Source organism: Suncus etruscus, chromosome 3, assembly GCF_024139225.1.
Source record: "Suncus etruscus isolate mSunEtr1 chromosome 3, mSunEtr1.pri.cur, whole genome shotgun sequence".
Lineage (NCBI taxonomy): Eukaryota > Metazoa > Chordata > Mammalia > Eulipotyphla > Soricidae > Suncus > Suncus etruscus.
This window is the reverse complement of record NC_064850.1, coordinates 101,529,125-101,817,482: the sequence shown is the minus strand read 5'-3', so window position 1 is coordinate 101,817,482 and position 288,358 is coordinate 101,529,125. Positions and strand designations below refer to the sequence as shown.

The window sequence follows — 288,358 nt, the reverse complement described above, 5'->3', positions numbered from 1 at the left end:
ATATATATATATATATATATATATATATATATATATATATATATATATATATATATATATATATATATATATATATATATATATATATATATATATGTGTGTGTGTGTGAAAATGTAATTTAAAAGGTTGGCCTGGGAAAAGAGTAAATTTTTGTTCTTAACATCTGAGGTTTCTTTTGCATAAAACAATTAATCAATTTATTCAATTATCAAAAATGAAGTTCTAGGTCAAGTGGATGAATACACCACACAAATATGGAATAGCATTTAATTTACTACAATATGTGAGTTTTTGGGAGCTGAGTTTAAATGTTATATGTTATTTCTAATTATTTACATGAATATTAAATGTAAGCACAGTTCATTTATGAGACATATGTAGAACTAATGTTTTTATAAATTTATTTATTTATTTAAAGAAAATGTATTATATAGTTACATAATTGATCAGAATACATTTGTTTTTACAGCCTTTGTTCATAGTTCTGTTGCCAGTATCTCAGGGCTTTTTCCTAATGCAGATAGAAATTTCGAATGTTTCAAAGTACAAGCAATTTTTAAGATGTTCAGCTCTTTTATTAATATATTCTTACTAAACCAAATGCATTTTTAAACCACATGTAATCATTTTTAAGAGATTGTTTATTGCCATTATACTGATAGAGACATGCTAGGATCCTAGAGAATATGTTTGATGAAAGTTTGATGAAGTATTAAAATACAACAAAAATAAGCGACTTTATTGGAGTTAGTGAGTTAGTGAGAGAGCTCAAAGGGCTGACTAGCATGTTTTGCATGCATCCTGATAAAATGTTCCTCGGGACCACCAGAGCATCCCCTATGCATTTAGTTGCTTCTTAGCATGCTGGATGCTCTCCCCGTCAAAGTATTAAATGTGAACATCTGGAACAGGAGAGATAGTACAGGGGTTAATGCACATGACTTGCTTGTTATGGACTCCAGTTTGCCAGAGTCCCAGAACTGCTCAAGTTCCACTGAGCAATATCAGGAGTAATTACTGAGTAGGAAGCCTGAGAACCTACAGGTATATCACTCAGATAAATCCTAAGCCCCTAGACTCAGCATCTCTATAATATTATAATACAACAATCTTACTTGTAAATTAAAAACAATTAAAATAGGTAAGTATAAATGCAAAACAATATTAAGCTTATAGATATGATTATACTCACTTGCTTTAATTATGTTTTATTTTGTTTTTTACAACATCTATTTTCACTTTGTTTTTTTCTACTATATTAAATACAGTTGACAGACATTTTAAACTTAAAGATGACACTTAATAGTATGTGGAAATGTTAAAAAGTTTCAGCTGATGTAAAAAATTTTTTTACTTTCACTTATACTACATCTTTGTCAAAAGTTACATTTTAATATTAAAAAGCTACATAAAACAAATGTGTTTACTTCTCAAAACATAGCTTTATTATAATATATATCTTATAAAGTTTCTTAGATGAGAAAAATTCTAATAGCAAAACTTTTTTTAGGTATGTTTTTGATAATAAATATATTTTTAGTTAATGTGATTTCTGGCGAGTAGTTTATTTCCTGCTAGACTTCATAAAAATAATGAATTTTTTTGCAGACAATCACAAAATATATTACTATGCCTGAACTTATCCTAGCTATATTAAACTTACTCAAGGAAAAATTATATAAAAAGATAGTTATAACTTTCTGAACTTTGCTTGCAGAAAATTCTGATTTCTAAGCAATATTTGAATAAACAACTTAAAAATGTGTATTATGGGGATGCGAATTTTTCAAGAAAGAAACATAAATATTGTTATGAGCATGCACCCCCAAAGGCCATCAAAATATTAAAACTGGAAATATGTGAGCATTATTTTTATTTGATTATGAAAATAATTGCTTAAGCAACTATACAAACACAAATATTAAAAGTTTTATATATTAATAATTCATATTTTGTTTAATGGACAAGTGAATCTACCTAACTACTGTATGAATTATATAGCCTTTTCTCTACTTTCAAAATTAAAATGTCATTGCATAAAATTCATAGCTTTTAGGCTTTGTCTTTATTGAGTTTTGATTCAGCTCTCAAGATTAAATACGGAGATTCCCATAACACTGTCTCTGTGTAAATCTGCACATAATGAAACAAAATTTAATAACTTTTTTCTCCAAAATAGTAAAAATAATAATTGCATATTTTCAAGGCTTTATTCTCTTATAAGTAGTCAAGGGAACCTGATCTTTAAGATTAGTACTTTTCAATTTTGATATTTATATTTCTCACATACTTATTTTGTTCCTGAATGACTTCCTTTCCAATAACTTAAGCTTGCTTGACATCTCTGTATTTTGGATTTAGCTTTGTTTATTCTAATTTTCACTTTATTCTAATTCTTGCAGGCTTTTATTTTGTTGATCAAGTTATGGTCTCTGGAGAAGTTGTTGTCAGTTTCTGATTTTTTTTTTATTACATTATTCTTCCTTTTAATTTATTATCACATTAATATATACTTTGTCAAATATCTCTTTAGCATACTTACAAAATTTATTATAAAGGAGACTGTATTTTGGGTGTGTTTTTGTGTGCATGTGTATAGTGTAGTGTACAGGGTACTGTGCAGTAGCATATTTTCCCTTAGCTATTATTCTCTAAGGAGCATGTTGACAAAAATAAAGAAATGGAAAATGAATTTGTGTACAATAATTTTATACAAACCCCAGAGGTTTTACTAACATATTTACTGATAGTAAACACATATGTTTTGACATTCAATGCCCCCATAGCTATAAAATCCTGCGAAGAACAAAATTTGTATCTTTTGAACATGTATTTCTAATATTGTAACTCTGTCTTTCTTTAAATTGGTGCTTTCATGTGAACACAACGACCCTTTTAAACAAAGTCTTAGCATATTTTAGATGCTATATTATCCACAGAATTATGCAAAACAGAAAAAAATGAAATATTTTTCTATTTCTTCACATATCTTTCTTTTTTTTTTTTTTTTTTTTTTTTTGGTTTTTGGGCCACACCCGTTTGACGCTCAGGGGTTACTCCTGGCTATGTGCTCAGAAATCGCCCCTGGCTTGGGGGGACCATATGGGACGCCGGGGGATCGAACCGCGGTCCTTCCTTGGCTAGCGCTTGCAAGGCAGACACCTTGCCTCCAGCGCCACCTACCCGGCCCCTTCACATATCTTTCTAATGGCGGAAGCAAATGGCTTCCAAATATTATGTTTTATTTGAGATAATAGAGCTCAAATGTTAGATACTATTTTGTGGATACTTAGCAAATTGACACACGCAAAAACAATCAGTATTCACACTTTGGGTCATGAGTTTTGTATAACATAAATCCCAGGATAGGATATTATGTTTAATATGTTAAGATTATTCATAAATATGTGATGATAATCAAAATATTATACTTGTATAAATGTTATGCTATATAGTATAAAGTTTTAAAGAATATTTATGATGTATTCACCTATTATCAGGAAATTTAATTGGTCATATTAAAATATTTTTGAAAGAAAGAATATTATTCTGAAATTTTAATTTTTTTCTTTCACACATAGACATGGATATTCAACCTTTAGATTTTGAGACTCATAATCTCAGAAAAGGTTACAATATGTACTGGCAAAAGACTTGAGTAGAGGCCGCCAGAGACCATCTGGGAAAAGACACAGGAGAAGCCAAGGATTCAGTTCATCCCTGAAGGCCCTCATGCTTCATCTGCAACTTTGGAAGTTCATCTGAATACAAGACATTTTTATGGAAACAATATCATCAAAATGTAAGCTAATAACTAAAAATTATATGCAAACATATCTTACATACCTACAGACTATTTTAGAAATGTGCTCCATCCTATATGAGGAATAGTAAGATATTTTTTTTAAAAATATATATTTATTGCTTTCCTAAATTTCTAAATTGTGACTTAGTTAAACATGGCTGATAACAGGTAAAAATGTCCATACATTTGTGATTTGACACAGATCACTTTTTTTTTTTGCTTTTTTTTATATATATTTTTTTACTTTTATGTTTCACAGCATTATTTATGGTACATAGTGACAACGAATGAGGGACACTTCCACCCCAGTGCTGTCCTCCCTCCACCCCCGTTTCCAGCATGTGTTGGTGTACCTATCTGAGACCCTGGATCTAGGTGTAGCTACCTGAGACCCACCCATTTCTGGGAGGGGTCTTGGGAACTGAATATTAGGTGTTACCTTACCTGCAAGACCCCGCCCATTCCTGGGAGGGGTCTTGGAAAAGTTAGATAAGCCTTGGACCTTGGGGATTCGGCCCTTTTCTGCGCTGCTGGGCGTTCTGGCTTTTGGGTCTCTGTGTTCTGGTCTTGGACCAGCATGGAGCCCAAAGGGAAGATGGCTGAAAGAAGTTTAGATGCAGGGCCAAGAATAACTCGTGCTTGAAAGGTTATGAGTAGGCCACACACATGTGGTAAATAGGGCATGAATAAAGCTGATGGTTCCTGATGCCTGCCTGTGAGTGAGTGATTTCGCCTTTCACCTGGGCCTGGAACCCGCCGGCTGGATGGGGTTGCTGAGCCACGTGGCCTGGGATGGCAGAGAGAGAAATCCATCGCCATCCACCGCCATCCAGCACCATCCTTAATTATTTGATACAACAAGCATGCATCTCATATCTCCCTCTCTTTCCCTCAGAATACTAGTGCAACTGGTCTCCACTTTATAACTTGTTGTAGATTGTCTATTCTGTTGTCATTTGCGATAAAAAGGATAAGAAGAAAAAAGAAAACAAGAAAGAAAGAGGGAAAAAAAGGAAGAGAGAAAAAAATTGGCCTCAACTACCAAAAAAAAGAAAGAGAAAAAGAAGGAAAAAAAATGCACCTGGCTAATGAGAAAAGAAAAAATAATCACCAAATAATAATCACAGGAGTGAAAAGGGAAGAGAAAAGTGGAGGCAAGAAGGAAAATAAATTCAAAAACTAACAAATCAAAACAAAACAAGAAAAAGAAGGAGTGCTGCCGTGGTAGGGTTTGGCATTCCCTCCACTTTTTTTGTTTTTTTTTTTTTTGTATAGGCACAGTAAGTATTGGGGGAGAATGGGAATTCCTGTGGCCTAGGAGATTCAGGGCTTCTCCATCCTTGAAGCATACTCTCATGGGATCAACCCCTGGCCCCATATGTGTTCATTACCTCATCCCAAGGGCTTTGTATGTGGTGCCAGGAAACTTTCCTCTCAGTTGTGGGTGAGACAATGAGGCCACTGTGTCCAGCGTTCTTGGCATTTGTACAGGTCCTAGGACAGGGTCTAGGTTAGAGTCTTTATGGTTCTAAAGGTTCTGTTCCACCATTGTTGTGTTAGAGTCTTCTGTATCAGACGCTCCCTGTTTTCATTCAGTCCCCAAGCCGAAGTATGGGGTATTATGGATCTAAGGGTTCTGCTCATTCTCTGTTGTCCAAATTGGGCCTCTGCAATAAGAAATCCTTTTTTTTTTTTTTTTTTTTAATAAGACTTCTGGTCCACAGTCTAGGGCAGTGTTTTTCTTATAGGTCCCCAGGATAGTTCTGCCCAGTTGAAGCTGTCAAAGTCAGTTTCCTGTACATGGTGCTCTTATTTTCACTGTTCAAAAGACAGTACATCTTCTGGTTTCCATCCAGTGTTAAGTGAGGTGATAAGACGACTTGGTATTGGGTCAAGTTGTCATTTCCTCATTGTCATAACTGGTACAAGTTAGTGCCAGAGATGTGCTATAATTCTCCCAATGGAGTTGGTTCCTGGAGTTGTTGCCCAGAGATGTTTCAGTTCTACATCTGGGATCTGGGGTTTGGAGTTGAACTGCTACTATCCAATCTCCTGAAGACTGGGTTGTATCCACATGACACATGTCCAGGATGGGAGGCACCCTTGTGTTATAAAAATTGTAATATCTTATCCCTAGAAGATAAGATCTATTTCTGTGTCTATGGTTTCCCCTTGTTTACTGTGCCCATACAAAAACATATGGTTTCATGTTGGATTGCTGGTGCTATTCTGGGTAAAGATTACTGGTTATATTCACACTTTCTGTGGTCCGTTTTTGATCTGCCATTTTATCCCAGGCAAGGTTTTAGTACCAAGCAGCACCAAAAATGATAATGATAGCAAAAATATGAATACATTAAAATAGTACAGATAAATAAACCTGTGTTTAAAAAGGAAAAAAAAAGAAAGAGAAAACAAAGGTATTTGAAGACAACAGGTGATAGTTGAGTTTGAGACATGTTTTGCGGCATTACGGAACCCTATATTGTCCTTGAACTAGGGGTTTTGCTGAAGCTGATTCCAGTATCATGCAACAGTCCATAGTTCGATGGTGGCGAGAGGGGCCACCAAGCATAGGTCAGCGGGCGTTTTGGTTGTAGTTCTTTGTCGAGGCATGAGATGGGGACTGAGAGGGTGTTTTTCAATGAGGAGCTGGATGGTGGTCTGTTGAGGCAGAAGGTCAGTCTTGGTGTCTACCCAGTTAGGAACTGAGGATAAAGTGTGTTAAATAAGGGGAAGATAATGATTCAGGGTTGGGGGATGAGGTGGTAGGAGAGACACAGGGGTGAGGGGATAGGCAATAAATGATAAAGACTATATACAATATATAGATGGACTGTTTATGGTTTAATCTTGGAGTCAATATGAAAAATCACGTCCACAAGAAGATGCAGGGGTCCTCAAACTTTTTAAACAGGGGGCAGGTTCACTGTCCCTCAGATCATTGGAGGGTCTGACTATAGTAAAAACAAAACTTATGAACGAATTCTTATGCACACTGCATATATCTTATTTTGCAATGAAGAAGCAAAACAGATACAAATACAATATGTGGCCATAGTTTGAGAACCACTGGCACAAATAGAATAAAAGTCTATTTGAGTGTTTTATCCAAATCTTGGGCATCCTGATTCCATTCCTAGGAACAGTCTAGGATAAGGAACGTTTTTGGATAATGCTTAGAAAGTATATTTGTTGCGCGGGCGCATTAGTGCCTGCGTGGTTTTGAAAAAAAACATTAGTAGCAAACAATACAGGGGGTCCAGTATGCATAGGGAAGGGGTTTTCTTCCTCCGCCCGCTCCCTCCCTAGGGCCCGAATTGCCAGGGTCTGCCATGAAGACCCGCCTGGCATGGGGGGGGGTCTCAGTCTCCTGGACCAATTGTTCAGTCCAGGAGGTCTGTGGCCTGCTGTCTACCCAGAGACCCTGACATACCAGAAAATAGAGGGACAGCTAAGTGATAATTGTAAATGTTGAGAATTTCCTTCCTTTAGAGCATAGAAACTTAATAAAAAATCTTTATTTACAGTCGATGGTGGTGGGTGACTTGTATGAAATGGGGATAGGGAGAAGTGATAGCCTGAAGAAGGAAATCTATCTCTTCTTCCTTATCCACCTCTGTCACCCTGAAAATGATTGTAGGAATCTAGGACTGTGGACCTTGCTCTTTGAAAGGAAAGTCAGTCCTAGATATCACCAGTCACTCAGCCTTCCAGGTCTTTGCAGTTCTCTCAGAATGAATTACAGAAGAAGATACACAGTGAATAAAAACAGGTTGTATTTAGAAATTCTGAGTAAGGGAAAGGAGGAGAGAAGTGAGGGACAAGAGAAAGAGATAGAGGATGAGAGAAAAGGAAGAGAAAAAGAAAAGAGAGAGAATGAGAACTCAATCTCCTCCAAAGGTAGAAGGTGGAAAGCCTTAGTTCATATCCCAGAATTAAAGTCTGAAAGTACAAATCTCAAAAAGGGAAATTTGGGTACATGTGCGTGGGCATCATGTAAGCAGGCCATACATATATGGACATCCTTTATTCCAATTTGGCCTTTACAGAGTTTCTCCCAACCTGCCTCATGGGTTTTCTACCTATAGATGAGTCCATTGCTAGAATGTTTGCTAGAGAGAAGACTAGGAAACTGTTAAGGGTCTTCTTTAAATCTTTATCAGTTTTTCTGGGCTGCTAAAGCTCCAGTTAAAGATCTTATTGAGACCTTAGTTACTGTATTAACAAGTTGGTTGCTGACAGCCTTAGGGCTAATGAATTTTTTTTCCCAAATTCTATACATTTTTTTTTACATCTCAAGTACTCATCACTAAGTGGGGTCTTTATCTGCATGCTGCCTGCTCTACAGACACATCTCAAGTGTGCCTTGCGAGATCAGAGAACCTTAGCGAATGTTTAGATCACCCAGTTCCACAAGTTTGTAACAACTTCCCTTCCCTATAAGTTTCTTTATCAAAATTTATTCTTATGATACAGACAAGATGATTGCTTTGAGGAATGTGTCTGTCATTCTACATCATAAGGATGCTATCAATATAACTTTTTTCTTGACCCATTACTGTGTCTCAAATGAGTGGAATAGAATTTTCTTGGTCACAATGATTTAAATTGGTGTGTAGCTATCTCCAAAGTAAAGTTCCCAGTAGTTGACTTTTTGCAGTATTGATTTTCCACGCTGCTTTGGTTTAACTTTCTGTACAGATCAGACTCTGTTGTTATTGTGCTATCAAGTAGAAAGATCTGTGAACCCTGAATGTCTCCAAAGTCTTATTTTGGCTTTTGTTTCTCTTAGTGGTTCTGAATGAGATCTGTTGATGGGTCCCTGCTTTAAGCTTTTAGTTTGCAAATCAGTCTGGGCAGAGGTTAGGAATTTGCAAACCTTTCTCAGTTTTTTTTTTTTTTTTTTTTTGGTTTTTGGGCCACACCCTGTGACGCTCAGGGGTTACTCCTGGCTATGTGCTCAGAAGTTGCTCCTGGCTTCTTGGGGGACCATATGGGACGCCGGGGGATCGAACCGCGGTCCGTCCTAGGCTAGCGCAGGCAAGGCAGGCACCTTACCTCCAGCGCCACCGCCCGGCCCAAAATTTTTTTTTTTTTTTTTTTTGGTTTTTGGGCCACACCCGGTAACGCTCAGGGGTTACTCCTGGCTATGTGCTCAGAAGTTGCTCCTGGCTTGGGGGACCATATGGGACACCGGGGGATCGAACCGCGGTCCGTCCAAGGTTAGCGCAGGCAAGGCAGGCACTTTACCTTTAGCGCCACCGCCCGGCCCACCTTTCTCAGTTTTTAAAACTTCCTAAAACTCATTGATGAAATGTCTCCTATAAATGTCTCCTATTTGACTCCTTATTTACTAACAAATCATATGTCTGTCAGACATATTCAAATATTTTGAATTTAAAGTAATATTTTGAATTTGTAGTAATTTGTTACCTCTCCAAAAAACAGAGACCTCAAGAACTGGGAAAGTAAGCAACTTTTTTTTGTCAGAATGATGTAGTTACCTACCAGTAATCTTTTTTTTTTCATGTTCCCATTGTTACAAAAGCAGCAGGCAAGGAGCTAGGAAAGCCCTCTGAAAATGAATTTTGGGACATAATAAAACCAAGACTGGGAATTTAAAGAGTTACTGTCACTAGCTTAAACTGGTAAAGGCATTGCCAGGACAAAGGATCTGCTCTGAGAAGAGTCTAGCTTGCACCTTTTCAGGCCCATGGAAGTGTAGATAACCATACTCCCCCCCCCCCCCCCACCATGTTCTAGCTGGAACATAGGTCAAGTAATGAATTTTCAAAAGAGAACATCAACTGCTCCCCGCTCTCCTTGGCAACTACTCTAGCTGCGGAGTCTTTTCTAGGTGAAAAGCCCCATATTGCAGCATTTGGTCTGTTAGAAGTGAATATTTGAAAGTAAGTTTATAATTAAATGCTGTTTCACTTCTGTAACCTTGCTTGGCTTTAGACATGGAACGTAATGGATACATTGCAAGAAATATCAGGATAGTCAGATAGTTTAATTAAATCAGCAGTGAATTAAGAAATATAATTGCACCTGGAACTAATTCTATCTAGAGACCTTAGAAAACAAAAATAGAATGTGGGCAACCTGTAGGCACCCAAATGGAATGTGGGCCTTAAATTTATCTAGCTGGTGAAATCTATAAAATTTATCTAGCTGGCACCTGAGTTCTTCCTTCATTAACCAGTTTACCTCTAAGCAATGAGTCAATCGATTCTAAAAACTGTATAAAAGCTAGAATGTTGCGCTAGAGTGGTGGCACAAGTGGTAGGGCATTTGCCTTGCACACTCTTACCTAGGACAGACCTTGGTTCTATATCCTGGCTTCCCATATGGTCCCCCTAGCCAGGAGTGATTTCTTAAGGTATAGCCAGGAGTAACCCCTGAACATCACTAGGTGTGGCCCAAAAAGCAACAAAACAAAACAAAACAAACAAAAAAAAACTAGAATGTAAGATGGACCCATTATCATACCTGCTACAGGTATGGCCCCAGCATGTTGGTATTTTAAAATAAACTCTTTTGCCTTTTTGCGGTTCTAGTTTGTCTCCTTGTGGCAGTCTTTGTGGGGTGGATCTTGAGATTGAAGTTAGCAGGGCAAACCATATGTAAATGTAAACTTAAAGAAATAAAGAAAGCGTGCCTACAAGTCTGTATTGCCAGGACTGCCTGCACACATAACTGCATATCTCCCCTCATGTAATGTGTATTTTCATACTTGCAATACTTTATTGCAAGAATTTGTACTGGTGCTCTCTAAGTCTTTGGAGAAGCTAATGTTCTCTCCTAAGTTTCTCTCTGCCTCTCTCTGTCTCTATCTGTGTGTCTTTCTTTGTGTCTCTCTCTCTGTCAGTCTCTCTCTGTCTCTGTCTCTATCTCTGTCTCTGTCTCTCTCTCTCTCTCTGTCTCTCTCTCTGTCTCTCTCTCTCTCTCTCACATACACACACACACACTCACACACACACACACACACACACACTTTCCTCAAATCTTCCATATAAATGCTGTTTTCACTTCTCTGCTGGAAGAAGATTCCTGGATATCTTTTTTTATGTGAAAAAAGGTGATGGATCTGGAAGGCCTGGGTAATATCTAAGACTGATTTTTGTTTTCCTGCAAAAAACATTTCATTGCAACAGCCTGCATCCAAGGCCTCTTGAGAAAACAGGTAGTAGGGATCAACTCCCAAACCTCGAAGAACAGCTTGCAGGCTGCTCATGGGCTGACAGGCTTAATGTTTATGCCATGCAGGAGCTCAACACACTCTTTCTTCAGCCCTAAGATCCCCCAGATGTTCCCAGTCTGGAAGAGGTAGATTGAGGGTAAATGCTAGCTCGATTTCCTTCTCAGTGCTGTGTCTCTCTCCTCCCTACTTCACGTAAGTCACCTGAGGACCTGCACGGCCATCACTGCTATGAAAAAACATAAGCAGAAATCAGAAGTCCTGGCTACAGAAAAAGATTGAAGAGCCCATAAAGAGCTCAAAGAGCCATTTGGTCATAAAGATTTCCTGTATGCTCCTCTGAAAACCCAGCAGACTATTAGTTCTAAACCACCCTGTTTGCTGCCACTGTAATAATAAGATATTTAACCAGAACCAGTTCTCAAAGGCATTCCTTTAAAGATGTTTTGATCTCTTTCTACATTTGTCACACATAGATTGTATCTGACTACAGAGCTAATGGTCTCTTAAATGTATACATTGTACTCCCTTCTTACCTTTATCTAAGGTAAGACTGTTAACCCATTATCAGATATGCATTTACAAGACAGTTTGCTATGGAATAATTAATGTTTCTTTATACCTTCTACAGTGGTATGGTATATTCACTCAGGAGACTAATGCAGTGGCTCACACTCCTTCAGCATTCTCCCTGTGCTTGCTCTCTTGCCTCTGAAAATAAAGCTCCCTTTTAAGTCTTTCTTTTCCTAGGAGTGATTGTTTTAGTAACCAATGCTTCAGAGTGAGAGTGGTTGGGCAAACAGGTTAGGCTTTTGCCTTGCTTTAGGCCAGGAGTCTCAAACTAGCGGGCCCTTTGCGGCCCTCCGTACAACATTTTGTGGCCCTGCCCTAGAGGAATCTTTTTGTTTTGTTTTGTTTTGCTTTGCTTTAGTTGTTTGGGTCACCCCCCCCAATGTTCAAGGCTTATTACTGACTTTGCATTCAAGGATCACCCCGACTTTGCCTCCTGCGGGCCCCCAGGGCTGACTTGGACTAGCTCGGGCGCCCCTTATGATTCCCATATGGTGCTCAGGGGGACCTACTCAGGTCCACTGAGTACCATCAGTAGTAAGAACACAGCCAATAAAATACTGCTTGAGAGTAATTCTTGAGGGCTCTCTGTGACTGAGGTTTTACTTAACTTCTCTCTGCTGTTCACTTTAGGTGGGTCTGCAGAGTATCTTACTGAATGATTTTAATGAGAGGGAAAGGAACAGACACAGAATTATCTCTCTCAAAAGTGAGTTTTAAATGGAGTAGATAAAGAAACAAAGCCAAAGCCTATGGAAACTAAGAATATGAAAATTGGTTTGCAAAGAGAAGCTTGTCACTGAGGGAAGGGGAAGAAAACACTAGGACATTAGAGAAAAAGGTCACTCTGGAAGAAAGAGGTGCTGAAAGGTTATAAAATGGGCTTGGTAGATGTAGGATGGGGAGCAATGAGAGAAGAAAGTGGACACTTCTGAGGGGATTGATGTTGGAAACTGTGTAACTGAAACAATCATAAAAATCTTTGTAACTAACTTACAATGATTAAATTATTTTGAGGCATTCACTATATTTTTATTTATATTTGGCAATTCATTTTTTTCAAACGAAATAAATTTTATTGAAATTTTTTTTTTTTTTTGGTTTTTCGGCCACACCCGGTAACGCTCAGGGGTTACTCCTGGCTATGTGCTCAGAAGTTGCTCCTGGCTTGGGGGACTATATGGGACACTGGGGGATCAAACCGCGGTCCGTCCAAGGCTAGCGCAGGCAAGGCAGGCACCTTACCTTTAGCGCCACCGCCCAGCCCCTATTGAAATTTTTTATAATAATAATTTTTATTTTGACCAAAGTGGATTACATATATTTCAGAGTAATATTTTAGGTACATATTGACATTGAATCAGGAGAATTCCCACAACCAAAGTTGTCCTCACTCCACCCTCATTCCCAGCATGCATCCCACATCCCCCTCCCCTAACCCCCAGGCTGCTAGTATAAGTGGTCCCCTTTGTGTCTAGCTTGTTGTATATTGGATATGGATTCTGTTGTCATTGGCTTTGGATTTGGTGTTTAAATCCTATCATTTTTATTACTACTTAGTGATCATACAACTGTTTGGTCTTGGTACCCTCCATTATTTCTCCCTCAATTGAAAGGCGAAACAAGATGGTTCAAGTTATGTGCTTCTGTTTAAAGAAAAGAAAAATAAATAAAATAGGATAAAAAACAAACAAGCAAAATGGATGGAGTCCTTCTAGAGGCTATAAATATCAATTTGAGAGAAGAAAGGAAAAAAGGGAGAGAAACACAACAACAATATAAAAAAATCAAACAAAAATTTCCAAAAAGCACTACAGCAATAAATACAACCACCACACAATAACCATGGTCCTGAAATAAAAACAAAACAAAGCACATAAAATATGGAAACAATAACAATAATAACAAAACCAGAAAAAAAATTTGTGCTGCTTCTTTTTTTTTTCTGCATAGGCACAGTAAATATTGGGGAAATTAGAAAGGCAATTCCCTTGGCCTAAGAGATACAGGGTTTTTCCACCCTTGAAGTATACTGTCATGGGAATAACTACGCTCTCCATACATGTTCATTTGCACTCCCTAGGTTTATTTGGGGTGTATGGGAAACTTCTGCTCTGTCATGGATGGTGAAATCAGACCTCTGTATCTAGAGATCTTGGTATCTGCACAGGTCAAAGAATGGAGCCTCTGATGAAGTCTTTCTTTATGGTTCTAGAAGTTCTGTTCCATCATTGTTGCTTTAATCAGTCTTCTGTAGTTGATGATCTTGGTTTTTGCAATTTTTAAAAGTGAGCCTTCATTGATATTTTTTGTACATAAAGTCTGAGTTTATGAGTCTCTAGGTCACACCTTGCTAATAAATATCTGTCAATGGACAAAACTTGACTATATATTAATACATGCCCAAGGTTTACTTCATATATAGTCACAATCAAATTGGCTTACAGTAGTACATAATGCAGTAAAGTTAGAGGGGAGAAGCAGGTGACTAGATAATCAGATTAACTTACTTGGTCTGATCCACTAAAGATAACCAGTCAGAAAGTTCATGAAAAATGTTGGGATAGAAAACAGTATAAAAGGGGTCTCTGGTCAGATAACTTTGTACCTGAGCTGCGGGGCAGAAAAGCAGTTCTCACCTCTGTGAACTGAAAAAATAAAAAGTTGAGGGAACAGGAAGCCATACGGCTTCAGGCAATAGGATGTAAATCAGAAAGTATCAGCACAGTTTACAAAGTCCCAGAAAGAGAACAAAGTTTATGAATTTTCACTGCAAAACTTAGGCTCTAAAAGCTGTACCCTGGATGGAGTTTGGTATGAAACAGAACAAAGTCTTTGCACACTGGAGGAAAGTATATATATAGTAAGGGGTTAGTGTCTGGACTTTATTCACTGTACTCAAAGAGAGCAAAAGGACAAAAGCAATGACGTGCTTGTGAAAAAAGACATGGACATCAGGAAAGGACCTAGAAGATCTTCCTTAGCTCTCTCATAAGGTCTATCTTCACAAATATTTGTAATTGTGTATACCAGTCACTACTCAGAAAGAAATCCAATTCTGTCCTGACAGTGCGCAGCTTGTAATACACTTGAATTTTATTTGCAAAAATTTCCCTCTGTTTTTCAAGGGATAAATAAATAAGCCCATGGTATCAAGAAAGTTGAAGTCAACAGGTTACTCAGAATTGGAAAAATATCTCACTGTGCTGAGCATATATTTGCATATGGAAAGCCTGGTTTGATTCACTATGAAGCAAAGTAAGTCACCTTAAGTTCTTCAAGTATCCATTGCCAGATGTGGAACCTATAACAAAACAAAGCTATGGCAATTTAATGGGTTTGAGGGACTTTAGAAACATGTTGGTGTGGGAGAGAGCTAAAATAGATTTGGAGAATTTTATTTTGAGAATGCTTTTATGTAATGGTCATTTAAATTTAAATTTGGGTTTATTTCAAATAAAAACGCAATTTTATTTATTTATTTTGGGCAGCACCCAGTTGTGCTCAGGGCTTAATTTTGGCTCTCCATTCAAGGATCACTTCTGGCAGGGCTCTGATATACCATATGGAGCATCAGGATCAAGTCCTGGTTGACTATGCAAAATAAGATCCTTTGGGGCCAGAGTGGTGGTACAGGGTATTAGGCATTCTGCCTTGCCTGTGTTAGCCTAGGACAAACTTTGGTTAGATCCCCCGGCATCCCATATGGTCCCCCAAGCCAGGAGTGATTTCTGAGAGCATAGTCAGGAGTAACCCCTGAGCATTACCGGGTCTATCCCTCCCCTCAAACAAAGATCCCTAACCTCTCTACTGTCAATCTAGCTCCTAAAATGCATTATTTCAAAGAACAACAATGAAAAAACTTATCTTAACTCTTGTATTTTAATTTTGCTCTTCTTTAGGAAAAGGGTTTTTACATTTTTACTTAATAATATTTTATGTTTTGTATCTAATCTTACTGTGACAGTACATATTCCATATGGTATAAATTAATAGAATTTGAAATAGAAAGAGCAATACACTGTTTTTGGTTATCTACTTATATCTATATGTCTTTAAAAGTGGCATAGAAAATATAATGTTAAAATAGCAACATTTATTTTGGCCAGTCTGAATTAAGTCAATGATTCTGCAGCATACAAAACCCTATTAAGTATATATTATTTAGGGCCACCTTGCCTGTACCTGATTGGAATTCTTGAGCAGCTATGTATATTATTCTCTTGCTTTTGAAGCATTGAATTATTTCTTCAAATGTTATTTACTTTTCTGCTTCCCGTTTCTTTTATAATCACTTGTCACTTGGAAAGACTGCCTTAACCCAAAAGAAAAGTCATCAGGTACATGGTCAAAGAAATTGCAAGTGTTTCTTTAGGCAATTTTATTTTGAATTTCATTTACATGTAATATGATATTATACAAGTAGCTGGAAGATATATTCACACATTTCAAAGAAATTTCAGAGGACCAAAGAGACAAAGCTATATTCCTGACTTAAGGACAGATGTTATTTGTGTTGTGATTTATCATTTTCTCTTCACTTGAAATCACTATGTTCAAACAATGTGTTTATAATAACAATGGATGTTAGGAGTAAGGGGCAAAAATCAGACATAAATGGATATATTTTTCTCTTTAAATCGGATCAAATTTACTCATGTCTTGCAATCATTAAAATATTTATTATACTAAAATGTTCTTAAATTCATGTAAATGTTATTTTTCATTTCCAGTTGCCAACATATTCAAGGCTTATTTGTACATCTACCAATGTTTAGTAGTAAATAAGAAGCTTTATCCCCAATACATGTGTGCATGCTATCTGTAGTAGAAAGATTTATTCTTCTGCTTTAGTGAGTATATTATGATTGAGTGTAGTGTTGAGATAAAATTAAATGATTGTGAGATAGTAATGTATCCTTTAGAGAACTAGCCTAATAAAGATTCAAAGGTAATTTTATTTGCATTTCTTCTTTTACAGAGTGTCTGTTCATTTCTTCTCCCCATTTTTTTGATGGGGTTAGATGCTTTTTTTCTTGTATAGTTCTGTCAATATTCTGGAAGATCTCACAGTTTTCCAAGTTTTTGTCCCAAATCAAGGCACGACTCTGCAAATATTTTGTAACTTCTTACATATATCTTTTTGTTTTTGTTTTCTGGAACACATCGGACAACTCTCAGGTTACTCCTGGCTCTGCACTCAGAAATCACTCCTGGCAGGTTCTTGTGACCATAAGGGATGCAGGGGATTGAGCCTGGCCTAGTCCCAGGTCAGCCACATGAAAGGCAAATACCCTACTTCTGTGCTATCTCTCCAGCAATTTCTTACACATATCTATTGTAAAATAAATCATAGGTTTATACTTTATAATTTTAATCTTTTTCATACTTTTATTTTATTTATCTATTTATTTATTTTGATTTTTGGGCCACACTCGATGACACTCAGAGTTTATTCCTGACTATGCTCTCAGAAATCGCTCCTAGCTTGAGGGAACAAAAGGGATGCCAGGGATTAAACCCAGGTCCATCCTGGATCCACTGCATTCAAAGCAAACCTGGATCAACTGCATGCAAAGCAAACCCTACTGCTGCAGTATCCCTCCAGCTCCTCTTTTTCATACTTTAGATTTAATTATTTATTCAGTTTCTTTATCCTCCTTTTATTTCTATGTCCAGTGTTTAATGTTAAGAAACCTTCATCTGATTTAGAGTAATAATAGTTCAGCTGGTTAGACATTTGCCTAGCATGTAGTCACCTGGGTCAGTCCTGAGCACCATATAGGAGTCATACCAGGAGTGATCCCCACCAAGAGTGGTACAAGAGCATAGAGCCAGAACTAAGGCCAAAGTACTTTCTGGTATGACCAAAATCAAACAACAGATTTTCTCTAGTATTTGACTTAGCAAGGCAAGGTTAGGAAAGTTACTAGATCAGATCTATTTATTAGATTTATCTGGAAACCAGTCTAAATAGAAATATTTGGCTAGGAAAACTGTTCTTGCCACAGAGCTTAAGATAAGTACTATTTGTCTCAATTTACCCTTCTGAAAGAATAAATATAAGAGTTATTTTCCTTAATTTATCTTCCTCCAAAGCATAATTCTTTACTTATATTTGCCAATAAATGGAGTGTGTCTCAGGGGACCATCTTATAAGATGTTATTCCTCATTTTAGTTCCCACTAACTAGTATAGAGAGCACCTTTTTTTTCTCATTCATTCCCCATAAAATTATTTTTCTTATGACTATGCAGATAGAATAATTGCCTTGAGGACATTTGTTCATCATCTTCCAAGCTGTCTACTTGTTCCTTGGTCTCTTTATTGACCTTTTATACTCTTTCTCATCTGGCCTTCAGCCAGCAATGAAATTGTACCTCCATGATTACCCTCAATGGCCAATTTATAAAGGACACCTTATAGGCTTTTCTGAATTTTTCTATTTAATTTAGCATGTATTAAACAATTAGCACCTTATTTCCTTTACTTAGGATCATTATTATATGATGGGTTGAGTTTTTTCATGAGCAATTGATTTTTTCTTTGTATGATCTTTCCAGGCTGATAGAGTCTATGGCACCCACATGATTTCTTCTCAATCAAATAAAGAAATCATATAAGACAGATAAATAGGAGTTAAGAGCATAATTACATATGGAGCAAAATTACATATTATTATCCCAGAGACTAATATAATGCTATGCTGTGATGTTACTTACTTTAATAAGTAAATGTGAAGGAATATATGAAGAGATGAGGGTTTCTGTCTTGAGCAAATGAGTGGTTTAAGAGTCCGGAGCTCCACAAAATAAATAGGGAACTCATTTCATTAAAAGGACTAGTCAGAAACTTTACATTCTTTTTTGTTCGTTTTGTTTTTGTTTTGGGGTCACACTTGATAGTGCTCAGGATTTATTCTTAGTTCTGTGTTTAGGGATGACCCAAAGAGAGGCTTGTGGAGCCATAGTAAATGTTAAAAATAAATCCCAAGTCACCCAAAAGCAATAGGAATGCCCTACCCCTCTGTACTATTGTTTCAGCTTCCAGTATTCTACATTTTATATTTGTTTCCTGTGCTATCCAAATAGATTTCTCTGATAAAAAATTTATTTCTTAATATAATTTTATTTTTGTACACTACCCTTAATCTATTTTTTTGTAAATATTACTAAAGTGATCAAAGTTTCTCTCAAGTATTCAGTGTCTGGATTAAATTTAATACAAAATAATTCTTAGGCTTGCAGACATGTCTTGTGAAGAAGAGTGTTGAACATCTGAGGCATCAGATCATTCATCTGTCAGATAGCATTTTGTCCTAACAAAATCCTTACAAGTATAGTCCCATTTAACCATTTTTATTGTATTACTTCAAAACTCTTATATCATCTAAGAAAGTAGAATCAAACCTACAAATAGCCTTAATCTGGCCTATTGGGTCAAGGCCTATGGAAATAGGTTCATGAAGACCTAGCATGTGGCTATCATGTGGCTTTTATAAAATGGCATCTCTCCCTTCTCAGAACTTGAGGACACGTCTGCCATTTGGCTTTAAAAATGGTGTTGTAGGGACAGAGCCGTGGGACAGCTGTAGGGCCTTTGCCTTGCATGTAGCTTACCTAGGGACAAACTACGGTGGCGTCCCTTATGGTCCCCCAAGCCGGAAGCGATTTCTGAGTGCATAGCCAGGAGTAACCCCTGAGCATCATTGGGTGTGGCCAAAAAAACAAACCAAAAAATGGTGTCCTTTCTTGCTCAGAACTCAGGTCCCAACAATGCACTTTTGCATCTTAAACATCCCTTATTAAACTAGATTTTCTCTCCTATATATTCCTAGAAGGATATTTTCTAATTTGCCATGTGTTTGCATCTTTCTTTACTAAATTTGCTTTACCAATTAGTCCATTCATATTTGGAAGCTGCTTTTAGTGGATAATTTCCCACACCAAACAAATACAAAAATTTAAATAAATATTAGGTGAGAACAATATCATAGACAACACTTAAAAAATAAGAATATGAGGAGGAAATTGTAGCCTGATATCTCTGATAACCACAGAGAAAAACAAAATCTTAGTGTACTCCATTCTAAACTATTTTTTAAATAATCTTTATTGTGACCAAAGTGAATTACAAATCTTTCACAGTAACATTTAAGGTATATAGTGACAATAAATCAGGGCATTCCCATCACCAGTGTTGTCCTCCCTCCACCCCTGATCCCAGTAAACATCCCTTACCTCCCTTTTTGCCCCTCGGATTGCTAGTGTAACTGGTCCCTTCTTGTATAGCTTGTTGCAGATTGGGTATCAATTCTGTTGTCATTTACTTTGGGTGGTTTTTAGACTGATCATTTTTTATTTCCACTCAATGTTCATATGAGTTTTTGGTCCTGGTACCATCCATTCTCCCCTCCCCAATGTATGAGGCAGAACAAGATGATTCAAGTTATGTGGTTTTGTTGGGAAAAAAAGAAAAGAAAAAAAAAACTGGGAGGAGTTCATCTAGATGTTATATCAATTTAAAAGAAGAAAGGGAAAAAAGAAGAAAATATAACAAACAAAAAACAACAAACCAACGTAAAAAAATCTAAAAACAAAGAAATTAAATAAAACCAAAACCAGTAACTTTAAAAAGGCACAACAGCAGCAAAAAAACAAAACCAAATAATAACCACGGGAACAACAACAGCAACAAAATATAGAAGGCGGGCTGGTATGGCAAGATTTTGTGCCTTTTTTTTTTTTTTTTGCAAAGGCACAGTAATTATTGGTTATATTACAAAGGGAATTCTCTTGGCCTACAAGATACAGGGTTTTTCTGCCCTTGAAGCAGACTGCCATGGGAACAACTATAGGTTTTGTACACGCTCATTTTCACACCCCAAGGTCTTTTTATGATGCCAGGAAACTTTCTGCTCAGTTTTGGTTGATAAAATCAGTCCTCTGTAACTAGAGATCTTGGTATTTACACAGGTCATAGGATGAAATCTAGAATAGAGTTGTTTTTTTTTTTTTTACAGTTCTAGAAGTTCTATCCTATTACTGTTATTGTAATCAGTTTTCTGTAATTAGTTGTCTTGGTTTTTGCACAGATTCTAGGATGAGGCCTAGGATAGAGTCTTTCATTTTGGTTCCAGAAGTTCTGCTTAATCTCAGTCGTCAAAGTCAGATCTCTAGAATTAGAAATCTTGGTTATTGTGCAAATCCTAGGCTGAAGCCTAAGCTAGGGTATTTCTTATTGGTCCCAGGCTAAGTTCTGTCCAGTCATGGTTGTCAAAGTCAGTCTTCTGTAGTGGTTTTTGCACAAATCAAAAGATGACGTGTCTTCTGATTTCTTCTTGCCATTAGGTGATGAGATTAAGACAACCTGCTAGTAGATCAAGTTGTTGCTATTTCCTCGTTGACAGGATGTCATATCAAAACTGGTGCAAATGGGGCCGGAGAGATAGCATGGAGGTAAGGCGTTTGCCTTTCATGTAGAAGGTCATTGGTTCAAATCCCTGCATCCCATATGGTCCCCCGAGCCTGCCAGGAGTAATTTCTGAGCCTAGAGCCAGGAGTAATCCCTGAGCGCTGCCGGGTGTGACCCCCCCCCCAAAAAAAAAAAACCAAACAAATAAACAAAAAAAAAACAACAACAAAAAACTGGTGCAAGTTGATGCGAGAGCAGTATTAAGAATTTCTCAGGGGGAGTTTGGTTCCTGGTGCTGTCTCAGGGAACTGTTTCTGTTTTATGTCTGGGATCTAGGGTTCAGGATTGGACCGTCGCTATCTGATCACATGGAGTCTAAATTGGGTCTACATGACACATGTTCAGGGTGGTAGGCTTTCCTGTATTATAAAATGTATGGGTTCTTATCCCTAATATATAAGAGCTTGTTTCTATAAATAAAATTTTCCCCTTTTTAGTATGCCTTTGCAAAAGGGAATGGTGCCATATTATATTGCTGTTGCATTTGGGGGTAAGAATGACAGGCTATACAATCTTTGTGCCCTGGTTTGACCTGTGTTTTTATCCCAGACAAGATTTTTTCTTCTAAGTTTTTATACCAAGCAGTAACAAAACAGGTGAAGTTAAAGAAAAAATATATAATAGAATAAATAAATAAATTTTAAAAAGTAATTAAAGAGAAAAATGATGTAAGAGGCTACCTTACATTTGGGATTAAACAAAGAGGTATTTTTATAAAGGTATTAAACATATAAAGGGAATATAGGAAACATATAAGGAAATATCTGGTAAGAAAAAAATTATAGACAATACTTAAATAAAAGAATACAAAGAGGAAATTGCAGTCTGATATCCCTGATGAAAACAGAGTAACAACAAAATCTTAGTTTACTCCATTCTAAACTATTTAAAACTAATCTAATACCAATATCAAGTTAAATTTATTACAGTTATATTGAGGTGTCTTACGTTAAATGGAAAGAAGCAATATAGCAGTCTAGAGAAAAGAGTCTATAATTTTCATTTTTACCACCTTTGTCACCAGAGGAGATGTCTGGATGGATTATGGTTGTAATTACCTGTAAGGCAAAAATATCTGCTATAAAAGAAATCTACTGATAAGAAAGATAGCAAGCCTGGAAATATACTCACTAATTAAGGACCTAAAGATTGCTTTTTTAAAGTAAAATAGTTTATTGAAATAAATTTACTAGAGGAATATGAGAGGAGAGAAAGAGAACATGCAATAAAGAGAGAACTGGGCTTCATCAGAATGGGAAATTTGTGTCCATGTCCCCTACTGGAAAAATACTCTCTAAGGTAAGAAAGTACACATCCAATAGGCAAGTGACAAGGACTAAAAAATGATAGACAAATGTAAAATAAATAAATAAAACAAATGACAAAAATTGAAAATTTAGCTAGGTAGGTTTAGAAAAAATTGTTACTGTTTAGCCAAACCAAATCAGGAAATATTACTAAATTGGATAAGATATATGTGTTTTTTTTTTGTAGAAAATTACTCTTTTCAAATAGTATATGGTTTTCTCTCTGGAGTATAAATTTTTGTGTTTGGACTTTGCATGTTAATGAACTGAGAGCATTTCAAGCTTACCTCAAGTTATAAAAGATCTGATGATTTGGTCTACAAAGTGCATTTGGACTGCTGTTGAAGAAACTTTACTGAGATTTCTGGTTAGATTCAGTCTTTTCTCTAAATTGTTTATTTTTGAACTTTTTATGATATGAAAAAATATTCTGGAATGCATAAGAAATACAAAGTGGTATGCAAAACAGTGGTTTCCCTCTGGGATGAACTCTGCTATCTTTATCATAATTTTATTCTTACTATTCAAAGTGACACAATAGCTCATACTTTTTATTTCTTTCATCACAATATGATCTAGAATTTCTATGCAAAAATAAGAGCTTAACATTTTTGCTAAAAATTCTGACCAATAATATAGGACAACATAGTATACAGAAAGCCTTTTATCTGTCAAGAGTATATACCACAATGCTTCAGGAATAAAAGAAAAAGAAGGAACAGAAAAGAAATTATTATAAATATCTTTTTCTTGTATCTTCTTTTATCAGAGAGATTACCTCTGCAAATTTATGTGAGAAAAATAAACAAAATAAATGTATTGTAATTGTGAAAATTATCATAATTTCCTTTTTAATAGTTGATAAATAGAACTCTAAGATGATATTGCAAAGACAGAAATTTACCAATCATGATTATGCTTATACCAAAAATTGTGAAGAGTCACTGAATTCAATAGTATCCCTGAGCCGCTAATAATATTTAGAAAAAAAAGGAAGAAATAAAGATGAAAAAAGGAAGGAAAAAACAAGCAAGAAAGGAAGAATGAATGCATGAATCAGTGAAGAAAGGAAGGAAGGAAGGAAGGAAGGAAGGAAAGAAGAAAGAAAAGGAAAAGAAGGAAAAAGAAAAATTACTGAAAACTTTAAACTTCTACTAAGAAAGAAATAATTTTTATATAAAAACTATAAATAAATTAATCAGTTCATTAAATGAACTCTATATATGGATAGGGCAACAGAGCAGCAGGTTGTCATCCAATTTTAAATAAATAAATCGATATGCATACACATTGTAAATATATATACACATATATATGCACATCTGTGGATTTCATATGGGATTATTTCTTTCCACAGTGTATCAAATATAAAAAAGTGTGATATCTAAAAAATTACATGCTGATGTCTAGTGCTCCGGAGCTAATGTTATTTTTATTGCTTATATTGGTTGTTGATTGTTGCAGAGATGAACTTGAGGTCTCTAATACACCCCTCCGGGTCTCAGGTAACACTTAGTACTTATGGGGTGTGATGCAGTGTGGGATCTAGCAGCCTCCCACAAGTACCCTGGTGCTCTGTCTCGAGCATTATTTTTCCATTGTCCTGAAAGCAATTATTTTCAGGAGAAAATCAGCAGCATGCTTATATAGTCATGAAACTCCATTGTTGGACTAAATATCTTTCAAACACAAACAACTGGAATATGTGTTAGAAATTAGTCATTATGCTCATAATCCACTTATGCTTCCATCATTATCTATGGTGACTATTTTCCTACAGTCTATTATTAGTCATTATAGTCATAATACAGTGTTTTTATTACTTAGGGTATTTTCTTACAATTTGGCCACATTATTCGTTGAAAGCAATATTCTTATCATTATGGAAACCTGAGTATTCAGTGACAATAATAGTATCAATATCGTTACCAAATCATAACTACTACAACTCTTTCAGGGGCCAGAGCGGTGGTGCACTAGCCTAGGACCCACTGCAGTTCAACAACCAGGCAACCCATATGGTCCCCCAGTCAGGAGCAATTTCTGAGTGCATAGCCAGGAGTAAACCCTGAGCATCACCGGGTGTGGCCCAAAACAAAAAACCAAAACAAAGCAAATAAAACTCTTTCATTATAGCCTCCTTAAATTTTAGTGTTTAAAAAACTTGGAGAAAAGTATTTTTAAAATCACTGATATGTATCAAAATTGGTGCAAAGTAATTTTCAAATATACTACTAATAAAATCAGCTTTATATATTTCAAGTGTGCTTTAGATATATAAGTTGTATATAGGGTTTGTATATTTTATTGCATTTATTGTCTGCAATATTTATAATATATAAAATTGAAGTGCTTTCATGATAGTAATGGATTTTTATAGACTAGTGTTGATTTCTGTTCTTCAAGTTTATCTACTCTATTTGCAGGATTTAAATTTAGAACAATAGTTATTTTCATTTTTTATTGTATAATGTCTTCTCATATGAATGACATAATTTCTAGTTTTTGTATTTTTCATAATCTTTAAATTTTGTTCTTTATATTTCTATACAACTATATTTTAACATTATCAGCAACTCTATTTTCTTCTTAAGCTTACAAATTCATTTAATTTAAAATATATAACTATTGAAGTGAAATGGTTTAGAAGAGTGTAAATGTTTATAAATTTTAGGGTATGATTGTAGTTACACACCAACCACTGTAATGCCAATATTTTCAACTCAGTCTATTGCAAGTCCTTTCTCTTCACTGCCATACTCCTACACACACACACACACACACACACACACACACACGCACACATACACACACACACACACCACACACTTCCACAATGACCCTTAGTTTTTTATTAGTCTACGGTTTGTTTCATTTGTTTCTTTATTACAACATATAAATGTGAGCACTCAGTATTTTGCTTCCTCTGATTTATTCTGATCAGCATTATACTACCAAATTCCACCTGAAAGTAGCATCAGGCATAATTTTATATTTCCTCATAGCCGAGTAGTAATGTATTATGATATACAGCAGAATTTCTTTATATGTTTATTTGCTGTTGAACACTTGGGTTGTTTCCATATATGAATATTGCAAGTAGTACTTTAAGGAGTATATGTTTATATATTTTCAAATATATATATATTTTTAAATTAATGCTTTTGATACAAGAAGTGGGAATGTTGATTTATTTCATGGCTTTGTTTTTATTTTTATTTTTTGATTTTTGGGCCACACCCAGTGACTCTCAGGGGTTATTCCTGGCTATGCGCTCAGAAATTGATCCTGGCATGGGGACCACATGGGATGCTGAATGATCAAACTGCATGTCTATCCTAGGTCAGCCACATGCAAGGCAAATACCTTACTGCTGCGCCACCGTTCCAGCCCCAACAATATCCTTTTTTCTTTTGTTAAACCACAGAACTTGCATTATTTATTTCCTAGAATTTTTATGCTGATGCTATTTGACCTTTAGATCTTCTTAAGATCTTCTCATAGTCTCAGTTTTACTGATCCCACGCACTTGGTATAGTTCAACATTTTCTTTGTCAATATTCTCTGCAGATTAAAACCTGCAACAGAATTTGGAACTTAGTTTCTATCTTTGTTAAAACTATAGGAAATGCTGTTTTTGTTTAACTGGATACACTAAATATCTATTTTGGTTATTTTGATTTCTTCTTAATGTACAGACCTGTGAATCTATACCAATATCAATACTTTGTTAATTTAGTGTCAGTTAATTTTTAAATAGGCAAATTTTTAGGAAAATCTCAAGTAATATTTTTAGGAGCAATTTAATACTAATTTTGATCCTTCTATTTTGATACTATGAAAAATCCTCTGCTTAATTCTTGATGTGTCTCAAATAGTATCCTACTCAATTTTTTCTCATTAAAACATTGCTATGAATAATGTGGCCATAATCATTACATGTCATTGCATTTTTCCAATGCAAAATATTTTTTCTTTAATTCAAAACATTTTCTAAGATATGTTTTTATGTGGTGACTATTTTTTAATATGCAAGATAATTTCTCAGCGTAAAGTTTTAATGTATTTTCACAATTAATTTTTTTGTGTGTGTGGTTTTTGGGTCACACCCAGCAGTGCTCAGGGGTTTTTCCTAGCTCCGTGCTCAGAAATTGCTCCTGGCAGGCACAGGGGGCCATATGGGATGCCGAGATTCGAACCGATGACCTTCTGCATGAAAGGTAAATGCCTTACCTCCATGCTATCTCTCCGGCCCCTTCACAGTTAATTTTTAGAATGATTTCTGAATTGTTTTTATTCCTAGCTCATTTTATTTCTTCAATTAATCTTGTTATCAGAAAGTAAATATTACTTACCTATTTTTAGTATTTGTCACTAAAAACAAACTTATTTTAATTCTCATTATTATTCCAAAATATCATTTTAAAATCTCATTTATTTACTTATTTATTAAGATTTTGGTTCACACTCAGCAGTGCCGAGTTATTACTACTGATTCTGTGCTCAGGGATCACTCTTAGTGGGGCTGAGGAGATCATGTTGGAAGCTTGTGGATCAAATAAAAGAGAAATTACCTACTATAAAATTTCTTCCTCCAGGCCTTTTAGGCCTCATTTATCTCAGGTATTTGTCATGTTTAATTGCTTGCCTCCTCTTTTAATTTAATCCATATGAATTAAACGATTATATTTTTCTTTATAATTTTTTCTTGAGTTCCAACATTTCTTACTTTTTTCCCAATTTTAATGTATGATAATGTACACATACTTTTCTGGGATTTGTTTATTTTCTTGATTTATTTCTTGCTTTAAAATTTTGTTATTGTAGACTTATTGAAAGTTCTTTCAGGCAATGTTCCTTGTAGCAGCATTAATCTTTAAAAACATTAAATTTGTATGATTCCAACATTTTCTCTCATTGTTTTGTGAATTTATTTTCTCAGAATTCTATACCAAGCTTTGGTAAACACCTTTCAAAGTTGTTAAGGTATGCATCTCCTTTAGTGTTTTGTATTAAGTGATATTTAGAATGATTTGCGTTTTTTGAAAAATTTCTGGACATTTTAATTTAACACATTTTATCCAGATTGATTGTTTATTTTGTCTTTTTCTGGTTTTAGCTCTGATTTTTATTCTTCACTCAGCAGACTTTTCCCCATGTGGGATGATCTCCTAGATTGAAAGAAGCCATAATCGGAATATTTTATGACTTTATTCAAGGTATTTTTTGGACAATCACTCGCTACTGAAAAGATTCAAAATTCTACCAGTTTCATGAGCTGTTACCAAATTATGTGCCATGTTTTCTAATGATTATTGAATTAATTGATTTAGACCATCTTCCAAGTATCTTCAAAAAATAAAATAAACTTGCATACTAAGTAACTATTGAAGTATATTAATATGAAGTAAAGTTTTTTGAAAAGAGTCTGATTAGAGTATCTTTGAAATGATCATTGGCATCAAGTTAATAAGACATGGTCAATATTTTCTTGTTTTCTATAGTACTCTTGAAAAATTACCTTCTTTGCTACTTCCTCAACACTATGGTTCTAGGAAACAATACTTATCCTAAAGATAATTTCTAAAAATCATTGTACTACATACATATCATACAATGTACCATTATATTTACTAAGCAAAATTAAGTGGAATTAACTACCACACATTGTTGAATGAGACATTCTACCATATAGCTCCAAATTTTTTTCAACATATCAGTGTAAATTTTGTTTCCACTTATTATTAGCCTCATTTCTATGGAATCCCAGATCTGACTACTAGTCACTCAAAATAAATAGGGTCAAAAGCTGATGTGACAAAATTTATTTAGGTTTTCAAAACCTTGAAAGATGAAGAATAATTTTTAAGATGCAATCGTTAAGCTGGGTTTGGATTTTGAATGGGATCATTGTTTAAGGAAGTAATTTGAAATTCAAACTTAAAATTAACTATGTAATGAAGTCCATCTATTATTGGTGGTGTTTAATGGTGGTTTATTTCTTTATAAGCTTTAAAATAACAACTGCTCCCAGGCACCTGTGTAACATCTTTGAAAAATTTCTCTCTAGAGAATTTGATGGTTGTTCTCTCCCATTTGTCCATGAACGACTCCCAGTTTATCAACTAAACACACAATGCATGAGCCACAATTTGTACTTAAAGGGTGGGCAAAAACCATAGCAGGGAGTAAGACATTCTGAGAACAAGAACAGAGTTTCAGTTTTTGTTTCCTTCGACAGTCCTTTGTTCCCTTCAGTCCTGGAAAGCAATACTCTAATTTGTGACTTAATGAACTGAAACATGCTAAATTCCCAGGAGTTCTGCAGTATTTATATTTTTGTGTCTGATTTATTTAACTTAGTAGAATGTTCCAAAGTTCATCCAGGCTGTAGCCTATATAATCAATTCCACTTCTTTTCAAGATTGAATAATATGTTCCAGTATGTCTAAATCTTAATTTGTTCATTCATTCATCATGAGGTATTTGCTTTTTTCCCAGTTTCTATTATAAATAATGATCTATAAACAGATGTTTAATATCAATTCAAGAATTAAATTTAGTTATGCATCTAACGTTGGAAGTTCTTTATCATATGGAAATATTGGGTATAATATTAGAGAATAGTGTTTTTCTTCCACAGTAGGAACATTTTTCATTCTGCCAGCCAATATTATAGGTTTCTGATTTCTTCACACAATAGCACTTGTCATCTTTTCATTTTGAGGAGGGGAAAAGAACTTTATTTTATTTTGTACTATTTTTAGTAAAAATGGGTGTGAAAGCTACTCATTGGCATTTTATAATAATTAAAATGGTTAGCCATTTTTAATTTCAGGTTTTACTTTTATTTTAGGCTCGACAGTTTACAAAAATGTTTCTGGTAAACTTGTACAGATGAAATATTCCAGAAACACACCCTCCACAGTTGGCACATTTTTGCTGACCTTATTGAATTTGTGTAGATCTTTGCAGCAATATTTAGTAAATTGGATATTTATTGAACTTAAAGCAACAAAGAGGAAGAGCTATGATTTTCTCTTGATATATTATAGAATATCCATTTTCCCATTTTATCCAGTTTACATAAACAACCTATCATACAATCTATGCTTATATGCCTACCAATAGGCTATTTTCATTTATTTTCTTACCCATTTGCCCTGTGTCCAGCAACATTGAATGCCTGATCATGATTTGTCTTCATATATCTTTTCCTTAACCAGAATCAGAAAATTTGTTACACTTTTAAAACTGTGTGTGATTAGATTATGTTTTTCTCTGCCAATATGTAAAAAAAAAATCTCATCTTACAATTTGACAGGTCAAATAACATAGTCACAAGCTTAGGACATTAGCAAATGAAGATATCTGAATGGAAAATATTATTATGCTATCACAGCTTCCAAAATTCCATAATAATTCAAATGAGAGAACATTTTTCACATATATTAACATCCTCAAAACAACAAACATACATTTGTTGCTCAAGTCTAATTTTTCTCTTACTTTACTTTCTTCTGAGGCCAGAGATAAGCAACTATATCAGAAATTCTGACTAAGGAATTTGGGAAATGGGGGACTATCTTTCATTTACTTTTGCTTTGTTTATCTTATTCTAAGCTACTAATGTGTCTTCCATTTTAAAATTATCGAAATTTGTCACCTCATTAAACATAAAATGTACTTGACTGGATGAAGTTTTGCTCACAGAGTTTGACTAAATAGTTTGATATCACTTCTAAAGTTTGGCTAAAATGATAAGGGCAATATTAATCACATCCTATATTTTTAAGGAGACTTAACACTCTGAAATGTAGTTTTTGAGATACTTTAAATATTGCATAACGAAACCATCATTTTTATTTTATTATGTTTGCTAGAAGTGAATATTAAAAGTTCTTCAATTTTGGGATCAAAATTTTTCAATTCTTAAGTTCCATTTTCTTTTTATTGAAAATTCTTTTATTTGGTGCACTTCTTTCAGTTACAGTCGTGGTTATTGGACTTTCAACAAACAAGATTGCTAAAGAATTCAGAGTTCTTTTTTCAGTGTATTGAATGAACACCTGAAAGGATGGGGGAGGAGACTCTTCCTTGAATCTATCCCAAGGGCCCCCAAATACTTTATTTTTCTAATAACTGAAGTACTATTTACAACATTCAATATCTGAAAACAGCCCAAGGGCCAAGAACATATGACTAGACAAAGAAATTGTGCTATATAAACGCTATGGAACTACTCAGCTATGAGAAAGATGAAGCCAAACAATTTGCTGCTACATGTTTGGCACTAGAGGATGTCATGTTGATTAAAGTCAGTCAGATATAGAACTCAAGTTGGAAAAGGAGAGTCCTATTCAGTTTGTAATGTTGGTAAAACAGCCACCCCGTTGCCCCCAGCCCTACATTGTCACCATGGGTGCTACGGGGAGAAAGGTCATGATACAAAAGAACAAGAGCAGTTGAGAAAACTTTCTCGGAGGTTTGATCTACGAAATTACAGATTATAGTTTCAGAGAACATTTTGAGAAATGGGGCATACTTTCAGATCTTTGGCGATGCAAGACCCCAAATGAAACATTCCCAAAGCTTTGGTTCGGGACTTACTCGTGTGTTGAAGAGCTGGACAAAGCACTGAGGTCTATGGGCATGCGGTAAAACCAATGATAGCCTTTTCCAGGCAGGATTCTGGAGTGCTTGATGCCATCTAAGAGTGAAGAAGATTGTTCATAGTGTCATTATAGAAGATACAGAGGGATAAAATATAAAAATTATTGCAAAATCTAAACTATAGAAGTGATGGAAAACAGGCAGAGTGGGAAAAAAGATGAGGATTTGCTTTTGTAAATTTTGATGATCATGATACAGTTGATAAAAAGAGTTGTTCAGAAATACCACATTATTAATGGGCATCATTGTGAAGTGAAAAATTACCCTTTCTAAACAAGAAATGTAGTCTGCTGTATCACAAAGAGTTCATGGAGGTGGGCCTGACAGCTTTATGGGTCGTGGAGGCAATTTTGGTGATGGTGGAGGTAACTTTAGCAATGGTGGAAACTTTGGTGGGAAGGAGGCTATGATGGTGGAGGTGGTAATGACATAGATAGTTATGAAGGATGTGTCTGCGGGTATAATGAATTTGGTGGTGATGGTGGCAACTATAGTAGAGTTCCTAGTTATTATAGTAGATGGGGCTATGGTGATAGAGGAACAAGATAACGGAAACAATGAGGTGGATATGGTTTGAATTGGTGGAGGTTATGATGGTTACAATAAAGGAGGAAATTTTGGCAGTGGTAACTATTTGGTGACGAGAACTATAATGACTTTGGAAATTATCGTGGACAACAGCAGACAAATTATGGACCCATGAAAAGGGAGTTTTTATAACAGAAGATTGAGCTTATGGAGGTGATTATGTATTGGTAAGGTAAGTGGTGGCTACAGTAGCAGCAGTTTCTAAAAGCTCAACAGAAAAGGACTACAGTTCATTTTTATTGTTTGTTTGTTTGTGGGCCATACCCGGTGGCTCTCAAGGGTTACTATTGGCTCCGTGCTCAGGTGCACTCCTGGCAGGCTGGGGAGACCTTACAGGATGCTGGGGACGAATCTGGCTCTGCTGCTTACAAGGCAAATGCCCTACCTGTTGTGCTATTGCTAGGGCAACAGTTCTTAGCAGAAGGAATGCCAGGAATTGCCAAGAAAGCTGCAGGTTACTTTGAAAAGTTATCCAAATTGATGAACTGTAAAAAGTCTGCCACATAGGGAGCCATAATCCATTGAAAAGTTACTGCAGCTCAAACAGGAAAACCTTCTTGTTCAGAACTGTCATAGCCACAGTTTCAAAAGTGCAGTAATTTGGTGGGGGGGGGGGGGTACACCCGGTGACGCTCAGGGGTTAATCCTGGCTATGCATTCAGAAATCGCTCCTGGTTTGGATGACCATAAGGGATGCTGGGGATCACACGAAGGTTCGTCCTGGAGCAGTTGCATACAAGGCAAATGCCCTGCCACTGCTCTATTGCTCCAGCCCCAAAAGTGCAATTATTGATTAGTTTAATGTAATGTTAATTAGATGTACATTTTTGATGTCTTTTATCTGCTGTAGATTTTTCTTTCTTGTTTTTATTTTTCCTATGCAAAACAAAAACACAAATAAAAACACTTGCCACACCAGCCCCCCTCCTATTTTTCTTTCTTTTTTAATCTAGTGGATTTTTTTATATAAAATCTTTACCTAAACATCATGATTACAAGCATGATTGTACTTGGGTTTCAGTCAGAAATAGAACATCAGAGATATTGCCCAGGAAATTTTGGTAGGAATACAAGAAATTGAAAAAAATGAGGGGGGGGGGAGCTTTTATGTTTTCAAATGTAAGTAAATAAATTCAGCCAGCACAAAAAGATAGAAAGCTGCAGAATGATCTCTCTCAATAGTGGATTATAAAAAACATACTAAGGGAATAACAAAAGATCAAAGGAAAAGGAATCTAAGGTTCAGTCTACAGAGCTGATCTCACCATTCTGGCAAAGTAGGAAATGGATAGGAGGAAAAGTTGGGGCATGTATGGAAAGTTAAGCTGATATACTTAAAAGTGCAAAGATCTTAGCATGGAACTCTATTATTAATAATACTGTAAGTCAAGTCACCATGCCTCAGTAAAAAATCAAAAAATAAAAACTTATTAAGCATAATAGCAGTTACATATACGGATATCATGTTGGTACAGTGCAGTACTTCTCAATTATTTTCTGTCATGCCCCCCTAAGAAGAAGAAAACATTTTTCACGCCCCCCCCCGGGCAATTGTAAATAGTATCTTTATTAAAAAACTTTATCCTACAAAACAAAATTATATAAAATAATTTGAGTTGATTTTTTTTAATCAGAGGTGATGTCTGGATTAATGGCTACAATGGGCACATTTTGCAATGCATAGCTTTTCTCAGCGGGGTTTGAAGCATGACACAGCAACTCTCAGCTCCAGAGACATACAGAGACAGGCTTAGCTTGTTATGACAGTGTTTGCCAAGGTCAAATGCACCCCTCTTTAGGGGCCTCGAGCACGCCCCACTATTTGAGAAGCACTGGTATATGTGAAATTACACTTAGAGGAGAAACTTTAAAGCACGGGTGGGGACATGTTTCTGTGAAGAGGAATTTATATATTTATAGCATCACTTGTGATTCATACAATACAGGCAGACTGCCTGCAAGTAATTAATGACAATTATGTGCTTCTGTTCCACCACCATATCAGGGCCATAACATAGAATATGTGGTTCATATGTATACTGTGTGCTGGATGTTTGCTATCCATGTTTTACCCATTTCTGAGAATGAGAAAGAAATCGATTTTATCTAGATTGGAACAATTCTTTCTTTTCTTTTCTTTTTTTCTACTTTTTTCTTGATTACAGCCAGCAGCACTCAGGGGTTACTCCTGGCTCTGTGCTCAGAAATCGCTTCTGACTCAGAGGGCCATATGGGATGGGATACCACGGATCAAAACCTCTTCCTTCCTGGGTCAGTCGCGTGCAAGGCAAACACCCTACCAATGTGTTACCACTCCAGCCCTGATTTTATCTAGATTGGAAAAATTCTTAATCACAGAAAAACAGTAGTGTGAAATTCTGGTGAATTTAGCAGTGATAATTTGGTTTTTAAATATTTGAAAATCAGTGAATAACTGGTTTCTGAAGATGATTTTAAGTGTGAAGACAGCAGTTTTGTAGCAATAATTTCTGGAAACTCCATAAGCTTTTAAATTTCCATGAAGATAAAAGGTGAGTGATAGGATATAGAAAAATCTGACACAAATATTCACATACTTGTTCAGAAAAATGAGTCAGAAAACAGGAATTACTGAGAAGAATCTGAATGAATGATAGGTAGACCGATATGATGGATGATTGGTAAATTCAAGAAGATATCTCTGCCAAGAACACTAAGGGAGTTGTGTAAAGTGTAAAATTTCCTGAGTCAATTTACTGAGTTAAAAAATCTGTGTCAGAGGGTTGTAATTTTTATCACTATATCTCCATTTTTTCAATTATCACACTGATTTCATTAACCAAGAATAAATAAAGAAAATGTAGGTTTTCTCATATTTTTATCATTGTTTATTACTATCATTCTTAATTTGTAATGCAATGAAGTTTTTCTTTTTTTTTTACTTAGACAAGAACAGTGTATAAATGAAAAATATGTTAGTTGATTTCCCTTGGGAAATTAAAGTTGCTAACAGCCATAAGTACACAACTCTTTATTTTTTAACAAAGTTTAATTTTTTTTTACAAAGTTACTGAAAATGTATCAAGCTCCTTCCAAGTAGTAAAATAAAATCACCCTACTAAGTCTAAAAGCAACATTATTATATTTACATGTTCAGATGTTTCACAAAAATCTTTTATATTCTTCAAATTTCAGATTGCAAAATGTGTGACAGATATATACTTCTATTTTTATAGATATCTTGCAAATATTTGGAACAAATATTACTATGTAATTTATTTGGATCTTTCAAAAATAAGTACTAGATTATTACTCCTGACCAAACATTAATATCATGATTGTTGTGTATTAGACAGCAATCTAGGTGCTTTAGAGATTATGATGAATACAATCAATAAAATATCGCTCTCTTAGAATTAATATTTTAATATTTCCTAATGTAATGCCATGCATCATCTAGTATCAGTCACATTTCAAAATTGCTAAAAACTAGATTTTATTTCTCTTATTTATGATTTTGGTTGATCTAGATGAAAAGAAATAACATGTTCAAGAATGTAAAACTACATACTTATTTAAAAATGGTCATGACTGCAAAGGTTCAATATTCCTTTTACTAGTACTTTGCTAGTTTAATAGATTCAGTACCCTTGAAAGTAGACCATAGATATTTACAACAGAAACATTGTAATTTGTTATATAAAGTCCTTATAAACTTATATATCTTGCGGCTGGAGAGAGAGCATGAAGGTAAGGTGTTTGCCTTTCATGCAGAAGGATGGTGGTTCGAATCCCGGCATCCCATATGGGGCAATTTCTGAGCATAGAGCCAGGAGTAACCCCTGAGCGCTGCCCGTGTGACTCCCCCAAAATTGATATAACTAATGTATTGTTTTTAAATATCAAATTTCAATTTCTCTTATATTTTAGAAATTGGTCTGAATAGTATTAATTTAATGAATTTTTATAATTTGTTTGGTTGGTTTTGGGGCCACATCCAGCAGTGCTCAGGGGTTACTCCTGGCTCTGTGCTCATAAATTGCTCCTGGCAGGTTCGGGGGCCCAAATGGATGCCAATGATCAAACCTGGATCAGCTCCCTGCAAGGCAAATCCTCTACCTGCTATGCTATCACTCTGGCCCCAGTGAATAATTTCTTAAAATTGTTTTTGTTTGGGGCGAGAGTGGTTTTGCCTTGCATGTGGCCAATAAAGGACAGGCCCCAGTTCAGATCCTGACATCTCATATGGTCCCCTGAGCCTGCCAGGTCTGACTTCTGAGTGCAGAGCCAGGAGTAACCCTGAGCGCCACCAGGTGTGACCCAAAAACCAAAAATAAAACTATTTTTGTTTGGCAAATTGATAAATTATTAGCAACTGCAAACAATATTAATAACAATATATATATATGCCACAGGATAAAAGCATACAATTATTATTAAAATTTTTCCATATGGCATAACTTGATAACTTATATGGCCACATCATAATTATTAATACTATCTAATATCAAATTACTGAGTACATCTTATTATTAGTACATCTTCTATACACACTGTGACCATGGAATATTATTGCATGTCATGTATCCTTAATTTTTCAAATGTGACCTAAAGTTTTTTTATGTAAAAATAGTTCACTCTCCTTTGTTAAACTTAGCCGAAAGATATAGGTTTTAGAACACTATTTTAAATGAGCTGCCTTTTTAATTTTTTCTCTTTAAATTTATTTTTTAAATTTGTTTTGCATTTAGAAATACAACACATATAAGTATTTTGATTTTGTAGCTTGTTCATTGCAGTTTTTTATTTCATTTTTTAAGAACTTTAAACATTAAGTTTACAAAGTTGCTTATAAGAGTTGTTTCAAGCATTTGCTATTCAATCCTACCATAAGTGTGACTTTCCATCTATCACTGTCCCAGTTTGCCATCTACCCACAATTCTGCCTTACTGGCAGGTACAAAATAATTTATTTTGTATTGTTTGTTGCAACAAAATGGCAGGTGGAATTATTGAAAAATGTGTAAAATTCTTTTTTTTTGCAATATCAAAAAAATCTTTATTTTATTATAACTTCTTAAAAACAATACAATTTGATTTATCCATTGAAGTAGGTAGAGGAGATAGCTCAAAGGACAGTATTGTGTGTTTTGTATCACTACTTCCTCATGGTTCCAAATTCAGTCAGCAGTAGCCCCCAAGCACCGCTGGATGTAACCAAAACTAAAAAAATTAAAAACAGATTTTTTTTTACATTTCTTTTTTTATTTTAATTATGACAACAAAGATGTAAAGAAGAGGACAGGGTAAAGTTACAGTGGAAGCCCAATCACCCATAAACAGAATTCTCGGTAGTCCCATCGATGATATCCCAGCCTTGAACTTTCAGCCAAAGAGCATTAAGAAAAACAAAACTGAACCCATGTACAATACAATTTCTTGTCCCTCAAATCCCCAGTTGTAGTACATACTATTTCTTAGCAGCACACAATATAATCTAAAGACATTATACTTATGTAGCTCCTTAAACATTGAGGGCAAAGTACATTTCTCTAGTTCCATGTACACACTAACTAGTTTAAGTTAACCTCAAAAGTTTTAGTGGCTTGTTTTTCTTAAGAATTGGAGTCAAGGGAACATAGTAAAAAATGGTATTAAAGTGGCATTTGTTTGCATAGGCCCATCAAAACATAAGGGACATGGAAAGACAAATTATGGTCTAAATACAAGGAGACCTTAACCCTGAAGTTTCCTGGCACAGGACTGACTCTAGGCTCCAGGCAAATTAGTTTGTCCAATTCAAGTCATCGTCTGTAGTGGCAATACACCTCCATTCCTCACATAGTCTCTGTTGTTGGTATCATGCTTCTGTATTAAAGATCCTGGAGTCTGCATATCCCATATTGCAGTCAGGATGGTGCATAGCATCCTCTCGTTTCACCTCACACTTAAGGGGCACTAGAGAGAACCATGTCCTGTAGAGCAGGTCATTGATGTTGTCAAGTCTTCTCAGTGTAAACGGAAGTCTCTTTTTAGGGGGTCGATGTCAGACCCTTGGTAGTGTCTTTCCTGGTAGAGGACTGCTTCCAGCTGTTGCTGTAAAAGACTTTGGATGTTTTGTAGATAGCTTGCCTGGTTCCGGCGTGAATGGAGGATGCCCATTCTTCTGAGGCCTGTGCCAGGTCATTATATCAATGTTCAGGGTGTAAGGTACATTGTACTGAGATTTATTAGATAAGAACTTATCTGTATGTATGGTGTTTTCCCATTTTAATGTGTCTATGCAAACAAGGATCAATGCCATGGGGCGTTATTGGTGCATCTGGAGGCAATAGGAACAAGACGTGCAATTTCCATGACATAGTTCAATCATAGGCATCAAACTGAGGGACAGTTCCACCAACAATCCTTACTGAACAGCTTACAAAGAATAGACAAGATGAAAGTGAATAGAAACATCATGGTAGAAGAATATATAGAGAGTTACATCAGTTAAAGAAAATACCCATAAAATATTCAAAAGATATATGTGTTCAATTTGTGTCCTTCTAAATAGTTCTGGGATTTGTTAGATATACTGTATGTCTTAGGTCAGAGATTAGAACTATGTGTTACTGAAGTTAAGAAGGGTAAATCTGGGGTACTGATGATTGGAAGGAGCAAATGTTCTCGCGGGGGCGCTAGCCCCCGCGCGGATTGCAAAATGTAGACTGGTATGAAATTACCAGTGACAGACTGAGTATAGCTGAGCAGCTATCTGCCACCCACCAGATCAAACTCTACCCCCTAAGCCCAACCCTAGGCCAGTGTCCCGGCCAGGCCTGGGAGTGGGGAAAACCCAGGGTGCCCCATCAGCTCCTCCCAGAAACCCACCTGGAGATCCGGAGGAATGGGGGAGAGGAGGGTCGGGTGACCCAGGTTCGGGCCCCCCTGACCCTAGGCCGGACCAAAAGGCCGCTGGCCCATGGGGGGCCTGCCAGCTGCCCGTCCGTGCCGGCTAAAAATCCTGCTCCGGGAAGGGAGAGAGACCCTCCCAAGCCCGAAGCTCAGGGACTGGAGCCCCACCCTAGGCCAGTGTCCCGGCCCGGCCTGGGAGTGGGGAAAACCCAGGGTGCCCCGTCAGCTCCTCCCAGAAACCCACCTGGAGATCCGGAGGAATGGGGGAGAGGGGGGTCGGGTGACCCAGGTCCGGGCCCCCCTGACCCTAGGCCGGACCAAAAGGCCGCTGGCCCATGGGGGGCCTGCCAGCTGCCCGTCCGTGCCGGCTAAAAAAAAAATGTGTAAAATTCTTTTATCTCACAATTGAGATCTATTAAAATAATTGTCTAAGGGTTTACTGGGCTGTTTATTGCTAGCTGAGCCTTCTATGTAAATTTCTTGTTAATTGTGTTGTTGCTGTTTATTGAACTAAGTTGGTTTCTATGCTAATTTCCCATCTAATTTTCCGTGTTCCAACTGGGCAGTCCAGTATTATGGAATTTGGAGTTGTCAAATGGCCAGATACACTGCTTTATGTGCCTAGAGCACCATGATTTATAGAACTGAGATGATTCTCAGCTCTATCCCCTCACAGGAGGGTCTAAATTTTTCAGCCCAAAGACTCATGTATGGGTGATAGCACTAATTTGACTATCATGTATTTGACATTTAGACATGAAGCTAGGCCATTGTGTACATGGCTGAGGTTTTAGGATCTAGAGTGTGGGTGTAGCCGTTAGCAATCCAGAAAATAGGAAGGAACCGGTGAAGCCTGCCTTTCCTTCACCCAAGAAGAACTGTAGTTTTTAGTCTATAAACCAGTGTACCAGGGAATTTAATCAACTTAGTGCCTTTTACAGATTAATCCTACATCTGTGAAGCTAGACCATAGACTGTGGGGTTGCCATCTGCCCTCCTGGAGAGTCCAGATATCAACTTGGTCAGCAAGGGGGAATCAGGAACTCAGGGGTTCTGAAACTTCTCCAGTAACGGTGCTCCTAGGTTAGAAGGATGGAAAAATTCTCAGCCACAGTGTGAGAGCACACACCCAAACACCGGGAGGTGATTCTGTCAGAGCAGACCCATCTTATTGAGAAAAACAGAGGTTTATATAGAGTACAGGTGGTCAAGCTGGCCAAAGGGGAATAACTCCATAAAAGGACAATTTCAGTTCAGCTTGCTAGACTTTAAGGGGAGCAGCAAACTTTATCTTAGGTATGTCCTGTTTTTCTAAGGATTGGTGCAGTTGGCTAATCCAGTTTTTGTAGAAATGTTAGGACCAGATACACAACTTGTGCCTTTCCCTTATGGTTAAGTTTTGTTAGAACACATTCTTTTACTGAGCGATGGTGGGGGCAGGAGATACAAACTGACATCACATCACATCTCTTTGCTTAGCTGGGGTGAGGGCTCGAAAAACAAAGCTGGGGTTACAACATGGGATGTGGCTCGAGCTGTTTTATTTTTTCTAAGACACTTTTAGTGAGGCTTTTAGAATATCTATATATTATTAAATATCTTTGAAAATAATATTTTGACACCTCTTCAAGTTAGAATGCCTAAAATTTTGTATTACAAGGTGTTTGCTGTGGGGAAAGGCATTCACAACTTTATAGAATAATAATGAAAAAATAAAACCTTGCACTGTGACTTGATCTTAGAATAAAGCATTAGATTTTCTCTGTTTAATATGACATTAACTATGGGGTTGTTGCGCACATGACTATTACATGAGATGTTATTTTTTTCTATTGGTTGAGAATTTTTGTTTTTTTTTGTTTGTTTGTTTTGTTTTGTTTGCTTTTGGGGGCCACACGCAGTGATGCTCAGGTGTTACTCCTGGCTCTGCTCTCAGAAATTGCTCCTGGCTTGGGGGACCATATGGGATGCCGGGGATTGAACCAAAGTCTGTCTTGGGTCAGCCACTTGCAAGGCAAACGCCCTACTGCTGTGTTATCGCTTCTGCCCTGGTTGAGAATTTTTACCATTAACGTATATTTGCTAAATCTTTTCAAAGTTTTACCTACATCTACTAAAATACTAAGTACAGTGTGGTAGGGTTTGACCTTTCATGTGATCAAGTTCAGTCCCTGGTATTCTATATGGTCCCCCAATCCTTCCAGGAGTAATTTCTGTGCACGGAGCCAGAAATAACCCCTGAGTACTGCCGAGTGTGACCACCCAAATACTAAAAAAAATGTAATTTTTTATTTTTCTTGCATTGTTTACTAAATTAATTTATTTCAAATTAATCATTCTTATGCCTCTAGAATAAAATCCACTTAATCTTAGTTTATGATCATTTAGATATGTTGTTTTATTTCATTTACTAAGATTTTGTTGAGTACCTTTGAATTATTTTTGTCAATAATATCCTCCTATAGTTGTCCGTTTTTTTGGTTTTTAGTTTTTGGGCCACACCCCATGATGCTCAGGGGTTACTCCAGGCTATGCAGTCAGAAAAATGATCCTGGCTTGGGGGGCCATATGGGAAGCCAGAGGATCAAACCGCGGTTCATCCCAAGTCAGCCGCATGCAAGGCAAATGCTCTACTGCTTTGCCACTGCTCTGGCCCCTGCCATTTTTTAAATGACTTTCTGACTTTTAATTTTTTTCTTTTCTTTCTTAAAGGTCATATCTTGTGATGCTCACGGGTTCTTACTGGCTCCATACTTAGGAATTATACCTGGTGGTTCTTTCAGGACCATATGGAATGCCCAGAATCAAATTTGGGTAGGCTGCATGCCAAACAAGGGTCTTATCCACTATTTACTTTCTGATTTTTCTATTAGGGTATATTGTCTTCAGAGAAGTTGTTAGGGAAGATTCTCATTAACTTAATGTTTTGGATGAATTTTCAGATCAGAGTTAATATTTTTCTTTAAAATTTTCTTAGAAAAAAATTTTTTCTTAGAATTCAGTGTTAACCATTCAGGACCCCATTTTTTGTTGTTGTTTGTTTTTGAGACACTCTATCAGTGCTCAGGGGTTATTCCTGGCTCTATGCTCAGAAATCATTCCTGGCAGGCTCAGGGGACCATATGGGATGCTGGAGATTGAGCTTGGTTCTGGGGACCATATGGGATGCTGGAGATTGAGCTTGGATCTGTCTCAGGTGGGCTGCAGGCCAGGCTAAAGTCCTTCTACTGTGCTATTGCTCCAGCCCCAGGGTTGTTCCCTCCCCCCACCCTTGGGAGATCTTAAATCTTTTTAGTTTCCTTATTCATAATGTCTGTTCAATGATTCCAATGATTTAGTTCCTCGAAGTTGGTTAAATTTTAAAGATGTTTATTTCTTTCAGCTTTATTGAATAAGATTGTTATTAGAAATTTCTCATGATCTATTGCATTATTCAGTAATATTTGCAATTTCTCCCTTTGGATCTTATTTATTTTAATAATATTTCTTTCCTTGTGAGTATAGTTCGTTGTTTGTTAGTGATTTTTATTTGTTTGAAAAAAGAGCTCTTGGAGCAATGTCCAAAGAGAACAAAAATGAATGATAGGAGAACAGGTCTTGCCACAGTGTAGAAAGATTGCTGCAATAGTATTTGGAATTGAGCTTAGACAGGGAAGAGAACACAATGCAAGATTTAGATGAAGTGGTCACTCTTTATGAGTAATGGGTGCTGAAGGAGACAAAGTGATATGTACGATACCCATTCAGTAAAAGTATTGTAAATACAATGCCAAAATGAAAAAAGCAAAAGGAAAAATTTCCTGCCATAAAGGCAGGCTGAAGAACAGGAGCGAAAATATGAAAGTTGATGGAAGGAAGATGCCACTGGTGAAGAGTTTAGCCCTAGAACATTGTATGCCTGAAATTATTAATAACTTTGTAACTGTAGTTTCTGGTGGTTCAATAGAAAATTAAAAAATAAAATAAATACAAGGGGAAGAAAAAGGATGAAATAAAATATAAGAAAAAGATCGAGAAAGAAAAAACAAATAGGAAAAAGAGAGAAGAGAAAGAAAGGAAGAATGGAATAATAAAAGAAAATATAAAAGAAGAAAGAAAACAAAGGAAAGAGAACAAAAGACGGAAGGAAAAAGGAAAAGAGAAATAAAAATATAAACGTGTCCTCAATCAACTTTCGCTTTGTATAATTTTCTTGATTTGAAATCAATCTCTGTAGAAATCCATATCATTGATAAGTATTGTCTTATTATTTTCATCTCTCTTTACTTTGGTACTTATTTGTTTGTAGCTTCTCTAATTTTAGAAAAGTACATAATTTATATAAGTTTTTTTTTTCCTTGTGAAATACTTTTTCTTTGTTTCTAAGAAATCTGGAAAATTTTTGTTATTTCCTTTTGACCCAATGATTGGTTAATAGTATGCTGTTGAATTTGTAAGTATTAAGATATTTCTTGTATTTATTTTTATAGTTCATTTACACTTTCATGCCATTGTGGTATAAAATGATATTTGAAATTATTTCTATTTTCATGACTTTATGGGTGGTCAAGTTGTGCCCAAACTTATAATCTATCCTGTAGAATGTTCCATGTATCTGGAGAAGAATGTGTATTTGGTTTTAGGGGAATGGAGGACAATAACCATATTGATTAGTTCAATTTTTTTGCAGTTGACCACATGGAAATATTTTTTTTAATAAATATTGAGTTTAGATAATCTATCCAATATTACTAGAGGGTAGTCAAGTGTTCACTATATTGTGTGTTTTCATTGTTCTATCTTATATCTATGGGTATTTGATGTATAAACTCTGCTATCATTTTGATGCAACTTACATAGACAGATAAAGTCCTCTTATCTATTAATCCCTTTACCAATATATAATTATCATTCCCTTATCTTATTACATTCTAAGATTTTAATTATTTGGTCTGAGTCAATTGTTACAGTCCCATCTTATTTTAGTCTATCATTATCTTTGTGATCATTTTTTAACTTTTTACTCTTAGCCAATGTCTATTGTGCAAGTTTAAATGTGTCTTCAAAAAAAAGTTGAACTTTGTCTCCTGTTTCAACAAGCCAATCTGTGCCTTTCCAGTAAGGGAATTTAATTCATTAACATATAAAAAATTATTGCTATAAAGGAATATTTTTAATGAAAATTTTGGTTGATTTTTGTCATAAAATATTTAATTTTTATTTTAGATGAAGCCATACAATATAATAGCATACCCCCCTCTCTCTATATATAAATCTAATATAGAGGCAAAAATTTTCCTCAGTTTTTATATAATTCTTTTTATCGGTTGAATTTTTGTATTGCCTTTTTTTCAGTATATTGAAAATGTAGTTATATTTTCTTTGTAGTTTTCATGAGATATGATTTTTTCTATGATTTCTTTCCTCACTTCTTTCTTGACACTTTAAAGGAGTCTCCCTTTCTCTCTTTCTCTCTCTCTTTTTCTGGTTTCTGTCATTTCTATTACTATTTGAGCTGGTTTTGTTCTTTTTGGATTTTTTTATTGATATAATTTACACTCTGTACTACTTACTTCATTCCAATCCAGGATTCCATTTTCAGCCTCATCCATTTAGATTATATACTTGAAAATCAATTCTTTAAATTCTTCATTTTTGCTTGAAGAAGTTCTTTGGATTTTTCCCCATCCAACTCAAATATCTGAGTTTATTGAATCACCATTCAAATATTCTCTGCATATTATTTAGTTACTAAAAGAATTGTTATTCAAAAATCTCTGGGTAATTTATAAAGATGTTCTCTGGGTAATTTATAAAGATTTGATATTGTTGATGATCTTTCTAAATTCTTGATTCCATTCACTGATACAGATAGAATCAATACATATTATTGATGTGATGGGGGATGTAAGGGTGAAGGTTCAGACTGTCTGGGTTAGCAACTGAATTCTCCTCCACTTAAACAGGTGGATACCCCTGAATCTATTGATTTTTAGCAGTCTCGGTTGTTCCTTCACCAGTGTTAAAAAATTTGTATGGTTACAGTTAGTTAATTCTAGTCTTCATAGGTTTGTTTGCTATTTTAGTTAATGATTTAAATATTTAAAATTAATCTATTGTCTAATAGTCCTAACATAATTATTATTTTTGCTTGCTTTTGTACTTTTCTATAGTTTATTCCTTGGCAGGTATTTTGATTAAAACAAAATGTGAGAAGGGAAAAAATTAACAACTTTCTTTCATATGGTTCTTTAGAGAATCTTCAAATCCACTGAGATATCTGGATAATTAAAATATAAACACTTAGTTAGAAAACTATTAAAATTAAATTAAATAGCTATAAATTAAAAATAGCTATATCATCTTTATTTTTAATCAATTTAAAACTTAAAAGGAAAAAAGATATGCCTTCAATAGTTGATATAATTCATTTGTGAAGCTAGAATTAAAAATTAAGAGTATTACTATAAATATTATTTTATGATAATGTATGGAAATAGATTCTCTTGCTTTGTACTTGCAAATCATTAATAGTTATATATGTGGAAAATAATTTCTTATTTTAGAGTAAAAATTGTACTAACATTATTAATAATTACATATGAAATGAACTCTATTCTTTTATTGAGGAAAGCTTTTCAACAATAGCTCAAGGGAAATATAAGTTTTTCCTAGGCAGTGAACAAACAGGTTTTATTCCCTAAGAAATCTATTAGCCATCTAGTGTATAGACCCACTTGCTAATACTAATCATAGACACACTTTAGAAGTTATAGAGTTGTTCTGATTTTCTGGTTTTATAAGGTACTTAAAGATCTCTATATATATTTGTGGAACTTAACATCTTATCATGTAAGTCTCATTTAAGAACTATTATGTTTTGAACAAGAAATAAAATAATCTATTTTATAATAATTGGCCTTCAAGGCATTGTAAAATTTCTATTATTATACATTAAAATGCATAGCAAAATATATTAAGTAAAAACTTACCACTAGTGTGGCCACAGTGATAGTGCTGTGGGCAGGGCATTTGTCTTGCATGTCAGCTGACCAGCTTTGATTCTGATAATATATATGGACCCCAAACACTGCCAGGAGTAATTACTGACTGCAGAGTTGCCTTAAAAATACTGTGTAAAAACTGAAATTAAAATGTCATTAAAATAAAAATAATATAAAATGATGCTTTTCTGTAGCAGAGAAAAGTGTTATTGTTTGCAATGATAAACAAAGACAAAGGACTAAGAAGAAAATTTAAAGAAATAAGAAAATCAGAAAAGTACCTAAAATTAACACCATAACATTGACAGCTGATTTTGCAAATTTTAAGTCAGGATAAAATAATATTTGTAAGGCCCGTAGAGATAGCACAGCGGCATTTGTCTTGCAAGCAGCTGATCCAGGACCAAAGGTGGTTGGTTTGAATCCTGGTGTCCCATATGGTCCCCGTGCCTGCCAGGAGCTATTTCTGAGCAGACAGCCAGGAGTAACCCCTGAGCACCACCGGGTGTGACCCAAAAACAAATATATATATTTGTATAGACTATATTGAGGTGATGATATATCCCCTAATAAGGAAAATAATATAATAAATGAACATAAAAGTTTGGGGAATAAAACAGATGTATTAAATTTTAAAGATAGCATAAGTATGACTAAAATTAGTCACTCAGGTGGAAGTTACAATAATCTCACAAAGATTGTGTTGACTAAGAGAATATAAGAATGGAGCACACATTAAAGTAAATTAAAGGCTATTTATGTAAGCAAACAACAACAAAAGAAATTATGACAGATTTGTTGAATAGAATAGCAGGTAGAGCATTTGCTTTGCATTCTGCACCCTATATAACCCCCCAAATCTGCCAGAGTGATAAACAAGAGTAAGACCTAAGCACCACTGGTCTTGACAATTACAGTCATGTCACAAGAAATCTGATGGGAAATTTACATTATAATCTACAAAGTTCAGTGAGACTAAACAGAAACACAAATGTTTAACTTGCATCAACCACAGGCAGTGAATCCTTAGACATTTATTGACTTTATTAGCACCATAGGGAGATTATAACAATCACTTCAAATTGACCCATGTTGATCTAAATTTTGATAATTTCATTTGCCTTTGTATTGTAACAAGCAATATGAAATAACTTTGTACTCGCATTGAGACAATCTATGGTGGTGAGTGAAACTGGTAAAAAAAATTGTAACACTGGTGTTGGGATTGATGTTTAAACATGACTGTATTAAAAATGACTTGGTTGGGGTTGAAATGATAGAGCAGTGGTAGGGCATTTGCCTTGTTTAAACATGACTGTATTAAAAATGACTTGGTTGGGGTTGAAATGATAGAGCAGTGGTAGGGCATTTGCCTTGTACTCAGCTGACCCAGGACAGATCTGGGTTCGATCCCTGGCATCCCATATGGTACCCAGACCCAGGAGCGATTTCTGAGTGTATAGCTAGGAGTAACTCTTGAGCGTCACCGGGTGTGGCCTAAAAATCAATCAATCAATCAATCAATAAAGAAAAAAATGACTTGGTAAATTATAGTGTTATAATAAAATTAGAAAAATGGATTGTGTCACACATAGTTGTTATAATATATAAATACACATGAAGTCACATATAATTATAAAATGTATGATATAAGAGCAAGAGTTTGGAAGGTACATAGAGTGAAATTGCTAATGTTTTCAATAATTGTTAACAGAAGTAATTTATTTATTTATTTATTTATTTTTCAAGAGAATTATTATTTTTTTATTAAATTTATTTAAACAGCTTAATTACATACATGATTGTGTTTGGGTTTTAGTCATGTAAAGAACACCACCCATCACCAGTGCAACATTCCCATCACCAATGTCCCAAGTCTCCCTTCGCCCCACCCGACCTCCGCCTGTACTCTAGACAGGCACTCCATTTTCCTCATACATTCTCATTATTAGGACAGTTCAAAATGTAGTTATTTCCCTAACTAAACTCATCACTCTTTGTGGTGAGCTTCCTGAGGTGAGCTGGAACTTCCAGCTCTTTTCTTTTTTGTGTCTGAAAACGATTATTACAAGGGTGTCTTTCATTTTTCTTAAACCCCATAGATGAGTGAGACCATTCTGCATTTTTCTCTCTCTCTCTCTGACTTATTTCACTCAGCATAATAGATTCCGTGTACATCCATGTATAGGAAAATTTCATGACTTCATCTCTCCTGACAGCTGCATAATATTCCATTGTGTATATGTACCATAGTTTCTTTAGCCATTCGTCTGCTGAAGGGCATCTTGGTTGTTTCCAGAGTCTTGCTATGGTAAATAGTGCTGCAATGAATATAGGTGTAAGGAAGGGGTTTTTGTATTGTATTTTTGTGTTCCTAGGGTATATTCCTAGGAGTGGTATAGCTGGATCATATGGGAGCTCGATTTCCAGTTTTTGGAGGAATCTCCATATCGCTTTCCATAAAGGTTGAACTAGACGGCATTCCCACCAGCAGTGGATAAGAGTTCCTTTCTCTCCACATCCCCACCAACACTGTTTATTCTCATTCTTTGTGATGTGTAGCATTCTCTGGGGTGTGAGGTGGTATCTCATCGTTGTTTTGATTTGCATCTCCCTGATGATTAGTGATGTGGAACATTTTTTCATGTGTCTTTTGGCCATGTGTATTTCTTTTTTGTCAAAGTGTCTGTTCATTTCTTCTCCCCATTTTTTGATGGGGTTAGATGTTTTTTTCTTGTAAAGTTCTGTCAGTGCCTTGTATATTTTGGAGATTAACCCCTTATCTGATGGGTATTGGGTGAATAGTTTCTCCCACTCAGTGGGTGGCTCTTGTATCCTGGGCACTATTTCCTTCGAGGTGCAGAAGCTTCTCAGCTTAATATATTCCCATCTGTTAATCTCTGCTTTCACATGCTTGGAGAGTGCAGTTTCCACCTTGAAGATGCCTGTAATGTCCTGGAGTGTTTTGCCTATGTGCTGTTCTATATATCTTATGGTTTGGGGGCTGATATCGAGGTCTTTAATCCATTTGGATTTTACCTTCGTACATGATGTTAGCTGGAGGTCTAAGTTCAATTTTTTGCAAGTGGCTATCCAATTGTGCCAACACCACTTGTTGAAGAGGCTTTCCCTGCTCCATTTAGGATTTCCTGCTCCTTTATCAAAAATTAGGTGGTTGTATGTCTGGGGAACATTTTCTGAGTATTCAAGCCTATTCCACTGATCTGAGGACCTGTCCTTATTCCAATACCATGCTGTTTTGATAACTGTTGCTTTATAGTACAGTTTAAAGTTGGGGAAAGTAATTCCTCCCATATTCTTTTTCCCAATGATTGCTTTAGCTATTCAAGGGTGTTTATTGTTCCAAATGAATTTCAAAAGTGTCTGATCCACTTCTTTGAAGAATGTCATGGGTATCTTTCGAGGGATGGCATTAAATCTGTATAATGCCTTGGGGAGTATTGCCATTTTGATAATGTTAATCCGGCCAATCCATGAGCAGGGTATGCGTTTCCATTTCCGTGTGTCCTCTCGTATTTCTTGGAGCAGAGTTTTATAGTTTTCTTTGTATAGGTCCTTCACATATTTAGTCAAGTTGATTCCAAGATATTTGAGTTTGTGTGGCACTATTTTGAATGGGGTTGTTTTCTTAATGTCCATTTCATCCTTATTACTATTGGTGTATAGAAAGGCCATTGATTTTTGTGTGTTAATTTTGTAGCCTGCCACCTTGCTATATGAGTCTATTGTTTCTAGAAGCTTTTTGATAGAGTCTTTAGGGTTTTCTAAATAGAGTATCATGTCATCTCCAAACAGTGAGAGCTTGACTTCTTCCTTTCCTATCTGGATTCCCTTGATATCCTTTTCTTGCCTAATCGCTATAGCAAGTAATTCCATTGCGATGTTGAATAGGAGTGGTGAGAGAGGACAGCCTTGTCTTGTGCCAGAATTTAGAGGGAAGGCTTTCAGTTTTTCTCCACTGAGGATAATATTTGCCACTGTCTTGTGGTAGATGGCCTTCACTATATTGAGAAAGGTTCCCTCCATTCCCATCTTGCTGAGAGTTTTGATCAAGAATGGGTGTTGAACCTTATCAAATGCTTTCTCTGCATCTATTGATATGATCATGTGGTTTTTATTTTTCTTGTTATTGATGTTGTGTATTATGTTGATAGATTTACGGATGTTAAACCAGCCTTGCATTCCTGGGATGAAACCTACTTGATCGTAGTGGATGATATTTTTAACGAGGCATTGAATCCTATTTGCCAGGATTTTGTTGAGGATCTTTGCATCTGCATTCATCAGTGATATTGGTCTATAATTTTTTTTTGGTAGCATCTCTGTCTGGTTTAGGTATCAAGGTGATGTTGGCTTCATAAAAGCTATTTGGAAGTGTTTCTGTTTGTTCAATTTCATGAAAGAGTCTTGCCAAGATTGGCAGTAGTTCCTCTTGGAAAGTTTGATAGAATTCATTAGTGAATCCATCTGGACCTGGGCTTTTGTTTTTCGGCAGACATTTGATTACTGTTTTAATTTCATCAATGGTGATGGGGGTGTTTAGATATGTTACATCCTCTTCCTTCAACCGTGGAAGATTATAAGAGTCGAAGAATTTATCCATTTCTACCCGGTTCTCATTTTTAGTGGCGTAGAGTTTTTCAAAGTAGTTTCTGATTACCCTTTGAATCCCTGTCATATCAGTAGTGATCTCTCCTTTTTCATTCCTGATACGAGTTATCAAGTTTCTCTCTCTCTTTCTTTGTTAGGTTGCCAGTGATCTATCAATCTTGTTTATTTTTCAAAGAACCAACTTCTGCTTTCATTGATCTTTCAGATTGTTTTTTGAGTTTCCACTTTGTTGATTTCTGCTCTCAGCTTTGTTATTTCCTTCTGTCTTCCTATTCTTGGGTACTTTTGTTGAGCATTTTCTAGTTCTATTAGCTGTGTCATTAAGCTACTCAGGTAAGCTCCTTCTTTCTTCCTGATGTGTGCTTGCAAAGCTATAAATTTTCCTCTCAGTACTGCTTTTGCTGTGTCCCATAAGTTTTGATAGTTTGTGTCTTTATTGTCATTTGTTTCCAGGAACCTTTTGATTTCCTCCTTGATTTCATCTTGGACCCACTGGTTATTGAGCATGAGGCTGTTTAACTTCCAGGTGTTAAAGTGTTTCTTCTGAGCCCCTTTGGAGTTCACAAATAATTTCAGAGCCTTGTGGTCAGCGAAGGTAGTCTGCAAAATTTCTATCCTCTTGATCTTATGGAGGTATGTTTGATGTGCCAGCATGTAGTCTAGCCTGGAGAATGTCCCATGTACATTGGAGAAGAATGTGTATCCAGGTTTCTGGGGATGGAGTGTCCTATATATATCCACTAGGCCTCTTTCTTCATTTCTCTCCTCAGGTGTAGTATATTCTTGTTGGGTTTCAGTCTGGTTGACCTATCCAGTGTTGACAAAGCCATGTTAAGGTCCCCCACAATTATTGTGTTGTTGTTGATATTATTTTTCAGATTTGTCAACAGTTGTATTAAATGTTTTGCTTGCCCCTCATTCGGTGCATATATGTTTAGGAGAGTGAATTCTTCCTGCTCTACGTACCCCTTGATTAATATAAAATGTCCATCTTTGTCCCTTACAACCTTCCTGAGTATAAAGTTTGCATTATCTGATATTAGTATTGCCACTCCAGCTTTTTTATGGGTGTTGTTTGCTTGGATAATTTTTCTCCAGCCTTTTATTTTGAGTCTATGTTTGTTCTGACTATTTAGGTGCGTTTCTTGTAGGCAGCAGAAGGTTGGATCGAGTTTTTTGATCCATTTAGCCACTCTGTGTCTCTTAACTGGTGCATTTAGTCCATTGACGTTGAGAGAAAGAATTGTCCTGGGATTTAACGCCATCTTTATTTCAAAATTTGGTGTGTCTTTTGGGTAGTCTTGTCTTAGATTAGGTCTTTCAGTTTTTCTCTTAAGACTGGTTTTGTGTCTGTGAAGTTTCTGAGCTGTTTTTTGTCTGTGAAACCATGTATTCTTCCGTCAAACCGGAAAGTCAGTTTTGCTGGGTATAGTATTCTGGGTGAACCATTCATTTCATTCAGTCTTGTCACAATATCCCACCACTGCTTTCTGGCATTGAGTGTTTCTGGTGACAGGTGCTGTAAATCTCAGGGAAGCTTGCTTGAACGTGATTTCCCCTTTTGATCTTGCTGTTTTCAGAATTCTGTCTCTATCTGTGGGATTTGTCACTGTGACTAGGATGTGTCTTGGGGTGGTTTTTCTGGGGTCTCTTTTGGTTGGTACTCTTCGGGCATGTAGGATTTGATCACATATATTCTTTAGCTCTGGAAGTTTCTCTTTAATGATGTTCTTGACCGTTGATTCTTCCTGGAAATTTTCTTCCTGGGTCTCTGGGACTCCAATGATTCTTAAGTTGTTTCTGTTGATCTTATCATAGACTTCTATTTTCATCTGTTCCCATTCTTTGACTAATTTTTCCATTGTCTGCTCATTTGCTTTAAGTTTTTTGTCCAATCTCTCCTGCTGTATGGAATTGTTATGTATCTCATCTTCCACAGCACCAAGTCTATTCTCAGCTTCTGATACCCTGTCCCAGAGCTTATCCATTTTGTCATTCACTTTGTTTACTGACTTTTTCAGTCCTGTTAGTTGACATGTTATTTCAGTTTGGAGTTTTGTTATTTCTGTCTTCATATTTTCTTTGTTCTTATTAGTGTTCTGTTCAACTCGATCCATGGTTTCTTGGAGTCCGTTGAGCATCTTCCATATTGCTAATCTAAAGTCCTTATCTGAGAGGTTGATTAGTTGGTTGGTCATTATCTGGTCCTCAGAATTGTCATCTTTATTCTCTATGTCTGATGCTGGCCTGCATTGTTTCCCCATTGTCACACTTGTATTGTGGGTTTTTCTACGTGTTGTGGTGGTACTCATTGTCTATATGATGCAGGCAGGACACTCCTCTGGCTCCTCCCTTTCTGGATGGGCTGACTTGCCTATAAGGGAGGGAGTCCTCCGTGGATGAAGCCTCACACTGGGTCAAATCTTAGGCCCGAGCATGCAACAGAGAAGATTGTCCGGAGAGAAATGTTTGCTTCTGTGATATAGCACCATTCTTAGTGTGATTTTTCCTTCTTGTTGCAATGGAGTTCTTTCCTTAGAAAGAGTGCACGGCCGCGTAGCAAAGCGGAGCGGCCGTTCTCTGCTGGAGCCTCTTTTTGCCCCACTCGCAAGAGTTTCATGCAAGAGGACAGTAGACAGACATAGATAGGTCACACTCACAGTTTTTCACAGTTGGGCCCCACTTGGCCGGTGTACTTTCGCGGATTTTCCCCGCCTGGTGTCACACACAGGGAGCCAGCTTTTGCAAAGCTTTGCAGGTTTTTCAACACAAGTAATTTATGTATATAGAAAATAATGCTGCATGTAAAATTATTTAGGGTACTCAAGAGTACAATAGCTAATTAAGCTTTAAAATAAGGCTAATTGGGGCCAGTGAGGTAGCGCTAGAGGTAAGGTGTCTGCCTTGCAAGTGCTAGCCAAGGAAGGACAGCGGTTAGATCCCCCGGTGTTCCATATGTTCCCTCAAGCCAGGGGCAATTTTTTAGAACTTAGCCAGGAGTAACCCCTGAGCATCAAACGGGTGTGACCGAAAAACCAAAAAAAAAAAAAAAAGGCTAATTGAAGAAGTATTAATATTTGAAATGGACAAATCCAAAAGAAGCAGATATAAATTAAAGTAATAGAAAGAAAATTAAAAAATGATGAAAATGTAAAAACAGCAGATAAAGTTATTATTATAATTAATTATAATATTATTACAAAAATCTGACTGTCTAAAACATATATTATTTCCTACAAAACAAAGCAGAGGTCAAACACAAACTTTTCAAGTTTAACTATATTCTTTTAGAAAATGCTAGTTCTAACATAAATATGAAGAATAGTTAAAATTTTATTATGCAATCAGAAAAAGAAAAGTTGTTAAGGATATGCAGAGGAAATTAATGAAGACAATAAATATATTATCTGAACAAGATTAAACAATATCCCTCTGTGTAAAGATATAATTAATTAATTAATATAATTAATTTTAATGACAGAAAATCCTAAATTTATTTGCACCTTATAATATTATAAAATTTTACAAAGTTATACTTTATGTAGTGTGAAGAAGAAATATATCATTTTTATCTTATTTTGGAAATGTTAAAAATAGTTTTTAATTTATTTAAATAAAAATCAATGAGTGAAGAAGATTGGAATTACATTATTATTCAAGTTTCTCTAAATGTATTTGTAATACTTATAATGTGTACCTTTTATATGCAATTGAAAAAAATTATAATTTATATACTGAGGCATTAATCAGTTGACACAGAATTAAAATTTTGGATTTTATGATGGCATCTTCATTAATGCTTGTCTAAATTAATAAAATTAATTTGAAATGATGTCTAATATAGGATTCTAGGGAAATTTTACACCCCCCTGTGTTCTAATATTAAGTAAATAAATTTACATAAGATAGATTAGTGGTATAAATTTTCAAATTTAATATGATTCTATAAACTATTTGCATGGTTAAAATTGTGTTCAAATTTACGTGAGATAAGTAAAGATTAGGCCAAGTTATCAGGAAAGTCATCAGAAAAAAATTTAGTATTTTATTTATTATATTTAATATTTCTTTTTTATTAAATTTATCTGTGTGTTGTGGGCCATATATGGCAGTGATCAGGGCTTACTTTTGACTCTGTACTCGGAGATCACTCCTGAAAGAGTTATGGTGAATGTCTTGAGTGCCTGCCCTAGACCAACCTGGAGTCAATTGTTTGCAAGGTAAGCATCCTTACCAGCTGTTTTATTTCTCTATCTTCTAATGTTTTTAGTTGACTGTGATTCACAGTCCTGTTAATTATGTTTTTTTTTTGTTTGTTTTTTTTGGGGGGCCACAGCCGGTGATGCTAAGGGGTTACTCCTGGCTATTTGCCCAGAAATTGATCTTAGCTTCAGGGAACATATGGGACTCGGGGGGGGGGGGGATCGAAATGTGGCCGTCTTGAGTCAGCTGTGTGCAAGGCAAATGCCCTACTGCTGCGCCACTGCTGAGACACCAATTTGGTTTTTTTATTGTCTAGCTTTGTTAGTGCATTCTAGATCATGGATACTGGCCCTATATATGTTGCACTGTGTTTTACTTATTCAGTAGCATGACGTTTTATTATGGTTTGAGATTCTTCCATTGTACAGAAGTATTTTAATTTGATGTGATTTAAATAAACTATCAAAGTTTAGTTTTCAATAATAGCTATTATTAAGGATATATATTATGCATATTATATATTATTATATATCTTATATATCCTTAGTAGATATGGAATAGATCTCAGAAGCAGTTTTAAATACATATATCATGTATTATTTAAATAAATAACCCACTTCAATTTAGTGGGACTATAATAAATCTTTAAAAGGATAGTGCTAGAAAAATTGTAGAAATGCAGATCATAATGATAATAGCATTATCACCTTTCATTTCCTAAAATGTATTTTACTCATACCATAAGGACATTTCTATGAGAAAACAATCTGTAGTCAAAAGTAGGACATATATCTACAAGACAAGAATACTTAAATAAGTTATAAGCAAATACTAATAACTAAATAATACTTAATTAAAAATAAAGCTTCATCTTATATTCATTGTGTGTGTCTTTCTGTATTCTTTGTTAAATAAACATTTAGATAGATTATTCATACAAGAAATCTATTAGCAAAAATGCCTGTAAAAGAAATTTGGGAGGGAACAAGGAGAAGCTATTAGTTCATAATATTAATTTGACACAGAATAAATTAGAAATGACGAAAAGAAAACATGGAAGTTTCTTGGACTGTAGCATGAGGGTGCTAAGGTTATCCTTTAAGTTATTGTATCAAAGGGTATATCTTTCCCAGAAATTGGCTTGTATTTTTATGCCTGATGTACTGACTGGTTGGTTAGAAACAAGTGTGACTCACTGAAAATATGGTGATATATATTGCAGATCGTTAGAATCTGACACCTTAAGATAATTATTTTCTTGTAGTTATATATCTGAAAAACACATAACATATTTGAAAATATATTTTATGTTAAACATTTATATGGAAAATGATAGAATTTTATTACACAAATAATTAAATTGAGTAATGTAATCAATAAATGTGTGTCCTTTACAAAAATGCAAGTGTATTGTCCAGGTTTTGATTTCAAAGCATCCACTTCATAGGAATAATTTAAATAAAAACACTGCCATCTACTCTACTATGGACAAGCCAAAATATTTCCTTCAGTAAAACTTTCTATGAGAAATTACTGGTTAATTGATCATTTATCACTTGGGATTGATTTATGTTTCTTTAGGTCCATTCATTTTTATTTGGTATTTTCCTGCATTTATGACTTAAAATCAACAATTTCTTCTCCACCCCTGGGCCCTAATGTATAATCCTAAATTGTGTAAGTAATGAGCTACTATTACATAAGTGTTCCTTTAGGTGTTAGATAGATAATATAGGCATTTAGGTACTTGCCTTGTATAAGTTAGCAAGTCCTTGTTTGACCCACAGCACCATATACAATTCCTTGAGCATAGAGCAAGCAAGCACTGAGCACCGCAGGGTGTGGTCCAAAGCCAAAATTTAACAATAAATTTAAAAATATCCCTTGTCCCGGAGCCAGAGAGGTGGCACAGTGGTAGGGCATTTGCGTTGCATGTACTAACCTAGGACATAACCTAGGTCAAACCTCAATTCGATCCTACAGCATCCCATATGGTTCCCCAAGCCAGGAGTGATTTCTTAGTGCATAGCCAAGAGTAAACCCTGAGTGTCACCATGTGTGGCCCCCAAAAAAACAAAATAAAAATAAAAATAAATAAATATCTTGTCCCAATGTTAAATGGCATCTTTGAATTAGCACAAGTAGAACAAGGGCCAATATAATAGAATTGGTTAAAGAAAAAATGTATAATGCAAAAAATGAAAAATAAAATTATACATTTTTTCTTTAACCATAAGTGAATGACACCAAGCATTTCTGTATCCAGGGACTAATAAATATAGAAAATGAATAGCTAGATAGGCAGAGAAACAGATATATAAAAATTATGAAAAAATTTGGGAAAATAAATGAATGCATCATAACTCTTTACCTTAGAAAGATATACTTTTGAGTATAAAATTAAGTCAAATCATTCCAAATAAAAATGAAAAACAATGAATAAATTTAAAGATTTTTAAGAGAGATATTGAGCCATAGGCAGTGATTTTCAGGGATACTTTCTGGCAATATTCCTGGGACTATATCAGGAGCTGGGGATGGAATCAATGCCAGCCACATGTAAAACTGTGTCTCATCTGTTCTACTTTCTCGCTGGCCTCAATATGGAAACATTTTATAAGTAATATAATTACTAAGAATATTTATGAAGTACTAACTTACGTATCTATAATATTTATTGGTGAAAGAAACAAACCGAGGAATTTGAAGATATTTAACTACTTGTTACAAAAGTTAGATAAAGTGACCCAGTTTGAACCTGGAAACCCATGTAGTCACTTAGGTGAGTTTTTTTTAACCATTTTTGTGCAAAGGCACACTTTTTCATGAAAAAAAAAATCACGAAGCACGCCATCATTAGGAAATGTTTAAAACAATTTAACTATGTGCCTATATTGACTATATATAAAGTAATTCTCTCGGATAGGAATCAAATAAATACAAAGAAATTGTTTTATAATTACTTTATTATGAAATAATAAATAAATAAAATAATAAAAATAAATATAAATAAAATGTAAATAAATTAATTAAATAAATAAAAAGTATTTTCTAATTGTTCATATTTCTGTTTGCTTAGTGTGCAACCTGGGCCTGTTTGAACACAAAGCTGATATTCTGACAGGAATTGAAGAAAAACACATGTAGTTCTTCATCAACAGCTCTCAGTCTCTCTCTGTCTTTAGTTTTTATAGAAATCAGGCTTATAAAGCTCATCTCACACAGATATGTAGCAGAAAATGGGAGCAATGTAAAAAATAGTTTTGTTTACCAGAACAGGGAAGTCCTTGGCAGTATCCAACCAAAAACTGTACAAAAGGTAGATCAGCAAATCTTAGCTTGAAACCAATTTTGTCTCACTTCTGTTAGTTCCTGCTACTTCTGTAAAGTCATGCCCTTTCCACCAACTGATGCTGAGCTATAAGGGTCCCTAAACCAGTCAAGGCATTCAGTGGAGACTGAAGAGAAATAAAATGACAACTTCTCCTCCAGAGTTTTTAAATGGTTAACTATTATCTCGCACAGTGCAGCAGTGTGAACACCTTGCCATTGCGTGGTGAGTGTGAACATTTCAAGATTGCCACTTTCCACGTATTGATGCCAGAGTTGCACCTTTGAATGGAATCCATTTATTTTATCTGTACTTGTAAGCAGGTTTTCATTTCTGCCTTGCATTCGTGTGCTCAGTTCATTCAGATGTTAAAAAATATGTGCCAGGTATGACAGCCTTGCACACCACTCATCACTTGCAAGCAGTTTTGCGTAATCTGACCTCTCATTTGTCAGGAACACTTTAAGTTCCTCCCTCAGCTCATACACACAAACCAAGACCTTGCTAGGAAACAACTACTGGAGCTCCGTATGAAACAGCAAGGTTTTATGTTTTGTTACCATCTCCTCATACAAAGCTGCAAACATGCAACTTTTCAAGGGTCATGACTTTACAAAGTTTACCATGCGCACAATGTCATCCAACACAGGAACTATGTCTGCTGGTAAAGTCTTGGCTACGAGGGCCACACGGTATAAAAAACAACGCATAACAATCACATCTGGATTTCTTTCCTTCACTCTGCTTACAAAGCCTTTGGTGTGCCTGACCATGGCTGCAGCTCCATCTGTGCAGACACTTGTGCAGTTTTCCCAATTAGGTCCTCCTTGTTCAGGTATTCTGAGTGACCTGAAAAATTTCTTCTCCTGTTGTTTTTTCTTGCAATGCCTTGCAAAAATAGAAGTTTTCTCTAATTGCATCACCATCCACAAAACGCACACTGGCCAAGAGTTGAGCATGTCCACTGATATCAGTAGACTGGTCAAGTTGCAATGCAAATTTTTCACTAATATGAATCTTTTCCAAAACCACACTTTCAATGTCTGCAGACATGGCAATGATACGCCTGGAAATTGTAATATCTGAGAGAGGGACTTTGGCTATTTCCTTAGCTGCTTCAGGTTCAGGCATCTCCTCTACAATAGCATTGCAGGCGGGATGTATTAATGTCTCTGCCACAGTGTGCTACTTTTTTGACTTGGCTATAAGTTCAGCAAATTGATAGCTACCTTTAAGAGCTCTTTCATTTACCTTTGTGGATTTTCTCTTGAAAGTTGCTTGTTTCTCCGTGTTTTCACTCAGAGGAACAAAAAAAGTCTGCATTCTTGTTTTGAAACGAAGGGTGTTTTCATTTGGATATGGCGTTTAAGTTTACTTGGGAACTTAACATTATTAGATTGCTTTTTACCACACACCATGCACAGTGAAGTTGGTTTTTTGCATCTCCAATGAAAGTAGATCCAAATGAAATAGACCTTTTTCTATATTGCCCTGTGCCAGAGAATTTGCTTGAGCTAACTATCTTTGCTTTCTTTTGATCTCCACTCAGACTTGGACTCTCATCTGGCTCCGAATTTTGTTCAGAATCCGGTTCTTTCCTTTTCAAAAACTTCTTTATCACTGCAATATCTGCCCCTATTTCACCATCACTGAGTACTTACTGCACTTGTCTCCTCCAGATAACCACATTGGCAATCTACTTCGATGTTTCCTCCTGTCAGTGTAATAGTGACACCGGAACCATTTAAAGTTTGTAACATATGGCTTCGGCTCACAAATAGACCAATCATTAGAATCATTATGATTATTAGAATCATTAGAATCTTATGATTGGTCTATTTGTTAGCTGAAGCCATGTTACAGATAAAATTGAAATTTTTCCCATAGCACACCAGACAGTATCTTACGGCACACTAGTGTGCTGCTGCACAGTGGTTGAAAAACACTGCCTTAGCCCATTAGGACTAATCCTAAGCATAAATTTGAGTAAACCCTAAACTCCTTATCTCCTAAGAATGACTAAAAAACAAATAAAAATAATTTATAAAATATGGTTAGGTAGCACAGTTGCAAAATCCATTCAGCAAAAGTGAATGAAAAATGATAATAAATGAAAAAATTGATAATCTAAAACCATCTACATATAGACATTAATATAGGTAATGATTTCAAATCAAAAGCCGAAATTAAAATCAGAAAAGAAACTTACAGTATTTTCATAATTATATCTCCAATATGTAAATTTCCAATTGGCCTATTTTGTTAAGTGGAATAAGTCAATTGGGAATTTACATATTCTAAATGATCATCTTACATAAATATATAATAGAATCATTTTTTGTGTATATTGTACTGCTACAGCTATAATTAGTAGATACCTGGGGTTGGCACTGATCAAGTTTCCTCCAAATAGAACACTGGAGATCAAACACCCTTGGGCATCAAGCTCAGAATCTTGCAAGATATGTGCACTGCCATTAGAGTATATCTTTGTTCCCAGTGGTTAGCTTTTCAGGCACAATCTAAAATTCTTGTATAGATTCATAAAAGACTATCTAGTTCTATGAATAATACAGACTGTATGCAATCCAGTTGGCTATAACTTTAAAGATGGGCACTGCATATTTTTCTTAAAGCCTGATATGGAAATGTCAATCATGAAAAAGTGACAAAGGTTTATTTTAAAAGAAAAAAATTATAGCTGATATTAAGCAGGTATTGTTGCTACTTATTAAGTAACTACTGATGCTTTCATAAGAACGGCAGTGTCTGCAGGAGATAGAGGGGCAAGGTGGAAGGCAGTTATATAGTAAAGCAATTCTTTTATTTTGTTCCAGAAACTAGCTGTGCAAAACAACTACAAAGCAAGTGCCATTTTTATTTCTTGACTTAAAATATAAAATTTAAAATATCTATATTTATTGCTGAGAAAACTCTCTGGAGTGTTTTGATATACAAACTGTTCCTTTACCTATAGGTACATTCTTTTTGACTTTAAAAAATGCAATTTTTCCAAAATAATATATTTCATTATGTTATGAATAAGATCTGAGAATTTTACCTGATCCTTAAAATATGAATATCCAGAAGGAAGTTTCAAGGTAAATGACTTAAAATTACATGAAAGCACAAAAGTAACTCAGCACTCCTCTCACCACTTCATCCTCAGATATGCATTTCAAGAGTTTTCACAATAGATCCCAGGTAGAATTTAGAGGTAGGAAATTTACTACCAATATCTGTAGGGCATTTTGGAGCCACTGTGCCTTTTAATTTATCTGATGGCTCCAAAAGAGGAAAATAAAACCCAGGCATATAATCTATGACAATTACTAAGAATAACAATATTTAGTTCTTTTGAAGGTCACAGGTGAAAATTAGAAAATATTAAATTTGCATGTGGCACTTTGTAAAAGGAAAGCAATATTTTATTTAACATTTGAAGCACATTAGAATGATTATGTATTCAATTATCTTTAGCGATAATGACAAGCAAATACTACTTTGAGCCTCTTCCTGCATGTCAATGATTGTTTCAGGAACTAATGAATAATGAGACTCATTTTTGTATGTACTTTCAACCTTTAAGGAGCTCCTTCAAGATTTTTGATTATGCTTTCTCCTTCAAAGATGAAAATTAAACCTTCTCATACTCTTTTATGAGAAGTGCCACTTTAATAGAAGAGGTAGATTAGGGATGGGGGAGTTGCATGAATTAAACTTAAAGTTAGTGTTCAGTGAAAACACTAATCAACTTCAGTAATTTCTGGATTTTGTTAAAATAGGTATGCATTTTTTGGAGCTCTGATTTATTGTGGATCCATTGGCATAATAAATAATAGCACCATTGTGTGTCAAATCCATTTGCTGAAAGAAAGGCAGTAAAACTTGTATTAATAGGCTATTATTTCCCTATGAACACTTCCACTGGCTGCCTTCTCAAGAAGCAGAAATTGAGGAAGATAGTTTCTTAGGTATTCATCAGGTGGTAAACACTATAGAAGCAGGGGGCAATGGTAAGTAAATTTGAGAGAAAACAGATAGAAATCTACTCACAATTTACGTCTGAAAACAAATCTCAGCCAGTCTTACAGCAAAATTCAGTATATATGTAGATTTTTATACTGTATATAGACTTTTATGACATATAGACTTTTATGACACTTCAAAATTTATTGGATATGGTCATCTCTAAAAATGGCAAGCTGAGTCAATATTTAAGGAAAAAAGCTGCTTTTTTTTTTCTCTGCTAAGAAGAAATGTAACAAGATATCCCTCGAAGTAGGATTTAGGTAACAGATCCCTGTGTCCTTCAAAATCTCTCGGGTGAGCTTCTGATCTCTGTCCACTGTTCGCTCTAAATTTTCACCAATTCAGCAAACAATAGACAATATCCCTGTCATTTCTGATGTTATTTAGATACACAAGAATTTTGAGTGTCTACTCATCATATCCTTATGGGATTAGAGTCAATGAAGGTGCTTATTACCATGCAAAATAGGCTTCATTTGACACCAACTTAATCATCTAAGTGCTACACAAAATTTTTCCTGCCCTGCTCTATCAATGAAACCGAGCTTTCTTCTGAGATGATTCAAATGAATTAGTCTTGCCTGAATGCTGACTTCTGTGCTTGTTTCCTGGTCCCTGACACAGTGACCTGAAGGTCCTGTGCTGCAACACTAATTTGTAGTTTTGTAGTATGTATGCTGTGCCACATAGTGAAAGCAAGTCCCTTTAGAAAACAAGAGCAGAACCTTCCCTTACATGAGAGCAGGAAAGCAAAACTATGAATGTGTGTGTAAATGCAACTTCCACCTTTAATTAAAACTCTGTTACACGTTTCTTGTTGGCCATAATAATGTAATACAGGTTTTTAATTCACTGAATATGTTGTATCTTGAAATATAGTGTCTAAAACTTGCATGCAGTTATTTTTAAATCATGTTTTATTTATTTTTTTTTGTTGGTTTGGATGCTACACCCATTAGCGCTTAGAGGCTACTTCTGGCTTTGTGCTAAGGAATCACTCTTAGCTGGCTTCAGGACCAGAAGGGATGCCAGGGATTGAACCCTGGTCATCTGCTTACAAGGCAAACACCTTACCATATAAGCTATTGCTCTGTCCCCCTAAAACCATGTTTTAATAGTATTTCTAGAAGATTGCTCAAATATTCTAGCGGCAAGATATTTCAGGGTGAAGTAGTGTATTATATGATGGTAGCATGTAAGGTAATAAAATAAAATCTTAACACAGTTGCAGTTTTTTCTTTTTCTTTTAGGGCCATATTGGCAAAGGTCAGGGATCATTGTGACAGATTTCAGGGTATAATGTAGAGTTGTGGAGATGAAAATTGGGTCAGCTACATGCAAGATAAGCCTTATACACTGTATTATATCGTTCTCCCCTAAATGTGCATATTATAGAATAATTCCCAGGATATTTTATGTGATTTATACAATAAAATATTCCACTTATTTTAGTGCTATATACCAAAATATTGTGGCTAGACAAAGCATACTCAAATTACTTGTCCAATAAAGTTATTAACTAATTAAAACAAAGAAAATGCCAGGCAATTATCACAAATCAGAAATACAAAGAAAATATTATAAATAAACCAAATCCTTTGAATAAATTAATCTGAATAGACTTTTAAAAGTTCTTTAAATAAACATTTTTGATGGAGAAATGGTTTAGATATGTGCTCAAAGATTGGCAAATGCTTAATTATAAAAAATCATTTTTTCTCTCTAAATGAACTGATTAAAAAACTGAAGAGTGAGATATTGTCCTTAGAGAGATGATTGTATACCAAGATTCAGACTAAACTGTGAGTTTATGGTTTATGTGGAAAAAAAGAAAATGTGTAGGATTATATTAAATAATAATGCAGTGTTGGCAAAATATCTAAGAGTATTTACAAATATTTCAGTTTATCTGCATTTTGTATTTGGACTCATTTGACATTAATTAAACAGTTGCTTGTGCATTTTTGGTTATATGCTATTTATAATATAAGAGTATCTTTATCTTAACAAAATCATATCTAGCTAATCTTCTCTTCAACAAAAGATAAATATACAAAAAACTAATACTTTGGGAGCTGGAGTGGTGGCGCAAGCCATAGGGCGTTTGCTTTGTTACACGCTTACCTAGGACGGACTGCAGTTGAATCCCCAGGTATCCCATATGGTCCCCAAGCCAGGAGCGATTTCTGAGCACATAGCCAGGGGTAATCCCTGAGCATCACTGGGTGTGCCTCCACCCCCAAAAGTAAAACAAAAATAATACTTGGGAATATTTTGAGGACATCAAATCAAACTACTATGATAAAAAAGGGGATTTTATTAGAATCCAGGTTATACTTAATAATAAATTCTGTTAATTTTCCATTTGTTGGAAATTTTCTAGTAGAAATGAGATAATAACCAATATATTCCTAAAGTATATTTTAATATATAAAGATGAAAAATGAAATGTTCTTGAGATCACCAATAAAATATGAAACAACTATTGTGTTCCAGAATCATGAGAATATATAACATTTCATGTTATTAATTAATTATAATTAAAATTATTTATGTCTAATTTGAATAAGGAAGTAATATCTAGCATTAAACCAAAGAATATTGAAAAGATATATTTTAAGATATAAAATTGAGAATGTTGTATTATAAATATTTATTTATTAGCCTTTGAAAGTTAGTAAAGTACTGATTTGTCATAAGATATATTATTTATTTTAGTTATTGCTTATTTATTGTCATAGAGAATTCTATATTGTATATTCTTAAGTGGTGAAATATTTAAGCCATTAAGTTATAAAATCATTACAGAAATAACATTACAGAAGTGTGTCCAAGAAATAGTAAAGCAGCTAGACCACATACCTTTCAGTCTGACCCAGTTCAATGCCTGGCATCACAAATGGTCATTTGAATGCTGCCAGGAAGGAAGCTCAAGAATCCATCACTTAAGTCAAGCATAATGGCAGACTCTCAGGAATGGAGTCATCTCTTTCTATGAGCTCAGGAAAACAGTATTTTTATTTGAAAAACTGTTCAGTACAAAGAACTGAAGATTAGCAGATCATGTCTCCACAAGTAAAAGTGAAAGAACATAGAAAAAGGTAGAAAAACTTGAGAAAAAGTCCTATCAGTAGCACAAAGAAAGCACTAAAGCCTAAGGTTAAAAGAATCGTTATTGGACACAGAGCCTCTGCTCCATAATATGGTCAGTTACCTTCAAACCAGGGTTTAACATGAGATGGGTAAGAGCATTTTCTGGTGTGGAAATTAGAGGAGATTTACTGTCAAGAAAGTAAACTTTTGGAGTGAAGAGTTTGGTAAAGTGGGAACACAACTAAGTGAAGACCTTTCACTTGTTACAATTAAAGCCTCAGTGAGAAGGAAGCTTCATATCTGTGTAGAGTCATGACACTAAATGAAAAGAGACTCTCCTTTGCCTGTATAGACTGACATGTGCAATCACCATCTTATTCAGATCCAGCAAGGAGCTGGAGTCAGAGGGAAAGTGATCGTGGCAAAGTTCATTAGTCAAGAGAAGTGTACTTTTCTGTTTGTTTTAAACATGGTGCTTAAATAAAGATATTATTTAAAAAATATCAAAGAATTAAAATAAATGTATACCCCTAAACACCTGGAAACTACTGAGATTTCTAGGAGTTCTTATATAAGTCAGACCATACAGGTCATTGGTGGGGCTTGAATTTCTATGTAGAAGACAGAAGTATCTAGGTATAAAGAGAACTCTTAGTTCTTGTATGAGGATTCTTAATTTCTAGAAACACTCTCCATTCTCTCTGACTAAATTCAGATTTTTCTAGTTAATTTTCTTTCCTGGAAAAGATACCAAGAGTAATAACACTGGAGAAAAGACATTGTCTTAGTCTCAAGAGTTTATGGTATACTATTTCTGAAACAATAGCCCAATACCTAGGATCCCTGTCTCTCTCTCTCTTTTTTTTTTTTTTGGTCTGGCATTGGTTCTGTCTAAAAAGCCCTTTGGTTGCTCATTTCTTATATGACTGGGTATAATCACTGTTTTTAAAATCTGATAAGAATAGAGCTATTCTAAAGCTGACTGGAATTACATTCTGAGTCTTTGGGACTTATTCTCTGGAACTAATCTACTGAAATACTTGTGACTGCAGATTCTTCCCATGTACACTCAAGTTCAAGAGTAAATAGAAAGGCCTATGCTCTTGACAATTAATGAACAATATGTCCTTAGTCCCTCAATACTGAAAACTGAGTCAATCAACAGTCACTGTATTCTATTTTCAAAATATATAAATCAATTTTAAAATACCTGGAGAAAGAATATGATCACAATATTCATAGTGTACTTCAACATACTATTCTCATCATGAGATGATCAGACAGTCAAATGGAAGCAATATCTTTAAATGATGGCTTAAGTCAAATAGACATAGTACACTTTTATAGGACACTGTTCACTTATTATTGATCAAATATACCTAGACATATAATATTAAATACTGCATATTCTGGAGTATAAACTGAGTTTTTCTGGCACAATTGTGCCAAAAAAAAAACCTTAACCAGGCTTATACTTAGGTCATACAGGTTATTTTATTCAGTGTGTGGGCACCGAATCAAATATACGTAGTCTCCAGTCATCTTCTGCGATCCTCTGGAGGGGGCAATGCTTCAGCTCAGTCCACAAGTCACTGCTGAGCTGAAGATGTAGGCGGCTGAGCTGAACTGTATGCCACTGAAGTATTTAACTCACGATATTTTAAGCTTTGTATGAGACTGACAGCAGACTCAGTGTTGATGATAATGTCTATACTGATACCATCACATCAGATACAGCTGAAGCTATGTTTGGATATACAGATGATGAGGGTGAAGAATCCAGTTCTGAAGGATTTTAACCTTTGTGATTTAGCTTGATTACCTGTTAAGTTATGATTTTCTGCACTTCATTTAAAGCTTTAAAGTTATTGTTGCTAGTTTACCATTTTTCTTTAGCAATAAATATTGAAAAACATTTATCCTACTGATTCCTCAAATGTTGTAAATAAAGGGGAAATTTTAAATATAGAAACAAGCTCCTCTCTACTAGGGATAAGAACTTATACATTTTATAATACTGGGGCACTTACCACCTTGAACATATGTCATATGGACTCAACTACATCTCCAGGTGATTAGACAGTGACCAATCAACTCCAAACCCTAGATCCCAGACATAAAACAACACGGTTCTCCGCATCAACTCCAGGAACCAAACTCCCTCAAAGACATTCTTAATACTGCTCTGACACCAATATGGGCCAGCTTTGATGGCTTTCCTTTTCATTCTGACAATGAAGAAATGGTAAAAACTTGACCTAAGAGCAGGTTGTCTTACCTCACCACCTAATGATAAGATGAAATCAGAAGACACGTCATCCTTCCATCTGTGCAAAAGCCAAGAGCTATATCTACAGAAGACCAACTGTGACCACCAGGATTGGGCAGAACTTATCCTGGGATGAATAAAAAAATCCCTAGTTTAGGTTTTGGCCTATGATCTGTACAGTAACCAAGATCTCTAATTCCAGAGGTCTGACTGAGACAACTGCAATTGAACAGATATTCTGAAAACATAATGAAAGACTCTAGCCTAGGCTTCATCATGGAACCAGTGTAAACCAAGACCACCAACTACAGGGTGGATCAAACAACAGTTATGGAACAGAACTTCTAGAATTGTAAAGTAGGATGCCATCCTAGGTTCCATGCTCTGACCTGGGCAAAGACCAAGAGTTCTAGCTATAGAGGCCTGATTTTATCATCCATGACTGAGCAGAAAGTTTCTAGCCACCAAAAAGGACCTAGAATAGAGTAAAAGAACATGTTTGGAGCCTGTAGTTATTCCCATGACAGTATACTTCAAGGACAGAGAAACCATGTATCTCTTAGGCCAAGGGAATTCCCTTTCTAATCTCCCTAATTTTTACTGTGCCTATGCACTTAAAAAAAAGCACAAAGTAATTTTTTTGGGGGGGGTTGTTATTGTTGTTGTTTTTCTTATTTTTCTTGTTTTTTTTTTTCTTTTTCTTTGTTGTGCTTTTTCTGATTTTTATTTTAGGATCATGGTTATTGCGTGGTTGTTGTCTTTATTGCTGTGGTGCTTTATGGGTTTTTTGTTTTTGGTTTTTTTCTTCTTTCCTTTTGACAGAACTTCAAAAATTTTTGTTTTTTTTCTTCTTTCCTTTTGACAGAACCTCATAACTTGAACTATCTTGTTCTGCCTCACAAGTTGAGGGGGAAAAAATGGCTGGTACCAATACCAAACAGTCGTATGAATATTAAATAGAAACAAACTTAAACACCAAATCTAAAGCCAATGACAACAGAATCAATACCCAATCTACAACAAGCAAGACACAGAGGGGACCACTTATACTGGCAGCCTGGTGGAGGGTCTAAGAGTGGCAGATATGGAATGCATGCTGGGAACAGGAGTAAAGGGAGGACAATATTGATGGTAGGAATGCCCCTGATTCTATGTCACTATGTACCTAAAATATTACAGTGAAAGGTTTGTAATCCACTTTGGTCAAAATAAAAATTATATAAATTAAAAAAATTCAAATATAACACATACATAGTACAAAGTAAAACAAAACTTAATAATTAAAACTAATAAAAACAAACATAAAAATGTGCTTCAATTAAAAGAAAAAAATAATACTTAAAAGAAAAATAGTACTGTAATTTGCCAATACCATAAAAAGGAAAACAACCTAAAATATAATTTAACATGAATATAAAAATATACATTTTATTTCAGTACTTTAAAAAACTTATTATACTCATCTTGTAATATTTTACAATAAAATTATATTAGATTTGTGATAAGTAAGAACTATTCTAATTAAATTGTTCATATTTGGCTCAGCTAGCTCAGTAGAACCCATTGGGTGTCAGGAATTGAGTTTGAGTCAATTACATGTAAGGAAAGTAAATGTCTTACCCACTGTATTATCTCTGGTCCATTTAAATTTTTAGCAAATAAAATGTCTTATATTGTAGACATATTTTCATTGGGGTCATGATAACAATGTTACTACAATATATTATGACCAAATTTTCTAATTAATCTATTATTTTTAAAATTATCTTCACCAAATATTAATATTCTTAATCTGCTGGTTAAACATTAGCCAGTTTTGCTAATTAATGAACTATATTATATAGCACAGAAGAAAGATAATGAAATTGAATATATTTAAGACAGTAATTTCTCTTCCAGGAGCAAAACAACAGAAAAAATAATATCAAAAGAAAGTAAATCATAAGAGAAAGCCAAACAACATAACAATAACAACCAGAATAGTAATGAAAGTAATACTAGAAAGAAAAGTATACCTTCAACAAATCAAGCAAATCTTGTTATTTTGGAAAACAATTTTGGGAATAGCTATACATTAAATATTTGAATTTATAGCGGATCCATAAAAGGTCATGAAAGGAGAAATTTTTTAATGATCTTATGTTCTAGAAAAGAATATATTTGTAAATATTTCAAAATAAATAAATAAATAAATATTTTGTAAATAAATAAAAATAGGATGGTGTTAAAACCAAGAATAGTTGATAGGTAGATGAGATTAAACTAAGGCATTGGAGACAAATTTAATTTATAAAATAGTGATATTAAAACATATGTAAGCAGATTATATTTGTATATTATTTTTGGACCATTGCTTAATAGATTCTGCCAAAGATAAGCTATAAGAAATAATAGATGTATGGTATGCAATATATGATGAGGTAACATATAAAATTATATTTGGGGGTTGGAGTAATAACAACAGGATGGGTACTTGCCTTGCATAGGGCTTACCTGGCTACAACCCCTGATATCCATAGTCATTTGAACACCACCAAACATGTTCCCTAAGTACAGAGCCAGGAGTATATTCTGAGCACTTCAGCTGTGATATAAAACAAATAGGTCTTATATGGTAATTTACTTAAGATTGTGAAATAGAACATAAATATGCACATTTCAATTTTATTTTTCATAGAACATTAATGTTTTATATCAATTATGAAATTAATTTTATTGTTAATAGAACTAATTTGTTAAATATTCCACATCTATTTTGTCCTAGTATTATTATTTTGCTGCTTCTTCATTAATGAATACATTTAATGGAAGTCATTATACTGACATTTTATATTTATGTTATTACAGACTGAAAGACATATCTGAGTTTTGCAAATAAGTCTGATTAGAGTTTTAGAGATTCTGAGTGGGTTGCCTAAGTAGATGCACTTTCTAGGCTCAGTGAAATGCATTATTACTCAAATCACTTCCATAGTGTATTTATAATAGGAGGATTTTTTTGCTTCAGAATGAGTATTAAGAGGTAGAGAGGACAGAGCAATAGCAGAGCAGTAGGGCATTTGCTTTGCAAGTGGCTGACCCAGGATGGACCTGGTTTGATCCCTGGCATCCCTTATGGGATATCTGAATGCATACCTAGAAATAACCCTGAGCATCACCAGATGTGGCCCAAAAATCAAAGGAAAAAAATAGAGGTACCAGAATCAATTGAGCCAGTAACTTTACAACAATCATAAAAAGTTAACTCAAAGTGTATTAGAGTTAGACATTAGACTAAAATCATACATTATATTAATGAGACATAGGAAAGTGCTCTTTTATAATTTTTAGTGCTGTTTTCCATGATTCAATTTCTTAAGCAGAGAAAATAACAGCAAAATTAAATGAAATTAAAGGTAACTTAAATTTTTTTCTCAGCCAGTGAAAGAATAATTAAATTAATATTTTTCTAAATGGGAAAAATATTCACACACCATCTATCTGACAACTGAATAGTATTCAATACAAGTAAGAAAATCACAAAACTCGATAAGCCCAATAAAAACAGAGACAAAAGCTAAATAAACTGTTCACAAAATAATATGTACATATAGTCAACAAACATGCTAAAAGCTCATTATCACTGATTATAAATAACAAAAAATGCAACTCTAAGTAACACTGAGATTTCACTTAAGTCCCTGGAGAATGTGATATCTGAAAAGGAACTCTCCTCAGATACTTTGGTGAAAATTCTATGTATGAATACATAGAGATTTTAAAATATTTTTAAAAATATATCTACATACAAAAAATATCTACAATATAATTCATAATTTAAAATATTGAAATAGATTTGAAGAACAAAATTTTAAAGTTTGCTTGTAAGTCTATATTTACTGCTGTACATTTTACACTGTATTCTGAAAACTACCTAAGTGCCCATAGATAGGTGGTTGGATAAAGAAAATAGAATAAAACTCATTTATAGGGAAATATAATTTGTCTTCCTGAACCATAAATATAGCAGGAAGATGTCATACTAGAAAATGAAAACCAGAAAACGAATAAAATATACTACAAAATCTCAGTCATATGTGGACTCTAGGAGAAACAAAATAGAGCGAACAAAGTGAAATGATAACAGGTCCATGAAATAAGAGCTAAATTATATTTATATGAAGCCTGGATTAAAAGATTGTGATAGAAAGATATTCAAACATTGTACCATGTTGCAATATGTTTAAAAAAGGTATGATATTATATCTATGACATAAACTCTTATTATTGTTGCCTAAATAATGAAAATACATTCATATGTTTCTTATATTAATGTTTCAAAGTTACTGAACATTTGATTTGATTGTTTTGGGGACAAATCTAGCCACACTCAGGCAAAATCCTGTCTGTGTGATCAGGGATCTCTCCTGGTGGTGATCGGGTTACCATATGAGATACTAGCATGATATCCCAGGCTGCCTTGTGTAGGTCAAGCACTGATGTACTCCATCCTCAGCTCACATTTGGTTCTTGTTAAATAATTGCTTATTTATGCCAGCAAAGTTATGAATGTCACCAAAAAAAGTTTTGAAAGTTGCTGAATTTATGATGTATTTGACAATGAAAAGTTATAGACTTCACAGTGAAATGGAGCTTATTTAATTTTACTGCGATTTAGATTTAATAATTTAGATATGGTCTTAAAAATCAGTAGTAACAAAATATAGCTAAGCATGGAATGTCATGACTGGAACTACAAAAATAAGTGCAGCTTTTCTTGAAAATCTAATTTCTTCGTGTGAAAATCAAGAATTGCATGTAAGTTGTGGATATTATTAATAATATTTCAATTCTTATAAAAATAGCATATGAAGTGTTTTGTTAAATTGACTGCATTAATTGGCATAATGGTAAGAAGAATTTCTAATGTTTTTTGGGGGGGTTTGTTTGTTGTTGTTGTTTATGGGCCACACCCAATAACACTCAGGGGTTACTCTTGGCTTGGGGAATCGAACCACTTGTCTGGCTTAGGTCAGTGAGTGCAAGGCAAATGCCCTACTGCGTGCGCCACAGGTCTGGCCCAGATTTTTAAATTCAATTGTGTAGTACCAGTGTCAACAAAACAGCATCATCTATGATAAAATTTTACTTGAATAATCTAAATTAAATTAATAACAGGTAATAAGATGTTAGATTACTGAGAAAATTACCAAATATTCTATCTATCGATATTAATATTTTAAAGCAAATTATTATAACAAAAGAAAACAAAACTTCATAATAAGTTTGTTTTATCACTATGAAATGTTGAGATATTTGACACTAAATTGCCCCTTGCCTTTTTCTATGTTTACCCCAAATTCTAAATTTCAAGCAGAGAGATAGCACCCCTTTGAAATCCCCTAGCACACCATGATGCTAAAAACAGTTAGATGCTCCCCAGGTACCGCACACTAATTATAACTTCACACTTCAGCTTAAGAGGAAAAAATATTAATCAATCTTTTATGGTTTTCTTTAATCATGCAATCAAATAAAATGAAATTATGCCTTCCTTTTATGATACAATTTGGCGATTTAGCAAAGAAATAATAAACACTTAGATGTTTTGGAATGTCTAATATTTGAAATTAGTGTTCAGATTTGCTAGAGGTGTCTCAAAATTGCAGAGCTTTGTTCATTCTAGCATTATAAGGAGCTTTATTTAAATTATTAAATTTCTTTGATATGTTTCATATTTCTAAATTGAATTTTGCTATTTTAAGTGCTGAATGGCAAAACATTTTAAAACAAAATTTTTTGTAAAAATATGAATGTTTTAAAGATCGAATAACCCTATAAAGAATAAATTATAAACCTCTAGGTTTTTATTGACTATTCTCTCCATACCAAAGTCAAATTGAAATAAATCTAAACTTAGGTAAGTATACATTTTAGTTGAAAAGACTAGTGAGACGGGGATAATCCTCTTATCTAAGGATCTACATGTAATAACAAAATGAAAAAAATCAAAGCTGGTATAGCTGCAACTTACAAAGAAAAAATGTGTATGACATTATAATCCCCAAGATAATAGATAAAAGGCCAACAGGACCAGTCCCTGGTAGGAAATTTGTGAGAAATAGAGGGGAAGTACAGTGAGGGTAGAGAAGAGACCATTATGACACTGATAGTTGGAAATGATAACTAGACAAAAACTGGGTGCTGAAATGGGGATAAAGTGATATACATGGTACTCCTTCAATAACAACATTGTAAAACATAATCCCTAAAATGAGAAAAAGAGAAAAAGACAGAAAGATACACACACAGAAACACACACAGAGAAATGGCTGACATAGAAGAAGGAGATGGCAGGGACCAGGGTGGGAGGGAAATGGGGACATTGTTGTCAGGAAATGTGCACCAATGAAGGAAAGGGTAATGGACATTTTATGACTGAAACTCTATCACTAACAATTTTGTGACTGCATCTCATGGTGATAAAATTAAATAATTTTCTTTAAAATATATTATAATCTAATTGTTAAAAATGTCAATGAACATTTATTTTTGTATTAGGTTTTTTTTTTTTTTTTGTATTAGGTTTAATTCTCTTGCCATCCATTTGGTTCTTTCAGGATCTCCTCAGGAGTAATTCCTGAGTAACAGAGCAGGAGTAACCACTGAGCACTGCCAGGTGTAGGCTCAAAGGTTCAAAACAAAACATTTATGAGAAAAATATATCGAGAACAATTAGAAATGGAATGAGCCAATCTGAAGTTGGTTTCCTAATGTAGTTTTCAAGGGTGGGTTGGGCTTCACATTACATGAGACTGGAATAATTGCAAAGCCTATTAGTATTAGCTAAGTATTAATAAATAAATTTAAAACATTAAATAAATAAATAAATAAAAAACTACTTTGCATTCTGTTAAAATGACATCTGTGGACCTTAGAGGTACTTTATAGAGATACTTGAATAAAATTTAAAAAGACAACTAATAGATAGGGCTGGAGAGGTAGCACAGCAGCAGGGCATTTTCCTTGCATGCAGCTGTCCTAGGATGAACAGCAGTCAGATCACCCAACATCCCATATGGTCTCCCATGCCAGGAGTAATTTCTGAGTTCATAGCCAGGAGTAACCCCTGAGCATCACTGGCTCTGGCCCATAAAACAAAAACAAAACAAACAAACAGACAAAGATGACTAATGGAGAATGAATAAGAGACCAAGTTCAAAATTTGTGTGTGAAAGGAGAGCCAGTTGAAATAATTGACATATATCTTTAGAAGGTGGAATATAAATATTAATAGGAATATGATAAATAGATTTATGTTCTAAACATTTTTCTTGATGCCTTTGAGAGTGTTTGGAGAACATATGTTAAATGGTTGGTTCTAATCATTGTGTACATGATTTCCTGGCAACAGAATTTAGTTCAGTCCCTGAAATTCTTTAGAAAAAAAATTTATGATTCAGAATAATGATGCTGTTTAGACAGAACAATTATAGTCCTTGTTATATTAATATAGAAGAACTTCAGTGTTATTCAGGCAACAGACTAACCATAAAGGTAGCCTGTTCATGATCTCCTCTATGGAAACACATTTTTGTTTTGTCACTCATCATTTAGACTTTTATGTTAAAGCTTTTGAAGAACCTAGTAAGGAAATCAATGATAGTACATTTATAACTACATTTATAACTGGTACATATTTTATATATAAGTTTGACCACCTAGTATTTGAAAACTAGTGTACATAAGTCAAGAAAATAATGGGCAATTTTATAGGTCAGTGGACAGGACACTATTTTTGCAAACAGTGGAAACTTGTTTGATCTCCAGCACAATATATGCACCAAAAAGCATGACAAGAGGGACCTTTGATCACAGAACCAGGAGTAAGCCCTGAGCACAACTTGATGTCCCCCAAACCAAAACAAACAAACAAAAAAACCTCCACAAAAATAGCAGAGTACTACATATGTGATAAAAACAAATATAATTTCTTGCAAAATGGGGTCGATTCTAGGAAAAGAGAGCTACTGTTAAGCATGGTTGGTAATATAAAGCAGATATCTAAGTGTTCCTCATCCTTTGCCTTTTTTATTTGTATGTTTGTTTTGGGTTACACCTGGAGGTGCTCAAAGTCTACTCCTTGCTCTGCACTGAGTAGTCACTCTTGGGGGTTGGGATAATTTATGGCGATCCAAGCATGGAACCAGGTGGGCCGTGTGAAAATAAAGTGCCTTACCTGCTGTAACATTGCTCTGATGGCCTTTCTCCATCTCTCTTGACCAGAATAAGTAGTCTTCAAATTTATCTATATCAAATCAAATTTTAAGACATTTCATTTGGCAAAGTAATACTCCACAGTGTATATGTACTATAGTTTCTTTATCCAGTATAATGTTGACTGAAATCAGTGCAATCTAAAAGAAATATTCAGAATAATACTTTAGAAGTGGGTTATAAACAAACTTTCTAGGGTAATATCAAATGCTCAAAGGTGAAAAATGATGGGCTGAACTGCCATAATGTCAGGCTGGAAGGCAGAAGAGAAACTGGAAATTGGTGGAAAGTAGTGGATACTTGTGTAGGTATTATACTGAGTTGGAATATTGAATGCCTGAAACCCAATCATATATATTTTTGTAATTCATGTTATTCAACAGTCTCTAGGGTAAAAAGACTCTCTTCAAAGGATGTAGTTTGGAAATTCTGAAAACTATTACCTAAGAAGCATTTGTTTTTACACTAATTGAGCCAAAAAGCAATTCTATCTTGATAAAAGCCAGACCTCAGCATCAGCATTTCTTTATTTCTCACTGTAATGAAAACTGACCTTTTTATGATTGTGACATTTCTCCATCATTTTCTATAAATGCACTAGATGATTACATTTGTTTCTTGCATCTCTCAATTGCAAATAACCAAATTTCTTGTTTATTTATTTCTTTTTATCCTGTACACTCTGGGATATGTATAGATACTTAGCTTATTCTAAATCTAATGGGCATCATCTGTCCCCACTTTATCTAATTTGAGCTTGGTCAATAACCTTGCCAGCAGATTATTTTCCCAATTTATAAACTATATAATGTCACAATTTTTTCTTTTTACTTTTTGTTCTGAGCTTGTGTTTCTGTTATTTTGGGACCACACCCAGCAACGCTCAGGGCTTGACACTGCAATCAGATCTAGATGGAGTTTTTTGGACCATATTGGTGCTGTTATTTGAACTAAGGTTGGCCTCCTGCAAGGCAAGAGTCCAGTCTGTTATAGAGTTCTCCAGCTGCTTTCTGTGATTTTTTGATGCTGCCACTAATAAAATATCTCATTAGAAACTAAACAGGTTTATAAAAAAAAGGTTGGTAAAACAGATTTTTTTTCCATTTATATGGCCTATTTGATGTAATTTTGTCATATATTGCTGGGAAAAGGAAAGTCTTGCATTTGTCTATTACAAAAAAAATATTAAGTGTAACAGCCAAACTTTATTTTTAAGAATTTTTTGTGTCTCTAGATGATTATACAAAGATAAATAATGTGTTCTTAGAAGAAAATGTGACGTTACTCTTCTGTTTCATCTGTTTTTGGCGGGTGGTGAGCAGGGGGTTGTATTATATCTAGTTGTGCTCAATGATTATTTCTGGAAGTGCTCAGAATTTGCTATGTACTTCTTGAGAGACTCTACGATGATAAAATGTATGCAAGTACCTTCCCATATCCTCCATACTTATCAGAAGTCTAATTTTTATCAAGAATATTTTTCTACAAGATAAGAGCATTTGAAGGTATCTGCTGGTTCTTTCACATTCATATCCATACTTGGATAATAAATGATTATGATATTTTTCCTGATATGCAATCTTAGAAAACAATCAGTTCATTTAAGGAATCTGACCATGGAAGCTCTATAAGTCTGTAAACTGTCAATAAATAAGACACTCTTATATAATAGCCAACCTATCTCAATTTATGCTTTTCAATCCCAAGAAGTATTTTTTAATCTCTGGGCTCTTCATTTTTTTCTATAGACTAGCTTAGTTACCATAAGAAATGGGAATGCAGGAGAGAGAAGGAAAAATCTGATGATAGAAATCAATGTAAGATTAAAGGAATTAGGCATTGAAAGTACTGAGTTTGAATATTTCAAGTAAATTGTAGAAGAATTTGAAGGAAGGTGGAATGTGGAATGAGGAATAAAATTGTCTATCATGGTGAGGTCTCAATTTCCCCCAAAATTAATTACAGTACAATTTATCCCTTGTTCTATGTTCTTGTGATTTCTGACCAAATTATTGACTTAGAGGCAAAACATACAGTTAGCAGAAAGAAAAAGAAAATGGCTGCATTATCAGGAGAGGTTTACCTATGGGTCAAACTACAATTTGAATAAATCTAATAACACTTACAAAAGAGCTTATCAGATTTCAACTCAACAGAAATAGGCAGGTATTTAATAGATTTCAATACAAGTCAAAAAAATATTCATCCTAGAAAGCTCTTGTTGACACAGAAATGTACAGGAAAGAGTTTCTCCAATGGAAAAAAAGCTGTTTTTCAGTCAGCTCTTCCATATCCAGAGAAAAACCAGGAAACTATGATTCTAATTCTGTCTTTAAACTTGTGATTTTATACTATCTTCTATAATTGCAACTATTTTTATTAGTTTTGATTTAATTATAACATTTTTAGTCCAATTTAAAGGAACATATTTTGAAATAAAATGAACATAATTATAATATATAATAAAGAAATGTGAATAAAAATTTTAACTAATTAAAAAAGTTAAGACCTCTGGAAACTTACTATATTTTCTTTTTATCTATTTTAATTACATTAACAACCCAATATTAAATTAAAGCTTAAAAATGTCTATATATTAGTTATATAAATTGAAAGTATCAAGCATAATAAATCTTAAGTAATAATAGTAGGTCTTATTTACTATAAACATAAAAAGGAGGTGAAAACCAATAAAAACAAAATTTTCTTTTGCTTTTTGGGCCACCTTGGTGACACTCGGGGATTACCCTGGGCTATGCGCTCAGAAATCACTCTTGGCTTGGGGGACCACATGGGACAACAGGGATGGAACCAAGGTATATCCTGGGTCAACAGCGTGCAAGGTAAATGTCCTACCATTGTACTATCGCTCTGGCCCCAATAAAAACTATTTTCATAAATAATTGATCAATTACCAAATTTTCCAGCACATAAGACAACTTTTAACCCATGAAAAACTTGTTAAAAGTTGGGGGTCTTTTTATACATCAGAATGGTATACGGCATGCTGAACCTTACTCTGATTTCAGGGACGAATGATCCATCCCCTTCTTCCTCTGACATCCCTCTGTTCAGCTTTTATGGAACACAGAGGAGGTGATCTGTCTTTCTCAAGTGGTCCTATTAAGCACTGTACCCCAGCCAGCTGCTCTTGAAAGAGCCTCCTCTCCCTGCTCTCAATGTAGATCACTGTTTTATGTTTACATGTTTGATGACAAATAGCCTTATTTTTTATAAGTGACACTTTTACAGCTAAGTACATGCATGACATAAGCATTAAAATTAAAATTTTAAATTAAATTTTCATATAGAAATAAATTAAATTTTCATATAAAAATAAAGTCAAAGGTTTTTAATTTCCATTTTTTTCTGCATTAAAAGAGTAGTAGTCTTATACAGCAAATATAGCCCAAAACCTTTACTTTAACAAGAAAAGTAGAGGGCCATTTTATACGCCCAGTCACCTTATATGCCATACAGTATTTAGAATTTTCTTGAATGAAATAAATTTTATTTTCTAAGCATAAAATATGCTATTTCATCTCATTATATATATATATATATAAACATACCAAAGTTTTATGATAAATTTTGACTTTTTCAGTACCTAGAGTAAAAGTCGATCTATTTCTTTCCCTTATCTTTCTTGGGATGATATCCCTAGTGAATGGTCGGCAACCTGCGGATTGCGAGCCACATGTGGCTCTTTACACTTTTAATTTGGCTCTTCTGTGTGCTGGGCAGCCGCTCCAAGAGTCAGGACTCTGCTGCTAGCCTCTGTCAGTGCGCACCCTGTGTGCAGCCCCGGAGGCTGGCTCCAAGAATGTAAGATGATACCAAGTATCATCTAAACAAAGGTGTTCCCCCAAAGTCATCCTTTCTTAAACCTCTTCCTTTGATATGTAAAAGTTCACTGAATATGTACTTTTGTCTCTCTCTCTTGACCTTAAGTCTCCTGGTATTGGGAATTGGTTTTAATAAAAAAAGATGTGTTCTAGCTTTTTGGGCTCGAGGCAGAGTACAAGGGAAAAGGCCATGGACTCCATGATCATCCTTTCCTGGCTAGCTTGGTTTATTACTTCTTTCCTGCTACCCTGCTTCTTCAGACCAGGTTGGGTGGGGTTTAGAAATACAGTGCCTGGAGTGATTTCAAAACACATATTTTATTTTGCACAAGAGTGGGCATCTTCCATGAAGGGATTCTCAACCCAGAGTTTTCTTTTCCATGGATTCTCATGTTCAGAGTACTCATGATTAAAGTTGTGAGCTAATGCCCTTAAACGCTGTTTTTCATATTGATTATGACTTTCTACATAATATAAGTGCCAATCAGAAATTTTTTGCAAGAGTGGAAACATTTCAATATCTCCTTCTCAGACACAGCTATCCCAGAATCAGATTCTTTTTTGAAGACATCCATCTTATGTCTCACTGTAAAAACTACTTGTGAAACTCCCCTGCAGAGAAATATTAAATTCATAGAGAAAGTGAACAATGTCTACCAAATACACAGCTTAGCTACAAATTCCTTCTCCAACTAGGGCTGTACAAAGTCAGAGTTCTGCTCTCACAGGAACTGCACTACTTCTTCCTTCTTGCCAACTAGGTGAGAAAGCACCCTTCCCCTGAACAGCCACTTCACTTCTCCATGGAGAAGATGCTAGTAATGGGCATCCATACTCTCACCCAGGGTGGTGAATAGCCTGGATTTGATCACAATTGTGAATTTCACACATTATCTTTACTGTGTCATCTGTCACAGAGTTTAGTTCAGCAGGGAGTATTTTTTGAATACAGTCTATCATACAATGAGTGGATACAATGTACGGGTGTGCAACTTCTGTTTCTTGTGACTACAGAAAAACACAGAGCCATGCACAGTGCATCATCTGTACATACATCAACACATCAGATTATTATTCTGAGTGAAATGAGTCAGAAGAAGAGGTGTAGACACAGAATAATCATGTGTGTCATATAAGAATAATAAATGGCAATATGGTAATAATATCAAGAGAAAATAGGGATGAGGGACAGATGGACTAGTCCATGATAGAAAGTTTGCCATAAAAAGTGGTGATTCAGTTAGAATAGAGAAAGGTGCATTATGACATTGATAGTTGGAACATATCACTTTGGACAAGAACTGCATGCTGAAAATGGATAAGGGACATGCATGGTACCCTTTAATTAACAATATTGCAAACCATGGTGTCATAAAGGAAATTTTGCAAACCTCAGTGTCATAAAGGAAAAGAGAGATAGAGAGAAAAAAGCAAAATGCCTGCCCCTGACATAGGCAGAGGAGGGTGCAGGGGAAGGAAACAAGGGACATTGGTAGTGGGGAAAGTGCAATGGTGAAGGGTGGTATACATTCTATGATTGAAAATCAAGTATGAATAATTTTGTAACAAGTATGCTTAAATGAAAAAAATATTTTTAAAATGTTTCAGGCACCCTTCATAATTTATTTATGATATATATATGCCTTTAACAAAATACCGTTTTTGTTTTTGTGTGTATTTTAGTTGGGTTTCTTGCAGCACACACTAAAGTGTCAATAGATTTGTTTTCTTTTCAGTGAAATCACGACTTTTCTCTGGAATACTGTCCTTGCTTTTAAAGATTGTTAAAAGGTTTTTCTCTTTTACCAGTTTCATCTCCATATTGTAGGATTTCAAATTTTCAGCGCATTTTGGTTATGAAGAGGAAACATTTTGAAACGTTTTGCTTACTTATCATCAGAAATCAAAGCATTTTCCTCAAGAAGGGTGTTCACTATCCAGAATTAACAAATGATCAGTGTATTCAAAAACTGGATTTCATGGTAGATGTTACTTCACATCTAAATCAGCTTATTCATAAACTACAGGGGAAAGGAAACACAACTTTTTCAATGTTAGAAGTTATTTTGTTTGAAAACAAATTATCTGTTTTTGCTCAAGATTTTGACAGAGAAACTTTGATTCACCTTTCAAGCTTGTTGAAACATCGCCAAGAAAATAATTCTGATATTGACATTACCTATTTTAAAACAGCACTTTGAAATATGAGGGAAGCTTTTCTTAAGAGGTTTCAGGATTTCAGAAACAGCAAAGCGATGTTGTTAAAAAAAAAACCTCTGGATACCACTGTAACGGAATTACATTTTTTACCCTATAATATCGACATTAGCAACTTTGAGATGCAATTCCTGGATTTAAAAAAACAAAGAACTGTGGAGCTCGAAATTTGAATGTCTTTGTGCTAATTTAGAAAGATTGGAAAAACACAAATGTGAACTTAGTTCATAGCACCAGTGGTCTGCTTTGAAAGACCTGTAGAAGGAAGATATGTTGATTTTTAAACACCTGGAATAGTATTCCTGACTCATATAATCAACTAAAAAAGCTAGCATTTGCTGTTCTTTCCTTGTTTGGGTCTACATATTTATGCAAAAAAATCATTTTCAAGCATGACTCTTATCAAGAGTAAATTGAAAAATCATCTCATCGATGAGAACCTGGAACCGTGCCTAAAATTAAAAACAACAACATACAAACCTGACTTACTCAAATTATGCAAGAAAATGCAAGGCCAATGTTCACATTAGTGTTTGTGACTTTTTCAGTCATTGTCAGGATGTAATTTTCTCTACATTGTAAGGCAAATTTTATGGAATTTAACATTATCAATAAATAATATCGTTCTAAAGTTTTTGTTTTATTAGTCGTGTTATTTGTATCCTTCCGACCCATGTGGATACTTGCATGCAGACTACTCTCAATAAAGCTTATTGAAACTAAAAACAAGTACCATCCTATGTATTTTCGGTTTTAAAAATGTGGCTCTCGGGGCTGGAGCAATAGCCTGGAGGTAAGGCGTTTGCCTCTCATGCAGAAGGTCGATGGTTCAAATTCCGGCATCCCCTATGGTTCCCTGAGCCTACCAGGAGCGATTTCTGAGTATAGAGCCAGGAGTAACCCCTGAGTGCTGCCAAAAAAAAAAAAAAATCGTGGCTCGCAAAATAAATTTCAATCTTGGTTTTGGCGAGATTTGGCTCAGTTGAAAAGAAAAGATTGCCAACCACTGTCCCTAGTGATGTTCAGGGTTCTTGGCATTTACATCCTGATTTGGGGCCAACATGATCTGGTGGCTGATTGCTAAAGCTCAAGGATGCAGTGTTGCTTGGACTCTCCATACTGGAACAACCAGAGGAGTGTGGCAAGTGCTCAGGGAAGTTGCTATGTCATAAATTGGTGATTATGGCACCTTGGAGGCTACACTTGGCAATACTCTGAGGACTATGTAATTCCAGGGATCTAAGTAGAGTCAGCACAACCACTGTATAATCTAGTGTCATAGTCCTGAACCTAGTAGTGCTTTGGACCATAGCTGTTGATGAATGAAATCAAGGTCTCAAATATACTAGATATGTATTTTTCTGCATGAGTTATTTTTTTAAGCCTCTGGATACATACATACACACAAATACAGTTTTGGTAGGAGAGTTATTTTGACATTTAAAAATACTTTTGAAATGCAAATTGTTTTATTATTGTACTAATATTCCAATCGTTACTTTTTCTATAAATAAAGATAAATATATATTATTTAAATTTTAGTTAATGACATTAAAAATCTTTTGATTGACTTGTTATTTTTCTCATTATTTTGGAACATCACATTAATGTTGATAAATAGCAGAATTTATTGTTAAAACAACCAGCAGATTTTTATTCTATTCAATGGCCAATATATATGCTGCTCACCATTGTAAGTGGTGTAGCTTCTAACATGCAGTGACATTAGGAAAATAAATATATTCTCAAAAAATAATTATAGATTTGTTAATTGAAAAACGCTATTGTTACTATTGTAAATGATAGAATTATCTTTTCCTCTATGACTTTTGCTTTTGTAGAAATATTACAAATGCAAGTAGTCAATCTTCATATAACACATTGTAATTTCATCTACTTATAATGGAAATTTGCTTCACTGCACCTCATTACACAGCTGATTTTCAACATTTTTGCTATCACATTAATTCCTCATGAAACCAATGGAATGGAATAAATTATTTCACTTAGATTTCCTTCATCACCACACTCATAATGTATTGAACAGCAAGTAAATGAATTCTTCTCTAGAATTATAGTCTTATAACCATTTCTATAACATATTTTTCAACAAAAATTTATACAACACAATAAGAGCAGTACCACAATATAAAACATTTCTTTTTAATTACAATGAGAGAATAGTGTTCTTTGAGCATTTCTCAAACATAGGTAATTTTATACACATATGTATATTTTAATTAAATCTTACATTAATTTGCAAAGCATGCCCTCATCTTCAATATATAATATTAGTGAACATACAAAATTGATCAAGAAAAGGATTTAAACAAAAATTTGGTGTCTTGTGTGTCTAGAAAGGAGTTACATTTATTTTTTCATGTTGTTCTCTTAATATTTACATGTATTTTAACTTTAATTTGTATCATAGGCAAATTATAGCATATGACTATATTATTACTCATTTAACCAAAACAATCACTATAAAAAAGTTGTATCTCATTAATATGCATGAAGTCATTAAATTTCCTTCCTATTTAGATGATACTTACTACACTGGATTTATTATTAACATTAAATATCCTCTAAAAATGCAAATATTTCTGTGGAGAATGCTGGAAACATTTTGGTCAAGTATGTTGAATTTAGTGTTAAAATAAATTATACCAAATTGATAATCATTCTAATGAACGAGATTATTTGATAGCCAGATAATCTATTTCTAAATATTTCTTGTAACATATGGCATATTATTATTTTAACTAATTTTTTCAGAGATAACATTGAAGTTTTTCTAGGAAAGTAAAATAAAATAATCTCTTTAGTAACTTATAAGAAAAATTTAAAATATAACTAAATTATCAATTAATTATAATATAGATTTTGACATAGATAATGGCTTGGGGATAATTAGTTTTGTCATAAGTAAATTCTTTTTCTATAAAAAGCATAGCCACAACAATGAAATTTAAAAAGTTGTAATTTATTCTACAAGCTTAAATTCAAAAAAGCACTTAATATATATAGCTATTTGCTCAGGACTCAACTTAAAATAAAAAATTGAAAGTATATAGCTTTCCTTTCTATTACTATACATATTTTATAAATGCATTACTTAGATGTATCTAAGTATCAATGTATCAATTTATCTAAGATATATTGGTTTAATGACATGAATTCTTTGCTTAATTAGAAGTAACATTTTGAAAACATTATTTGTTTGTTTGTTCTTTGGGCCACACCCAGTAATGCTAAGGTGTTACTCCTGGTTATGAGCTCAGAAATTGCTCCAGGCTTGGGGGACCATATGGGATGCCTGAAGATCCAACCACAGTTCATCCTAGGCTAGAATGGGCAAGGCAGACACTTTTCCACTTGTGTCACTGCTCCAGCCCTTTAAGAATATTTTAAAATACATTTATCTCTAATTTTTTAAAATTTCTTATTGCCATTGTTAAAATTTTGTCCTCTCTGGGATTAATCCCAGTTTAATACTCAGGGTTTGATCCTGGTTATTTTTGGTGAGTTATGGGTTGCAGAATTCAAAGCTGGGCCTCAGGGCAAATCATGTTTTTCAATACTCCAGTCATATTCTTCTTTTAATAAAAAGATAAATTGCAGCTTATTTTCAATATATAGTAGTATACTTTCTCCTTATTATTTAAAATATTTATCATTTAAGCAATTGTAAATTATTGCATAAAGGTAAGCTTTTAAGAAACTTCTAAGTGGTACCTTGTATTTAAAGCAATATAAAATAGGCATTTTAAAAGAATCACTACCACAATTAAACAATATAAATGAATATTTCTCAGAGTCTCAGTGCTTATTTTTAAAAAAACGAAACAGGAAAAGGAAGTCAAATTCGCAAGTGCAAGATTATTTTTATTTTACAATATTAGCTCATATTCCTGATTTTGTAAACAAAAGGGATAGAATAAAATTGCTTTCATAAATGCCTGAGTTTCTCTGATATACTGATAAAAGTGTTGAATTTTCTGCTTGTTTTCTGAGCAAGAATGTTGTCTAGGAAAGAGGCCAAAGTTCTTTTTTATGATCAGCAGATCATAGATACCAAGTTCAATCTCTTGCACACCCACGGGTTCCTCATTTGCTGAGATTAAAAAAAAAAAATTCTCTATTTCATTTGGTGAGAGGGCCAACATAGAGAAATGGTAGATTTTATCTTTAGTTTAAACATACTTTAATATGACTTTAGTGAGTGAAAAAGATACTCTGATAATTTAATTGTCTTTATTGGGGTGGGGTTTTCCTACACAGTTCTCGGGAGCCTCAGATGTCTTGGGGTTCTTTGCTAAACACACAAGATAGTCTAACAAAAAGCTCCAAGGATGTGGTGTAGTTTAGGCTCCTCAGTAATAGATTACCAGGTCTACTCATCAGGGCTAAACGTCCTTCAGCGATGTACATATCTAATTATAAATTAGGGACATATTAATATATAATATGTATATATACATGTTTTGGGGCCACACCCGGTGACACTCAGGGGTTACTCTTGGCTGTGCACTAAGAATTCGCTCCTGGCTTGGAGGACCATATGAAACGCTGGGGGATCAAATCGTGGTCCTTCCTAGGCTAGCATGGGCAAGCCAGATGCCTTACTGCTTGCACTAGGGCTCTGGCCCCAATATATATTATTTATATCTAATAATTATATAATATATAATCCTACTTATATACAATATATAATGCTTATATAATATATATATATATTATATTCTTAATTACAAATGAGGAAAATTTAAAATTACTAAGCTCTAAAAAGGAAATATAGGAAAGCCAAGATAAATTATCTAGGGCATTAAGTATATCTTCCCTGCAGAATTTAAAAATTAGGAAGACAATGATATAATAACATTAAATTTTTAAACTTTACATTAAATTTCCCTGCTTGATCACCTTTATCCAAAGGGCTGCACTCAAAGTGCATTTTGCTCAAATTGAGGTCAGTAGAGTAATTCTAGCATTATTAATTGTCATCAGACAGGTTGATTCCATCAAGACACCAAAGCCTATCTTTACTGCTCCTTTCTCATTTCACTTTACATAAAGTTTTATGAAACAAAAATACTAAAAACATATTAATTATTTTTTATATTTTGTGTATCACTATTATAGGAATTGATAAATGAGTTACTAAGTGAGTTGAAAATGAATTGGATAAAGTTTAATGTTAGATTGATGTACCATGTAATATATTTGAGGTTTTATTTCTGTTTCTTTTTAGTTTCAACATATTTATTTCCCCAAATTACTTATATAAGATAAATAGTTATACATAAAACATAGTCTAAACTACAGATTACAGTGCTACTCTTATTGTATGCACTTAAATACCCTAAATAGAAAAAAATTTGTGACTGTTTAAGAAGTGAGGGAAAGTTTATGACTCTGACAACTGTTAAACAGGAAACAACAAATTTAAGAACAGCAGTGTAAAATTTTAGAAAAAAGATTTATTATAAATTACATAGTTTATATTGCTTATTAATTGATTTATTGACTAGTGAATAACCCTATTCTTATTAAGCATAAAGCAGGCAAAGAAATTAAATGGGCGGGTATTTTTATTTCCTTCATGTGACTTTTGGAATTAGTCCAAGGTTCACAAATGAATGAAAAATAAAGCTTTAATTTAATACTGTAATTCTTTATTAGACTTCTTAATGATTACTGGCCCTTCCAGTTTTGACAAGAAGTATAATTTTTATTGGTCTAGTTGGCTAATAGACCTTTGCCTTTGGTGATGTTCTTGTCACACTCTCTTGCATGCTTCCTAGAAATTAACAATTAAAGTTAATAGAGTATTTATCATTATTTCAAAGCCGTAACCTTTTTCCCCCCAATATATGACTGCAAAGATCTGAATGCAACATTTGCATTTAAATTAATCCTAAAGGAATTAAATGGCATTTTGTAAATTACAATGAAATAGGAACAGAGATATGTCTAAATTAATAAAACTGCTATTACTTATTTAGTCCTTTAGGTATTCTAAACATTATGCTAATATCACCTTTTGCTTTACTCTTTACAACAAATGAAATGTTAACCAATTTAAAAATTAGGAGTGTATATAAAGAGTTGTTACTGATAAATAGAATAATATGCAACTTGGCTTTCCTTTTTTCTATACTTTTTAATTTTTTTCCCTTTCTCTTTCTTTTTGTCATCTGTTTGTGAAGGTTCCTAACTCTAGCATTTCCATGGCTCAGATGGTAAGAGACAAAACATTTCTAGCAGTTATATTAGTTAGACTAGTCTAGAAACTGGTTAGTCTAGTTTCTGCATTTTTTCATTTTTCACCATATTACTAATATCACCCTTTCTTGGAAGTTTTTCCAAGGAAGAGAGGAGATTTTGTAAAATATTTCCATTTGTATTTTTCAGATAAACTATATCACTAAAAAACATTTGAGATGATTATTATAACTGCTAACATTATAATTAAAGACCAGGCAAACATTAGTAAATGTATATTCACAATTATATTTTTTAGTAGAGAGTTTTTGACCACACCCAGTGGTGCTCAGGGCTTATTCCTGACTCTGTGCTCAGAAATTAATCCTGGCACTGATGGTAATTAATCAAATACTATCTCTCTGTCTCTCAATTTAAAGTGTCTTTATAAAAAATAGTTTTGTCTGCTCTTAAATGCCACTGGGTTATAGTACTACTTTAGAATAAAACGTAATAAATAATTATAAATCTATATGAAAAGATGTAGAGTTAAAACAGAAATTATGTCTTAATCTTGTTTAGATGTAGCTATTCATATATGGGACAATTATCTTACTCATGTCTAAAATATTAAAAGGAGAAAAATTGAAAGAAATGAACATATTTGAGTAATTTGAGGTAGCTTAATTTGTCTTTTTTTCTCCTCTTCCATCTCCATTATCCTCTCACTTCCATCAGTTCTTCATTATGCTCTTTCTGTTTCCTCCTTCTTTTCATGAAAAAATTTGGGGTAAGCAAGTGGTGAGTACAGTTAGAGAAATAATTACACTAACACATAGCATGGCAATGGTACAGTAAGTGAGAGAAATAGAATGCCTGTCTTGAATTCAGGCAGGGGATAGGGGAGGAGGGAGATGAGGGGAGTTGGTGATGGGAATGCTGCACTAGTAAAAGTGGGTGTTTTTTTTAAGACTGAAACCCAACTACAAACACATTTGTAATCATGGGCTTAAATAAATATGTTATTTAGGGGGCTGGAGAGAGAGCATGGAGGTAGGGTGTTTGCCTTGCATGCAGAAGGATGGTGGTTCGAATCCCAGCATCCCATATGATCCCCCAGGCCTGCCAGGTGCGACTTCTGAGTGTAGAGCCAGGAGTAACCCCTGGGCACTGCCGGTATGACCCAAAAACCAAATAAATAAATAAATATATATTTTTTGGTTTTTGGGCCATACCCTGTGACGCTCAGGGGTTACTCCTGGCTATGCGCTCAGAAGTTGCTCCTGGCTTCTTGGGGGACCATATGGGACGCCGGGGGATCGAACCGCAGTCTGTCCTAAGCTAGTGCAGGCAAGGCAGGCACCTTAACTCCAGCGCCACCGCCCGGCCCCAAATATATTATTTTTAAAAATTGGTGCTGAGAGCATGATAGGGCTTTTGCCATGCATGCAGCCAACCCAGGAAGGACTCCAGTTGGATTCCCTAGCATTTCATATGGTTCCCAAAGCCTTCCAGGAGTGATTTCTGAGCTCAAATTCAGGCGTAACCCCTGAGCACCACAGGGTATGTCCCCAAAACAAAACAAATGGGATTAGGGCCAGAGCAATGGCACAGCAGGAACCTGACCCAGTTCCATCCCTGGAGAAATCAGATGGTCCCCCGAACTTGCCTCTAGTAAATTCTGAGTGCACAACCAGGAGTAATCCCTAATTGCCTCCGTCGTGGCTTCAAAACAAACATACAAAGAAAAAATAGAGCTACCTAACTAACTTTTAAAAATTCAATAAGTTGGTGCCAGTGTGATAGCTGAGCAGTAGGACATTTGCCTTGCACGCAGCTGACCTGGGAGGGACCCGGGTGCCAGTATGCCCCCAACCAAAAAATAAATCAATAAATTTTATAATATATAAATTGATGCATTCTAAAAGATAATTTATTTATTTATAGTAAGTTACTATATAGTAGCTATAGAAACAGTATTGTAATCAAATATGGTAATATGGTACCATATAAAAGTGAGGACCATTCTGTATTAAAATATATTTGGTAAAAGATTAGAATGATTGTAAGCATGTAAGGCACTTAGCTTGCATACAAGTGACTTGGATTCAATCGTCAGCACCCCATGTAATATGATAGCTAAACATAGCAAGAAGCGATTGCTAAATACAGAAACAAGAATATTCACTCAGAACCATGGGTGTGGCCCCACAAGCAAAAGCTATTTTTTGGGGGGGATAAGACAATCTAATTTGATATATTTTATCAGCACAAAAATTTAAATACATATTTATGTATTTAGAGGTGAAGAACCTATATAAAGAAAACTAAAAAACCCTGATTCAAGAAATAAAAGAGGACCCATGAAAGTGGAGACATATATCCCACTCATTAACTGGTAGAATTAACATCATTAAAATGGCAATACTCCCCAAAGCATTGTTCAGATTTAATGCTATACCTCTAAAGATACCAATGGCATTCTTCAAAGAGTGGATCAAAAACACTTCTGAAATTTATTTGGAATAATAATAGCTAAAAGCTAAAAAAGCTAAAAGCTATTATTAGCTAAGAGCTACTATTAATAATAATAATAATAAAACAAGAATTGTTAGAGCAATCCTTGGAAAAAGAAATATGGAAGGAATCACTTTCCCCAACTCTATATTGTATTACAAAGCTAGTCATTAAAACAGCATAGGACTGGAATAAATCCAGACCCTCAGATAAGTGGAATAGATGAGTATTCAGAGAATGTTCCCAAGACATACAATCAATTATTTTTTGATAAAGGATCAATAAATGCAAAAAGGAGCAAGAAAAGCCTCTTCAACCAGTGGTGTTGGGAAACTGGTCAGTTACTTGCAAATAAGAAAACACAGACCTCCATCTAACACCATGCACAAAGGTCAAATCCAAACAGATTAATGACTTTTATATCAGACCGAAATCATGAGGTATATAAACCAACACATAGGCAAAAGCACTCCATAACATTTAGACTAAAGGCATTTTCGAGGAGGACACATCACTCTACTAACAAGTGGAATTGAGATAAACACATATATTAAGTTGAGAGGCTTCTGCACATCAAAGGAAATAGTGCCTTGGATACAAAAGCCACCCACAGAATGGGGAAACTATTCACCGATACTTATCAGATAAGGGCCTAATATCTAGGATATATAAGGTATTGACAGAACTTAACAAGAAAAAATATCTAACCCAATCAAAATAGGGGAGAATAAATAAACAAATAATTTCTCAAAGAAGAAATACAAATGGCCAAAGACATATGAAAAATGCTCCACATCACTAATCATCAAGGAGATGCAAATCAAAACAACAATAAGCTACCATCTCACACCACAGAGATGAAGAACAAGAACAATCAGTGCTGATGGGATGTGGGAGAAAGGAATTCTCATCCATGCTGGTGGGAATGCTTTCTATTTGAGCCTTTATGTAAAACAATATGGAGATTCCTCAAAAAACTGGAAATTGAGCTCCCATATGATCCAGCTATACCACTCCTAGAGATATGCTCTAGGGACACAAAAATACAATTCAAAAATCCCTTCCTCAGACCTATATTCATTGCAATGATATTTACTATAGTCAGACAAGCAAGATGCCCTTCAACAGATAAATGACTAAAGAAACAGTGGCACATATACACAATGGAATATTATGCAGCTGTCAGGAGGAAATAAGTCATGAAATTTTCCTATACATGGATGAACATGGAAACTATTATGCTGAGTGAAATTAGTCAGGGGGAGAGAGATAGACATGGAATAATCCCATTCATCTGTTTTTTCCTCCGCCCTCATTAATCTGGGTTTTAAGATAAATAAAAGACATTATTGTAATAATGCCCAGAGGGAATAGAGATGAGGGCTAGAACGACCAGCTCATGATATGAAACTCACCACAAAGAAAGGTAAGTGCAGTTAGAGAAATAACTACACTGACTAGTATGGTGACAATATTAATGAGTGGGAGAAGAAGAATGTCTGTCTCGAAAAAAGGCAGTGGGGAGGAGGAGCGAGATTGGGGACATTGGTGATGGGAATGTTGCACTAATGAATGGGTGTGTTTTTTTATGACTGAAATCCAATTCAATCATGGTTGTAAACAAGTACTTAAGTAAAGATAATATTTTAAAAAAGAAAAATACATATTTTAATATTACTAATGACAGATTATAAAGCAACTAAATATAATTTTATCTTCATACAATGATTAAGCATTCAAAAGTTGTAATTAAAGATAAGAATATCAAAATACATAAACTAGAATGGAGAGACCAGGAGTAATAAGAATAGTAACTTTAAATGTTGGAAAGGATGATGAGAAACTAATCTCAAACATGCTATTTTAAGATAAAAGTTATAAATACTTGAAAAAAATCTATTAAAATTAATATTTAACCAATAACCACTTTATCATGCCAAATATTTATTTGTGTACTTATACAAAATAAATATACATATAATATAAACTATAAATAAATTATAATAGAAACATATTTTATATATAAATTGTTCTAGATATTATTTAACCATTATATATTAAATAATATATATAACATGAGATAGTACTCAACGATAAGAAGGATTAATTTATTGATGAAACTACAGAATGATGCTATGTTATCAGATTTCACATACAATATAACCCTAGTTATGTGACATCTTTATTGTGGTTAAATATGAATGGTATAATATTTGCTATACTGACTATTATTTAAGTATATTGTTCATGGTTTAAAATTTTTTGTTTTATATAATTTTCAGAAAATTTTATATTCTAATTTGAAAATTTTAATTATGCTTAATTAAGTTGACTATCTTTTATGTGGACATGTAAACTAAGTCCATCTTTCCATTAAATGTGTGCTCAGTTTATTCATGAATTTTCTGGTTATATTAAAATTTGTGTTCTTTTATTACATTTAATTTTTATTTTATTTTCAATTACTTTAATTTATTCATGAATGCATTATTTAATTGAATCACAGTAAGATAAACAGGAAGAAAATTTTTCATTATTGAGTTTTTTGGATCTATAAGTTTGTTTATTTTGGGGGGGTCTCACACCTAGTGACACTCAGGGGTTACTCCTGGCTCTGTGTTCAGAAATCACTCCTGACAGTCTCAGGGATTATATGGAAGGCCATCTCATATTGGCTGCGTGCAAAGCAAACACCCTACAGCTGTTCTCTCTCTGGCCCAGGATCTTTAAATATTTTAATGGTTGTCTATAGATGAAACAATGTCAACATCCTTGAATCTGAATGAGAGTATGGCTGGGTGAAGTATACTTAGTGTGGCATGAATTAATGAACTCTTTTATTTATTTATTTATCACTATATTCCTACTATATTCACTACTGCCTACTCTACTAGAGAGTTGATTTTGATACATTTAGGGTAAACATTAAGGATGCTCCTTTGTATTTATTTTCTTTTTTTAATCTTGCTGTTTTCAACATTCTATCTCTATGATTTTCCTCATTGTGAATACATTATTATTTTAAGTGTTTATTTGGGTCATTTTAGATGGTATTCTTCATGCCTCCAGGGTGTGGTTGCATGTACTCTTCAGCTCTGGGAATTTCTCAGCAATGATGAGTTTGACTATTTCTTCTTCATATGGGTTTTCTTCCTCTCTCTTTGTAACAATGAATATGTTTCAATTATAATCATCTCAAAGTTCTATTGTCATCAGTTTGTTTATTTTGAGGATTTTTTTCATTTTCTGTTCATTTGTTTTGAGGCCTTATTCCATCTTCTGCTATTACCTAGAGATTTTTTGCATTTCAAATTTGATCTAACCAATCCAGTTAACAGAATACTTTGCTGGTGAAATCTTCCAATGAACTTTGTATTTCACTTAACTCATTTTTTCACTTGGGGCATTTTTGTTTGGATTTTATTATTTCTGTTTTCATATCTCCCTGTGTTTTATTGGCAGTTGTTCTACTTTTTCTTTGAGTTTGTTGAACATCCTAAGCATTTCCACTTTGATCTCCATTTCTGAGGGATTATATAGAGGAATAGTACTAATTGGGTATGCAGTCTTCACCCACTAGGCATGATATGTTTTTGTACTGCTTTATCATGGTTCCTTTAGTAGTTTCAAGGTGCTTTTTTCCTAAGCCACTGTCAATCTTTCCCTTTTCCAGAGAGGTCTCAGGGAGTTTATGTTTGCAAGATATTATTCTCTGGTTTATAATTGGCTGCTACTTAAGAGGCCACTCCCAGGGTTGTGACCTGAATAGTCAGGCCTTACTTCTTTTTCTGCGCCAAGCTGGGTTCCACACAGCTGCCACCATACTGGTGTGCTGTTGCCAAGTTGGTACATGCAGTATTTTTACACTAAATTCATCAGTAAAGCATCAGCTTTAATGTCATGTTTTCTCTAGGTATCCCTTTCAAGCACCTTCCCATTCCATTAACCTTTGTGAAGACAGTAGGTTGACTCTCAATTTCTCTTATTATTGCCCACTTTTATTCCCTTCTACTATTTCTTTATACTCTGCTTATTAGAAAGTTTATTTGGCATGGTCATTTTCAATTTAACTCACTTTAATTCATTTAGCTTGAAACTGTTCAATTACATCCAATTGACCACAAACTGTAGAATTTCAAGTTTTCTTTTATTCTGTTTTACCTTTTGCAGTTTTTGAGCTGCATATGAATGCTCTCAGTGTCTCTTCTAGCTCCTTTCTCAGAGATCACTTCGCATGGACTTGGGAAAATATATGTGGTGCTGGGAATTGAACTGGAGTTATTCATGTGTAAGGCCAGCACCTTTACTCACTTTACTGTCTTTCCAAGCCCAGACTTGTTTTTTTTCCATTTTACTTTATTTTTTCTTATTTGTTTGTTTTTTGGGAAGGCCTAATCAAGTCACATTATGTGGTTACTCTTGGCTCTGTACAGAGGAGAGCCCACTCCTGGAGGGCTCCATAGAACCATATGGAATGTTAGGGTTCGACCCCCAGGTTAGTTAAATGCATGGCAAATGCCCTCTTCTCTGTGCTATTGCTTTGGTCTAAGCTTTTCTGAGAGCTGAGTAGTACTCCATTAAGTATATAGACACAGATTCTTCATTTACTCATCTCTTCTAGGACATTTAGGCTGTGTTAACTGTGAATATCGCTACGTAAATATATATTTTTGAATATGTATTTTGGCTCCTGAGGTAGATGTCAAAAAGTGGAAAAGCCAGTTAATAATAAATTTGATTATTAATTTTTTTATAATTTTATATTCTTTGTAATTCATTCTCAATGGTTTTTGTCCTCATTGATTTCATATTTTACTCATTTAAGATTTTTCTACATTTTGGTATTTCCCTTCCACACTTAAAGCACTGTGATAAGAAATATACTTGACATGATTTGTATTATCATGATTTTATAAGATCATTTTTATGTCCAAGAATGTGATCAATATTAAGGAATGTTTCATGTTCACTGGAGAAAAATGTGAATCCTGTTTGTGTGACTGGAGAACGGAGAACACTATACACACACACACACACACACACACATATATATATATATATATATATATATTTCTTTGAGGTAGATGCTTATTTACTGACTTTTTAAATTAATAAATTACTAGTGTTGAGACCATATTAAAATTTTCTAAATGATTATGGTATAGTCATACTTTTTCTTAGGTCTACTTGAAGTTACTTTATAAATTTGATTGTTCTTGATTTGGTGTATATATGTAAAGATTTTTTGATCGATATATCTATCTCTTACATATGCATACATATATTCATATTTTTATTTGAAGAAAACTTTTTTTGATATTTAACTGTTCTCCTAAGTTCATTCTACTTATTGTTATCTTTATGACAGAAAGTACAATCGCTCTTTGGAGCACATTTTAATGAATAGCATTCTCATATGTAGACTATATTCAAGACCTTTCTTTACAAGGGCTTTTTTGAGTGGAGAATAAATCCTCTCTTCATTAAATAACTTCACTTTTAAAAGATGCTCATTTCTGTCTGCTTTTAGGCAACTATTTTTTTTTTTACTGTGAGTTTATTTGGCAGCCATTTTCTTTAAACATCCATTCATTCTGACTATTTAGATAACAAATTTTTTTATTCTTTCAGCACGTTCTTGATTCCTTTTGATTAGTAAGTACAGGTCATTGTTGCTAAAGGATATTGTGAGTTAAAGTATTGTGTTGCCATCATTAAGTAGGTATTATTGGTATTTGTGAAGTTTTTCTTAATTCTGTTTTATTTTATTTTTTGGAGATTAACACATGTCAATACTGAGTGTTGACATCAGCTCTGTTCTCTAGGATCATACTAAGATATGGTAAGGGGCCATGCTACACTGGGAGTTGAAGTTGAGCCTCATACATACAGAGCTTGTTCTTAAGCTATTGTGCTAACACCACTTATACATTTTAAAAGGGACCATTAAGTTCTTGCCAAGCTATATTGGTCATTAGCAACATTGTTTTTCTATAAACTTTATAGAAAAATTTTAAATGTAAAGAAGATAGAAGTATTTTATTGGAATGTTTATTTCATCCTGTTTGTTTCATATGTGCAGCCATTCTCTTCAGGACTGTAAAATCTCATTTGATACAGTCATGCTGGATTTATATGGCCTTTATGCAAATTCTTTCTTTGATTCGGCTTGTCAGTTTTGGTAATTTTGATTTGTATTATTTTATTTATTATGTGCTTCGGAGTTTTCTTTTTTTTCTTTCTTTTTTTTTTTTGTTTTGTTTTTGGGGCCACACCTGTTTGATGCTCAAGGGTTACTCCTGGCCAAGTGCTCAGAAATTGCCCCTGGCTAGGGGGGACCATATTGGAGGCTGGGGAATTCAACCGTGGTCCTTCCTTGGCTAGGGCTTGCAAGGCAGACACCTTACCTCTAGTGCCACCTCACAGGTCCCGTTTCGGAGTTTTCTATTCAGGCATATTTTTTGTGAATCTTTCAGGACTTATAGATCTGTGTGTATTACTCAGTAAATTCTCAGGTTGTAGAAGTTTTCAGCTATAATTTCTTTGACCAAGAATTCTCCATTGTATCCTTCCTCTTCTTTGACCATACCTATGACAGAGTTTTATTCTAACAAATATTTCATGCTTTGTTTGAGATTGCCTCTATTTCCTTTAATTGCTTTTAATTTTATTTTTATTGATTATTTTCTGCTATTCTACTCCAGTATGCTGATTTTTTTTTTGGGGGGGGAGGGTTTTCAGACACACCCATTTGATGCTCAGGGGTTACTCCTGGCTAAGGGCTCAGAAATTGCCCCTGGCTTGGGGGGACCATATGGGACGCCAGGGGATCGAACCAAGGTCCTTCCTTGGCTAGCGCTTGCAAGGCAGACACCTTACCTCTAGCGCCACCTCTCTGGCCTCCAGTATGCTGATTTCTTAGTTATGTCATGCCTACTAAAATCTACCAAAGAGGTTTCATTTATTTAGGTTTTTTTTTTAATTACCTACTAAGTTCCTCATTTCAGTGACTTTTGATGGCATTCTTCTTAAATTCTTTCTAATACATTATCTTTGTTGAAATTATATTCCATCAAGATCTTCAGTTCATGAGACATGGACATTGTAGTCATTCTGAAGTCACCTGAGAGAATACGAGCTGATATGCCCATGTAGACCCATGACAATTACTGTCTTTAAGCCTTACATTTGGTGGAAAATCTGCTTCATTTTTCCTACCACTTAGTGAGGCCAGGGGTGAGGGCCAATTTTTGTGCAGGCTATAGTAGCAGTCTAATTTCTCTGCCCACCATTTCTTTTTTTTTTTTTTTTTTTTTTTTGGTTTTTGGGCCACACCCGGCAGTGCTCAGGGGTTACTCCTGGCTGTCTGCTCAGAAATAGCTCCTGGCAGGCACGGGGGACCATATGAGACACCGGGATTCGAACCAACCACCTTTGGTCCTAGATCGGCTACTTGCAAGGCAAAAACCGCTGTGCTATCTCTCCGGGCCCATCTGCCCACCATTTCTATCCCGAATATAATGCTTCAGTCACGCTGCATCTGATTGCTGCACAACTTTTGCACAAATTGTGGCAATCCTCTTAATTATTAACTTCCAGTGTCAGTGCTATGGTTTTTGGATTATATTCCTTAGATCACAGAGCTAGTGGGCCCAGGAGAAGGACCCTTCTCTCTCTGTAGCCACAGCTGTGTTTGTCCTGATGCTATCATCAGTCTGGGAGTCTGGGATCCTACTCTCTTGCTCAGGGTGATATTTTTCCCTCTTTCCCATGAATACTGTCTCAGAGTTGTTTGATTGTTATAACTTCAGTCTCCCGCTGTGTGGCCATTCATAGAATTATCTAATTGTTACTGATTTTACTGCCACTTTTACTCTATTGTTTACAAGGCACTCTTCTTGCTATCTTGTTTTTATCTTTCTTATCTAGTCTTTTTGTCATCAAATGAAAAGTTAGCCTGACTTTAGATCCAAAATATTTGAAAATATTTTACTTACTTTAAAAAAAAATTACCTTTATTTAATCACCATGATTTTTCTCTCATATAGTTTTCTTATTTAAAATTTTGAGATAGGAAAGTTGTACAGAAATTTAAAATGTTCTTTGGGACCGGCGAGGTGGCGTTAGAGGTAAGGTGTCTGCCTTGCAGGTGCTAGCCAAGGAAGGACCGTGGTTAGATCCCCTGGCATCTCATATGGTCCCCCCAAGCCAGGGGCAATTTCTGAGTGCTTAGTCAGGAATAAACCCTGAGTATCAAACAGGTGTGGCCCCCAAAAAACAAAAAACATAACAAAAATGTTCTTCATACCCTTTCTTCTTTCAGTTTTTAGTTTTTCATTTTTGCAAATGTACATTTATTACAAATGTTGAATCAATGATTATTTAGCAAAATTTACATTAGAGTTAACTTGCTTGCAGAATGTTTTATCAACTGTACAAAGATAAGTATCTGCCATTTCAGGATCATATGGAGCAGTTTTAGACTGCAAAACCATTGTTGCTGTCTATTTTGCCTTCCCTCTGGCAACCATTTGTCTTTTCACTGTTCAGTAGTTTTGCTTTTTAAGAATGCCCCAGAGATGGAGTCAGATACATTATCTTCATATATTTGCATCTTTCACTGAAATACATATTTATGGTTATTCTATACATTATTTGTGGTATACATTATTTGGTATCTTCAGTTTTTAATCACAGAATAGTATCCTACTACATGAGTGGATGGCATGATGTTTAATCAGAGACTTTTGGAAGGACATATTGCTTGCTTCCAAATTTTGACAATCAAGAATAGAACTGCTTCAAATATTTGCAGACTGAGGATTTTAATTCATTTATTTAAGTACCAAAATACAATATTTTAAATCATATTTAGTTTTATGGGGAACTTCCAAATTTCTTCCAAAATGACTAGATACCAACCTGCAATGGAAAGGAATTCCTGTTGCAACATATCTATTCCTAATTTTGGAAGTACTGGTCTGGATTTTTGTCATAACAAAAATGTAATGTCAGATCATTATTTTATTTTATTTTATTTATTTGGGTTTGGGGCCAGAATAGGCTATCAAATAATTATAAAAAAGAGGAATGTTAAAAAAAGACATTAAAAAGATGTAGAACACTTTTGAGTTATTATTTAAAATTTAACCAAAATTATAAACATAATTAAATATTGATTAAATATAGACATAAAAAGTAAAAAATGGTTTTTATGGTAATGAATTCATCCATTTGAAGTTGTAAAATTTGAGAGGAATAGTTATATAAATGAATGTATTGCTGTATTTATACATTATAATCTAGTTTATGTCAAATAGAAAATATCAGTTTTCTGTTACAAAGTCTAAAACTCAATAAGTATTTGGTGATACAAAGAAATTATAGAAGTACAGAATATAAATATTGAAGATTAAGACTATAAAATTACAGTATATAATATGTAATTTCAGTAATGATTATGATCAATGCACATTACGGTTTACCTATAAAAATTTTCCCGAATTCATGATTACTTCTATAAACTGAATTAGCTACTAAAATGTCATCTTTAATTTTTAGTACCATTGAACAATAAAATAAATAAAATATTTAGATGTGGTTTGAGTAGATATATATAACCAATATATATATGTATATGTATATACATATATGTATATATATATATATTGGTTTTTGGGTCACACCTGGCAGCACTCAGTGGTTACTCTTGCTTTGCACTCAGAAATTGCCCCTGGCAGGCACGAGGAACCATATGAGATGACAAGATTTGAACCACTGTCTATCCTGGATCTGCTGCATGCAAGGCAAAAGCCCTACCACTGTGCTATCTCTCTGTCCCTGCTATGAGTATTTTTTAATTACAGGCTCAGATAATGCTATGAGTATTTTTATGATAACATCTTTCAGTTGTATTTGTTTTATTTTGCATAGGTTTGCATACTGTCTTTCATCTATTCTTGGTTGTGATTTTCTTTTGAAGTTTGTGCATTTCATTGTGCTTGATATATTTGTTTTTAATTCAACTATCCCTGTAACATATCTGAATTGTTCTGAAATTGCTGCCTTTAAAAATGTAAAAATAGAAAAAGAGTTTTAAAAACTTTTATGAGCTAAGTTAAATGAAAATATTCAGTTTACAATGCCTGGAAAAATTGAATAATTTCGATTAGTTTTCAAGAAGTTAGACATAGACTAACTACTTGTTTTATTTTAAATGTACATATTTTCAATTTTTCCAAGAATAGAAATTTTATTTACTAAATAGAAATATTTCCTGTTTTACATAACTTTTATATTGACTAGATAATCAATAACATTAACAATTGATATGGGTACTCTTTGGTAGCTATCCTAATATTATTTAAGAGTGTTAATTCTTCATTTTAATACCATATGTTTTTTTCTACTATATAATAATATATAAAAACAAGTAAACCAAAGCTAAGTGCAAAACAAATGTCTTAAGCACTTCAATATCTCTCCAACCCAAATAGATGATCTCTGTCTATTTTTGTTTATTAGTTTTGGTTTTGGAGCTACAATTGGTGGTTTTCAGATCTTACACATGCTCTCTGACAGGGATGTCTCATGGCAGTGCTCAAAGGAATATATGTCAAGTTTGAGATTGAACCTAGGCCTACTTGGTGCAAAAAAAACTTCACCTATTATCTTAAGCATATTATCTTAACCTTTCTTAAAATTTAAAGTAAATATAGGAAAGAGATTATATTTGATCATTTTAAAATAAACCATTGGGCATAGAATATAGCTCAAGCTGGAAAAAACCCAAAGTTATTTTTAAAAAAAATCAAATAATTTTACTTAATGTTTTAGAGGATTGAATGTAAATTTAGCAAGAATAGGGATAGCTAAAAATAACTTGAAAGAAAAAAAGTTAAATAAAATGCACTTTATAAAAATAACTATTAACTATACATTATGTAAAAAATGTTAGATCTTTAACAACAAATACTTATTGTAAATAGGTCATGAGGTTCATTAAGTTAGTGCAGTATAATTTGTTGGCTCTAACTGGAAGTATCTCACTAAACTAATCTAGGCTTACACTTGCATTACCTTAATAATAATAAAAATTTGTGCTTTGAAAATGAATCACATTAGCCATGGTGTTTAAAAATTTAATTAAAATAAGCACAAAATAATAAAAATAGTAAAATTTAAAATCATGTATCTTGAAAATAATAACAACTGAACCTCAAATTTCAAAATATAGTTAAGACTTTATTATCCTTAAATTAAGAGACATAGAAAAATACTAAATACTTTGAGCAAATAACAGACTAAGCACATAACTGTGGTTCTTTTCATCACTTTTTTCTCACTATATTTTAATGATAAAACATGCTAATTTACCCCAGAAGATGAATTTGCTTTGAATTTTTATAGTAGAAAGTAACAGACAGCCCAGCAAGCCTACATGTAGTACCATTCATTTGGAATTCTTAATCATTTTTAGAACTGTAATTATCAGTCTATAGCCATAATTCAGCTTATTTAATGAGAGATCATTAAGGTCCACTCAAAAATGTGTCAAATGAATGTATAAAAATAACTAAGGCTTTAAATGGTATGAATTCAAAAATATATGTAACCATATAATATAAAACTGATGTAATACTTTTGCTGACATATTAAGCAAATTTTAGTAGTACTGCAATAGGAAACATATAATAGATTGTTCAAAGATAATATAACCTAGGCATGAAATTATTAATAGAACCCAAATATCACAAGGCTTATTTAGAAAAGAAGAAAATAAATATTGATTAGTAAAAAGAGAAAAATAAATTGCAATTTTTGTAAAAGCAAAGGATGCAATAGATAAGAAAAAAGTATTTGTTAACAAAAATATTATCTACAAAGTACTGCATTTAAAACCAATATTAAAATTTCGGGGCCGGGTACGTGGCGCTGGAGGTAAGGTGCCTGCCTTGCAAGCGCTAGCCAAGGAAGGATCGCAGTTCGATCCCCCGGCGTCCCATATGGTCCCCCCAAGCCAGGGGCGATTTCTGAGCACATAGCCAGGAGTAACCCCTGAGCGTCAAATGGGTGTGGCCCCAAAACAAAAAAAACAAAAACCAAAAAAAAAAAACAATAGTAAAATTTCAATATTAGTGATGGAAACTGTAGTACTGATTAGAGAAAAGAAAGTTTAAAATACTAATACATATTTATTTATTGTCATAATCAAGGGTCACTGATATAACTGAAAGAATATAGTATAAGGAAATCCTTATTAAATAAGCTGTCAATATTACAATGAAATAGTTGAAATTCAAAAAAGAACAATTCAAGTAAAAACTTCTCTGCATGTTATGCACCACAGCCAAGTACTGCAAATAATTTTTTGCATTTATCCCAAGATGAACCAAATCTAATGACATGGCTACAATTTTAGGACGTCATGTAAAATAATTCAGACAGAAAGCCAAATACAGTATGATGTCACATGTATAAATACATAAAAAATTAAAACTAGTTAAGAGAAAGTCAGGGGACAGGAACAAAGTTTATAGGTACTAGCTTACAATGAGCTATAAATTAGCCATTGCAATATAATGCAAAATAAAGTGAATATAGAGAACTGCATTCTTTTATAGTTATAACATTTACTTTAAATATGAATTTATTCAAACCATAAAAATATATTTTGTGGTGATGAAGGTAATAATTGCACTTTTAGTGATAACCATATAAAATATCACATGCTGTAAAGTTGATATTCTTGAGATGTTGCTTTTAAAATATATTACAATAAAACGTTAATTGAGGGGTCATATAAATAGTACAGGAGTAACAGTGCTTTCCTTCCACACAATGTACCCAGTTTGAATCATTTGCATTGTAAATCCTTCCCCAGGCATCACTAGGAACTAGTCCTGAGTACAAATCCAGAAATAAAAACAAAGCATCTCTGAATGTGTTTCCACCAGGAAATAATTAATTTTAAAGAGGAAAATTATTGCCCATTAGAAAAAAATCATAATTTAATCAATATAGTTGAATAATAAATTCTTAAAATTTACAGAGGTACTTTCTGCATGAACCACAGAAGCCCAGTGCCACACTCTACATCCTCCAACAGAAATGGCCCAGCTCTGAGATTGAACTAAAATAACATGAGCAGCTGAATTTTTTTCAGGACAATCTAGGCTAGGGGCTGAAACTGACATATTTTCATAATGGTGCCGGCAAGGCAGATGCCGGAAAATAACTTTTTAACTTAGGCTTTGAGCAGGTAAGTTGCTTGCCTTGTATGTGACTAATCAAGGCTTGATCCCTGGCACCCCACCAGAGGGTACCCAGTGTTCTGCAAAGACTGATGCCTGTTTTCTGGCTGAAGCCTGAAAACATAAATAATAATAAATATGGGCCGGAGCAGTGGCGCAAGCAGTTAGGCCCTGACCTAACTGACCATGGTTAGATCCCTTGGCATTCCATATGATCCCCAAGCCAGGAGCGATTTCTGAGCACATAGCCAGGAGTAACCCCTGAGCATCACCATGTGTGGCTGAAAAAACAAAAAAAAATGAATAATTATTATTTTAAAATGAAGAAGTATATAGTGACTAAAATTAGAAAAAAGGTTATTTTTTTCTTTGTTGTTGTTTGTTTATTTTTGGATCACATCCCCCCAAAAAAGTATATCTAGAACATCCAGTAGTGCTTAATTTCAGCCAGCTCATTTCTGGGTCTATACTTCAAAATTACATAACATCACCAAGTCAATATACAAAAAATGTTCAGTAATAACAAATGTCCTTTCTGAGTGTCCTTACTAAATTCTATATAATTATGTTTTTTATTTTCTTTCTTCTATACTATGTCTAGTCTAAATCCCATACTTTTAGTTTTTGTTATATTTTGTTATGTAATATTCACCTATTATAGTCAGCACTAACTAAATCATGCAGAATACACATTTTATTTATTATATTTGCTTTATTATTTATCATATTATCTTATAACTGTACCTATCAAACACTTTGCACATTCATTTTTTTATAGACTCCTCTTTTTTCTTTATTTAAACATCTTGATTACATAAATGATTGTGATTAGGTTTCAGTCATGTAAAGAACACCCCCTTCACCAGTGCAACATTCCCACCACCAATGTCCCAAATCTCCCTCCATCCCACCTCACCCCCACCTTTACTCCAGACAGGCTTTCCAGTTCCCTTATTCATTCACATGATTATGGTAGTTCTCTGTGTAGTTATTTCTATAGCTGCACTCACTACTCTTTGTGGTTAACTTTATGAAGTGAGCTGGAAGTTCCAGCCCTCCTCTCATTGTCTCTGAGGATTGTTGCAAAAATGACTTTTATTTTTCTTAAAACCCATGAGTGAGACTATTCTGCATCTCTCTCTCTACCTCTGATTTATTTCACTCAGCATGATAGATTCCATGTACATCCGTGTATAGGAAAATTTCATGACTTCATTTCTCCTTACGGCTGAATAATATTCCATTGTGTATATGTACCACAGTTTCTTTAGCCATTCATCAGTTGAAGGGCTTTCTATTTTCCTCATACATTCTCATTATTAGGATAGTTCAAAACGTAGTTATTTCTCTAATTAAACTCACCCCAGTTTGCGGTGAGCTTCATGAGGTGAGCTGTAACTTCCAGCTTTTTTCTCTTTTGTGTCTAAAAGTTATTATTGCAAGAATGTCTTTCATTTTTCTTAAAACCTATAGATGAGTGAGACCATTCTGCACCTTTCTCTCTCTGACTTATTTTACTCAGCATAATAGATTCCATGTACATCCATGTATAGGAAAATTTCATGACTTCATCTCTCCTGATGGCTGCATAATATTTCATTGTGTATATGTACCGCAGTTTCTTTAGCCATTCGTCCCTTGAAGGGCATCTTGGTTCTTTCCAGAGCCTGGCTATTGTGAATAGTGCTGCAATAAATATAGGTGTGAGAAAGAGGTTTTTGTATTGTATTCTTGTGTTCTTAGGGTATATTCCTAGGAGTGGAATAACTGGGTCGAATGGGAGCTCAGTTTCCAGATTATGGAGGAATCTCCATATTGCTTTCCATAGAGGTTGGACTAGACAGCATTCCCACCAGCAGTGGATAAGAGTTCCTTTCTCTCCACATCCCCACCAGCACTGATAGTTCTCATTCTTTGTGATGTGTGCCAATCTCTGTGATGTAAATGATATCTCATAGTTGTTTTGTTTTGCATCTCCCTGATGATTAGTGACAAGGAGCATTTTTCATGTCCCTTTTGGCCATTTGTATTTCTTTTTTATCAAAGTGTCTGTTCATTCTTCTTCCCATTTTTTGATGGGATTAGATGTTTTTTTCTTGTAAAGTTCTGTCAGTGTGCTATATATTTTGGATATTAGCCCCTTATCTGATGGGTGTTGGGTGAATAGTTTCTCCCACTAGGTGGGTGACTCTTGTATCCTGGGCACTATTTCTTTTGAGGTGCAGAAGTTTCTCAGTTTAATGTATTCCCATCTGTTGATCTCTGCTTTCACTTGTTTGGAAAGTGCAGTTTCCTCCTTGAAGGTGCCTGTAGTCTCAATGTCATGGAGTGTTTTACCGACGTGTTGTTCTATATACCTTATGGTATCAGGTCTGATATCAAGGTCTTTAATTCATTTGGATTTTACCTTCATACATGATGTTAACTGGGGGTCTATGTTCGCTTTTTTGCAAGTGGCTAACCAGTTCTGCCAGCACCACTTGTTGAAGAGATTTTCCCTGCTCCACTTAGGATTTCTTGTTCCTTTGTCAAAAATTAGGTAATTGTATGTCTGGGGGACAATGTCTGAGAACTCAAGCCTATTCCACTGATCTGAGGGTCTGTCTTTATTCCAATACCATGCTGTTTTGATAACTATTGCTTTGTAGTACAGTTTAAAGTTGGGCAAAGTAATGCCTCCCATTTTCCTTTTCCCTAGGAGTGCTTTAGCTACACTTTGCACATTCTATTAAATAGGAAATATTTATTACTAAAATAGTAAATATTTATAAATTAAATATTAGTCAGAAAATTGCATATTATGATTTATGCTAACCATTGTTAAAGAAAAGTTTACTTGCTGTGTTATTTTTTATAATCTGACATTATCATTACTCAATAATTATTTATTCAACAAATCTATGTAGTCATACATAGTAGATATGGTTATACTGTTAAGCTAATGAAAATTCTCTTCATATAGTTAACAAATTAATGATGAAGTCTAGGGGTTTCTTTAAATGAGAGATATGGAGATGTTTGATATCTATGACCCAGAAATAAAGATTAATACCACAATGCTGTGTATCTATTACTTCTCTTTTTGTTGATATGTTTTTGTTGATGATATGTTTGTCTTCTGTTTTGTTTTGTTTTTTGGGGGGGGCCACACCCAGTGATGTTCAGGCGTTATTCCTGGATATGCACTCAGAAATTGCTCCTGGCTCAGGGTACTATATGGGATGCCAGGGGATCAAATCATGGTCCATCCTAGGTCAGCCGATTGCAAGACAAACATTTTCCCTAATGCTTGCACCACTGCTCCAGCCCCTGATGATACGTTTTATTGTCTGTGGAGATTATTGGCTTTTACTGTTATATCTATGTAGATAATTAAATTTTTTCTTCTATTTCCATGAGAAAATTTACCATATGTTATGTATTGATGTTAGTAGTGTTTTTGAATAGAATTTCTAAAGTAAAGGTGACAGAAATATGTATTATCTTCCTGAGTTGAGAAATAGGCTAGCACCTGGAAAGTCAAGGAAAGGAAACAAAACAAAACAAAAAAAAATCAAATGTAAATGGAGAATGAAGTAAAATAGGTTTACTTAAAAAATAGGAGGGGGAAATAGTGAGGGGAGTAAAAGGGTGTGTGTGTGGTTGTGTGTGTGCATGAGAGAGAGAGAGAGAGAGAGAGAGAGAGAGAGAGAGAGAGAGAGAGAGAGAGAGAGAGAGAGAGAGAGAGAATAGTTATGACTCCAGAGGAAATGTAAAATTTATCTTATTCTCCAAGTTACTGCCTTGGGTAAACCTGTAATTCCTGATTGAGGGTGTTGAGGAAAGGGTATATAAGATGTGTTTGGTTTTTTTGTTCCCCTTTATGTTATCTGTATACATTTTTGTCTTCCATGGTCTTGAGCTCAAGTGGAATAATCATTTTTCAGAATACATATTGTTCTATATATCCTTTGTTGTTTTATAGATGTTTGTCTCTTCAAATATTTTTTGGTTGTTTAAACCTTTTTATTTTTCCAAGAATAGTCTCACTCGTCTATGGGTTTTAAGAAAAATAAAAGGCATATTGTTTTTGTTTTGGGGGGCCACACCCGGTAACACTCTGGGGTTACTCCTGGCAATGCGCTCAGCAATCATTCCTGGCTTAGGGGAACCATATGGGAGGCCAGGGGATCGAACTGTGGTCCTTCCTAGGCTAGCGCAGGTACGACGTTTGGACGCCTTACCCCTTGTGCCACAGCTCCAGCCCCTGAAAGGCTTTATTGTAATAATGCCCAGAGACAATAAAGATGAAGGCTGGAAGAACTACCTCACGATATGGAGCTGACCACAGATTGGTGAGTGCAGTTAGAGAAATAACTTACACTAACAACTATCATGACAATGGTAATAAGTGAGAGTAGAATACTTGTCTTGAATACAAGCATGGGTGGGGGAGGAGGAAGATGCGGGGGCATTGGTGGTGGGAATGTTGCACTGGTGAAGGGGGTGTTCTTTTTGGGGGGACACACCTGGTGATGCTCAGGGGTTACTACTGGCTATGCACTTGAAATCACTCCTGGCTTTGGGGACCATTTGGGAAGCTGGGGAATGAACCAAGGTCTGTCCTATACTGGCCACATGCAAGGCAAATGCCCTACCACTATGCTATTATCTGGCCCCCAAATATTATTCTTTATAAGTGAAGACCAACTTAATATATATTATTAAATATATATTATTATTATTAATATATTAATATATAATATATATTAATATATTAAATATATTATTAAAATAACAGTCAAGAAGCTGACTATCTTAGGAAGGATGTTTTTGGAGAAAAGTCAATCTAGGTTAAACCACAATTTTTGTACTGTAAGTAGTTAAAAATGGGCAAAAGTTAATTTTTAACCTGTGAGGTTGATAGTGATCTTAGAACAAACTAATTTACAAGCAAATATTACATATACAAGAAGTGTTCCAAATATTTTAGGTAAATTTAATTTTCAGATTCTTGCTCAACATTTGATTTCCTTAGAACTTCATAGCGATTATAATCATTAGGGAGTGGTGAGAGACATATGGGAAGAGTGAAGCAGGGAAATGGCTACATTGGTGGTACAAAAAATTTTACCAAACATAGAACCAACCATTTGAGAACATGAAATCCAAACTTTTACAACCAAATTAAAAAAGGTTTCTATCAAGATGGCAGGCTGGGGGTTGGGGAAAGGGTGTGGGTGAAACTGGAAACATCTTTGTAAGAAACTTGATTCTGATGGTGAGATTGGCATGAGAAGACCGTATGTCTAAAACCACTCTACAAATGAATCTTTTGTAATGATATTTTAAGAAAATTATTCATGTAAAAAAAAACTTCCATCTTATGTATCCCCATTCAAGGATCACTATATCTCAATTCAGGGTGTAATTCTTTCCTTTCCATCTGTTTCTCTTCTGAAGAAATCATGCTCTCTCTTGAATGAACTCTTACTTTTTCTCTCCTTGTTTATATTTTTATCTCCTATATATTAAATAAAATATTTTTAAAATTATTTTGGAAGTTACTATCAGTTTTCTCAAAATGGATTTTGGTTTGAACCATATTTAAAATGAATATTGCATATATTTTAAATTCATTAAGAATGAAATAAAACTTATTTTTATCCATTTTTTTTCCTCTTTTGTTTATAGCACCCAGTATTCTCAGGCTGTCTCCCATCCAAGTACTAACCAGGCCCGATCCTGCTTAGATTCTGAGATCAGACGAGATCAGGTGTGTTTGGAGTGGTATGGCCATAGACTCATTTTTATCTTTAAAGTTTAAATATGCAAAATATCATAATTCTGATAAAGTAGTAATGTTGCACTTAAGTACTGTAGAAGAAAATGTTTTCATTTATCTGTTAATAAGTCTTTTGCATAGTTAAACCATTTTTATACACAAATATCCCAGAAACTTCACCTTCATTTCAGAATCTCTCCCTTCTCTCAAAAGGAAGACATTAATAGATGATAGCTATATATGTTCCTGATTAGCTTGTTAAATGCAGACAAAGATAAAACATGGCAAAAAGGAAAATTGAAGGGGCCAGAGCACTAGCACAGTGATTTCTGAGCACATAGCCAGGAGTAACCCCTGAACATCCCCAGGTGTGGTCCAAAACCAAAAAAAGAAAAAAAAAAGGAAAATTGAAGTAAATTTTCACTTTAAATCATATAGTTTTACTGTTTGTATTATTTTGTTTTCCTTCTCATCTGTAGTGTTGTCATGTGTTAGTACAAGGAGAGAACACAATTAAACATTTTCATTTTTTCAGGGAGGGACTACAGAGCATGAAAACCGGCAAGGCTTTGCAAAAGCCGGCTCCCTGTGTGTGACACCAGGCGGGGAAAATCCGTGAAAGTACACTGGCCCAGTGGGGCCCAACTGTGAAAAACTGTGAGTGTGACCTGTCTATGTCTGTCTACTGTCCTCTTGCGTGAAACTCTTGCGAGTGGGGCAAAAAGAGGCTCCAGTGGAGCACGGCCGCATAGCGAAGGCCGTGCACTCTTTCTAAGGAAAGAACACCATTGCAACAAGAAGGAAAAATCACACTAAGAATGACACTATATCACAGAAGCAAACATTTCTCTCCGGACTGTCTTCTCTGTTGCATGCTCGGGCCTAAGATTTGACCCGGTGTGAGGCTTCATCCACGGAGGACACCCCTCACTTAGAGGCAAGTCAGCCCATCCAGAAAGGGAGGAGCCAGAGGAGTGTGCTGCCTGCATCATATAGACAATGAATACCACCACAACACGTAGAAAAACCCACAATACAATTGTGACAATGGGGAAACAACGCAGGCGAGCATCAGACATAGAGAATGAAGATGACAATTCTGAGGACCAGATAATGACCAACCAACTAATCAACCTCTCAGATAAGGACTTTAGACTAGCAATATGGAAGATGCTCAAAGATCTCCAAGAAACCATGGATCGAGTTGAACAGAACACTAATAAGAACCAAGAAAATAGGGAGACAGAAATCACAAAACTCCAAACTGAAATAACATGTCAACTAACAGGACTGAAAAAGTCAGTAAACGAAGTGAATGACAAAATGGATAAGCTCTGGGACAGGGTATCAGAAGCTGAGAATAGACTTGGTGCTGTGGAAGATGAGATACATAATAATTCCATACAGCAGGAGAGATTGGACAAAAAACTTAAAGCAAATGAGCAGACAATGGAAAAATTAGTCAAAGAATGGGAACAGATGAAAATAGAAGTCTATGATAAGATCAACAGAAACAACTTAAGAATCATTGGAGTCCCAGAGACCCAGGAACAATTAAACATTTTATATATCCTCTTCTAATATCAAAAATACATCTGACACACTCCATCCACATATATGAAAATAAATATTAACAAATAACTACCCACTGACTTTATGAAATGGTACAGTGAAAGAGAAAACAATCCAGCTGGATTGTTTCTTAAATTCAGGAACAGAGATACCTCTATTTTTGATATCTTTTGTCCTCAGTTTTATTTTTAAGTAAAATCAACACTGATACTGTCATGCTTTGTTATTAGAATAACAATAAAATGTTTGAAGTTTAACAATATTTCCAAGATACATACCATATTAAAATTTTGATAGATGTGAATTCTCATAAAAGTCATCCAGAAATTAAATTTAAAAATTAGTTTTATCACTTGAAAACCTTCTGTTCTGTAATCATCAACATTTTAGGCAGACTATGAACAGCTGGTCTGAGCATCCTTTTGAAACATATATTATACTCAAATGTATATTTTGAATTGCATTTCCTCACATCTAAGATATTTCTAACCTCAGTACTTAAAGTTGCATGCATGTTATATTTATTCAAAATATGGGAGTTTTCCCCAGACCCTTCAAAAGTAATATGTTTTGTCTCTTTTTATTATTTCAACAGAATTTCTCTTTATTGAGTGTATATCACTTGTCAAAATGGTTTAAACCTGGTCTGTCACTGGGAGGAGGTAAGGAAACTGCTGAGAAAAGCCTTGTCAATCACTTCTAATCAGACCTGAGCTTTCAACTCTGGGAGAATAAACTTCTTTTTCATTCATGCAGAAATAATAGCTTGGGTAAAACTATAATATACATTATATATTTATAATTAAAATAATAATTTTACCCTGAGGTAAAATTAAAAAATAGCATTTGTTTAAAGAAAATATTTAGAGGACTCTAGAAATAGCACAGCAGGTAGTGTGCTTGCCTTGCATGTGGCTAACCTGGGTTTGATCTCTGGTATCCCATATGGTCTCCAGAGCCTACCAGGAGTTTCTGAGCTCAGAGCCAGGAGTCAACCCTGGATTACCAGGTGTACCCCCCACACTTAAAAAAGAAACAACAAAAAAAAAGGAATAACAATAACAACAAAAGAAAATACTTTGAATAGGTGAGGTGTTGAGATATTGAGTAGTGAAAAGAAGAAAGAAAGAAAGAAAGAAAGAAAGAAAGAAAGAAAGAAAGAAAGAAAGAAAGAAAGAAAGAAAGAAAGGAAGGAAGGAAGGAAGGAAGGAAGGAAGGAAGGAAGGAAGGAAGAAGGAAGGAAGGAAGGAAGGAAGGAAGGAAGGAAGGAAGGAAGGAAGGAAGGAAGGAAGGAAGGAAGGAAGAAGGAAGGAAGGAAGGAGAAGGAGAAAGAAAGAAAGAAGAAAGAAGAAGAAGAAAGAAAGAAAGAAAGAAAGAAAGAAGAAAGAAAGAAAGAAGAAAGAAAAGAAAGAAAGAAAGAAAAAAAAGAAGAAGAAAGAAAGAAGAAAGAAAGAAAGAAAGAAAGAAGAAAGAAAGAAAGAAAGAAAGAAAAGAAAGAAAGAAAGAAAGAAGAAAGAAAGAAAGAAAGAAAGAAAGAAAGAAAGAAAGAAAGAAAGAAAGAAAGAAAGAAAGAAAGAAAGAAAGAAAGAAAGAAAGAAAGAAAGAAAGAAAAAGATAAATTGGAAGTGGGGAAAATAAGAAATCTAATTACAAAATAAGAATAATGTTTTATATGTAGGAATACAATTGTATGTATGCAATCATCTAATATGTCTTTATGTGTCAATTTTTTAAGGTCTCCTATCAGGGCTCCCTCTCAGTGATTCAAGGCCATTCAGTTCAGCAGAGATCAGGAGATTGTGCTGCTTAGATCTTACTATGCTTGGCTGTTACCTAGGCCAACCTCATTTAGAGGTTTATCATAGTCAGGGGTATCTCTGGTGATGTATGGGGAGGCATATAAGTGTATCAGGGATCATACTAAAATTGGCAAGGCACGTGTTATTTCCCCTCTTAATGATTGTCTTATTCAGAGCTAATTAAGATGTTATTTAAAAAGTATTCTTGACCCCCCAAAAAGTTTGTGAATTTAATGAATACATTCACAAAAACATTGAAATTAATCTGTTTAACTTGACAAAATTTGCTTGGAAAGGAGATATGGTAATAATGTCACCTATACCATCCTTCTACAGCACATGGTGGGTAATTTTCTTTCACAATCTTGCTCTGCTCTGCTGATTCCAGAAGAATCACAAAATCCTCCACCTACCTGGTCCTTTAAGTAACTATACAATGGACATTCTTCATTCCCTTGACTCTTCTGCATTCAAACAAATTTTCTTCTATTCCTCTGTACTCTGAAACAATCTGACATCATGAGCCCCAGAAGATAAGTTGAGATAGTCTAATCTTATTTTTCAAATTGATTTTATTAAATTTTATTCAATTATAAAAATGATAAGTTTAACCTTGGAAGATGTATTCCACTTACCTCTGCAATGTAATTCTTTATCCATTAATTGTTTCAGGTCTCCACTTTCACATTTTGCCTTTAGGATATAAAAGTTAATTATTTGGGATGGATGTATGCTTATTTATGGCCATTAGCTAAGAGAACATTGCAAATACTCAGTGGGATTCTCAGATTTAAGTAGCGATCTGCAGTACTACATCTCCCCTGATCATTTTATTTATGTGATCCAACATATCATCTCTTTCCTTTTTAATTAGGCCTATCTATCTTAGAACCATTCCACAAAGTTCAGTATATATTCATTACAGCACGTGATTAAAAGTACACAAACCTCGATTAATCCCTCTGAGCCCTATAGAAGTATGCAGTGTTCTACATCATTAGAGTTTAGGTCAGAGACTCAGATGTTTATGACTCAAGGTAAACTCCAAGCTGTGAGAACCTGAAGAGAACAAAATAGTAAAAACTGAAACTGCAGGCTAGCTAGGAACATTAAAAGCATTATTAAAAATGAACAAACATAAGCATAGAAACCTTTAGGAACCAGAAATAAATCCCCATGAAATAAAACGAAGAATCATTACAATTTAAAAGAAGGGAGAGATGGCCAGAGAAATGCAAAATAAGCAGCACTAAGCGTCTTTTTAGAAAGCTTAAGATTGTTTTCATATTTTGGCATCATAATAAACACATGACAAATTATAAAAATAAAGTCTGTGTCTTAATGCTATAAGTCTGTTGTTTTCATTTCCATTTTAATGTGATTTTAAACTAGATATTTTTTTACATAGAACTATTTTTATACCTAAGAAAATGATAAAATAATAACTGCAACTTTTGACTTACAATACTCTTTCTTGTCTATAATACATCGAAGTATCTAAATAGGGTAAGACAGACAATACAACTCTAATTCCATAACATTGTTTAATTTAAAACACAAGTAGCATGAGAAGTCATAAAGAATATACAACTGAAATATCAAGATATTTTTGAAATAAATGCCTTTGACAATACTACTTACTGAAATGCTATTAAGCCCAGAGTTCTTTTATAGGATATCTTATAAATCCTATTTGTCTTAAATTTAAAAGTAAATTTTGACTAAAATTAAAATTTCTAAATATGTTGGATTACGTTACTTTTTGTCTTTATAGAGAACCATTTATAAAACAAAAAATTCCCTTTTGATATTTTTATTAAGATGTGTGTTTAAATGTTTGCTATCTGAATATTTTAAATAACATTAAAATCAGTCATTATCTATAATTTCTTTTATATTTTATCATTTTCTTAACTGTATACCACCTATAAAGTTACTAAAAAGGAATGCAATATTAATATTTAAACACATGGGAAGCTTAAGTCAGAATCAGCTACACTCAGTTTGTGTGCTACCCAAAACTACCAACAAAAAATTAAAAATAAATAAATGAAGCCTAGGAAATAACTCAAGAGTGAGAGTATATGCTTGGCATGCATGAAGCCCCAAGTTCAATGACTGAGACTGCATTATTTCTCACTGCTGAGAATCCTTCTATAGTAATCCCTTGAATACCACTTTAGCTACTGCATTTAATGGTGTTTTTGAGTCAAGCACTAGATGACTAGACAGGTAAGAGAGAGCTACTAGGAGTAGCCTTGACAAAACCCAAGTAAGGCTTAAGGAATTTCAACTTTTATTTTTCAAAAGACAATGAAAATAATATTATATAAGTAGTTATAAAACCCCAGTGTCCTGTCATAACTTTAATATATATCTTAAATAATAGACATTAGTAATTCAAGTTGCAAAGGGCATAGCCATTTGTACTATTAATGAGATATTTTTCATTGTTGCAGTGTTCTTTACTGAATATTTTACTTCAATGCTTCTGCTAAGAAGACCAAATTGAAATTAAAATAAGATAATAAGGGGCCAGAGAGATAGCATGGAGATAGGGCGTTTGCCATGCATGCAGGAGGACAGTGGTTCAAATCCCAGCATCCCATATGCTCCCCCGACCTTGCCAGGAGCAATTTCTGAGTTTAGAGCCAGGAGTAACCCCTGAGCACTGCCAGGTGTGACCAAAAAAAATTTAAGATAATACATAACATTTTACAGATATTTAAATGAGAAAAATGCACAGTAAATAAGATAATTTACCTTGTTCTTAATGTTGATATAATTTATGTGGAAACAAAGTGATCGATGGAATTTATGTTTAATTGTATATTGTCAGTCTTAATGAAACTGAAGTGATTTGATCATGAACTATATTTATTGATATAATATACTTAAAGGTATGAGACTATCAACAATGCAAAAGCAATATGAATCTAACTGAATCATATACTTCTAAATTAATCTGTTACTTAAGGTGGATAAATGATGCATACTAAGTAATTGGAACAAACCTAATAAAATACAAAGGATGAACATAAAGATTAAGACAATATTAGTGTTATAAATTTTTTTTTGGTTTTGGGCCACACCAGCTGACACTCAGGGGTTACTCCTAGCACTCAGAAATTGGCTCATCCTAGGCTAGCATGCGAAAGGCCTTACCACTTGTGCCACCACTCCAGCCCCAATAGTTGTTACAATTTTTACATAGTTTTATATTTCATTGAAGTATCATTATACTAAGCACGGATATATGAGGCTCTCCGAGGCATGCATATAATTAAATATTTAACATCTGTATGTACTAAAACTTCTAATTAAAATTCCAGTTCTATCATTGAATGAATTCTGTTTACCAATTTTGTGAGTGGGGCCCTATTGGAAAAGCTCAGAGTTTACTCTTTGCTCTATACTCAAAGAATTACTCCTGGCATTCTTTGGGAGTTATATGGTAATCTGGTATGTCAAACTCAGGTTGATTGTGTGCAAGACAAGCCCATATCTATATACTATTGCTCCAATCTTGTTTACCAATTTTATACACAATTCTATTCCTTTCTCTTCTTAATAATTACTAATTTAATATTACAATCAAAAATATTTTATTTAATATTTTTGTGTTTTCTTTCTCATTATTTTTCTATATCTTTCATTCTTCCTTCTTTTTCCCTTTCTCTCCCTTTACTTTCCCTGTCTTCTATTTTTTTTCTCATATTCTTTCTAGGTAAAGATTTTAAGAAAGTGAGACTTTTTATATAGTACTATAATGGTAGCTATATGTCTCTATATTTTTCTTGAATCATGTCATGTTATAATAATTAAATTATATTTTCCAGATATTAAAATAGAATAAGTATAATTTAGTAAAGACCTTTATATATGAACTGTGCTCTCTGCACAATTTTTATGTAGACATCTCAGAAGTTGAGGACTGTGAGAAAATTTAATATCAATATTATAATTTTAAAATTGAAGCTACAATCTAAGTTTTGACTTTCTGGTCTAATAAAACATCAAAATATTTTAAAAGCAAAGTTACTGATATAATAGCAATTACGATTAATAGTGAGTGGAATAGTAGGTCTAAATATTTTTGAGTTAGAGTATTTTAAGAACAATCTTATATTATTCAACAGTATTGTTGTCCATCATTTTGACTGATGTTTAAAGTTTCAAAAGTGGCTTAAGGATACCTAGTGATATTACAGCAGGCAGGGTACTTGCTTTGTACTAGGTAGAGTCAGATATGATACCCAGGTTCCCATATAGTCCTGCAAGCCTTCCAGAAGTAATAATACCTGAGCATAGAATAAGAAGTAACTCCTGATCATTACTAAGTGTAAACCAAAACTCAAAAAAATTTAAAAATAAAAGACTAGAATATGATTTAGAAGACATCTGATTATAGCAATTTTGTAGACATAAAAATACATTAATATTTCCATTCACAGAAATAAATTTAATTTAAGGAATCTACAAAATGAATTTTATTGCTGGAAAGTAAAAATGTATTTGAAACAGGGACCAGAAGACAGCATGGAGTTAAGGCATTTGCCTTGCATGCAGAAGGACTGTTTGAATCTGGGCATTTCATATGGTCTCCAGAGCCTGCCAGGAGCGATTTCTGAGCATAGAACCAGGAGTAACCCCTGAGTGCTGCCGGGGGTGACCCAAAACCCCCCAAAAATGTAGTTGAAACAAAGTTTTATATTTACACACTAGAAAGTGGTACATCCTTATAAAAAAATGTGAGGGATTTGATTGTTTTTGTTTTGTTGAATTCACGGTAGTGCTCTAGGTATAATCCTGGCACTGGGCTGAAGTCTCTCTTGGGAGGCTCAGGGAACCATATAAGGTACCCAAATATCAAACCTGGGTTAGCTACATGCAAGGGAAGTGTCCTACCCACTAAACTATAACTCCAGCACACAAAAATTTGAAGTTTTGATTTTATTTTGCTGTTTTATGTTTGAGGAACTGAGATTCATAACCTAGAAATAGCAATAAGATTTTAGCAAACTCAAACACCAAATCACTAATTGATTGAGCAATTTTCCCTTTTTCATGCTTTTTCCTGAACCACAGTTAATATTGTTTCATCCACTGGTGAGAATTTTCATTGTCAAGAAACTATGGTTTGTGGTATAGAGGAGAATGAACTGAATAAGATTAAATAACTGATAGAGCAAGTTTAATTATAAGAAACTTTAACTCACCACATGGCAGAATAAACAGATGGCACAATAAACAGTCATTATGAATTTTAGAAAGGCACTTGCTTTACAAATACTTGTATCAGTGACTATATCCCATTGTCATTCTAATCTATACATTTCTCTATTTAAGTAAATATATATAAAAACAAAACATTTAAAAAAGACTTAGAAATTTAAATCTTTAAAAATGTAACTTTTAAAAATTTATATATAAAAGATTTGAGTACTCTTAGAGTAAATTTAAAATAAATGTAAATGACAAGTTAGAGAGTGAAAGAAAAGGAAGATGGCATTAAATATCACCAAGGTAACTACGTCAGAAAATGGGGAAGAATGAAATAGAATTGCTACGGATACCAAAAAAATTTAGGAGAAATGTGATCACATAAATCGCATAAATATACAAGACACAGACAATAAAGTATTAAATGAATGTAGTAGATATATGCTGAAATAAGTTGACTTGAATTGTATAATAAGAAAAATATATATAAACAACAAAAATACAAAACATATCTTGGGGTCGGAGCTATAGTAAAGTGGTAGGGCATTTGCCTTTAACAAAGCTGACCTAGGACAGAACTGGATTATTATCTTGGCATAAGGTCCCCCAAGCCAGGAGTGATTTTTGAGTGCCTAAGTAGGAGTAACACCTGAGCATCACTGGCAGTGACTAAAAAATAAAGAAAAAAAAGTCTGAGGGATTACTATAATGGAATAACACAGACACATAATTAATAATCATTTTTTTTTTTTTTTGGTTTTTGGGCCACACCCGGTGACGCTCAGGGGTTACTCCTGGCTATGCGCTCAGAAGTCGCTCCTGGCTTGGGGGACCATATGGGACGCCGGGGGATCGAACCGCGGTCCGTCTCCTAGGCTAGCGCAGGTAAGGCAGGCACCTTACCTCCAGCGCCACCGCCCGGCCCCTAATAATCATTTTTGATTTTATGGGTAGAATTATAGAATTGGTAGAGAAAATATATTAAAGAACAGATTTTTTTGTATTAACATCAATAACAAAAGAAATTATAGAAAAAACTAAGAACTAAGAATGTGCCATTAATTCTTTGTAATCAGATGTAATTTATCATATAAATGAGAAACTTATCATATATAAACAAAATAAATATAGCTTTAAAAGTAGAAAAACAAACGACATAATTATTTGAAACTACGCAAACAAGAAAACATTGGGTAGTCTCTTAAAAGTCTTGATTCTCTGGGCAGTCTGAGAAAACTCAGAATTCTGTACCCAAAAACACCTTTAAAAATAATGTATAATATCTTGCTTTTAAGAATACACCTGAGAAATCATATAATGGAAAAAATTAATTCAGAATCTAACAACATAAATAAAATTATTAGTAAATCAAACAATAAAATTCTACAGAAATGTTCACTTATACTTCAAAACAATAGACTAATTTCAAGTATCTAAAATCATAGACAGACAGTAAAGATTTGAGTGAGGTACATAAGGTACCTTGAGGTGAGGTACATAATATGCTAATCACCATCTATTTTCCAGTTACCTAATTACTTAAAAGATATTGTCACTGGTTAAATACCAACTTCAGTTATTTTAAATAAAAATATAATTTTCTTGTTGCTTTTTGCATACCATGCTTTCCTTGTAAGCATATAGTTATATAGGTGTGATTAGAAGAAGCAAATCTTCATGGAATTATAAGTTGTATTTTATTTTGATTTAAAGTGTTTGTTATTTAGAATGAGTGAGAAACATTCTGCATTTTATTGAGTGCATATTAACAAGGCACAAAATAGAATAATGATTACTTTTTTAAAGTGGATTGAAATCATTGCAATTACTCATAAACATTTTATTTGAGAGGGGTAAAAATTGGTGTCTGTGGACAACAAGGTTGGGTTGCCCTAGTCACTAAATGTCTGCCAAAGAGTTCATGTTGTTTTTAGATCTTAAAAGCAGACAAAGTTCCTCAATCAGTAGTGATGGAAGCAGAGGAGGATGGTCTGAGGAGCACCTTATCCTGAGTGGCTCCTGTGCCCAGTTGATTCTGGCATTGCCACACCCACACATCCCACCAAACAGTCTTTCAGTCCTCAGTTTCCTCTCAATTTCCCTCAGCTCTTAGATGCAGCAATTCCCAGCACTCATTTGTTTGGCTAAGAACTCCTCTGGGTTGCTTGTCCAAACTCATCCCTGATAGCCGCACCGATTTCCAATAGACATTGGACTTCATCCACATCCCACTGGGAGCCTTGGCCTGGCTTGCTCGGGGTCACCACGCAGTCAGGCATCTTGCTCTGGTCTTCACCTCCTTGGGAAGATGTCCCCTCCCCTTCCTTCGCTTCACTCTCTGCAGAGTCACGCAGCCACGCCAAGAAGGCCAACTCTTTGCCAACTGCACCAGAGAGGCCCTCAAGTGCATCCTTCTCAAGCAGAGCAGCTAAAAAAGAGTCCTTCGTGTCTTCAGACTCTTTCACAACCTGTCGCAATCTTTCACACAGTTTCTCCTTCTCAGCCAAAGCCCTGTGATAGTCGGAGACTTGCCTCTCTGTTCTCCCAATGAGCCACTTCAGTTTTAGCCACCAAAAGAAGAGAACAAGGACCATCCCCCAAAGAACAACTGAGGTCACCCACTGCAGTGGGGACCCATAGAGATCAGGATCTGAGATCCTGAGGCTCAAAGGCGCAGCCACCAAGACTGAGCACACATACAGAAACGCCACCAACCTCTCTGCTTCCATGGCGCAAGGCCACCTGGCAGTCGCAGCCTCAGCTACAAAAAACGGAACCAGGCAACTCAATGGGCCAGAAGGTGCCAGAATTCCATTGGAGCAAACCACTGTGGGGTTGCCTGCAGGGGATTGTTTGGGAAAACCTTGGCCTCCTGGCTTCAGTGTCCCCATTGCTAACCTGCGAAGCCAACTCATTTGGTTACCTTTAAAAAATAAATATCTTTAGGGTGCAGGGCTATAGTACAGCACATAGGTTTTTATGTTTTGCGAGTGACAGACCTGGGTTCCACCCCTGTCTCCCTGTGCCCCATATAAGTTTACCTGAGCCCTGTCAGGAGTGTCCCCTAGAGACTTGGATAACTGTGTAATAATTGGATTTGTTTATATCGAAGGTTACTACCTTTTTAATCTGATAGCTTTTTAATGACTGCTTCGTTTTGTCTTATTTATATCTATTGAGTTGCACTTGAAATGTTTCTCAAGTGGAAATAGATATTGTAAGAAATAATTCTAGATCCGGAGAGATAGCATGGAGGTAAGGCGTTTGCCTTTCTATGCAGGAGGTCATCGGTTCGAATCCCAGCGTCCCATATGGTCCCCCATGCCAGCCAGGAGAAATTTCTGAGCCTGGAGACAGGAATAACCCCTGCCGGGTATGACCCGAAAACCACACACACACACACACACACACACACACACACACACACACACACACACACAAAAGAAAAAAAGGAATAATTGTTATTTTGACTTTTTCAGTGCATGATATTTTCCATTGATCCACTGTGCTAAATTATGTTTTTAATATAATTCAAAATAGTATTAACTATAGAAAACATCCAATGTTGTTTCTATTAATGTCTTTAACTTTACTTATGGTACTATTTTATAATTCTACTGCTTATGTTTATAGCATATTTTATACCATATTTGTTTATCTTTTAGATGTTCAGGCTTCCTTCATATATGTGCCCCTTTTTGAATTTCACTTTTAATAACATTGTTTTTTTTCTATTAGGCACACACAAACATATATACAAAATATGACATGAAACTGAAGTTATAATATAGTAGGAAGAATGCTTACTTTATATTCATTACAGATAGTTTGAACCCTGGAACTCTGGTTTCTAAGTCCTACCAGAAGTGGAATACTCAGCATAGGGCAGGAATCTCCTTTAGCACAGTTTGGTTCCCAACCAAAAATAACAAAATGGAGCATTAAATCAATATTCAGTTCACTGCTAAAAGTCTGATTCTTAGGTATGAGAGACATTTAAGAGATCCGGTTCTACCTGGTTGATTGTGAACCAAGATTGTAAGAAGACCCTGTATACCACTGTAGACCAATTACGTTTTAGCATTCTCAGACCAAAAAAATTACCTACTAAACCATATTGAGTCACACATAATAACAAGAATAACTAATAAAAGTATAAATGATATAATGATAAACATCTATTGCCCTGATTCAATGTTAATATGTACTTAAATTACTACTGTGAAAGATATGTAAGCCAATATGATCAATATAAAAATTAAAAATACAAACTAGATTCTGGCATTTGAACTTGATGGTGAATTCCTTACAACTTACTTGATTGACACTGTGATCTTAATATATCTGAGAATGAAGCTTCAAAAATTGCAGTGTGATCCACATATGAAATGCAGAATATTCTACATTTAACTTCTACTCTTTAGTCTATTAGATTATAACAAGTGCCATAATTCTCTATTGTTTACAAGTTTTAATTCGTCTGACTTGTGCACACTTATTTTCAAATAAACTAGAAATGTTAGAAACAATGCATGATATTCTACATAGTTTGCAGACTTCTATTCATTGACTTTTTGGGAAACCCACAAGGTCCCTATGAAATTTTGGTTGGTGCCTAAATGACTAATCAGTTCATAATGGCTAAGTCTATTCCTTTTTTGTATCTCTAATGGATATCAAGATACACACTCAGTAACCTAGATAAAAATGAAGAAGTTATAAGGGAAATTCCTTGATTTTGAAGCATACTAACAATGTTTGGCAACCAAAGGGTATATTATTATAATTAAAAAACATTCATGGAATTCCAGAGTGATAGCCCAGTCAGGAAAGCATTTGCCTTCCATGTGGTATGCCTGGTTTTTATCCCTTAAATCGCAGATAGTCTCGAGTCTTTCAGGAATGATTTCTGAGTGTAGAACCAAGAGTAACCTCTGAACACTGTCAGGGTATCACTGCCAATCAAAACAAAAAGAAAAATATAAGCATAGGAATAAAATTTGAATCTGAAAGAAATATGTACATTCAAACAACTTTTTTATGCAAAGGCTTTGAGGACATTCGATACAGAATGTAAAGACTCTAAAATATTGCTTAGGAAAACAATCTAGGGTATTTTGTTGAGAAAACAATAAAAACATATCACCATCTCATATCATTTTGAAAAAACGTAAAATCAAGGTGGATAAAGGGTTGCATATAAAAACTTTAACCTGTAAAAATGCATGAAGTAAAATACAAATAATGAACTAATCAATCTTTTCCTTTGCATATAATTGGATTCCTATTGTATGGTAACCATAACATACCTTTTTTATTTTTGAAATCTGTGCTGCTCTTTCCTTTTGGGTGGTCACACCCGATAGAACTCAAGGAATATTCCTGGCTCTATGCTCGGAAATAGCCCCTAAGAGGCTCAGGGAACCAAATGGCATGTCGGGATTCGAACTACAGTCCTTTTGCATGCAAGGCAAATGCCCTACTGTTGTGCTATCTCTCTGGCCCCTCCCATGCTGCTCTTAGTCCTAGGTCTCTGCTCAGAGTTCATACCCTACATGGGTAGGAAGATTAGGGTACAGGGGATTGAACATGGGACAGTTGCATGTACAACAAACACCCTACTATAACACCGTACAATAGCTCAGGCCCCAGATAACAAGACATTTTTATAATTAAAATATTTTAACAAACTAAATATAAATAAATGGTCTGCATTATAATAAAATGTTTATGCACATGGATAGAAGTCATTGTCAAAACAATAGGTGAAATGTATAACTTTCACTGAATATTTTTAAAGTCCGGATGAATTATTGTTTACCTTAATATTCTTGAAATGATCAGTTTTATTTCCAGTAAGGTCTATGCATTCACTTCATCTTTTCTAATTTGTTTTATTTATAACAATAAAACAGCATACTTCATACTTTCATAAGTTTCATTAAATAATTGGTTAATAGGAGTAAAATAATCAGATATGCTTCTAACAAGCTGGTCTTATATAGGATCAGCATAGATAATGGTTACTCTGGGCAAAAATGGTACTTAGAGGAGAAATTTTAATCAGCATACATAATGGTTACTCTGGGCAAAATGGGTACTCAGAGGAGGAATTTTAAAATGTTATTCATGATACCTACTCAGTAACAATATTGAAAATCATAGTGTCTAAAATTAAAATAAGAAGAGAGAGAAAAAATAAGAAAAACATGAAAAACAAGTTCTGATTCAGTGTACTATGCAAGAGGAAAGGTGATAAAGCCAGTGGAAAGGTTGAAATATAAGTAGGGATAATGGTATTGGGAAATACACTGATGAAGGGATGAGTTTTGAACATTGTACAACTGAAAGTCATTTATGAACAACTTTGTAACTATATTCTAGTGATCAATTAAAATAATAAATAAGAAGTTAGAAAAAAACAAAAGGAATTATTCATTAAAAGTCAAAAAATGTATGTGATTTAAAGAGAAACCAGAAAGATCTTTAAACCAAAAACAACTTTATAGAAATTGTGTCAGCCAAAGTTCTAAAATGAGAATTAAGGAGAAATCAATAAAAACTACGATAGTAACTTGTAGAAAAACATAAGTTCACACATTTTAAAATAGAATTGTAGATAAGAGTAATGCATCAGATAACAATTTGAGTCATTTTTCAACTTGGAAGAAAAGTATAAAACCAGTTTTAATGAAGACAATTAAAGCTAACAATATAAATAAAAAATGAAGATAGACATTTTGTCATTAAATTTCAGCTACAAAACTAAGATAAATATGTAATATTCTACCTTAAGGAGCAAAATTTTCAGATTTTGAATCTGCATCTTTTATAATAATTATACTGAACACTAAATGTTTATTTATCCCTTTTCATACAAAATTCAATAATATAATAATAAGATAGTATAATCTAAAAGTATTAACATTTTACATTTATTCTCTACTACATTTAACATACTTTTATAGTAATGTATGTTTATGTTGATTTGTATATAGCATCCTAATAATTCATATTTATTAGGGCTGGAGCAGTGGTGCAAACGTTAAGGCATCTGTCTTGCCAGCTCTAGTCTAGGAATGACCTTTGCAGGCTCTCTTGGGAGGCTCAGAGAAACATTTAAGGTGCCTAGATACCAAACCTGAGTTGGCTACATGCAAGAGAAGTATCCTACTTGTGATTATAACTCTAGTACACCAAAATTTGAAGCTTTAATTATGTTTTGCTGTTTTTCATTTTAGGAACTGAGACTCATCATCTAGAAATAGCAATAAAATATATTTTAGGGGCCGGAGAGATAGCAGAGGTAGGGTGGGCTTTTGCCTTGAATGCAGCTGACCTAGGACAGGCGGAGGTTCGAATACTGACATCCCATATAGTCCCGGCATCCCACATTATCCCCAGAAGCGATTTCTGATCACAGACCCAGGAGTATCCATGAGTGCCACACTATATCTATCTATCTATCTATCTATCTATCTATCTATCTATCTATCTATCTATCTATCTGTAAATATATATATATATATATATATATATATAGGAAACTCAAACACCAAATCACTAATTGATTGAACAATTTTCCCCTTTTTATGCTTTTTCCAGAACCACAGTTGATATTGTTACATCCACTGGTAAGAATGTTCGTTGTCAAGAAACTATGGTTTGTGGTATAGAGGAGAACGAACACAATAAGATTAAATATCAAATAGAGCAAGTTTAACTATAAGAAACTTTAACATACCACATGGCCTTATAAACAGATGATACAATAGACAGCCAATATGAATTTTAAAAACACATTTGTCTTACAGATACTTTTAAGTATTAGTAACTATGTCCCATTGTCATTCTAATCTATACATTTCTCTCTTTCAGTAAATATATTAAAAAACATTTAAAAAGATTTAGAAATTTAAATCTTTAAAAAAATGTAATGTTCACAGCTTGATTTATATATGAAAGAAATTTGAGAACTCTGAGTAAATTTTAAATAATCGTGAATGACAAGTTCGAGTGTGAAAGAAAAGGAAGGTGAAAGTAAATATCACCTAGGTAACTTCATCAGGAAAATGGGGAAGAATCAAATAGAATTGTTAGATACCAAAACCACAGTAGGAGAAATAAGTGATAAATTGCATAAATTTACCAATATACTAGACAAAGACAAGAAAGTATTAATGGAATGTAGGTATATATTTGCTGCAATAAGTTGACTTGAAACATATATGAAAGATTTAGTGCAACATAAAAAAATATACACAATAAAAGTATAAAAAATTTAAAAAAACTTGGGGCCAGAGCATTTGCACAGTGGTAGGGCATTTGTCTTGCAAGCAACTGACCCAGAGGGAACCTGGGTTCTATCCCTGAAGTCACATATGGTCTCTCAGCAGGAGCGATTGATTTCTGAGCACATAACCAGCAGTAACTCCTGACCCTCACTAGGGGTTGCTCAAAAACAAAAACCAAAAGAGAAAAGAAAAGTAAACTCAGGGGTATTACTATTATGGTATAACATAGACACATAATCGGAATTCAGAAAAGATTTTATGGGTTGAATTATAGAATTGGTAGAGATAATATATTAATGAACACATTTTTGCATTGACAGCAATAACAAGAAATTATAGAATAAACTAAGAACTAATGATATACTATTAAATCTTTGTAATCAAGAAATTTACCATATATAAATGGAAAACATAAAATAAATATAGCTTTACAAGTAGAAAAATAAATGACAATTATTTGAAACTACACAAAAAAGAAAACATTGGGTAGTCTCTTAAAAGTCTTGACTCTCTGGTCAGTCTAAGGAAACTCAGAATTCTGTACAAAAAATCACCTTTAAAAATAACGTATAATAACTTGCTTTTAAAAATAACTTTGAGAAGTCAATAATTGATAAATATATTCCAAATTCTAACAATATAAATAAAAGTTATTAGTATATTATAGAATAAAATTCTACAGAAATGTTCACATATACTTCAAAAGTATAGACTAATTTCAAGTATCTGAAGTCATAGAGAGACAGTAAAGATTTGAGAGTGGTACATAAGGTACCTTGAGGTGAGGTACATAATATGCTAATCACCATCTATTTTCCAGTCACCTAATTACTTAAAAGATATTCTCACTGTTTAAAAACCAACTTCAGTTATTTTAAATAGAAATATAATTTTTTGTTGCTTTTTGCATACCATGCTTTCCTTGTAAGCATAGAGTTAAATAGGTGTGATCAGAAGAAGCAAATCTTCATGGAATTATAAGTTGTATTTTATTTTGAATCAAAGTGTTTGTTATTTAGAATGAGTGAGAAACATTCTGCATTTTATTGAGTGCATATTAACAAGGCACAAAATAGAACAATGATTAATTTTTTAAAGTGGATTGAAATCATTGCATTCACTTCTCTTACAATTACTAATAAACATTTTATTTGAGAGGGGGTAAAAATTGGTGTCTGTGGACAACCAGGTTGCCCTAGTCACTAAATGTCTGCCAAAGACTTCATGTTGTTTTTAGATCTTAAAAGCAGACAAAGTTCCTCAATCAGTAGTGGTGGAAGCAGAGGAGGATGGTCTGAGGAGCACCTTATCTTGAGTGGTTCCTGTGCCCAGTTGCCACACCCACACATCCCACCAAACAGTCTTTCAGTCCTCAGTTTCCTCTCAATTTCCCTCAGCTCTTAGATGCAGCAATTCCCAGCACTCCTTTGTTTGCCTAAGAACTCCTCTTGGTTGCTTCTCCAAACTCATCCCTGATAGCCGCAGCGATTTCCAATAGACATTGGACTTCATCCACATTCCACTGGAAGCCTTGGCCTGACTTGCTCAGGGTCATCACTCTGTCAGGCATCTTGCTCTGGTCTTCACCTCCTTGGGAATATGTCACCTCCCCGTCCTTCACTTCACTCTCTGCAGAGCCACGCAGCCACGCCAAGAAGGCCAACTCTTCGCCAACTGCACCAGAGGAGCCCTCAAGTGCATCCTTCTCAAGCAGAGCAGCTAAAAAAGAGTCCTTCGTGTCTTCAGACTCTTTCACAACCTGTCGCAATCTTTCACACAGTTTCTCCTTCTCAGCCAAAGCCCTGTGATAGTCGGAGACTTGCCTCTCTGTTCTCTCAATGAGCCACTTCAGTTTTAGCCACCAAAAGAAGAGAACAAGGACCATCCCCCAAAGAACAACTGAGGTCACCCACTGCAGTGAGAACCCATAGAGATCAGGATCTGAGATCCTGAGGCTCAAAGGCGCAGCCACCAAGACTGAGCACACATACAGAAACGCCACCAACCTCTCTGCCTCCATGGTGCAAGGCCACCTGGCAGTCACAAACTTAGCTACAAAAAACGGAACCAGGCAACTCAATGGGCCAGAAGGTGCCAGAATTCCATTGGAGCAATCCACTGTGGGGTTGCCTGCAGGGGATTGTTTTGGGAAAACCTTGGCCTCCTGGCTTCAGTGTCCCTGCTGCTAACCTGGGGAGCCTACCCATTTGGTTACCTTTAAAAAAATAAATATCTTTAGGGTGCAGGGCTATAGTACAGCACATAGGTTTTATGTTTTGCGAGTGACAGACCTGGGTTCCACCCCTGTCTCCCTGCGCCCCATCTAAGTTCACCTGAACCCTGTCAGGAGTGTCCCCTAGAGACTTGGATAACTGTGTAATAATTGGATTTGTTTATATCGAAGGTTACTACCTTTTTAATCTGGAAGCTTTTTAATGACTGATTCATTTTGTCTTATTTATATCTATTGAGTTGCACTTGAAATGTTTCTCAAGTGGAAATTGATATTGTAAGAAATAATTTTAATTTTGACTTTTTCAGTGCGTGATATTTTCCTTTGATCCACTGTGCTAAATTATGTTTTTGATATAATTCAAAATAGTATTAAAACATCTGATGTTGTTTCTATTAATGTCTCAAACTTTACTTATTGTTCTATTTTATAATTCTACTGCTTATGTTTATAGCAATATTAAAATCATATTTGTTTATTTTATAGGTGTTAAGGCTTGTTTCATATATGCGTCTCATTTTTATTTCACTTTTAATAACAATTATTATTTCTTCAGATAGGCACACACAAACATACAAAACATGACCATGAGACTGAAGTTATAATATAGTAGGAAGAATGCTTACCTTATATTCATTACAGATGAGTATGAATCCTGGACCTCTGTGGTTTCTAAATCCTATAAGTAGTGGCATACTCAGCATAGAGCAGGAATCTCCTGTAGCACAGTTTTGTTCCCAATCTAAAATAACAAAATAGAGTATTAAATCAGAATTCAATTCACTGCTAAAAATCTGGTTATGGGATGTGAGGTCTATTTTTGAAGGTTGAGTGTTGCCGACATTGTAACAAGGCCCTGTATATCACTTAGGAGGCCCAATATAAAAAAGACCCATTATTTTGTAGCATACTAGATCAAAAGTATTACCTACTACACCATATTGACTCACTGGTAATAACAAAAATAACTAATGAAAGTAGAAAAGTTATGATAAACATCCAAGTATGAACTAGATTCTGGTAATTAAACTTAATGTTAAATTCCTTACAACTTACTTGACAGTTGTGATTTTAATATCTCTGAGCATGATGTTTCAAAAATTGCAGTATGATCCACATATGAATTGCAGAATTTTTCTACATTTAACTTCTACACTTTATCAGATTATAGCAAATGATATAATTCTCTATTGTTTACAAGTTTTAATTCATCTTAATTGTGTATATTTATTTTCAATTAAACTAGAAATGTTAGAAACATTGCATGAGAGGAACTGAGCACCGGAAGTGAGCCCTGTCCTACCCTTCTCTGTCTTTCCTGAACTCTGGAAGCTCTCCTCAGAGCCCTGGGAAGTGAACCCCAAAGAAACTATATTCGGAAGCTACCCAGCGAGCCAGTGAGTGAGTGAGAAATGGCTGCATGCGGGGGTTTCCAGGCAGAGTGCTGATTGCTCTACCTGCAGAGTCTCCACCCGGCTGTGCTTCTTCTGAGGAACTGAGCACCGGAAGGGAGCCCTGTCCTACCCTTCTCTGTCTTTCCTGAACTCTGGAAGCTCTCCTCAGAGCCCTGGGAAGCGAACCCCAAAGAAACTACATTCGGAAGCTACCCAGCGAGCCAGTGAGTGAGTGAGAAATGGCTGCATGTGGGGGTTTCCAGGCAGAGTGCTGATTGCTCTACCTGCAGAGTCTCCACCCGGCTGTGCTTCTTCTGAGGAAACTGGGCACCGGAAGGGAGCCCTGTCCTACTCTTCTCTGTCTTTCCTGAACTCTGGAAGCTCTCCTCAGAGCCCTGGGAAGCGAACCCCAAAGAAACTACATTCGGGAGCTACCCAGCAAGCCAGTGAGTGAGTGAGAAATGGCTGCATGTGGGGGTTTCCAGGCAGAGTGCTGATTGCTCTACCTGCAGAGTCTCCACCGGGCTGTGCTTCTTCTGAGGAACTGAGCACCGGAAGGGAGCCCTGTCCTACCCTTCTCTGTCTTTCCTGAACTCTGGAAGCTCTCCTCAGAGCCCTGGGAAGCGAACCCCAAAGAAACTACATTCGGAAGCTACCCAGCGAGCCAGTGAGTGAGTGAGAAATGGCTGCATGTGGGGGGTTTCCAGGCAGAGTGCTGATTGCTCTACCTGCAGAGTCTCCACCCGGCTGTGCTTCTTCTGAGGAAACTGAGCACCGGAAGGGAGCCCTGTCCTACTCTTCTCTGTCTTTCCTGAACTCTGGAAGCTCTCCTCAGAGCCCTGGGAAGTGAACCCCAAAGAAACTACATTCGGAAGCTACCCAGCGAGCCAGTGAGTGAGTAAGAAATGGCTGGATGTGGGGGTTTCCAGGCAGAGTGCTGATTGCTCTACCTGCAGAGTCTCCACCTGGCTGTGCTTCTTCTGAGGAAACTGAGCACCGGAAGGGAGCCCTGTCTTACCCTTCTCTGTCCTTCCTGAACTCTAGAAGCTCTCCTCAGAGCCCTGGGAAGCGAACCCCAAAGAAACTACATTCGGAAGCTACCCAGCGAGCCAGTGACTCTCCTCAGAGTCCTGGGAAGTGAACCCCAAAAATACAGCATTCTGAAGCTGCCCAGCGAGCGAGTGAAAACTACGCCTTACCAGTGGGGCCCGACTATGAAAAACAGTGAGTGCTGCCTGTGTGTGTCTCTCTGCTATCCTGTTGCGTGAACCTCCTGAGAGTGGGCTGAAAAGAGGCTCCAGAAGGCACTTAGCTCCACTTCGCTACGCAGCCGTGCGCTCTTTCTAAAAAAAGAACACCATCACAAGAAGAAAAAAACCACACTAAGAACTGTGCAGGATCACAGAAGCAAAAATTTCTCTCCAGACTGTCTTCTCTGCTGCGTGCTTGGGCCTAAGATTTGATCCTGTGTGAGGCTTCATCCACGGAGGACTCCCCTACCATGGAGGCAAGTCGGCCCATTCAGAAAGGGCGGAGCCAGAGAAGTGTGTTGCCTGCATCATATAACCAATGAACACCACCACAACACGTAGAAAAACCCACAATACAAGTGTGACAATGGGGAAACAACGCAGGCCAGCATCAGACATAGAGAATGAAGATGACAATTCTGATGACCAGTTAACGACCAACCAACTAATCAATCTCTCAGATAAGGACTTTAGAGTAGCAATATGGAATATACTCAAAGAACTCAAAGAAACCATGAATAGAATAGAACAGAACACTAATAAGAATCAAGAAAATATGAAGACAGAAATCACAAAACTCCAAACTGAAATAACATGTCAAATAACAGGCCTGAAAAAATCAGTAAACGAAGTGAATGACAAAATGGATAAGCTCTGGGACAGGGTATCAGAAGCTGAGAATAGACTTGGTGCTTTGGAAGATGAGATACATAACAATTGCATACAACAGGAGAGATTGGAAAAAACTTAAAACAAATGAGCAGACAATGGAAAAATTAGTCAAAGAATGGGAACAGATGAAAATAGAGGTCTATGATAAGATCAACAGAAACAACTTAAGAATCATTGGAGTCCCAGAGACCCAGGAAGAAAATTTCCAGGAAGAATCAACGGTCAAGAACATCATTAAAGAGAAACTCCCAGAGCTAAAGAATATATGTGATCAAATCCTGCATGCTTGAAGAGTACCAACCAAAAGAGACCCAAGAAAAACCACCCCAAGACACATCCTAGTCACAATAACAAATCCCACAGATAGAGACAGAATTCTGAAAACAGCAAGATCAAAAGGGGAAATTACATTCAAGCAAGCATCCTTGAGATTTACAGCAGACCTGTCACCAGAAACATCTAAATGCCAGAAAGCAGTGGTGGGATATTGTGACAAGACTGAATGAAATGAATGCTTCACCTAGAATACTGTACCCAGCAAAACTCACTTTCCGGTTTGACGGAAGAATACATGGTTTCACAGACAAAAAACAGCTCAGAAACTTTACAGACTCAAAACCAGTCTTAAGAGAAAAACTGAAAGACCTAATCTAAGACAAGACTGACCAAAAGACACACCAAATCTCGATATAAAGATGGCATTAAATCCCAGGACAATTCTTTCTATCAACGTCAATGGACTAAATGCACCAGTTAAGAGACACAGAGTGGCTAAATGGATCAAAAAACTCAATCCAACCTTCTGCTGCCTACAAGAAACGCACCTGAATAGTCAGAACAAACATAGACTCAAAATAAAAGGTTGGAGAAAAGTTATCCAAGCAAACAACACCCATAAAAAAGCTGGAGTGGCCATACTAATATCAGATAATGCAAACTTTATACTCAGGAAGGTTGTAAGGGACAAAGATGGACATTTTATATTAATCAAGGGGTATGTAGAGCAGGAAGAAATAACTCTCCTAAACATATATGCACCAAATGAGGGGCCAGCAAAATATTTAAAACAACTGTTGACAAATCTGAAAAATAATATCGATAACAACACAATAATTGTGGGGGACCTCAACACTGCTTTGTCAACACTGGATAGGTCAACCAGACTGAAACCCAACAAGAATATACTAGACCTGAGGAGGGAAATGGAAGAAAGAGGCCTAGTGGATATATATAGGACACTCCATCCCCAGAAACCTGGATACACATTCTTCTCCAATGTACATGGGACATTCTCCAGGATAGACTACATGCTGGCACATAAAACATACCTCCATAATATCAAGAGGATGGAAATTTTGCAGACTACCTTCGCTGACCACAAGGCTCTGAAATTATTTGTGAATTCCAAAGGGACTCAGAAGAAAAACTTTAACACCTGGAAGTTAAACAGCCTCATACTCAATAACCAGTGGGTCCAAGATGAAATCAAGAAGGAAATCAAAAGGTTCCTGGAAACAAATGACAATAAAGACACAAACTATCAGAACTTATGGGACACAGCAAAAGCAGTACTGAGAGGAAAATTTATAGCTTTACAAGCACACATCAGGAAGGAAGAAGGAGCTTACCTGAGTAGCTTAATGACACAGCTAATAGAACTAGAACGTACTCAACAAAAGGACCCAAAAATAGGAAGACAGAAGGAAGTAACAAAGCTGAGAGCAGAAATCAACGAAGTGGAAACTCAAAAAACAATCCAAAAGATCAACGAAAGCAGAAGTTGGTTCTTCGAAAAAATAAACAAGATTGATAGACCACTGGCAAACCTAACAAAGAAAGAGAGAGAGAGAAACTTGATAACTCATATTAGGAATGAAAAAGGAGAGATCACTACTGATATGACAGAGATTCAAAGGGTAATCAGAAACTACTTTGAAAAACTCTATGCCACTAAAAATGAGAACCTGGAAGAAATGGATAAATTCTTGGACTCTTATAATCTTCCATGGTTGAAAGAAGAGGATGTAGCATATCTAAACACCCCCATCACCATTGATGAAATAAAAATGGTAATCAAAAGTCTGCCCAAAAACAAAAGCCCAGGCCAAGATGGATTCACTAATGAATTCTATCAAACTTTCGAAGAGGAACTACTACCAATCCTGGCAAGACTCTTTCATGAAAATGAACAAATGGAAACACTCCCAAATAGCTTTTATGAAGCCAACATCACCATGATAACTAAACCAGACAGAGATGCTACGAAAAAAGAAAATTACAGACCAATATCGCTGATGAATGCAGATGCAAAGATCCTCAACAAAATCCTGGCAAATAGGATTCAATACATCATTAAGAAGATCATCCACTACGATCAAGTAGGTTTCATCCCAGGAATGCAAGGATGGTTTAACATCCGTAAGTCTATCAACATAATACACAACATCAACAACAAGAAAAATAAAAACCACATTATTATATCAATAGATGCAGAGAAAGCATTTGACAAGGTCCAACACCCATTCTTGATCAAAACTCTCAGCAAGATGGGAATGGAAAGAACCTTTCTCAATATAGTGAAGGCCATCTACCACAAGCCAGTGGCAAATATTATCCTCAATGGAGAAAAACTGAAAGCCTTCCCTCTAAATTCTGGCACAAGACAAGGCTGTCCTCTCTCACCACTCCTATTCAACATAGCACTGGAAGTACTTGCTATAGCGATTAGGCAAGAAAAAGATATCAAAGGAATCCAGATAGGAAAGGAAGAAGTCAAGCTCTCACTGTTTGCAGATGACATGATGCTCTACTTAGAAAACCCTAAAGACTCTACCAAAAAGCTTCTAGAAACAATATACTCATATATCAAGGTGGCAGGCTACAAAATTAACACACAAAAATCAATGGCCTTTCTATACACCAATAGTAATAAGGAAGAAATAGACATTAAGAAAACAACCCCATTCACAATAGTGCCACACAAACTCAAATATCTTGGAATCAACTTGACTAAAAATGTGAAAGACCTATACAAAGAAAACTATAAAACTCTGCTCCAAGAAATAAGAGAGGACATGCGGAAATGGAAACACATACCCTGCTCATGGATTGGCAGGATTAACATCATCAAGATGGCAATACTCCCCAAGGCATTATACAGATTCAACGCTATCCCTCCAAATATACCCATGACATTCTTCAAAGAGGTAGATCAGGCACTTTTGAAATTTGTTTGGAACAATAAACACCCTAGAATAGCTAAAGCAATCATTGGGAAAAAGAATATGGGAGGAATTACTTTCCCCAACTTTAAACTTTACTACAAAGCAATAGTTATCAAAACAGCATGGTATTGGAATAAGGACAGACCCTCAGATCAGTGGAATAGGCTTGAATACTCAGAAAATGTTCTCCAGACATACAATCACCTAATTTTTGATAAAGGAGCAGGAAATCCTAAATGGAGCAGGGAAAGCCTCTTCAACAAGTGGTGTTGGCACAACTGGCTAGCCACTTGCAAAATATTGAACTTTGACCCCCATCTAACATCATGTACGAAGGTAAAATCCAAATGGATTAAAGACCTCGATATCAGCCCCCAAACCATAAGATATATAGAACAACACATAGGCAAAACTCTCCAGGACATTGAGACTTCAGGCATCTTCAAGGAGGAAACTGCACTCTCCAAGCAAGTGAAAACAGAGATTAACAGATGGGAATATATTAAGTTGAGAAGCTTCTGCACCTCAAAGGAAATAGTGCCCAGGATACAAGAGCCACCCACTGAGTGGGAGAATCTATTCACCCAATACCCATCAGACAAAGGGCTAATCTCCAAAATATACAAGGCACTGACAGAAATTTACAAGAAAAAAACATCTAATCCCATCAAAAAATGGGGAGAAGAAATGAACAGACACTTTGACAAAGAAGAAATACAAATGGCCAAAAGACACATGAAGAAATGCTCCACATCACTAATCATCAGAGAGATGCAAATCAAAACAACAATGAGATACCACCTCACACCATAGAGAATGGCACACATCACAAAGAATGAGAACAAACAGTGCTGGCGGGGATGTGGAGAGAAAGGAACTCTTATCCACTGCTGGTGGGAATGCCGTCTAGTTCAACCTTTATGGAAAGCGATATGGAGATTCCTCCAAAAACTGGAAATCGAGCTCCCATACGATCCAGCTATACCACTCCTAGGAATATACCCTAGGAACACAAAAATACAATACAAAAATCCCTTCCTTACACCTATATTCATTGCAGCACTATTTACCATAGCAAGACTCCGGAAACAACCAAGATGCCCTTCAACAGACGAATGGCTAAAGAAACTATGGTACATATACACAATGGAATATTATGCAGCTGTCAGGAGGGATGAAGTCATGAAATTTTCCTATACATGGATGTACACAGAATTTATTATGCTGAGTGAAATAAGTCAGAGAGAGAGAGAGAAAAACGCAGAATGGTCTCACTCATCTATGGGTTTTAAGAAAAAAGAAAGACATTCTTGCAATAATAAATTTCAGACACAAAAGAGAAAAGAGCTGGAAGTTCCAGCTCACCTCAGGAAGCTCATCACAAAGAGTGATGAGTTTAGTTAGAGAAATAACTACATTTTGAACTGTCCTAATATTGATAATGTATGAGGGAAATGTAGAGCCTGTTTAGGGTACAGGCGGGGGTTGGGTGGGGAGGAGGGAGATTTGGGACTTGGGTGATGGGAATGTTGCACTGGTGATGGGTGGTGTTCCTTTTATGACTGAAACCCAAACACAATCATGTATGTAATCAAGGTGTTTAAATAAAAAAAAAGAAAAAAAAAGAAATTAAAAAAAAAAAGAAACATTGCATGATATTCTGATTAGTTTGAGGACTTCTATTAATTGACTTTTTGGGAAACCTACTTGGTCAGTGTAATATTTTGGTTGGTGCCCATATGACTAATCAGTTCATAATGGTTAAACCTCTTCCTTTTTGCTTCTCTAATAGATATGAAAATACACACTCAGTAGACCTAGATAAAGATGAAGAAGCTATAAGGGAATTCCTTGACTTCGAAGCATACCACAAAGCTATGGCAACCAAAGGATAATTCACTGAATTTAAAAATGAACAGTAAAATCACAGTGGATTGCGTGTTGCATGTAAAACTTTAATCTGTGAAAATGCATGAAGTAAAATACAAGTAATGAACTAATAAGTCTTTTCCTCTAGTTATATTTGGATTCCTATATTGTATGATAATCATAACATACTTTTTTTAAGTGTTTTTTATGCAGTGTGCTCTTAGTCCTAATTCTGTGCTCAGGGGTCCCACCCTGCAAGGGTAGGATGATTAGGGTTCAGATGATTGAACATGAGATGACAAACACCCTACTCACCTAACTATATCTCAGACCCCAGATAACAAAACATTTTTTATAATTAAAGTATTTTAACAAACTAAAATTAATAAATGGGCATTTATTTAAACATATTTATTTAAATATCCATTAAATTAGAAATTATTTATTTATTAAACATAAATAAATGGGCAGCGTTGTAATAAAATGGTTCTTCATATGGATAGAAGTCATTGTAAAACAATAGGTGAATGTATGACTTTTACTCAATATTTTAAAGTCCCTGATGAATTATTATTTACCTTTATGTTCTTTAAATGATTATTTTATTTCTAGTAAGGTCTATGCATTCACATCATCTTTTTATTTTATTTTAATTATAACAATATAACATATTTTGAGGAGGCAAAGTGTTATTCATGATACCCATTCAGTAACAATTTTGAAAATCACAATGCCTAAAATTAAAAAAAGAAGAGAGAGGAAAAAATAAAAAGAATGCCTTCAACAGTGGGATATGCAGGATGAAAGGTGATAAGGCAAATGGAAAGGGTGATAAGTATGGATAATGGTGGTGGGAAATGTGCACTGGAGAAGGAATGAATGTTGAACATTGTATGACTGAAATTCATTTATGAACGACTTTGTAATTATATCATGGTGATCAATTGAAATAATAAATATTAGAAATAAAAAGGAAATATTTATTAAAAGTAAAAAGTTTTATGTGATTTAAAGAGAAACAAGATAAATTAAAAATAACTTTGGAGAAATTATTTCAACCAAAGTACAGGAAATGAGATTCAAGGGGAAATAAAGTAAATACAATGACAGTAACATGTAAAAATATAAGTTCACTCATTTTATTTTTAAATTTTAAAATAAAATTGAGTTGTAAATAAGAATAATGCATCATATAACAATGTAAAAGAAAAGTAGAAAACCAGTTTGAAAGAGGAGAATTAAAGCTAACAATATAAATGAAAAATGAAGAAAGACATTTTTTTCATTAAATTTCTGCTAGTAAACTAAGATAAATATGTAAAATTCTACTTTAAGAAGAGCAAAGTTTTCAGATTTTATAATTATTCAAATTATTTCATAATTATTCAAAATAATTTACTGAACACAAAATGCTGATTCCCTTTTTTATACATATTTGAATAATTTAATTATAAGATATAGAATAATCCAAAAGTAGTAACTCTTGACATTGATTTATTATTATCTTTATGAGTGTTTATATTGATATATATACCTAATAAATCATATTTATTGATTCTGGAGTGGTGGCACAAGTGGTAGGGTGTTTGCCTTGCATGCGCTAACCTAGGATGGACTGTGGTTCCATCCCCAGGAGTCCACATGGTCCCCCAATCCTGGAGTAATTTCTGAGCACTTAGCAGGTGTAACCCCTGAGTGTCCCTGACTGTGGCCCAAAAACCAGAAAAGAAAAATCATATTTATTGCTTTTTCACTCAAAAGTCTCAATATTTGTTTGTTGATTATTGTTTGGTTCCAAGTTAAATAGAAATGTTTTATGGTCTAGTGAGCATTTGAGTCCTTTAAAACTTTGGCTATGTTCTATTAGGACATTAATTGAATAGCTTTTATTTTTATTTTTTTAAGTATTAAAAGATTAATTGCCTTTGTCCCGTATATATAATAAAGTTAAAATTCAGAATCAGAGTGTCATTTTTAACACTTAATTAATCTATAGGAAAATGTTCAAGGTACATTTATCCAAATATTTTCAATAGGTCTTGTAATCCAATAGGTGTCTGTTTCATAGACACATACATCTCAGTGATTTCAATAGCTAGTATAAAAACTTTCTCTGCTCAGTGAAATTATGCTCACTTTGTAGTTAGTTTCCTGTTCAGACTTTGATTTACTCTAAAATTAGAAAGCACACTTACATCTGAAGATACCACAAATATTTTCTTTCTCTCAAGAATTCAAGTGCTACGGCTGGAGTGGTGGCACAAGGATTAGGGTGTTTGCCTTGACCTCATTAACCCAGGATGGACCGTGGTTAGATCCCCCAGCATCCCATATGGTCCCCCAAGTCAGCACATAGCAGCACAGGTGTAAACCCTGTGCATCACTGTGCATACAATTGCTTACTTTTCAGTTGCCCGATTCTTTAAAACTGTACTCATTTTCTCTTTAATTCTCCTACAGTGTAATTAAATAAGTTTTATAATTTAAAATTTTATAAAGGGATATTTTAAAAATTGAAATAAGTAATCTACATGATTGGATAGTCAAGAGACTTAGTTGGTAATTACATTGAAATATTTATTCATAGTATTCTTAACAAACAAAATGCAATTAAGTTAAATCTTATGATCAGTTGTTTCAGATAAGTGCATGGGAATAATATGCAGTATTTTGAGAATTACATGTTTTTAATTCTGCTTTTAAGTAGAGTTCCACACTCTCAATCTGAAATGAAGGTTAAAGATACAAGATTGTCGTCATGCTAAAATAAGCTAGAACTAGTGCAATCTTAATACATTAAGAGATAAGAAATTTACTCTTGTATATATTTTTTTACTTTTTTAATGTTGATACTACTTGTGGAATAGTCAAGTACTATGCTCTAATATAATTAAATAGGCTTAGAAAAGATATTAAGACTTTTATTTGCTTGTGAGTAGGGCATTTAAAGATCCAAAGTGTTTGTATAGATGGTATCACAATTTATATATTTTCTTTCTATTTTCAAACCTTTTTGTTGTTGTTTTGGGTCACACCTGGAGCCGCTTAGGGGTTACTTCTGGCTGTGAGCTCAGAAATCGCTCCTGGCAGGCATGGGGAACCACGTGGGATGTCAGGATTCGAACCACTGTCTGTCCTAAATCAGCTGTGTTCAAGGCAAATGCCCTACCACTATACTATCTCTCCGGCCCCACAGTTCATATATTTTATTGCAATATCTATGGGTCATTTGTCTCAAATCAAACACACACTGAGTGATATGTGTTTGTATATGCAAAAGTATCAATTTTCTAACATGTTTCCATTAAAGTTGTTCACAAAATCTTCTCAAATATGTTTTCAATAGCAAATTTACTCAATGAAATATACTAAAATTATGAAAAATAAAAGTTATTAATTTATATTTTAAATAGAATAATATTTGACATAAATATATTAATATGCTTCTCCAATCCTCAGAGGTAGCATATTTTGACATTTCCTTCACTGTGAACATAGTTATAATAGAATCAGCAATGTACTTATGAAGTACCATGAATTGTAATTGGGAAACCCTGCAAAGCATGTCTATTACTCACTATAATACCTCTTAAATCTGTCTTTTAAGTTTTCATTGAAAGATATCTTTATTTCATCTGAAATTAAATATAATATAACTGTTTAATGGCTTTTTTTATCACACCAGTGTTTTTCAGGGATTCGTACTGGTTCTGTGCTTACAATTATTTTTCATGTGTAAATAATTAGAGTTAGTAGTCTGCGATGCCATTTTTTAATTTAGGAACTGAACCATGTTTTATTTTCTTGGTGTCACAAAATGAACTATATTTCTATTCCTAAATAATTTATTATTCTAATGTGTGCATAAATATTCAGACCTTGTGGTACTCTTAGAAGTAATCATACACTTCTCAGTTAAATAGCATTTAATAATTAGCAAAGGCGTTGCAAATGTCCTTAAATTAAAGATCTAAGGATGGCAAGATTATCTTCATCCAAGTGATCTCTAAATACCATTGAATGTACTTTTTTCATACACAGAGGCAGAGTGCACAGGAGATGAAGAAAAGATGTGAGCATGGAGATTAGAATGATATCCAACTCACCAATGTCAATAGCCACAGAAAATTGAATGCAGCAAGTTACATTATCTTTAGAGCCTCAATTTTCCTAATGGAAATATCACACTGTCCTGGGGTAATGTGTGGGAGTTGAGCTATGTAACAATTGGGAAGCAATTATTGTTTGTAGGAATAAAGGGTTGAATGATCCTGGTGGGTCTGAGTATTTGTTTCATTTTCCCTGCAGGTGGTGGTAGACCAAGTAAAATTCGGAACTTCAGTTAATGGGAGTAAAGCTCTGATTTGTTCACATTTGTTTCTTGCTCAAAGGATACTAATTTCAGGCAAGCATATACCAGAACTGTGAAACAATTAATTGTGTTGTTTTATGTCCCCCATACTTGTAGTAATTTGTTAGATCAGCCATGGGAAATTAATACAGATTCTCTCATTTTACACTTAATTTGAAAATTGGCATCCCAAAGAAACATTGTTTTATTGGCAGTGGTTTTGCTATGAGTAATTACTTACTTAGAGAACAGCTAAAGTAAAATGCCACATACCTAGTGTAAAGAATATCTAAGGTAGTATTGATATTTCTCTATGCTTCAAAGCTAGTAACTATTCGGTATATTTTTAAATTCTAAACTACATTTCTGTACCATTACTCCCGACCTATTTTATCTTTGAATAAGATCTCGATTAATTTTTGAAATCCTAGAATTATTTAAAAAATTTATTTTGTTTTAGTTGTCAACTTAAATTACCTGCAACAATATCTACATAAGCACAGTCTTATTTTTACCCCTCACACACTAATGATCTAAAATGTTTTCTCAAATAAGAGACCTATTACTCTATGGACACTAGGCATATAAAGAAACACCTGTTTGCTGAAAGATTACTGTGTATCAAGTAATGCATTTACTATTTTCAGTGTACAATATAAATTAATAATATTAGCTATAACTTAAAGCTCTGGTGTTATTTACTGTGCTCAAATTAATTAAGCAAATCTTTGAAAGTAATGATTATATAGTACCATCTTACACTATTGATTATTAAACTTGGTACTTAAATTAATTTCAATATCAAATTTTTGTTTTTGTTTTTGTTTTTTTATTTTGTTTTTCAATATCAAATTTGCGAATAATTGTATATGTATTAGCATAACATAGTATTACCAGTGAGAACAAAATAAAAAATGAAAATATTTTATGACCGCAAACATATCCATATCAATAATAGGTTCATATTTTGTGGTCTTTTACTTGGTGTTCTGGAATCCTAGAGATTATCAACCAAAGGAGCTGATGGTTCAGTGTAAGAACTTAGAGTAGCAGCAATGCTCCTTGGGACATGGGATGCTGGTTATTTGGATTACTCTGGAGGTTCTCAAAGGTCTCCAGTACTCAGGAAGCAAAGTGACGCTGGGGCTGGAACCGGGCTGATGAAAATATGTGTTTTAACATTTCCCTCTACTAACTTTTCTCCTCTTAAATAGATAACTCTTGTTGGATGTATATTTTTATCTTTGATACAATTATGACTTTGTTTGAGTTAACTGGTCATAGTTCTTAGACAAAATGAAAGCATACACTATGATGTGAACATGTGCACTTTTATCTGTATTATTTTGATGTACCTTTTCCTGAGGAAAACCACAGTATTGCACATACAGTTTTCTAAATGGGGGGTTCTTGGGCCACACCAGACTCTTTGCTTTATGGTTATTTCTTGTGCCACACTACAAATCATCCCTGAGTCCAGAGCTAGAAGTAAATCCTGAGCCTAGCCATATCCTAGCATGTTCTAAATCTAGCCCCCATTGGTCATAACGGTAAATGTCATGTTTTTTAAAAATAATTCATACAATAAATAAATTCAAGCATTAATTTTTAGCCATATTTTTAAAATATGTTCACATGTTATCACATTAAAGCATTAAATGTATCATTACATATTATAGTAAAATATGTTGACATATTTTAAATCTAGGCAAATGGGAAGAAGGTGTAGAAAATAAAAACATATTGATAAACTAAATTCCACCAACTAAAATTATAAAGATTATTGGACATTGGTTTTGAGATTCACAGAGAGGACTTTAAATAATACTTGTCAAAGACTAATCAATAACATAAAAAACATGCTACTTATTTAAAATCATAAATTTAATATAGGGAGTAGTTTACAGAAACAAGAAGACAAATAGGGAAGCAGAAATCAATAGATATAACCAGATTATATAGATTCAGCAATCATTTTATACTAAAAATAGAAGAATAAAAAGGAAAAGGTTATATTTGCATATATATGGTGATTTGCATGAATGCTACTTTGAAGTTCTATGTATTAGAAGTTTATTTGAAGAGTGAATTACTCCATATGCTGGTTCTTCTGAATTTCAGAGTATGAATATGAAACACTGTGTTTTGATTTTTCAAGAGTCTTAGTGAATCAGCTAAAGGCCACCTAAGTGAATCTAAGTGGGCTTGATCTGTAAATTTTCAATAATACTTAATGATACTAAGAATATAGAAAATATTTCTTTTCCTTTTACTCTATCTTCAAATCTTCCATTAATCACTTTTGCTGTAAAAATACAATAATGTGTCACTTTGAAAAAGATTCATAAGTAATATGGTTTGTGGGGTTCAGTATATTCCAGGCCTTTGGATATTTATTTTTAACACTTGTCATGAGACATATACCTATAACTATTTTGGATAAAAATAGAATTGTAGAAGAAAGAGACTTTTGGGTTGAGAAGCAGCTTATCATAATAAAAGTAAAATCACAATTACAGGAACATATGAATAACGAGAGAGAGGAGATCAGTATAAGACCAAATCCTTGGGCACTTATATTCAAGACTAGAGAGTATAGCCAAATTATCATACTCATTAAATAAAAAATATGCCATATCCATTTATTTTCTCCTATTTTACTGCAGTTGTGCCTCAGAAAAGAACTAAGGTTCTTATTTACATGGAAAGATAGTAGAGCATGTAAAATACTTGCTTCGCACATGGCTGACCAGGGTTTAATTATGGTACCCCATGTTTTTCCCCAAGCCCCACCAAGCATATTCCCTGAGCACAGAACTAGGAGTAAACTATGAATCTACTTGGTGTGGCCTAAATCCAATACCCCCCAAAATGATGATGATGATGATGATGATGATGATGATGATGATACTACTACTAATAATAATGCACCAAATTACATGTGATCTATTAATAATGTACCAAATTACATTTAGCTCAATAATGTATTTATTTTATTTTCCCTTTTGAATAGCTCCCTACAGAAATCAGATGATACTCAAGCTCATTAGTTAGGGTAAGGTGCTCTCTTCTGGAGGTGCTCAGAGAATCATGTGCTGCCAATTTCCAACCCAGCTTCCTGTGGCCAGAGATAGTACAAGGTTTAAAGAATTTACCTTGCTTGCAAAGAAACCTGGCTTGATTTCTAAACCTGGCTTTCACTAAACAGATCCAGAGGTCACCTCTGATATCAGAGCTTGGAATAACCCTTGGGTACCACAGGAAATGCCCCCCAAAAATCAAAACACAAACAAATCCTGGCTCCTTATATGGGAAACACGTGACTGGTCCTCTAAGATATTTTCGGGGCCAGAGAAATAGTGATTTTAAGTAAATAATATATTTTTCTATTAATATGCAACCGGTAATATACCAAATCATTATGAAAAACATTGAAAACAATATATTATTAAAGAAGTAAAGTATGTAGCTATACTTGTTGATTGTCATATTTTACCCCATATAAGAAACATCTCAAAGAAATGCAGTTTAATGATAACTTTGATATTTTAAGACCTTAAAATGTTTTCAGTTTGGAAGTATAGATAACCACATTCAACCAGAAACTGCTCTTCAAATATTCTCATTAGCAAGTATCTTGACAGGTATTATGCTACCAAGTGTTTTGGGACACACTTTGCTTTATGCTTCAGAAATTCTGTTTAGCATGATGAATTTAAATAGTATTCTTAACTTGCATATTTTTATTCCCCTTAAAGTACTTTGCATAAATTAAAAGCAATGGGTATGTTATAAAACCTAATTAGTTTTCCAGCTACTTGTCAGTTTTGTTTTTCTCCTAGTTGTAAGAAAACATGCCACATGTAGGTAATATGCCCCTTTTCAAGTTTTTTAAAGAACATTAGAACATTCTTAGTATTTAAGGAATATTTTTTAAAGTACATTGGCTCAAGTCATTAGGGGAACATTTAAATGCAGTAGAGCAGTAATTCTGTGAATTTCAGGCACTGGTGACTTAATGCAGTTAGTACAATATAATTTACACTCAGGGACTAGTTTATACACCTGGAAAGATCTAAACCATTGCCTACTTAATTGACATGATTTTTTAAAGAGAGATGGAGCACCCTAATATTTACACGAAAAGAAAATTGGGATTAAATTGCCGCTTCAAGGTCAGAGAAAAATTAATTATTGAAGTAGGGCTTGAAATTTTGTTCTCATTCTCACTGTCTCACTTTAAAATAAAAATCATTATTTTGAGGTCCAATGTGACTCTAATTCTGAACTTCTGGACTTTCAAAAAAATGCAGGTTAATGTAAAATATAACCCTAAAGCTGTATAGCACTTTTTATCTAAGGGTCAAATTATAAAATCAGAAAGTTATGCAAATATCATGGAGAAATTACTCTTGAGAAATCTCAATGAAAGGTGCTATTGAATATAATTTTGTAGGGATCCAAAATAGTTTTGATATAGGAATTTCCCTTTTCCTCTAATTTGAGGTGAAAAAATAAGGTTTAATTTTAAGAATTAACAAAAATGTATAACCGTATAGACTAGAATATTTTAGGGTGGCCTGTTTCAATTATACTCAATTAGGTAAAGGATTTCAAAGAGAATATTTGAAATATTTTTAAACATGTAAAAAATACCTCCACTGAGACTGGGGAAATTAAAATTATTTCACTTTAACCAGAAGTATACATCAGATTTTACAGCCATGTTTGACTTATATATCAAAGTAAACAGGATTACAGTTATTTTCCATGTTTTTAAAACCTGAATGTGGGGTCAGAGTGACATGTAAACTTTTTTAGGGGTTTTCCTTGCATGTGTCTGGTACAGGTACCATCCCCTGAGCATCTCCAGGAGAGATCAGTGAGTACAGAGTCAGTAACAATCTCTGAAGATTGCTAGGTGTGACCTCCTAAAAAACACAGTGAAATCATACTGTTGAGAATCATAGTTTATAATCAGACGTATCCCTGCAATTTCCGTTTAGTTAGTAGCTATAATATAGTCTGATAAAGTACTCAAGGCTTTCTGAGCACTGAGAAAACCCTCTCCCTCCTGCAAGAAATAAAAAGGATAAGGACTTTCTAAATTTTTCCCATGCATGAAGCTCTATTTGTCTGAAGAGTGAACACTACCCAAACTCTCAACATGCTGTACTATAGCTGAGAGAGACTCCCCTATTATGCATAATTAAAGCTATAAAAAAATCTTGGGAGAAATCAAGAAGTAGTCCTTTCTGGTGCCTTGACCAAGGACTCCTGTTATAGAAGGAAAAAAAAATCAAATTTATGAGCCTTTGGAAGAAGAGGAGGAGACTCCTACTTACCGTAGTATTTTAACATATAGCAAGCTGGTAAGACATTTATGATATAAGGAGGGACAGTACACTAGACAATTCACTCTCTTCTAATGCAAATATCCACTTGGAAGATTAAGGAAGAAAAAGAAACAACAAGACACTAGTTCTAGTGAGATAAACTAATAATAATAATAATTAAAAAATTCTTGGTACAAGTAATTTATAAACATATATATTTTATTTAAAAAATGAACATCCAGGGAGATAGTGCACTTTTAGGATAACATTTTGCAAACCAGGGCAATGGAAAGCCCTGGTGTACTAAAAACAATAATTATAAAACTAGAATGATATATCAATAATGTCTTTTAAAAGTACAGCAAAATTACAATAAAACTTTGTTTTCTGAAGAATAAAACTGGAAGCATTCATTGCCAGCAGAATATCACTGTAAAATGTTTTCTTTCTTTCTTTCTTTCTTTCTTTCTTTCTTTCTTTCTTTCTTTCTTTCTTTCTTTCTTTCTTTCTTTCTTTCTTTCTTTCTTTCTTTCTTTCTTTCTTTCTTTCTTTCTTTCTTTCTTTCTTTCTTTCTTTCTTTCTTTCTTTCTTTCTTTCTTTCTTTCTTTCTTTCTTTCTTTCTTTCTTTCTCTTTCTTTGTTTCTTCTTTGTTTCTTCCTTTCTTTTCCTTCCTTCCTCCTTTCCTTCCCTTCCTTCCTTCCTTCCCTTCCTTCCTTCCTTCCTTTCCTTCCTTCCTTCCTTCCTTTCCTTCCTTCCTTCCTTCCTTCCTTCCTTCCTTCCTTCCTTCCTTCCTTCCTTCCTTCCTTCCTTCCTTCCTTTCCTTCCTTCCTTCCTTCCTTTCCTTCCTTCCTTCCTTCCTTCCTTCCTTCCTTCCTTCCTTCCTTCCTTCCTTCCTTCCTTCCTTCCTTCCTTCCTTCCTTCCTTCCTTCCTTCCTTCCTTCCTTCCTTCCTTCCTTCCTTCCTTCCTTCCTTCCTTCCTTCCTTCCTTCCTTCCTTCCTTCCCTATTTCTTTCCCAGGAGCTGGGTCCCACTGGCCCCTTCGAGCCTTGTAGCACTGTGACCTGGTATCCTTGGGACTCTGCAATCCTGCTGCTCTAGCAGCTTTGGGTCTCTTGGGTTTCTACACCTGAACACGGAAGGCATGTGCAGTGCCACTTGAACCACCTATCTGGCAATTGGAATGCTACACATGCCAACATAAAAGCCAACAGCTGGCATGGAAAAATAAACAGTAAGACTTCTACCAGAACAAGTTTGAATATTCTGCAACAACATGGACACCAAATCTGAACTGTTCCCTGGGACAATGAGCACAAATCTCGAGAAAAAGACAACTGTGGAAAGTGTCCAAATAAGCAGAATGGGATATTATTTTTCTCTGGATCAGTTTAGTTTTCTATTTCCATAATCTCAAAAGTTCCAATAAGGTCTTGGAAGCAGATATGTTTGGGAATTGATGACAGGAATTACATGTATTTAGGTGTTTACTGAGCATCAGTATTTGTAAACATAATATATACAATATGCATTTCCCTTTACCATTTGCAGTCCATAAAGAAGTCTCAAAGTCAGTCTTGCTCTACAGACCAAGTCAAACCACAGCTGATTTAAAATTCATTATGACCTTTCCTGGGCTGTGAAACAAATCTTCTGCACAGCACCCAGCTTCTCAACAGTCCAACCGTCCACAGTTCTTTTCCATAATATACCAGTACTCAAACAGTGACTCACTTCAGAACATTTTCCCCAGGATTCCATGTCCTTTCAACTGTATGTATAATTTAGTTTTAAGCCACATCCCAAAAGTAACACAAAGTTTTATATTATTATATTATGTTATATTATATTAATTATATATTATATTATATTATTAAAATATACTATATTATATTATTATATTATTTTACATTATATGGTAGATATCTTTAGATTCTTATTTATTACACATCTGTTGTAAAACTTAGTATAAATACCTAGGAAATAAAAATACATAATAAATCAGTTTAAAGTGTATTACTCTAAGAAATACAGAGATTAATTTGGGCCTTATGTTAGGCTGACCTTTGTTCAATCTCCAGCATCATGCATGGTCCTTAAGCACACCTGCACACAAAGCCAGGAATAAGTCTTGAGAAATACCAGATGGGACCCCCAAACCAAAAAATGTTAAATAAATAAATCTTCTTGTGGAACTTAAGTGTACCAAAACAAATAATTTTCTGAAAATAAAAATAAATTAATAATATGATATATTATCTCAATCATATTAATTACTAAATTAGTGTTAATAACATGAATTTTACATTTTAAGAGGTAGAGATTTTTTTTATTTAATTTTTTTATTTTGAATTATGAGAACAAAAAAATGCAAAGAAAGAGGACAAGGTAAAGTTACAGTGGAAGGACAATCAGCTATAACATAATTCTCAGAAGAAGTCCCCTTGCTGATATCTTAACTTTGAACTTTCAGCCAAAGAACGTTAAGATAAATAAAACAGAATCCATGTACAATTACTTTGTCCCTCAAGTCCCCAGATTGTAGCACATTATAATATTTCTTAACAGCACACAAGGCAATCTAAAGCCATAAAACTTATGTAACTCCTTAAACATTAGAGGCATAGTATTTTTTACATTTCCATGTACATGCATATTAGCTTAAGTTAACCTCAAATTTTAAGTGGGTGCATTTAACCTCAAATTTTAAGTGGGTGCATTTTAAGGATTACAGTCAAAGGAGCACAGTAAAAACGGTGTTAGAGTGGCAATTGTTGTTTGCATAGGCCCAGCAAAATATGAGAGGCATGGAAAGGAATAACCTTGGCCTAAATACAAAGAGATCCTACCCCTGAAGTTTCCTGGCACAAGACCAACTTCTAGGCTTCTTCCGATCCAAGACATTGTCCGTAGTGCCAACACACTTTTCACACAGTCTCTGTTGTTGGTATCATGTTTCTGTATTAAAGATTCTGGAATCTGCATATCCTAAATTGAAGTCATGATGTGGAGTGTCTTCTCGTTTCACCTCACCATGAAAGGGAAATGCAGGAAGCCCTGTCCTGTAAGCAGGTCATTGTTAAGTCTTCTCATTGTTAAGGGAAGTCTCTTTTCAGCAGGACAATGTCTGAGCAGTAGTAGGGTCTTCTGTGGTAGAGGATTACTTCCAGGTGATGTTATAGACAAACCTCACAATTAAGGGGCAATACAGAAAGCCCTGTCCAGTAAGCAGGTCATTGTTTTTGTTAAGTCTTCTTAGTGTTAAGGAAAGTCATTTTTGAGTAGATAGATGTCAGAGCAGCTGTAGGGTCTTCCCTGGTAGAGGAATGCCTCCAGGTGATGTTATATACAACCTTGGATGTTTTGTAGATGTCTTCTCTAGATCAGGGGTGAATGGAGGATGTCCATTCTTCTGAGACCTGTACCAGGTCTTTATGTCAATATTCAGGGTGTAAGGTCTCATTGCACTACAAGATTTGTGTTTTCCCATCTCTATTAGATAAGAACTTATTGGTATGTATAATATTTTCCCATTTTAGTGGACCTAAGCAAACAAGAAATAAAGCCATGTGGTGCTATCAGATATATGGGGGTGTAAGAACATTTCCAACAATACCCATGACTTGGTTCAAACATAAGCATTAAACTGAGGGATTCTTTCACACCAAATTTCATATTGAGCAGTTCACAAAGAGAAGATAAAAAAAACACGGGGGGGATCATCACTGTATAAGAAAATATTCAGCAAAAGTTATAGCCGTCAAAGAAAACACCCATAAAATGTTGAAGAGACATAAGTGTCCTTTTTATGCCTTTTAAAATAGTTGGGTGGGTGTTAACTCCAGGGCACCACTTTGATCTGTGACTTAGAACTCTACAGTACTTAAGTTAGAGAGGGTGAATGAGGAGTAATGATGATAGGAGTTAAGAAAGTTAAAGAAAAATATGATCTTATGAAGGGATATGCAAAAGGGCAGAGTACAAAATGGACATTCTGCATATATAAAAACATAATTCAATGATAGTGAGTACTATTAATGTTTCTTGTGCGCGTTAGGGCGATAGCCCCCGCGCAATTTTGAAAATATAGACTGGATAGAGATTACCAGTGATTTCAAGAAGCTGGGAGGCCAGAAGTTCAGGGCCCCACCCAGCCCCTCCTTAAGGAGCTGAATGGATAATGGGGGAAAGCCTAGGGTACCTTCGAGCTCCACCAAGGGGCCCAACGCACCGGCTTGCCCAGGCATGTGGCCCGGGGAAACCCTGGAGATCTGGAGCAAGGTGGTAGAGGGGTGCTGGGGTTACCCAAGTCCCGCACCCCCACTAGGCCTGGTTAGGAAGGCCTCTGGCATGGCGGTGGCCTGCCAAACCCCCTTCTGCTAAATTCCCGGCTCCCAGAAAGGAGAGATCCTTCAAGAAGCTGGGAGGCCAGAAGTTCAGGGCCCCACCGGGACCCTCCCAAAGGAGCTGAATGGATAATGGGGAAAGCGGAGGGTACCTTCAAGCTCCACCAAGGGGCCCAACTCACCGGCTTGCCCAGGCATGTGGCCCGGGGAAGCCCTGGAGATCTGGAGCAAGATGGTAGAGGGGTGCTGGGGTTACCCAAGTCCCGCACCCCCACTAGGCCTGGCTAGGAAGGCCCCGGCATGGCGGTGGCCTGCCAAACCCCCTCCTGCTAGACTCCCGGCTCCCAGGAAGGAGCGGTAGAGATGTTTAAACTGAATTTTTTTCTTGGAAAACTCAGTTTCTCAAAAAAACAAAGTATTCACCATCAATTAGTGAAGGGAAAATATAAACAGATCATCCTAGTGTAAAAGTAAGCTACAATAGCAATATTAATATCAGAAAATAAAATTTCAAGACAATGCTTATTTTCATGTATAATAAAGCACTGCACATATTATTAGCAAAATTACATAATGATTATTTCTTTACATGGATACTTCATTGATATATACAATTACTTTCTATGTGGCTCAGACTTTTTTTTTGTCATTTATAACATTTCAGTACTTGAGTGCATAACCTTTAGGATAGAGGCTTAAGATTAATCCTAACTATCTCCCCATCTGCAGACTGTGATCACATATATCTCTGCTCTTGTGATCTCTCTCTTGTGCCACAATCAGTGTGCAGCTTCCAGAGTACTACAAACTAGTGTATGAAAATGTTGCAACCCAGTGTCCAAGTATTATTATGGGATGTGTCAACATAGTCATTAGGGGACTGATCATTGAAATGACAACAATAGCAATGGAAGAGAAAAATAAGTTTAAACAAAATACCTCTTTCAAAGTCTGGTTCTTAAACTATTCCATTTATTTTCAAAATTTCAGACTTATGATAAAAGATTCACTATGAAAGTTAAATTTTAGTAAAGTAATATTTATACAATTGTTCGGATTGTTTTCATGCCTTTAATGGTATTCTGTAAATGTTGCATGTTAAAAAACCACTAGAGATAGAGAGAGATAGAGAGGAAGAGGAGGCAAGAGAGGAAAAGTTTTTGCCATAGTGTTTGGCTAGGAATGGGGGTGCAGGTCTGAAGGGAAATTGAGGCCATTGGTGGTGGGAAATGAACACTGGTGAAGGAATGTGTATTGCAACATTCTCTAACAGAAAGTCATCTAACAACAACTTTTTAACTCATTATCTCGTGGTTATTTAATTAAAATATCTTATGGTGCATACTAAATCATAAAGACATCAGTAGCCTGTTCAGTTATCCTATGTCCTTCTAAAATTAACAATAAATCCTCTTAATATGTGTGTGTGGTTAAGTTAACCTGCCTTCAATTTCTAGCAGCACTGTTAGGTGTGACCCCAAAATAAAACAAAACAAGTAAAAATATTTGTGTTTAACACAAATACCATTGAATAAAGTACCCATTCATTTGCTAGTATATTTTAAAAATGAAGATGTGTTCTATATATATGTAGGGTCTTAAATATAATATAAAGCCATTCTTGAATCAGAGATGCAAGAGAATTATGATGCCTTATATATGTCCCAAATAATAATGTAGGATGTAGTTAAAATTTTAGTTCTAAAATGAGAATTAAATAAATTAATCATTAAACTATATATTAAAACAAAATATTTGTTTTTCACCATACATAATACAAGTTTTGGTCATTAATAATTTATTTGTCTATAAATGTATAAAATTACATATCTTACATATTAGTTATATAGTATTAACCTCATTTTATATTAATAAATCTGAAAGTCCTTAATATAAAATTTGGTGTATTTGTAGTCTTAATATAGTTCTTAATAACAAAAATAAACCCTAAATTTTTTAAATACACTTTCTCTTTTTAGCTCCTATAGCTATTTTGCTGAATAAAAAACATATTACTAATTATTTAATATAAAGTTTGAAAAATGGAAAATAGCTAAAATATAAATATTAAAATACTATACTATCTATTATTTTGATAGAAGTACTTTAAGGTGTATACATCTATGAGAACAAAAACATTTGTCTTATAAATTTGAATCAAGATTGCACATACACTATTATGAAGCCTTTCTCAAAATTCAGATAAGTATTAAATAAGATATGAAAGATGATCAAAATTTCTATCATGTGTTTTTGTAAGTACCATAGTAAATAATCTATTGACTGTTCCTACTAAAGAACCTCCTGACACCATTGAGAAATAGTTGCTTTTGCATTGCACATACCCTCTATTAACAATAGCCTTCTAGTTCCTAAACACAGTTGCAATAACAAGCTTTCCCTCTTTTCCATTGAATTAACCTTCATATAGACTGTTTATCCTTTAAATTACTCTGTTTCCAGGATTTCTAATTAGGCATTCTAGTTTATGACCACAGCTTTTAATGATCTTATTTGTTTCACCTCCCCAGAGCTTAGTGACCTCATGCTTTACCTAAAGCAATATATGCTTCAATTATCCCTGCTTATCAGAATCCCAGCCACCTCATATTTGACTATACTCTGAAAATAACAGACTCCTCTAGTTCAGTGTAATCTCTTAGAACATCATTCTGCACATTATCCTTTCAATTCATCAATTACTTTCCAGTTCTCAGTGCATGGCATTTTAGTTTCTACCTTACTACATTTTTAGAATTAGTATTATTATGGTAAACATTGATTTCATAATATTTTCCATGTATATCTCAAGGCATTATGAAGAAAACATAAATGACATCATATATATAAAAATAATTTTAATAAAATTTATTTAACTTTTATGAAAAACCATACATTTAACTATTATGAACTTAGCCTTAAGCTTTTATCAATATGGTTATATCGAAGTGGAAAAGTGATGGCAGTGAAGTATTAATAATTAAATTTGAGAGGAATATGGCTAGAATAATATATGAATAACATGATCAAACATGTTAAAGATGTTGAATTTATTAAATAATGTTTTAAACAAATACAAAGATACTAGAGATAATGTTGAGGTTTGTTTGTATAGGGACTATCCTCTGCAATCATCAGTGATTATAGTGCTCAAGGGACAATATGGAGTGATAGGATTCAATCAGACATGGCCATGTACAAGGGAAACATCCTACCATCACTGTGGCCCCAAATGGCCAGCTAAGAAATAATGTATGCAGTGCTATATTTGTTTTAAATGTCCCAATGGTTTTGCATCTCCCAGGTTTTTGTTTCTTTTGGAAATGAGTCCAAGTGGCTCTTTATCTTAAAGGTTGCATACCCCTGTAGGGTCTGTCCTGTGTTGGCTGCTTGCAAGACAAATGCCCTACCACTGTGCTATCACTCTGGACCCATGTTTTTAAACAAATTATAAAAGAAATCTTTCAAGAGAGAAAAAAATAATAATATTAATTACAGCTCCTATTAGTTAAGCCATTGTGTGATTGTTTTGTGATTGTGTGTCCTCAGGAGAGAAAAATAACTTATTTAAAAAATAGAAAAATTTATTCCAATCTTATTGTTATTTACATAAAAACTGTTTTTGTCAAATGACATGTTAATGAGTTAATAATGTGTAATATAATTGATGCATTTCTCATTTCACCTATATTTTAATGCATTTAATTAATATATGTTTATTAATATTTTATTTTAAATAATTGATAAATAAATAGTGAATTTTATTATATACCTTATTAAGTTGGTTTTATATTTGGAGCTTTTTGAAAATTTTCAGTTTTGATCATACTGATATAAATACACATGAATATATATAACCTATATTTTTCTTTAATTTTAAAATATTTCAAAAGAAAAATACTAAGGTGACTAATAAAATAAAAGAAACAGAGAGAAAACAATGAAGACATCAACCCTTTCTAATTTATATATTCTCTTTATACATTCTTAAACTCTAGTGACACAATATTACAAAGAAGATTAATCAAAAATGGCAATTTTCATAATAGTCTCTCATTATTAGTATATTCTGTAAATAGGTATTATGTTAGCATGGAAATTCTATGACTATTACTTTTTTGTAAAATATCCAAGTGGTACTAAGAGGCCTTCAGGGCTTTAGTTGGAGATACTGGAGTGGGACTATAAAGTGATAGGGATAAATTCTAGACCTTGAATATGTTAAGCAGATACTTAATCACTTGATGCATGTTCCCAACTAATTTTCCATTTGCTTTCTTTCTTTTATTTATTTTTGCACTGTACCTGGATGTGCTAGGGGCATATTTCTGACTCTCCACTCAGGATCATTCCTGACTGGTTTAGGACACCACATGGGGTGCCAAGGATCAAACCTAGGTAGGCTAAGTGCTTGTAAGTGCCCTGCCTGCTTTATCCCTAAATTTCCATTATTTTATTTTATATGTTCTATAAGTCATATGAAATTTTTGCTTTGTAATACAGATATATGTTTTATGGTAAAATATTCCAGTGTTTTGATATAAAATATATCTGAATGATAAAGTAATGTAATAAATTAAAATAAAATTAGCATGATTATTTTGTTCATAATTTTTATTATTGAAAAATATACAGATATTTTTAAGACATGAAATGAAAACATGAGGTGAATGAGAGCTTATATTTAGGTTTCATTCTTGAAACAGTTTGGAACCCATATGTACATATTTACAAATTCATAGAAGTTAACAAGAGATATACAAGAATAAAATTAAAACTTTATGCATATTAAAAATGTCAAGATAATTTAGTCGCAATTGAATACCTATTGTACTCAACTTATAGACATTTGGTATGCACTTGGAATTGAAAGATGGACAATTTATCAGTATTATATCTGTGTAAAAGAGATTCATAGTAATATTGTGAATTACAGAGCAACGAATCTCACATATTAAGTGATATGCATGCATAATTGAGTGTAGTACTACAAGGTCAGGGTCAGAGCAATAAAACAGTGGGTAGGACACTTACCTTGCATGTGGCCATCCCAGGTTCAATCTCCAGCACTCTTCTGACCCCTTGGCCTTGTCTGGACTGAGCTATGAGTACAGAGCCCAGCATAAGCGCTGAGTGTGGTACCCCTAACCACAAAAAGAGCTATGAGGTCAGAAGAAATATTAATTAAAACAAGAAAATAGCTTTATTGTGAGAAAATCATTTCTGGTATTTTGGCAAGCTCATAGATATCTTAATAATTTAATAGCTATTTTTCTCCAGAAGCCAATGCTCTCTCTGTTCTGTTGGGATGAGTTGGGAAGGAAGGGAACAGTTAGGGTGACATTAGAAATATGGTCCTAATCAAGAGAGTTACCAGTGGTGCCGATAACCTTATAGATTCTGTCAAATCTGTACACCAGAAGAGAATCTCAGCATTTCTTTTTATTTAAGATCTCAAGAAATGCTTATTAACCCACCTTTGTTAAAAGATAAGAAAAGGAAAAGGTTCTGGTTTTCTCTGGAAACCTTTAAAAGGGATACATCTTGGAGCCTCTGCTTGACTTTCTCTTGCCTTCTCTTCCCTTAAATAATCTTTTCTGAATTTGGCCATTTAATCTACAATCCCTTACTTTCAATTTGGACAGCTTGAGGACAAGAACTTGAATACAATATTTTAATGTCAGAACAATGTCAGAACAACATTGTGTGCAGTTAAATAATGATTTACCCATGCATCTTCCAGCTACTGATGGTTATTTTGTTTGACCCATTGAGAATAGTGTGATAATGAGTAATTTTGATAAAGCAATGATAAGATCATTTGGAAGAGAGATGATATCTATTGTAAATAAGACAATATACAGTTGTAAACAATTATTTATTGATTATTTTATTTAAAAAATATTACAAATACAGTAGTACAGATGGTAGTATTCTTGTCTAAAATACATCCAAACTGGGTTTGATCCCTAGTAACCTATATGATCTCCTGAGCCCTCAAACATCAAACAAAAACAATATAATCATGCACTTCTTGTGTTCTTTTTTATGTGTTTGTTATGAATCTATAAATTTAGTAGAATTCAGTAAATTCATAAGACAACACAACTTTAAAAAGTCAATATTGTGGGCCGAAATAGTAGCACAGTGGTAGGAATTTTGCTTTGCATGCAGAGACCCAGGACGGACACGGGTTAGATTCCTGGCATTTCATATGGCCCCCTGAGCCAGGAGGAATTTCTGAGTGCAGAGCCAGAATTATTTCCTGAGCACTGCCAGGTGCATCACCCCCTGAAAAAAGAAAAAAAGGAAAAAAGTCAATATTGTAATCGGATATCTAATAGATAAATTTTTTTACTTGCAGCTCACTACATATTTGTATGTAATAAAGTATTTGTTTCTGATAACAAATAACATAGAAATCAGAGAACATTTAATTTGTCTTTATACATATTCCTATGCAATATAAACACTAACAATTTGACATTTAATATATTGTTTATTACTTGAAATTTATGGTAAATGCTATATTAATTATAAATATATTCTTAATATTAAGTCCAAAAACACAAATAACATTTTTTGATTAATTCTACTTTTATTGATGCTGATTGTTATTGATCACCGTATACAAATAACATTTTATATTTTCTTTTATACCTCCTAAAAGATTTTCATGTATAACTGTTATATGCTCCTTTTAAAGAAACTTTTAATTAATAATAATATTATTGCAAAATGCACTTTACTCATGTTAAATTTTCTAAACTTTCATGTGTTTTATTGAAAGAAATACTTTAAAATTACATTAAGAAAGTTATTTCAATTGGACAAATCAAAGAAAGTCAACTCCTCAAAGACTTTATATAGCTTATTAATTTTTATTTATCAAACAATTACATAGTAATATTTTGATCATGATATTCCCAGGCCTTATAAGACGACTGGATTTGGGCTATATTTGCCATGTAAGACTACCTCTCTTTTAACGCACACCAAATGTAAATTAAAAAACACAAGAGAAAAAGAGTATAACCCTCAAGGGTTAACAGTATATGTTAACATGTTATATGTTAATGTGTTAATAATAAAGCTAGACTTTGGAGTGCCAATAATCATTTTAATTTGTCATTTGTAGTGAGTGAGTGTGGTTTTTTATTTGTGATCTACATTGAGAGCAGGGAGAAGGGGCTTTTCCAAGAGCAGGTGTCTGGGGTAAAGTGATGAATTGGACACAGAGCGCCTCCTGTGTTCTGTGTTCTGTGTTCCATAAAATCTGAACAGAGGACTGAGCACTGGAAAGCACATACCCGGGGGTTGGTTGAAATGCTGCGCTCAGTAACTCAGCTGCTCTGTGTGCCCTGAAAGATGAATTAGGACAAGCAGAGGACTGAGCACCAGAAAGCCACATACCAGCAATGACACCCAGCGGCTAGCTGGGCTGCAGTGCTTGGTAACTCAGCTCCTCTGTGTGCCCTGAAAGATGAATCAAGACTTAGAGATGATGCCTGGCAGCTGGATGGGATGCGGTGGTAAGAGGGGGGGGGGGGCGGATCACTCCTTCCTGAAGCTGGAGTAAGTTTCAGCATACCGTAACTGGTGTCTAAGATGACCCCACCTTTTAAGAAGTGTTCCATGTGTTAAAAAGTCCTCTTATATGCCTAAAAATATGGTACTTTCAAACTGATGTTTATGTGTTTTGGGGTATAACTAACATAAAGTAGTAATACTGTATCATATGGCAGTTCTATTCCTTTTTTGCTGTTGCTACAGAAAGTAATTTCTGTTGCTTTCTATAATGGTTGAGGTAGATAAATTACAATGTATGAGGGTTCCTTTTTTACCACAACCCTGCCCAAACTGGCCATATCCAGTTATTTGATATGTGCTATTCTTGCAGGTGAGATGGTATCTTGTAGTTTTGATTTGCATTTCACTAAGTATGAGTGACAACGTTCAGTTTCTCATTTATAAAGGAACTTCTTTTAAAGTCAAACTTCTCAATACTTTTTATATGGCATTTCACTTATAGCACTTATCTTTTCTGTCAATAGATTAAGAAGGTATGTTTATCCCTAACTGGCTAAAATTTTTTTATACCTTTTTTGTTTTGGTTTTGGTTTTTTGGCCACATCCAGTGACTCTCAGGGGTTACACCTGGTTATGTGCTCAGAAATCGCTCCTGGCTTGAGGACCATATGGGATGCTGGGGAATCAAACTGCCGTCCTTCCATGCAGACTCGTTACCACTTGCGCCACTGCTCCAGCCCCAATTTTTAACCTTTTTATGGATGAATTGTTTCATTTATTTTGGAATTTATAATAATCCACTCAGGTATATTTTTATATCCATGGAGATTTTTATTATAGTCATATGTACTAATGCAAATATTTAAGCATTACCCATAACATTTTCTAACATTTATTTATTCCATTTTTAATATAATACACTTTTTATGGGGTTGCTTTATGATCACATCCAAAATGTTCAGGCAGTATCCCTGGTTCTGCTTTAAGGGATTGATCCTGGAAGTCTTGGCATTTAATGGTCAAACCTGAGTTGGCCTTACCACTGTACTATAGTTTTGGTCCCTAAAGCACACTTTATATTAATAGAGGACTGTTAAAATCTTTTTAGATTTTTTAAATTCTCCTTTACTTAACTCTTACTTAATTGTACATATATTTAGAAATTTATATCATATAAATCTTAAATAGATAAGAATAGAATTACTAACATTATTTTTATTAAATCACATGCTCATGAAAATAATGATATACAGTTTCCGGAAAAATGCTATCACTTATCATTGATTTACTATTTTATGGCATTTTAGGAGTTTAGCTTTATTATTCTATATGTATGTAGATGTTACTATCTCCACAATAAAATAAAATAGTTCTCATATATGTAATATTAAAAAAAAGTAAGAAAACAGTACATGGAAGAAAGAATCTTCACTGGAGTTTTGTCTACAGAACTGAGCTTACCCAGAGGGGCATTTGGCACTTCGGTACAGGGAAGCTGGCATTCTAGTGATGGTTTAATGCTGAAACAATGGAGTATGTGGAAAGCATAATAAAGCATTGTACATTCTGATATCTCAATAAATATAAAGAAATAAACTAATACATTTCCAGAACCAAAATAAAATAATTTTATCATTTTACCTGATATTTACACACATCCACCTAAAGTTTGATATCCCATTATACTATTATTTCTATAAAAGGGAGACATTATATATAGGATACATTTTACTAATATTGTTACCAAAATAGAGATAATTCTACAAATCCTGATTTTCATATCTCTTAAAATGTTTTAATGTCTCAGAAAATGTATTACACTGTGAACCTATTCTGAGACTATCCATTGCATAGGCAAGTGAGTTTAACATAACAAGCCAATATATCACTTATCTACCACAGTTTACTACATTTAATATAGTGATTTGGAGGCATCTTACCAGATAATATATATATGTATATACATATATAATACTTCACTGTAGGCATTGTCATCAAAGATTCTAACTACTTCCAGTGCCTAACCTAATAGATTTTAATAATACTTAATATGACTATGTATCAATATCATTTCAATCACATTGAAATTATCCTCCAATCTGATTCCACGTAAATTCCCATATAAGCTCACATAAGGTTATTGCTATCAAAACTTACAATATCTTACAATTTGCTTGGCCTTTAGTCTCTGTCTTTCTGTCGAATATTTATAATTCTCCTCTTATATCAGACTTATCTTTATAGTCCTGGAAGCCATAAAAGATGAATGAACAATGAACTGAATTTTTATTTTTGGTTTTGGGGCCACACCCGGCGGTGCTCAGGGGTTACTCCTGGCTGTCTGCTCAGAAATAGCTCCTGGCAGGCACAGGGGACCATATGGGACACCGGGATTCGAACCAACCACCTTTGGTCCTGGATTGGCTGCTTTCAAGGCAAACGCCGCTGTGCTATCTCTCCAGGCCTGAACTGAATTTTTTTAATTCATCTAAATCTATATCAATATACTCAGCCAATTCTGAGCTATAAACATCTTTCTCTACTAATGTAAAAATCTTAGCTAAAGTAATTTGACAAGTTTATATTATAAACTTTATATTTTATAATTTTATTTTTGTTCATCTTTGAATTATCATGGCTTACATAGCATTAAAGTTGTTTTATGCTTGTTATGCTTATTTTAATAAAAGCAATTTTCCTCAGTATTTCAAGCTCCCTCCACTGTTGTCTCCTTAGCAAGATCTCCTCGTCCTACTCCCAAATCTTAGATTTCCAATTTTCCAGATCTGTTGTTCATTTCTGAGAATTTGTTTGCATTGCTTGGTATCTAGCTGTTTTCTTTGTTTCTTTATATCCTACATATAATGTAAGAGCTATATTATCTGGCATTTGACTTGACTTTCTTACTTAGCATGACACACTCCAAATCTATCCAAGTTAGTGTTTAAAACAAAATTTACACAATTTGGGGCAATTTGCTCAGGTAAAAAACTTAATATGCTACTAAAAATATCATAGATTGGAAGCAGGTGCAGGAGCAGTGGTGTGGAGCCTTAAGGAGTTTGCCTTGCTAGCACTAGCCTAGGACGGACTGCAAATCTATCCCCCTGGTCCCATGTGGTCCCCCAAGCCAGGAGCGATTTCTGAGCATATAGCCAGTAGTAACCACTGAGTGTCACCGGGTGTGGCCCCCCCAAAAAAAAAAATTCACTTGGGTGGGACCGGAGAGGTGGCACGGAGCAGTAAGGTGTCTGCCTTGCTGACGGTAGCCTAGGACCGACCACGGTTCGATTCCCCTGCGTCCCATATAGTCCCCCAAGCCAGGAGCGATTTCTGAGCACATAGCCAGGAGTAATCCTGAGCTTCACCAGGTGTGGCCCAAAGAAAACAAACAAACCAAAAAAATCACTTGGAACTTACCAAGTAAAGTGGCAAGTTACCTCACCTCAAAATTAATAGGAATACTTACATTTCTCAATTAGTAACTGTCTAACTAGAATTAAAAAGTATCTCTAAAATAAATAACTACATACACATAGTACAATATAACTTACCTATAAAAAGGAAGGAACATTTAAATTTTGGCATCAATATGGTTGAATCTAAATAGATTATGCTAAGTTTATATATATTGCAACTTACTGATATGTTTGTGGTGCCTCACTCATCTGTATTCAGGCCTTATCTCTGGTGCTGAGCTCAAGGTTCTCTCCTGGCTCTGCTTGAGAAAACAGACTTCGACCTGGCATTGAACCTAGGTAGATAGCAAGCACAGCATGTTATCGAACCACTATACTATCTGTCTAGCCCAAGGGGCTGCTTACAGTTTCATACATAATAATTTCTGCTGTGTTATATGTGTTATGTTTTCCTTATGTAATCAGATATTTATAGTACTAATGCCTTCAACTTACATATATTTCAATATCAACAATACAAACATTAAAAAGTACAAGCAATAATAAAACAATAATAAAAATAATTCAAACAATAAAAACATATCTAGAAATTGTTAAATGAAAAATTTCATGCTATTTTTACATAGTAGAGAACCACATTGTTAAGTAAAATATGTCAAAATTTACATATTATAACATTATAATTATATATTATCAACCCAAAGCAGTTGAAATACAGAAAATAAACATTTATTTCAGGGAGATGGGTAACTGCACAGTAGTTAATTATACCACAGTCAAACATGGGATTTTATGATCTCTGAATGTTCTCAGAAATATTTACAGAGGATATATGACACATTTATCAATATAGATAGTACTGATAAAATGCATGTCAAAATCATAGATAAAATTCAAACTAAGAAATCCTAACTATTATAAAATTGGAACAGATTTTGTGAAGTTGGGGGAGAAAAATAACTTAATATAAGTTTTTGACTAAGTTATGTAAAATTTTAAAATAAAGTAATTGCATATTGAGGTTCTAGGGTTGAAATATGCTTGCTTCCTGGAGATTTTTTCCAAAGGCTTAGAGGTTATAATGATTTTTTTTGCAATATTTAAAGTAATGACTGGAGTGAAATTTCAGGATCAAGAAACATATATTACGCATTCACATGGATCTTAATGGTTGTGTAGATTAGGAGTTATGCTTGATATTACCCTCGTGATCCCAAATACCATTGACTTCTAGAAGAACAACATTTCCAGCACAAAAACTGATCCATTTGCGTGGTTAATCAGTATCACTAGGGATGTTTTAAGGTTCATAGACCTCTACATGGGAGGTCATACAAAACAAATTAAAAAAAAAAAGTCAAACGTAAATGAATCGTAAGTCCTTCATTGTTTTCCACCATGTTATTTTATAATAAATAAAATATTATTTTTATTTAAAATTGCATGTATGTATATATATAGTAGTCTAGGAAACCTGGTAACAAAGGTGTAAATATCTATGGATTTTATATACAAAGGTATTTTATCTTCATCACAACCATAGCGTTTTAACTCCCTCCACCACAGTCATTGTATTATTTCTAATTAACCTCTTCCTTCCTCATCTAACTTAATTTGGTAACCACAGTTAATTTTGAAGACAACTATAATTGTCAATGCATAGTTAGGAAAAAGGACATGTGAATGCTCCTTTACTAAAACATATATTTAAATTCCCTTTGGTTGGTAATAAAATTACAAAGAAATTTATAATATAACAAACTGTTTCCATATAATTAACAATTAATCTTATTTCCTTATTAGTTACTATATTTTGACTGATCTGTTTTTGGTTTGATCGATTATTCTAAAATAAATTTATCATCTTTGCAATAGAAAATACATTCTTACCTGACTAAATTCTGTTTGAAGGAAAATAAATGCTCACAGCTTGAAGCACAAAATAAACACAAAATGAGTGCTTGAAAAATGCTATCTTGGAGTTATTATGCTTCTTTCAGTTATGCTATCTGGTTCTCAATCTTGGCTATTCATACTCTTGAGGGAGCCTGTTAGTTTTTATTGAGTTTGAATAGACATTTTCCTGATACTCTAAGATAAGTTTGATGGCAAAGTTTGTAGAAAAGTGATGAACAAAAGATATTGATCATAGAAATGAAATCACAGAAAAAAACTATTAAATGTTGTAAGATTATAGTCTGTCAAAATGTAGTGATAAGAGACTTGTAAGAAAACATATTTTTTAAATTACTTGACCCAATTTAAAGGAGAAAATATGAGGACATAGTAGACCTAGACAACACATTCAATCCCACATCATTTTTGAAACTACAAAAGACTTTTTATTTTAAAATAGATATATTTATTGACATGAATGCTAAATGTGGACATAGATACAAAGCTATTCCACATTAAATTATTTTAAAGTAAGTAAAATTATACAGACAAATAGAAATAAAGTCAGAGAGAGCAGGAAAAAGGAGAAAAGAAGATAGGTCTCTTTAACAAGTCTTTAACAAGGTCTCTTTTACACTTTAACAAGTGAATGTTAACAAAATCATATGAAAGTCAAAGAATATCCCCAACCAAAATCTTTATGATAACAAATAGTAATAAGTATAGTTATATTTAATCTACTTTTTTACATTCAAAATAATTCAATGAGTTCCTGTCTAAGTATTTACTTATATGTAAGGCAGGTTTTATAGTATTGAAGTGAATGAAGGATATCTTCCATTTTATAATATGTGCTAACAATAAAAATACATCTTATGGGGCCGGGCGGTGGTGCTCGAGGTAAGGTGCCTTCCTTACCTGCGCTAGCCTAGGAGACGGACCGCGGTTCGATCCCCCGGCGTCCCATATGGTCCCCCAAGCCAGGAGCGACTTCTGAGCGCATAGCCAGGAGTAACCCCTGAGCGTCACCGGGTGTGGCCCAAAAACAAAAACAAAAAAAAACAAAACAAAAAAAAAATACATCTTATGCCATGAGTAGTTGTGCATACATAAATATGAAAAACAATGTTATAAAAAGAAATGCAAAATATATCAAAGACAAAATAAAAATATATCAAAGACCTCAAAGACAAAGGTGGAAAATTAGACTAATAATATAATAAAATGGAGTTCTTTTTATTTTTTTAAAAATTATATCTTTATTTAAGCACCATGATTACAAGCATGTTTGTTGTTTAATTTCAGTCACAAAAAGAACATCCCCCTTCACCAGTGCAACCTCCCCACCACCAGTGCCTCCCAAATCACTCCTCCCCATCCCCTGCCTGTATTCAACACTGGCATTCTAATTCTCTCACTAATATTTGTCATGATTGTTGTCAGTGTAGTTATTTCTGTAACTGAACTCACTACCTGCACAACTATATTTATTGTAGAAATATTTACAATAGCCAGAATCTGGGCCAGAATGGTGGCACAAGCAGTAAGGCATCTGCCTTGTGTGCGCTAGCCTAGGATGGACCACAGTTTGATCCTTTTGCTTCCCATATGGACCCCCAAGCTAGGAGCGATTTCTGAGTCTATAGCCAGGAGTAATCCCTGAGTGTCACCGGGTGTGGCCTAATAAACAAACAAACAAAAAAAAACAAAAAAAAAAACAAAAAAACAAAAACAATAGCCAGAATCTAAAGACAAATCCAGTTGCTTGACAACATATGAATGGCTAAAGAAACTGTGTTACGTATACACAATGGAATACTATGCAGTTGTCAGGAGAGATGAATATACTTTTAAACAGAAAAATTTGGTATATAATTATCTCATCAACTTTTTATTTTGACTATATCTAAACTGCATAAGTCCTGGTCCTAAATTTTCCTATACATGGATGAACATGGAAACTATTATGCTGAGTCAAATAAGTTAGAGGGAGAGACATAGTCAAAGAATAGTCTCACTCATCTATGAATTTTAAGAAAAATAAAAGACATTATTGTAATAAATTCCAGAGAAAATAGAGATGAGGGCTTGAATGACTGGCTCATGATATGAAATTATTAATTTCATACCTAAAATATTAAAGTTATGTAAATTTCAATAAATTGTATTTAACCCAGTTGTTTCTGGCTGTGAGATTAATTTCTATTTAAAGACTTTTTATTTACCATAAATTAACAGATATATTCTAGTTTTAAATTTGCAATTATTAAAATATTTATAAGTTAACAGTTTATTATTTTTGATATTTTTCAAGCCGCAGCCTATCAGATAGGCATATATGGATATGAAGAATAAAATTATAGAAATTACTCATTAAGATTAAAAATAAATTTTAACATGATTGTAGTATAAATAGGAGTATGCTAGCTGAATCCTATATAAAAATAAGTGTTTTCTTGATTAGTGTTTAGTATTACTTGAAAAATACTAAAATTTACAAATCTGCATTTACACAAAAGAAATTTAAATTTCTGTTTTCATTTTACATTAATCACTTGTTATATTTTCTAAGAAAAGATAAGGTTTCATATTTGTTGACATTTTACTCTGCCAAGCAATATAATTCCACAAATTAGATGAAAAGAAATAGAGAAAATTTAAAAAAGAATTAACTGTTAACTTAAACCTAAATTATGTCTATAAACATTCTATAATCTAATAATTTTAATACAAATATTTTAATTTGTTGGTTTAAAGCTAACATATATCTGAAGATATATTGAAGAGACAAAGTATACATTCTTAATAAATTTTCTAATTTTCCAATAAGTTTATAGAAAAAATCATTGAACTAAATATTGTTTGAATACACAACTTAAAATTATTATTAGTATCTTGAAATATACTTTAAACAGAAAAATTTGGTATATAATTATCTCATCAACTTTTTATTTTGACTATATCTAAACTGCATAAGTTCTGGTCCTAAATTGACTTTATCATTAGTTCTTTTTAGAACCTTAACCCTGAATTAATACACCAACATCTCACTGCAAATAAAGCAGAAAAAAATCAAATTGACATAATTTATAAAGATTGAGAAAACTGTGACTTACGTATTATCAATTTAAGTCAATTGAAGTAAATTATCTAATTTAAGTCAATTAGAATAACAGCATGTATTGGAATTTATTGTCTCATTTTAAAATAAAATCTTAAGTCAGTTTCCAATGCAATATATAGTTTAAAAATGAAACACATTTTATTCATTACTGAAAAGAAATATGGAAGGAGTTTGTAAAAGTGAAGATGAATAATTGCAGGCAGCATGTAGTTACCCTGACTCTTAAAATGTGAAAGCATATTGTGTGTGTGTGTGTGTGTGTGTGTGTTACTGAGTTTAGCATTTCTCTTGCCTTGGATTCAATTAATGAAATCAATAATCAGAATTCTTTCCCTGATGTCAAATTTTTACATTTGTGATATTGAATGGCTTATAAATCAATATACAGACATTTGGCATGCTTTTCTTGATGTTTGACTCTGGGAATTTTTATGATATAACCAGATAGTTTTGGCTAACAAAAATTTTCTTCACATGCCCAAAATCCTTAATTATAGAACTTAAAATAGTACTTTCAAATGAATGTTTTTAATTTTATTTTTATTGTTTAAATTTTATTTTTATTGTTTTTCTATTGCTTGGGTGGGGGTACTCAGCCAGACCTGTGTGTCCTCCTGACAATTGAACCCAATGACCAGCAGCAGTTGACTGCCAAGGTCTAGGATGTAATGCTTACCTGTGATTCCAAAGATGGGCTGGGTAACCTTGATGGTGCTCAGATATCTCCAGACATCTCCAGTTACATCTAGTTATGTTCTCAGGAATATGTAGTGCCCAATTTTAAAGCAGCATAGACTATATAAAAAACATGCATTTTATTTTAACTCCTATATTATCTTCCTGTACTTTGATTTAGATTTTTCTACATCATATTTCAAAATAACTCATATGTTTGTTGTCTCTTTTGCAATTTTATTATGGCTAATTTGCTTGCTTCAACCATTATTTGCTAAGTTTTGTTTTTCATATTTGTGCTAATGTCTTTTATTTTAACCATGTAATGGTACCTTAAATCATCTATTAGAAAGTATAATTTCAGTGATTCTATTTAGTTATTTTATAATTATGCATATATGTATTATTTTGCTATTTTTTAAATACCTATAATGATTACTTCTGAATATTGTTTTCAACAATGTAAATTTTATGTTCTCCATTGACAATTTTATAATTTTTATAAATATTTTGTATAAGCATATGTAATTTTTCTGGCTTGGTTTGAAGGAGTTTATACATGTATGTAAATGACAGTGAAGCGAAAAGAAGAGAGTTCTATAAATTTTCCTGTTTATAATAATTCGTTAATCATTTAAAAAAGCAATTTTAAGTTTATATATTGGTTCATATTTATTTTGGCCATACTTGTTGCTTTAGAGCTCATTTCTGGCTTTGTGGTTAGTAGCTCATTCTTGAAGGTGCTGGGGGAATCTACAGGGTATACAGGTGTTGGTTCCTGGGTAGGCTGAGAGCAAGACAGGTACCTACCTGATAGCTGTACCCTGGCACCCATCTCAGTAAACAGACATTTGAAAAAGTGCACTGCTTTGTAGAATAGAAGAGTTCGAGGTATAAAGATTCAAGTGAAACTTAGGTTCATGTCTTATGACTGCTTTGCATGGTTATTCTGATCCCACACCCACATTTTTTTTTTCGTTTCTATTTGTTTTGTTTTGGGACCACCCAAATTTGCAGCGATTACTCCATGGTTCTACCCTTACAAATCATTCATATAGGAGCCGGAGAGATAGCATGAAGTAAGGCGTTTGCCTTTCATGCAGAAGGATTGTGGTTTGAATCCTGGCATCCCATATGGTCCCCCCGTGCCTGCCAGTGGCAATTTCTGAGCATAGAGCCAGGAGTAACCCCTGAGCTGCCGGGTGAGACCCCAAAACCAAACCAAACAAAAACAAAACAAAACAAAAAAAAATCATTTATATAAATACTCAGGGGAGCATACAGAATACGAAGGATCCAACCCAGGTCAGCCATACACAAGACAAATGCATATCTTATATGGTGTACTATTTTTTATTCCCTTGACATATTCTTTGTTTGTTTGTTTGTTTTGGGGTTACACCCAGAGGCATTCAGGGGTTTCTCCTGGCTCTGTGCTCAGAAATCGCTCCTGGCAGTCACGGGGACCTTATGGGCTGCCGGGATTCAAACCACCGTCCATTCTGGATCAAATGCATACAAGGCAAACGCCCTTCCTCTGTGCTATCTCTCCGCCCCCCTTTACATTTTTTTTGTTTGTTTTTTCGGCCACACCCGTTTGATGCTCAGGAGTTACTCCTGGCTAAGCGCTCAGAAATTGCCCCTGGCTTGGGGTGACCATATGGGACTCCGGGGATCGAACCGCGGTCTTTCCTTGGCTAGCGCTTGCAAGGCAGACACCTTACCTCTAGCGCCACATCGCGGCCCCATATTTTTGATATGGAAGAGTTATATTTACATTCTTTGAAGTGGACAAAACCTGGCTTCTTAACAATATAATAATAATCTGTTCATTTAGATTTGGGATAAATTACTCTGAGTTTATAAAAAACGTGGATGGTAATTATATGTAAGATTTATAATTATATGTGTTACCGAAAAAGTCCTGCAGCCCAAGGGAAAAAGAACTGGCAGCAAAAGTCAAAGTGTGTGCAGTGAATTAATGGTCTCAGAACTCTCTGTTCTCTTACAGCACAAAAACAATTTAAAAAAAATAATGCAAACAACGCAATAAACTAAAACTTGATCTTCCATATGACCCATTTAATCCACTTTTTAGCATTAACTTGAAAGACACAAAAACATTTCTGTTCCTTTCTTTGTTATGGCACTATTTACACTCTCCAAGATCTGAAAAAAATACGACTGTCTATGAAGAGATGACTGAGAAGAGAAACTGTAAATACATAATAGAAAATGGAATTCTACTCGAGTAACATGGATAATATCATTCAATACTAAATGAAGTCCATTAGAAGGAAAAAGACAAATATAGACTTGTTGTCTTATAATTAATATGTATTTAAAAATGTAGTAAGAAAAAAATACTACCATAAGCAGCAGGAGAATTGGCCTACAGAATGGAGATCACCTGGAAGGAGGGGCTGCTGTATGTGTGGGGGGATTGATGCTGTAATGATGTGTGCATTAAGCTCTCACAAACAGTATTAAAAAGCATGGTACAGGGGCTGGCGAGGTGGCGCTAGAGGTAAGGTGTCTGCCTTGCAAGTGCTAGTCAAGGAAAGGACTGCTGTTCGATCCCCCGGCATCCCATATGGTCCCCCCAAGCCAGGGGCAATTCCTGAGCTCGTAGCCAGGAATAACCCCTGAGCATCAAACAGGTGTGGCCCGAAAAATAAAAGCATGGTATATCAACAAAAAATTTTGGAAAATCAATATTTATTGAAAGTATTCTTCCTTTAAAAAGTATCTATACATTTATTTTAGTTTATTCCATAGCTGGTTCATAAGATTTAAGATACAAAACACAAAAGTTAAGAAAAATTATAATAGTTATTCTTTGAAAATTGTCTTTATAAATAAAAGGAATGTCAATACAAATTTAATCATAAAATTCCATGTGTCTATATCTTTTATTAAGTTGCCAATTTTGTCTATGGTCTCCTAAGAACAATATGGTTTAAAATAAGATTCTGATAAATTTCTGAAAAGAGCAATAGAGAGAAAAGCAATAGGTGCAGATTAACCATATAAAATTAAGCTAAAATTTTCATATTTCTTATGAAAATATGTATGGGGCAAGACTTCTAAGTTTTATGAAATGAAACAATAAATCCTGTGGTGTTATTACATTAAGTACTTACAGGTAATTAGGGGGAAAGCATTATTACAATAAGGATTATGTAAAAAGTTTCATTTAATACTTTATATTAAGAACTTGGTCTTAAGCTGTTATAATTTTTTGTATCTAATACAAAATTAACAGCTGATATAGAGTATAAATAATTGATTACTTAGGCAATGTAATTACACTATATTTATTTATATGCATTACCAAAATATAAATGTGTTTACATTCCCATGAAAATAGAACAACTTAAATTTGTACATGTGAAAGTACAGATATTTTATTTTTCTTTGTTTTAAAACATCAACATAATAACTGGGGCATATTTTGGGGTATAATACATGAGCATACAAAACAAAAGATGTAGATAAACAAATAAAGCATAACAATAATAAATATAAAAATTGAGACTTGATAGAAAATTTATGTGGACATGAGTTTTCTGCCATGTTAGAACAGAGAATTCAAAAATATTTAGCCTGATTAGAGTGAGTGAAAAGTAGGCAGCAGAGAAATAAGATGATAGGTCAATATAACAAAAATAGTAATGTTCTCTCTCTCTACCTCTCACTTTCCCTTTCATTGCTCTCTCTATATATATGTATAGATAAAGAAGTAGCTAGAGATATAAGAAAATAATGTGAAAATCTATGTTCAATTGTCTTAAACACTCAGTTATGAAAAACACATCAGGATTTCATCTGTTTCATTCCTAGATAACCTTCATCACTATTTATTTATCTATCTATTTAAAGAAAATTCATCACATAGTTGACATATTTATATTACTTTCATTTTGGATATGTGAAAGCAAAGTTACTGAAAATTATAGAAAAAATAAAATGAAAGAAAGGGACAGAAAGAAAAAGAATCAAAGAAAGAAGAAAGCAAAAAAGAAAGGATCAAAGAAAGAAGAAAGAAAGAAAAAGAAAAACTACAGTATTAAGCACATATGTGAAAATTATTGGATCTCCAATAAACTCAATACAATGATAGAAGGCTTAGTAGCTGTTTGTTAAATTGGTGTGTTCCTTTATAGATGACAGTATCAAACAAATAAAGTTGTCAAGAAATTCAAAGCACTATTACTGATACTATGGCATTTAAGGGCATGTACTCAGTTACCAGGCCACCTGTAAGAATGAAGATAAGGGGTAAGGTACCTGTCCTTGCTTCAAAAAAAGCCCTAGCTGATATCAGCCTCCAAGCTGGTATACCTGAAATGTGTGCAGATCAGTGTCCCCAAAGGTAATTATTGGGGCTCACAGATGAGGCAGAGTCATCAGGGAAATGGTGATTCTAGAAAATGGAGGCATCAAGTGTGATTTCGACAGGGTGGGGTCTTGGCCCATCTTGTTCTGGGAGGGCCAGCATTCTGCTATGTGGACCAGTGAAGCCATAAACCTTCTTGGCTCAGTTAACTTCTCATTCATGAAAAGAGTTAGTCAATGAAGCTGGACTGGTTCAAACATGGCAACGTAGCACTCATAATATCACCAGCAAAGAAGAGTAACCTATGATCTGATAAATCAATTTTTTTGGAATCCTAGAATAAGATGACTTCCCAGAACCTTTAAAAACAATAAGTCTTTAAATTAAATTAATATCCTCATATTTTCAACTTTTAATGAATGACTCAAGCATGAAAGATTAGAAGATGAGAAAGTTGGTATCATTAAATGTGTAAATAATAAATTATTCTTGTAGATTATTAAAAATGTATTTAAATTTATTTTCAGAATATGAGTTTTAAGAAGACATTTATGGAAAATCTAATAAATTTTTCCAAGAAAATATATAATGAATTACTAGGGGAAAGCAACTCCATTCTAGAAAAGAAATACATATTATGTAACTCAATTAAAAAATTTAATATTTGTAAACAATATGGATGTATCAAACCTAAATATGTGAGACTAATGGGGAAATGGTTTAAAGACAAAATCTACAGAAATATTGAAAGCTAAATTTTCCAAGTCTACATAGGATGTAGACTTTCAAACTAATGAATTATAAATAAAACAATTTAAACTAAAGAATAGAATAACAATCTACTAAATAAACATAAAGCATTTTTTCTCTGAAATAGAAACAAAAATGTGAGACTTGTGAGGTTAGTGAGCTAGTACTGTTGCTACAGCCACTTACCTTGCAAATGACTGACCTAGTTTGAACTCCAATACCTCTTAAGATCTTGTGAAACTCACCTGGATTGATCTTTGAACACATAGCCAGAAGTAAACCCTAAGCACTGCCAAGTGTGGCATAAAATTTAAAAGAGGAGAGAATATGAGATGTAGCATAGATGTGGTAATTTTATTTTTAACTCCTTTAAAAATATTTATTTTGATTTGTTTGTATGTGTGTATGTGCAAGTTGAGAAATACAACACTAGGTAAATTGTGTGCTTACATGTGCTTGACCTTATTTGAATCCCAAGGTCTCTATGGTACTATTCCTCAAAAACTGGAAAATGAGCTCCCATATGATCCAGCAATACCATTTCTATGAATATAACCTAGGAAAACAAAAACACAATACAAAAAATGCTTTCTGCATTTCTATTTCATTGCAGTGCTATTTACAATAGCCAGAATCTGGAAACACCCCAAGTGCCTAACAACAGGTAAATGGCTAAAGAAAATGTGGTACATCTATGCAATGGACTACTATGCAGATGTTAGTAAAAAATGAAATCATGAAATTTGCCTATGCATGGATGGAAATAAATAGTATTTATTGTAGTGAGTCAGAGGGTAAGAGTAGACATAGAATAGTCTCAATAATCTGTAGAATATAAGAAAAATAAAAGACAATATAGTAATAATATACAGAAACAATAGAGGTGAGGGTAAAAAGGATCAGCCCAGGATACGAAGCTTACCACAATGAATGGAGAGTGCAAATTCTTATAAGAAACAAACATAAAAAAAAAAGAAAAAGAAACAAATGTAAGAGTTTTGGATGGGCATAAGTCTCACATTTGACAAGATACAGCACTGTTTCATGGTGAAAAAAAGCTTAGCAAGATATGAATTATCGAACTTTATATGGGCAAAGCATTTCCTCTAAAATCTGGCATGAAACAAGGTTGCTCCTTCTCACCACTTCTATTCAATACAGTATTAGAACTACGTGCCATAGAAACTAGACAATATGTATCAAAGGTATCCAGATAGGAAATGGGGAATTCAAGCTCTTACTATTTGCAGAATACATAATATTATGTTTAGAAAATCCTAAAGACTACAAAAATGCTCCTAGAAACAATGGGTTTGTAAAGTACAGAGGGAGGCTACAACAATAATATGCAAAAATCCATGGCTCTTTATATAAAAAAATGAAAGATTAAAGTGAGATATTTTTAAAAACATTTAAAATATATTAAAAGTAAAAATATTTATAAAACTATTCACATTGTGCCTCGGAAAATCAAGTACATTAGAATCAACTTAATAGACACAAATAAGCTATAAAAAGAAAACCACAGACTACAGCTTCAAGAAATAAAGACACACAAATAAAGCATAACCTGTTCATGGACTGGGAAAATTAGTATTATTAAAATGGAAGTATATCCCTCAGCAGAGTACAAATTTAATACAATTCCTATACTAATACCCCTGATATTTTCAAAACTGAAGATTGAACATTTCTGAAATACATATGAAATAATACACCTCTACAAATAGCTAAAGAAATCTTTGGATTTAAATTGAATTTGAAAAAAAAAAGAAGATGGAATGCGTAACAATATCAACTTCCAACTGTACTATAAAGCAGTAGTTATTAAAATGGCAGAATAGTGGGATAACAACTAGATCAATGGAATAAATTTGGCTATTCGGAGACTGACCCTCAGGTATATGATTAATTAATATTTGATGAAGAGGCAAGAAATACTGAATGGCTCAAAGAAACCCTCTTCAACAAGTGGTAGTGGGGAAACTGGTCAAACACAAGAAAAAAGTGAACTCTCACATTAACATTGTGCACTTAAGTCAAATCAAAATGGATTGAAGACCTTGATATCAGACTTGAAACCGTATAATAGAGAAAAATGTAGAAAGAATCCTCCATGACATTGAAGCTAAAGGCATCTTCAAGAATGAAACACCACTTTCCAAGCAAGTGAATCAAAGATAAACAAGTGAAACCAAGACCAACATATAAAACAGAAATTGTTGACTGGTCCAGCTTTTCTAGAAAACTAATTCAAAACACTAGAATCTGAGCTTCCATATAATCTAGCAATACCACTCCTAGGAACAGCTCCTAGGAGCTCAGAAAACACACTGCAGAAATATCATCTGCATTCCTATGTTCACTATAGCACTGGAAACATCCTAAATGCCGAGAACAACTGAGTGCCTAAAGAAACAGTGATGCATGTACACAATGGAATACTATGCAGCTGTCAGGAAGATTAAGTCATGAAATTTTCTTATACATATATTAATATTATGCTCAGTAAAATGAGTCAGAGGGAGAGAGATACAAAATAATCCCACTCATTTGTGGAATATATATAAAAATATTAATAGCCACTGACAATAGAAATGAGTTCCAGGAGAACCAGTTCATGGCAAAAAGCTTGCCACTAAAAGCAGGCGAGTGCTGTTAGAGCAGAGAGGGGACCACTAATGACAATGCTAGTTGGAAATGATCATTCTGGACAAGAACTGTGTGTTAAAAGGAGGTAGTTATATATATATATATCATACCCCTCATAATAATAGTGTTTAAAGTAATTAAATAATTAATGGAATAAAAATGGCACTGTTAAATGCTTTTTACGGAAATAATTTTGTCTTATTTATTTATTTATTTATTTATTTATTTATTTATTTATTTATTTATTTTTGGTTTTTGGGCTACACCCGGTGTTGTTCAGGGGTTACTCCTGGCTGTCTGCTCAGAAATAGCTCCTGGCAGGCACGGGGGACCATTTGGGACACCGGCATTCGAACCAACCACCTTTGGTCCTGGATTGGCTGCTTGCAAGGCAAACGCCGCTGTGCTATCTCTCCTGGCCCTGTCTTATTTTTCTTTTCGTTCTTATTCAGAGGTTGACCAAGGATAATTCCTGACTCTTTCCTTAGAGCTCACTAATTAAATAGCCCTGGAGACAATAATGGGTTCCTGTGATCAAAACCAAGCTGGCAGCATGCAAGGCAAATACTCTACCATCATTATATCTTTCCAGCACAGGAATAGTTTTTTGGGGGGATGGTATGGTGTTGTTATTTGTTTGTTTATATTTTTGTAGCAAATGAGGATTGCCTAGAAAGAAAATACAACATCTGGAAAAAAATGAAATGCTTAGGATATGTTTAGTTGTTTTTGTAAATGGATAACAGAGAACTATTTAATTCTGCCATAACCATGTTCCTATTAAATATATATTTTTATTTTATCCATTGCATGTATATATGAAAATAAGAGTTCGAGTGGAAATCAATCTAAGATTGTGTGGATGCTACAGGATGTGCCTTTTTTTCCATTTTTAATTTTCTCTGAAGTCATAGATGACTCATTGATCCCTAGATTCTTGCTTCATTTATGTGTCTTTAATCTTATGCTCACTACCTTCATTTCTTTGACATCTGCTTTATGTTTCTATTTTACGAGTTATTACAGTTTTTCCATGTTTTTTTTAAATCTATTGGGACCAATAAACTCCACTTGAATGGTTAATTGCAACACTTTGTAGAAATTTGTAATGAATTTGAATAACTAGTGGCAGGAAATAGGATTAGTTGTTGAAAAGACCCTATAACAATCATAATGTATTCTCTTTATCAGAGGTACTTTTTAGTTCAGGGAAGAATTTGATTCAAATTGAAGTACATTAAGCTGTAATTTTGTGGTGATATAATATGCTCATTACAACTTTTCTTTTTCTCCGTTTTGACAGGGCTATTTTCATCAAGACACTGATGTGTAAAATAAAACTTGCTGAATTTCACCTGTTGTTCTTCCAAATTTATAATTGACCCACTTGATCAAATATCCCTCATTTCCCACACACCTAGATGTTACCATTGAAAACAGAATTTTGAGAGGGTTATATAATGATACTTCTAGAGAAGTTTTGCTATTTATTTCCAGTATCTGAAAGAGTTTCAATTTTATCAAACTTCTTCATCTTGGTCCACAGTTCTAGAGTGTACGAGTTCTAGACTGTACGAGTTCTAGAGTGTCAGTATTGTTTATATCTTAACCTATGAAGTTAGTTATCATTCTTATTTCTGTAATTATCACATCATAATAAATAATTATATAAAACACAATATGATAAACACAAAATTTAATGTATAATTTGGTCATACATATACTAGCAATTAATAAACATGTGAAATTTTCTAATTAATGAAAATGAAATTTTGCATTAAAAACAGAAAATATTTATTGTCATAAAGTTATTGTATGCCTCAGAAAGACAATTAGCTAACAAAACCCTCAGAGTTTGATTGAAAATACAATAGAATATAGGACATTTATTTAAAGTTTGACCTCTTAGGCCTTCCTTTAGTCTTCTAAAAATTGGAATTAGTGTATCTTCTGTATTTTTCAGATCTATAAGAATGTTCAAAATTCTCTTATATAGAGCATTTAATTATTAACATTAACACAATTTGTTATATTTGACACTATACAATTTATAGTTTATAATTGTGATAGAGCATTTAAGATATTTTAGCAAGAATTTTTCTCATATTATCAAAATACAGTTAAAACAACAAGAAGAATAAGAAAAACGAGTATTAGAAGAAAAAGAAGAAATATTAGGAGGAAGAAGAGGAGAAATAAATGCCCACCGTCCACAGGAGACTGTGTCAGGAATGAGCCAGCTCTAGGATTAACTATATGTTAATATTTAATATATATTCTATGAATTTATCTGTCAGATTGACTTTGCTGTGCTAATTTTTGAGTAAAATCATGGAATAGTCCAAACTTTATTATTGAGTGGAGATAAAGTGTGAACACAATAGCATAAAGGCACATTTTTGTTCATTGGTCTGAATCAGAATATGTCACGATGATAATTGCATGTCTGAGCTAAAAGCACTATCTTTGGTTCATGTATCATTAATATATTGTCTATTTTAGTTCATTTATGTACAAACAAATATATCTATATATGGAATTTTGGTGTGTTGAAGGGAATTTGTTTGCCTCAAGTAAATAAGTGTATATTATGTGTAAATAAGTGAAAACATTTTTTTAGAATTCTCAAGCTAGAAATCATAATATTTGTCAAAAACTTTTTGTAGATTCTTTTTATAGAAATTAAGTGGTGGGGTTGACTGTTTTATCAGAGAACCAGAGTACTGTAGTTTAGGGTTTATCTATATAACTATTTCAAGAGGTCACACACTCAGACGGAGACACACACACACACACACACACACACACATCTCTAGGTTTCAGTTTTTATTACGGATAACAGGGAAGGACAAGGTGAAGTGACAGAAAATAAAAATTGCTGACTAAGATGAAAACTATGTGAATAGAAACAACATTGAACTTTGACATAGAAAAAAGAAAGTATTAAATCAACATATTTGTTCCAGGCCGGCTCCATAGACTTACTCTTTTCTTGAACAAGATGTAAACTGAGCCATGAAGAATCATAGTACATAGAAACACACAGCAGAAAGCTGCTATCTTGGGAGGAGAGGGCAGGTCAAGCCCCAGTCCTGCCAAAACTATGCTTGCTGTCTCTATCTCCCAGAATCACCATTTTCCCACTGACCCTGCTTCATAGCTCCTCAACAATTCTGTTCAGGGACATCAATCTGACCACACTTTAGGGATGCCGATTTTTAGCCCAATATCACCAGAGCTTTTTGGAGCAAATGTGGAGACCCACCTCTCCTATCTTCCTTCTTAAAGAGAAATGGCAGCTGAGTACATGCCTTTAAAAGTCATATGGATTTATATATATACATAATATCAATGATAGTGCTTTGAATCTCTGGACTCCATGTGTTTGATGCTCTTATCCCTATAGGAATACACCAATTTATCAAAATGGACAACTAATAATGAGAGTTTACTAAACCTTCTGCTATTGGTTAATGTCTTCATTTGAAATCTATAATTGTCACAAATGTGCTTTCTACTATATTTTTTCCTTTATTTTTTTGAAAACATATTTTTTCTTATCTTCATTTAATTTTTTAAATTTCTATATTTTTCAATAACTGCTTTCACTTGGAAATACGTATTTTGATCAACTATGTAAATTTTGTGATGTGTTTCCTTTAAATAAATTTAAAAAAGAGAGAAATTATTGGGACAGGAGTGATATAGTACATCAGGGAGGGGTTCTTACCTTGCACATGGTTAACTTAGATTTGGTCCTTAGCATCCCATATGGTCCCCTGAGTCCACAAGAAGTGATTTCTGAGAGCGGATCTAGGAGTAAGTCTTTACTACTGCGTGTATGACTCCAAAACCAAAACAGAACAAAACATTTTTTAATTCTGTAGTTTAATAATGGCGATTATTAATACTTTCCATAAATATGTATTTATGTATTTATGACTATACATAAATCCTTATACATCAATCTGTCTGCTCAATAAGGAAAATGTGCCCTAATGTTAGCACATTTTAAAGTTAATAATTCTGTTTTGGGTGCCATATTTGTATTTTAGTAGTTGAACATGTGCTTACCTGTACAAGGTCCTGAATTTAATTCTTAATGCTGTATTATTACTTGAGGGAGGCATCTTTCTAGTTTACTAAAATTTATGTTCAAATTTTCTAGACACTATTGTAGTAAGATTAATTTTGGGGATACAAATTATACATGACAAATAAAAAATATACCTTGCTTTTAGCACCAAGACACACCACACACAATGTAATATATATAATACTTTCTAAATCAATGGCATTAGTACAATTTATTCCATCCAATTCACAGAAAATCAAATCTTAGGAGCCTGAGTGATAGATCAGTGGATAGGCCATTTGTCTTGCCAGTGGCCAACCCAGGTTTGATCCCAGCATTCAGAATGGTTCCTTGAGCCTTCCAGAAGTAATTTATGAGTGCAGAGCTATGGATAAGCCCAGTTTGCCCATAGGTGTGGTCCCAAAACAAATAAATATAACAAAACAAAAAAACAAAAACAAAAAATAAACAAAAATACAGGGAGGATATATATATATATATATATTTATATATATATATATTTACAGCAGGTAAGGTACTTGCCTCACATGCAGTAGACCTAGGTTTAATCTCTAGCATCCCATATTCTCCTTCAAGCACTGCAAAGAGTAATTCCTGAGTACAGAGCCATAAGTAACTCCTAAAAATTAACATATGTAGGTGAAACAAAACCAAAAAAAGTCACATTGCAATTGTTTTTACTATTATAATAAATTTATCAACAGCCTATTAAATCACTTTAAAGGGAAATTTAGATAAGTATCAACTAATCATAAATCAGTAACTTTTTATTTTAAGAACATTAAAAATTTTCATTTTAAGAACATTAAACATAACTCTTAAGGAGGAATAAAATAATTTCAAATAAAATATGTAAGCTTAATCTAGACTGATATAAAAATTAATAAAAATAAAATATATAATAAACATTTCTAATAGAAAAAATGAATTTCAATTGTTTCAAATTAAATGATTTCAAACTCTAATTACAAAATAGCACCATAGAGACTGAAGCAAGAGTACAATGGTAGGGCTTTTTTGCCTTGTACGCAGAAGACCCAGGACGAACCTGGGTTCAATCCCTGGTATCCCATATGGTCTCCCGAGCATGCCAGCAAAGATTTCTGAGTGCAGAGCCAGGAGTAACTCCTGAGGGACGCTGGGTGTGGCCCCAAAACAAAAATAATAGTAACATAGATAAGCTATATCTAAAGAAATTAAGCTATATTTAAAAATATTTAAAATTAAGTATGAAGGTGGAGAAAGAGTGTAGTTTTAGCGTTGAAGAAGGAAGATGGGCTTCTGCATAGAAAAAAAACTAACAGTTCACAGTCACAAGAGTTGAGAATGAGCAGGTTCAAGATTTATGTAAAGTTACACATAGACAAAAGTTATAATTCTAAAAGTATTTGATTTTTAAAATTGTGATACCACAGTTGTACAATAAGTATGCTCTGAACTTCAGTTTCCAAGGCAACTAATACTTTTCATTTTCTTTTCTTTTTGAAATAGAAGGGGTTTCTGTAAATTAAAGATATTGTAAATACTTCTTTCATTTAGAAATATAAGCCTAAAAGTGCAGCATAAAACAGAGACAATTTTTATTTCCCAATTTATTTTTAAATGGACTTATCAGACTACAAATATTGGGAGCTATAAAGCACTTTAGCTTTATTACATTTCCAACACCGAAAATTAAAAAATATATAAAAATAAATTTTCATAATTATTAACACTTTTAACCCATATCATTTTCTAAAACATATTTGATAATTAGAAATATTTTAGTAAGCCCAATATGTCTCTCCATGTCCACTATGAAGATTATACAGTTTTACTTGATACTTCTGAGTCAATCTGATCCAATCTCATCATTTCTCATTTTCTTCTATTTTGCTTTCAACAATGAGATACCATCTCACACCACAGAGATTGGCACACATCACAAAGAATGAGAACAATTGATGCTGGTGGGGATTTGGAGAGAAAGGAACTCTTATCCACTGCTGGTGGGAATGCCGTCTAGTCCAACCTCTATGGAAGGCAATATGGAGATTTCTCCATGAACTGAAAATTGAGCTCCCATTCGAACCAGCTATTCCACTCCTAGGGATATACCCTAGGAACACAAGAATACAATACGAAAACCCCTTCCTCACACCTATATTTATTGCAGCACTATTCACAATAGCCAAGCTCTGGAAACAACCAAGATGCCCTTCAACAGATGAATGGTTAAAGAAACTGTGGTACATATACACAATGGAATATTATGCAGCCATCAGGAGAGATGAAGTCATGAAATTTTCCTATATATGGATGTACATGGAGTCTATCATGCTGAGTGCAATGAGTCTGAGGGAGAGAGAGAGATGCAGAATAGTCTCACTCATCTTTGGGTTTTAAGAAAAATAAAAGTCATCTTTGCAACAATCCTCAAAGACAATGAGAGGAGGGCTGGAGCTTTTAGCTCACTTTATGAAGCTCACCAGAGTGGAGAGTGCAGTTATAGAAATAACTACACTGAGGCTGGTGAGGTGGCGCTAGAGGCAAGGTGTTTGCCTTGCAAGCACTAGCCAAGGAAGGACCATGGTTCGATTCCCCAGTGTCCCATATGGTCCTCCCAAGCCAGGGGCACTTTCTGAGCACTTTGCCAGGAATAACCCCTGAGCATCAAATGGTATGGCCCGAAAAAAAAAAAGAAATAACTACACTGAGAACTACCATAATCATAATCATGTGAATGAATGAGGGAACTGGAAAGCCTGTCTAGATTACAGGTGGGGATGGTGTGGGATGGAAGGAGATTTGGGACATTGGTAGTGGGAATGTTTCACTGGTGAAAGGGGGTGTTCTTTACATGACTGAAACCTAATCACAATCATATTTGTAATCAAGATGTTTAAATAAAGAAAAACTGCAAAAAAAAAAAAAGAATTGAACCTCCAGATTAGTAGTATGCAAGGCAATGTCCTACAAGATTTACCATTGCTTATGCCCCTGCTTTGTCTACATATATCTAAATTTGTCCCTTCTTTAAATTAACACATTTTTAACTTTTCTCATATGTGGACTTCTGTTTCTGGTGGGTTTGGAAGTAGACTCTCAAGTGTTGTTCAAGTGTGTCAAGGTTTACACTCAGTATTACTTGGTCAATATGTTTGGTAAGTGTATTGATAGAACTCAAGGTTGTTGTCTGCTGGGTTCTGCAGTATTTAGGGGAGTTAAGCCACACCCACCAGTGCTTGGGGAAAAGCGTGGTGCCAGGAATCACATGTTAAGGGGTTCTGCATGTGTTATCTTTTTTATAAAATGACTTTCCAAATTTAAGACCTAGTGATAGTATAGGGGGGCATGGTGTTTGCCTTTGCATGTTCAAAGCAAATTTTATCCTCAGCATACCACAGCCAGGAGGAATTCTTGGTGTATAACCAGGAGTAACCCCTGAGTAATACACTTCCAGGAATGGCCCACAAAAACAAATACTTTTTTCTTCAAAATGTTTTTCTTGCTACAATTTGACTTAGTCTTTTATAAAAGTAACTTTTTTATTACACCATGATTTACCAACTTGTTCATAATACAGTCTTTTTAGGCATTAAGTGTTCAGACATAAATCTCACCACCAGTGTGACCTCCCCTTTACCAGTGTTCCCAAGTTTCCACCCAACAGCCTAGCCTGACTCTGTGCATGCACAATTTTACTTCATTTTAATTATTACAACACAGACAAATGAAATGATCAAAACTCAAAACTTAGATTAATAGGGACTGGAGAAGGCACAAGCAGTAAGGCACCTGCCTTGCTCATGCTAGCCTAGGACGGACCTTGGTTCTATCCCCCTGCGTTCCATATGGTTCCCCAAGCCAGGAACAATTTCTCTCTCTTTCTCTCTTTTTTTTGGTTTTTGGTTTTTGGGTTAGAAATTTTTCTGGAAGGCATCCCATATGGATAGCCAGGAGTAATCACTGAGCATCAGTGTGGCTCTGTGCTCAGAAATCATTCTGGATGGCTCGGGGACCATATGGGATGCTGGGATTCAAACCACCGTCTATACTGGTCGGCTGTTTGCAAGGCAAACACCCTATCACTGTGCTATCTCTTCGGCCCTGTGTTACTCTTTAGGTTTACTGAAGTTGGTAGATTACTTTGTTAATTCCTTTGTCAATAAGCCTTCATATTTTCTGTGTTCCTACTGGGTTAACACTGCTATTAAGTTTTGAGGTGTCCTGCTGCTGCTTACTGCCATGCAATTCAGGATTAGAAGAAAGGCCCAAATACTCTACTAATTTCCACTTGGCAATATTTCATTTTCTGAACTAAATTGTACTTATATATTTAATTTTTGATGGGTATAAAAGTTCTTTTAATAACTCAGGTTCATTTTAAAATTGTATTATTTTAAAAATTATTCACACTGTCTTATTTATGCTTTTATTTGCAATATGTAACTAGGTAGTCAGGAGTGGAATTGCTATCATTCAGTATTTCGATGTTCATCTTGAGAAACCATCAAGGATTTTCTCAGTATTTTAACACCCTTAGAGTCTAACAAGTAACATAATAGTTTTCAATTGCAACATTATTTTGCCAAATTTTGATCATTTTCAATCTGAGAAACATCTTTATAGATAATTTTCATGAACATCAAGTTATTTCTCATTGTGAATTTAATGTGTATTTCTTTAAAAAAAAAACGATATTTGGTTCATAAATGAGGTCATTTTTATCTATGATCTTCTGCCTTATCTTAGAGGCCATACAGAAAGTTAATTATATTGTAGTTTTGAGATTTCATTTCGTGTATCCATGGGGATTTATGGTAACTTGTTCTGAGAAATATTTACAGTGTAAGAAGTATTTCACTGATCCTACTTGTCAGAATAAGACACTATTAACAAAGATCTTCTTTAGAAATAGATACTCTGACCAATGCTTATATGATGGAGGTGAAAAAACTACATGGCTTTCTTCATGTAAATATTTAATGCATTTCTGATTCTGTGAAATTTCATCAATTCATTTCTCCTTTCTTTTTATATGTAATGACTGGGGATTGATTCTTCTTATATTGTTTTACTCACCAGAGGTCACATCTCTTAGTTATGCTTTTCACATACATACCCACTAAGGATTACACTCTTTAGTTGTGTTTCTCACAATCATGTGGATGCAGTGCAAGTAAGGCATTATGCAGTTTAGTTGTGATACATACACTGTTGATTGATCAACTTATAACTGTCATGGATACTCATATATTTCCAATCATAGCATTTTGAGGAAAGATGAAGCAATACCCAGTGATGCTTGGGACTATCCTTCCTGGGCAAGGTAGGAGGAAACATGTTGCTAGGGGTCAAATCTGTGTCTGTCTGTGGAAGACTAGTTCTCTACTTTATGTACAATTTAAGTCCTAGTTGCATGCCATGGATCACCAGTTTGCCTGTGGTGCTCCCAGACACTAGGTTGCCGTTTTCTGAATATCACTGACTTGGAGTCAGTGCTTTGTATATCAGAGAAGTGAGATTTGCAGATTCCTATTCAGCATCACAGACAAAAATTATTATCAAGAGCAGGACTCAAATTTTAGCAATAAACATTTTAGGCTCGTTGAGATATGTGGTTTAGCTGGTGCTGTTGCAATGACTTAAATAGACCATTAGGGTATAAATATCCCTTTGATAATGTATCGAAAATGTGTGTAGCTGTACAATAAAATTGCATTTGCAGAAGAGATTATAGAATGAATTTATCTCACAGACTATTATTTCTAAGTCTACCAAAGAAAACTAATGGGCTATATGAGAGCATAGTAATCTTTAAATAACTTCTATAAAATATAACACGTTTAATATTTAGAATTATTTTCTAGGTGCTGAAGAGTTACAGCAACTTGGAAGACTCTTGCTTTGCATGCAGGTGACCCTCGTTCAATCTCTGGATACCAATTGCACTGTCACGAGTGATACATTAGAATAAGGCAAGAAATAAGCCCTGAGCATAACCAAGTGTCGTCTAAAAAAATACACTAAAATAAATAAAATAAATATATTGTGGGCATGATATGTAAATTGTTCTTTTCAAGAACATCAAACCCAGTATGAAAACAGGGTTAAAAGATGGGCCTACACAAACATGTTCAGGTAATTTTTTTGCACAACACAGAGTAAACACAATAGTTTTCACTATATTTTCACTATAGTTTGGTAAGTGGAATTAAGGACAATAGGAATCCTGCAGTTGTTAAGAAAAACTATGACTATTAACTTAAATACTAAAATTACTCATTTCATGGTAATTCCAGAAAAAATTTATTTCTAAAGAAGGGATTATATTACAGGGCAAATCTTCTACAGGTAGGATTTTTATATGGGACCATTTGTCTAATTATGTGAGTACCAATCTTTTCTTTGATCGATAAGTACACAACTCATTGTTTAATTCATAAGCATTCATTTAATCTGAATGTACAACATTATATATTTTCTATATATATGTATTTAAATTGTGTGTTACTCCTGTAGCTTATAATATTCTGTTCAATGAAGAAACAACAAAAAAATAGTTAAAAAATCTAAGTGCCTTTTATATTTTAAACAGTACTTAAATGGTTGATCAATATAATATTTATTATATGTAAAATTGTTTTCTATTTGTTTTAAATATGTTGTACTTTTATAAAAATAGGATCAATAAAATGTAGTTTTCTTTAAAGATCTGTGATGAAAACCTTCATTTAAATGCCTAGTAATAGTTTGCTTCACTTAGAATATGTTTAGCAACTCTACAATATATTGTAGCACCATTTCTCCCTGCAAAGGCACACTAAAAAAAGGGGAATTCTTACATATAAAAAAAGAGCTCTTATCTACTAGGAATAGGAACTCATAGTTGTTTACAATACAGGGATAACTCCTACCTTGAAAATATGTCATGTGGGATTAACTTAGACGTCAGGTGATTAGATACCATCCATCCAGCCTTGAACCCTGGATCCCAGACATAGAAACGGCACAGTTCTTCACAACAGCTGCAGGAAACAAATCCCATCCGGGACATCCTTAATACTGTTGGAACACCAACAAGTGCCAGCTCTAATATGATATCCTGACAACGAGGAATATGGGAACAACTTGACCTAAAAGCAGGTTATCCTACCTTACCAGCCAACGATAAGACAAAATCAGAAGACTTGTCACCCATTGGTAGGTCCAAAAGCCAAGATCGCGATTTACAGATGACTGGCTGTTAGAACTATGACCAGACTGTATATATCTTGGGACCAATAAAAAAGCCCTAGTCTAGGGTTTGAACTACGACCTGCACAACAACCATGATCCCCAGTTCCAAAGGTCTGGCAGAGACAATTGTAACGGAATGGAGTTCTGGAAACACAAAGAAAGACGCTATCCTAGGTGCCATCCTAGGTTTAGTGCTAAGTCCAAGATCACCAACCACAGAAGATGTATTAAAATGACACTGAGGGAACAGAACTTCTAGAACCACAAAGACTGACTTCATCATAAGTCCCACCCCTGGAACTGTGCAGATACTGAGATCTCTAGATACAGAGATCTGATTGTATCACCCAGAACGGAGCAGAAGTCTTCCAAACACCACAAAAGCACCACCGGGAGAGTAAATGATCCGGAACAGAGTCTATAGTTGATCCCATGACAATATACTCCAAGGGCGGAGAAACCCCATATCTCTTAGGCCAAGTGAATTCCTTTTCGAATGACCCCAATATTTACTGTGCCATGGCAGGAGGGAAAAAAAAAGCAAATATATTATTTTTTATCTTCATTTATTATTATTATTTTTATTTACCTATCTATTTTTGGTCGATTTCTTTGTTTTGGTGTGGTTATTGAAGTTGTTGCCCCAATTTATACTTATTTTTTTCTCTTCTCTTCTTTTCTTTCTTTATGTGTTCTCCCATGTTTCTTATCTCAAGACCATGGAGGATTTGTGTGTGTGTGTGTGTGTGTGTGTGTGTGTGGTGCTTATCATTATTGTTGGAGTCCTCACTGGATATTTGACATTTCTTTTTGTACTGGTGAAGTGTTTCACCTTCTTTTTCTCCTTTTTCTCCTAGAAGAATTCCGCTTATTTTCGGAGGATTAGACTTTTACCCCAGTTTATTACTTTTCTCTTCTTCAAACAAAACCACTTGAACTTGAACCAGCTAGTCCTGCCTCCCAGTTAGAGGGGGAAATAAGGGAGGCACCAGGACCAAACTGATACAAGACTACTAAGTAGTAGGCTAGGTACTGAGGGGACCACATATTCTAGCAGCCCTGGGGGAGAGGGAAGAGGATATGGGAAGTAGGACAAAAACGGAGGTGTAGGGAGGACAAATTGGTGATGGGAATCCCCCCTGACTTTATGTAAATATGTACCTAAAATATTATTGTCAACAATATGTAAGCCACTATGATCAAAATAAAAATTATATATAAAAAAGAATATGTTTAGCAACTCAAAAAACTTCTATCCAACCTCAAAAAATTCATTAAGTTATTGACACAATACTAATTTACATAAAATTAGTATTCCTAGCATAAAACTTAAGGAATATTGAAAAGATTAAAAAGGAATTCCAAATGTATCAATATCATTAGTCACTTGAATTTTTAATAGTTTTTATAATTATTATGTTTAATGATTCCGATAAATTAATATCTTTAGATTATTACTTAGAGGAATGGAAAATCATTGATGCATATTAGTTTTTACACTTCAACATGAATTCATAAACATTTCAATACTTCTGGTTTGACCAATATTTGACAAGTTAAAGTTGCTGTCACACTTAAGATGTCACACATAGACATCTTAAAATTTTTTGTGATATTACTTTTATTGTATTAATTATATAAACATTTTGTTGTCATAATATTTGTTTACAGGAGAATGTACATGTTTTTAATGTTTACCTCTAAAGGTAAAATGTTACCTTAGCACTTCCACAAGAAGTTCTTAGTGAAATGGACCCTTCTTTCCACTCTTCCATTCTTCGGTAACTTCAATTTTGCTTTTAAAATATAAGAATTTTATTCATTGAGCATTGTCTATTGTCTGGTTTTATTTGTCTATATTGCACAGATGATAAAAACCATCTGGTTCTGTCTTTCTCCTTCTCTCTTATTTTGGTAACCAGGGGTTACTGCAGTTTCATTCATCTATCAAATGGGAAATTTATTAATTACAGGACTAATTAATTAACAAACTAAATTTTATTTTCACAGTAACATTAAACCTAGATCATATATCTGCAATCTGATGTGAAGAATGTGCTGCATAGTTCTGAGTACTTAGAATTAGCACTTTCCTTCCTGAGAATATTAAGAATTAGAGAGATAACACAATATTTTCCTGTAAAGACACCAATAACTTTGAAAAAATAATTCAAATTTACTTCACAGCCTTTCTTTCAATAGATACACAATAGGTTTTTTCATAGCATATGTCCATATGCATTATATTGTCAACAATTTATCTGTATATTTTCTATAAAAATACTTCAAAACAGCAGACATTTTTTTCTACTGTCCACCATATTGTGGAGTAAAACAATGAAGAAATTATTATTTTCTTGTCTTAAAATCTAAAAATTTTAACCCCCAAATAAGATGCATGCTTCAGAGAGAAAATGTTCTCACCAGACTTGAAAATGCAAAGTACATAATTCAAGCTGGGATGAATCGGCCATTTCCCCAAATAGGAAAATGTATTTTAAAATAAAAAGTACATATCTCAAGGGGAGATGCCAAGAAATGAATCAATAAATACTATTTTTATATATAATAGAGTATTTTAAAACAAACTTTAAGACAATAAAATATGCAATCATTTTCATTTTATGTTGAAAACAAGCAAGTTTTTCATAAATTGAAAGTATTTGAAAAAGTATATATAGTATATGAATACAAAAATAATTGAAACTAAAGATATAGGCCTTAGTTTTTATATTTGAGTTAATACAAATAAATATATTTCATGGTGTATTGGAAGTATAAGCAAGGGTTTTTTCTTCATTATAATGTATGTAATATAGCACTTAGCATATAATTGTTACATATTTCCATAAAATAAATGAATAATTTATTTTATAATCTTGCATTCCAAGAATGGTTCTTAAATTATCCAATAAACAAACAATTTCATAATTATCTATTCACTAACATTTATTCATTTATTGCTTGTCAAACTATTAAATGATTGAACATTTAATCTGGATATTTAGAAACGTATTGTGATTTCTTTTAGTTTGGGAAAAAGTTCTATTTTTTAAATATATGCTTTTTAAATTATTTTCAATTTCTACAATTTCAAAACCTATAAATTTATTTTAGGCAAGAAACATTTTATTATCTTTTTACTTAGCTTAATGTGTGGTATTATTTATAAAGTGGATAAACATGTTAATAATATTATTAAATACTTTGCATGCTTGTTCAAGCTTCTTCAGTTATGAGTAAATTCTAAAGTAGTAATATTTATTATTTAAAAAAAATTTTTGAGGGGCCAGCTGTGTGATAGCACAGCATTAGGAAGTTTACCATACATGTGGCCAAACCTGGATGAACCAGGGTTTGATTCCCAGCATCCCATGTGATCCCCCGACCCTGACAGAGTGATTCTTGATGCAGATCCAGGAGTAACTCCTGAGTGCCTCCTGGTGTGACACAAAACCCAAAATAAATAAAAATTAAATAAATATATAAGTAAATAAAATAATTATTGAATTATTTTTTCAAAAATATTTTAATTATGATTAAGATATCATTTTATGATGATTATAAATATTGTGCCACTACTCTCAGCCTATCTATTTTATTTCTTCAAGTATTTTTGTAATAATATTCAAATTATAATACAAACAAAACATTTGATTCACAATCTATTGATATTAACAAAACATTTTTTACCATAATACATAGGTGCCAGTACCATAAAAATAGATGCAGGAACAATAATAATTCACATAAGAAAAATAACTAAATATGTTAATAAAATTATTGGTGCTTATAGATTAATGTTTCATGTTTATTTAGATTTTCAATAGGTTTACATTAAGTAATTTCAGCATTCAGATCCTTGTTCAGATCAGCCATGCTTCATCTGCTCCTAACCACTTGTATCTAGTGGCAAGTGACTCATAGGGTACTCTTAGAGGACTCAGTAGCATTTTTAATACCTTTTTTTTTATTAATAATATAATTTTTATTTTGATCATAGTTTATTACATATTGATGACAATAATATTTTAGGTATATATTTACATAAAATCAGGGGGGATTCCCATCCCTAAATTGTCCTCCCTACTCCTCCGTTTTTGTCCTACCTCCCATTTCCTCTTCCCTCACCTCCAGGGCGTCTAGAATATGTGGTCCCCTCTGTATCTAACCCACTACTTAGTAGTCTTGCATCAGTTTGGTCTTGATGCCTCCCTTATTTCCCCCTCTAAGTGGGGGCAGGGCTAGCTAGTTCAAGTTGCGTGGTTTTGCCTGAAAAAGAGAAAATAAATAAATTGGGGGTAAGAGTCTAATACCCCGAAAATGGGCTGAATCCTTCTAGAGGTTCTCATCATCGATTTGGGAAATGAATGAGAAAAAGAAGGTGAAACACTCCACCAGTACCAAAAGAAGTGTCAAATATCCAGTGAGGACTCCAGCTATATCGATAAGCACCACAAAAGAAACAGATAAAAAACAAAACAAAACAAAACAAACAAAAAACAAAAACAAAAAAACGCCGTGGTCTTGAAATAAGAAACATAGCATAGCACATATCAAATGAAAAGAAAGGAAGAGAAAAAAAAAATAAGGATAATTGGGGACAACAATTTCAATAATCACATCCAAACAGAGAAATCGACCAAAATAGCTAGGTAAATAAAAATAATAATAACAATAATAAATGAAGGTTATATATATATATATATATATATATATATATATATATATATATATATATATATATATATATATATATATGTCCAAGGTTTTGTGTTTTTTTGTATTTTTGTTTTTTCCCTCCTGCCCTGGCACAGTAAATATTGGGGTCATTCGAAAAGGAATTCACTTGCCCTATGCGATATGGGGTTTCTCCGTCCTTGGAGTATACTGTCATGGGATCAGCTCTAGTCTTTGCTCAGGATCATTACTCTTCCGGTGGTGGGTGTTTTGTTAGATACTGAGACCTCTAAACACAGAGCTCTGATTGTATCACCCTGGACAGAGCAGAAGTCTTCCACACATCAAAAAAAAAAAAAAGCATTTTTAATACCTTTAATGATACCTTTACAATTTAAGTGGTGATGTGGCTTTTTCAATTGAAATCACCCTCAGCAAATTCCTCTTCAAAATAACTTCTGTCTAAATATCTAAAGGTTACAATATTTTATGCTGTTATCCCGGTGCCTGTGTACAGCAGGCTTTAAATTGATTAGTGTTAGCATTTTTTCTAAGCCAGAATAATAGTACACAGAGTATGTAAATTTTGATGAAAGAAGAAAATTGTGAAGAAGGGTAAGTAAGATCTAGACATGGAATTTTTATTTTTAAAGAAATAGGCTGAATCAGAGTGTTCTAGAAAATACACCATGAAGTTAGAGAAAGAGCTATGTGTTTCTGTGGAGATGAAAGCAAGGGCAATTGGAAGGAGAATTTAAAGGACAAACTTAATCCTCATCAAAATTGTGAAAAACCGAATGTAGGCAGGTAAGCAATGCACAATCAAATCCAAAATGCCCAGAAAATCATCTAGCTTCTTCAGAATTTATAGTGGAATATATCTTAGTCTGTGAGATATCTTTCTGCTTGCTTGCAAGAATATTTAATCTACCTATGTCAATGTCTTTAATTATTTTATTATAAAAATGAAAATTGGGGCTTACAAATGTATTTGTAATATTTATTTGGTACAAATATTTAGTAATATTTGTTTATATTTTGTAATTTTAAAAATATTTTATATTTGTTTGGCACAAATATTTAGTATATTCAGAATCTATATTATTTCTTTTATAACAATAATTACGAGGGAGTAATTTTTACAAAAAGTTCTTCCAGGGCAAGGGCAGTGGTCACATTTTCTATTTCTTTAATGTATTTGAATGTAGGAGGATTGATGGTTGGACCACACCTGATGGGGCTCAGGATTTAATTCTGACTCTGTGCTTTGGGATTACTCCCATAGTAACATTCTTAGTGCCAGGTGATTTAGGAGCTGCTACTTGCAAGACAATCACCTTAAACCCTGTATTATTTCTCTGGTGTCCTCAATTTTTTTCACCTAACCTAGTGCAAAACCTTCTCTAAATCTAGCTAAGTGCTAGTTACTAGATTTCGTATTCATTTGAACCTCATGATGTATTAAATTATAGCCAATGACCAATCAAAATTTAAAAATGAATAACTAAAAAGTGTAGTTCAAATGGTAGTATATATGCCTTGGAAAAAATGAGGCCCTGAGTTCTATTCTTAATACAATGTGACTTTGCACTGTTGTTAGGTGGCCTTCTCAGCACCCAATGTCACAGGGTACAGTACTATAATAAATTGTTTGAAAGAAAAGTGTAAATGAAAATCTGAGAAATCTTTTAATAATCTCTCTATCAGACTCTGAAACTGCAGAAATTCATTGGAGGGCATTATCTCAGTTTTCTCTTTCTTACTTTTTACAATTGTAATTTATTGTATAATGTAATGAAAGAATAATAGAAAATATAATGATAACTTTAAAGGACTCAATCTGATGCTTTTACATTTATTCTAAAATAATTATCAAGATCAAAATAATTGGGAGCTGGAGATAGTAGAGAAGTTAGGACACTTGCTTTGCATCAAGCTGATCTGGATTCAATTCCCAGCACCCCATATGGTGCTCAGAGCCTTGTAAGTAATGGTCTCTGAGTATAGAGCCTGGAGGAATCCCTGAGCACCACTGAGTTGGCCCCAAATGCACAAAAAGACTAGATAATAAACAAATCCATCACTCGAGATAATGAAATATGTTTGTAGTAATAGCACTAAACATACATTATTAATATATTTCAAATATGTTTTAAAATATGAAATATCTTATTATAAAGTATAGTATCCTGCTGCTACACCAATTGTATCAGCATTACCAGCGTGGTAGTCACAATTTATGGTAAGATATTTCATATTATACATATATTATCAGAAATGTTCTTAATGGACTTTTTACTCTTGGACCTATAATTACATGTTTTCCCTCCTTTCAGCTTTAACAACTAATTCTTATTCTGTGATTCTGACTGCTCCCCTAACATGTAATGGTATAAAATTTTTGTCTTATATTGGATTGTTCTAAATAATTCTTGTCATAAAATTATTTACCTTACAAGTTAAATAATTCTTATATAATTTAAAATTTTGAATTATCTAGTAATAAGAATGGATATCATATTAATACACCCAAATCCCCAAAACTAAAAGCTAAGAAACACTGCTTCATTGGTATCTTTTACCAAATGACTAAAAATAATTAAGTGATCTTTATAATAATTTTGTTATTCCAACTTTTCACCTTCATTTTTACTCATTAAATTTATGCCATTATGGTATGCAATGTATTTCACTGTTTTCTTTGTTCTGTTATTTAGAATGCATAGGAGGAGGAGCAGATATTGGTACTGTTACAACATGTCCAAGTCTATTCTCTTACATGTTTCATAATGCTTACCTACCTAAAGCATGATTTATTTTGTTTTCATCTGCAGTTGACAGAGGTCCCTATATTTTAAGAGATTCAATGTAAATATATGATTGTTTTATAATTCCAATCCAAATCTTATCAGTTCAATGTTTTTCTTGGCTCTAAAGCTATGTGTGTTTCAGTGCAAAATTTCTTAGACAAAAACAAGCAGAATAAAACAAAACAAAACCAAAACTATCCAAGTCCAGTGGCTTATTGGAGCATGCAAAAATGCAGCCATTATTTTAAATTTTTTAAATGTTATAGAACTCTACCAGTCATTTAGATCTACAAAGATTGTCAGCAGAAAAAAGTAGTAAGCACACACCAACTCTAGAACTTGTGCTATGGAGAGAATCTCCTGCTATAAATGGGTTAGCAACATTCTATCCTTTATCTATTCCACCATAGAAAACATATTCCATTTGTATTTCACTGTTATGAATATGAATTATCTTAAAGAGAATTGTTTCTACAACTAGACTAACACTTCTAAATCAATCCAAATATATTTTCTTGCTATTATGCTGCACCTATTGAGTAATCCAATGAATTATAAATTGGGAAGAGCTAAGAAACTGGTGTCTCTTGTGATTATCATTTATCAGCATATTTTTCTTAAAAGTGGTTAATACATATAGCTTGGGTAATGTTGAAAAGGAAATATTATTTTTCATTTTAGAGAAATAAGTAAAAGTGGGATGATGTGCAATAGGTTCAAATTGATGTTTCAAGCTAAAAAAGTTAACAAGGTGTTTAAGGAGAAAAACACAAGAAAACTATTTAGTTTTAATGAAACAAAAGAGAGAGAGTTTGTGTTGTAAAATCACTGAATGACTAGTATAATATCAGTAGGTAAATATATAATAAATAAGAAAAACTAACATGTTAGTTGCAGAGTTTGATTAATTTATACATACAATTTTTGGTTTTGAGATCACACTTGACAAAGTTCAGGGCTTAGTTCTGGCTCTGCTCAAGCATAAATTCTCCCAACCTTGATAGACCATATGGGGTGCCAGGGATCAAAACCAGGTTGGCAGTCTATGCAAGGCCAGCACCCCTACCAAATGTACTACTGCTCTGAACCAAGGTTACTTTCATTTTAATGAAGTTATCAGCTTCTACTTTTTTGCAATTTTTTGTTAACCTATCGTTGGTTTGAAAAATTATGATATACAGGTATTTAAATTCACAATTCTATAAATGATTACTGCTCCCTCCAACATAGTTTTAGTGCTTAAGAAAAGCATAGGGGCCTTAGAGACAGCAAAGCAGTAGGGCATTTGCCTTGCATGTGGCAGATCCAGGACAGACCTGGTTGAATCCCTGGCATCCCATATATATATATATATATATATATATATATATATATATATATATATATATATATATATATATAGCCAGGGGCTATATCTGAGTGCATAGCCAGGAGTAATCCCTGAGCGTCACTGGGTGTGCCCCCCCCAAAAAAATCCAGCTCCCTAACAGCATATTCATTTTGATGACCATCTGCTATTTTTTCTGGTAACCACCATAGTGTGCACTTATATTGTTATTTATTTTTATCATTTTTTTTTATCTTCTTTAGCTTACAGGGTTTTCTATGTTTTCAGTGATAGGATCACACACACCAAGTGATGCTCTAGTGTTATTTCTGAATCAGCACTCAAAAACTGCTCTGGATGGAGCTCTGGGGACCATAAGGGATTTCCAAGACTGAACTGGAATTAGCTGTGTGCAAGGCAAGAGTCCTACTAACTGTATTATAGATCTGACAACTAGCTCACAATTTTAAGCAGATTTGATTTGAACAAAAGTTAGAAAATACCAGTTTTGAGATTGGCAGCTTCTATAAATCTCAGGGAAATTAATTTCTGTCCTTTTCATTATTCTAAAAGAAGTTAGAAAATATCCATTTAATTAAAAGATTAAAGATAATAATGGAAAAGATTAGTGAATGTGTGATTATAATCTTTGTTTGATTACTAGTTGCAATAGTGCTAATAATTATAGTCAGTGAATTCTTTGTATAAAGTACTTGTTGGAGGAAAAAATTCATCAAAAGGAAGCATAGAAAAATAATATTATGTACTTTTATAGATATAATGGAGTAAATAGATATAACAGAGTAAATATAAATTAATTATCTAAAATTATTTAAATAAACATTTGAGTCAGAGAGATAACAACCCTGCTTCTAAACTCATTACCACATATGATCCTTAAGCACCACTTAAGGAAAAAAATCTTCTACACAGAGTAGGAACTATACACTGAGCATTGTCTCAAGTGGCTTAATCCTCTATCTAGAATAAAAAATACCAACTTTAGAAATTTAACCTAAAAATGTTGTGTATATATATATAAACCTGTTTACAAAGGATTATTGTAGCTAAGACTCTTGACCAGAAAAATAATAGTTAAAAATTATTTTCATGATTAATATATAATATAATGAACCTTAACATTTGAACAATTAACTATTATAAACATGCATGTTGCTAAAACAAAGAAGCAAAAATTTACACATATGTTTGGGACCCAGAATCACAAGAAAAGTTTTATAATTTAATGTTTTATCACTTTAAGATTTATATCTCTACCCCCTAAATATGTGGTGTTCTTTTTGTACTTAATTTGTAATGTGATAAAGGATTTTTTCATGCCACCAAATCACTATAAAATTTTTAGTTGCCTATTCTACAGTTAAACTCAATTCTGCACTTTATGCAAAAAAGATTATCGGATTCCACAGATAAGAGTGCATTCCTCCAACATTATCTCCTTCTCACTTCCGATCTCAGTCACAAACTCAGGTTGTCACCTGTACTAATAAGCAGTTTGTTATAGATCAGAGATTTCAGAACCCATCCGTGTTGGATATGATAAAGTTGCTGGCGCAGCTCTCAAGACTGAGAGAAATACCGAATATTTGTCTATTTGCTACTAAATGTAATGAAAAGAGAAGACAAAATGTAAGCGAGATGTATAATACAAGATATGTGGGAGGGGTCTGGAGATTCTATGCCCTTTTTTTGGCCTGATTGATTGTATTCTTTTTACACCTATCCCTTGGGAGAAATGAACCCTGGGAAGAACTGAATGTTTCAGTCATCTACTTGCCTCTTTGGTTGTCTTGGAAACCAACCCATCCTTCAGTACTTTATAAAAACCCAGAATATTAGCATAGCAAAGGAAATAGTTTCAACACTAAAAATTTCAAGAATGTTTTATAAATTCTATGAAAAAAAAAGACCATAAATCACAATATAGCAGTTAGATTTGAGGTGGAACCATCAGAAAGTAATAGGGTTTTTTTGGTTTTAAATTTTGCTTCATACTTGGTCATGTTCAGGGCTCCTCCTGGAACTGAATTCAGGAAAAACTCCAAGCAGCGCTCAGAAGATTTTATGAGTATGTGACCAAAAATCTTTCCAGTTAGCTAATATTGTGGGAGGTTAATATTATGTATGCTGACAAAAGTCACCTTATATTTGAGCTTTTTGAATGTGGCATACACATAGAGGTTTTATCATTCTACATCTGCACTTTCATGCTTGTATTATTTTGTTGTGGTATTGGTATTGTTTGCCTACAACATATTAAAAGTAAAGTCATTTTCTATGCTATTGTCATCTGTGGTCACACAGAATCTAAGAATTATTCTGGGGCAAGAAAGTGAGTTTGAGACTAAAGGTCCTGTTGAAGGCAATAGTGTGCATGTAGCAGGACAGTGGATGAGGAATTGTGAGTGTGGCCATGAGTCATTTTAAACAAAAAAGAGATAATATAATTTAAGATAATTGCTAAATGACCAAACCTGAAGATGTCTAGAAGCAGGAAGGCCAGATCCTCTTTTACATACAAATAACGGCCTTTTTGGAGATGCAAAAACATACTTTCTCCAGAAAAAAAAATGCTCCACAAAAAAGAAAATGGGTAAAATAAGGTGATAAATGTGTGAAGAGTCTTATCAGTGTCCAAAGCTCTTCCTCTGTGACAATACACAGATTACCTTTTGTGTATGCAGAAAATTTTATTATTTGCCTTCTGCTGACATTCTTTTCTTTTATAAAAAGAAGACAATGATCTTGGATACTTGAACAGAAATTAAAACTGATTTTCCTTTGCATGTGAAGTGAATCTCACCCCAATCTAAATCCTCAGCTTCTTGAGAACTTGGAAGAAAAGAAGTACCTCCCTTGGTATGGAAAACAAGTGGCTTAATAATAGCTGCCCAGTGGGACTGCTGGTATGCTAGTGTCCATGACATTCAGGGATTCCTGGCTGGATCTACCAATCTTAATTTCACCAGATTTTTCTCCAGAGGTTTGAAGGTCTAAAGGGGGTCAATCAGAAGCTAGTAATACTCTCAGGTTACTAGGTCTCTCTCTCTCTCTCTCTCTCTCTCTCTCTCTCTCTCTCTCTCTTTCTCTCTCTCTCTCCCTCTTCCTTAATTATAACAACAAAGCTCAGCAAAATTTTACTGCAAAGTAAAAGTACAGTCCAGAAACTTTGAAAAATGTGTTGAAAATGAGTGGGTTTGCTCATAGGGTTAGAGAGTTATTTATTTACTTTTTTAAAAATGAATTTTAGCACCAAGTTTAGGGCTATCAAACTTCTCCCTGCCAGAGATTTCTTCTTTACTTACGAAAACTGTCACTTTTTTTCTGCATATATGGGGTCACACCTAGCTGTGCTTAGGTCTTAATCCTAGCTCTATGCTCAGAGATCATTCTTGTCTGTGCAGCCATATATAGTGCCAGGGATTGAACATTGGTGGGTTGTGGCAATATAAATGCCTTACCCCTGCACTATCTCTCTGGTCAATATTTTGTTGCTAATATCCATAATTTCCTTAGAAAATTCACAAGGGGAAGAAGCACAACATATATGATGTTAATATTATTACAAACATCTTTTTTATGTATTTTAAAAATAATATCGTTATTTAAGCACCATGAATACAAGCATGTTTGTATTTGTGTTTTAGTTATTAAAAAAAAAAAAAAGAACACTCACCCTTCACCAGTGCAACCTACCCACCTCTTGATGGCAAGTAGGAAGGAATAGAGGGGACATTCCACTGCCTCAACTCTGAAATGAAAAATAAACTTCAGTTCACAGGAAGTTCTTACTTTTATGGCTGTTTGAACTTCCAGAATCTTGTTTGATTCCTCTTTAAGCAATATAATTAATCTTCATTCTGGATTACTACTGATCAATATTCTATATGTGAAATTGATGGAATAATAGCTAATTCTTTTCTTCTTCTTGCTCATATCAAATTGCCTCCTGTAACCAATAATAAATATAGGAAAATATAGTAAAATAGGAGGGTGTCAATAGAGCACTGCCAAAAGTATGCCCTAGTCCCAGCCAATAAAATGACAAACATTAAGTAGGCTTTTCTAAATTTCTTTTCAAAATAAAATTAAGTAAAGCATAGCGTCATTAAAAATCAAATTCACTATATTCACTATGGTTCACTATATTGTTCTTCCTCCAGAGCTGAAGAAGAGATTTTCATTTTATATCTGCTCATCAGTGAGTAAAAAGGAAGATATAAAAAAGATAAATTAAATTTACTAATGGAAGTACGGGAAGCAAAGAATAATGATTAAATAGTTCTTTTCTCGGTTTACATCATTAGATTTTAAAAAAAAATTGTCTAATTGTTAAGCTTTCCTCAACCTAGAATACATTTTTAAAAGTTTGTGGTATCATTTTATCATTGGTAAATAAAATTTATTTCTGTTATATGAAAATACCATGATAGTTGTGGACACTCCTACCATGTGGAATTTCTCTCTTTTTATTTTAAACTTCAAACAGAATATTATTTAACATTCAGCCTGTGACCTCCTTGAATACTTCCTCAGAAAACATCATTTTTAATGTCCATAAGCTGCTTTTAAAAATATATTATTGAAGACATTCAATTCAATTTGATAGACTTCACACTTATGTTCTCATGTTTATTTTAAATATAATATATGATGATGATGTGGGAAAATGCTTTTAGGACAACCAGCTGGATATAAAAAATAAGATATCATAAATAATTCTGGAATATATACAGTTCTGGAAGAATAAAGGAGAAATAGACTAAATTGAGTAAAACTAGAGCACATGGTAAATGCCACTAAATTGTAAAGCTTGTTTTATAGTTTATAGAGAAAGCTTTTATGTAATATTAAATATTTGTATTTTATATAATATTCTTAATATCAATGATTATATGATTATAAGGTTGATATTGTTGGCATAATCATTGTTCATATTATAATATTCCAATAATACTTTTAAATTATTGATACCTAGGAACACAAATAATTCTTGATTTATTTATTTAGTCTGAATATATTCATTCTCCAAAACACAAAATTCATATAAATCCATAAGAGAGCTATCAAAGATTACTAATGTTTGGTCTTTATTAATTTTGAATTAGAATTTACCAAAAGCTCATTGCTTTATAGTTAATTTATATATAGGGCAGGGGGGATGAGTGGTGTGCATACATGTGGCCTGGGTTTGATCCTTAGTCCCATGTAGGGACCTTTCAATAATTCCACCTGTAATCCTGATGGCCCTAAACTTAAGCAGGTGTGACCCCAGGATTGCCTATGATGATTCTGGGTTAGCACTGCTTTACACAGCCAAAGCTTTGAACTGTAAGGCTTGTACAATTGTTCTTAGTTTTCTGACAAGGGCCCTCAAGGATCCAGAGTACTACTTCGAAAGGGCCCTTAAAATAAATTCTGTGTGATTAATTATAATAATAAATAGTGTAATGACAATAGCCTCCTTTATTACTCATGCAGTGTGGCCCTCCTAATCACCTCTCCCTATTGTGGACTATGGCTTAATACTAGATTAGCTCCAAAAGGACTCTCATTGCAAGAACTCTACCCAAGACCTTCCTGCCTGGATGCCACACATCACGAGGAAATCTCAAAAGACAATGGGGAAGCCTATACTATCATCATAAGTATAGACCTATATAACACTACCTCTTATACTGTTTCTCGGAGGGTGCTCCTGGCTCTGTGCTCGGGAGTTGCCCCTGGTGGGCATGGGGGACCATGTGGGATGCCGGATGTGAGTCACCGTTTTCTACAAGATGAACAGATGCCTTGTATCCATGCTATCCCTCCAGGCCACACTTTATTCCTTTAATTATGTCTTTTATTTGATCTTCCTTTTTCTTTTAAGAAACTTTTTTTTTTACATATGCCTGAGCATATATATTTTTAGTTTTTGTCATGGGTCTGTTTTCTTCTCTCTCCACCCCCAAATCCACCAGCAATATAATGTATTACCACTTCTTCCTGCAAAGGCATATTAAAAATAGGGGAAATTTTACATGTAAAAACAAGCTCTTATCTACTAGGGATAAGAACTTATACTTTTTGGTAACACAGGAACATCTCCCATCCTGAATGTATGTCATGTGGAACCAACCTAGACTCCAGGGAAATAGGTACCGACTGTCCAGCCTTTACTCCTGGATCCCAGACATAGAAATGACAGAGTTCTCCACAACAGCTCCAGGAACCAAATCCTCTCTAGGGCATTCATAATGCTGCTCTGACACCAACATACGCCAGTTCTAAATTGATAACCTGACAACGAGGAAATGGGAACAACTAGATCTAAGAGCATGTTATCCTTCCTCACCAGCCAACAATAAGACAAAATCAGAAGACATGTCACCCATTGATCTGTGCAAAAACCAAGATTGCTATATACAGATGACTGGCTGTTACAACCAGGACTAGACAGTACGCATCCCGGGACCAACAACAACAACAACAACAAAAAGCTCTAACCTAGCTTTTGGTCTACAATCTGTTCAACAAACAAGATCTCCAATTCCAGAGGTCTGACTGAGACAACCACAAGTGAACTAGTCTTCCAGAAACATAAAAAAGTCTCTATCCCAGGCTCCATCTTAGGAGCAACATAATGACCAAGACCACCAACTACAGAAGATGGATTAAAACGACACTGAAGAAGCAGAACTGCTAGAACCACAAAGAAAGCCTTCATAATAAGCTCCATTTCTTGAGCTACACAGTCACCAAGATCTCTAGATACAGAGGTCTGATGTTACCATCCATGACAAAGCAGAAGTCTTCCATACACCACAAAAGCACCGAGGGTAGAGTAAATGAACATGCAAGGAGTCTATAGTTAATCCCATGACAGTATACTTCAGGGATGAAAAACCCTGTATCGCCTAGGCCAAGGGAATTCCCTCTATAATATCCCCAATAGTTACTCTGCCTATGCAGGGGGGAAAAGAAAAAAAAAAAGCACAAAATAATCATTTTTCAAATATATATTTATTGACTGTTTTTTGATGTCCTTATTTTGGTGTAGCTATTAAAGTTAATGTCCCCCTTTTATTTTATATCATTTTATCTTATGTTTCTCTTTCTTTTTGCACTCTGGCATGATTTGATTTCAAAATGGAGACTATTGTGTGGTGCTTCTCTTTATTGCTGTAGGGCTCACTGAATATTTAATTTGACATTAATTTTTGTATTGCTGTGGTATTTCAATTACCTTTATCATGTCCTCTCTCAAACTGAGTTTGATAGCCACTAGAAGAACTCCGCCCATTTTCAGCATATCTTAATTTTTTATTTATTTTTTTATTTATTTTTATTTTTTTCTTATTCTTTACCCCATTCTATTCCTTTTCTTTCCCTCAAACAAAACCACATAACTCTATCTAGCTTAGCCTCTCAAATAGAGGGAGAAACAAGGGAGGGCACCAGGACCAAACAGATGTATGATCACTGATAGTAAGCTAGACAAAGAGGGGACCATCTACTCAAGCAGCCCGGAGAGTGATGATGGTGGATATGGGTTGCAGAAAGAGAAAGGGGAATGGGGGAGGACAAATTTGGTGGTGGATATTCCCCTGATTCAATGTTAATATGTACCTAAAATACTAATGTGAAAGGTATGTAAGCCACTATGATCAAAATAAAAAAAAGTAGAAGAAAATTGAAGCAACTGAAATAGGTAGAAGTGCATTGTTTAGTATAATGTGTATAGTTAGACACCAGAGCAATGGGTAGGGTGCTTGCCTTGCAAGCATTAGAACATGGTTTGATGCTTCCAACACCATCTATTTCCATAAACTCTATCAGAAATGAACCCTGAGAGCAGAGTCCAAAGTAAGCCCTGTGCACTGTCAGGTGTGACTTTCCCCGACATTCTATTAAAGTAGTCTAAATATAATGTAATACATGGTGAAAATAGGATAGTATTTTCTCCCAGTAACCTTGATAATTGCCGAATAAAATTGTTCATTTAGGAAAATTATCTTTTTATATTGATGTCATATTCATGACATTATTTTAGCTGGTTGGCAAAATGCATTGCTTTTATAAATATTTCTTTTTGATACAATTGTCTTACATAATGAAAAGCAATTCAGAACAAATAGACATGGAGTGTGATACAAATAGAAAATGATTTTTCTTGAGACGAGTTTTATTGTTTGTTTTTTGGCCACACCCAACCCAGAGTCACTCAGGAGTTACTCCTGGCTCTGCTCTCAGGAATCACTCCTGGCATGCTTGAGGGACCATATGGGATGCTGGGCATCAAACCTGGGTTCATCCAGGGTCAGCCATGTGCAAGGCAAACACCCTACCACTGTGCTATCACTCTGACCCTCTGAGATACTTTTAAATATGAAAGTGATTAGCTAAGACATCTTTAAAAATAAATGCTCATCGGTGCACATATTAAGAAGTTTGCTTAGTGTTAAGAAAGTCCTCCAGTTATCTCATGGTGATTCAATTAAAATTTTATTTATAAAAAAGATAAAGAAATGTCAAAACACAATAAATAAATAAGTTGATGAATAGTAAAAAATAAAAAAGATCAAAGAAAATGTTTTCTGTTTCATACTGTATTGCTCTAAGGCAGCAACCAATTTAAATGTTTTTTGTACACCCTGCAGTAGTTTCATTAGATTATTTTGATGATGATGTTTAATTATAAAAAATTACCCCAAAATGCAATTAATGCTCACCATTAAGGAATTTCCACAAACTCTAGTGATTCGATGCTAACCACACAACTATTACGCTGTCAGAGAGAGAAATTCAGAAAAAAAATTTCTAATATTGCAAATGAAAAGAGCACCTTGAATCAAAGCAGAGATTTTTAAGTGAACAGTAGGCCCTTATTATATTATTTTTAAGTATTGATGTTGCTGTTTTTTTAATAGTTGGCTTAAAATTTTCTAAAATAATAGAAGTCACAAAATAACTTCTATTTACATCATTATACCATAAGAATTATTTCTTTTTATTTTCTCAAGCTATTTTAAATGTTCTTTCCATTTTTCATAATCAGAAATTTGATTTATGCATTAGTGATCAACTTATTTAAAAGATCTTATGGATTTAGATGAAAAGAAAACTGAATTAAATGGGAGAGAATGTTTGGAAGAACTATATGTGTGCCTGTTACTATAGGTCAATATCTGTTTTTACATCCTTTCAAAATCAGACGAAGATGGTAAATTTCAATGGTATTTATTTATTTATTTATTTATTTATTTATTTATTTATTTATTTAGGTCAGGAGCATCTAAATGCACTAAAGTCAGGGAAGATGAAAGCACTTCTGCTTCTTTCCATTGTTCTTTCTATGAGGTTTAAGAGCTACTTCACAGCAGACCTAGCCTGGAGCCAACTACTTCTTGCATCATGTGGGAAGTCCAGTGTGGCTCTATTCACACCAGATCAAGTACATCCAGACATTATAAAAACATTTCTAGAACTTTATGGACTTTTAAAAAATACATAGAAGTCCTAGTTTCTAGTTTACAAAGTAAATCTAGTTTAAATTTGTCTCCATCAAGGTCAGATAGCACAGATAAACTGTGCGTATAATACCATTACCAGCTATTCACAAAGAATTAAGGCATTCTTTATTTCTTAGGTATTTTTTGAGCTTCTACCTCAACAAAAATGACAAAAATATGTTATAGCATGGCCACCATATAATATATTGTTGTATATTAAAATTAAAATAATTGTTTGCTTTCCATTTCTATACTTAAATATAAGTATTGTACATATTCACAAAGATGAAGGCTTTTTTAGTAATGAATAATTTTGTTCTACCTCCCTATCTGATCTGACTGTCCAGTACACAACTATTTCAAAATATACAAAAAGCCCAAACTTGTTTCTATTAAGTGTAATGATAGATAAACAGCATGAAATATCAAAAAGAAAAATTTTTTAGTTTGGTAAAGGTTGTTTGCTATCTGGTCACATATGGAGTTTATTGATTTAGTCCTAGCCTGGTCTATTATATTTGCTTGTGGATATCTGTAAAAGGTACTCATCTCATTATTTTGTGATTTTTATGTATTCTCAACAGCACATTTGTATTCAGCACGAGATGTATCTTACATGCTTCATCTATACCCTTTTGCACCTACACTTTTTTTCACTTCTTCAATAAAATATTTCAGAGGCAACCAGAGCAGACTAAATAAACAAGAGCTCATCATGAAAATGACTTGCAAATTTAATACATAGTCATGCCCGCTGGCAGCATAAGTGTATTCATACACACCGGTTTTGTTAAAAAGGTGGTGAACCTGGAGTAAAAGCAGGCTTAATTACAAAAGGGAGATGAGAGTGGTATGAATTCTACTGTAGAAGCCTTTGAGAATCGAAATCAATGTGCTTTTCTCTGGCATGTGTTTATATGCTCATTTTACTAAGTAGAAATAGGTGAAACACATTGAATAATTTAATTTAAATAGTTTTGGTATGTACAACAAGGTATAAAATGTATTACAAGAGAAAATAATAGTTCTATTTCTGGCTGTTTTCAGAAAATCTGATAGATTTTATCCAAGTTTGTCACTAGTGAATTTTTTCAATGAAAACCACAAAAAATAATAGCTCTAGCAGTTTTGACTGGAGATGTTCAACATTTTTTGTGATGTTTGACACATTTTCAAGTTACATGAGAGGTTTGGCTAGAAGTTAACATGCCCAGTTGAATAATTTATGAATAATTTTTGGTGTGTCATATTACGGGTGGATAAAGAAATATAGAAAGAAAATGTAGTCATATTTGCTTAAATAATTTCTGTGATAGCAATTTCGATTTTCTACATTTAGGATTTTTGAGATAAATCTAGAATCAGGAAATGTAAAAATTGAATACTTTTATACAACACTGAAAGATGATATTTTTGTATCATAGAATTATTTAATATTCTATTTTACAATTAAACTCTTACCTAAAAGATTTTAAGACCTAAACCATTAAATAGTAAAAGTATATGTTCTAGCATTTTATTTTTACATCAAGTGTAGACTAAAAGAAATATAAACAAGAGATTCTACTAGAATAAAATAACTTGAACATGAAATATGGGAAAATGAACTGTCTCAATAAATTTCCACCACAAAGCTATAATTTTAATTATTTGTTATTAAAAATTACAATATTTTTGTATCAGCAATATTTAATCAGAAAATTGTAATAAATTGACATCTTAGCAGGGCTATCAGAGAAAAATACGATTTTTCTATTTAACAAAATAAGTTATAGATATATACAACTATTTCCACTTGAGATTCTTTTAATAAAACTTGTTTTTCTTTGACAAACAATATTTTTTCTGTTACTCTGAAAGTAATAGTGGACTATACATCTAGTGTAAGAAATCATTTGGAATTGAATACAAAGCATTGCATTTAGGAAGCTGGCTTTCATGGCAAATTCAATATTAGGCTGAAAAGTTATTCAGCTAATTATCAAGCAATAATGAAAAATAATGTTTCCAAAAGTCATGCTTATCACAGAAAATTCAATAGTTAAGGAGATAGAGACTATAACCAGTTACATATTTAATTGTTAACTTCTATACTTTAGTATTCTCTTCCAAGAAATGAAAATTTTTGTAATGTGTTTTTGTATTAATGATTTTTTGTTGTTTTTATTTTGAATTTTGGGTTACAGCTGGCAATTCTTAGGCATTAGTTCCTGGCCCTGTGCTCAAATTCAGACCTGGCAAGATTGGGGGACAATATGGTTGCCAAAGTTTGAGATCTGGTTTGCTACCTGCAAGGTAAATGCCTATATTTTGTGTTATTCTGTGGCATCACTTTTGTATTAATGAATTTTTACTTAGGAAATATTTAGGAAAGTGGTTGTAACATGATAAGTGCATATTGCTTGCTACTTATTTAATAAATAATTGTGTTTTAAGTTTACTTTTACCCCTAAAAAAATCTAAAGATACATAAAATAGTGTCATTATATTAAATTATTTCTATTTAAGACATAGTTTTGGATATCTCCCATACAGAAAAATGGCCAACCTTCTTGACTGAACACCAGAAGAAAATGATAGAATGATAGCTGCTGACATCACAGGTAGTCTTCTCCAGGCAGAAACCTCCAGGGTCTTCTCTGAATGAGTTGGAGTAGATTCTTCTTTCTGCCTGAAGGCACAAATAGTCACACCCAAAACCTTTTGGAAGAACTTTTTATAGTAGTATAAACCTAGTAGTATCACAGAAAATCTGATAGGAAAATTACAAATGAATCAACAAAGCTCAGTAAGCCTAATACGTAACACAAAAGGCTCAATTTACAACAACCACAGTCCAGTAAATCTTTATAGACAGTGACATTAGTAACACCATGGAGAGATAGAATAAGCATTTCAAATTGGCCCTTGTTAATCTATATTTTTGATAATTCCATTTGTCTTTGTGTTTTTAACAAAAAAATGAATTTCATTTATTTGTGCCTACAAGAATGCAAACTAGAATGTTGGGTGATTGACCACGGTTCAATCCCCCAGTATCCCATATAGTTCCCCAAGCTATGAGCAATTTCTGAGAGCATAGCCAGGAGCAACCCCTGAGTATCACCAGGTATGGCCCAAAAACCAATATATATTTATGTATATGTATATATTGGTTTTTATTGGTTATATATATAATAGTTATAAATTCAAATAAAACTGTCAAATTTTATTTGAATTTACATAAAAATTTCTTCCTCAAATTGTTTCTAATATTGTTTTAAGGAATATGTATAGTGATTCTCTTGATGGATATTAAAATATAGCTAGTATACTTGTCTTCAAGTTTGTATTTTGAATGATCTTACAATGATTCTACACATAAATAAAAATATTATAAAAAAATAAAACAAACACTGACTTGAAAAATAAGAATGAGGGGCCAGAGCGGTAGCTCAGTCATAGGGTGCTTGCCTTACATGTGGCTGACTCAGAATAGACCTTGGTTTGATCCCCAGTGTCTCATATGGTCCCCCAAGCCAGGAGCAATTTTTGAGCACATAGCCAGGAGCAACCCCTGAGTGTCACTAGCTGTGGCCCAAAAACAAAACAAAAAAATAAATAAAAATGAATGTTTATGACATATGCAATATTTTTTAAAATGCATGTAGCAGTGTGCAGATAAATGAACCACTTATAAAGTTTCCAAATATTACATGATAACTACATTCCTAGATTAAAGATAATACTAAATAAATGGGATTTTTTGTTTTTTTATTTTGGGCCACACCCAGTGACACTCAGGGGTTACTCATAGGTATGCGCTCAGAAATAGCTCCTGGCTTGGGGGACCATATGAGACTCCAAGGATTGAACAAAGGACAACATTTTATAAGAGAAAAAAAAATAGATGATTCTGATGGACATAGTTAACAATTAAAATCTGTCTACAAAAGATGATGTGAAGAGAATGAGTATTCACAGAAAGTAATAAAATGTTTAAGAAACACACACGACATAAAATATTATTAAAAATAAAAAGCAATCTTAAATTCAACTATCGTCAATTAAAAATGAAAAAATAGAGGATCAATTCTCATTGTTGTACATAGTCTACTTAACATTTCCAGCAGTGACCTCTGAGACTAGACCTAAGCGTAAGCCCTGATCACTGCCAAGTGTGTCCCCAATTTCAAAACTAAACCAAAAAATATTAAAATAACCCTAAATAATGTTTGGATAATCACAAATAAGAAAATAAGTGCAAATAAGCAAATTCAATGATATTCTACAAAATCATATCATCAGAATAATGCTAAATATGACAGCAAGGAGATCCACTACACATCTATTAAAGTAGACAAAATCTGGAACAATTAAGACAAGTAGTGGAAAGACTATGGAGAAAGAGCAGTCCCAACTCAGTGATGAAAATACAAAATAGTATACAATTTGGGGGAGGTAGCAGAAGAAGAAGGGAAACAAAGGTTGTGCTCTAACCGTAAGTAAATGTCTAAACTAAGCGTGCTTAGTTTAACTCCGGGAAATGGAAGTGTAATCAATTTTTTGAGTAATAGCAGTTTGAATCAGTAATAGTACTAGTAATAGCTAGTACTACATCAGTGCTAGCTACCTGTTATAAAATAAGAGAGATAATTTAATTCTTAATCTTTATATGATTCTGAAGTACATTTTTCTAAATATTCTAACAGGGGTCCTCAAACTTTTGAAACAGGGGGCCAGATCACTGTCCTTCAGACTGTTGGAGGGCCAGATTATAGTAAAAACAAAAATTGTGAACAAATTTCTATGCACACTGCATATATCTTATTTAGAAGTGAAGAAACAAAATGGGAATAAATACAATATGTGGCCCGCGGGCCGTAGTTTGAGGACCATTGTTCTAAAACTAGGCCATTTTAAAAACAAGAAAATTAATAAATTTCTTTTGAAAATTAGTAAACATTGAATACAATCTTATTTCTTTAAATAATAAAGGAGAAACACTTTGTTTTTCATCTATCTCTAAATTAGACTGGCAAAATATTATCTATTATAAATTCCCCGAGAATTACTCTGATAAATAAATATAAATTATGCAACTATCACATTGTATGAAAATTAACTCTCTAAACATCTTTGAAACTGATAAAACAATTTCAATATTATGATTCTTCCCTATGGCATTGTTGAAGAATACATATTCAAATTCAAACAAGTTTTAAGAATTTTATGGAACTTCATCTACACATTTAAAAAATGGGGGATGAAGCTTAAAAGATTTGTTTTTAAGAAATTGATGTGACTTTGGTGTATAATACTGCATAAATTTTAAGACTATAGCTTTTATAATTACATCCATATCTACCTTTCTTTCCTCTAAAACTTTTTATGCTATTTAACTACTTTGAAGTAACATTAAAATTTCTTGTAAAACAATATCTTGTGTTTATTACTAGTTTTTTTTTTTACCATAGCCTATGTTTCCCTACCTTTCTTATTCCCCTATCTTATTTATAGATACAAACACTTGCCCTAAGAGAAACAAATAACTACTCCCAGGTTACAAAGTTATCTGTCATGAGTGATACTCTATGGAATGTCCTTTGGTCAGCTATTGAGTACATTATCTTAACTTGGTTTGCATGTGTCACCTGACCAAAAGCTTTCAATGCTGTATTTGAAGATTAAATAGAAATCAACTGTTAACTCAATTAGAAATTGTCCATTGTGTGACCACAGGGAAATGTCTATAAATGTGAATACCATCATCTGTAAAGCACGAATGAAAACAAAAACTAATCAAATTTACCTTGCTGTTTGTTAATATCTTTGTGGTGGTTAAAGTGCTTTGCATTTGAATGTCCTCAATGACAATTAGATTTTCAGCTATACTCAGAAGAGTAATTCAGGCACCTGCTTGTTTCAGTACTCATTTGCAAATTGAGACACTACCATTGTTTTGATATTTCTTTTTTATATCTGAAATAATAGAACAAATGAATAATAGAATTGAGTCTATAAAGAATTTATATAAGTGTCTGCTGGCAAAAAATGATTTGAGTATGATACTACAACTTAATATGAATGGAAACTTGCTAGAGGCTTTGGATTTATTCAGCTAAAGGGATATTACAGTAGGTAAAATACTTGCTTCAACATGGCCTACCCCAGTTCATTCCTCTGATCCCCACCAAGAATGATCCTTGAGATTAGAGCCAGTGTTAACCCCTAAACACTGCAAGATATGGCCCCAAGACAAACCCCCAAGACAAAACTATATGCATTTCTTTGTGTGTAAGATTTTTTTCAGTTACTTGTTTCAAATTGTCTTGTTTCTGTACTCTTTAAAATAATTTTAATGTGTTCCTTTTCTAACATTTATATCTAAATGAGTAAACTCAAAATATGTGTACTGACATTAAAAATATATTATATTAATAAATAATGAGGATATTAATTGATATGACAATTCAACTAAAATGTTACAGAAGGGAGAATGAGGGTCTCTTCTTTTTGTTTTTTTTTTTTTTTTTTTTTTTTTTTTGGGTTGGCACACCTAGTGATGCTCAGGGGCTACTCTTGGATATGCTCTCCTGGCTATGGGGACCATATGAGATGCCAGGGGAACAAACCACAGTCCGTGCTAGGCCAGTGTGGGCAAGGCAGACACCTTACTGCTTGCGCCAATGCTCCAGGCCCAATGAGGGTTATTTCAAAAAAAAATTTTTACAAAGTATTATTTAAACACTACAAAGCTAATATCAAAGTAAGATTCTGACCTTCAATTATCAATAATATATTCTTTGTTTGATTTTATTTTAAGACCCTAGACTCAGGATCTTAATGATCCACTCATCTATTGTTGGACATCGAGGTTGGTTCCAAGACTTGGCTATTATACTGAGTGCTGCGATAAATAGTGGGGTGCACACATACTTTGGGATGAATGTCCTTCTGACTTGGGGGTAGATACCTAGGAGAACAAATGCTGGGTTAAATGGCAGCTGAATTCTGAGTTCCTTGAGCACTCTCTAGACTGTTCTCCATAGATGTTGGACTAAGGGGCATTCTCACCAGCAGTGGATGAGAGTGCCTTTCATACCGCATCCCCGCCAACACAGATTGTTCCCATTATTTTTGATGTAAGCCATCCTCTAAGTGAGCAATTTTTAATCTTAACAGAACATAGTACAATTCATTTCTTTATAATGTCATTCAAAATAGCATCACAAGATATTTTAATTACGTTTTTTAAATATTATGCATTGTCACATTTCAAGTCTATAATTTGAGATAAGATTACTAATGAATTTTGAGGCAGAGTTAGAATAGAGAGAGGTCCAGGGCCACCAACATTAAGTAATACGTCACACTATACCTATATAGAATTCAGATTAAGTTATGTGGTTTCTAGAGCAATATATAAGTGTAATTAAGAACTCAAGTTATTTCAACTCAGAGCTCTGAAGTTTTGAGTGATGTAAAATTCCTTGATCCTATGTCATGATCACTATCAGATATCCCCATACATACCTGAACACACATAAACCAATAATAACAAATGGAAAGCTGGGACATTATACTAAGGCTGTGAGAAAGATATGAAATATATTCTGGAATAAAATATAGTAATTGTATTATTTATTTTATTTTTATTTTATTATTTTATTTTTATTTATTTATTTATTTTTGGTTTGGGGGACACACCAAGCAGTGCTCAGGGGTTATTACTGGCTATAGTCTTAGAAATCGGTCCTGGCTCGGGGACCAAATGGGATGCTGAGGATAGAACCCAGGTCCGTCCTGGGTTAACCACTGGCAAGGCAAATGCCCTACCTCTCTGCTATCGCTCGGGCCCCAAATACAGTAAATTTTAATGGCACAATAAAAACCATCAGATATACCTAATAGGCTGATAACATTTTTTAAAATATTCATTAAAAATATTTGATATCTTCTTAGAAATTCTATAAAAATACCTGAGTTTTTACTACAGCCATAAATATGACAACAGAGGGTCTGAGTGATCATACAGCAGGGAAGGAATTTGCCTCTCTCATGGCTGACCCATGTTCATTGCCATATGGTCCCCCATATTATGCCTGGAGTACTTTCCGAGTCCACAGCAAAATGTAAGCTCTGAACATCACTTAGTATGGCCTCAAACAAATAAAAAAGCCATAACAGTGATCAGAGTTACTTTGTGACTGCAGCCCCTTACACAGCGGATTTCAGACTGTCAACATCCTGCATTGCTCCTCCAATCTCGGTGGTCCTATTACTCTTTTTTTCTTCCTCTTTCAGACACTGTGTGTTTGTGCTGAATGAGATAATCTACTCCATGGACTTGAATAGAACTGCAATATCAAGTAGCAGAAGAAAAAAGGATTGAAACATGGGCCAATTGCTGTATCAGAATTTGGTCATGTAAAAAGTCTTTCCAACTTGAGTTACTAGTGAAAAGCCTGTGGATATTTGAATTTTATATCAGCTCACAAAGATAATTCCTACAACAATCTACTAGTGAATCCTCAGTTAGCAAGCCTTTTAAAGCAGGAATTTGTTGAGACAGGAGATCTGTGTTGCTTTGGGAAGAGACCATAGCCTGACAATAATAAGCACTCTCTATACTCTTGTGTGTTCTAGGTTGTAAGCTCATACTACATCGATACAACCCTCAGATCTTCGCTTGGAAATCTCGAGACAACTAGTTTCATTTCTCCTTATAAAACAATCAGAAAAGGTTACCAAAACTCTTAAGATTTTCCTGGATTAGGGCTTGCATTATCATCCCCAAGTGACAAATACTTGAAATGTGAGCTGTCTTGAAAATGTCATTCAGAAAAAGGTGAAGTGTACAGTATTTTTTTCATGATTGAGATTTTATTGATACTTGGAATTGCACGAAACAAACATTTGACAATCTGATTGGTAAAGGTGAAAAAGCAATACACCTGAGTTCTGATACTAATGTATTGGGCCATGCACTTGCTGCAATCACAGGAGTCCTTGCAGTGTGAATGACCAATGAAGAAGGCACATAAATTACTGGGAATTTCACAGTACAGGGTTATTCTCAATGCTGGTTCTGCTGAAGTCACTTTTCTGATGGGTGCGTCTGAGAAAGAGGTCAAAGTTATAGCTGGTCCATTAAAGAGTATGATTTCTTCAAATATTGGTTGGGAGAGTGAGAGAGGGCATATTGTGTGCAGCCAGCTTCAAGTATTGTCTGTGCACAGATTCCCAGTTCAGTGGTAAGTCAGAAAGTGAAGAATGAGTGAAGATTTAAGAAATTGTGTGCTGGCTGAAATGTTTGTTATGAGACTGATTCAAGAATTGTGAGACATCTGAAGTGACCCTACTGAGAACATATGAGTATTCCAAAAATTGTCAGGTTTCCTTTCTGTCTTCATTTTAGTGACTGATAATATGAATGTAAGTATATATGGTTTTTATATATTTTGTAGGAAGTGTTAATTTGTTGAACTAATATGTAAACTTAAAAAGCCATAAACATTTATTACCTTAGTTAAAAAAAGACATAAAACTGAAAGTTAGTTTAGAAAGAGAAGTGGGATTGAAAAGTAAAAAAGGAATGAAGGAAATGAAGTATTAATGGAGGAAGAAAATTAAGGAAGAAAATAAAGGAAAAAATATGAATGGTAGTGGCATAATACATCTCTGTATCAATAATTTAAAAATGTAATATCTCAATTTCAATTACCCTATTTTCTTGTCACTTATTGCTGAATAAAAGTGATACACTAGTTTCCATTTCTCTCTGAACAATTCACTCAATTTTTAATCAGGAAATTTTTCATCATTTTAATTTTCTATTGTCTCTGGATTTCTCTGTTCATCAGGGTTTCAAGATTTCTTTAGACATTATATTATAGATATTCATGCATTGTGATTTTTTATTTGTTTGTTTTTGGGCCACACTTAATATTGCACTGTGGTATTCCTGTCTCTGCATTCAGAAATTATTCCTGGAAGATTTGGGTGACTCTATGGGATACTGGAATCAAACTCTGGCCATCTGTATGTGAGACAAATGCCTTCCCCTATGTACTATTGCTCTGGTTCCAGACAGTGACTTTTTTTTTAAATAAAATGTAGGATGTTTTTTTTAAATAAAATAATTGGTCTCTTTGTATTTATATTTGCCTTTTCTACATTCCCTATAAATATTTTTTACATTCTCAGTATTTGCACCCAGGAAAACATTTCTTTCCTAAATGTATTTCTTAAGACCTAGTATTCTTTCACTCATAATAGTTATTAGGCCTCAAAATACTACTTCAAGAATGGAATTTTTTAGTCCTTCAATTTTACATAGCAGTACCATATGACAGTCATGTTCTACTCCTTTCCCCTTTTATTATTTTATTTAAATAATTGTTTTATAAAACTTTTTATACAAGTTTTATAAACTTAATAAATTTTAGCTAATCATTACGACATGAATTTGTGCAAGCCTGAAAGTTCTAAAAGTCTTATTTAATTTTTCACTTTTTCTGCTTTTAGGTATAGAAATTTGTTTCTCAAAAATCTTTCTATTCTTTGTAGAACATCTTCTATACTTAATCTTTTTTTCTTTTTAAAAAAGCAGTCTTTATTTTTATTTTATTTTTTTTTCATTGTGTGAGGGCATACCCAGTGATGCTCAGGTTCGTCCTGGGTCAGCTGCGTGCAAGGAAAACACCCTACAGCTATGCTATTGCTCAGCCCACAAAGCAGCACCTTTATATACACAACTTTCTAGCCTTATCTCTTATTTGGATAACACTACTCAAGATACATCATTTATATATTTAATATTTATCTCAAACAGGGAATCAATCTATTGTTGGTATGCTTTCCTCCCCAAATTAAGTTTTATCATCTTTAAGATAGGTATTATATGTTGAAATCAATAAGTTTAGCTCAGATAAACGTATTGTTTGTTTGCAAACTTAAGTGTTTAGTTTTTTATCTCTTTTTTTATATATAATATCTTTATTTAAACCTCTTGATTACAAATATGATTGTGATTAGGTTTCAGTCATGTAAAGAACACCCCCCTTCATCAGTGCAATGTTCCCACCACCAATGTCCCAAATCTTCTTTCATCCCACCCCACCCACCTGTACTCTAGACAGGCTTTCCAATTCCCTTTTTCATTCACATGGTTATGGTAGTTAAGTCACTCTTTGTGGTGAGCTTCATGAAGTGAGCTGGAAGCTCCAGTCCTTTCCACTATGTCTCTGATGATTGTTGCAAAAATGACTTTTATTTTTCTTAAAACCCATAGATGAGTGAAACTTTTCTGCATCTATCTCTCTCCCTCTGACTTATTTCTTTTTTTTTCCTCTGACTTATTTCACTCAGCATGATAGATTCCATGTATATCCATGTATAGGAAAAATTCATGACTTCATCTCTCCTGACAGCTACATTATATTCCAATGTGTATATGTACCACAGTTTCTTTAGCCATTTGTCTGTTGAAAGACATCTTGGTTGTTTCCAGAGCCTGGCTATTGTAAATAGTGCTGCAATAAATATAGGTGTGAGGAAGGGATTTTTGTATTGTATTCTTGTGTTCCTAGGGTATATCCCTAGGAGTGGTATAGCTGGTTCGAATGGGAGCTCAATTTCCAGTTTTTGGAATATTATCCATTTTCCTAGGTTGATAAATTAATAGATCACATTGATTATAAATTATCTTGTCATTGCTTAATAACTATATAATCTATGATGATTATTTCCCTCCAGGTATATGACACTAACAAAATGAAGATAATGTGCCAATACTTAAAATATAAAATTTCTACATTGGTATACAATAAAATAGATAAAATACTTTTTTCATGATTTGTAATTTTAATTTCTACCTTTATGCATCCAGAAACAGAGAGAATGGCATTTAAGATCATATGAACTTTGATTCAAAAGCTAAATTAATGTTAATATTATTTTTTCATTTTCTTCCTCATTTATCTAAGAGTGCAGTAGCTTTTCTGTATAACATTGGTTACTGCATTCTTTTTTTTTTAATTTTTATTGTGACCAAAGTGCATTACAAATCTTTCACTGCATCATTTATGGTACATAGTGACAATGAATGAAAGGCATTCCCACCACCAGTGCTGTCCTCCCTCCGCCCCCGTTCCCAGAATGCTAGTGCAACTGGTCTCCACTTTACAGCTTGTTGTAGATTGAGCATCTATTCCACCATCATTGGAAATAAAAAGGATAAGAAAAAAGGGAGGGGGCCGGGAAGGTGGCGCTAAAGGTAAGGTATCTGCCTTGCAAGCGCTAGCCTAGGACAGACCGCGGTTCGATCCCCCGGTGTCCCATATGGTCCCCCCCAAGCCAGGGGCGATTTCTGAGCGCATAGCCAGGAGTAATCCCTGAGCATCAAACGGGTGTGGCCCAAAAACCAAAAAAAAAAAAAAAAGAAAAAAGGGAGAAAAAAATTTGGTGACAAATACCAAAAAAAAAAAAAAGAAAGGAGAGAAAAAAAAGAAAAGAAAAATGGAAAAAAAATGGACCTGGCAAATAAAAATAAAAATAAATCTCTAAATAATAACCACAAGAGTGAAAAAGAAAGAGAAAAGTGGAAGAAAAATGAGAAGGAAAATAAAGTCAAAAACTAACAAATCAAAACAAAACAAGAAAAAATATGGGTGCTGGAGTGGTAGGGCTTGGCGTTCCCCACCCCCCCGACTTTTTATTTATTTATTTATTTATTTATTTATTTATTTATTTATTTATTTATTTATTTATTTTGCATAGGCACAGTAAGCACTGGGGAAGAAAGGGAATTTCCGTGGCCTAAGAGATTCAGGGTTTCTCCATCCTTGAAGCATACCATCATGGGATCAACCCCTGGCTCCATATATACTCATTACCACATCCCAAAGGCTTTATTGTGACTCCAGGAAAGTTTCCTCTTGGTTGTGTGTGAGAAAATCAAGCCACTGTAGCTAGCGATTTTGGTATTTGCGCAGGTTATAGGTCAGGGTCTAGGATAGAGTCTCTAGGTAGAGGTTCCTATCCATCATTGTTGTGTTCAGTCTTCTGTAACACTTGCTCCCTGTTTTCGTTCAGTCCCTAAGCTGAAGCCTAGGAAATTATGGATCCAAAGGTTCTGCTCAGTCTCTGTTGTCCAAGTTGGACCTCTGCAATAAGACATCTTGTTATTGTTGTTGTTTTTTATGTGTCCTGGCCTACAGCCTAGGGAAGGGTTTTCCTTATTAGTCCCAAGGTAGGCTCTGTTCAGTCACGGTTGTCCAAGTCAGTTTTCTGTTGTTGGTGCTCTTATTTTTCACAGTTCAAAGGACGATATCTCTTCTGATTGCCATTTAGTGTTAGGTGATGTGATAGGACAGCCTGGTCTTAGGTCAAGTTTTCCTTTCCTCGTTGTCATATCAAAACTGGCACAAGGTGTTGCTATTTAAATATATATTTATATATATATTTAAAATATTTATAAATATATTAATACATATCATAAATATATTAAATACATATTATTTATATTGAATATTATATATTAAATATATTAAATATATATAATATATAATATATTTAAATAAAATATATTTATATAGATATATATTTAATATGTATTTTAATATATATTATATAAGTATATATGTATAAATATATTATGCTGTTATTAATATATTGATATTATATAATAGTAATATATGTTAAATATATAATATAAAATATATATATTTAAATATATTATTTATATGATATACATATTTAATATATATCTACAATTTATATGAAAAATATTATATATAATATATATAAATAAATATAAATATATAATATATATCTAATATATATTTAAATAGATAAATTTATATTTATATAGATGAATATATAATCTATGTATAGATAAATAGTTATATATTTAAGTAGATATTTTATATATAATATGCACAATATAAAACACATATATGTTATATATAAATATAGATAATTATATATATGCTCAGATAGAATTTGTGGATTTCTTTGCTAATATTCAGCCTATTAGATTTTAATTCCATTTCCCGTGGTACCTTTATTTAGTGTTAATTGTAGTTACTTTGAATATTTGTTGGTAATGCTCTTTATGATCCTATTATATGTTGGAGAACATTGCTTTAGAATGTGCACTTTGTCGACTATTTCTAAAGCATTTTTCAAAGCCTGAATCTTCATGTCAGATCAGAATTATGTTCCTTATCAACATGCAATTCTTCAGTTAACAACATTGTTTGTTTATCAAATGTAATGTCATTTATTCAAGCTTTTCAAAACTTTATTGAACTAACTGTTTATACTTTCATGTTAGGTTATAACAACTTGCTTAAGAAGTACAGCTTAAGCCAATATGTTGACTTTACCAATTAAAGTCTAATTCTAACCTTTACCATGTAATTGACAAAACTTTAGTTTTGTTTTTCTTTGGACCACCCCCAATGATGCTAAGTTTACTCCAGACTCTGCATTCAGGAATTACTCTTGGAAGTGTTTGAAGGACCACATGGGTACCATGATCATGTCAAAGACCTCTCTCTCATACTATTTTTGCAATAGTATTGCTTTGAGGCAAATTTCTTAAATTTTTCTTTTTTCTGCCTTTACCATTTAATTTTTCATGTAGTAATAACACAATTACTGTAAAATTAGTGTATTTAATTATAAGGTGATATTTATTGAATATGATCTTTAGTAACAAGTTCAGCAATTTCATTTAAACCTTTAAATATGTTATGAAAAACTGTTTTCTGTAAATCTGATAAGCTATTCCAAATTGTGACAAAAATACGTGACTATTTTGTACAATTTCTTTGTCAAATTTGTTAAGAAATGGGAAATCTATATATTAAAGTTTTGTTTCACTACAAGATATGTGGCTTTTAAGACTTTCTGGCTGATGTTATCAATACTGTGGATTAAACACCATTGTATAAATCAATTGCCCTTTTTGCCAAGTTGTTGTTAATGAGCTTATCTTCTTTTGTATCCAGATATTTTTGATGTTTGGAAGCAATATCTTTTTTTTTACATTCTCTAATCTTCATGTATTTCATGCCTGCCCAATGTGTGTGTTGATCAAGTTTTTTTTTTTTTTTGAGATTTTATTGTTTTCTTTTAACACTTTATTAAAAGCAGTCAGGAATATTTAATACACATTATTATTGTTTCTGTTATTGCTATTTTGGTTTAAGGGTTACATTAATTCTGGATATACTTGTATTTCAACATTCAGGAATCACTCCTAGCAGTGCTCAACGTAAAAATAGGGTAATCACAGCTGAGTCAGCTGTATGCAAGGTATGCATCCTCATCCTACCCAGTATATTATCATTCTGGTCCTCATATCCATTATTATTAAAAGTGTAACAACTTTCTCCTCAAACTACAGGTTTCAGGAGTATGTAGATGCTTTGACAAGCTATGTAACAACTTATCAGGGACATGAAAAATAATTATTTAAATACATTTTTCCTCTCATTGTTTCACCTCTAAATCAGTGTGAAATAATTTATATTTTTAAATTAAAGCACCATATTTGTAACCAATTATTTGTTATCTTTTTATTTACAGCTTCCAGCATTGACTGTTACTCCTCTTGGCTGTGTTAATCTTTGGAAAATCACTTTGAGAGATTTTCATGACCTAATATAGCACCGCATATGGAATCTGAGCATCTTTCATGAAAAGTATGAGCTTAACCCTTTGAATGTTTTTGTTACCAAATTTTATTGCAGTTAGCATATATGCTAAGCTTTTACATAAAAGAAGGTTCTTAAATACCCCTTGATTAAAGCAGGCTTATATGGATTAAAGTAATAATAATAAAGAAAGGCCAAGATCTATCTAATTAAGTGTCCCATGATGCTACAGTAGTATGATAAATTATTCAAGATGCTAATAATAACACTATTAATGATAACATAAAGACAAGAGAGGGGAAAGCTAGTATTTAAAATTTAAAGTTACATAATGTCTGGGGTATTCAATGAATGAATGTCCGAATTAACATCTTCATAATTTATATAATGAAGAAAAGGCAATTACCAGTAAGACTGCCAGATTAAGAGTAACAATAATAATTATAATATAATGACAACAAATAAAAGTGCTTTGTTAAACCCTTCTTCTGTATAGGAAACCATTTAATTTGGTATGTAGGCTCAATTTCAGGAATAAATGTATAAGTGGATAATCTATATTTTTTCTCAAGTTAATATTCTTCACTAAAGTTATAAAAAAACAATATATTTTTAGTTTTCTTTAATTATATGTTTACTTTCAATTGATATAGAACTTGGGAATCAAAGAAATATTAATTAGAAAATGTTATCTCCAGCTCATACATTTATAATCTAGATTGCTGTATAAATTTATGGTTATATACACTGTCAATGAATCATCAAGCTTGGATGTGAGCTTTGGATCATAAGCACTGCCTTGTTCAATGCACTTGAGCTGATCTTTTTGCTTTGTTTTGTTTTGGAGCCACACCTAGTGGTGCTCAATGCTAACTCCTGACTCTGCACTCAGAAATCACTACTGGCAGGCTCAGGGGACAATATGAGATGCTGAGAATTAAACTGAAGTCAACGACATGCAAGACAAGTGATCTACCCACTGTACTATCACTCTTGGTCTGACCCATGGATCTTTATTAGCATATTTAAAAAATAATGAAAGGTGCTCACTTCGGCAGCACATATACTAAAATTGGAATGATACAGAGAAGATTAGCATGGCTCCTGTGCAAGGATGACATGCAAATTCGTGAAGCGTTCCATATTTTTTAAAAAAATAATGAAAGCACTCGTCATATATGTTTAATATTAAATAAGTAGCTATAAATTCAAAATTATCCTTATTTTAGATAGTATTTGTGTTAATGATTACTTTTTTATTGTGACCTTGGAGTTGAAAATAAAATTCTTGGATGGATGCTATCATAATCACTACATCACTATAATATTTAATATTCATCAATGTAAGGAGGATATGTTTGTGTCACATAATAATTGATGCCCAAAATGAACAATATATAAGGAGAATTCAACTTTATTTCTCCTTTCTTTTTTTGTTTTATTCTCTTCTTTTCTTGACTTTTCTTTTTTTCTTTTTTTCTTTTTTTAAGGGCAGACTCCAAAGAACGCAGGACTTAATTATGGTTCTGTACTAACAATCTCTGCAGGCAATGCTTGGGGGACTTTATATAGTGCAAGGTAATCTAACCTGGGTTGGCTGCAACTTACCTGCTATATTTCCTCAGCAGACTTTCCTTTTATTTTTCTCTTTAGTTTCATCAGCCAAAAAGATATTTTCTCTTTACCTCATGATGAGGTATTAAATATAAATATGTTTGAGAAAATATGAAAAGGACAATGAATGAGGTTGCCAGAAAATTTATACACACACAAATAATATCTGCCTTATCCTTCCAATTATTACTCAAAACTCTCAATTTATAAATTCTCATTACTCTTTCACTTTTCATAAGAAATCTGAAAAATTACTAGCAGAATTATCATGTGACTTATTGATAATTCACAAATACTTTGATCAACCTCATCAATAGACATCATGTGTGCCAAGTTATTTTTAAAGATTTATACATATATTTCTTTGTAGATATTTATTCATATGTATTTATTTAAGTAACCAATTATTTGCTTTGAGGCCTGGATTATTGTTGATCCTTTCAAATTCTTATCACTTTTGCATGCCACATGAACAGGCTAGATTGATTTACCTAGTATATATTATACCAAATATTTCATCATATTGTATTATGATGAGTACATTCTGTACCAGGCAATTGCAATTTATCTTAGTAAGTTTTTTTACTGCCTCTGTGCTTTGCATTACAATTAAAAAATGATTTTAGCCTCAATGTCTCAATGTTTCTTTTGCTAAGCAGAGAAAATTCTTTAGTATGTGTGAAAAAAACCCACTTATTTTCTTTTAGCAATATAGCATATTAGAAGAGAAAAGAAAAATTTCTCAGCATTAATGACATAAATTCAAATCAGCATGGTGTTGTCCTGATAGCACATTTGTAGTGAATATTGTCAGTTAGCAACAGACCACACTGGGACCAGCTTGAGAGTAAAACAGTGGAAGTCTGCGAAATCTCCCAACATCTTTAGGCCATGATACATCAGTTGGTATATTTGCTGGCCTTTAACAGTTGAAAAAGTGAACTTTATCTCAAAGAGAAGTCAAAGCAACAGACAGGTAAAAGGTGAAGACTGTTAGCTCACTGCTGTGTTATGATCATAGACCACAGCCACTGTGAATCAGAAGAAATAAAATGACAGAGCCTTTGAAAGGCTCTGCTGGTTAAAGACCCATCACTTCTTTTAGTTCTAGAAATTGTGACATGTTATTCAAGCTACTATGACTTAAGTGAGTTGGTTTCTTTATTCAATATGTTTCAACTATATATCACTGAGCTGAGAAATATACAAAGTTATGTAATACACTGATTCAAAATATAAATAGTCTATGAAATAGATTTTTATACCTCTGTATTTAGTAATAGCAGGAGACTTATAGAACATTCCCTTAGGTAATTTTCTATATAAATTCTAAAGTTAAATGAGAGCATATATTTTGAGAATATATATATAGTAGAAGCTTTCCAAATTAAGAAGAAATAGAAAAGAAAAGTAGAGCTAAGACAAAATTAGAAAATCTAAATTTTATGAGTCTTATAGTTGAAAAAGTGTTAAAAACATCAAGCTACCCTAGTTAATAAATTTCTCATTGAGACCTGAGTAATAAACATAGATATATGGAGGGGAGAATTTTATATCAAGTTTTAATGAAAGGTTAATCACTTCATCATCAATAAGTCATTTGCTAGAAAAGACTTTATAATTTATAACTGTAAAATTTGATAAGTATTTCCATTTATTAAGTATAAGGAGAGAAAAAAGATGAAAATAAACAAACTTAAAATATAGCTCTAAATGCTTGGTGTTTTCTGATGCAAATAGATTCTTGTTCAAATAGAAATTGACTTAAGATGACCTTGCTGGAAGTTGACTAGTACTGAAATTCAATTAACTGCAGCATTAGGGTATTAATGAACACAATTTATTGCAGGTTAGTAACATCCAGAGGATTTAAGACCCAAGGGTACATGTTGTTAAGTATGCCACCAAATTGCAGAATAATAAAATATGGGTAGTGAACTAAAAGTTTTATGCCATAAAATTATCTAATAAATAACAATTTTTGATTATTTAAGGAAGATCGCAGTGAACTAAGCTGCTAATACAAGTTGCTATTAGATCTTCTACAAGTATGTAAAATTCCCCATGAAAAACAGACAGTGGCCACAAACACGGTTTCTATATATTCAAGTGATTTCTCAGATCATTTTTAATAAAAGTGGAGATTATGTATAAAACTAAAATCCAAATGTATATATATGTCTATGGATTTATATGATAGACATGGTTACATATGTATAATTTCACTCTTTGAATCTTCATTAGAGGATGTTTAGTGCAAGTGCTATTTTAGTATGTTGCTAATGGCAGTGATGAAAATCAGGGGACTAAACCAAAAGAATCAAGGGTGATGTATGAAAAGATGCGAAAATCACTCAATTTTTCATTTAGTTTATCTCACAGCCCTGTCACTTAAGATTAAAAGAACACAGCGTTCTGCTTCTAACATTTGCTTAAACTTGTCAAAGTCAGTCATAACTTACATGTTGCAATAGTCCTACACTTTCCAATCCAACTTTTCCACATCTCTTGGCCACTGTTCAACAGTGCCTTCTGATCATTAGCATGAAATATGAAAGACAAGGTCTGAATAATTCTTTTATCTAAATCATAGTGTTTTACTTTTAAGTCGAATCTCACCCAATAAGAACTTTCAGTCTAACAGTTTGAGATACTGTATAATTGAAATATTTTTTATGTTTCTGCATAACAACTTAGCATATATTTTGTCAAGGTTTGTTTGTTTTCTTGATATTACTTAAAAAAGCTGTGGTTAAATTTTTGCCAAACTTTATTTTGTTAAATCACTGTGGCTTACAAAATTATCCCTAGTTGAATTTAAGCATACAATGATTTAGAACTATTTGATCCCACAACCAGTGTCAACTTTCCTCCAGCAATATTTCCATGGTATCTCCCCTAACCCACCTTGCCGCAGACCCAATCTGCCACAATTCCAGGTAGGTTTTAAGTTCAGTGAATCTCATTATTTTAGTGCTGTTGCCTCTGTGCTTCGATATTTAGCCCTCTCATTCCTTAATACCACAATGGCAACTGAATTTCTTTGAACCTTGAACCTTGCTGCAATTCATCAGTCTCTTTTCCCCCTTCCTTTTACTATTTGAGCACTCTCCAGATTGTTCTCCATAGGTGTTGGACTAGGGGGCATTCCCACCTGCAGTGGATGAGAGTGCCTTTCATGCTGCATCTCCACCAACAAAGATTGTTCCCTTTGTTTTTGATGTGAGCCATCCTCACTGGTGTAAGGTGGTACCTCATTATTGTCTTTATTTGGATTTCCCTAATGATGAATGAATGTGTTTGTTGGCCATCACTCGGTCTTCCTCAGAGAAGTGTATATTTATTTTATCTCCCCATTTTTCTATGGCTTTATTTGATTTTGGGGGCTCAGCTTTCTGAGTGCTTTGTATATGCTAGATATAGGCCCTTTATCTGAGATTGAGTGCAAAGATTTTTTTCCCATTCAGTTAACTGTCTTCTTGTCTTAAGTAGGGTTTCTTTTGCCATACAGAAGCTTTTTAGTTTAGTGCAGTCCCATTTGTTTATGTTTGATGCTAAAGTTCTTGCCATTGGCATTCTAGCATCAAAAACTTTTTTAATATATAGGTCTTTGAGTGTTCTGCCTATTTTTTCCTCAATAAACTCTATATATTAGGGTCTGGTTTCAAGGTCGTTAATCCATTTTGAGTTGACTTTTGTATATGGGGTGAGGTATGGGTCAATTTTTAATTTCTTACAGATGGTTTTCCAGTTGTACCAAGACCATTTGTTGAAAAGACTTTCTTTGTCCCACTTCAAGTTCTTGGCTCTTTTGTCAAATATCAGTTGACTGTATATCTGGGGGCTTATGTCTGGAAATTCTGTTTTAACCCACTGGTCTGGGGCTCTGTCCTTGTACCAGTACCATGCTCTTTTGATCAATATGGCTTTATAGTATAGCTTCAGGTTAGGTAAGGAGATGCCACCCAGATTCCTGTTTTTTAGTATGTGTTTGGATATCCTGGGTCTTTTGTGGTTCCAGATAAATTTTAGGATTGAATGTTCTAAAAAAGAATGATGTCTGAATTTGGATAGAGATTGCATTAAATCTATATAGGAGTTTGGGTAGGATAGTCATTTTGACTATGTTGATTCTACCTACCCATGAGCACGGAATGTTCTTCCATTTCCCAAGATCCTCTTCAATTTCTTTCTGGAGTTATTTGAAGTTTGCCAGGTATAAGTCCTTCACTTCCCTTGTATGGTTGATTCCTAGGTACTTGACGTTTTTTGATACTATTTTAAATGGAGTTGTATTCTTAATCTCTCTCTCTTCTACTTCATTATTTGTATAGAGAAATGCTACTGTCTTTTGTGTATTGACTGTAACCAGCCACTTTGCTGTATTGGTTATTGTTTCTAGGAGTTTTACTGTGGACTCTTCAGGGTTTTCCATGTATATCATCATGTAATCTGCAAAAAGAGATAGTTTTAATTCCTCTTTCCCTATTTGAATTCCTTTGATTCCCTTCTCTTGTCTGATTGCTATTGCTAGGACTTCTAAGACTATGTTGAATAAGAGTGGAGAGAGTGGACATCCTTGCCTAGATCCTGACCTTAGTGGAAGTGCTTTCAGTTTTTCACTATTTAGGATAATGTTGGCTGTGGGCTTTTTATAGATAGCTGTAACTATCTTGAAAAAGGTTCCTTCCAGACCTATTTTGCTTAGTGTTTTCAACATGAATGGGTGTTGGATTTTGTAAAATGCCTGCTCTGCATCGATTGATATGATCATGTTGTTTTTGTCTTTTTTATTATTGATGTGGTGTATGATGTTGACTGATTTGCGTATGTTGAACCATCCTTACTTCCCTGGGATGAAACCCACTTGGTCAATGTGTATAATAATTTTGATGTAGTGCTGGATTCGGTTTGCTAAGATTTTGTTGAGTATTTTTGCATCTATGTTCATTAGTGAGCTTGGTCTGTAGTTTTCATTCTTTGTGGTATCTTTGTCCTCTTTGAGAATCAGAGTGATATTAGCCTCATAGAAGGAATTGGGGAGGATTCCTGTCTTTTTAATGGTTTGGAAGAGCCTATGAGTCAGTGGAAGTAATTCTTCTTGGAATGTTTGATAGAATTCACCTGTAATTCATCTGGGCCTGGACTTTTCTTCTTGGGAAGTTTCTTAATTACTGTTTCAATTTCCTCCGAGGTGATTGGCCTGTTTAGGGTTTCTAAATCCTCTTTTACTAGTCTTGGAAGCTGGTATTTTTCCAAGAATCTGTCACTTTCTTCTGGGTTCGCTAGCCTAACTGAGTATAGTTGTTCATAATATGACCTCATGATGTGTTGGATTTCTTGGGGTTTTGTTGTAATTTCTCCCCTTTCATTTGTGATCCTGCTTATTTGGGTATTTTCCCCTTTTTTTTTTTTTTTTTTTTTTGGTGAGTCTTGCCAGTGGTCTGTCTATCTTGTTTATTTTTTCAAAATACCAACTTCTGGTCTCATTGATTTTCTGTATTGTTTTCTTAGTTTCTATGTTGTTTATTTCTGCTCTGGTTTTTATGATTTACTGTCTTCTGGTTGTGTTTGGGTTTCTTGGTTGCTGTTGTTCCAGCTCCTTAAGATGGTCCTTTAAGGTGCTAATTTTGTCCTTTTCCTCTTTCCTGACATAGGATTGTATTGCTATGAGTTTCCCCCTGATTACTGCTTTTGCTGTGTCCCACAAGTTTTGACAAATTGTTTCTTCGTTGTCGTTTGTCTCAAGGAATTCTTTTATTTCTTCCTTGAGTACCTCTTTGATCCAGCTATTTTTGAGCAGCATGTTGTTTAATCTCCAGTTGTTGGATTTTCTCCATTATTTCTTTTTACAGTCAATTTTGACCTGTGTTGCATAGTGATCTGACAGAGTGCTTCTAATGATCCTTACCTTTGTGATTTTATGCAGGTTAGATTTGCATCCTAAGGCATGGTATATTCTGGAAAGGTTCCATGTGGACTTGAGAAGAATGTGTATTCTGCTTTCTGGGGGTGAAGGACCCTAGTTATGTCTATTGGTCCTAGTTCTTCTAGTTTTTCATTTAGGGCTCTTATTTCTTTGTTAGTTTTCTGTCTGGTGGATCTGTCCAGTGGTGATAGTAAAGTATTAAGATCTCCTACTACTATCACATTTCCTTTCATGGTTTTCTCCAGTTTTGCAAGCAGTTGCCGTACATATTTTGCTACATAGATATTAACCAGTGTTAGCACTTCTTGGCCTAGTGTTCCCCTGATCAGTAAGTATTGACCCTCTTTGTCTCTGATCACTTTCTTGAGGTTGAATGCAATTTGGTCTGATATCAGAATCCGTCCCTACTTTTTTTATTTCTATTGGCCTGGATAATTGATTTCCATACTTTTATTCTAAGCCTCTGCCTATCTTGTACTTGTAGGTGTGTTTCTTGTAGGCAGCAAAAATCAGGTTTATGTTTTCTAATCTAGTTCTCTATTATGTGTCTTTTAATGGAAGAGTTTAGTCCATTAACATTTAAGGAGATTATTGACAGAGAAGGCTGTTGTGTAGTTGTATTGTTTAGGGTAGTTGTCGTTACAATCGGGGTTTGGATTGTGTAATTCGTCTCTGAGTAGGTAATTTAGGGTCAGTTTTGTTTGCACAAATAATGCGAGTTCATTTTTGTTTGAGGATGATTTTAGTGTTCCCTCCCATATGAATGATAGTTTTGCTGGATAGTGGACTCTAGGTTGAAAATTTCTTTCATTCAGATGTTTAAATATGTCATTCCACTGTCTTCTTGGTTGAAGTATTTCATATGGGAGATCTGATTTGATTCTAATGTTCCTTCCTCTGTATGTGAGGGATTTTTTTCTCCCTTATTGCTCTAAGTAGGTCACCTTTCTCTTTGCTTCTTGCCATTTGAATTACTATGTGTCTTGGTGTTAGTTTGTTAGGATCTATTTTGTTGGGGATTTTTTTCACCTCCTGGATTTGCTCAGATGCGTCTTTCCAGAGGTTGGGAAAGTTCTCCGCTATTATCTTCCTGACTAATTGTTCTTCCCCTTTCCCTGTTTCCTTCCCTTCTGGTATACCTACAATTCTTAGATTGTTTCTTTTGTCTTTGTTCATTAAATATTGGACTTTTATTTCAAGTGCTTTACCTTCTGTTTCTCTGTTGGCTTCTTTGTTGTCTTTTGTTTGCAGTTTATCTTTGAGTTGTTCTATATGATTCTTGAGCTGTGAGAATCTGCTCTTCTGGCTTTCTACAGTTTTATGTAATTCCTTTGATTTTGTTTGCATGGAATCTTTCATATTTTGTAACAATTCTTTTAGTTGGTGGATCTCTTTATCTATGGATTTCTTGTATTCGCTGGCTAATGTTTCTTTCATTTCCTTTAACATGTCTGCATTTCATTCCTCGTGGCTAATTTAAGATCTTCTGTTGGGTCTGTGCATTTTAGAGGACTTGGAAATTTATTAGGGATCCTTTCCATATCCCCTGAATTCAGGGTCTTCCTTAATCTACCCATATTCTTCTGCTTATATTGGTGTGGCTTAGAGTGCAGTGCCTTCTGAATTCAGATTGCTTTTGCCACCTGTGCGTTGGGGCTGGGTCCCTTCAATGGAGTACTGTTCCTGGTGGTTTGTTGCTGAGGCTTGGCCCCTCCCCCATCCTCCAGTCAAGCCTGGTTGATCACCTCCCTTTCCTGTGAGACAGTATAGTTCCGCTCCTGGCCACAGTGGCAGAGGGCGTCATTGAGCCTAGATGAGTCACCTCCTCCACCTGGGGAGTCAGCCTGTGTTTCCTTCTTGGCCCTCTAGTCACTGTTCTCCTGCCTCTCTGTCCCCCCCGGCTGCCTATGCCACGTTGGCTAGTTTGCGAAAGTTTTCGAGCTTCCTTTGGCCTCTCTCTCAGCACTCAGGGTCCTCCTGGGATACCTGTTATGGTGACCCTTCGACAGCCCACTCGTGTCCTTCCCGGTACCTTCTTCCCAACCTCACTGCCTCTCCGGGGGCTGCTCGCTGCTCCCTGGCTCTGCGGCTCACGTGGTTCCCCAAGCGCCTCCTTCCCAATCTCACCACCTCTCCAGGGCTGCTTACTGCTCCCAGGCTCAGCAGCCCGCTCGTGGACCTCCCGGTTCCTCCTTCGCAACCTCACCACCTCTCCAGGGCTGCTCTCTGCTCCCTGGCTCTGCAGCCTGCGTGGCTTCCCCCAGTGCCTCCTTCCCAACCTCACCACCTCTCCAGGTTGCTTGCTGCTCCCTGACTCCCTGCCTGCTCATGTGCTTTCTGGGGCCTCCTTCCCAGCCTCACCACGTCTCTGGGGCTGCTTGCTGCTCCCTGCTCCTCATCCCGCTTGTGGGCTTCCCAGGGCCTCCTTTCCAGCTTCACCACCTCTCCAGGGCTGCTTGCTGCTCTCTGACTCCATGGCCTAAATTTTCTTTTGTCATAAACTTTTAAACCTATAACAAATTTTGGGATGCGAAAAAAATGAGTATAGCTATAACATAGTAGGATAATAGAAGTGAAATTTGAATAAATACTATAAATAAGTTATAAAAAGTAGAAAAAAAGAAAATCTGAATAATGCTTCCTTTATAGTTGTTGTAACCCTGATTCTGAGTTGAAAATTTTGAGTCGGTGAGTGAGGTACTGGCAATTTACCTTACTGTATAATAGATTTTGAAGATTGATGGCATTTTGTTCTTCTTGTACTGCTCATTGGATACATGAAAAGAGTATATGGTCTGCTTTAGTGCAGTAAGCATATATATGATTTATAAGCTGCATAAGGCTTTCCATCAAAATAATACAAAAGGTTTTAGTGTAGCTTAGAATGGCATTCTGACTTTTGTCTCAGAATGAAATGTGATTTAAAGTGTATCACCTTCCTGATGGGAAAATCAAACCCCCTCACTGACTATTTTACAACTTATTTCAAATAAGGCCTTCAATTTGGTTTGTGGCTAGTATGATTTCTTCCATTTTGACAGATTTATTTTGATCCTGACAATGGCATCACCAAATAATAGCCCTGTTCTAAAAGGGAAGGTACTTACTTTTGCCTTTGAAGACTTAATACCTGATCAAGGGGATAACATTGCAACTAAAAGACCCGCTGTTACATAGAGAAACAAGCTCTTGCTTGGAGACTTCAGTTCCCTCTTAAGCAACCCAGTAAATTTAAGAATAAGTACAAAAAAAAAAAAAAAAACAGATTTTGTATTGCATGGAAACTCTGTTTTCAAGAATTTGATATAATGCTATACTCTTTACTGGTAGTGATATTGTTGCTATAATTAAAGTTGCTGTTGTCTGGAGATAATGCAAGTTGTGTCTTGCACGAGCTAGTCCTTGATTTTTATCTTCAGAGCTGAATGAGCCCATCCAAGTACCAGCATGTATGGCCCTGCTTTTTGCTAACATCATCATAGCACAGCAATCATCAAGCTCATAGAGGTGAGTCAAGTATCATGTTCCTGCGCCCCTTAGCCCTGCTTAAAACATAATATTAAAGAAAAAAATAAGTCAATAAAATAAATAAATCTTTTATTTTGAATTAAAATTTTATATATTTTTAATTTAATTATGTATTTTGGTTTTCAGTTGTGGTCAGGGCTTACTTCTTACTCTTGGGATCATTCCTACCTGTGTTTGGTGAGTTTATGCATGCTGTATTCAAGACCTTAAACTTCTGTATTTCCAAACCCAAACTAATTGATTACCTGGATTTAATTTTGTCAAATCCAAAGACCTTAAAAAGATAATTCTAGTTTTTATGATTTAAAAGTAAAGAATGTCCTTCTATTGACCAAAAGCTTAAAGGCGAGGGAACACACTGAAATGGTTTTAAGTATCACTAAATCAAAATGGCATTTTATCAGCAAAAAGTTGAGAATGATATAAAAAAAAAAGCTGCTAACTGTAGTACATACCACCAATAAATATAATAATACCAGAAAATCTAGGAACTATATTGATAGAAGCTCTAACCATCTTTAAGGTAAAGATAGTTATTTCAGCTGTCTATTAAGTATTGGGGTAAGAGTCAGGAACAGATTGCTTTAATATTTTATAGATGATTTACTTTTAAACTTCTGTTTTGCTTGCCTTTTAAAAGGGTCTACTCCTAGCAGGAATGATTTGGTTCTTGACCTTGTGCTGTTGTGTTTCAGTGTCTTGCAGTATCAGGATGTGTCCAGCGGTTTTGGGGGCCATGCAATACTAGAGGTCAAACTTAATACCTCAAAAAGTCTAGGCATGTGGTCTATGATTTTAGCTGCATTTCTGGACCCAAACAAGTATCATTATATATAAACATATATATTTTACATAAAAGTATATATAAATAAATATAAATATATAAAATATATATACTTTGTATATAACTATATCCAAGTATCTTTATATAAGCATATAAGTATAAATATATATTTATATATATTTACATATATTTGTACATATATGTACATTTGTATATATGTAAATATATAAGCATAGATATAATAAATATATTTATATATTTATTTATGTATAATGTATAAGTGTAACATTTATTTATGTAATTTATAATTATAACATATAATTTATGTAATTCATATACATTTATATAAATGGCAATCTATATAATTATATATGTATATTTATGTATGAAATTATTTATGTATAAAACATACAAGTAAAATGACATATATAAATATATATACACTTGTATATATTTATATGAAGATGTGTTTTTATATCTATGTTTATATTGTTTCTATTTTATATATTTAAATATAAAAACCTAACATATAAATATTTTATGGTTTTGGGGCCACACACAGTGAAACTCAGGGGTTACTCCTGGCTATGCGCTCAGAAATAGCTCCTTGCTTGGAGGACCATATGGGAAGCAGGGGGATCAAACCGAGGTCTGTCCTAGGCTAGCATGGGCAAGGAATATGCCTTACTGCTTGTGCCACCTCTCAGGCCCCATAAAGTATATCTCTATATAGATGCTAATTATATATATTTGAAATACAAAAGTATTTTTTAATTTAGTTCAAATTATATACAAGTATATGTGTTTATAAGCTTTGAAAGTATAAGATTACCACACCACACTCACTATCAAAATGTTATATATATTCACTTTCCACAGGATCTTTCCTGATGACCTCAACTCTATTGTCAGATTCCATAAAATTTTTCTATTAAGTTCTTTTTAATATATATTTTATATTATAATATTATATATGTTAACCTAATTTTTACATACTGATTTTTGTGGGGTCATACCTGGTGATGCTCAGGTTTTATTCCTGGCTCTGCACTCAAAAATCGCTCTTGGCAGGCTCATGGGACCATATGGGATTCTGGGAATCGAATCTCTGTGGATTCTGGATATTCCACGTGCAAGGCAAATGCCCTCCTGCTGTGCTAACTCTCAGGCCCAATACTGACAGTTTGTACATTCTGAATTATTTTACTCTACACAATACCCTCTTTTCTCAACCGTTTTGTAGAAAAATGCAGGCTAATTTTCCTTATGTTTGTATTTACATTTTATTCTCATTTATTTTTTGTTATGTATAATTCTGAAATTTTTACTGCACTATTTAATATAATAAAATAGAATTAAAATATATGTTAAGAGGGACCCAAGATAGAGCACAGCAGTAGGGTGTTTGCCTTGCATGCAACTGACCCAGGGCGGACCGTGGTTCAAATCCCAGCATCCTGTATGGTCCCCTGCACCTGCCAGGACTTATTTCTGAATACAGAGCCAGAGTGCTGCTAGTGTGACCCAAAAACAAAAATAACAACAATATATATTATATGTAATATATGTGTATATTACATATTTTATAAATATATATGATTACAATATATAACAACATATATGTTATATATGTTAAGCTATCAAATTATGCTTATGTTTTGTTAAGAAGCAAAGAAAGGGTGCTGAGGCACTAGCACAACCGGTATGGCATTGCCTTGCACAAGGCTGAATCCAGTTTGATCCTCAGCATCCCATATGGTCCTCCAAGCCAGGAGTAATATTTGAATAGGAGTAATTTCTGAGCACTACCAGATATGGCCAAAAATTAAATTAAATTAAAAACAACAAAAATCAAAGAAAATATGATAGAGAATGGACAGATATGAATATTTGAAATGTTAACATTATTCTTAATTTTATGGCACTTACCTTTGTGTTCCTTTTTTAATTGGATTGCATCTTATGAGAATTTGGATATGTTCTTGAATTTTATATTTAAAAACTAAGTATAAATATCATCACCAGCTAAGTCACCATCATTTTGGTCTGCCCTGAGCAGTTTCCTGTCTGAGTTATTTGTCTGTAGCAGAATAACATTTTTATATCTTCCATTGTTGACTTATCGATTTCAAAAGTTGCTTTGTGTTTTTGTTTCAAGCTCACTTAACATTTATTTAATTGAATTAAACAAGTACATCTTATAGATGTACATCTTATAAATTTATCTCAGAAAAAGCTTTCTTTTTTTTTTTTTGTTTTTTGGGCCACTCCTGTTTGATGCTCAGGGGTAACTCCTGGCTAAGCGCTCAGAAATTGTCCCTGGCTTGGGGGGACCATATAGGAAGCCGGGGAATCAAACCGCGGTCCTTCCTTGGCTAGCGCTTGCAAGGCAGACACCTTACCTCTAGCGCCACCTGGCCGGCCCCAGATAAATCTTTCTTAAGATAACTGCCTTCTCTAATATTTTGTATAAAGTGGCAAATTTAAAATATGTTCATCTTGTTATTATATTAAAAATTGCCTCTTATTTGGAACTAGAAATGCAGTACTTGCATTTATTTTTATTTGTATTGATATTTGAAGACTTGAAACTAATATTAATAGAGCCACTGGAAAATACTTTTCTTTTTAAGATTTGTAATGAGTTTTAAGTGATCAATGGATATTTATTATAATAATGTCCTATATTATACAATGTAATATATGTGTTAAGAGCTATAACAAGACTAATAGAATTTTCTTTTTAACACCTAGGAAAGGATAAATTAATAAATCAAAGGTTGGAGGAACAGGTGTTTAACTTGACTGTTGCTGTATGTGGTCCCCCAAAATCCCACACCAAAATATATGTCATCAACATTCAGCTACAAATTATTTCTATTATGACTCAAAAACCAATTATTCAAATTTTATTACAGTGCTTTTAATTATCGCAACAAATAAAAAAGCCTCAGTTCCATAGGAAATCAGTCCTATATCTGTCTTGACTTTATATTAATATTGGCAGATCTTTGTAAAAGCACAGCTAGGTTAAGACTGTACATACTAGGAGAATGTTGCTACCTTCTAATGAAGTATACCATACAGGTTTTATAAGGACTATCCTAACCAGTAATGAATATGTCACTGCTCAATGTTTCTACAGATATTTTTATATATTTGTCACAGTGAAGAAGGTTGCATTAGGTGGTCTATAAACTTTGTATAATAAATTAATTCACAAGTATTGTATGACATTTAGTAGCATATATTTCAGCCATTTTTAAATACACTCAGACTTAGATTGGAAATAGATCCTGATTTTTATAAACTGGAATAACTTCTAAACCTTGTTCACTTTATTTTTATTTAGCACTTGAGATATGAGTATCCTCCCTATATTATACCTCTGAGGACTTAAATTTTATATTGCTATGACCAGTCTTTAAATACTACATATTTTTGCAGAGTCTGAACTACTTTACATGGATCTACTGACATATATAGACTTCCAGGAACATGAAGAGTTTATTGTTTGTTTGTTTGGTTGGTTTTGGGGCCACTCTCAGTAATGCTCAGGGGTTACTCCTGGCTATGCGCCCAGAAATCGCTCCTAGCTTGGGGGACCACATGGGATGCATGTGGACCAACGTCTGTCATAGATCAGCCACGTGCAAGGCAAATGCCCTACTGTTGTGCTGCCACTCCAGCCCCTGAGCATGGAATTCTTTTTCGGGTCTAGAGTGGGTACATTTTTCATTCAGATTTTCAGAGAAAAATACATTTATTAAAGCTATCAGTGAAAGACCAAAAAACTATTTTAACTTATTGTGTTTGCTTAATGGTCATAAACTAAATTTAAAAAAGTCAAACATTTATTTAGGATGGTAATGTGGTCACCATTTTGAGTATGATTACAGTTAAATTTCCGAATGACACAAGTCAATGAAATGTTCTGATTCAGAAATAATATTTATATTTGAATACTCATGTTATAAGAATACCATTTGGAGATTTAAAAAGCTAGGGAGTACACAAATGTACACAGACGTCAAAGCTAAAACTAATTGATGGGTTCACAATTTCCAATATCAACCTGCTTTTATCACTGTTAGTTCTTTCTCTTATTGGCAAATAATCCTTCCCCCAAAATCCTCATTAAAAATAATACCCAAATAATCCCACACACGATAATTTATATATAATAATCCCCAAAGTTTTCAAATGTTTACTCCAAAAAATAATTATCTTTATCAATCTGACACAGGAGACATGTGTTCTAGATTCTATATTACACCATGTTTTCAGGGATTGCTCCTTTGTCTCTTAGTCTCTTGTGAACCAAAGGCTGGGGCAGAATTTATGGTTTTGGGAAACTTGAGTTTTTCCAGGTTCAAGAGTCCAGAAATTTGCAGAAATATTTAAAATATAGGGTGGGGAAGCTAAAATGAAGCTGCGTGTAGCTCCTTGCTGGGAAATATTACAGCATCCTTTTTCAAATCCCTGATGGTTTTCCACTTAATATAGATACTAATAAAATAAAAATATGAGCTTGTTTTCTTCTCCTCTAGCCCAATTACAGTGGAAGATGCAGGGATAGTATAATAAATATCTATACTTAGATAAAGTGAAGAAGAGAGAACAGCCTTTTCTCCAGAGCAATTCGGAGAAACCCTATAGACAATGAATTTACTCTTCTGCAGGTTTTTCTCTTTTCATTAATCACTTTTGCTCTGACCGTCTTTACATACTGTATGCATTTGCAGATCTAAATTATTTTACACAAATCTACTCACACATCTAGACTTCTAAGAATATGGACTTTTATTTCAGGTCTTGAGTGGACACATTTTTTTTTTCAGATTTTCAGATAACATTGTCCTTTTGAAACTAATGAAGAACTTTGACTACTTACTGCAGGTTGCCTCAAGGTATTGCAGTCTGATGAGCATAGTAACCTAATTACTAAAGAAAAGACTAAATTCAAGCCTAATTGTGAAGTGTTTCTCTATCCCTGCTGGAAGTGCTACACTGATTGTTGCTTTGTTTTTACTGTCCCAACTATAATTATGTGTGCTAAGTTAGTTTTATTTAGGAAATATGGCAAAATAAAAAAGAAAAAGAGAGAGAGAGAGAGAGAGAGAAGAAACCCCAAATAGAGATGTGTGCAATTCTGGAGAATGTCTGTAATTACCTTTAAGGATTATGCTTATAAATTCAGCATATATTCGCACCATCGAATTTTTTATTTATTATCTAGGACTATACTTCTATTTTCTTAAATATAGTTGAATTTATAGTTTATACGACAATATTATTTTCACACACATACATCTCAAAGGCATTCTATTTTTTAAAAGTCCATGACCTATTATCAATAATATTGTTTGCAAAGACTACATATGCTCATTTTTAGCTATGCCAAACACTTCCATACATATTTTACATAATTAAAAAGTGACTTCTGATATTACTTTGACCTATCATTGTTGTTTTGTTACTTTGTTTTCTGTTGCTCTTGAATGTAGGGACACACTCATCAGTGCTTGGGCTTACTCTTGGTTCTGTTTTTGGAATTGTTGGCAGAGAAATATAGAGGACTGTGATAAAATATTGTCCTCATTTTTTTCAGGGATCCCTAAAAATAAAATTGCGAAACTATAATATTATTTTTAAAATTTTAAAACTCTCTAATTTTCTTTTTTTTTTTTTAGTTTTTTTTATTTTTATTTTGATCATAATGGCTTACATATCTTTCACAGTAGTATTTTAGGTACATATTAACACTGAATCAGGGGAATACCCATCACCAAATTTGTCCTCCTCCCATCCCAGTTCCCTTTCTGCAATCCATATACCCCACCATCACCCCCACCCCGGGCTGCTAGAGTAGGTGGTCCCCTCTTTGTTTAGCTTACTATTAGTGATCATATATATGTTTGGTCCTGGTATCCTCCCTTGTTTCCCTCTCTATTTAAGAGGCGGAGCTAGATAAATTGAGTTATGTGGTTTTGTTTGAAGGAAAGAAAAGCAATAGATTGGGGTACAAAATAAGAAAAAAAAAGAAGTCAAATATGCTGAAAATGGGCAGAGTCCTTCTAGAGGCTTTCAACCTCAGTTTGAGAGAGGATGTGTAAAAGGTAATTGAAACATCACAACAATACAGAAAGAAATATCAAATTAAATATCCAGTGAGCACTACAGCAATAAAAAACAAGCACCACACAATAGTCTCGGTTCTGAAATCAAATCATGCCAGAGTGCAGAAAGAAAAAGATAAGATAAAATAAAATAAAATAATATTGGAGATATCAACTTCAATATCTACACCAAAATAAAGACATCAAAAAATCGATCAATCGATAAATAAATATGTGGAAAATTGATTGTTTTGTGCTTTTTTTTTCCTTTTCTTTTTCCCCCTGCATAGGCACATTAAGTATTGAGGATATTAGAGAGGGAATTCCCTTGGCCTAGGAGATACGGGGTTACTCCACCCCTGAAGTATACTGTCATGGGATTAACTAAAGACTCCTTGCATGATCATTTATTTACTCTCCCCTCAGTGCTTTCGTGGTGTATGGAAGACTTCTGCTTCGTCTCGAATGGTAAAATCAGACCTCTGTATCTAAAGATCTTGGTGACTGTGCAGCTCAAGGAATGGAGCTTATGATGAAATCTTTGTGGTTCTAGCAGTTCTGCTTCTTCAGTGTCGTTTTAATCCATCTTCTGTAGTTGGTGTTCTTGGTCATTATGCTGCTCCTAGGATGGAGCCTGGGATTAGAACTCTCAAATTTTCTATTATTTCTGCAGACATGAGCATTCCTTCGCACAATATATATTCTGACACCATTCTCATGGGTGTAAAATGTGATTCACTAAATTTTAATTTGCAAATAAATTATGGCAAACTATGTGGTTATTGTCATCTATATATTCTCTTTGGAGTAATGTCAGCTCAGATTATGTTTGTCTTCTGAATCCTTTGTTTTCTTATTGTTATTTGTGAGTTCTTTTTATATTTACATCTAGTTTGTGGAAAATGCTAACTGCAAAAATTTTATCCTATTCAATGTGCTTCTTTTTTGTGTGTATGATGGTTTCATTTACTATACTATAGTACCATTTGTTCATAAGCTCTTATTTTTCATAACAATTATATTAAATGCTTAAAGCTTTTCCAAAGTAAGTTTATTATGAATTATTTTATGTACTTAATAATTTGGCCCTGCACTTGAGTAATTATTCCATCTTTTATTACATTTTGGTATATTCTAATAAAATAATTATAAATATGTGTCTACCTTTATAGTTAAGAAAATAAAGGATTATTAAATTATATAAACTTATTTATAGATGAAGATAATTTGGAATCAGATCAAACTTAAGTCTTATGATCCTCTAAAACTAATGAATTTGAAAGTCTTTTATAAAGTCAACAATTGGCAAATGTAAAACATTATGCTTCTGAACTAGTATATAATTAAATCAAATATAGTATTTTGATATTTTATTAAATTACCCTACATTCTTCTTTCTTTGATAGAATATTATGCTTAGAACTGTCAATCACTATGAAAATTTTACTTAAAAAAAGCTATTAGAGAAAATGAAAATTACATTAATAAAATGAGTACCCTAAAATATTTTTCAAGAAAGCAATGCTTTTTATAAAAGTACTAATACCAGAGAGAAATATTGATATTTAAAAATATAATAATTAGCAATATGGTTATGTGTGGTTTAATAAATTCATCAAAATAATCAAGTTCCTCAACACTACAAAATAATGAAAGATTATCTGTGTGGATTATAAAGTATGCAAGTACTTAGTAGGAATTATATATAATTTTCTAAGACTAATATGTAGAAAACCCAGCCAGACTCACAAATCTAAATTATTTTATTTGAAAATTATATATAAAAATGCACAATTATATTTAATATATTAGGTATATTTGTATATGTTAAAATTTTATATTGATATATTAAATTTTAAATATTATAACATACATAATATACTTTATTCAAAAAATATAAAATCCTTCAAAGTAATTGGCATATAATAGATATTTATCAAAAAAATACTGGGGATAGAAATTGTTAACTCCCAATTCTTAATTATGTTACTATTTGAGAAAAAAATATTAATAAAAATGTTGGGGCCGGCAAGGTGGTGCTAGAGATAAGGTGTCTGCCTTGCAAGCGCTAGCCAAGGAAGGACTGCAGTTCTATCTCTCAGTGTCCCATATGGTCCCCCCAAGCCAGGGGCTATTTCTGAGCACTTAGCCAGGAGTAACCCCTGAGCATCAAATGGGTGTGGCCCAAGAACCAAAAAAATGTTGATTAATATTTTAATATAGCCAAAATGTGAAATGTTTAACTTATTCTGATTTAAATAATTAAACAATTAAAGCAAGCAGTCAGTAAAAGAACAGGATCAAACCTATGAGTTTATCTGCATATAAAGCTTAAATATATACTATATAATGCATGTATAATTTCATTTTTACAGAGAAAGACCATAACTTTCTACTTTTTAACTGCAGAGTTTCCTCAAAAAGTGCAATTTTAAAGTAGCAAAGAAAGGAATCATTATATATGAAGAAACATGACAAGAACTGCTTCAGCAAAGAGACCTAGATCTGTATCAACAGAATTGGTCACTGTGATAGTATGTAATGTTATATGTCAAAAATATCACTGTAAACCTGAGGCTTACCTGACACCCCCCATCATAATAATGATAATGAGAAAAAACTTAAACATGTTTTTTCACAGCATTTTACAAAATATAGTATACACATTTGCCAAAATTGCTCCAGTCATTGAGATATTGAAAATACAAGATAAGCACAGTCAGAAAAACATAAGGAGACATGACAAGTAGACATTCAGTGGTAACTTAATTCAGCTCAAGCACAGGGAAGGGATATTCAAAACTAAGAAAGTGGGAGTAGTCTGCAATTTTGATTAGTAGTAATGTACTAACGATGTACCATTAGATATAAAAAATGTGTGCCATGAATGCAAGAAGTCAACAGTATGGAAATTCTAGGTTGAGTATATGAGGGTTTATCAGTACTAGCTTCCCAAACTTTTACAAATTCAAGAGTATTGATGAATTGAAAACTTGCTTGAAGAAAGAGAACCCTTGTTTCCCCCTTTCTAATTCATGGCAGACTACCTAATTTTTTCAAATTTTTACAATACAAAAATTCCTTCCTCACACCTACATTCATTGCCACGTTATTAACAATAGCTAGATTCTGGAAACAACCAAGATGCCCATCAACAGATGAATGGCTAAAGAAACTGTGGTACATATACACAATGAAATATTATGCAGCCATCAGGAGAGATGAAGCCATGGATATACATGAATGTATATGGAATCTATTATGCTGAGTGAAATAAGTCAGAAAGAGATAGAGGCAGAATAGTCTCACTCATCTATGGGTTTTAAGAAAAATAAAAGACATTTTTGCAACAATCCTCAGAGATAAAGAAAGGAGGGCTGGAAGGTCCAGCTCACAACATGAAGCTGAACACAAAGAGTGGTGAGTGCAGTTAGAGAAATAACTACACTGAGAACTATTATAACAATGTGAATGAATGAGGGAAGTGGAAAGCCTGTCTAGAGTATAGGTGGGAGTGAGGTGGGGAGTAGGGAGATTTGGGACATTAGTGGTGGGAATGTTGCACTGATGAAGGGGGATGTTCTTTACATGACTGAAACCCAACTAAAATCATATTTGTAATCAAGGTGTTTAAATAAAGGTATTAAAAACATTTTTGTATAAATATAATATAGAATGTAATTTTTAGAAACTTGTCATTTAATTTACTAATATATAATAAACAGACTATGAAGTCTTGCTATTTCCATAAACAACAGTTTTCATAAAAAAATTGGTAATGCTTAATAAACAATATAATATTTTTAAATATCTATTTTTATATATTTCCCTTAATGTAAAAATTATGATCTTTTTTGATATTGATAATAGGGTTACATGAATAAATTAATACAGCATTCCAACACCACACTTTCTGTCAGTGTCCCTGGTTTCAATATCTACTCCCACCTCTACCAGAGTAAGAGACCACTTCTCAAACTTGGTTTACTTTGTTCAGTAATTATTTCATTACTATAAATTACACATATGAAAGAGGCCAATCAATTTTATTTATTTATCTTTTTTATATGAGGTAAGATTTTTGGTTCTATGATAAATCGGGATGATGAAAAATATAATCTTGTCTTTTTTTCTAATCTTAGAGGAAACTGGTTTAATGTTTTATAATAGCTTATATGGCTGTATAAGTTATTTACATAAGTAACGTGGTCACATATGATTTTATAAGTTATGTGTAAGTTATATAAGTTTATATAGTCATTCTTTGTTAAGTCCAAGATGATTTTGATATCAATGTATTGAAATATGTTTAATGAATGGGTGTTGGAATTTGTCAAATACTTTTATTTTTGATCTGACAATTGACATTATTATATAAACTTCTCACTAGCCAAGAATGTTTAGGGAAGAACATTTAAAGTCATTTATTCTGGGAAGCAGGAGAGAAAGAACAATAGAAGGGCACTGGCCTTACAAAAGCAGAACATTTATGAAATATAATTTTTGTGCATTGCTTGATTCAACTTGCTATTGTTTAAGGCTTTGCATGAGCATGTTAGAAAATTTTCCTCTGTATCTAGTATCTAAAAGAAAACAGAAATCGTGTTAAATACACAGAAATATCATCCTGTACTACTGTTTACTTTAGACAAAGTTATTAATTATTGATTCAATTTATTTAACAGAAATCTGTCAAGAGCTCAGCCACACTGGAGAGAGTGCTGAGCAGCCAGGCATCAATCACAGTCCTCAGTTTAAGCAAAAATGGGACACAATGAAGAAGAGTTAAGTCTCTAGTTACTTACTGTGTATATGATATGCACAAAACTAAACATGAAAAGAATTGAAGTATATATACATATATTTTTGCAAGGAAGGGGGAATAGGAAGGGGAAGGAGACATACAATGCTTAGGGCTCTGTAATGAGAGATTATGCCTTTCAGTGCTCAGGAGATCTTCTGTAGTGTCCAAGATAGAACCAGAGTCAGCTGAATGCAAGAAAAGAATCATGACTTTATATGAACTTCCTGGCCCCAGAGTGCAAAAATTGTATATTATGTTTCTCCCCTGAGTTACTGGTCTGGTTTTGAGTCAGAGTTATGTGCACTATTATTAAAAAGGAGAACAAAACCTAAATTTCTTGTCGTTTTATGTATACTGAGTCTGAGAGAAGAAGCGGATGGAATTAATATATTAATATATCACATATTAATATAAATTAGCATAATATTACATATTATACTATATTAGCTTTTAATATATAATATATTGCATATTATATATGTTACACATTATATACATATATTAATAACTATTAATATAAAATATTGCATATTATATTATATTAATAATTATTAATATAAAATCAATAAGATTGATAAGTTATGAGAGTGAAAAATATATTCATAACCATCTGCCTCCAATAAAAGGATATTTTGCAAAGGCATGTGAAGAAGACCCAGATACCAAGGCCTCCAAATGAAGAGTCCTGACAATGAAAGCAGCCATATAAAGAATGTGGTAATGGATCAGGAGTATTTCAGCAGCACAAGTACTTAACTTGCAAGTCTCAGGCTGAGTTTGACCACTGACATTGTTACTAAAATATTGGTTTGGTTTATGAGTGGGTCTTTGAATTTTGCAGGCAAAAATTGCATACAAAATTCTATATTTTTACGAAGTAGAGTTTATTTATTATATAGTTTAAGTGGGGGGCCGGCACTATAGTGCAGTGGTAGGGAGTTTGCCTTGCAAGTGGCTGAACTAGCTAAGGACCTGTGTTCGATCCCCTGTGACCCATTTGGTACCCCAAGCCAGAAACAAGTTTTGAGCTCATAGTTAGGAGTAACCCCCTGAGTGCCACCAGGTGTGGGCCCAAAACCAAAAAACCAAAAAACCAAAAAAACAAAAACAAAACAAAAAACAGAAAACCCTATATAGTTTAAGTGGGTAGTTTTAAGTCATTGCCAGTGCCCAGACCTTGTCTCTTAATTGTTCTATACATTTCCCCTCTCTAGTCTACAATACCCAGATCTTGTCTCATGATGTCCTTGACATAGGTTAGCTGCTGTAACTTTGTAACTTGGTCCCTTGGTTGGTAGTAATGTTCTATTTTGGCAAGATTGAGGACTACTTGTCTGCTTGTGCTTGTCTGCTTCCTTTCATATCTCCAGCCTAGCTGAATCAACAAAATGTCTAGGTATGTTCTGATTTTTGGGATCCCATCATCACAACTGTATGTGATCTCTGGCATCTGACTAGAAAGCTTGTATATGCATCACAAATAAATGTATAAGTACAGCAACCAAGTGAGAGACACCCCAAAATGCTGTGATCACATTATGTAAATAACACAGCTGAAGAACATACAACTCTTTAAGCATGTATGCATACCTTAACAAGTTTAGTAAACTACCATTATTATAAATAGAACAACAGAAAGAAGGCACAGTAAAGAAAAAAACCTAATTTTGTTCCAAACTGCAATTCTCTTTGGAAAGTGAGATTCATTGTTTACCAAATGGAAAAACAGCCTTTCCCCCAAGACTTGCTAAGTAAAGCCTTTGGAATAATCTATGGTAGGCTTGAAACAATTTAAATTTTGCTTATAATTTCCAGAGGGATAAACAAAAAATGTCTCAGGGAACATTATTACCACAAAATAAGCTAAATGATGCTTTGTATGTATAATGAAACTGGATTTTTCTGCTCAGATAATTCTTCAAACTTATCCTATTTGATTTTTAACCATCTACTTCTCTATCAGTTTTTTATTCTCTGTGTGTTGGTAAAAATATTTATACAATAAATATCCAAATATTTTACTTAAAAAGTATAAGCAAGTCAATCTTATAAGAATCCTAAAACCCTACCACCTGCTTAATCTCTCAAGAAAGGTATGAAAGAAGAGAAAATATTTCCTTGAATTTAAAAAGCAGCTTAGATAGAAGAAACAGAATCAAAAATGTTCCGTCCCTAAGATACTTCTGATCATAAGGGAATGCTGAAACTTGTCTACTTGGAAATTCAAGAGTTTATTTTTTTCTCTTATTGCAAGGCCATCCATTTTTTTACTAGAATAAAATAGAGAACAAACTCAATAGCACTGAAAAGGGATTTAACACAGAGAATAGACCAGGTTTCTCCTTTCAAATGCAAATGTATACATTAAAATATGTTTATAAATCATTATTATTTTTTTCTTGGTTTAAACTTTTTCCTTCTCCTAAGAGGAGCTGCAGGAACCTGAAAAACAATTGCAAGACTAAACAGACATTTAACCCAGCTGCTCCTTCCAACTGGAATCTGTTTCCTAAGGGACCCACCTAGCTCAGGAGAGCCTCAGAGATAGGCAGCAGTATATTGGCAGGAAGAATAGATGCTGAGGAAACCAGTAGGTGAAGAACCAAACACTGTGCATAGTTCCAACATAATTAATTTTTCCACCCTATTAAGCTCCGTGGGCAGGACAATCTAGAAACACATATAGTGTTGGTGTTAAATGCCCCTGCTCACATTGATAGCAAATTTGGTAAATATCACTCCCTGACAGTTAGGATAGTGAAGAAATTTAGGGTGATAAACTGCATAAGGAATAGTCCTGGTCTGATCTCACATTGAAGGAAAAGCAAAAATCTCCCCACATTTGCTCTATAATCTTAGGAACTGATTTTTTAAATTTTATTATTATTATTATTATTATTATTATCATCATCATCATCATCATCATCATCATCATCATCATCATTATTTTGGTTTTTGGGCGGTGCTCAGGGATTACTCCTGACTATCTGCTCAGAAATCGCTTCTGGTAGGCACAGGGGACCATATGGGATTCCAGGATTTGCACCACCTTTGGTCCTGGTTTGGCTGCTTGCAAGGCAACGCCTTAACGCTGTGCTATCTCTCCCGCACCAGAAACTGATTTTTAAATTGAAATTAGTGCCTGTCTGCACCCCCAAATCTTTCTTCACTAGAAAAGTATTTGGAATTTTTACTGGCAGATGAGCATAGGAGATAAGCCTGAGTTCATAGGCCACATTTGAGTTAGCCAAATGTAGAATTTGAACCAGTTGAGGATAGATCAGGGGTCAAGTCCACATAAGGCCCTTAGGCCAATTTAACCCTCTGGATCAGCATTTCCAATTCTTTATGACATTGAAGTTTTTGAAATGGTTGGATTCTTAGAGATTTGTGAATAAAATGATTCATACATAAAGTTAAGATGAAATCACATAAATTGAATACAACACAATTTTACCATTGGCTTCACTTGCGAGTGTAAAGGGAGAGTAGCAGCCAAGATTTAGATGCATTGGAATGATCTGTTTCAAAAGGTACTTGTGAGGGGTGGCGATCACTAGGCCAAAATGAATGCGGTGCTTTGCCTTTTATCATTATTTTGTATACTGTGGCTCTTTGCCAAGTTTGGATTTTGTTCTGCTGCTTCTGAGGAGGGACCTCTGAGGAGAGATCTCCGAGCACGCATGGGGTGGGGGGCTGGAGGTCGTGTGTCACATGTTGGGTAACATCTTGCCTTTAGTTCTTAGTGTGGAGGACGCTGCACACCCTCACTATCACTGCAGGATTTTGACCCTCACTCAAAATGGCAACATGCAATATGTGTTTACTATATTATTGTTAAAATTATATGCTTTTGTGTGAGTGTTTGTCTGTTTTGGCAGGTCACTGCGTGATGTGGCTCTCTGACTCTCACAGTTTAAAATTCTGGCTCTTTGTGTCGAACTTGTTCGCCACCCCTGGGTACTGGTGAAAGTGGCAGTCTGGTGAATGTGATACTTTCAAAAAGCTTACAATGTTTTCACAATCTATATAGGGCCCGCAATAACTGAATACACATGATGACTCTTCTCCGTTTTAAATCTTCTTTACTTCTTCGTTACATTTTGGGAGATGGTACTCCTACAATGCTCTCCTCCTGGGCAGTCTCAGCTGCTGCTTGTTATAATACAGGGAGACCAGTATCAGTTCTTTTAAAAGAGAAACCTTGGAGGCTTTCAAGGCACAAAAATTTTAAGTTTGAACTAAATAGCATGGGCAAAGGCTTTGATGACCTGTTCAGACTGAACCACATTGAGATCGGATTGGTATAATCTGAAAAGGTTACTTGTTAGGAGAACGAGTATTATAAACCTAGAAATTAGTTCTTTCCCAAAGGGTGGACGCCTTAATTTTACATCTCGGTGCTCAGTCATACTAGATACCATATACAGTGCTCATTATGACAATATGTTGATAAAATACTACAATTTACCTATTTACTTTTGTTTATGTCTTCTTTTAGGACCTAAAGCATATGATTATTTAGACCTCTGAAACAGTCAACAGCGAACCACAGACTTATGTTACAGGGCCTACTCATCGAATACATTTTTGCAAGCTACCATTTTCTTTGTTTTTATTCTCTCTCTCTTTTTTCCCTACCTCTTCTTTCCTTCTCACCTTCTTCTTCTTCTTCTTCTTCTTCTTCTTCTTCTTCTTCTTCTTCTTCTTCTTCTTCTTCTTCTTCTTCTTCTTCTTCTTCTTCTTCTTTCTTCTTCTTCTTCTTCTTCTTCTTCCATTCTTCTTCTCTTCTTCCTCCTCCTCCTCCTCCTCTTCTTCTTCTTCTTCTTCTTCTTCTTCTTTCTTCTTCTTCTTCTTCTTCCATTCTTCTTCTCTTCTTCCTCCTCCTCCTCCTCCTCCTCCTCCTCTTCTTCTTCTTCTTCTTCTTCTTCTTCTTCTTCTTCTTCTTCTTCTTCTTCTTCTTCATCTTCTTCTTTGCCTTCCTCATCAATTCAATCCATGTTAAGTAAAAGCCATGCTGTCAGTTTCTCTTTAGGAAAGGAAACTCAATACATAAGATGCAGTGGACAATACCTCATATGGTAGTCACCTCTTAAAGATCTCACTACCAAATTGCTTAGTACTCTAGACTTGAAAATACTCCAGCCATTATTTAACCCTGAAACCTTCATTTTGTAAGGCCCACCCCTGTCAGTGATGAAGTGCCTAGAAATTGGAAAAACTTCCAACTTCGATGCACCAGCCCAATTTTTTAACTTATTTTTACTATATATAGTTATTTTTTTCTTTTCTCTTCTCTCTTATCTTTTGTTTTCCCTTTCTCTCTTCTAATCTAGATCTAAGCTACTTATTCATCTTGTCTTAATTCAATTATTTCTTAAGAGCCCAGACCCATCTGATGAAGGGTAGGCCTCTAACAAAAACTTAAGAAAAGATCACTAGTATCTGTCTTTATGTGGGCATGAGTTTGTAGGTAGTAGACTCCTCTCTGAGTGCCAAACCTAAATTTTAAATAATCCATGCCTAAAGTGTATGTATCCTTTTCTATATATTATCCCTCTTTCCCCTTCATAAATCCTTCTAACCTTCCATCTTCTGATACCCCTCCTTATTTAACCCTCTTTACCCTCAGTTCTTAACTCATTAGTTACCGAGACCAATGTCCTACCCCAATAAACCACTGTGACCCAGCTCCCAAAGCGAAAGGACATGCTCCATATCTCGTGCCTTGGCAAGAAACTACAATCAACATTCCTGCTGACTTATGTTTTGCAGCCCGTCTTCTCACTTCCTCCCAAACTGTTGCATGGTACCAGATTCAGCTTTAGAAAGACCCTCAGTGCAAGGACTCTACCTGATCCCTTACTGTTGGAAATCATTTCTCAAACTTAACAATGTTATATATGAAGGTCTTTATAATATGTCTCTACCCACCTATGACCTTTCAGGTGGGGTGTGGCTGTTGAGGGCCTAATAAACAGTTGTCAAGCGAGGTGCTCAGGGTTTTTTGGCAGCTAGCTGGCAGGCTTTGAGCTTTTGGAGCTACTAGCAGGCTGACAAAGGATTCTGTATCCAAACTTCTTGCCTTTTACCCTCTTGTCTGTGTGGATTATTTGCCGCGGATAAATATTAATAGGATCTCTTCCCCATCCTAGGGGATAGTGGAACGAGAAGTTTTTTCCTGTTCTGGGAGATCTTTAAAAATCTATCATCTTCCAGTCTAGGAGAGAAAATAACCCTAAATAATTTAGATCAACAAACAAGACCACTGTGTGCGATGAAAATTTGCCTGTATTTCACCCCTTCACAAGAATATTTCAAAAGACTTAATGGGGAAGCTTATATTTCCTTTATATGTTTAATACCTCTATAATAACACCTCTTCGTCTGTTTATTCCCAAATGTAAGATAACCACATCATCATTTTTTCTTTATTGCTTTTTTAAAATTTATTTTTATTGATATCTTCTATTTCATATATATATTTTTTTCTTTAACTTCACCTCTTTTGGTTCTGCTTGGTACAACAATGAACAGGAAAAAAAGTTGCCTGGGATAAAAGCTCAGGAAAACCTGGGCACAGAGATTGTGTAGCCTGACATTCTTACCTCCAAATGCACCAGCAATATAATATGGCACCATTCCATTTTGCTAAGGCATACTAAAAAGGAGAATTTTTTTATGTATATAAACAAGCTCTTGTCTACTATAGATAAGAATCCATACATTTTATAATACTGGGGAGCCTCCCACGCTGACTTTGTGTCATGTAGACCCAATTTAAACTCCATTATACAGTGACTGCCCAATCCTGAGCTCTAGATCCAAGAAATAGAACCGACACAGTTCCCTGCAACAGCTCCAGGAACAAAACAACCCCTGGGAAATTCCCAAAATTGCTCTAGCACCAACTTGCCCCAGTTTTTATATGACATCCTGACAATGAGGAAATGGCAACAACTTGATTTAAGAGCAGGTTGTCCTATCTAATCATCTAATGTTAAGATGAAATCAGAAGGCATGTTATCCTTGATCTGGGCAAAAACCAAGATCACTAACAACAGAAGAATGACTTTGACAACAATGACTGGGCAGAACTTATCCTGGGACCAATAAGAAGGACCCTAGACTAGGTTTCAACCTATGATATGTACAATAAACAAGATCCCTAATGCCAGAGGTCTTACTTTGACAACTGTGACTGAGCAGAAATTCTGGAACCATTAATGAAAGACTCTCTCCTAGGCCTTGTCCTAGGAATGGTGCATAAACCAAGACCACCAATTACAGAAGACTGATTACAACAACACTGATGGAACAGAACTTCTAGAACCATAAAGAAAGTCTCTAACTTAGGCTTTACCTGATGACCTTTGCAAATACCAAGATCTCTAGTTACAGAGGCCTGATTTTATCATCCAAAACTGAGTGGAAATTCCTGGCATCATAAAAAGACATTGGGGTAAATTAGTATATATGGAGCCTGTAATTATTCCCATGACAGTATGCTTAAGGGCATAGAAACCCTATATCCCTTAGGCCAAAGGGGGAAAGAAAAAAGCACAGAACCTTGCCACACAAGCTCTCCTTCCTTTTTTTTTTTTTTTTTTTTTACTTTTTCGTTTTCATGGTGGTTATTTGATTGTTTTCTTTGTTTCTATGGTGCTTTTTTTTAGTTGCTAGTTTTGTTTTTTTGTTTAATTTTTGTATTTTCTGTTTGTTTTTGTTCTTTTGTTTGTTTAGTTTTTTGGGTTATCTTTTTCTGTTTTTCTTCTTTTTCCCTTTCTTCTTTTAAATTGATACATATATAACCTCTAGACAGATTCCTCCTAATTTTGTTTTCCTTTTTTCTTTTTCTTCTTTTTTCAAACAGAACAATAACTTGAATCATTTTGTTCTGCCTCATAAATTGAGGGAAAAAAATGGATGGGACCAGGACCAAACCATAGTATGAAAACTGAATAGAAATAAAAAATGATCAGACTTAAACACCAAACCCAAAGTCAACAGAATTGGTAACCAATCTACAACAAGCTATACACAGAGGGGACCAGTTATACTAGCAGTCCGGGGAGCAAAGGAGGGAGACAGGGAATGCATACTGGGAACAGGAGTGACAACAATTGTGGTTAGAATATTCCTGATTTATTGTCACTCTATACCTAAATATTACTGTGAAAGATTCATAATTCACTTTTGTCACAATAAAGATTATATAAAAATAGAAATTCATTGTTTTTTTTTCTTGGACATACACATTCACTGGAAATAAGAACCTAGTTAAGTGGAAATTTAGTATGATGTTCTGTAACAATATGACAAGGATATAGTCGGTTTTGATATTCACACTAAAAGGAATCTCAATTTTCTATAGCATCTTTAGTTTTGTAATTTCATATCATTAGTTTTTTTAAGTATTTTTCTTACAGATAAAAAAGGTTTTTCCCTTATAATTTACTGTTATGCTAGTGACACCCTTGTTAGTATGGTAAAAGGCATAATGAAAAATATGACTCCATTATTTTCTATTATTATTACCTTAAATTCTTATATGATTTCATAAGTAATGGTTGTGGTCTTTTTGATCAATTTTGTGACAATCACATGCCTTTTATCCAATTTTATTGCTTTATGACAATATTTTAAATTTCATAACAAAAAGATAAACTGGATGAGAGATAAAGGAATGATCTCTATATTTTCTCAATAACATTTGAACAATAGCTCCAAATTAAACTAAAGTCACAAAACAAAATTATATAATAATGTTTCATTATATGTAAAACCCAATTCCTGCAATCTTGATGGAAAAAATATCAGTGTCATAAGAAAAAATACTGTAATTCCAAAGTATCTTTTGTCCAACGGATAGTTGAAATTCTTTTAAGAAAGGATCAATTTTCTGTGCCACAAAGAGAAATAAGACTTCAAATATCTCCTTGAAGAAATAATATGTTGAGTTCAATTCTTATTGAGTAAAATTAAATAGTAAGTCCTTTGAAATCACAGAGATCTTGAAAAGGAAAAGTAATGGATCAAATAAGCTGGGGAAAAATGAACAAAAATATAAACCAAATATGAAGAAACTCCCAGCTCTCATTTAAAACACAATCAATTGTTTCTAAAGGATGTGTATTGGAGATTTAAAAAGAGCAAAATGCCAGTAGAACCCATCCATAACATGATTGCTAATTATAGTCTTCTGGACAATACAGAATAGAATTTAATGGACATTGTATTTTTATAAGCAAAAATAATTCCAGAAAATTTAGTGAATTGCTCAATTCCCCAGAGATTAAAAAGTAGCAAATAAAAACTAAAATAAAATATTTTTACATTTTGTATTTGATGTCATTTTATTTTTGTTTTATACAATTACAGTCATTTATTTTGCCAGGCATGTAATAAAAAACACGCAATTATAATAAACATGAAAATAAGATTAAAAAAGCATATTTCTCTTTTTAGGTCTTGAGCTTTAAAAATTAAATAAGCATATTTGAATTCCAAGTGGATTATTTTGTATAAACTCCTATTAACTGAGCATGAAAATCAATCAATTCTAACCTCTTGAAAGGTTTGCTATTGACAGAAAAATATTGTTAAGTACTATAGTTTTTAAGAAGAGGTTTAAATAGAATAGGTCATGGCCAAAAACTTTATGGACCTAGCCCACCCATTTGAAATAACAACAGAAAAATAGGTAAATTATATAAAGTAAAATTAAGAGAACAATAAATATTGGGTAATAAAAGATACTATTCATCACCAGAGAAAAATCACAATGAGTCTTTGTATATACAACTGACTAGCTACTTGAAAAAAATTTCCTAACCAGGGAGCCAAAAAATTTAAAGAAACACTTGTTGTTTCTCAGAACTTAAGAAATTAGAAATAAAAATAAAAACTAGGCACAAAAACCAGATTTACAGAGATACGTAGCATTTTTTCTCCCAAATTCATGTTTAGCTTCCAACAATCCCACTGAAAATCCTACCAGATATGTAAAAAAATTGTGAGAATATACAAAAATACAAATCTATTCAGGGAATGAAGAAAAGTATTATCAATAGTTTAGGTAAAATTAATTTCCATATACTAAAAATTAAACAAGATCCATAGTTTTCAATAAATCAAAATAGAGCTCAGCCTTGGACTTTAAAATATAAATATAAATCATAAACTTAAAAAAATAACCTCTGACTGTGATTTAGGTAAATAATTTTTCTATATAACATCAATCATAATTTTTTAAATGGTGCTTGATACTCATCTAAATTAAGAACTGCTACCTTGGACAGGAGCAATAGCACAAAAGGTAGAGTGTTTTCCTTACATGTGATCAACGGGGGTTTGATTCCTGGCATCCCATATGGTTCCCAGGAGACTGACAGAAGTATTTCTGAGCACTGAAACAGAAGTAATTTCTGAGAGCACCGCTAGTATGATACAATAATAATAATAATAGTAATAATAATAATAATAAATAAAAATAAAATAAAATAAAGAACTGCTATTTAACATATATATCGTAAAAATTGCAAAGTAAACTTTACAAAAATAAATGTACCTCTCAATGAAATAATTCTTTTACATGTTTCAAATAAGATAAATTAGAATAGATAAACTTTAGTTATGAAATACATAAACTAAAACATACATAGATATTTTAATTTTATGTTTTAAGTATGTTAAGTTTTATTTATGTGAATTAGAACTTTTTAAGGTTTTTTTTTTTCAAAAAGAATTTATGGAACAAGAAGTTTGTGATACAGTATAGTTATGATTCATATAAAACTTGAACAAATGATGAATTAAAAATAAATATTTTATTGTTTCAAGTTATGAATATCAGGATCCCTTGATTTCAGTTCTGATAGCCTTATTAAAATTTTTCACACTTTTCAGACTGATACTGTTGCTAGGATAAATATTTTCTTTAAAACTTCAAGAATGTCCCTCTAACTCTATGAATCAAGAGTGGACTATAAATTGTTCAAAAGAAAATTAAACGAAATGGGGGGAGATGTATAGCAGCTAACCCTGTTTTAAACATATTTTCTCATTTCTCTTTCTCAAAGCTCTTTGGCCAAAAGTTTTGTCCTATGGCAATCTCTCTCAAAAAAGATTCTGTGAAATATAGTTTTCATTTTCTTTGTTTAGCTTTACACATTGCCTCTCCAAACTAAATTGAAGTTTTTATAGTTTCTATTAGTGATGAGGAAGGCTAGAATGGATATTGGATTGATAACTAGCAGAGAATGCCAGAGGCATCAATAGTACTTTTCATAAATAGATGTGGATACAAGAAAGAGAAAAGAAAAGATCTCAAATTTGGTACTAATAAAGCATGCCCAATATGGTTCCAGAAGAATGAGGCCTTGCATACTTTATCTTTAGTGCAGCCTTCCAAGCATGCTCTATTTTTACTTATCTTAATTCAAAGAGTGGCATTCAATGTATGCATCATAAAGAGGATAGAATTATGACAAATCACACAACTATCAAAGCAACCCAAAGAGTACAAGAAATTCCTCAATCTAATTTTTTAGGAAAAAATTACACACCATGTTTATAATATGCACTATTTATCTACCCTGTACTCTGAAAGGACATGTCAAAGATCAAAGAAAGATATACAGTGACAAGATGGGAAAAGTACAAAGAACACCAAATAACCAACATACTACAACCATGTCCTAAGAACAAATCATTTAAGATGGTGAAAATCAGTCATGTTGAAATTAAACTGGTCAAGGACAAAAAGATAATATAACATGTAACAATGACGAATCCCACAAATATGGCTAGAATACTGAAAGCAGCAAGATCAAAAAGGGAAATTACATTCTCAGGAGCATCCTTAAGATTTACAGCAGATCTGTCACCCTGTCACAAAAAACCTTCAAATCCAGAAGGCATTGGTGTGATATAGTGACAAAACTCAATGGAATGAATGCTTCGCCTAGAATACTGTACCCGTTAGACTCACTTTCAGGTTTGAAGGAAGTATGCTTTACAGTTAAACAACAGCTCAGAAACTTTACAGATTCAAAACAAGCCTTAAAAGAAAAACTGAAAGGTCTGCTTTAAGACAAGACAGACCAACAGACACACCAAACTTCTACACAAAGATGACACTAAATCCAATGAAAAATCGTCTCTCTCAATGTCAATAGACTAAATGCACTTGCTAAGAGACACAGAGTGGCAAAATGGATGAAAAAGCTGAATCCACCATTCTGCTGCCTACTAGAAACACAACTGAATAGTCAGAATAAACATAGACTCAAAATCAAAGGCTGGAAGAAAATCATCCAAGTAAACAACACCCTTAAAAAGGCTTAAGTGAGGGGCCGGAGAGATAGCATGGAGGTAAGGCGTTTGCCTTTCATGCAGAAGGACTGTGGTTTGTATCTTGGCATCCCATATGGTCCCCCGTGCCTGCCAGGGGCGATTTCTGAGCATAGAGCCAGGAGTAATCCCTGAGCACTGCCTGATGTGACACCCCCCCAAAAAAAAATAAAGCTTAAGTGGCCATATTAATATTAGATGACACAAACTTTAGACTCAGAAAAGTTAAAAGGGACAAAGATGGACATTTTGTACTATTCAAGAAATGTGTACAACAGGAATAAATCACACTCATAAACATATATGCACACAATGAGGGAGCAGAAAAATATTCAGTACAATTGTTGACAAATATGAAAGAAGATATACCAACACAATAAAAGTAGTAGATCTCAACACTGCCTGTCACCCCTTGATAGGTCAACCAGGGTGAAACGGAATAAAAAGATACAAGCTCTGAAATGAGAAATTTAAGTAAGTTGACTAGTACATATATATATAGATCACTCTATTCATGGAAAACTGGATACACATTCTTTTCCAATGCAAAATCTTTCTTAAGGATAGAACACATGCTGGCCCATAAAACTTATCTTCATAAAATCAAGATAGAAATTCTACAGACTACCTTCTCATATGGCATTGAAATTAGATGTAAAATTAGATGTGAAATACAAGGGGACAAAGAAGAAAAACTTTAATACCTGGAAATTAAAGAGCTTAATAATGAACAACCAGTGGTTCAGAGATAAAATTAAAAAGAAAATAAAAATATTCCATGAAACTAAGGACAATGAAGGCACAAATTACCAGAATTTATGGAGCACAGCAAAAGCGCTACTAAGAGCAATATGTATAGCTTTGCAAGCACACATCAGAAAGGAAAAAGGGGCCTCAACAAAAAATGAAAGTTAGTACTTTGAATAAAATAAACAAGATTGATAAACAACTATCAAAAAAAGAAAAATAAACTGGATTAGAAATGAAAAGAGGGAGATCACTACAGATACATCAGAGATTCAAAGGGTAATCAGAGACTACACTGAAAACCTCTATGCCACAAAACATGAAAACCTGGAAGATATGTATAAATTTTTGGAATATTATAATCTCCCATGGTTTATTCAGGATGATCTAGCACAGTGGTCGGCAACAGGGACCTCGCGAGATACATGTGGCTCTTTACACTTTTAGTTTGGCTCTTCTGTATGTCAGGCAGCCTCTCTGGGAGTCAGGACTCTTGCTCCTAGCCTCTGTCAGTGCGCGCCTTGTGGCCAGCTCCAAGAGTGTAAGATGATACCCAGTATCAACCCAAAACAAAGATGTTCCCCCACCATCATTCTTTCTTAAACCTCTTCCTTTGATATGTAAAAGACCACTGAATATGTACTTTTGTCTCTCTCTCTTGACCTGAAGCCTCCTGGTATTGGGAATTGGTTTTAATAAAGAAAGAGGTGTCCTAGCTTTTGAGGCTCCAGGCAGAGAGTTCAAGGTAAAAGGCCATAGACTCCATAATCATCCTTTCCTGTCTAGCTTGGTTTATTATTTCTTTCCTGCTAACCTGCTTCTTCAGACCAGGTTTGGTGGGGTTTAAAAATACAGTGCCTGGAGTGATCTTAAAACACATATTTTATTTTGCACAAGAGTGTGCATCTTCCATGAAGAAATTCTCAACCCTGAGTTTTCTTTTCCGTGGATTCTCATGTTCAGAGAACTCATGATTAAAGTTGTGAGCTAATGCCCTTAAATGCTGTTTTTCATATTAAGTATGACTTTGCATAATATAAGTGCCAATCAGAATTTTTTTGCAAGAAAGAGTGAAAATCTTTCAATATCTCTTCTCAGACACAGCTATCCCAAAATCAGATTCTTTTTTGAACACATCCATCTTATGTCTCACTATCAAAACTACTTGTGAAACTCCCCTGCAGAGAAATATTAAGTTCATAGAGAAAATGAACAATGTCTGCCAAATGAACAGCCAACTGGGGCTGTACAAAGTCAAAGTTCTGCTCTCACAGGAACTGCACTACTTCTTCCCTCTTGCAAGCAAGACGAGAAAGCACCCTTCCCCTGAACAGCCACTTCTCTTCTTCATGGAGAAGATGCTAGTAGTGGGCATCCATACTCTCATCCAGGGTGGTGAATAGCCTGGATTTGATCACAATTATGCATTTCAAAAATTATCTTTACTGTGTCATCTGTCACAGAGTTTAGTTCAGCAGGGAGTTTTTTTGAATATAGTCTATCATACAATGAGTAAATACAATGTACAGGTGTGCAACTTCTGTTTCTTGTGACTACACAAAAACACTGAGCCATGCACAGTGCATCATCTGTACATACATCAACACATCAGATTATTATTCTGAGTGAAATGAGTCAGAAGGAGAGGTATAGACACAGAATAATCATTTGTGACATATAAGATTAATAAATGGTAATATGGTAATAATATCTAGAGAAAATAGAGATGAGGGACAGGAGAACTAGTCCATGATAGGAAGCTTGCCATAAAAAGTGGTGAGTTCAGTTAGAATAGAGAAAGGTACATTATGAAATTGATAGTTAGAACATATCACTCTGGACAAGAACTGCATGCTGAAAATGGATAAGTGACATGCATGGTACCCTTTAATTAACAATATTGCAAACCACAGTGTCATAAGGAAATTTTGCAAACCTCAGTGTTATAAAGAAAAAGAGAGATAGAGAGAAAAGAAGCAAAATGCCTGTCCCTGACATAGGCAGAGGAGGGTGAAGGGGAAGGAAACAAGGGACATTGGTGGTGGGAAAGTGCACTGGTGAAGGGTGGTGTATATTCTATGATTGAAACTCAAGTATGAATAATATTGTAACAAATATGCTTAAAATTATTTTTAAAATGTTTCAGGCACTCTATCATAATTCCTTTATGATATATCATATGCCTTTAACAAACTGCAGTTTTTGTTTTTGTGTGTATTTTAGTTTGGTTTCTTGCAGCACACACTAACGTGTTAATAGATTTTTTTCCTTTCAGTGAAATCACTATTTTTCTCTGGAACACTGTCCTTGCTTTTAAAGATTGTTAAAAAGTTTTTCTCTTTTACCTGTTTCATCTCCATATTGTACCATATTGTAGGGTTTCAAATTTTCAGCACATTTTGGTTATCGAGGGAAACGTTTTGAAATGTTTTGCATATTTATTATCAGAAATCAAAACATTTTTTCTCGAGAAGATTTTTCACTATCCAGAATTAACAAATGATCAGTGAATTCAAAACTGTATTTCATGGTGGTTGTTACTTCACATCTAAATCAGCTTAATCATAAACTACAGGGGAAAGGAAACACAATATTTTTGATGTTAGAAGAAGTTATTTTGTTTGAAAACAAGTTATCTGTTTTTGCTCAAGATTTTGACACAGAAACTTTGATTCACTTGTCAAGCCTGTTGAAACATCACCAAGAAAATAATTCTGATATTGACATTACCTATTTTAAAACAGCACTTTTAAATATGAGGGAATCTTTTCTTAAGAGGTTTCAGGATTTCAGAAACAGCAAAGCAATGTTGGCCATTGTTAAAATATCTCTTGATGTCACTGCAATGGAATTAAATTTTTCTCCCTTTAATAATGACATTGGCAATTTTGAAATGCAATTTCTGGATTTAAAAAACAAAGAACTTGATCATTTGAACGTCTTTGTGCTAATTTAGAAACATTGGAGAAACACAAATGTGAGCTTAGTTCACAGCATAAGTGGTCTGCTTTGAAAGACCTAAAGAAGGAAGATATGTTGATTTTTAACACCTGGAATAGTATTCTGACTCATATAATCAACTAAAAAGCTAGCGTTTTCTGTTCTTTCCTTGTTCGGGTTTACATATTTATGTGAACAATCATGTTCAAGTATGACTCTTAAAAGAGTAAATTGAGAAATTGTCTCATCGATGAGAACTGGAATCGTGCCTAAAATTAAAAACAACATACAAACCTGACTTACTCAAACTATCCAAGGAAATGCAAGACCAGTGTTCACATTAGTGTTTGTGACTTTGTCAGTCAATGTCAGGATGTAATTTTCTCTACATTGTAAGGCAAATTTTATGGAATTTAACATTATCGATAAATAATATCATTCTAAAGTTTTTGTTTTATTAGTTGTGTTATTTGTATCCTTCCAACCTATGTGGATACTTGCATGCAGAATATTCTCAATAAAAACTTATTGAAACTAAAAACAGTGTACCATTTATTTTTGGCTTTAAAAAGGTGGCTTTCGAAGCCGGAGGGATAGCATGGAGGTAAGATGTTTGCCTCTCATGCAGAAGGTTGTTGGTTCGAATCCCGGCATCCTATAAGGTTCCCTGAGCCTGTAGGAGCAATTTCTGAGCATAGAGCCAGGAGTAACCCCTGAGCAAGGCCAAAACAGACAAACAAACAAAAAATAAACAAAAGCAAACAAACAAAACAAAAAACAAAAAATGTGGCTCTCAAAATAAATTTCAATCGTGGTTTTGGTGAGATTTGGCTCAGTTGAAAAAAAAGGTTGCCGACCACTGATCTAGCATATCTAAACATACCCATTACTATAGAGGAAAGTAAATGGTAATCAAAAGTCCCACACCCTCCCCAAAAAAACCTCAGGTTAGAGGATTCCCTAACAAATTATTTCAAATCTTTCAAGAGTAACTACTACAAATCCTTTTCAGGGTGTTTCATGAAATTGAAGAATTAGGAAAACTAAATAGTTTTTATGAAGCTAAGAAAACCCTTATACCAAGTCTAGTCAGAGAAGCTGCAAAACAAGCAACAAGCAAACAAACAAAAACAACCAAAAAACCCTTAATACCAATAACCCTTATGAACATAGATACATAGATGCAATGATCCTCATTTTCAACAAAATCCTGGCAAATAGGATCCAACACCTCATCAAAAAGTTCATTCAACATGACCATTTTGCTTTCAGTCAAGGAATGCAAGGATGGTTTAACATACATTAAAATCAATATAATACACTACATAAACAAAAAGAAAAAATAAAACCATATGATCATATCAATAGACGCAGAGAAAGCATATGACAAGATCCAACACCTATTCTTCATAAAAACTCTCATCAAGATGGGAATGGAAGGAAGTTCTCTCAATTTAGTGAAGGCAATCTATCAGAAGCAAATAGCAAATATTATTCTCTTATTTAAAGCCCTTCCTTTAAAATCTGGTGTAAGAGAAGGCTGTCCTCACTCACCACCCCTATTCAATTTAGTACTGGAAATACTTGCCATAGTGATTAAGCAAAAAAATTATATCAAGTCACCTAAATAGGAAAGGAAGAAATTAACCTTTCACTGTTTGCAGATGATATAATACTATATTTAGTTAGGAAGAAATTAACCTTTCATTGTTTGCAGATGATATAATACTATATTTAGAAAACCATAAAGACTCTGCCAAACACTTCTAGAAATAATAGTTTCATATAGTAAATTGGTATGCTACAAAATTAACATTCAAATATAAATGGCCTTCTTATACACCAATAATAATAGAGAAGAAATGGACATTTAAAAGTCAATCCCTTTTACATAAGTGTCACACAAAGTCAAATATCTTGGAGTCAACTACAGTAAAGAGGTTAATGACCTATACAAGAAGTAAAAGAGGACACACAGATATGAAGACACATACCTTGCTTAATGGACTGGGAGGATTGACATCATGAAAATGGCAATACTCCCCAAAGCATTGTACAGATTTAATGTAATTCCTCAAAGGATACACATGGCATTTTTCAAAGAAGTGGATCAAACATTCATACAATTCATTTGGAACATTAAACAAATGTTTAATGTTAATTTAATTAACAAATGTTTAATGTTAGTTTAATTAACAAATGTTTAATTTGTAAATAAATAAATAAATAGCTCGAGCAACCCTTGGGAAAATGAATATGAAAGGTATCACTTTCCCAAACTTTAAATTGTATTACAAAGCAATAATCACTAAAACAGCATGGTATTAGAATAAAACAGTCTATCAGATCAGACTTGAGTATTCAGTGAATGTTCCCCAGACATACAGACAATTAGTCTTTAATAAAGGGGCAAGAAATGCAAAATGGAGCAAGATAAGCCACTCAACAAGTGGTGTTGTTGCAGTTTGTCAGCCCCATGCAACAACATGCACAAAGGTCATACATATTCAAATGGATTACAGACCTTGATATAAGGCCTGTAACCATGAGGTACATAGAAAAAAACCGTAGGTAAAACACTTCATAACATTGAGACTAAAGTTATCTTCTAGGAAGAAACAGCATTCTTCAAACAATTGGAAGCAGAAATAAACAGATGGGACAATATTAAGCTGAGAATATTCTGCACCTAAGAAATATAGTGACTAGGATACCTAAGCCACCACAGAATAGGAGAACAATTCACCCAAAACTCATTAGATAAGGGTCTAATATCAAGTCATACAAAGTACTCACAGAACTTAACAAGAAAAAAATCTAATGTCATAAAAAATGTGGAGAAGAAATGGACACTCAAAGAAGAAATACAAATGGCCAAAGGCACATGAAAAATGTTCCATATCACTAATCATCAGGAAGATGCAAATCAAAACAACAATGTGATACATTCTCATCCCATAGAGACTGGGACATATTACAAAGAACAACAACAATCAATGCTGGCAGGAATGTAGAGAGAAAGGAACTCTCATTCACTGCTGGTGGGAATGCTGTCTAGTTCAGCCTTATGGAAAACAATATGGAGACTCCTCAAAAAACTGAACATTGAGTTCCCATATGATCCAGCTATACCACGTATAAGTACATACCTAGGAATACAAAAACATAATACAAAAAATGCCTTCCTCACACCTACAGTGCTATTTCAAATAGCAAAATCTTGAAACAACCAAGTTGCCCTTCAACAGATGACTGGCTAAAGAAAATGTGGTATATATATACACAATGGAATATTATGCAGCCATCGAGAGAGATGAAGCTATGAAATTTTCTTATACATGATGGACATGGAAGCAATTATGGTGAGTGAAATAATTTAGAGGGAGTGAGATAGATATAGAAGAGTCTAACTCATCTATGGGTTTTAAGAAAAATAAGACATTATTGTAATACTGCCCAGAGACAATAGATCTGAGGGCCAAAAGCACTGGCTCAGGATATGAAGCCAATCACAAAGAGTGGTGAATGAAGTTAGAGAAATAACTACGCTAACAACTAATGTGACAATGTTAATGAGTGAGAGAAGTAGAATGCCTGTCTCTAATGTGGTAGGAGGTGGGAGGAAGTCAAATGGGAAGTTTTGGTGATGGGAACGTTTCTCACTGGTTAAAGGGGGAAATTCTTTTTATGACTGAATCCAACTACAATAGTGTTTGTAATCATGTTGCTTAAATAAAGGTATTTAAAAAAACTATATTAAAAATTAAACCATTAAGTATATATATTTGAAATATGATAATTTTATACTTATAAGAAGGAAGATATAAATAGGTAGACTAAACTTGCCTATAATTATAGAATTTTTAACACTGTTGTAGTTTTATTCTATTTTTTATTCTAGTTAGCTTAGAAAATCATTTCTTTAAAGTTAGAATCTAAAAAAATTGTAATAAGGGCCCGGAGAGATATCACAGAGGCGTTTGCCTTGCAAACGGCCTATCCAGGACCAAAGGTGGTTGGTTCGAATCCCGGTGTCCCATATGGTCCCCCGTACCTGCCAGGAGCTATTTCTGAGCAGACAGCCAGGAGTAACCCCTGAGCAATGCCGGATGTGACCCAAAAACCAAAAAAAAAAAAAAAAAGTGTAATAAATATGTAATAAAAATTTTTGAAAATTCTGAGTAAAGCAAATATTACAGACAGAAGCCGTTGAAAATGTAATCTAATATTTTAAATCTGAAGTCCAGGTCATCTTATTAATAAAAAATAATTATAATCAACAAAATTCAGGTGAAAATAAAATGCATTGAAATTTTTTTTTACCAAACAAGGCAAGTTAGTCCAAAATTTTAACCACATTTGAGGTATAAATGTGGTCAGAATATTATAAATTAAAAAATGAGAGAATATGACAACATTTTTCTAGAAAGAGCTTGAAGGGATTTTTGTTGTTGTTGTTTTTAGGGGGCCACACCCAGTACTCTCAGGGTTTATTCCTGGCTCTGTGCTCAGAAATTGCTTTTGGCAGGTTTGGCCACCATATGGAATGCCTGGGCTCAAAAACAGGTCAGTTCAGGGTCTGCAGCTTGCAAAGTAAATGCCTTACCACTGTGCTATCACTCTGGCCCCAGCTTGAAGAGATTTTAAGAAAAATCATAAATAACAAACATTGTGTTCTACCTAAATAGAGCTGATTGCATTAAATGATATGTTAATATATAAAAATGAAATGAATATAGTTTTCAAGTGATTTATATAATAAATTATGAACTAAAACATCCCTGGAGCTCAAGAAAGTAGATGCAGTCTCTCTCATCTATGTGTTGAAAAGAATCATAATAATGCACAGACTAAAAGCAACAGAACTGACCCCCTGAACTGATTTTACCAAAAGGCTGAGAGGTTATGTGTAAGGAGTTTCAGAATTGGGGAAGAGAAGTAAGATCTAGAGAATGGGAGTGAGAGAGTATTGGAACAATGCATATATAAAACTATCACTAAAAGTTTTATAAATTAAGGTACCTCGATTAAAATAGGGAAATAATTGATTGATGATTTCATTATTTGAAAAGATATTTTTAAAAGTCCTTGAAAAAAAATTCCACTTGGGAACTTTCCTGCTTGCTTTCTAAGCTTCACTTTATTTTAATAAATGTTTTACTTGAATTATTAAAAAAAAGTGTGAAAATATGTTTGTATCTAGAGTGAATTAGTTATGAAGTTATTTTTATTTTATTAAAATTAGAAAATTTAGGGACCAGAGCTGTGGTGCAAGAAATAAAGCATTTGCCTTGCCTGTGCTAGCCTAGGATGAACTGTGGTTCTATACCCTGTGTCCTATATGGCCCCCAAGCCAGTAGTGATTTCTGTGCTCATAGCCAGGAGTAACCCCTGAGCGTCACTGGGTGTGGCCCAGAAAAAAACAAATAAAATTAGAATATTTATAAATATGTTATTGTGTGTGTTTACAATTTATGGCATGATAACTAGCTCAATGGTAATACTGTCAAACTTTCTAGTAATATTGTAAACAAGTAGACCTCACAAGACTCAAGTACATTTGTGTAGTAATGTATAATAATGATACTAATATAGTTTGAAGTTTGGAGTATGTTCGTGAAATGCAGTGTGTAGGGAATGTGCTTTTTATCGCTGATTATAATTTGAAAAGAATGTAATAGTGAAAAAAACTGAATTATTAATGCATAGGTCATTTGTATTTGGTAATACATAAAATATTTGCAAAAGGTTCATTAGTCTGATCAGTAATGATTTAAAAATGTGAAGAAATGAAGTAAGCTTAGAGAGTGACATCAGATGGGTAATCATGTAGGAAATAAGGACCACAGGAGGTAGCAAATAGCAAAGATAATAATCTCAGAGTTGAAAAGAAAGAAGAAAAATTATAATTTATAATTATAAATTATAATTATAAATTATAATTTTTTGAATCATTGTGATCATATTTAAACTCTTATTTAAAATGTAGGTATTCTAAATGTATAACTCATATATTGTGAAATATTTTATTTTATATATATATATTTAATTTCAATTTTCTTTTGCCAAATAACATTATTGCTATCAATTCAAGAAAACTTTCAGCCTCCACATTCATGTCAATGTGCTAGATATGAATGGTTTTATATATATATATATAATATATATATATAAAACCATACATATATATATGTATGGTTTAGTATGTATGGTTTTTTAGTAGTATAAAAATTATGTCAGTATTGCCTTTTATTTAGTATCTTTGAATATTGAGCTAGATGAACAGTTATATATATATATATATATATATTTAATGTAAACTGACTTATTTTGCTTGAAACTATTCTTATTGGTTTATGGATATTTTATTGTTTAAAATATTTATTTTCTATGTTGTGAATAGCATTTAATTGTTGAATTTCTTGGAAGTAAATATATTATTTCACACTGGTGTTTTTTTTTTAAATTTTGTTACTTTCATGCCTTTAATCAGGAATATTTGGACTTTTATATATACATATATATGTGTGTATATGTGTATATGTATATATATACACACATATATATATATATATATATATTTGGTTTTGGGTCACATCCGGCAAGAACTTTTATATTTTAAGGAAGATTATTTAGGCACTTTTGTTGTTGCAGGATGACTAAATACTTTTAATATAAAATCCTAATGCTCAATAATAAAGGAAAGAATATATTACAAAAACACAATACATTTTCTTTTGAGTTTATTATTGTCATATAAAATGAATAGCATTAAAATTTTGTTATATAAAATGAGTAAAATAGGAAATTTAAATAAAATAGGCTAATTTTTTTTACTGCTGGTATAAAACTCAATACCTATAACATCCAACTAAAGTAATTCACTCTAACAATGAACCAAATTCCTAGCCAGACAAAACACAAATTTTAAAAACTACAGATGTTCTGTCTAGTGGTAATTCTGTATGAAATATCTTTTGTCCACCTACTTTGCAAAATTATTTACTCTTTTTTTCTTCTTATAGTCAAGGTTAAATAAGTCTAAATCATGGTTTTGTTCATTGTTTCACTACTTTATTATTGTGATGTGAACTTTTAACATAAGATCTATGCATGGTCAACAAATTTCAATATGTATTATAAAACACATATTCATTATAGGCTTGTGGAAAACCTCCAAAAATAAATTCCGCTTAGATAATTGAAATTTATACTTCACTGATCAGTGTCCCTCTTATTCCACATCTAACCCCTAGGCAAATACTATCTATCCTATGAGTCTTACTACATTACAAAGTAAATCAAGTTGTACTGGAGCAATAGCACATAAATAATCATACAAAATATGAATTTAACCATATTTTCTATATAGATTGCTATGCATTTAGGTAGCTTCTTTTCTGGAAAAAATATGCTTGTGCAGAGATAACTTTGAGAATCTGGTATGTTTTTCAGGAAATATATATACATATGTACATGCACATATCTATATGTACATCTATGTTGATACATATATGCACATATGTAGGTATGATACATATATGCTCAGTAGAATTGCAAGATCACTTAGTAGTCCTATTTATAACTTTTAGAAACCTTCATATGTATTATATTGGTTATATATACCATTGTATAATACAAAAGCAAATAAAGCCTCCAAATTTTTCATGTCTTCACAACACCTAGTTGATATGATAAATACACTTACAAGGTGATAGATTCCTATAGCTTCATTTACATATACATGAGAATTAGTAATATTAATATTTTGTTATTTTTGTACTTCCCTGATATGATTCTTTTATTATATGTTTTTTAGTTTTTAAAATAAGTTGCTTGAGCGGATGGAATAATGGCACAGTTGTACGGCATTTGCCTTGTCCATGGCTGACCCAGTACTGACCAAGGTTCGATTCCCAGAATCCCATATGGTCCCCAAGCAGAAGCTATTTCTGAGTGCATAGCCAGAAGTTACCCCTGAGCATCACCGGGTGTGCCCCCCTCCAAAATTTAATAAAATAAAATACATTGCTTAAAATTTATTTGTACACTTGGTGCAATGGTATTGCTGAGAATAAAACATAAAGGATATATGCCAATATAGAAAAAGCACAATTTGTCTAAGTGTTATAATGCAAAGTTATTCTCAAAGCATAAGAAAAAGGTTAAGTCAGAGAATAAAAGAAATGTGAGAATAGATTAAAGATTGACTATCCTGAGGCCAGATCAATAGCACAATGGGTAGGACATTTTCCTTGAATGTGGCTGACTCAGGTTTGATCCCTAGAATCCCATATGGTCCCTGGAGCCTGCCGGGAGTAATCTCTGAACACAGAGCTAGGAGTAACCCCAGAGCATCATCCAGCATGACCCTAAAACAACAACAACAAAAACTCCAAAACAAACAAAAAATAGATTATCCAAATAAAAAATAGCATAGAAAACAGATACAAAAGTAGAGAACTAATCTTTTCTTCTTCTTTTTTTATGTTTGTTTGTTTTTTGGCCACATCCAGTGATGCTAAAGGGTTACTCCTGGCTATAAACTCAGAAATCGCTCCTGGCTTGGGAGACCATATGGGGAACACGGGGGGATGGAACCGTGGTCCATCCTAGGCTAGCACACACAAGACAAATAGATGCCTTATTTCTTGCACCACCACCCTGGGACTGAGAACTAAATTTTCAATTATTCTATAGCTCATATTTATTTTGGTACTGTAGCATATCTGGCAACAAAATTCATTTTACAATTACATTTTAGTTTATTTGGCATTGGACATTTTCTTATCAAGCAGCATCTTTGTTATGATTAAGTACTTTAATATTTTGGTAAATTGCAGAAAGCATTTAGGTTAACCACAGTTTGTTGAAGAGGAAAAATAATTTAAAAATAATAGGCTAAATAATATATACAGATTGTGATAAACCATTAGAGGCCACAAAATAAATAGAAAATATTCTCAGTCATTAGGAAACAAAAGTAACTTAATCAAAAAGAAAAACTAAATTAAATTTAAGTTTTTATTAACTTAATGGAAAACAGAAATAGTAAATAAATAATTTTTGTTTGTTTGTTGGGTCACACCCAATAATGCTCATAGTTACTCCTGGCTGTACACTCAGAAATTGCTCCTGGCTTGGGGGGACCACATGGGACACCGAGGATTGAACCCAGGTCTATCTTGGGTCACTTGCATACAAGGCAAACACCTTACCACTGCACTATTTTTCAACCCAATAAATTAATTTTAAGTTATAGGAAAACAATAAATTGTGACTTGTAATTCTTTAAACAGGTCAGGTAAGTTATAAAATAGATTTTTGAGTAAACTAGAGAATTTACAATAGCCATAAGAAGATAAAGAATCTTTTTTGTTATTGTTTTTATTTTGGTTTTTGGATCACACTCAGCAATGCTCAGGGGTTACTCCTGGCTTCATGTTCAGAAATCACACCTGGCAGGTTTGGGGGACCGTATGGGATGCCAGGATTCAAACTGATGACCTTCTGCATGAGAGATAAATGCCTTACCTCCATGCTATCTCTCCCACCCAAGATAAAGAATCTTTTTTCAATTTTTTTTTGTTTTTTTTTTGTTTGTTTGTTTGTTTTTGGGACACACCCAGCAGTGCTCAGGGGTTATTCCTGGCTGTCTGCTCAGAAATAGCTCCTTGCAGGCATGGGGGACCATATGGGACACCGGGATTCGAACCAACCACCTTTGGTCCTGGATCGGCTGCTTGTAAGGCAAACACCGCTGTGCTATCTCTCCGGGCCCCAAGATAAAGAATCTTAAAGAACCATTTTGTCTACTCAAAAGTTGCTTTTGCAAAATAAAATCATCATTTATAAAGAGGAAATTTGCATATAGAAAGTATAAGTAATAAAGATAACTTAAAAGAAGAGCTATGCCTGCCCAGTGGTTCCCGACTGTGAGAAACTGTGAGTGTTGCCTGTCCGTGTTTTTCCTGAACCCCTTGGGAGTGGGCCAAAAACGGCCCAGAAAAATAGATCTCCCAGAGGCTCCAGAAGAGCATGGCCTCTCCAGAAGAGCATGGCCTCTCCACTTTGCTTCACTGCCATGCGCTCTTTCTAATGAAAGAATGACACTGCAACAGAAAGAAAAAATCACACTAGGAACTGCGCTGGATCACTGAAGCCCAGCATTTTTCTCTGGACTGTATTCTCTGCTGCGTGCTCAGGGCTAAGATTTGATCCTGTGTGAGGCTTCATCCACAGAGGGCTCCCCTTCCTTGGAGACAAGTCGACCCACCCATAAAGGGCGGTGCCAGAGGAGCATGGCCATGCACAGCATTTAGTCAATGAATACCACCACAATTCGTAGAAAAACCCACAATACAAGTGTGACAATGGGGAAACAACGCAGGCCAGCATCAGACATAGAGAATGAAGATGACACATCTGATGACCAGAAAACAGCCAACCACCTAATCAATCTCTCAGATAAGGACTTTAGACAAGAAATATGGATAATGCTCAAAGAACTCAAAGAAACCAGGGATCGAGTTGAACAGAACACTAATAATAACCAAGAAAATATGAAGACAGAAATCACAAAACTCAAAACTAAAATAACAGGTCAAATAACAGGCCTGAAAAACTCAGTGAACAAATTGAATGACAAAATAGATAAACTCTCCAAGAGGGTAACAAAAGCTGAGAATAGAATTGGTGCTGTGGAAGATGAGATACATAACAATTCCACACAGCAGGAGTGATTGGAAAAAAAACTTAAAGCAAATGAACAGACAATGGAAAAATTAGTCAAAGAATGGGAACAGATGAAAATAGAAGTCTATGATAAGCTCAACAGAAACAACTTAAGAATCATTGGAGTCCCAGAGACCCAGGAAGAAAATTTCCAGGAAGAATCAATGATCAAGAACATCATTAAAGAGAAACTTCCAGAGCTAAAGAATATATGCAATCAAAGAGTATCAACCATGACCGAAGAGTACCAACCAATAGAGACCCCAGAAAAAATACCCCAAGACACATCCTAGTCACTATCACAGAATTCTGAAAGCAGCAAGATCAAAAAGGGAAATTACATTCAAGGGAACATCTTTGAGATTTACAGCAGAACTGTCACCAGAAACACTCAAGGCCAGAAAGCAGTGGAGGAACATAGAGACAAAACTCAATGAAATAAATGCTTCACCTAGAATACTGTACCCAGCAAAACACATTTCAGGTTTGATGGAAAAATAAGTAGTTTCACAGACAGACAACAGCTCAGAAACTTTATAGACTCCAAACCATTCTTAAGAGAAAGACTTAAATACCTACTTTAAGACAAGACTGACCAAAAGACACACCAAATTTCGATATAAAGATGGCATTAAATCCCAGGACAATTATTTCTCTCAATGTCAATGGACTAAATGCACCAGTTAAGAGACACAGAGTGGCTAAATGGATCAAAAAACTCAATCCAGCCTTCTGCTGCCTACAAGAAATGCACCTGAATAGTCAGAACAAACATAAACTCAAAATAAAAGGCTGGAAGAAAATTATCCAAGCAAACAACACCCATACAAAAGCTTGAGTGGCCATACTAATATCAGATGATACAAACTTTATACTCAGGAAAGTTGTAAGGGACAAAGATGGACATTTTATATTAATCAATGGGTATGTACAGCAGGAAGAAATCACTCTCCTAAGCATATATGCACCAAAGGAGGAGCCAGCAAAATATTTAATACAATTGTTGACAAATCTGAAAAATATCAAAAACAACACAATAATTGTAGGGGACCTCAACACGGCTTTGTCTACACTAGATAGTTCAACCAGACTGAAACCCAACAAGAATATACTAGACCTGAGAAGAGAAATGGAAGAAAGTGGCCTAGTAGATATATATAGGACACTCCATCCCCAGAAACCTGGATACATATTTTTATCCAATGTACATGGGACATTCTCCAGGTTAGACTACATGCTGGCACATAAAACATACCTCCATAATATCAAGAGGATAAAAAATTTGCAGGCTATTTTTGCTGACCACAAGGCTCTGAAATTATATGTGAATTTCAAAGGGACACAAATGGTGCTCAGAAAAAAGGTTGGAGGTCACACTCTGAAGATTGGAGGACCATGTAGTGCCAAGGATTGAACCTTGACCTCCTGCATACAAAGCATACTTTCTAACCACTAAACTATGTCTTCAGTGTGAATTACTTACTTGGTTGTATGAATTCCTAATATCCCTTACCCAAATTTAAAATATTCTTGATTTCTAAAGAATTCCAAATAATTTAAGATATATAAATTTAAGAAATTTATCTGTATATTATTCAGGATTCTTTGAGTACACACACATTTAAACTCTTTTTATTCTAGTAAGAGATTTCTGATCTTTTTTCTAGAGCAGAGAATATATTTCAGTATGAAGACAAGAAAATCTTACCTCCCTTTTTCCCAATTAAAAACTAGAATGAGAATTAGAATTAACCAGGAAATTTTGAGAATATTTATGTTTAAATTTCTAAGATTTGTGCAATCAAAGGCTATCCTCCTTGTATTAAAATGTCTCTCTCATCTGTTCAGGAATCCAACTTTGATATAATATGAACTCAGTTCTCCTCAGTTTAGATCACTCTTCATCCTTTATAATTAAATTTGGAGCTAAGGTTCAACAGGGTCTGTCCATTATCTATAGAATATAAGATTTTTCCGATGAAGTATCTAAAGACATTCTCACTATCACAGCATGATTTAAATTACTAATTAACATTTTTGAACTTAACAGTTACTTTCTGCAAATTCCTAAGAGCCAACACAATCAGTGATTTTTTTGTACTATACAATTATCATCACTGCTCTACCATTGCAGTACAATGTCACCCCTCCTACCCTATTTTCAAAAGTATGAAATTTCAATTTAATTTTATTCCAACTGACCTAACTATGGTTATTGCAAACCAAGGTTGGCTCCTACACAAAATGCGATAATATAGGAGGATATTTTTCAGGAGTGAAAATGTTGGTTTCAAAAGGAGTTTCTTGTTTCTCCTCTTATCAGGTTTTTAAAGCTGAAGTTCTAGATAAGAAAGACAATGAAAAACAATAAGTAGGCAAGATGGTTCATAAGAAAAAATATGGAAAAATATCATAAAGCCTTGATGTGTTGTATCAGAGAGGTAGTACAGCAATTGACTTATACTTGCCTGACTGTCAATGTTTCAATCTCTGGCACCACATACAGTTCCCCAAGCCCACCAGGATTGATTCCTGACTGCAGAGGTATGAAAAGGCACTGAACACTGCAGAACCAACCCCCAAAACCAACCCCCAAAACACAGGGATTTCATCTTACACACACACTCACACAAAATTAAAAATTAAATTAGATATTTTATAAAGAATAAATGCTAATGTAAAGTGTAATTTCTCTCCCAAAGAGGGAATAAAGATGTAAAGAAAGGAAATGTAACAGTAAAGATTTTGTTTTATTTTGTGTGCTGAACCCAGCAGTATTTAGCAGATTATTTCTGGCTCTGGCTCAGAAATCATTTCTGGCAAACTTTTAAGACTATATTGGATGCTGGGGATTAAACTCAGATCAGCCACATGCAAAGTAAATATAAATACTTTCTATTATAAGGTGAAAAATGAATTATGTTTCATTGTAGTTAGGTTTCAGAAAATAGAAGGTAATAATATGAATAATATGAGTGCATTTTTAAGAATATCTTCCTTTCAATGTTTTAGTTAAATCTTACCTTTAAATTAAAAAGAAACTGATGAGTGATAAAAATAAGGAAATATAAAATAATGAGGACTGGGTAAAAATAAAATAAAAATATATTGAATTGGGAGACCTGGTGTCAAATCAAATGATCATGCATCTAAATTTCATGATTCATTTAAAAAACAGCTTTTTTAAGAATCACACTTTCAATGTTATGTTTATATCTTTTGAATATAATAGTCAATATCATGATAAAGATATTTTACTCTAGACAAGCTGAATAAATGATTTGTTATAATTTTGTCAGATGTATTACAGTATATTAAAATGAATAAATATACATAGATTCTGAATGTATTCTCATCAAGCTATGAAAGAAGCCTTCCCTATCATAATCAGGAAGTTGTTTGTTAAACTGAAAATATCCTTTATTAATGTATATAAATAATAGGATACTATAGAGGTAATAATTAAAATAATTACAGATTACAAATTCTGCTCCAAACAGAAAAGCTCATGTACAGAATCAGGAAGCTGTCACTCTAGTGCCAGTATCCTATATCATGTTGCCTTGTCTAATGTCAAGAGCCACTTCTAAATCAATGTGCCTCAGAGATAGATCTTGTTTTCAAAACACCAGATTTAATACTACCCACACCAATAAAATATATGCACAGTACCCATTTATCTAAGCAAATTTCAAATTTTATATAATTTCATCTGATGTAGAAATTGATTGATATCTGGGTCACCAGCTATAAATGATTTGGATAAGACATTGTTTCAGCATTTGCTTTTCATATAAAAGGACAGTATAACTAAAATACACTCCAAAAGTGCAATAGAGTCCACACTTTGTTTCCTCAAGTTTTTCTTTAAAGTTTCCAAACAATTTTATTTATATGATGGATTTGTTATTGTATATAAATATAATAGCATACAGTATCTATATTCTTGAGCATTCAACATCTAAAACATTACTACTATAAGTTGGTACTTAATAAAATCTTTTCAAAAACTGATGTGAAATACTTTTCAAATTTTACTATATTATTATAATACAATAAACATTGGTTCACTGATTATTAATGGAATGAATACTTTTTGTCTTTTTCTCCTTGCATTAGTAGGCATTGGTATACTCAATCAGTTATTGTCTTTTTCCTTCTCTGCACAATAGAAAATTTAATGCTGTAACTGATGTTGTGCCAAAACAAAACTTCTCTTTCACTAAACATTATGGATACTTTTTATGCAGAATCTAATACCAAAAACTTCAAAGAATTTTTCTTATGGATTGATGGTCATCTGAAATCTCCAGTATATATTGAGGAATATTATTTGGTTTCCAAAGAGACTGAAATCCTCTATTTCCCTGTGTCCTCTCTTATTTCTTGAAGCAGGCTTTTGTATTTTTCTTTATATAGGTCCTTCACCTCTTTAGTTGACTCCAAGATATTTCAGTTTGTGTGGTACTGTTAATGGGATTGTTTTTATTTCCATTTCTTTTCTATCATTATTTGTGTATAAGAGGTATTGATTTTTGCATGTTAATTTTGTAGCCTGCCACTTTGCTATTTGAATCTATTGTTTCCAGAAGCTTTTTAGCAGAGTTTTTAGTAAATATAGTATTATGCCATCTGCAGTTAGAGTTTGACTTCTTTTTTTCCTATCTGGATGCCTTGATATCTTTTTCTTGCCTAATCGCTAGGGCAAGTACTTCCAGTACTCTTTTGCATCTGAGTAGTGAGAGAGTGCAGCCTTATCTTGTACCAGATTTTAGAGGAAAGGCTTTTAGTTTATCTCCACTGAGAATAATATTTTTCATTGACTTGTGATAGATGACCTTGACTATATTGAGAAAAATTCCTTTCATTTCCATCCAAGAGGATTTTTATCAAAAATGGGTATTGGACCTTATTGAATGCCTTCTCTGCATCTATTGATATTATAAGATTTTTCTTTTTGTTAACATGATGTATTATGTTGATTGATTTACAGATGTTAAACCATTTTTGCTTTTTTTTTTTTTTTTGTTTTGTTTTTTGTTTTTTGGGTCATGCCTGATAAAGCTCAGGTGTTAATCCTGGCTATGCACTCAGAAGTTGATCCTGGCTTGGGGGATCATATTGGACTCCAGGGGATTGAACGGTGGTCTGTCCAAGGCTAGCACAGGCAAGGCAGGCACCTTACCTCTAGCGCCACCGCCTGGCCCCAAACCAATTTTGCATTCCTGTGATGAACCCTACTTGGTCGTGGTGAAGAGATGCATTCCTTTCACAAAAATAGTAGTGCGACCACCCAAACCTGCCCGCAGGGATGGGGGTCGCCAGTTATTCGTGGGTCACGAAGAGGACTTAACCTGTAAAAGAATTGGGAGGGAACAGACAGGACTCACAACAAGATTCTGATAAGAGCCCTTTATTGCAAAGTTCACAGAGCTTATATAGTACCAAGCCACAAAGAGGCAGGGGTGTGGGTCTGCAGAAAGAAATGTGTAACATGAAGGCATTTACCATTAAAACATTTACAATTACCCGATGTTATTACTAAACATAAAGTTAAACCTAGATCTTAACTCATGCTTGAAAGGTCAACAGGAACAAGGCTGGCAACATAGTTTAGCAAACCTCTTCAGGCATCCTGTTAGGTAGCACAATTTGTGCTAACTTTGTCTTGATTTACTCATTTCCTAAGCCCTGGGGCTGGAGGCCTCTAGGGCAGCTATACCAGGAAGTTCTGCAAAGCAGCAGCAGAAGCAGACCAAGGGTGTGGGGCTGTCAGATCCCTGACAGAGTAGTATTAATTATATTATCTTAATAAATATAAGAACACTTTTTACATGGTATATATATATATGTGGATAGAGAAAGAGGCAACAGAATGATAAAATTAAATTATCAAATTAAAATAAAATTAAATTAAGATATTAAAACTAAAAACATCAGTATATTGTTTTGAAATTTAAGTGGTTTTCAAAATTTGTTTAGGTATTATTTATAATTTTTCTAATGAATAATACTATGCTATGAGGCACACATAATTTATAAAGCTAGTAATAGAAATAACATTTTATTTAGTTTAGGAATTTAATATTTAAAAGATAACTATTTTTAAAAATTTTTCTAAGATCAGTAGAAACTATACTTAAAGAAAATTTATATTATTTTAAGGTAAGATATTTACTTTAAAAACTTAAGGTATCTACTATTTTAAACAATTTATGTGGATATTATGCAATAAGAATCCACAAATATTTTAGTAGTCTTGAGTAATGTTTATTGATTAATCACGAGGACTTAGCAATAAAACACTTGAAATACCTCTATGTAACACCATTTGTAATATAAAATTTTCTTAAGGCTGACATAATTGATAACATATAGTAAAAGAAATAAGTTGGGTAATAAGCTATGTTGGTTTTGCCTTCATAATTCAAAGAGAGCTGCCATAGTGTGCCTTTTAGTTTTAGTAAATATAAAGTTAGGAGATGGACTTTGAAGATTAACTTTAATTTTAAAAAGCCAGCAAAGCCCTCAAATTTCTGTAAAATAAAGCAAAATTTTTCAGTGCATAGATAATTTATGCATTCATGCCAATAAATTACCTATAGTCTTTCTCATATGCACCACACCATGCAATTTCCATAGCAAATACCTAATATTTGCTACTATCCGGGTTAGAAGTTAATGTGATTTTTACCCTAACATTATATAAGGATTTTTTTCATTAGAAGAAATTGTTAGGTCAAAATAAGCCCTTGAATGACTAAAAGAAAATAACTTTAATTATTTTCTCTTTACAAAATAGAAGGGAAAAATCAGAAAGATCAATAACTACATCAAGGCCTAAGAAAAATGATAAAATAAGCAAACAAATAGAGATAAATTTTAAGAACTCTATTTTCTGCTCTTCTCAGTCTTATGGTGAATCTTACAATGAGTTTCTCCTCTTACAATAAACCATATAGAATTCTGGATAACTCTAGACACTGTCTCAATGTGCATAGAAACTTATAGTGCCCGAACTTATTCAGTTCACAGTAATTTATGCAAAATGGGTCACGAAATTTTTTAGAGTATCTAAAAATAAAATTCATAACAATTGACATTAGAGGTATAAATTTACATGACATAAAAGTATCAGTAACAATTACATACATCAATCAGAATGGTAAGTTGCATTAATATTGATTGCATCTGTCCAGTATGACTTCTTTGACCTTAAAACATTAAACAAACATTAAAAATTTATTTCTGTACCTCACTATTTCCAAGAACTATACTGAACAGGTTATTTTGCCTATTTGAGTTCATTTTAATCAGGCTATAATATTATTTAGACACAAAAAATAATGATAGTGTCTTGTATTTAGACAATCTTAATTTATTATTTAAGAATGAGGAGCTAAAAGTTTCAAAAGAAATAATGAAATTTTTATTGTTGGTAGAATTTATTTTACATATTCTGATTCTATTAGTCATAAAATTTTGCCTGTGTCAATGGCACAGGGAGCAAAGTAAGCTACTTAGAGAATGTGTGCGTGTGCGTGTGTGTGTTTGTATGTGTGATTTCAAATTTATCTTTTATATAGGAAAAGCATATTCTTAACCATAGAATTTTATCATTTGTCCCAATTAATTGACATTGTACTGTAAGAGACATTTTTTGGTTTTTGTGGATATAGAGTAAATTATATTTAAATTAGATAGAAACTGACATATCAGGTGCTAGGAAAAGCTGTTTCCTTAGATAAGGGAGATAATTATGAGTGTTACATATCATTGTTAGTGCATCTCTGAATTTTTCACACTTATGAAGCTGTAATCTAGTGATGGATGTCTTCCTCTCTCATCAAAAACCACATTTCAATAATAAATGTTAAAAAGTAGAAAATTTGATCATATAATTAATGAAATCCCAAGTTTAAAATTTTGTGACCTCAGGCTTTTGAGTGAATATGTATGACATTCACTCAACACAGGGGGAATGTACTTGAATTTCAAGGCATTCCCCATGAAAAAGTTGAGAGATTGACCTTCATAACCGTTTTTGCTATAAGTGTCATAACAATAAGTAACACAAACCATAAGTCTCAACTCCTGAAAATCATTAGTACATAATCACCACTCTCCCAAACCTGGAGACTGAAACTCCATTCTTAGAGGAAACCATCAGCAATGGCTTAATAATTTGTTTTGCCATGGAGTGCAATAGTGATGAAGATTTCTAAATCTATATAAACTTCACTATCTCCAGACTCACTTTTCAAAAATGACTTTATCTCTCTGTTAACCTCAAATTCCTTAAGGAATGTTTCTTCTTGTTAACTGATATTTTTCCCTTGTGAAGCAGAATTCATTATTATAAAAATAAAATATTTCTCACAAACCTAAGAAATATCCTAAAAATAGATTGGAAATGGGAAATACTCAATTTTGCTCTAAAATTCATTGCTAAGGAACTTAGCAAGAGTCATATTGTCAATAACATCCTGTCAGAATTTTCACCAGGAGGGGCTGAAGCGGTGGCAGTAGAGGTAAGGCTTATCTGCCTTGCAAGCGCTAGCCTAGGACGGTCCCCTATTCTATCCCTGGCGTCCCAGATTACTCAAAGAACAAACCATTCTTTAAGTGCTATTTATTTGTATTTATGGACATTGGGTAGTGTCTGTAACAATCAAGGAAACCAAAAGACAATACTCGATTGAAAACTTTCCTTTCATGCAGCCAATCCAGATTTAAACCCCTGGTTACAGCTATGGTCCCCTCCACCCCACTAGAAGTGATCCCTGAACACAGTGCCCAGGGTAACTCCTGAGCACCATTGGGTATGGCTTTAAAACCAAAACCAATAAAATTAAAACATTTCAGTTAAATAGAGTTAAGAGTTTTACAGATTCAATCAAGAATTTATGATTTCTATGTTTTAAAGGCTGCTATAAGTAATCCTTTTGAATAACTCTCGTGGAATATTTAAATAAACTATTTTTCTCTTTATTTTTTAATAATATTTTATTTAAACACCTTGGTTGCAAACATGATTGTGGTTGGATTTCAGTCATAAAAGAGGATACCCCCATCACCAGTGCAACATTCTCACCACCAATATCCCAATTATCCCTCTTCCCCACCTGCCCCCTCCTGAACTCTAGACAGGCTTTCTATTTCCCTCATACATTCTCATTGTTAGAATAGTTTGCAAATGTAGTTGTTTCTCTAACTAAGCTCATCACTCTTCGTGGTGAGGTTCATGCAGTGGGCTGTATCTTCCAGCCCTCCTCTCTTTTGTCTCAGAAAATTATTGCAAGACTGTCTTTCATTTTTCTTAAAACCCATAGATGAGTGAGATCATTCTGCAGAAATAAATTATTTTTCATTATAAAATTATGTAAAATTCACTGGCATTCTTGATAAAAATGTAAATTTAAAGTTTTTAGCCTTAGACTGTGCTTGAGGAAAAGAAATATGTTCTTTTAAAACTATTGCAAATGAAGATTGTTACTCTGGTAATGAAATAACTTCTTTGTTGTGAAAGGTCCGGAAGTCCTAATTTTAGCTGCCCGGCGCAAAGAAATGAAGAGGCGTATGAGTTCCAGCAGATGCTTTAAAAAGTGCTTTTAATACTGACCATTATGAATGGTCAGGGTCTATGAATTCCCACCAGAATCAAAGACCTCGTGGGTCCCTCGTTACCCCCTTATATAGGATGGGAAGTGGGAGGGGAAGAAGAGTCCTTGAGGGCTGGACTTCCGCTACGATAACACCAATGATTCGTGAGGTAGGGGTAGAGGTGGGGCCGAGGCAGTGACGACTTCCTTAAGGGGCAGGACACCCGCCAAGGTTGGTGGGGGGGGGCTGATTTCCCTTTTCAGTTGAAAGTTAAGCATAGCATTGTACATTATAGACTCCATACATTTTTAGTTACAATAATTTCACACTATTTTTCTAAATAATACAAATTTCTTATAATTAATTTAATGCATTATTTAATATTTTATTAATCGAAAAGTCTAGTTAATTGATACATTTTTTCATAACATTTTCTATTTTTAATATATTTTTTATTTAAGTAACACGATCATAGTTGGGTTACAGTCACAAACAGAACACCCCCCCTTCACCAGTGTAACATTTCTCCCCCCTTCTCATCCCCTGCCTTTATTCGAGACAGGCATTCTACTACAGTTATTTGCTTTTAAGTTCAGTAAATTGTTTTTTTTTCTTAAAGGATAAGAGTAAATTATATATATATATATATATATATATATAGTAAAGGTGTGATAGTGGCAATCGCAGTTGTTTGTATAGGTCCAGAAAAATATGGGGAAAACGAAAGAAATCCTTGGCCTGATTACAAGAAGGCTTCACCCCAGAAGTTTATTGGCATAAGACTGACTCTGGGCTTCAGGTATACCAGTCTGTCCAACCTGAGTCATTCTCCGCGGTCCTGGTGAAACTTTTTCACACTTTAGCTATTGTTGGTATCAGGTTCTTATATTTAAAGATTCTGGATTCTAAGCATTTCTTTCATCGATGTCAGGCTGATGTAGAGTGTCCTCTAGTTTCAGCATACCATTAAATGCGGAGCGATCTGCCCTGCAGGCAGGCTGTTGCTGAGTCATCTGGGTGTTGAGAGCACTCTTTGAAGTAAGTCAATGCCAAAGCAGTGGTAGGTCTTCCCTGGTAGAGGCTTGGATCCTAGTAATGTTATAGACAATTGTGGTTGTTTCCATTTTCTCTCTCTCTCTCTCTCTCTCTCTCTCTCTCTCTCTCTATATATATATATATATATATATATATATATATATATATATTGATTCATCAGTTTATAGTTATCAGTTATCACATTTATTTTAACATTTGTATTATATTTTTATAATATATTATATTTATTTATTAAATCTTCATTTGTTTTATCCTTAAGCTTCTTTCGAATTTGTTGATTCATGGTCTTTATATTTATATAAAATTGAATAAATTTAGTTTAAAATATCTGAATGAATAAAGGAAATATTCTAATTTATAGTTCTTTCTTAAGGGATAATCTAACTTTATTTTGTGAGTAAATATATATATATATTTACTCACAAAATAAAGTTAGATTATATATATAATATATATATAATATATATAAGTTAGATTATATATATATATATATATATGAATAATAGATGCAATAAGTCTATTGGCAAAACTAGGTAACTTCCAAAATTACTCTCCAAAACAAAAACTTCATGCTGCCATGATATTTTCTCCACTGCTAATATATTCTCCATAGGTATGTACTTCAATTACTTCTACATAATTATCAAAGTCTAAATATAGTGTGCTTTATGTTTATAGCAAGTATAATATATTAGGGAGATAATTTTGTTTTGAGGCACCTATGCGCTAATAAAATTCTCACTTTACAAAGAAGGAAACAGAATCACAAAACCAATCATATACATTTGCAATAAAACTATATGGTATTTTAAGATATAAAAATAATTTTTGTTAATATGAATAAAATTAGCATGTCATTTTCATTGTGCATGTATATATGTACATAAAACTAAATCATATCTACAAAATTACAGTAGCAACCAAAAATAATTAAATTTTCTACTCAAGGTAATAGTTTCGCTCATGGTCTTCTTTGGAGAAGTGAATTGGAAACATAATAATAAAATATTCCCAACATATTTTATGTCACCTACTGAATATGTTTAAAATGACTCAAATTTGGTATAAATTTTAGGGAAAGACATGAAACTATATTTAGCCTATGACTCTTCAATAAAATGTTAGTCAACAATTCCTCCTCAAAATAGATTATTTACTACTAAGCACATCACTACACAGTGTTTCTTTGTATCACAGTGGTTCAACATACAGAGTATTCTAGCAATTTTGTAGGTAGGGAACAGTGGGAGTGCTCAGAAGCAATTCCTGGTTCTGTGCTCAAAAGTCACCCCTATAGGGACTCAGGGAGGCATCTGATATACCATAGATTTAAACCAGTATTGGCAGCAAGAGCAATATCTTCTGTACTATCTGTGGTTCCCTAGCAAATATTTATAATTGAGAAATAACTGTTGATAGATATCTAGTACCAGGTTTCTGTACTGTCAGTTGATAACTGCTCCTACATTTTAATGAAATAGGACCCAGTGTATTATCTACAATGCCTCTCTTTACTGTGTCTAATGCTGTACTTTTATTATTTTTATTTAAGTTTAATTTTTTAAATTTAAGTACCATGATTGCACACATGATTATAGTTGTATTTCAGTCATAGAAAGAAAACCCCCCTTCACCGGTGCAACTTTCCTACCACCAATGCCCCCTTATATCCTTCCTTCCAAAGTATAGTTAGTGAATGATAGTTTGCAAATGAGTTGGACTGCATTAAAGAGAAAAAAAAAACACGAATAAACTAAAAAGTTATTTTTAACTTCATAACTAAAATTCTTAACAAGTAAAATAGAGATATTTAAATACCTGAGAAAGACTTTAAAATGGTATCTAAAGACTTAAGATAAAGTAAAACAAGTAGGTAACTTGCCTTGCATTAAGTTGACCATTGTTCTGTCTTGATCATCCCAAGTGGTCCCCTGAGCACTGCCAGGACTTAACTCTGAGAGCAAAGACTAAACCCTGAACTTCATTGTTTATGACCCAATAATTAAAAAAAATGATACTCAAACTATATTTAAAATTTCCATGACATTTAAATGATAGCTAGTAATAAACTTAGTGATGGAAAATAAGTTTCAATAAAATATGAGATAGAGGAAAACAATATCAAAGTAATTATGCAATCATCACTCTAAAAATTGTAAAAAAAAATAAGACAAAAGTTATGTGTATTATATGAAAAATTTAAACTTATTGTTTAAATGTATGTGATATTGTATTGGATGACTATAGTTTCAAAATTAAGACCAATAATTTGCCTTTTTATTTCAATGTTCCAGACATAAACACATGATCAATATATTTAGTATTTAAAGTTTGGTTGTGTCCAGGGGTAAAAAATATTATAAATATTGTGAATCAAAATTGATTTAAAAATAAGTTTATGTGGGACTGGCAAGATATTTTAAAGACTAAGCAAAGGCTGGATATGCTGGGGCCTTATGACCGACCTTGGCATTTCATTGACCACTAAAGGCTATCAGTTAGATTTCCTCTCCAAAACTCTAAAGATGTGGCCCCAAAAATAAAAGTTTTCTTAGAAACTATAAAAGCAAATTCAAAAATTGGTTCTAAAATAGTATTGAATACTGTGAAAATATTGAAAAAAATAATTACTAAGGAAGTAAAATTAAAGATTATGTTTATAAAGAAATTATATTTTATAAACTGATTTAAGGTTTGAAATATAAGACTTTAAACCATAAACAACACCACAAAAAGAGTATAGTAGAGAAAGAAAATTTTCTGTGCAGGCTCTACATTGAAATAATTGACATGTTTCGTTTGCTTTCTACTTTATATTTCTGGGAATATAATAGAAAGGAAGTGCCATGTGCTGGCACCTACTTTTTACACTTGACTTAGTCTAAATCTTGGCATCACCGGGCCCCATGATTATTGGCAAAAGTAACTCCAGAGCACAAATCCATGAGTAGCCCTTAATCGTCAAACAAAAAATAAAAATGAGACTTTGTTTGCCCCAAACCAAAAATAAATAAATGCATGAAATATTTCTTCTTTATCCCATTAAAAAATAATTAAAAAGTAAATTTGACCATCTAAACTCTACCCTACTCTGGTTCCCTAGAGATAATCCTTTTGTCCTTAGTTCTCTATATAGTCTCATCACTGTTATAATATTACGTTATAATGATGTTCTTTTTGTTTGTATGTATGGGGCCACACCTATTTGAGCCTATATCTTACACCAGGCTTTGCACAAAAGGGTCACCCCTAACTGGATTCAGAGGAACTGAAGCAGTACCAGAGATCAAACCTGTGTTGGCCATATATAATACAATTGTCTACACTCTCTACTATTGCTCCAGCCAATAGTTTGTCAGAAATAAGTTGAAAATGAACTACACCTCATCTTATCTTTTATAGCTTATTATTATAATTATGCCTTTTTCAATTATATCTTTCATAAATAATGTGTTACTCTTAAGTTTTACATTTCATGTTATCTCACATTGAATATGCCTCTTTTGGACATCTGTCTTTCTTTGTCTATTTTCTCCAATTTTTTTCTTTTTCTTTTTTCTCTTTGCTTAATGGGTACATACTTTCTAATTTGGTGAAAGGGTATTCTCTGAACATCTGTTTATTACTGATATAGATGTCAGCGACTCCGTCTTTGATCCACAATCAAATTTAACAAATTAATATTTTCCAGACAAAAATTACTCATAGATTAAGTATATAAGAACAATTTTCTTCTTACTCCCAGAAAAGTTCTTCACTTATTTACATGTTATTATTCCAAATAAAAGGATTCAGATATTTGAGTATGGCCAAAACACTATTTCCATGTTCCAAATGAAAATATATGTGACCATACTTATTAAATGACCTTTAACAACAGATAATAAATTGTTTCTATTTCATACTTATATTAAGATCCATAAAAAAGGAGAAGTTTGAATCTACAAGGGGACATAAATATATATGAGCCACTTCTGTTTGCCCCTTGTCTACTCAGGGCTAAATGTCCTCAGATACATTGTAACTGCATTGGACACAGACACACACACACACACACAAACACACACAAACACACACATACAGACACTATTATATATATCTTGTGTAAGATAGGGAGAATTTACTGGGCAGGGCAACAATAAAAAAAACCCTCATTTTACTTAACATAATAGATTTCATGTACATCAACATATAGGAAAATTTCATGACTTAATCTCTCCTGACAACTGCATAATATTCCATTGTGTATATGTACCACAGTTTCTTTAGCCATTCATCTGTTGAAGGCATCTTGGTTGTTTCCAAACTCTGACTATTGCAAATAGTACTGCAATGAATATAGGTGTGAGGAAGGGATTTTTTATTTCTCAATTTTAAATTTTATTTAAATTTAATTAATTTAAGTAAATTTAATATAAATTAATTAATATTGATATATTAATTAAATATTAATATTTATCAATTAATATAATTAATTAATTTAAGTAAATTTCTTTTATAAATTTAAGTAGATATTTATTTTTTTTTGTTTTTGTTTTTGGGTCACACTTGGCGGTGCTCAGGGGCTACTCCTGGCTTCACGCTCAGAAATTGTTCCTGGCAGGCTCAGGGGACCATATGGGATGATGGGATTCAAACCGATGATCTTCTGCATGAAAGGCAAACACCTTCATGCTATTTAAATTTTTTATTTTAAATTTTATTTTTGTGTTTTAGGGTATATCCCTAGTAGTGGAATAACTGGATCATATGGAAGCTCAATTTCCAGTATTTTAAGAAATCTCCATATTGTTTTTCATAAAAACTGAACTAGATGGCATTTCCACCAGCAGTGAATAAGAGTTCCTATTTCTCCAGCACTGATTGTTCTTGTTCTTTGTGATGTGTGCCAGTTACTGTGGTGTGAGATGGTACCTCATGATAGTTTTGATTTGAATCTCCCTGATTGATAATCAGTGATATATAAACAATGGAAGATTATGCAGCCATAATGAAGTCATAAAATTTCCCTATACATGGATGTACATGGAATCTATTATGTTAAGTAAAATAAATCAGAGGGAGAGAGATAGAAAAAGAATAGTCTCACTTATCTATGGGTTTTATGAAAAATTAAAGACATTACTGTAATAAGGCCCAAGGACAATAGTGTTAAGGATTGGAAGGGCTGGAAGGACTAGCTCACAATTTGAAGCTCACCACAAAGAGTGGTGAACTCTTTTAGGGAAATAACTACACTGAAAACTAATATGACAATATTAAAGAATGAGAGAAATAGAATGTTTGTCGAGAATACAAGCAGGCGTGGGATTGTTGCACTGTTGAAGGGGGGGTATTCTGTTTATAACTGAAAGTCAACTACAAACATGCTTGTAATCATGGTGCTTAAAGAAAGATTTATATTAAAAATGGCAATACAAATCTTAGCTAAATAACTTTCAGGCTCAAATCTATTAAAATAATATATTCTGAGGACAGAGATTTTGTACAAGTGGCTAAGCCAAGCTTGATTCTGTCCCTGAAATACATAGCCTGAGCATCACTCAGAGTGGACTTTGCCCACTCACTGACCATCCTGGACAAAGGTCCAGCCTAGCTGACTGAATCAGCTCAGCATCCCTGACCTTCATGGTGCTGAATATCCAACTGGTTGACTATTGTTGGAAGTGGCCCTGGTTAAAGATAAAGCACTGTTTTTGCCACGCATGCATAAACTTTTAGGGGAACTTAGCCCACCAGATGTATCCTCAGATTTTCCTGGTGGCGAGAACTGAAATTACCCCCACAGGGTTTCTCAAAAGACCAGCTGTGGACACCTTTTTCCCCTGCATGGAAGAGATGTTTGGCATTACATTTTCAGTCATTATTTGGTTTCTCTCCTTTGTAAATCTCAGGCAAAATTGTGGCCTCTATCTAATAATTTGGCTTAGAAATTTCAGCACCAAAGATTACTAAGAGAACCCTTTTTCTGGATAATATATAGAACCTATAAGTTAAGACAATGTTGTTTTCTCTTTTTCAAATATGTTCTTTGTTGCTGCAGTTACTGGTGATCAAGGGCGAAGCCAGAGAGCAGACCCCTAGGCTACTGACTCCCTTTATTAAAAGGGAACTACACCTAACAACAATTTATGGCTATTGGCTCTTTCCTTTACTTGACCTCTGAAAAAATAGAGTCCAGCCCAGGTAGATTAAGTTTTTAGATTTTTCCTACTTCCTCCTAATCCTGATTTTACATTTGAAGTAAGCTTGCAAAGAGTTGCCTTGAGTTGTGACCTTCTCCTTTGTAACTTAGAATTTTTACAGGTACACCCATAGTTTAGGTATAGTTACTGTTGTACATTGCTTTGTGATTATAATTATTCTTAACCTATTACTGGCTTACCCCTTTATAATCCCCTGTTTGGAAAATAAACTTGTCGCACTCCTGCCAGAAAAATGTGTTGACCCCACATTCTCTGTGTGTAGTTTCATTATTTTATAACCCATTCTCCCTAAAGTGGATTCACCGAAATCTCACTGATGGCTATAGGACAGAAGCTGCCTACAGCTCTGTTCAGCAGCAAAAAAAAGTGATAATCTTGGGTAAAAATTCAGAACTTTGAAAGTGTGATAGCAATAAACTAAGACATAACAGGTACAAAGAGAAAATAAATCTTTTAATGATCGAACTTTGAAAATAAACATATGTATGTTACACTATGTACTGTTACATATGTACTGTTTCACTAGTAAAAATATAAACCCAAAACTACAACAGCTTAATTTTTTAATTTGTTCCACTTTCCGTTATTATTTAGGTCGTATATTGTGCACTCTGGTTTTGAATTTAGCTTCAGAAAAAAATGCATTTCACATCACTTTTTTTAACTGAGTTTCATAAAAATAACAAAGGTGAAAAATCACACAACCTAAAAATGCAGCATCGGAAAGAGTTTTAGAAATGTGCCATGGAGCAGAAACTGGAGAAAGTGGTCCATCAAATCCAATGACCCTCTGGAATTTCTGGCTATTCATCATCAAAGGCACATTTTTGAAGCTTTACTCATTTTAGAGATAAAATATCATGAAAAGCTAATTTAGATTTTGTAAAAGTTATGGGTGAAGATTACACACATCCACCCTAGTTAGAGCTCTGTCCCCCTCCCCAATCTGGTCCGAGAGTTGTGATATATATATATATATTATATTATATGTATATACATACATATAATATATAATATATATAATATATTATATATAATATATATAAGCATTAAGTCCTGCTGGTTGTGAATGAAAGAAAGGAAAAACCATTTGGATTTGACCTTTGTGCATGACGTTAGATGAAGGTCTGAGTTTGCCTTTTTGCATGTGGCTGACCAGTTGTCCCAACACCACTTGTTGAAGTGGCTTTCCTTGTTCCATTTTGCATTTCTTTCCCCTTCATCAAAGAAAAAAATGATTGTATATCAAGGGAACATTCTTTGAATACTCAAGTCTATTCCAGTGATATGAGGGTCTTTCTTTATTTCAATACCATGCTTTTTAACTACTATAGCTTTGTGATACAATTTAAAATTGGAGAAACTGATTCCTCTCATATTCCTTTTCCCAGGTGTTGCTCTAGCTATTCCTGGGTGTTTATTGTTTCAAATGAATTTCAGGAGTGTTTGATCCACTTCTTTGAAGAATGCCATGGGTATCCTTAGAGGGATTGCATTAAATCTTTACAATGGTTGGAGAGTATTGCCATTTTAATGATGTTAATCCTCCCAATTCATAAGCAGGGTATGTGTTTCCATTTTCTTGTGTCCTCTTTTACTTCT

At 33.9% G+C, this 288,358-nt stretch overlaps 1 long non-coding RNA gene, 1 other non-coding gene and 1 pseudogene across 2 annotated transcripts; 2 read left to right on the top strand and 1 right to left on the bottom strand.

Moving 5' to 3' along the window:
- The first annotated feature begins 81,789 nt into the window (after nt 1-81,789).
- On the top strand, nt 81,790-259,698 carry LOC126003891 (uncharacterized). Its single transcript, XR_007493835.1, has 2 exons — nt 81,790-81,990; nt 259,604-259,698. It is a non-coding gene; the product is annotated as an uncharacterized LOC126003891 (long non-coding RNA).
- Nucleotides 108,998-109,116, bottom strand: LOC126005452 (uncharacterized; annotated as a pseudogene).
- Nucleotides 221,381-221,487, top strand: LOC126005649 (U6 spliceosomal RNA). The gene has a single exon (XR_007494692.1). It is a non-coding gene; the product is annotated as a U6 spliceosomal RNA (small nuclear RNA).
- Nucleotides 259,699-288,358: the final 28,660 nt, after the last annotated feature.